This window comes from Xiphophorus hellerii, chromosome 5 (genome assembly GCF_003331165.1).
Source record: "Xiphophorus hellerii strain 12219 chromosome 5, Xiphophorus_hellerii-4.1, whole genome shotgun sequence".
In the NCBI taxonomy this organism is placed as follows: Eukaryota; Metazoa; Chordata; class Actinopteri; order Cyprinodontiformes; family Poeciliidae; genus Xiphophorus; species Xiphophorus hellerii.
In genome coordinates this window covers 23,284,734-23,539,287 of record NC_045676.1, presented here as the reverse complement: position 1 = coordinate 23,539,287, position 254,554 = coordinate 23,284,734, and the positions used below count along the sequence as shown (strand labels likewise).

The 254,554-nt window shown below is 39.1% G+C and overlaps 16 protein-coding genes and 4 long non-coding RNA genes across 30 annotated transcripts; 5 read left to right on the top strand and 15 right to left on the bottom strand.

Moving 5' to 3' along the window:
• Positions 1 to 2,841: 2,841 nt before the first annotated feature.
• LOC116719417 (CMRF35-like molecule 3) lies at positions 2,842 to 8,406 on the bottom strand. The gene is made up of 6 exons (XM_032561924.1): positions 8,261 to 8,406; positions 7,846 to 8,166; positions 5,908 to 6,021; positions 5,773 to 5,823; positions 5,541 to 5,677; positions 2,842 to 3,688 (listed from the first exon to the last, which is right to left on the bottom strand). Exons 1-6 carry the CDS (start codon positions 8,295 to 8,297, stop codon positions 3,374 to 3,376), a joined length of 975 nt encoding a protein of 324 aa, XP_032417815.1. The 5' UTR covers positions 8,298 to 8,406; the 3' UTR covers positions 2,842 to 3,373.
• A 5,044-nt stretch (positions 8,407 to 13,450) lies between these two features.
• Positions 13,451 to 21,605, bottom strand: LOC116719410 (uncharacterized). 2 transcript variants are annotated; one of them, XM_032561917.1, is made up of 7 exons: positions 21,257 to 21,605; positions 20,167 to 20,373; positions 19,082 to 19,429; positions 15,911 to 16,078; positions 14,156 to 14,251; positions 14,044 to 14,075; positions 13,451 to 13,969 (listed from the first exon to the last, which is right to left on the bottom strand). In XM_032561917.1, the coding sequence occupies exons 2-7, from the start codon at positions 20,246 to 20,248 to the stop codon at positions 13,814 to 13,816; spliced, it is 882 nt and encodes a 293-aa protein (XP_032417808.1). In that variant the 5' UTR covers positions 20,249 to 20,373; positions 21,257 to 21,605; the 3' UTR covers positions 13,451 to 13,813. The 2 variants fall into 2 exon arrangements, with proteins under 2 accessions (XP_032417808.1, XP_032417809.1); XM_032561918.1 differs by lacking the exon at positions 20,167 to 20,373 and having other exon boundaries at positions 21,257 to 21,600.
• A 2,933-nt stretch (positions 21,606 to 24,538) lies between these two features.
• Positions 24,539 to 28,333, bottom strand: dnajb1b (DnaJ heat shock protein family (Hsp40) member B1b). The gene is made up of 3 exons (XM_032564069.1): positions 27,973 to 28,333; positions 25,781 to 26,400; positions 24,539 to 25,306 (listed from the first exon to the last, which is right to left on the bottom strand). The coding sequence occupies exons 1-3, from the start codon at positions 28,181 to 28,183 to the stop codon at positions 25,073 to 25,075; spliced, it is 1,065 nt and encodes a 354-aa protein (XP_032419960.1). The 5' UTR covers positions 28,184 to 28,333; the 3' UTR covers positions 24,539 to 25,072.
• Positions 28,334 to 30,198: 1,865 nt separating this feature from the next.
• tecrb (trans-2,3-enoyl-CoA reductase b) lies at positions 30,199 to 44,158 on the top strand. Of its 3 annotated transcripts, none has more exons than XM_032563262.1 (12): positions 30,199 to 30,278; positions 34,829 to 34,879; positions 38,771 to 38,822; positions 38,912 to 38,956; positions 39,059 to 39,162; positions 39,455 to 39,570; positions 40,823 to 40,928; positions 41,012 to 41,084; positions 41,174 to 41,217; positions 42,028 to 42,085; positions 42,214 to 42,302; positions 43,575 to 44,158. In XM_032563262.1, exons 1-12 carry the CDS (start codon positions 30,264 to 30,266, stop codon positions 43,746 to 43,748), a joined length of 927 nt encoding a protein of 308 aa, XP_032419153.1. In that variant the 5' UTR covers positions 30,199 to 30,263; the 3' UTR covers positions 43,749 to 44,158. The 3 variants fall into 3 exon arrangements, with proteins under 3 accessions (XP_032419153.1, XP_032419152.1, XP_032419151.1); XM_032563261.1 differs by lacking the exon at positions 30,199 to 30,278 and adding an exon at positions 32,088 to 32,319; XM_032563260.1 differs by lacking the exon at positions 30,199 to 30,278 and having other exon boundaries at positions 34,579 to 34,879.
• Positions 44,159 to 44,321: 163 nt separating this feature from the next.
• Positions 44,322 to 45,826, bottom strand: ndufb7 (NADH:ubiquinone oxidoreductase subunit B7). The gene is made up of 3 exons (XM_032563263.1): positions 45,559 to 45,826; positions 44,642 to 44,810; positions 44,322 to 44,490 (listed from the first exon to the last, which is right to left on the bottom strand). Exons 1-3 carry the CDS (start codon positions 45,668 to 45,670, stop codon positions 44,403 to 44,405), a joined length of 369 nt encoding a protein of 122 aa, XP_032419154.1. The 5' UTR covers positions 45,671 to 45,826; the 3' UTR covers positions 44,322 to 44,402.
• A 1,516-nt stretch (positions 45,827 to 47,342) lies between these two features.
• On the bottom strand, positions 47,343 to 57,312 carry LOC116719579 (transitional endoplasmic reticulum ATPase-like). The gene is made up of 18 exons (XM_032562131.1): positions 56,714 to 57,312; positions 56,331 to 56,442; positions 56,073 to 56,245; positions 54,517 to 54,659; positions 54,290 to 54,420; positions 53,592 to 53,723; positions 53,388 to 53,490; positions 52,698 to 52,831; positions 52,470 to 52,605; positions 52,275 to 52,387; positions 51,402 to 51,566; positions 50,270 to 50,392; positions 49,967 to 50,179; positions 49,706 to 49,884; positions 49,492 to 49,621; positions 48,287 to 48,445; positions 47,925 to 48,076; positions 47,343 to 47,832 (listed from the first exon to the last, which is right to left on the bottom strand). Exons 1-18 carry the CDS (start codon positions 56,734 to 56,736, stop codon positions 47,721 to 47,723), a joined length of 2,433 nt encoding a protein of 810 aa, XP_032418022.1. The 5' UTR covers positions 56,737 to 57,312; the 3' UTR covers positions 47,343 to 47,720.
• Positions 57,313 to 58,572: 1,260 nt separating this feature from the next.
• Positions 58,573 to 71,059, bottom strand: samd1b (sterile alpha motif domain containing 1b). Its single transcript, XM_032562132.1, has 7 exons — positions 67,597 to 71,059; positions 64,432 to 64,678; positions 63,784 to 63,899; positions 62,671 to 62,719; positions 62,471 to 62,582; positions 61,036 to 61,150; positions 58,573 to 60,923 (listed from the first exon to the last, which is right to left on the bottom strand). The coding sequence occupies exons 1-7, from the start codon at positions 68,704 to 68,706 to the stop codon at positions 60,744 to 60,746; spliced, it is 1,929 nt and encodes a 642-aa protein (XP_032418023.1). The 5' UTR covers positions 68,707 to 71,059; the 3' UTR covers positions 58,573 to 60,743.
• A 1,225-nt stretch (positions 71,060 to 72,284) lies between these two features.
• Positions 72,285 to 95,743, bottom strand: LOC116719583 (cAMP-dependent protein kinase catalytic subunit alpha). Its single transcript, XM_032562135.1, has 11 exons — positions 95,278 to 95,743; positions 91,013 to 91,074; positions 89,555 to 89,683; positions 87,830 to 87,928; positions 85,124 to 85,206; positions 84,165 to 84,291; positions 83,351 to 83,446; positions 82,917 to 83,039; positions 80,888 to 80,947; positions 80,684 to 80,788; positions 72,285 to 80,588 (listed from the first exon to the last, which is right to left on the bottom strand). The coding sequence occupies exons 1-11, from the start codon at positions 95,321 to 95,323 to the stop codon at positions 80,463 to 80,465; spliced, it is 1,056 nt and encodes a 351-aa protein (XP_032418026.1). The 5' UTR covers positions 95,324 to 95,743; the 3' UTR covers positions 72,285 to 80,462.
• A 228-nt stretch (positions 95,744 to 95,971) lies between these two features.
• On the top strand, positions 95,972 to 98,666 carry LOC116719590 (uncharacterized). Its single transcript, XR_004339225.1, has 2 exons — positions 95,972 to 96,067; positions 98,192 to 98,666. It is a non-coding gene; the product is annotated as an uncharacterized LOC116719590 (long non-coding RNA).
• A 433-nt stretch (positions 98,667 to 99,099) lies between these two features.
• Positions 99,100 to 104,214, bottom strand: LOC116719585 (histone chaperone asf1b-B-like). Its single transcript, XM_032562136.1, has 4 exons — positions 103,906 to 104,214; positions 102,639 to 102,754; positions 101,705 to 101,881; positions 99,100 to 100,065 (listed from the first exon to the last, which is right to left on the bottom strand). The coding sequence occupies exons 1-4, from the start codon at positions 104,012 to 104,014 to the stop codon at positions 99,868 to 99,870; spliced, it is 600 nt and encodes a 199-aa protein (XP_032418027.1). The 5' UTR covers positions 104,015 to 104,214; the 3' UTR covers positions 99,100 to 99,867.
• Positions 104,215 to 104,577: 363 nt separating this feature from the next.
• Positions 104,578 to 129,787, bottom strand: LOC116719574 (complement C3-like). Of its 4 annotated transcripts, none has more exons than XM_032562120.1 (43): positions 129,674 to 129,787; positions 128,764 to 128,962; positions 128,442 to 128,604; positions 127,941 to 128,035; positions 127,195 to 127,283; positions 126,516 to 126,598; positions 126,357 to 126,444; positions 126,122 to 126,224; positions 125,023 to 125,143; positions 124,049 to 124,164; positions 122,688 to 122,834; positions 122,279 to 122,378; positions 122,106 to 122,200; positions 121,823 to 122,014; positions 120,646 to 120,801; positions 120,392 to 120,521; positions 120,108 to 120,176; positions 118,653 to 118,850; positions 118,432 to 118,552; positions 118,257 to 118,345; positions 117,984 to 118,123; positions 116,681 to 116,893; positions 116,437 to 116,500; positions 115,974 to 116,063; positions 115,677 to 115,880; positions 115,098 to 115,173; positions 114,190 to 114,349; positions 113,995 to 114,090; positions 113,734 to 113,884; positions 111,219 to 111,304; positions 111,057 to 111,134; positions 108,780 to 108,935; positions 108,613 to 108,675; positions 108,397 to 108,478; positions 108,225 to 108,273; positions 107,835 to 107,925; positions 107,627 to 107,716; positions 107,432 to 107,543; positions 107,262 to 107,351; positions 106,286 to 106,378; positions 106,127 to 106,210; positions 104,971 to 105,115; positions 104,578 to 104,868 (listed from the first exon to the last, which is right to left on the bottom strand). In XM_032562120.1, the coding sequence occupies exons 1-43, from the start codon at positions 129,769 to 129,771 to the stop codon at positions 104,727 to 104,729; spliced, it is 5,007 nt and encodes a 1,668-aa protein (XP_032418011.1). In that variant the 5' UTR covers positions 129,772 to 129,787; the 3' UTR covers positions 104,578 to 104,726. The 4 variants fall into 4 exon arrangements, with proteins under 4 accessions (XP_032418011.1, XP_032418012.1, XP_032418014.1 ...); XM_032562121.1 differs by having other exon boundaries at positions 114,001 to 114,090; XM_032562123.1 differs by lacking the exons at positions 127,195 to 127,283; positions 127,941 to 128,035; positions 128,442 to 128,604; positions 128,764 to 128,962; positions 129,674 to 129,787 and having other exon boundaries at positions 126,357 to 126,386; positions 126,516 to 126,551.
• On the top strand, positions 119,930 to 141,505 carry LOC116719587 (uncharacterized). Its single transcript, XR_004339219.1, has 5 exons — positions 119,930 to 119,941; positions 121,681 to 121,690; positions 125,091 to 125,096; positions 127,078 to 127,083; positions 141,365 to 141,505. It is a non-coding gene; the product is annotated as an uncharacterized LOC116719587 (long non-coding RNA).
• LOC116719589 (uncharacterized) lies at positions 128,947 to 135,781 on the top strand. 3 transcript variants are annotated; one of them, XR_004339224.1, is made up of 3 exons: positions 128,947 to 129,035; positions 129,600 to 129,721; positions 135,402 to 135,781. It is a non-coding gene; the product is annotated as an uncharacterized LOC116719589 (long non-coding RNA). The 3 variants fall into 3 exon arrangements; XR_004339222.1 differs by having other exon boundaries at positions 129,600 to 131,047; XR_004339223.1 differs by lacking the exon at positions 135,402 to 135,781 and adding an exon at positions 132,723 to 132,804 and having other exon boundaries at positions 129,600 to 131,047.
• On the bottom strand, positions 131,719 to 160,916 carry LOC116719576 (complement C3-like). Of its 2 annotated transcripts, none has more exons than XM_032562125.1 (43): positions 160,813 to 160,916; positions 159,795 to 159,993; positions 159,324 to 159,486; positions 158,657 to 158,751; positions 157,959 to 158,047; positions 157,811 to 157,890; positions 157,650 to 157,737; positions 157,469 to 157,571; positions 157,199 to 157,316; positions 156,976 to 157,091; positions 156,562 to 156,708; positions 154,396 to 154,495; positions 154,182 to 154,273; positions 153,896 to 154,087; positions 153,655 to 153,810; positions 152,428 to 152,557; positions 151,908 to 151,976; positions 150,571 to 150,774; positions 150,351 to 150,465; positions 150,181 to 150,269; positions 148,795 to 148,934; positions 148,290 to 148,508; positions 148,084 to 148,147; positions 147,916 to 148,005; positions 145,596 to 145,802; positions 145,349 to 145,424; positions 145,083 to 145,242; positions 144,879 to 144,971; positions 144,624 to 144,774; positions 144,441 to 144,526; positions 143,278 to 143,355; positions 143,020 to 143,175; positions 142,501 to 142,563; positions 140,788 to 140,869; positions 140,630 to 140,678; positions 140,238 to 140,328; positions 140,056 to 140,145; positions 138,776 to 138,878; positions 137,585 to 137,674; positions 136,440 to 136,532; positions 136,274 to 136,357; positions 132,755 to 132,896; positions 131,719 to 132,504 (listed from the first exon to the last, which is right to left on the bottom strand). In XM_032562125.1, the coding sequence occupies exons 1-43, from the start codon at positions 160,896 to 160,898 to the stop codon at positions 132,360 to 132,362; spliced, it is 4,983 nt and encodes a 1,660-aa protein (XP_032418016.1). In that variant the 5' UTR covers positions 160,899 to 160,916; the 3' UTR covers positions 131,719 to 132,359. The 2 variants fall into 2 exon arrangements, with proteins under 2 accessions (XP_032418016.1, XP_032418017.1); XM_032562126.1 differs by having other exon boundaries at positions 148,090 to 148,147.
• A 2,908-nt stretch (positions 160,917 to 163,824) lies between these two features.
• On the bottom strand, positions 163,825 to 192,458 carry LOC116719586 (complement C3-like). The gene is made up of 42 exons (XM_032562137.1): positions 192,349 to 192,458; positions 190,476 to 190,671; positions 190,220 to 190,382; positions 188,829 to 188,920; positions 188,500 to 188,588; positions 187,836 to 187,918; positions 187,648 to 187,735; positions 187,452 to 187,554; positions 187,252 to 187,372; positions 186,865 to 186,980; positions 186,238 to 186,384; positions 184,845 to 184,944; positions 184,665 to 184,756; positions 184,354 to 184,545; positions 184,108 to 184,263; positions 183,883 to 184,012; positions 183,502 to 183,570; positions 181,070 to 181,187; positions 180,846 to 180,934; positions 180,616 to 180,755; positions 176,643 to 176,855; positions 173,353 to 173,416; positions 173,177 to 173,266; positions 172,825 to 173,031; positions 172,627 to 172,702; positions 172,356 to 172,515; positions 171,404 to 171,499; positions 171,034 to 171,184; positions 169,707 to 169,792; positions 168,806 to 168,883; positions 168,544 to 168,699; positions 168,397 to 168,459; positions 167,481 to 167,562; positions 167,330 to 167,378; positions 167,159 to 167,249; positions 166,948 to 167,037; positions 166,767 to 166,869; positions 166,411 to 166,500; positions 165,256 to 165,348; positions 165,073 to 165,156; positions 164,808 to 164,952; positions 163,825 to 164,360 (listed from the first exon to the last, which is right to left on the bottom strand). The coding sequence occupies exons 1-42, from the start codon at positions 192,423 to 192,425 to the stop codon at positions 164,219 to 164,221; spliced, it is 4,770 nt and encodes a 1,589-aa protein (XP_032418028.1). The 5' UTR covers positions 192,426 to 192,458; the 3' UTR covers positions 163,825 to 164,218.
• Positions 192,459 to 196,186: 3,728 nt separating this feature from the next.
• Positions 196,187 to 214,419, bottom strand: LOC116719577 (complement C3). The gene is made up of 43 exons (XM_032562128.1): positions 214,290 to 214,419; positions 213,197 to 213,392; positions 212,918 to 213,080; positions 212,180 to 212,274; positions 211,850 to 211,938; positions 211,324 to 211,406; positions 211,145 to 211,232; positions 210,935 to 211,037; positions 210,721 to 210,841; positions 210,305 to 210,420; positions 209,904 to 210,050; positions 209,381 to 209,480; positions 209,160 to 209,251; positions 208,890 to 209,081; positions 208,650 to 208,805; positions 208,425 to 208,554; positions 207,848 to 207,916; positions 207,126 to 207,323; positions 206,921 to 207,038; positions 206,725 to 206,813; positions 206,480 to 206,619; positions 205,456 to 205,668; positions 204,875 to 204,938; positions 204,692 to 204,781; positions 204,381 to 204,587; positions 204,186 to 204,261; positions 203,915 to 204,074; positions 203,279 to 203,374; positions 202,989 to 203,139; positions 202,809 to 202,894; positions 201,740 to 201,817; positions 201,478 to 201,633; positions 201,320 to 201,382; positions 200,401 to 200,482; positions 200,248 to 200,296; positions 200,072 to 200,162; positions 199,040 to 199,129; positions 198,858 to 198,960; positions 198,497 to 198,586; positions 197,340 to 197,432; positions 197,150 to 197,233; positions 196,885 to 197,029; positions 196,187 to 196,440 (listed from the first exon to the last, which is right to left on the bottom strand). Exons 1-43 carry the CDS (start codon positions 214,355 to 214,357, stop codon positions 196,299 to 196,301), a joined length of 4,962 nt encoding a protein of 1,653 aa, XP_032418019.1. The 5' UTR covers positions 214,358 to 214,419; the 3' UTR covers positions 196,187 to 196,298.
• Positions 214,420 to 219,241: 4,822 nt separating this feature from the next.
• LOC116719588 (uncharacterized) lies at positions 219,242 to 230,331 on the top strand. The gene is made up of 3 exons (XR_004339221.1): positions 219,242 to 219,447; positions 229,172 to 229,258; positions 230,307 to 230,331. It is a non-coding gene; the product is annotated as an uncharacterized LOC116719588 (long non-coding RNA).
• Positions 220,179 to 222,096, bottom strand: LOC116719582 (uncharacterized). Its single transcript, XM_032562134.1, has 2 exons — positions 220,313 to 222,096; positions 220,179 to 220,245 (listed from the first exon to the last, which is right to left on the bottom strand). Exon 1 carries the CDS (start codon positions 221,798 to 221,800, stop codon positions 220,715 to 220,717), a length of 1,086 nt encoding a protein of 361 aa, XP_032418025.1. The 5' UTR covers positions 221,801 to 222,096; the 3' UTR covers positions 220,179 to 220,245; positions 220,313 to 220,714.
• A 686-nt stretch (positions 230,332 to 231,017) lies between the features above and the next one.
• On the bottom strand, positions 231,018 to 246,103 carry dennd1c (DENN domain containing 1C). Of its 2 annotated transcripts, XM_032562129.1 has the most exons (23): positions 245,422 to 246,103; positions 244,932 to 244,996; positions 241,916 to 241,959; positions 241,418 to 241,467; positions 241,179 to 241,298; positions 240,415 to 240,484; positions 240,248 to 240,328; positions 240,088 to 240,153; positions 239,199 to 239,252; positions 238,710 to 238,820; positions 238,347 to 238,447; positions 237,998 to 238,043; positions 237,790 to 237,891; positions 237,537 to 237,662; positions 237,333 to 237,434; positions 235,801 to 235,891; positions 235,168 to 235,208; positions 235,041 to 235,091; positions 234,901 to 234,948; positions 234,710 to 234,817; positions 234,485 to 234,558; positions 233,467 to 233,686; positions 231,018 to 233,386 (listed from the first exon to the last, which is right to left on the bottom strand). In XM_032562129.1, exons 1-23 carry the CDS (start codon positions 245,436 to 245,438, stop codon positions 232,427 to 232,429), a joined length of 2,748 nt encoding a protein of 915 aa, XP_032418020.1. In that variant the 5' UTR covers positions 245,439 to 246,103; the 3' UTR covers positions 231,018 to 232,426. The 2 variants fall into 2 exon arrangements, with proteins under 2 accessions (XP_032418020.1, XP_032418021.1); XM_032562130.1 differs by lacking the exon at positions 240,088 to 240,153 and having other exon boundaries at positions 245,422 to 246,100.
• A 156-nt stretch (positions 246,104 to 246,259) lies between these two features.
• On the bottom strand, positions 246,260 to 251,282 carry LOC116719581 (tubulin beta-4B chain-like). The gene is made up of 5 exons (XM_032562133.1): positions 251,052 to 251,282; positions 249,382 to 249,490; positions 249,177 to 249,287; positions 248,184 to 248,428; positions 246,260 to 248,110 (listed from the first exon to the last, which is right to left on the bottom strand). The coding sequence occupies exons 1-5, from the start codon at positions 251,106 to 251,108 to the stop codon at positions 247,298 to 247,300; spliced, it is 1,335 nt and encodes a 444-aa protein (XP_032418024.1). The 5' UTR covers positions 251,109 to 251,282; the 3' UTR covers positions 246,260 to 247,297.
• Between the last annotated feature and the right edge of the window lie 3,272 nt (positions 251,283 to 254,554).

Here is a 254,554-nt window from a genome sequence, read left to right as displayed (position 1 = left end):
TGGAGTGGTTTCTGGAGAAATCATTTGACCTATTGGGCCTAGGTCATACACCCAATTTCCAAATGATATGATTTTGTTGTCGTTGTCATTCTCCCATATTCCTGGTGTCTTCTTGACACGGTTACTCGTAGACCGCCGTTTTTTCTGTGTCACTGTCTCCTAAGGTTGAGAGGTGGACTCTTTTTTGGTCACCAGTGAAGCATCTTGCTTTTGGGTATTTTTGTCTGAAATCTTTTCATCAAGGGGGCGTGCAACTCCAACCAGGCCTGAAGTGGCATCATCTTTTTCTGCTTACGCTTAGGTGGCTGTTTCTCTCTGAGTTCATCCACGGTCTTCTGTGTTTCAGAGACAGATTTGTTCTTAGTGACCACTGATGGGTTTTCAGCAGAAATCGTTTCACCTACTGGGGTAGTTCATCCACCCAGTTTCCAACAGATATAATTTCCTTATTGTTGTTGGTCACAGGTGGCCGTTTCTCCCCTTGCTCATCCACTCTCTCTTGAGTTTGAGAGATTGCTTCTTTTACAGGGACCACTGAATCGGCTAGGTTTTCAGGATTTTCCGGAAAACGATGTTTGTTTTCCTCAAACCAAGTGCTGAGCGGCACCTTCTTCTTGAGCCACCTGGCACTAGGCGGCTCAACTTCTCTTATGCTAATCTTGTTGAATGTTTCCATTTCAGTGATTGGCTGGTTGTCAGGATTCAGGTTGGAGTGAGGGTTCTTTCCAGAGACGAGCTACGCGGAGGAGTTTGACAGCCTGACGCACCTGCAACGGATTCCGGTAACCAGCGGCAGGCTTCTTAAGAAGCGGTGGAACCACCAGTCATCGCTCGATGGTTACCACTTGTTGGTCAGACTCAGCCCTAAGATCTCTCATAGTCCATGTTAAGTATTGTCCAGTCATTTTGTCCTTTTCTCTCTGTTACCTCTCAGACCTTGATCCCGCTTCCCGGAGCCAAGCCTGGAACTTCGCTGGTCGGGCGCGTCTCGCTGGTTGGCACCTCCAAGCCGTTCCGATCCGCTTCTGTCCCGGACCCCCGAACCTACCTGGACTCTCGTTTCCTTATGACGTCCTCTAGTCTCAATTCTTGAACAATCGTTTGACTGATTAAAAACAAACCCTCTTAACAGTAAAGTCTGTTCTTCGGTGCGCACCTGCATGGGGGCAAGGAAACTAAAATCCAACATGACACTGGTTTGACTGCATTCTTTCAGATTTTGAGTTAAATCAGTCTTAAAAGTTGAGAAACTTATTTGGAACTGTGAAACGAATTTGCAGGTGAAACGTATCACGAACAGCTGATAGACGGTTGTGATAAAATTTGGTCGATATGAAATTCTGAGCCTTTTTAGGTCCCTGGCTCTGATGCTGCTGGATGAAGAGATGACGCTCTCAACAACAGACTTATAGAAGAACCTTGAAGTATCCGAGCTTCCTCAAGAAGTACAGTCTGCTCTGTCCCTGCTTATGGACGGCTTCTCTGTTGCATCTCCAGGATCAGATCCAGGGACCTAAAAAGGTTCAACAACTTGATGAAGCTGATTCTGTTCTGGGGACGACTGTGAAACCGTGGAGGTGATGATGCAAAGGATTCTTTATAAAACCAATAAAATTATGGACAACCCTGACCATCCTATTCATGAGGCTGACTAGGGAAAACGGTGTCTTCAGATTCACTGTAATACAGGCCTCTAGAGGAGATCTTTCCTGCCAACAGCCATCGCAATCCACAATAACTCTTAAGAATCTGAATTAATGAGTTACTACATTTAATTCCTCTTTGTGATCAATAAAGTATTTTTGAATTTGAATTCTATATTTTTAAATGGCTGGTTGATATCACAAAATTTCAAATACCTTTAAACCTTGAATTCTCAGATAAGTTGAAAAGGAGGCATCATGAACGTACTGCAGGAGCACAGGGAAGGAAGAAATTTAAACTATTAGTTTTGTTATACATAAGCGGTAAAATTAGATTTTTAGTACACAAATTGAATGAATTCCTGTTATTCTGGGCTAAGAAAGGGCCCAGAATAGCAGGAATGTAGTATTGTATGCTATGAAGCATCGCTGCAAGTTCACATCCCTAACTCCAACATCAGGGACATTTCTTACCTGTGGTCTAGGCCGTTACTCAGTGGTCCCAAATCTCCTTTTAAATTAAAGTTTGCATTTCATTTAAAAATCAAAGAGAAGAGAAGTGCAGAATCCAGGATGCTTGTGTGGAGTTCACACAATCAGTGATGATTGGATTTGCTATTTTCATGTTGGTTATTTGTTTTAAAAAAAAAAAAAATTGAAACACCAATTGCTAGGTAAACTCTTGGCTATTGAGACATGATAACTCTCAATATTGTTTCTCAATGTTGAGAAACAATATTCAGAAATGTTTCTCCATATCGTTTCTCTGGACTTGTGGACTTTGTTGTAGCTTTAAATTTTACCCAATATCTAACGTTTGCCCTTGATGAACCGGCAAACCTTGTGGAGGCTTTGAAGCTTACCCGAAATTGCCAGTGCTGTAAACCACCGTGCCCCAAAGGGAGAAGTACAGAGGTGAACCAGCCGTGGGAACGTGGCCAACACAAGGAATGAACGGCTTCACACTTCCTCCATTGCCATTGCTAAAACTACAGGCAGACAGATGTCGTCGTTTACAACTTCATCTGTTTTCTGATGGAGAAATTGGGGTGGGGGAGATGATGCGTTCGCATACCCCTCAGAAAATGTGTAGTTGCGCCCCTGCCCTGAACAATTCATACATTTATGAATAAGTTGTACTTTATTTAGTCAAAGTTAAAAAAAACAAAATATATTTCCAAAGCTTGTTTGTGCAAAGTAAGTGAAACAGAAGTTTTTATTGGGAAAAGTGACGATGATTTACACAGTGAGGAGAAACAAACCCGGACAACACCTGTACAGTTTTTGATACTTGATATAAACATCCATCAGTGTAAATATGTACAGTACATTTAAATATCCACAGTTATATAAGTTTCCAGAAGGCATGAAGCATTTATAAATAAGCAGCTGGTGCTATTAACCTGAGGTCACAAAGAAGATAATATTTAACTTCCATAAATCATGTATGTATGCAGAGTGTTTACGGAAAGTACTATTTGTTCCTTAAATTGCATTGTTAGCATATAATCTTTAAAATTCTATATGACTCCACTTACTACCACTTAAATATATTGTGAACTTAAATCACTTTCTCTGCTCACTATTTTGTTTTTTTTTTTAGTTACACCAGTTTAGTTATTAGTAGGTTTCAGGATTTAAAGCATATGTATAGTGTACAATAACATTGTAAGTATTGCTTAAAGTGACATTATTCACATCTTTTTAATAAAAAGTACTGTATTGCCATCCTAAACGTGATTTATTCTTGAAACATCTAAACCAAACCAAAGCGATGTAGAAGGCGGTTCAGTAGAGACAGACTGAGACACACTGTTTATTTCTGCCGCTGCAGACGGCAGCGGTGTGATGTAGATCCTGTGGTCTGCGTCGTCGATGCCTTGCTGATCTGCTGGTAAATTTCTTGGACCAGAGGAGAAAGGAAGGTTTTCATAAACGGGAAGGGAAACTGGACCTGTGGGTCTGGTTGGACGCTGTTGTAAATGAGCAGTAATGACGGATATATCACTCTTTGCTCCCTTGTCATTAAATTGGCATTCAGTCGCCTGAAAAAAAGAAGAGAAAATAAATTTACTGGCACTCGGGTTTGAACATTTTGAGCTGATATTGATGATGATGTGTCTAAAAACAGGTCTACGCCAAATCTTTTTTTGTAATATGTCAAAAATCTGGTGTGAAGAGATACGCAATTACTTGTGCTTCAGTATTTAATGCATAGACTTTGTAAGGCAATAATACCGCAAGTGGTTATATGCAATTGTTTGTACATTAAAGCTATAATTTACCTAATCCTTATGTGCTGTGCAAATGTTATATCTGATCTTTGTTGATTGTTTTTTTTTGGGGGGGGGGTTTCGGAAAATGACAAAGTTTTGTTTGCTGAAGAACCTCCTAGAATAAAGAAATGAAATTTCAGAATCTGAATCCTGTTCATGAGCAAAACAGTTTTGGAGAACTGCAACATACTCTAATCTCCCATATGTCGATATGGTCATGTGAAAGTAACACACATTTCCTAATACTACTCCATGTAAAGTGTCTGACAACATCACAAGGGGCAAGTCGCTGCCTGCTGGCTGATGACGAGTCAACAAACAAAAATTTGACTGGGAAACGCAGAGAACCAACGTAAAAAAAAGTCATTGTTTGCAGTGAAACGTGTTTTGTACCGAGATGGACTGAAAGGCCAATCGGTGAGGAGGAAGCTGTTTCTCCAAAAGAAACATTAAAAAGCCAGATTACAATCCTCATAAAATTTCACCTGCATAAAGTGAAACACAGATTATTTAGATTGGTCAGGTCTATTGCCACCGATTTAAATGACCGTCACCATGCTGTGGTCATATGCATGGAAGCTATTTTCTGCATTTGTTCTGAGGTGGGATGGGAACAGAAAGGTAAAGCCATTGGAAGGGTTCTAACTAAACTACCACATTTTATAAGTTCTGTTTTTCAGTAGTTTTTGTTCTGTTTTTAAAATCCAGAATTGAGACACTTGGACGTGTACAGTATAATATATCATTTCCATTCATACTACAGTTGTGTCTGTTTTTCATGTTAGCTCATATTTAGTGATAAACTGCATTTAATGCTCTAAAAGTTTCTCCCCATCTGTTTGTGGCAAAAAATAAAGAGGGGATGGAACAATGTTTTAGCAAATAGCTCCATGAAAACGTAAAGTCTTTTAAAGACCCACAAGTTTACAAACTAGGCAAAAATTATGAGATGACAGACTTCAGTGGATGCAGATGTTACCAATATTTTGCAGCCATATGAATTAATACATATATATTTTTTAAAAAGTCACTCTTTATAAGGTTTCCTGGCTGTAAAATATGTTTAGCTTCCTCAGTCATCATCAATGGTAAACCATGTTCACCTTACGGGATTAATCTATATCCTGCAGACTCATCACTTGTTTTATTTTGCTTTAGTGCAAAATAAAGCAAAATTTATGCTTTTTTCTTTCACGTTGTTTATGTCACACTATTTCTTGATGTAGGAGTGCGTGAGTGACTGAGAGAGAGTGATTGTTTTACTAAGATGTCAAATCGCGCCCCCAGCAGATGTGTGACAGAGGTGTTAGACTGTGGAAATGCTTGATCACTCCATTAGATGTGGGATAAACAAAATGTTTTCTAAAATGTCAAACTATTACTCCCCAAGGTCCCACACCCATTTGACACTCTTGACAGTAGATGTGGTGGTAAAACACCCCTACGCAAAAAAACTATCGCAGACTTAAAAAGAGAGAGAGAGAGAGATTGCTTTTGGAAAAACCCGTTTCATACGTTCCACCCCTGCAACCAGAAAAAGAAAGCAGCTCTGTCAGCTCTGATTAATCTGCTGTTAAGAACAAGCCTGTTGCTTAAGTGTGCTGTGCGGACACTTCCTGACCTCACTCCCGGGCTCTTTGTTGTCGAGGCAAAGGAGGAGCCGAGGTTTTGACATTTCTCGGCGTTTCCTGGCGTACACAGCCAGGGTGAAGATTATGAGTGTAGCAGTGGTCCCGGCCGCAGCGAACAGCACGGGGTCTGATCAGATGCAAGATAAAAAATTAAAAAAAAAAAACGTTATCTGATTGTTTCCATGCACACACTGTACAACAGTTGAGTAGAGAGATACCCACTGAGGCTGATGTTAGCCAACACTGTGGCTGTTGGAGTGGTGCTGTTTGTCACTGTAAGCAGAGACAACGCATTAGGGATTGATTATTTTAATGTATAAAGACTCACGTATGAAACGAAACGACAGGCACTCCTACCTGCCAAGATGTTTCCTGTCGCATTTGTTCCCATGCGGGTTGTCAGTTGTGTTGAGTTGGTGTCGGTCGGAAACCAGGAGGAAGAAACGATGGGTGGAACCGTCGTTTTAAAAGCTGTTCAGAAGACAGAAACAAAAGAAGGTTTTCAGAAGAAGGTGTTGGGTGTACTTTTCTTTAAGCCGATATTTCTGTATGAACATTTTTTTTATTGGCCGGTATAATACCCCTCACTTAAATTCTGTGTTAAAACCAGTCTCCTATTAATTTAAATAATCTGTTTCTCTCTGTGGCATGAGTTACTGAAATAAATAAAGATTTCAATAATACTCTAGTTTATTGAATATGAATATATTTATGTTGCAACACCACATAGACCATAATTAGTCTCATGCACGTTAGCTGTGTCTCATGGTCTAAATCTTCAAATTCTGACAAAACCTAAATGATCGTATTTTTGCCTATTCAGAAATTCATGTAAAAGTTTTCATATTTGTAACTTTTAGAAGTCAGTGATCATTGTGTTCAATTCTAAAATAATGACTGCATGTTCATCTTGAATGTGCAAACCTTCTCAATTATGAAGTATATATTATGAATGCAGAGATTAGATTGATTCATCCAGTCAGTTTTTTCTATGTCAGAAAAGAGCATTCAAAAATAAATCAGCTTTATTGCTGGCTTGTTATCATGCTGGGTGACATTTCTGCCTCCAGACACCATCAGCTCCTGCTGATTTCTGATATTCTGATTGAAAAAAGGAAGAAAAAGAATCGACAGTAGCATTCTGTCTGATTCAACCAGGATCGAATTATCAAACAGTCCAAATCAGTCGCTTTCATTTGCTTTTGGTTGCATCTCACAAGGTTTTCTTTTATTCCCCTTCTATTCAACCGGGGAGACAGACTTTGGTTTAACCAGCAAAGCTGTTGTTGTTTTTGTTTTTTCATTCATATAAATCTTAATTTGGCTCCAGACTGATGCAAACTGGGTCCAATCAACTGGCTGGACCGACAGCAAGGTTTCACACTGTGTGGTGTCCTGCACCTGCCACGGTCCAAAGTTGGTTCTAAGAAAGGGATGACCCAACAACCTCATTTCAGACCACATTTTGACATCCTCTGTTGAGTTCTGATGTGGATTTTTTTTTTTTTTGTGGTGGCCAAGTGGTTTGGAAATTTTGAATCAAACCCACAAATTCACTTCCCCAGTCAAATTCAAAATTGGTCTAAGAATTTAGGTCTAATTTTAAACCCACCTGCATTAAACTTCTAGACAATTCTGTCAATAAAAGTGCGATGTTTCTTTTAACTAGGACCAATGAGAATATTTTAAAACTTTAATTCAAACAATTCTTATTCAGAAAACTATCCTCTTGACTTGTAGAAATTGTGTAGGGAATGTTTGTAAGTGCATTTCATTCACTCAGTTATAGCATTTGGTAAAAACATTTGTAAAATATAATATTGGATGAAAGTAATTTGATTAATAAAATAAATAGTGATAAACTTCCAGAATCTCGTTGCTTCCTTAAGCCTGGGATTGATCGTTACCCCGGACAGATAAAATATTTATCCATCAGAACTGATTTTTTTTTTTTAAGTTTTACAGCTTATCATAAAACTGATTGAGACAGTTTCTATTCAGACAAACCGAAGCATTTAAAGGAACTTCAGTTCTAAGAGGTGTTGCACACTTAAAAAAAAAATTTAAGCTCATCCAGCTGATACCTATAGCCTATTGGTTTCCAGAGATACGATTCACAAACGAGCAAGACAGCCCGATTTAATTTTCAGATACACCGATTTTTAGTCGTTCTCTACGATGTATTTCCTACTTAATTACTCCTACACGTAGACATGCACACGAATCCCCCACTAACAACAAGAAGTGACAGATGGAAAACAGAAGTCTCTGGTTTACACTGAAGACGAAACGTACCTTTATGTACAGTCAGGTTGACCGACGTGTACGTGTTGCTGATGGACCTGATCACGGCGCACCAGTACACCTGTGCGTCTGACAGAAGAAGTTGTGTGATTGTAACCGTGAAGGAGCCGTCCTCAGAGTCCACCAGAGTTATCCTTCCAGCGGTGGCAATCTCACCAGGGGACACGTCAACCAGAATGTCTTCGTTGGTCTTGCACGGGTCTGTGCAGAAGTACTTTTTGTTGTTGTGCGCCAGTTTATGAGCGCACTTGAACGACACCTCTCCCCCTTCTACCCCCTCAACGTTGATCTCGGCTCCCAGTGTCAACACCACTGTGAAAACCATTTCGCATTAGGTTAGGCTTCAGTTGAGCATTTTAAAATTAATGGCGGCAATTGCATTTATTTTTGCGTAACTACGTCATACCTGTAAAAAGACAGCAGAGGACAGAGAGGCTCCTCATTGTGGCTCGGTGGTCACTGCAGAGTCGGTACGGTTTGTTAGAAGAGCATGTAGAGATCAAACCTGGTGCTAAGCCTCACCACCGTCTGAGCTCTCACTAATGGAATTACATGTAAACAAGCCTTCACCCCCCCCCTCACAGCTTCCTGTGGTTTCTACTGCAGACAGCAGAAGATGGGAGCTGTGGGCGTCAGCAACCCAAGAGAAGTGATAGTTTCTACAGTATGCAGAACCTCGTTGGAATCCAGTGAAGGGGTTTTTTTTATATACCAAACAGGATTTAGGATTCCAATATGTCTTCACGTTTCAGTGAAGAGTGGAATAATACTTTATACCACTCGTCGCTATAGTGCGCGCATGTAAAAGCAAAAGTGGTACATACAACAGAAAATAACCTGTTGCATGTCACTGTAGTGATGTATTGTAGACACAACACAAGCCTTTAACCAGACATGGCAGAGTTAGCTAGCAGGTTAGCTGCTCAGTTGTTTCTGTAACTTCTTTAGCTCCACAAACTTGCAGGTAAATCTTCAACTGAATAAAGTTAGTGAAATGTGGAAGGGACTTGACAGAAATCATGGGAAAAAAATACTTCATGGACTTTAATTTTTGTTAAAGAGAAGTGTCAGCTAGTGTTAGCATTTGTTCATAACATACTGCTGTATCTCGTTAAACAGCTGTTGGTGTTCAAAGTAGAATTTGTAAAATCATGTCGCAGTCCTTTTATCTCAATGTACAGTGCATTTGGAATGTATTCATTTTGTTACATTACAGTCTTATTCCAAATCTACACACAAATATACCAAAATTAACTTGGAGTGTTTAGCAAATTTATTAAAACTAGAAATCCACTAATTCACATTTCCTTAAGTATTCACAGCCTTTTGTCACGAAGCTCAAAATTGAGCCGTTTCCACTGATCATCCTTGAGATGTTTCTACATCTTAAATGGAGTCCAGCTGTGGTGAATTCAGTTGATTGGGCTTTATATGGAAAGCCACACACATGTCTGTATAAGGTCAGAGGTCAAACACCAAGCATGAAATCAAAAGAATTGTCTTTAGACCTCAGAGACAGGATTGTCTTGAATCACAAATCTGGAGAAGGATTCAGAAATATTTTCTGCTGCTTTTGTGATCCCGATGAGCTCAGTGGCCTCCGTCACTCTTAAATGGAAGAAATGTGGAAACACCAAGACTAATCCTGGTGCTGGCTAAAGTGAGCGATCGGGGAGGAAGAGCCTAAGGGCTTTGGAGAGAGAAGAACCTTCCTGAATGACGACCACCTCAGCGGCTATCCACCTACATGCTCTCTAACACCAACACAATGATTCTCCTCCCAAATGTTAGGGGGTGGATTCATATTTCTGTTTGCTAATTCGAATGCCAATTCACATTTGGCACTTGAATGCCAAATGTGAATTGACTCCTTGGGGTCAAGAAATGGAAGCACTGACTCAATTTATCCCCAAGGCATTTGACCCACAGCCACCACTTTGGAGAAGGAAATGACCTAGCTTAGCAATTCGAACAGATCTTTAGCTAAATGGCTTAATATTCTGGCAAACTGTCAACATGTATGGCATAAATTTTTATACCATAGATGTCATATACAGTAAATTTGCTTTCATATAACAGTCATAACAGCTGAAATATAAAATATTTACTTTGACAAGCAAAAGAATGTTGCATTAGAAAAACGGATACTTGCAGAGTTTATGGCCAAATGGCAACATGTAAGAATAACTTGAGGGTGCGGGTAAACTTATCTGCCTGCTGTTTTATTTATTTATTTATTTTAACTAAAGACAAACTTTAAAAACAGATTGTCATCTGAGTATCTTTGACTCGTATGTGCACAGTGACAAAGTCTGATTTGTATGAGGAGCTAGAGTAGACACGCAGTAGAAACTTATTTTTTCTTTTACCTAGAAACAACACACCGTTTTATGATTTGTTGATAACCGGCTATATTTGTCACCGTACAGAAATCCCCAGATGGTACTTCTGTTGTGGTCTAGTAAGAAAAAGGAGAGCGTGGGCTCAGTAACAATGTTCAGGTCAAAAATAAGGAACCCCGGTACTATTGGTGGTATTAATCAGCATGAGACTTGCTGTGACAGAAACAGAAAGTAAATAAAAAGGTGGTGTTGAGATTTTCAAGATTAGATGCAAATTATTGTAAAAACACAAAAAAAAACCCTCACCAAAAAAAAAACCATGTGAAATAAATTGTGAAACAAGGAGCTCAACACCACCAGAGCAATAAAACAAGAAGATTGGGGGAATAAAAGAAACACAACTAAAAAAGCTTTAAAATGCACAAATAAAAACTAAACAGAATGTTTCTGGATGAAAATGTTTGATTTACTTTGTTCTTTACTACCAACATGGATTTGTCAAATTGTGAAAACTTGTAACATGAGTTCTATGTAAATATTAACTGATTAAAGAATGATATTATTTTTTTTATAGTTTACTCGATATTAGCTATGTTTTAATTTACAGTAGCTCTAAGAAGTGTACACCTTTGTTAAAATACAACGGTTTTATGATGTGAAAATACATGCTCATAATAATTTTACCCTAAATATGAAACTTATTTGACTGAACACAAACATAAAAAAGCAGTTGGTCGAGCAAATGTGAAAAAAAATATGGCAATAATGTGGTTACATAACTGTGGACACCTTTAAATATTTACTTTATCAAAGCATCTGATTAATTTTCAAATTTTCTTTTTGGATTTACGCCTTATATTAAATTATACTGAATATGGAAAACCTGGGGAAAAGTTCAGAGGTTCTAATGGGATCTTCCTGACATTCGCTCATTTACATCTTTTAGTTTACAAAAGCATTAAAAAGACTGTACAATGGTATCAGACAGGAGAAGAGTACAAAAAAAATTCATAGGATTTTATATGGAGCAGTGATAACAATTCTCAGAAAAATGAGAAAACAAATAAATGTGACTAAACATTTCTCCAAAATGACATCCTCCTGTTTTCTTCAAAAGTCTAAGCTAGCAATAGGGTCGCGTGAAAATATTCAGACGTGAAAACAATGTCAAAATCTACGTGTGAGAACAAAACAAGTCAATTACAAGACTTTTAATTGCGGTGCTTATTGCCATGTCAATACTGAATAACATGCCTCTTTGTGTAGATCTCGATATTTTGTTTGCCTCAGTTGTCACTCTCCAAAATCTAAAAGATCATATGGAACAAATAAATATTCAGAGATGTTTATTATTTTTACAAAAAAAAAAAAAAGAAGCTGCACAGAAACAGAGTAATTCCTACTCATTCGAGGCTTCTGGGATCCAGCCCCTCGTACGCAGCCGCCTACCGTAGGCCATGCACCTACCATGCGTAGGCTCATGTGAAGCATGGCGTGGGCAACTGAACTTTTGTAAGGTAGTCATAAATATCTGCGTCATCATCTTTGACACTGCCTGTTTCCGACAATTAAAAACTGAGAGCTGAAAACAAATCAAAAAGCGGTAATATTTATCCACACGCACATATATACAAACACTTATGCAACCAGGTTACTGTCACTTTTTTTTACTTCAATGTTTCTTTTGTCCGTTTGTCAGTTGGATTAATCAGTATAAATGTTTTGTTTTGTGCTGAAAAAGTTCAAAAATAATTTATGACCCTCATTATTTCACATTACAAAAGTCTGTAATTAAACAGGGAAGAGTGTACACTAGACACACTGAATCGATAATATGGCTACAATACATTAATAAAATCAAAGCACATGTTAGTTTAAGTGTGACAACATTTAGTCATCTGGATGTTGGAGGAAGACCCAAAACACACATTTGACCTCAGACAGGAAATACGTGGGTAGAAACAGAGGATGGATGTTGCATTACACTTAAATTTGAAACTTTTCTCAGTTTCCTTCAGTGAAGTCTTCTGCTTCTTCTTTGGTCAACGGGAAGTGGCGCCCCCCAGTGGTTTAAAATATGTAAACACTGTAAGAAAATGAACAGGTCTACTTCACAAGTTTATCTCTGAATCTTAAATACTTAAACTGGTCAAACCTAAACTGGGTTGAATACATATTTAAGATTCATAAAACCTCGATATATGTTAAAACACTCACAACAAACTCCCGTAAAAAGCATTTTAAGTTGTTTATTTTTTGGATCAGACCTAAATTAGACTGAGATGAACATGACTATATGTAATTTAAAAGTCCTGGTCTTTGTAAAGCACAAGAACAGCAATGGACAAAGCTTATCTTCAAAGTGTTTTTTGTAGTTATTAATGTTTGAGATGTTAAATATATACAGTACAGACCAAAAGTTTGGACACACCTTTTAATTCAATGAGTTTCCTTTATTTTCATGACTATTGACATTGTAGATTCACACTGAAGGCATCAAAACTATGAATAACACATGTGGAAATAAATATGCACTAAACAAAAAAGTGTAAAACAACTGAAAATACCCCTTATATTCTAGTTTCTTCAAAGTAGCAACCTTTTGCTGTGATTACTGCTTTGCACACACTCTGCATTTTCTTGATGAGCTTCAAGAGGTAGTCACCTGAAATGGTTTTCACTTCATAGGTGTGCCCTGTCAGGTTAATAAGTGGGATTTCTTGCCTTATAAATAGTCATGAAAATAAAGAAAACCCATTGAATTAGAAAGGTGTGTCCAAACTTTTGGTCTGTACTGTATTTTCTTTAAAAATTGCAGCATTTTCCAGAATGTTGTTCAATAACAGAGTGGGTATGTGTTTATGTACAGATGGATTCTCAGAAGAAAATGTACATGGCTTGTGCACCATTCATAGACCGCTGGTGAACTGGTTTTGAGAGCAAAACTGCTCCAGACAGTTTTTCTTTTAGAAAAAAAGTCATATTTTAACAATAAAGCTAATTTCTGGCATAATATTAAAAGACGGTGACAGATGTGGAGAATAAAACAAGCTCAGGGACTTCTGCAGTGTGAATACTTGAACTGGAAAAAAAAGTGTTTTCTATTAGTAGTTTTGCAGATTTAGTGTAAAAATTTCAATACAAACAGGGGATCAATTTTGGAGTTTGGGGGTTGATTTTTTTACTGCCTCAAAAAGTGATTCGTTCACAAAACAAAGAATATTCAACAGATACAATAATAATCAACTGTATTGTTGTCAAATAGCTCACTTTATTTAGCTCTAAGCCTCATAAACCTTATGAAACTGAAAGAATCGCTGAACAACATTTATAAATACTCTTATTCTAAAGCAGACATGTTAAGTTATGCAACTCTTGTGTGGCGCCCTCTGCTGGTCTTTTTGTCAACTTTTAATTGCGGTGCTTATTGCCATGTCAATACTGAATAACATGCCTCTTTGTGTAGATCTCTATTTTGTTTGTCTCAGTTGTCACTCTCCAAAATCTAAAACATTATATGGCACACATAAATATTCAAAGAGATGTTTATTATTTTTGCTTAAAATACAGTGAGCGGTATTTGAAATAAAAAGCTGCACAGAAAGAGTAATTCCTGCTCAATCGAGGCTTCTGGGATCCAGCCCCTCGTACGCAGCCGCATACCGGAGGCCATCGTCTGCACCAGATCCTGGATGATCGTCTTCTTCTGAAGTCTGAACCCCAACCGCGACCTGAGTGCAGGCAGCATCTACGTTTTCCTGACAGCAGTCGTCCTGAGAATAATTACAGTTTCATGTTTTTGTTTTCAATTACGAAACAAATCGGATAAAAAAACCCCCAACTTTACCTCATTTTTGCTCGCCGACAGTCTGTTCTCACCTGAAAAAAGCACATGGAAATATTCATTTAGCCGTTTCAGGCAGCAAAACGTTGGAAATTCTCCATTTGTGATGCCTCACCGCTCATGTTCCGCCAGTGTTTGTAGAATATCAGAGGAATAATGGCACAAACCAGAAAAGCCAGGCTACCAGAGACGATTATGACAACCATTTTGTCTGCAGACAACAGAGACTACTGGTTACTACACTTTATATACATTTGTATTTAAAAAGCAAGATTGTACGGTAATATTCCTAAAAGGTTGGTAGATGTTTTTGTTATATTTCTCTTGAATCAACATTCTGATTCTCTGCTTCATTATTCTTCTACATATCTGTGAATGTGTTTTACCCAAGGGGCAACTTTATTTCAGTGTTGCCTTTATTCTTCCCTTGCATTGCATTTTGTTTGCTAATTTAATACCCAGTATCCGGTTAAATAAAAGTTATTATTAAAATAACGTATATACAACTAGAATTAGGAAGTTGGACAATTATTGGTTGCACAGGACAAACAAAAAATTAGCATTTATATACTCAAATTTTAGTTGTATAGCATTAGTGTGGCAAGACTGCCAAGTTACAGTCATATTTTAAAAAGAGACAAAAGGTGTTGTACCTCAGGGGTGTGTGTTTGGTCCTCTGACGTTTGGGTTCTTACAGATGTCAGCTGACATTTTTACTTTAATGACACATTGACTCTTTTAAACACCAGTGACACTTTTAAACTGGATGCCTTGAATGATTGTATTGAGATCATTTTACCTTTTTTTTTTTATTTTGTGGTAATTTGCAACAAATCAAGGTATCTTAATACATAAATGGATTCAATATAAATACGTGCCATCAGGTTCACTTTGTAATGAATATTTGTTAATAAAAAGGTTTACAATCTAACAAAACAATCACCAAAATATTAAAGCTGGATTGCACAGATCAGCCTCCAATTAAAAATGGATGAGACTGATGTCATCTTGGCTAAATTTACGCACATTTCTGTCTATGAAATTCAGCCAAAACAACAAAAGGCCTGCGAGTCAATTTTGAAATGATTCTCATCTGAAGCCAGCATATGAATTCAGCTGTGCGGTCCACGTTATGCAGCTGAAAGAACTCTGTAAGGTTGGTTCAGTTTTAACCAAAACAGATGTGATCATTCATGATTCATTATCTCCTCTAAATTCAATAATTGGAACTCATTATAAATTCGCCTTCGCCAGTAAAGCTTACATAAACCGATTGGTTTAAATGGCAGCAGCTAGAGGTTTTTTTTTTTTTGACTACATGTTACTTTTGATATTGATTTCAGGATTTTATTGATGACTTAAGGGTCACCCCTGTCTTATATATTTTAGATTTTTACAAGCTCAGTTTTTCTGCTTCTGCTGTTGGAGTCAAATATTGCCTGAGATTGCTTTTTTGAAATACTTTTTTCATTTTATTTTAGTAACTGGGTGTTACCACTTATATTAGAATAAATCAGATTGACTTTGAAAATATCTGTTCTGTTTTACTGTAATTTATATAATTTTATTTGAATAGAAACCAACTTTCTTTTCTGCACTATAATAAATTCTTAACTTTGTGTTTGTATAAATCACTTATTTGCAACAACAGTTGTTTTTATGTAGCGCAATATAAAAATTAAAAAAACACTCGACTAAATTTGGACTAAACTGGCTTCTATGTATTTAGAAACTAATTCGGCTTGTTTTTGTTGTAAAATTGCCACGAAATTTTTTATTACATTCGTTACAAATCAACAAAAATTCTTAGACTGATCAATGCATTTCGATGGCTGCTCTTTCACATTTTAAGGTTTGCTTGGCGTACTACCTGTGAAGTTGTTTGCTTCTTTCTGTGTTCTCTTCCTCCCTGAAGGTGGCAGCGTGATTGGTACGTCGGATGCTGCGCTGCTTGACGGAAAGCCACCTCTGGGAGAGAGTAGCCCCGTCTGCAGGACGGTACTCGGAGTTAGAGAGGATCCAGCTGGAACAGTGAAAGCTTTGAGAGACAAAGAAACGGCACGACTGGTGAGAGACAATATCACTACGTAGGTCTGGACTCATGTGACACTTTAACATATAGCGAAAAACAAGAAAAGTCAAACAACAAAATCAAATATGTACACATTCACAGATTTTTTTATTTGAATGTCAGAGTCTTTCAAGTCAGTCAGAATTGAGATACAAAGAGTTGAATGGATCCAAAATGAGTTATTGTGACAGACAGATATAGGTTTGACTGTTTTGCTAGCTGAAAAGGTATTACTAAGTACTTGCAGTCACAGCTAAAATTGTTTGTGCCCCCAACAGATTCATGTTTGAAGTATAACTTTTTCATTTTACCAACGTAGTATCAACATTTTGGAGTGGCTAAAGCAGAGTTCTGACTTTAATCTGATACAGAATCCATGTATGGAACAGATGATTAAGGTGAAGGCAAAGGAGTTTTCCAATTTCAATGATTTGGATATCATCACTCAACAAAAATCACCAAATTACTGGTGGAAACACAAAAAAGCAGGTAAGCAATGATTAATAATTACTTTAAACTTCTCCATCATTCATCCCTAATTTGTCTGTTGTGTTTCTTGGTCGTCATAATGCTGTTTGTTCACTACTGATCTCTAGCAAAACTGCTGGAGTTACGACTGACATTGAACTACACACAGATGGAAGTTGCTTCCTAATTGAGTTGCCTTGGATTTTTTTTTTTTTCCCCGAGTTACCGTCGCAGACTTTGTAAAGAATATGAAAAAAATGGAGGCGTTATCCTTCAACATGGTATTTATCTACGCCAAATACGTACCATCTACAACTTTTAGTCTAACTTCCTGGTACGTGACGTTCAAGGTTCTCAGTGTTGTATAGTAACGAAGTACAAATACTTCACTACTTTACTTAAGTATATTTTGGAGTACTTCATACTTTCCTGGAGTATGAAAATTTTTGATGACTTTCACTTTTACTTCACTATATTTCCGAACTTAATTGCGTACTTTTACTCCGATACATTTTCAATGTGTGGTTTAGTTACTCGTTACAAAAAAGCGAGAGAGAGAAACGCAAGTGTTTTGATCCCACCTACTGATTAGCAAGTAGCAAGCAGGCTACCGAACAAAGTCCGTAGCCTACTTGCCTGGGCTTGTTCATCACCACCAATAGGATACTTCTTCTTCTTCTTCTTTTCTATTATGGCGGATCACAAGCAACTTTAAGGTGCATACCGCCACCTACTGTACATGAGTGTGTAGAAGCATTACTTCATATCTATTAAATTCTACTTTTTAATTTTGTATTCTTAAGATAAATAAACAATGCTTTCCTTAATTTGTGAATATCTGTTATGTTTCCTTCATTTCCTAATATACCTTTAAGATTCCATTCATGCCCCATATTTCTAACTATTCTCTTTAATTCTTCCCTTTCGAGTTCATTTGACTTACAGTTCATCAATATGTGTTCTACATTTTCTTTCTCTCCACATCTCTCACATTTATCATTATTTTTCCTCCCTATTTTATAAAGCATGTCATTTAAGTAGGTATGACCTACTCTTAATCTACTAATTATTATTTCTTCTCTTCTGTTTCGTTCATTAATGCTTCGAATTCAAACTGACTTTTGTACTTCATATAATCTTCTTCCTTTCTTATCTTCATTCCACATTTTTTGCCATTTCTTGATTTCTTTACTTTTAATTAGGATACACCTGTTTCGCTTCTCCCATTAAACACAAAGCAAGTCTCGCAATCAGTAGCAGTCACATGGAAATTCTATCTTACAAAAACTCCCCGTCCAACTTGAAGAAACACATCGAGGTAACTTCTTATGAAATGGTTATAATCCTCCTGTTTCAGTAACTATAGCTTGGTCACTAGGCACTACTGTATTGTGAAATCTTGACCATAAATGAACTTTGTTTGGCATTGTTTCAGTTCCACACGTGGTGTATTTAGCTTAGGCCTAATGTTGACTGTAGCAGGCTACCTAGACTCCTCTGTTCAAGGGGGGACAGAAGCCATAGCGATAGCAATTTAGACTAAATTTAGCGAATATAGGAAAGGCATGCAAGTTCAAAACCAGGTTTACAGATGCCAATAAGCTGCATTTCCCTCCCAATTCTTTTTTTCTTTTGCATAATGACCAGTTGTGTGCACCACCTACTGACTGTAGGATTGACTGATTCACTGATTTGTGAAGTAGAGTAATCGTAACAGCTCTTTTTCTTCATGTTGGCCGCATTTTCTGTACTATTTATTTTTCTCATTTTCAGCACTGACCTTACTTGAAGGGAAAACTTAAGGCTTACAAAAACTTTGTATTTTCTGTCCTGGAGGGTATACTAAGAAGCTGGTTCAGTTGTAAAGCAGGTTAAGTTAACCTTGTGCTATAGGTAAAGCACCTAATTTTCTTAACTAAATGATGCCTGCAGGTATATCTATTAGCAGGTTTAATTTTGCCTGCACTTGGTTGGGTACATTATTTTAAGTGTATTTGACAAGTTTACCAAAATATAAAAAATGTCATTCAAACTGCATTTGCTTTGTTTTACTTTTTACTTGTACTTTTCATTACATTACTTGAGTACATCCATTTTTACAGTAATTTCCATACTTAAGTACAAGAAGTTTCAAATACTTTAAGACTTTTACTCAAGTAACATTTCAGTCAGTGACTTCGACTTTTACCAAAGTCATATTTTGGAGAGGTACTTGTACTTTTACTTGACTCTGAGATTTCAGTACTTTATACAACATTCATCCCTAATTTGTCTGTTGTGTTTCTTGGTCGTCATAATGCTGTTTGTTCACTACTGATCTCTAGCAAAACTGCTGGAGTTACGACTGACATTGAACTACACACAGATGGAAGTTGCTTCCTAATTGAGTTGCCTTGGATTTTTTTTTTTTTCCCCGAGTTACCGTCGCAGACTTTGTAAAGAATATGAAAAAAATGGAGGTGTTATCCTTCAACATGGTATTTATCTACGCCAAATACGTACCATCTACAACTTTTAGTCTAACTTCCTGGTACGTGACGTTCCAGGTTCTCGCCATTCCACAGAGGTAGCTCCCAGCATCGGCTTTCCTCAGCCGGTTTATTGTGACAGTGAAGGCCCCGCCGTCTCCTCCATTGGACTCCATGCTGTATCTCCCGTCCCGTGTCACGGCAGAGCTCGTCATCTCCATCTGAATGATGGCGTTTTCGCCGGAGCAGACGCCTTTGCAGAAATGCGCGCTGTGGAGCTCAGAAACGTTGACTGGAGACCAGCTGCTGAAGCAGTGGATGGAGACGTTTCCTCCAACATGGCCGCTCGCCTCCAGAACCTCTGGGGCGTCCAGACTCACAACTGCAGGGTGAAACGAAGGCTGCTTGAAGATTAATCATTATTTTTAGCTAACTTTAATGCACAGAAGGTATTGTGTGGACATAGGAATTGTGATTTTTGTTTATTGAGAGTAATTTAAGGTTCGCCTGGAAACGTAATTTTGTCATGTACATGTCTGTCATCCCAATAAATTAGTGTAACACTACGATGTGGGGCTAAATATGTATTACCACAAAATAGGAGGTCGTGGGTGGAGAAAGAGTAGAACACTGAGATGGAATAGAGCAGCTGTCCAGCCTTTTATTCAACTTTCATTTTAACAGAACAGAACCCTTCTCGGAACCTGATAAAAAAAATTTTTTTAAAAACGAAGGAGGAAACGGCTCCTCTGAAACTCCTTTTCTATAAATCAACTGCAGTAACTCATCTTGCATCAGTAATTTTACATTCATTGAAATGTAAAAATCAATAATCTTACATTGGTGTAATCAAAATGTCAAATTATTCAATGACTTAATTAAAATGTTGATTTGTGTTTTGTTTCTGTTAGTTTAATCATCATGGCTCACAGCCAAATCCAGTTTCTCAGAAAAATATTACGCAAGACCAACAAGAAGGAATTTTTGATACAGAAATGTTATGTAAAGGCCAACACAGTCATGGGGAAGACTGCTGACTTGACCGTTGTCCAGCAGCCAGCCATTGACGCACTCCACAAGCAGGGTAAGCAACAAATGGTCAATGTTAAAGGAACTCACCAAAATATATAACCACAACATTGAGTGGAAGGAAAATCTGTAGTGAAGAGAAGTTCTCAAGAAACATATAACTGCAGACCATTGTTGAGCAAAGAACTGGATTTGGAAAACAAGGTCCCAGAATCAGGTGGAAGAGTTTAGAGGCAAGATGGTTGAGGTCGTTGGCTCAACCGAATGTTGGTTCAAGTCAAAAGCCAGCACAGCAGTCTGCAAGTCAATGATGGGTACTTCGTGCTTCGTCAGCAGAGAGATCCTTTCTCTTTCCCATATTGCTTGAAACCTGTGGCCTGCTTAATAATGTGGAACATCCTTCTTAAGTAGATTTCCTTTAATTGAGCTCACCAGACAAACTAATCAACCCAGCTCTCTGAAATTAATTATAGTGATTCAAAGAGCCCTGACACACACAATACCATCTATAAATTTAATAGCACAACAACAAATTTGATCTTTATGACACTTTAATCCAATTTGTATAATAATTTGGAACACGGTGTACAGTGGCTCATTCTATAGTAGTCAAATATTGTTTATACCCATGGAAAAAGTAGATGCAAACTTTTTTTTTATTTAACCAAGAAGCTTTTTCTGATACAAAAGGGGTATGAGTGGTATTTTCCAAGCACTGGAAATTAATAATTGCAAATTTTCCTCTCTTTTTTTTTTTAAGTGATAGTACTATAAAAATAGGCATTTATTTTTTATGTCAAATTTTGTGAGACACAAACAAGGAAACAAGAGAATAGAAAGCACAAGTTTTCAAAAATAGACAAGAATTAAGATAAAGAAAGGACCGTAACGAAAGACTGCCAGGAAAAGGATTTAAAGTACTGAATTGTTATGCAACATAAAATTTCACGGTGGATATTTAATTCTAAATTTAAATTGCATTCAAACTTATTTTACTTTATGATATCTATGTAACTAGAGTCTTCTTCAGTTAGGATCAAACACGTTAGCTGAAGTTTATGCCAAAGCGATTTCAGTATAAAATATTCTAAGCATTGCAAAATCTTCCTCCTCCCAGTACAAGAATATGGAAAAATCAAAATATCAACTCTTTCAAATACAAACTGAGCAATAAACTTACCAGAGAAGCAACAGAAAGTGAAGAGGAGAGACCTCATTCTTTGATTCCAAGTAAAAAGAAGGAACTTCATTTTCTACTGCTAATCTGATTTACTGCCATAAGGCAGGAGCGCCTTAAAGAGGAAAGCAACGCTGCGCTCAAACAATTCTGCAGCAAATGATTACAGCGGCTCGTCTCCAGTTTGCCTCAGCGTAAAAAAAAAAAAAGGCATCATTCTGATGTACCAGGCCTCTATTTATTCCTAATAGCAAACATACAGCGTGCGGTAGTTCTTCCCATCACTTTCACTCGGTATTGAAGAACCAGCTCATGACTGTGGTGGGCTATAAAGTCGTCAGTGTTCGTGCCGAGCTCCCCCAGCCATTTGTGTGCCTCCAAAAGTCTAGAGCCCATTACGCTGGAGGCCATCAGACTCAATAAGTGGTCTGTCTGCAGACTGTGTCACGGGTATCTGAGGGCAACCTGAGGTCTATTTGTTTCAACCATGATGGCCCCGTTGAAACCGCACACAGACACTGGGAGATCAGGCTCCTCACCAAAAAGTATCAAACGACTTCAAGGAAGTGACCACACGCAAGATGAGCTCAATGTCATGTAGCTTTAGTAGAGGGGATGTCAGTTCTGTCTTATGACATATTTGGCCCTGTACCAACTCAGGAATAATTTAGGATCCGACTTTAATTAAGTAACAGACGTTTTTTTGACAAATGCTGGTAAAAAAAAAAAAAAAGTTGGCAGGAAATTTTGCCCAACGTTCTTGCCACGGCATCGAAAAGGTCAGCAAGACCGTTAAAAGAAAAGAATGAGGTAATTCACAGTAAAGCTGCAAGAACAAAAATGTTGGCACTTGTATAACAGTGAGTTTTATTTTTTTTTTAAAACCTTGCTACCGCCATTTTCTGTGTGCAGGACGATAAAGTACGTAAACTAAATTTCTTGGCGAGAAAAACGTTCGGAACAGATCGACTTAAACTAGCACCAAGTACAACTACCCAGTATGACCCAGTTTTCTCCCCTGCGTTTCATGACATAAATGGTGACGATTTTGGTTCAAATTAGTGTGGGAGAATTACACAGCTGCTTCTGATTGGTCGGCCTCACATCCACTATGAAAATTTGCCCTTCCACCACATCCCAGAGATATGCTCTGTTGAGATCTGGTGACTCCAGATAAGAGACCGCTGGAGCACAGCGAACTCGTTGTCTTGTTCGAGAAACCACTTCGAGATGATTTGAGCTTTCTGACATGGTGCTCTGTCCAGCAGGAAGGAGACATGAAAAATGGCTAGGGTCACAGAGGTCAACAAAAACACTCAGGTAGGCTGTGGAGTTGAAACGATTCTCAACAGGTACCAAGACGTCCTGACGTTTTACAGGAAAATATCCCCAACGTGCAGGGGCGCCGCCAGGAATTTTGGGCCCCATGACAAAAAATTTAATTGGGCCCCTCCTGCGCACCTTCTGTTACAGTTTTTTTGAGTCTATCTAACCCATCAAAAGCATCACAATTTCAAAGGCTTGCAACTTGCTTTCTTTGGTCCAATACTGATACTAGCGCAATATTTACAGCTAGTGAATTTTAAATGCAACAGTCTGCATACACTATGCAAATAGGTTGCTTAATTCTTTATTATTATTAGTTTTAGCTTACTGAAATGTCTCTCCCCACCAGCCACAGTCATAGGCAACATGCAAAAGATACATAAAGCAATCCAAACTCCTCAAAAATGCAACGAAGTTGCATTTTATTCAAGCTGCAGTATATAACTTTAAATTAAAAATATGTTTCTATGTTTATTTGTTAAAGCTGTCACCATGTTGTGTATTACCATCTGGACTGACATGAGGCTATTTTTTGTTATCTTCTTATAAAGATTGTTTGAATTTCTGTCAGTAATACATAGATTTTTTGTTGTGTAATTCTAAAAAGAGCAGAGAGACAGGAAAAACCGATAGATTTCCTGGAATTATGCTAACTATGTTGTCATTGAACACAGTGTTGCTTACCTTTACCGTCACTGGGACGGGAGGAAAGGACGCAGGGGGTTAGAGCTGCTGCTGACTGACTCATCTGTTGTTCAGTGTGATAAATGGTACTGGGACAAGTATGTTGGTAGATTTGTTCCTTCATTCATTAAATCAGTGCTTCTCAATTCCAGTCCTCAGCCCCCCTGCCCTGCATGTTTTAGATGTGCCTCTATTCCAGAACAGCTGATTGAAATGATTGCATGCCAGTCAAGTGCTGCAGAAACCTGTTGATCAGCCACAGATTCAATCCAGGTGAGTGGCAGAAGGGAAACACCTAAAACATGCAGGGCAGGGGGGCCTGAGCACTGCATTGAATGAAATGGAGACAAACAGTAGTCTGTAGCTAAGCGAGGGGTAACATTTAATTTTACTGCTAAAACATATTTTAAAAACATGATATTCTTAATTTTATTATTAACAGGGCCCTCAATTTTTTTCTATTTCTATAAGCCTCCCCTCCCCCCACAAAAACTGTTTTGTGGGGGGCCCCCTGTCCGCCAGGGGCCCTTGAAATTGTCCTAACTTCCCCCCCCCCGTACGGCACCCCTGCCTATATGACTATCTCACCCCCAGGATAAACCATTGAGGCAGGAAGGACTCATATTTTTATGTTGTTTACTCCAATTGTTTATAATTTATCATGATAAATTTCTCGTCACAATAAGAATTTTGATGTATCGTTTCCACGATAAATTCCAATTAATGATTTTCAAAAGCCCCAACTTGTCCATATTGTCAGGATTGCTAGTGTTTCCATTTTCTCCACTGTTTGTTAAATGAAAATATCAATACATTTGAAAATATTAAATTAATTTAGCATGTGCAGCTTAGTGATATGAATCACTCTTCCTTATGTTTATGGTGTCCTCAAGAAGCATTTTACAAAGTTAGTATTTTTCAAGACCATTGTCTTTGTTTCTGGGGGAGTGATTGCTGTGTAACACAGTCACCTAAAAAGAAGTGATCATTCTTACTTTTTTTATTTTCTCAATAGTACCACAAAATATTGTGATAAATCTTTAAGTCCATATAAAACTTAACTCCATCTCGTGTTATTTGTAAGAGAAACATCGTATTTAACAGAAATAATGGAAGCATTCTTTGTTGTGGTTAATTGAGTTACTCAAATTTAATTTTCAAAGCTTGTTTAATATGACACTTCATGGAAGAGCAAGATGAGGAAGTCGCCTGAAGAAACCATTTGATTTCAAACACCTACAAACCGTCTCATAGAAACATACAAGAGACATTGGGTGTAAACAGAACCATTTTCCTTTTTATTGTTCTTAATGCAGCATTATTCAGAAGACAACAATATTTCATCTCGGTGTCATTCTTCAGAGCGTGACCTGCTATTGTTAGTAAAATAAGCCGTTTTTCTACACTTACGATGTATCAAATACATCTGTGTAAACCATCCACTGCAAACCTGGATGCTTAAACTTCATACAAAAAAATAAAGGTTTCTCGATGAAAACTGTTACAGACAAAAGAGTCTGTAGAATAGTGGCACATGTAGTCTCTCATGTATTGCACAGTTTTCATGAAAAATATAAACTCACTTAGTAGACCAAACACCACACCACATTGGAAACATATTTACAGTCAAGCTTCTGAAAAGCAGCACTCGTTCAAAAGTCTGTATTTACACTACTGAGGACCGTGTGACATTCGGGGCAATCCAACCCCAGGAGTGTCGCTCTTGGCGTCAAGTCTAACTTGTGAACGTCCGTGTTATAATTCACGGGTAAAAAGATGGCGGCCCAAGTGGGAGTTCAGCGGTCGTGTTCACGATCGCGGAAGAACCTGAGCGATGGTGTCCCGAGCGTTCTTACTCAGCCGCTCCGGGAACTTCACCTCGAACTCCACGATCAGGTCTCCTCGGCGATCGGGTCGCTTGGGGTAGGGCAGCCCCTCCCCGCTCACCCGTCGCTTCATCCCCGGCTGTACGACGTCCGTGGACGTAACGGTCACCGTCCTGCCATCCAGAGTGGGCGCCTGGACCGTGCAGCCACATAAGGCCTGATGGAGCAAGAAGAGCAAAGAACGCTTAGCGACGTGATTCACCACAACACCGTTTAAAACAGCTTTGAGTCAAAGTGTGGGTTATGGAGGGATTATTGGTCGATGCCTCGCTGCGTCGCCTGCAAGAAGCTAGCAAGAATACAATATTATAGCTATTTACAATTAGGCTAATAAAATGATTTACAACTTGCAGCCAGCACAGATCAAATCTCTCCGCCTGGTGCTAATCCTGCTCACATCTCTGCGCTGCTTCCCGTTCGGCCTGCTGCACCTTTAATTTCTGATGGCTTAGTTTTTCACCTGTCTTGACGGCTGCAGGTACGTGTCAACTTTTCAGCTAATTGTGACCAAAATACAAAGAAATGACCGTATCTCATTTGTCCTTTACATGATAAATATGAAATATGCTTTTTTTTTGTCTACAACCAAATAATCCCTCTAAATTAGAAGTTTCAAGTAATCCCGACTTACGTCGCGTAGTGAGACCTTGGCGGTGTAAACGACGTCGGAGCCGTCCCGCTTGAACACGGGATGCGGTTTGTCCTTCAGCACGAACACCACGTCCGCTGGAATGTTCCTCGGCGTCTCGTCCCCTTCTTTGGCGAATGTGATCTTGGTGCCCTCTTTCCAGCCTTTCTTTATCTGCACCTCCAGGATTTTCTCCTCCGTCCTCGTCGTTCGGCCGTCGGGGCTGAGCCTTTTCCGGGAGATCTTCATCTTTTTCGTGCAACCTTGCAGCACTTCTTCTAGTGACACATTGAGGTCGTGAACCACGGGTGGGTCCTGCTGCTTCTTCACGACGCTAGTGTGACCGCCCATTCCTCCCATGCCGGGGTTGAAGGAGCGCGAGAAGCCGCCCATGCCTCCGGGACCCATTCCACGACCGGCCATCCCGAATTGGGCAAACGGGTCGTCAGTGTCCATGTTTTCGTCCATGCCGCCGTTACGAGCGCCGAAGAACTGCTCAAAGGGGTTACGGCCGCCGAAAAACTCTGCGAAGATGGCATGAGGGTCTCCATGGAAGGTGTAGCTGTAGGTGCCAGGTCCGCTGCCCCCTGTTGGTCCTCCTCCGCCACCACCACCTTTCAGACCTAAATACAGGAGAAGAGGTTAACATTTCGCAATACTAATTTTGGGATGCTTAAGTGTAATTGCTGATTGCACAGGTGACATCGGTCTCAAAATTACAGGAAATAATGACTAATAAAACTAGCCTTGGTTTGGATTTTATAAAAAGGTCATAGATATTGCACCATCGAGATCATTTAAACAAAGGCAATGAAACAGCAATTCAGCAGAATTGCTAATAATACATTTTCAGTAGGGTTATTCTGCATTAACGTGGATTAAAGAAAAATTAGTTAAAAGCAGTGTTTGCAAAACCTTAACAAAAGTAAGGAGAATTTTGATGTTCTACACCTGCATATTCTTGAATTGGTTGGGGAGCTGAGACAATACAGAATACAAAAACGATGTTTGCAATACTTTTCGTATTATTCATTAAAGTACATCCTGTTTATCCAACATGCCCTCTGGACACATGAGTATTTGTGTTAATATTTAGAGTTATGATGAGGCACTGTTAATTAAAAACAGCTTTCCTGAATAAATAACAGCGGCTGAAAGGTAATTTCAATGCAATAAACTGCACTAAAGTAAATCTGTATTGTTTTAGTTCTTTTTATGTGTAAAATTATTATGCTCATTTTCCTTTGTCTTTTTTCTGTTCTAATCATAAAAGGTACTAGAAATCATTTTTAACTATTCATTGTGTTAATGAACGTGAATGGGCTTTTTTTTCTATTAGTTTTATTGAAGATTGCTAGTTATTTTTTATCCATCGTTTGCCATATTTGGCTTGATTGTAGATTGCATTCTTGTTTCTATGTTTCATTCTACTGTATGAAAACTTTTCTATAAATATATCCTGACTCACTGTAAGCAGACAGCTCCGTGCCCACCATGTGGCTAAAAGCAATAACTAGTTGTGTGATCTGAAAGTTGTCCAGCCCCTCTCACAACAAAATGTGTCCTCTCACACCAGTGTGAGAGCATTTTGCAGGTTTACGTCTAATGCGTGTTTTATAAAAACAAAAACTTGATGTAACCATGGCAACACACCACACAGGAAGCAAACGTTTGACCATTATTTTTTTTTACTGTTTCTGTTTAAGTCAGTCGCGGTGTAGCGAGCACTTGAATTAAAGAATGTGCTAATCGGGTCACGGCTCTTTGCTAGTCATTTTGTTTTGGCAGAACTGTAAGTGAACTAACTGCAGGCTACTTACCATCAGTAGCATCTTCTTGACAACAATGTGGCTAAAACCGCCTCTTCCTGCAAATACACGGAGCCCTCCAGTAGCGCTGCTATTATTAGTCGGGCCACATTCCCGTTAGGATTCCAGCCGATTTATTATGGAAACAGGTCTGGGTTTGTCCTGTTAAGCAGGGCCTCGGCTTTTAGTTAGCCGTGAAGGTAAAACTCTCGATGAAGGACGAACACGGCTCAAAGCGCCATGACACAAACAGATTACCATTAATCACCGTTTGTCACTAAAATACTAACATTTGCTTCGGCTGACACGTCAACCAAGATGTTTAATAAAGTTATTCTAACATAGCAGGGATTACCGAGCGGACTACATGTTCAAGATGACGCTTACCTTCTTCTCCAAAACGATCATATATGTCTTTCTTCTTTGGGTCACTCAAAACGTCGTATGCTTCTGCGATTTCTTTGAATTTCTCCTCCGCTCCAGGGGATTTGTTCTTGTCGGGGTGGTACCGCAAAGCCTGCTTACGATAAGCTTTTTTTATATCATCCTCTGAAGCTCCTTTCTTAATTCCCAAAATGTCGTAGTAGTCCTTGCCCATCTTGGTTTAAATGTTCCCCCGAAAGTTGTCTGTCCTCGTCGGCCCCTGCTCGGTCGTCCGTCTCTACTCGGGCTGCCGCCGGAGTTCTGAACGTACTCTATATAAACAGCGCAGAAACTTCCAGACTGTTCCACACGCAGCCAGAATCAGCTCCCGCTGTGACGCCACAAGTAAAGCCACGCCCATCGGGAAACGTTAACTCCCATGGTGCTTTCACGTGCTCTAGGAGATTTTTTTTTTTTAAATTTAATTACGGTATTTTTTTTTAACAACGTCATAATTTAAACGATTCTCAAACTTTTCACAAGACGTTCCACTACCGCAAGCTTTACAGACTTTCTGGTATAGCAGTAAAGCAGAACTTAGACTTTTTTTTTTGTTTTATGGGAAATTTAATATTACAATCTCTTGTGGTGGCATGTTGCCTTGGTGTTTGAATGTACAGAAATAAATACACTATTATTAGTCTAATGTCAGTTTATATCAGAGTAGTAAGATCTAGCTAATCTTAATAGTTTTCAAACTTGGAACTGATTAGGTGTGATTTGACATCATTCGCTAATCGAAGTTCAAATCTCGGAGGTAAATGGAAAGCAGCATAACATATGCAGCACGTGCGCCTGGAGTACTACATCACAGTTCATTTTTGTATTTACTATATTACAATTAATTATGATGCCAATTTCTTGAGTACAACTAAAGACAGCCCAAATACCAAATATCATTGTAACACATTTTGATAACCATGATCTTAATAAACACCACAGACTTTGGCCTTTTTTATATACATGAAACTAAATGATATCATTGATTCTGATGATTATCATTTTAAGGGGGGGGGGGGGGGGGGCATCTTAAACCATCATCATTAGCAACCTTCAACAGAGCAGAAATGTCTTTTGTACAACTCATTTGTACATAAAGGTCCTTTTGCTTCACCTCGGGCGTGGCTCATACCAAAACCAACTCTGCAGAAGCATGTCTGACATGTCAGGAACAAGTTGAAGGTACACAGAAGCTGTCGGTGAATACCATTTTTTTGAAGATTCGTCTTTAAATTTCTGTGGATTTAAAGCTGGGGTGTGTACATTTTATATCACACACAATTTATAAAAAATGTTTCTTACATATGTTTTAATTGGCGCCACGTGGTGACAGGTGAGTGATAATCTGTGAAAAGACTGAGCTACTCCACCTCCTCCCAATGCTGCTCCAACCAATCAGAGCCAGGAGGCGGATCTTGGTGCAATCTCATGTATGTGCTCCTAAAGGTGCTAATGGCAGAGGAGCAACTTACTGTTCCAAGAAAACCATTTATCAGTCATCTTCGGTGACCATGCTGAGCATTCATGGCAGGCAACCAGCTGCACAGCAGAGACAAAGGGGGAGGCTCTGAGCAGCATATACACAAGTTTGATTGACAGTGCTAAGATCACCTCCTGGCTCTGAATTTAATTTATAACATTTACATTGCCCACCTTTAAGGAAAGTAATCCCTTGTCAGGTCAAATATATTGGGGAAGGAAATTCCCTTTTTTTCTTGGGAGATTATCAGATACTTATCAGCAAAAAACCTTTCTAATTTTCACTTCCAATTGATATATTTAAAAGTGGAAGTTATGGAAGTAGGTGTCATTGTATCTGGTCTTTTTGAGGATTACATTGTGAGCTTTTTCATTCTCTTATTTTATTTAAATAACATTGAACTTTATTTGTGAAACACTTTATGCGGGGGGGTATTGTACATGAACTGACATTTAACAGTAACAAGCAATTTGAAGGACGAAATTACCAACAGGAACAGTGAATACGCCAAAAATAATAATTTATCACAGTAAAATCCGAGCCAACCCAAAGTAAATCCTATTATGTCTCGTTAAGGCATCGCCTTTCCATTTGCTCAAATCTCATTGGCTACAATCGACAGTGTGGGCGTGTTCGCCTGACTTATGCTAGCCGTGATAGGCTGTCGTGAGCGTGTGGGGTCCGCCCATGACGTCCTCAGCCGCCGCATGTTTATACGCTGATTGGTCGTTGACCTGTCACTCATTCGAGATATTAAGGAAGAGCCATTGCCAAGATGAAGCACTACGAGGTAAGTGGTGTCCATTCATTGTTAAACAACACTTGTTTGGGACTAAATTGAACAAACCTAGCTAGTTCTTAGCCTTAGCGTTACCTCTGTGTTTGGAAACCTCAGTAATTAGGTACCGATATGTTACCGTAAGCGGTGAAGCTTAGCCCGGTTAAAACCGTCTATGATGGGTCTGAAACGATTTGTGGCCTGTTTCTTTTAGCATAAATCGTCTTAAAACCTTGTGCACCATTAACAGAGTGTTTTTCAACCTGGAACCCCTGAATTTAATGGGGCATTTGAGCTTAACCGAGGAAAAGGTTTGTGCAGGAAAAGGTTTAACAGCATCGCCATCTCTGGCTGGGATGATTCATGGCGCTCCTTATCTTGCTCAGTCTTACCCAAGAATGGAGGTGAAAAGTCAAGAACACCACCTCGGCCCTTTTCCATAAATCTACATTATCTGCGCGATTTACATGTAATCTATATTCCAAACTTTTTCCAATCATTTCAGCTAAAAAGGTTAGTTATCTAATCTCCCCCTGTTTAATGAAGAACATACATGTAAGCTGGTTCAAAATGTAAATTTTACTAATTTATTACTAAAATGATAAAACAAATCTTTGTCATAAGCTCTAGAGAAGGTTTCAGGACTAGCAGAATAACACCAGCCCACAGGTGTATCAACACCCAAAACCCATCAGACAGGATCTGGAGTAGTTTGGCAGAAACTGACACAACTACTGGTTGGTCTGCTCCCTTTTCTTTCAGTGGACAAATCTGGATTTTTGGCACCTGTAAGAAAAGCAGTATTCAGTTGTAGCTGCAGCGTACACACAGTTTATTCCTATATGAAAGCAGTACATTGCACCTAAATAAAGGGATAACAGTGAAATTAATTTGCACAGGAACATTACAAGACGACGAATACAACAAGATCTGCGCCGCAGTTTAATGTTGGTTAGATTTATTTGCACATACATCAATCAGGAACAACGTAACATCTGAAGGAGAAGTGATGGTTACTGATTACCACTCCATTGCACTTGTTAGATGGGCTACATTAATGCTTGATCGTGGCAACTCTGTCAAGGATTGCTGAATGCAGCCTTGTAAATTAATACGAAGTTCATTATATGTAACAGTTTATCTGTGACTCCTCTAAACAGTCTCTGACTGTTTTGTCTTTGAAATAGTTTAACTTTTAATGGGTCAAGCGGAGCTGACGTTGCTGTTTTTATTTATCTCTACTCTATTTTTCCATTTTTAAAAAAATGTCTTCAAAAATACATATATGTTTAAATTCTGTGCCTGATTTGCAAACATGAAACAGAGGGATAAGGGCATGTACTTTTTAAAATACGTTTCACTCAGAAATAAGAAAAATAGGGGTAAGCGTGAGGCAGAATGATGATTTTTATAACTATATACACAATTCCTGAAAAAAAGCGAAAAATATATATGGTTATCTACTGGTATGCAGTGGTTTAAGAGGGGGGAAGTTATTAAAAAGGGACTAAATAGTGAATAGTAATGAGAGTGCTGATTGGCAAAAGACATGATTTTGCCAGAACCTCAAAAGTATTTCCATTAGTTATGCTGATTGTTGATGCATTATGGACCTAATGAAGTTTGAGCTTTCAGGATGGAGGCGTTTAGTGAACAGGAAAAAGATTAGATTTTTCAGTATTTCACCTACCGATCATCTGAAAATTGGTGGATTTTGAAATCTAATTAAGTGCAACATTATCATAAATGCTAATGATAATGCTATACATTATCAAGTATTTTTTAAGGAACACCCTAAAACAGATATTAAATCTTACATCATTTACTATTTGCTTTGATATTATCAAAGCTAGATGACTGTGCAAGTGTAATTACACTAAATTATTTGTTAAATTAATACTTGTTAAAGTTTTCAGACTACTTTAGAGCAGAATCTTTAATTTCAGTCAATTATCAATGTGGCTGATTTATTACTCACAAAATCATGTTTTGTCATTTTTAGAGATAGCAGAGAGAAATGTGTTGCAGTGACTCCCCTGGCCAACAGGATACAGTATGTCTACACTTGTACGAAGCACATTATCTCTACACTTCTCTGCAATATCAGTTTTAAAATAAACGCCAGGTTTTACCTCAGAGCAAAGCTATAAATCCAGTTGCTGAACCGTCGACATCCGCTGTAGCGATTAAAACTGAATTCTCCGTGCTTCGTCCTCGTGCCCGCAGAGTGCATTAGCAGCTCCGACTGTCAGTGTGACAGGTTTTATTTGGCTGAGACGAGGGAGCTGAGGGGGGAGGTACGGCAGAGTTGGCCCAAAGACAGGAACGGGGTTGTTGCCCCAAAGTCACAGCTGTGGTGTCGTGTGTCCTGCTTGATTATGTGTGCCTCTTTATTTATTGTAGGCAAATAGATAAATAAAATACTGATTTGAAAAGCTAAGGATTCTCATTTAATAAAAATGACGTATGAAAATAATTCAACGAACGTCCTGGTTCGTTGAATTATCACAGTGGTGATAATACATCGTCCTGGTCTGTCAATTGGTTGTAACTGAGGGTGGACTGATTACAACTCTGTGGCCAGTCACTGACCTTTAAAAGGACATAGAGATTCCAATTTGGTTGATACCAATTTAAAAAAAATAATAATACAAAGTTTTTTGTTTAAATAACATATAGCGACAAAGTTGCTAAGTTGGAAACAGTGGGGTGACTATCGTTAACTGCGCATGTGCAGACAGGATCTGGTTGGCGGGTCTGTCGAGATCGGTATGGACTGAGTGCCAATCTTTCAAATTTAAGAAAATCAGGGCTGATTGTAGCGGTGCACCAATTTATCGGCTAGCCGATTTATCTGTCGATTTCCTTAATGTTGGGAGATCAGTGATCAGCCGATACTTATATTGAGAACTTTGTCCCCTGATCGTATCTACCTCAGCAAAGGCCTAAATTTCAGCCACTGTCCTCTTCTGCTTCCCTTGAGAGAGGTTTGACTGACGGACCGGCCCACCAGGTCACGTCTGCACGTTTCTAGTTAACAATAGCCACCCCACTGTTGCCAACTCAGCAACTTTATTGCTATATTTAGCAACACTTCAGACAAAGGAATTAAAATCGGCCAGAATTGGAATCGATGCACCCCTAGCCAATTCATTGGTGCCGTCCTAGTTGTAACACTAAAGCAGTTTATGAGGAAGTTCAACAAGATTTTAATGACCCATCCTATAGAAGTTAGTAGGCCTTTCACATTAACAAATTTTGCTGGATGATGAATTGTCCCAACGATAAACGATAATCTTGTTTCAAGACCATTTTCCAGTACTGTGAAAATGGCACAATTGTGCATATTTTCCCTCTGAGAGACCAATAAACTTTAAATTTGTAAAGAAAACTTAACACTGTTACTGGAATATATTTTAAATATAAAAATAAACAAGGAATAAAGTTGAAATAAAAAACACACACAAGGTTGAAACCATAATAAAATGGATTCTGATGTCTCTAGAGTAAAATTGCAGAATGGAAATTGAGTTAATTTAAATTCATTATTTGAGACATTCTTTTATGTTTTTTTTTTTACATTTTGATTTAGTGTAGCATTTTATGTTCTTAAAGTTACCCCAACCATTTACCCTGAGGGAAAGTGGACGGTATCTATTCCAACATTTTCCAAAGAATTGGGAGTTTTATCACTTCACAATGGTGGGAAAAGTTAAACTTTCATGTCAGTGACAGTTTCGAGAAATTTACTTGAGTTTTAAAGTCCAACTCACTATAAAGCCTATTAGAATTTGACGGCACTTAAACCAAGGGAGTGTCTCGGTTGGCCTCTGATAAAACCCATGACTTCACTGTCCAGATCCGTGGAGGGTCAGATGGGAAAAGGCTTGATGGGCAGAGATGTTTATATTTAGCTGTGGAGAAGAAGACGGGGTCAGGCTGGAAGCGCTGTTTGTCGTAATACCTCCCTTCTTTCCTCCCTCTACCCCACAGGTTGAGCTGTCAAAGGTCATAGCTGTCTGTTTTTAGGGAAGAGTTGCATTTCCAAGCACATTCCCTGCATGTCAGGATGGGAGTTGCATGAATTAGAGGTTTCTTTTGTCCAACATGCGTTCACTAATCAATTTGGCTTTGAGGATGCTTGGCATGCCTTTGTATGCAACTGTTCCTGCTCATGTGGACGGCGTCTGCACCGCAAGCGGTCGGGCGGCTGTTAAATAAAGTGAGAGGTGGGCAGAGAGCTGAATGAAGAGGGTGGGGCTGGATGAGGAGGAAGAGGGCGGGGGTTAGAGGGGGAAGCGACAGATTTATTTCCACAGCTGAGCGCCGCTGCACTCTTGTCCTTCTCTCGGCGTGGATCTGGAGAGGTCGGTGCCGATCTGAGGGGAGCAACGGGGGGATAAACTGAGAGCAGGTGGAGCAAAGGAGACATGGATGCCTTGGCGTTAGAAGCCAGCGGGAAAAAGGCGAATAACGCGGCGGGGGCTGCCGTGCCGACGAGTCAAGCCCCGGCAAAACGCAAACCTGCAAAAAAAGCTAAAAAGGCCGTTGTTTTCTTTGAGGTGGAGATACTGGACGCCAAGACCAAGGACAAGCTCTGCTTCCTGGACAAGGTAAGAAGCTCTTCAAGTTCAAGTTTTTATTCGTTTGATTTCATCTTGAGGACACAGCTGGTCATGCTATGATACCTACAACTTTTTAAAAAACCTCTATTGTATAACTATCTCTGTGCAGCATGTGGTCATTTATCACAGTAAAAGGTCTCTGTGTGGGAGATGGGTGTTTTCTGGAACACGAAGCAATGGTCTCTCTCTCTCTGTCTGTCTGTGGGCATGTATCCCAGCCAGTGTATAGGGGACCCCCTCTGGAGTGCCTTTCATTCATGGGACGCTGCTGCATGCTGCGTTTAGTTATCCCGATGACGGCCAAAGGAACACAACACATTTACAAAGAATCATTTGATGATTTAGGTCTTGTCTGTTGTATTTGGATGGAGCTGACCTTTATACAAGAAGTACGCCATTGTTGAAAGTAAACCCCAAGAATTCCCATTCGCAGTTGGCCAGAAACCATCTTGGGAAGACGTAAACATAAGGTGTTCTGGCCAGACCAAAGCTAAACTAAACATTCTTCCCCCACATGCAGTAAACAAGATGTGCACCTGGAACACCCCATCCCCAAAGTTATATATAGTGGGGATTTGTTTAAGTAGGAACAAGGTTTTGTTCTAAAAGCAGGACAGGCCTAGAAAAAAACTTATCAGGGACTTTAGACCGGGGTGGATGTTCACCTTCCAACAAGACACCACATCCAGCATAGCTGCTAATAGTTTTTATCACAGCAAATTCATGTGTTAAAATAGTCCAGTGAAAGTTAATTTAGAATCTGTGGCAAGATTCAGGAGTCGATGTTCACAGTTCCCTCCAATCTCAGTGAGATTGAGCTGTTTTACAAAGAAGAATGGACAATCGTCGTTCTGTAAAGTACTGACTCATTGAGGTTGTAAACGATATGAAAGTCACACATTTTAGATTATTTTGTTCTTTTGCATGCAATCTTTATGGAAAATATTGAAGTCTGTGTTAGTAACGTGACAATGTGGAAAAGTTCAAATGATTTTAATCTTTATGCAAGGCGATATTTACTCCCATCATGCAAAGCAAAATCAATGGCTTTATTTACCAGCTAATAATGGTGCATAATAGTAAAATGATTTGGAAAGTAGCAGTTGAGAGTTTGTAACCATAGTGCCCCGGTACAATTTGACGTTTTTATATAAAACTGGCTGAATCCTGTTGAATAATAGGATTTTAAAGATTTATAAAACAACGTTGGTGGCAGTAACTGGTTCTGAAAAGTTTTTCTTTTACATTTTTTCTTACTCCACTTACAAAATGTGTAAGTTTTACCTAAAGGAAATAGGTTAATTGTATAGCATGGTTCAAAACAAAGTACTTCACAAAAGATACATTATAAACAGCCACTTATAACAGGGTTCCTATGCAGTCTTTAAAAGTCTGGACAATGTGACATTGTAGTCGACACATTTCAAGGTCTGGAAAAGTAAGGAAAATAACATTGAGGATGGAAAAAATATTTTATTTTCTAGACTTCTTTCTCATTGTTGGTTTTCTAAAGGCCAAAATTCTAATGCGCTTAATAGATTGAGTGGTTTTTACACAGTTTTTTAAAAATGTAAATTACATTCTACATCTTTGATTTGACACATTTCATTTTGATTTTCACAATGCCCGTCAGCATTTTGGTTTTTACCCTACTGACTGAATGCACACTCAATAAAAGATGAAAAAACACCCATTTTACTGCTGTTGGTGGTTTTACAACTTCAAATGAATGCTGTATTTGACCTGTAGTTCTTTTTAAATGGAGTCTAATTAAACCACAGAACTACACATTAAAAGTGATACAATAAACCCCATAATCAGTGATGGTTTTCAGAAACCACAAATATTATTTTTATTATAGTGCCTTAATAAGTAAAAAGTCAAGGTTTCAGAGTGGCCAACGCAAAGCCACAAATCTCAGTCTCTTGAAATATTTGTGGGCAGAGCTGAAGAGATTTGTGTGAGCAAAGCAACACTGAAAATTGACACTGTTGCATCTGTTCTGTCAGAAGAAATGGGCCAAAGTTCCAGCAAATCATTGTGAGACTCTTCTGGAATCAAACTAAAAACATTTCAACCAAATCATCCAGTTTAAAGGCAATCCTACCAGTAAAAGAAATGTATTTAAACTTCTGAACCACAAGAAAGCTGGGGTTCAAAAATTGTAAGAGTCTTTGACTCGTTTTACTTTTGACATTTAAATCTTTAGAGTCACGCAAAAGTTACAAAGTATTCCAAGTTTCATTGCTGTGAATCTCCACAGGCATTTGTGAGATTTCCGCGGACGGATGGAAGGATATCACATTTACATCAGCCATATTCATTTTAATTGGAGACGAGCAGCTTGTTTTACAGATTTATTTACAAGTATCCGTGCTTGGCCCGTAGTTTGTTGTTAATGTGTTAGACGGATTAATTTTTGTTGCTGCTTGTGCTCGGAGACATTTGGTGCATTGATGGTGCATGGATAGAGTTTCACTAACCACACTCTTGGTACCATCAGCCAACATAAACTCTGTTTATTAAAGGCTGCTCCTCTGGACTACAGAGTATGAGGTGCCATCCTGGACAGATTAGACCTGGTTGTCAAGTTAGCAGAGTTTCTATGGTGATAAGAGTCGCAGTCTTATCACTTTGAGGGAGGCAGATTCAAAGATGTGACAGATGCAGATTCGGATGTAGACAGAGGGGCTTTTGGGGTCGACACACTTTCTAGATTAGAGCTAAAGTGACCGGCTGAGTTACAAATAAAACTCAAGCGCAGGAACGTGTCTGGGTCAGTGTCCATGAAAGACGATCCTTCAATCCACGAAGGCTCTAGAATGAAGGCACAATGAGTACGTTTTTAACTTTTCCACTTCCGATGCGATACAGATATCGCAGCTTTGAGTATTGGTCGCTACCGATATTGATCCAATACAATATCGGTCATGGATACTTTTTTAGAAAAGACTTGATCACGTGATATTACTCAGAGAGCAATAGTCAACAACAGCAGGTATGAGAACAACTGACCCATTTACTGTGAACCAATAGGGTCTGTCCTGCTGGATGGCTGCTGGGATGGACTAAATACTGGAGCAGAGTGCTTATTTCGCAGAATTTAGATGCAGGCCGATACAAACCCGATACTCGTTTATTGGCTGATTTTTGACCAATTTCCGGTATCAATATCAGATCGGGATACCTCTAATAGAAAGCCCTTTTCACAGAACCATGTGAATGTATCTTCCAATCAGAACTTATCTGTGAAGAAAGTCCCATATCTCTAGACCTCCATTAGAGCCCTACCCAGCTTTGCCAGTCAAAACACAGCAGGATCTAAGTTGGGCATCGGCCCCAGACCAGCAGTGGAACCCTAGAGGTGGTTTCTGAAATCCAACGGCACCGACGTCATTCTGCTGAAAATACTTGGAGGTCCCGGAGAGGTCACACACAGAAGTTTGAGGGAATTAAAGCAAGATGGCTGAAACATGAGGGGTTTACCACATTCACATAGACATGTACCATGTCTACTGTTCAGGAACTGGGTAATGGTATTTCTGTCTAAGAATATAGCTTGCATCAAGAGTTATGCAGGGAAAATATCTGCACAACCATATGCCTAAGAATATTGATCCACAGTGAAGACAAACAGGACTGTTGTCTGTGTGTGCTCCCTTTGACTTCATGGAATAAAGGACGGGTGTGTTTGTGCGTCCAGAATTTTTGAAACTCTTTAACACCAGCTGTTTGTTAGCCCACATCTTGGAGGTGTTTAAGCGCAGTCGGAGCTAAATTTACCTCTAACCTCCATCATAAATGGAAAGGGGATTATGAACGTCCCCTTTGTGTGGGAATGGATGTCCCTATGTTTATTTACTGTCATGTTATTTGCAGGTCGAGCCAAATGCCACCATCGGAGAGATCAAGTCCATGTTCCACAGGAGCCGTACGTGCCGTTTTCCTGCTCCTTCGACATCTAGCTCTTTGTATTCTGCCTTTACAATGACTGTAAGGTAATTACCTCTCCCGTTTCAGATCCTCAGTGGTACCCAGCCAGACAGTCCATTCGTCTCGATCCCAGTATGTCACTGTTAATTTGATCTAATTGAAGCGGGGCTGGTGGAAGCTTTTCGCTCATTGCGCTGCGTGAATCTTACTTGTTCAGTAATGCAATCGTTTCAGAGGGGAAGTCCCTGAAAGATGAGGACGTCCTGCAGCATCTCCCTGTGGGAACCACGGCAACCTTCTACTTCAGAGACCTGGGAGCTCAGATCAGCTGGGTCACAGTGAGTTCAAAACACAAATTGGCTCTAACAGCTCCGACACGTTCAAAGACACGAGTGAGCGATTGAAATCAGGTGCTTCTGCGCCGAGAGTTCCCGCTGTGAAGGAAAGGTGTTTGGGACTTAAAGAAAAGTCCTTGTGACTTTGATATGGATCTGCTTCCAGGATGTTCTCATGAGCATCATCCATGTTTTATTTTCTTTTTTTCAAAGTTCCCACATTGCTTGTATTCCAGCTCCTCCTGTCAAAGCCAAGGCTTTGTGCTGTCTAATCTGTCATTCCTCGTGTTTTCAGGTGTTCCTGACAGAATACACCGGCCCTCTGGTCATCTATCTGCTGTTCTACTTCCGGGTTCCCTTCATCTACGCACCCAAATATGACTTCACCACCAGTAAACACTGGGTTGTACAGTGAGTGTCCAGTATGTTTTCCCCCATGCCTCATGGGATTAGGAAGAATCCTTTATTTCTCACTCAACCTTTCAAAACATATCTGTACGCAGTACCTGCTGCTGCCACTTGAGGGACATTTCTATCGAGGCTTAGATTTGTTTTTCCGTTTGTTGACATTGGTCCATTTAAATCTAGCATTTCATTTTCTACATTTTAATCAAACAGTGAACTGAACGGATTTAAAGTCTCAACCTTGAGGAGCCTTCTTATATTTCATGTCTTTCTGAGAGCTATGGGGACTAAGAAACTTATTTTGTAGAGTTTTATATATTTAAAAAAAGCTTGTAGAAAGCAGCTGTAGCAGGAATGATCAGCATGATTGTGATGCAGAACAGTGGAGGGGTTGAGTTTATCCAGCTGCAGCCAGGAGATGGAAGGTGGAAAAGTTTGGCTTCAAGAAGCATGAAGAGGGAATATTAATGAAATATGATGTAGAATAAATGAAAAGACAATAATTTGAAATGGTTTGTAAATATCTGGAGTACTGCTGCAACTAACAATTATTTTCTTGATTATTCTATTGATCGTTCTGATGACTATATGGATAAAATTAAATGGGCAAATTCTACAGATTTTTCATTTCACCACTTAAGCCTTTTTTATACAATACTATAAATGCGTTAAAAGATACAAGATAAGCAAATAATTCAGTTTCTTTTTAAATAATAAAATACTAATTGTGTTGCCTAAAATGCAGTAACAGAGCATCCCTTTTGTGAACTGAAATCGGGTGAAGATGAGGAGTTGAGGAGTTTTGGATAAAACACATTTACAGACAAAGACAAATACGGTTTTTATCTTAATACAGTTTTTTCAGCTAATGGCTTTTTTGCGAATCTCTGTACCTCATTTAACGTCCAGTCAGTTTCCTAAATTAGTTAACAATTATTTCAATAATCGCTTCATCACGACGATTAATCTGATTAATCTTTTCGTCCCTAACCCGGAGAGAGTCCAAACGGCCAGATGCCAAGTTGTCATACAAGATGAGGCAGGCAGATGCTGAAGAAAGGCTGTGCTTGTTTCCAGGCAACCTAACATTCAACAACACAGTGAATCATAATGAGATTTAGCGGGTTTGATCTCTTTACATGCAGTGAAGAACATCAGCGCCTCAAGGTGATAGTTCAAGTCAGCTCAAGTACGGACTGCTCTTAATTTGTCCTGGTTTGAGTGATGGGTGTTATCGACTCACGTCTCCTTCTTTCAGTCTCGCCTGTATGTGTCACTCCTTCCACTACGTTAAGAGACTCCTGGAGACCCTGTTTGTCCACCGCTTCTCTCACGGAACGATGCCGTTACGGAACATCTTCAAGGTGGGATTCACTGAAACTCCGTCTGATCTCGTCACAAGTTAACTTCTCCGACACAAGAAAAAAAATTGTGTCGTCGCTTTCAGAATTGCACCTACTATTGGGGCTTTGCAGCATGGATGGCTTATTACATCAACCATCCATTGTATACACCACCCAGTGAGTGTTCATTAACATTGTGGCATATGGTATAGCTACACATGAAGGGGCTGTTTTTGTTTTTCTTATGTTAAATCCTCTTTTTTCAGTATACGGAGAACAGCAGATAAGACTGGCGCTCATCATATTCCTGGTAAGAATCGGTTTCCTCATCGCAGCACTTCTGATTCTAGTCGATACAGTTCTGGTCAGCAGTGGACAACAGGGTCAAATATGCCAACACTTCCTGCAATTTTTTAAAGGAAATGCTTCTTGAAAAGTTGCAACTCAAGCACACACTTGTCATAGCAATCAACAAGCTTCTGGCTTCATTCTGGCTGAAATGCACGTTATTAGATCTTTTACGTTTCCAAGTATGGACCTGACTGGTAGACGGGGTCTACAGACTGGTTGGTCATAGAAGCTTAGGGTGTTTACATGCTGGATAGTCCAGTAGACTCTGTTCAACTGGAACAGTGAATGTTGACCAAAGTTGCAACATTCACTTATGTCAAACGCTCCAAACCCTTTGAAAAACCTGTTTACCTCCTCGCCTGTGGTGTCGCTGCACCAAAAACCACTGAAGAAAACAACACAAAAACCTCAGAAGGAGACATGAGCTTTCTTCCTTCTTCAAGAAATGTACCCAAAAAATGGAATGGTGTCAGATTTTAGTTGTTGTATGATTTCTCTTTTGTCTTTTGCCATTTCTCCCGCTAGTACAAGACTCACAAATTTGTTTTGGTTGTATTTACCCAGAATGCCCTGTGCTATAGTCAGCTTCCTGCTTATACGTTTGAAAACTTGTTGAACTTGTTGGACAGAAATACTTTTATTTAAGAATTTTCTAGTTCATGGAAAGCTTGACCATTGGTGGTTATTGAGTTGGTTTTAAAGACCTTACCTAATTTTCTTTGACATTTAAACAAACACTATGTAACACTATCAGTGCTCTCGATCACAGTTCTGTCAGATCGGGAACTTCTCCATCCACATCGCTCTCCGGAACCTCCGCCCACCAGGTGAACACATCCGTCAGTCGCACAGTGCAGCAATTTAATTTCTTCAGTTAATCTAATTTTACTAAGAGAATTGGATTGGTAAGGAGATTTCAAGTTTCTAATTTCCTCTCTTTTTCGTGTAAATCCAGGATCAAAGACCAGGAAGATTCCCTATCCAACCAAGAACCCCTTCACCTGGATCTTCCTCCTCGTCTCCTGTCCCAACTACACCTATGAGGTAACATGTTCTCGACCTTTTTTCTTTTTTTTGTATCAGAATGCTTGATAAGTGCTCCAAGTCTGCGTGCTCAAAGCAAAACGTAGTAAAATTATATTTGTATTGAATCTCAGTTGTCATTATGCTATTGCAGTTTAAAATAACAGCTTGGATGCAATATTTAGAAGAATAATAGACTTAAGGTTCCATTCATTCACCTTCTGAATGATAATATGAGTTTAGTGATCAGAATCCTAACACTCAGTCAGCCATGTGACAATGTTCCTACACGGTCATGAAATGTCTGCAGTTGAACATTTTCCAAATCTTGAAGATAAACTCACTTATTCTGGAATCAAAAAAACCTGAATTCATCACTTCTTTGACCAATAGATACTGTAGCTGCTTGCCATACAACAAGGAAGCTTATTTAAACCACTCATTTTGCTTGAATAGTCCTGCAAGCAATTCACTGCCATCTAGTGGTCAGACTCATCCCCAACAGGTTCAAGTTTGCCAGTTTGCAAACTTTTTACCCCAATAAATAAATCTGTTGTATTTGTAATTTCTCTAGCAGATTTATCATCAGCTTGATGGCAGAAACTTATTTTCTCCTAATATTTAAATGTAAAAGAACTTGAGGAGTAAGAAGTTGACTTCTGGATTATAAATTGGACACGAGACTCTTCAACATGACTTGGTTCACAAGCAAAATATGGCATAGAAACTATGGATGCACCAATATGGGTCGATGTCAACATCCACTATTAATATTGTTGTTATGCCAATAACTGATGATTACTGATGTCACATGTATATCTAGTTTTTGGACTCCATGCTGCTTACATTACTTCTTTGCATCAGAAACCCAAATCCTGTGCTTCACCAAAATAAGTATTTTCCTTCTTAACCAGTTTTCCTATTTTGATCAATTAAAGATTGGTTAATTTAAATAGAACATTTTATGTATTGGACTCAAACAGATCAGTACGAATTTGTGAATTTATAGGCACAACATGCCTGGAAAACGAACAAACAGCAGCCCATGCCATGTTTCATTGAATTTCCATATTTGGAACTTAATCACATCCAGAGATGTTGCAAAAGTACAATTAAGATTCAGCCTCAAAAAATAGCTGCTTAAGAAAAATATCAAAGTGGGAAAAAGCTTTAATTGTTTACTGTAGATTTGCAGAGCCTAACTTCAGCATGGGCAATGTGAACTCACTTCTTCCTGTTCGGATCTGAATCGCGTGTGTGTGTTATCTGTGACGGCGTTTGTTCCTCCTGCAGCTGGGCTCTTGGCTCGGCTTCACCCTGATGACCCAGTGTCTGCCGGTGGCCTTCTTCACCCTGGTGGGTTTCATGCAGATGACCGTCTGGGCCAAAGGAAAGCACCGCAGCTACCTGAAGGAGTTCCGCGACTACCCGCCGCTCCGCTCGCCCATCCTGCCCTTCGTCCTGTAGATCCATCACCAACTACGAGGACGTCGTCCTTTCTCTAAACCTCACACTGGATTTAGACTGATAGATTCAAAGCTTGATTTCTTGCTTCCCTTCCTGCTTTAAGTTCTTCTTGTGTTGAGTAAAACTGTAAACGACTAGTTTGTTATATATTTTTTTTGTATTGCAGACAAACTGTTCTGTTCTGACTGGTTTACTTTTGAGTTGCGTTCTTCTAAAAACTGCTGTAAAATATGCAAGAGTTCCATTTTTATTGCCTCACGCTGCAGTTTTCTGGTGTTTTTTTAGCTTGGAGCGGCTGGCATTGAAAGCATCTTTGAACTCTCACCTTGAATTGCTTAAGAATCTTAAAATCTGAAACTGACAGAATTGAGTGTTGTCTGAGGTAATTTATAAAAAAAAAATCAAGCTTTTGTTTCTTTGTCTTGTTTCAAATGTTTTTGGGTTAATATCTTTGAATAATGCTGGAACAATGGCAGGCGGTGGCACTTTTCCAAGTAGAAAGTCATGCTGGATTCAATTTCTTATTACTTTTTGGATATTCACACACAGTATTAAAAAAAAGGCTTCGGGTTATATAGAGCTTGATCAATATTGTTTAATGTGAACAACAGCAGGTGTATATATACAAGGAAGCAGAGTCAGAGGATTTTCTCATCATGCAGCTTCTGCCTCGGCCTCAATCCTCTTCTTCCTCAGCCGGAGCCTTCTCTCCCTCTCGTACTCCTTCATACGCATAACGTAACTGCAGGCAGGAAGCACATATATTCACTGCACACCATGTTGAAGCGGTAGATCTTTTAAACTTTAAAACTCCAGCATGTAAAGTGTGATGAACCAGCAGCACCACAGCTTTCCTTTAAGCAACTTGGAAAAGGTGACCAGCGGACACTTACTCCTGGTGTTCGCAGTAGTCCCAGTCGTGCCTCTCGTGCTTGCAAGCCAGGAAGTTGGGCCAGTTGTCCCTCTTGCACTTCATGAGCTTCATCAGATGGTGGGCGCAGTAATCTCTCTGCCCCAAAGGCAGCTGCGACAGGTTCATCTGATCTTGGGTGGCGATCATCTCTGAAAAAGAGCAACAGCCCAAAACCACAGCAGGTTGTTTCATTATATTTAGTAAAACACAATGTACTACAAAAAGGAATTTGTAGTACTAATATGAAAAACTGGTCAGCATTTCAAGGTTTCTGCAATACTATTTTTGTTCATGTTACGTTTGAATTAAATAGTTTTAAAACCTGCTAAAGACTTTTTGTGCACAGACTCCTACAACCATTTTTTATGCTGACACATAAGGGAAAACACAGAATGACGTTTAATCACTACATAAAGAACCTGAAATTGAAGTTAAACTACAATAAACACACGCCAGGCTTCATTAAATAACTTTGTCGGTAGCCTGTAGTTATTTATTAGGGCACATTTCATTTTACAACTATATGCATGTTTGCAAAGGAACAAAAAAAATCAGTTGAAAAGTGTTTTCACGTAGTTTTGATACACAGGAAAAAGGTAAACAATATATCATCTGTCTAACTCATTATCTCTATGCTTTGTACCCGAGATTCCAAACCAGATGAATTCTGGTTCGTTGCAATGTGCTGTAAATCTCTCCCAGCAGAAAGTAAACAGTTTTGTGGCATTCAATATGCTAACATTAGCTAGTCCACAGGCCAGCTTCGTTCGCGTCTCCAAGGCTACATTAGCAAGAGCTAACCCCCAAGCTAACTGATGTGAAATCCCCTCTAGCCTGAAAACACCTGCTCAACAGCAGCAGCTCAGATAAAACCCGGTCCAGTCGCTGCACACTGACCTCTCTCTTTCCTCTCTTCGAAGCCGATCTTCGGGTCAAACTCGAACTTCTCTGTAGGGTCCGGCTCGGTGTCCCTTTCGGTGATATACCGCTTGGCCAGGTGAGCGCCCATGGCAACGGTGATCCAGGCACACTGGATGCTAAAATTAATCTATCACACACTGCTGTTATTCACTAAAAAAATGAAATGTTTACAGAAATAGTCTGCAATCTGCCATTCGGTCACCTCCACAAGCCCCCTGCATCCACTTCCGCTTTGCTTCAGAACTTAACGTCACAACAAAACTTTACCGCCACCTGCAGGCGGGAAGGTTATACGACAGAACACTGTTAGACCCGAGCCAGATATAATTTATGCACCTAAAAGCTTTTCTATTGGGAAAACTTTGTTTATGATTCACTGTGAACACAGTGTGGACATTTCATCAGACGCATGTTAAATAATAATATGGGAGATGTTTTCTTTAAACTGTTACACAGACTACTAATCACATTTTTGTATAAAAATATACTAAATATATTTATTACATAGACTATCCCACTGGCATACTTTGTTACATATCCTGTGTTATATTCCTTGTTCTATCTTTATATTTATAAACAAAGATCTTTTTTAATAAAAAACCACAACAACTAATCAAAGCAACAAATTCAAGCACTATTGGATAAGTTGTACAAATTATGATACATGCCGTTTAACCTAATCCAGCCACAGACTTATTTGTTTTTTGACCTTCGCAATAATCATATTTCTAGACCATCAGCTATGCTCCTTTTTGATGACAAGGAGGCTCACTAGGTCTGTACTTGAACAAGCTTTTCCATTGCTTGTTTCTTAAAACTGTTACATTTATCAACATTAGCACAGTTCATGAATCCATAAAAAACAAAAATAAAGGGCAGATGGCAACTCAAACAGTAGGTTGATATATGTATACCACCCATACAGAAAGAAGTGAAGTGCAGGTCTGCATGTATTTCACTGCGGTGGTAAATGACCATTTGTAACAAAATAGTAAATTTTAAAAAAGCTACATCAATCTGGCAGAGAGGTGTTGTAAATTCTGCCCCAGCTCCAACCTGCAGAGTTAGGAAACAGCTGTTCCCCATCACTGTGTCGCCAGGATATGTCACATTAGCCAAGCAGTAAAACAGAAGTAGTGAGTGGAAGCAGCTGAAAGTTAGTAAAGGCCTATCTGTTTTCTGTGGGATTTCAGACAGCATGACATTATTGATGCACAACAGACGACAGCGCCTTTCTGCTTTGGAGAGATTTGGCTCCACAAGGCTCTTTTTGTATTGGAAAATTAGGTTTTAAAATGACCAGTCTGCTCTGAAAACAGAGCTTCGTTTGATCTGTTTATGTTTTATGCTTATCTTTCACCCTCTTTGGCTTGAAGACGTCATTGAAAAGACAAGTGGATTAATCATGCTTGGAGTTTTTATTTGAGGCCACAGTGAAAGACAGTTTTTTGTTTTTGAGAAATGACTAAATGAAATATCAATCAATTCAGAAACAGCAGCATTTAAAACAAATAGTGACATAAGACAAGGTAAAGAGGTTGTTCAAAATGTTTTATGAGGTATGATGGGTTTATTGGTGACTCGTTTTCTGTTTCACTTACTTAAAATATTTTTATAATAATCTCTGGACACAAAAAATCAAATCTTTGGTTTTAAGTTTTGTGTTAAATCACTGAGATCACTGGAACACATTTTAAAGGATAATGAATATGTCTAATGTAAACAAGTATCACTAATGTACTAAAGCAGAGAAATTACCATCTGTTTGGAGGTAGGCCATCATATTTATCTTTATTATTTCAGCACAAAGTATTTTCATACATACATAGTATTTTTTTCAAAATGTCTCGACATCCGACACGACATGAAAAATTAATATTAATGCAAAAGACTGGATGACTGGACAAGAGGCCAGTTTATCTTCTCTTCATAACGCCCTAAACAGTTAAGTGATGTAATGCAAATAAAACAAAAAACAAATCAACATTTATTTACCATTACTCAAAACAGTCACTGTATCTTTATGCTTTTACATTTTATTGTAAAAATTTTATAGTTTCTATCAGTCACAGAGAGAGATTTAGACAAACACTTTTCATTTGACCTCTTGCTTCTCTTCTGGTATCAAACCATCATCATCACTGGTAGAGGTCGTCATCCCCTTCCTCTCTGTACAGACCCGGCCTCTCCGATCCAGAACCTGGCCCCGACCCCTGACCTCCAGACCGGGTTCCCGTAGCAGACGGAAACCTGGAGGAAACATCTAACGTAAGAACTCTGGAGCAAAATGAAAACAGAGTCCGGTGATCTGCGGCTGCTTTTCTGCAACCCGTGTGGCGCACCTGAAGTTCCCGAAACCTCGGCTCTGCTGCAGAGTCTGAGCAAACATCTCGTATTTGCGGATGTCGTTGTCGCTGACAGAGCGACGAGCGAAGCGCATGGCCTCTTCAAAGTGGTCCTTCCTGATCTCTGGGACTGGGTCGAAGTCCTCGTCCTGTGAAAAGATAAACACGGACCAGCTAGACGGACGTTCAGCCTAGAAACGCTGAAGGTCCCAGGACGCACAGCACCAAACACAAAGCCCAAAACTGGTTTGAGATGTGACTTTTCCTTTTAAATGTCAAGAAAGTCTAAGACGCTAAATGAGTGAGTACAGTTCAGTGAAATGTAGAGGGCAAATGGAAGAGCAGCAGTGACGACTGACCATGGGGATTCCCGGTCTGCTCTGCCTCTGACGCTCAGCCTTGATCTCGGCTTCGATGGCCTCCCGGATGGCCAGCTTACAAGCGCGCTGGCAGATCTCCGTCAGGTCGGCTCCGGAGAAACCCTCAGTGATCCCAGAGAGGAAGTCCAGGTCCACGTCCTACAGGTAAAGAATCCCACCCAAAACGAAGCAGCAGAGAAACGAAACAGTAATCAAAACGCTACTTTTCTTGGGTTTTTACTCTGCAGCCATCAGCAAGTAAATGTTAATGTTTTTCATCATGACATTATAGGTCAGGATAGTACAACCACACCCCTTGAACCTTTTCACATTTGTCTCATTCTGGTTTCTTTACACCACGAATCTGGAGCAAACAGCCAAAAACGGAGTTCCTTTAAATCAGGGCTAAAACCCTCCTGTTTAGAGTTGCCTTTGATTAATGACATACGGGAACATTGGTCAGTATACTTCATGCATGTCTGCTTGATGATTTTGATGGTATTTCACAAAATATAATGTTTATTTCTTGTTTCATAATTGGTCACAGTATTCAGTTTTTCTGATGTTTTCTGATATTTTTCTGCCTTGTTGCAAAAATGAACTTGATTGTAGCCACAATGTTTATTGTATTTAAAGAGGATTGTATGAAAGACCAACATTAGTATTCAGACAGCATGAGTCAATACTTCAGAGAGAAACCGAGGTCTTCTGGCGCTCCATCCATTGTTTCCATGTATTTATCTCCACCCATTTGTGTTTTGCAATGTTGGTCTTCAACCCAACACAGTGTTTAGCCTGTAAGCCAAAAGATTATATTTTGTTCTAATCCGATCAGATTAAAAAAACACTTACACTAAAGTGTTTCACTGTAAAGATGGTTTGTAGTTTGTTTTGTTGCAACCTGAAGTGTGAAATAAACTTCAGTGGAGTTTGAAAACAAAATATGTGTATAGGTTTATGTCTGGTTGAACGATGTGTGTGCACAATTTATTTTCTTTTCCTTTTGGGGGGAGATTTTATTGTAATCCATAGAGGGCCCCAGAAAATCTTTGGGAACCACTGGGGAGGTCCTGAAGTAAATCTGGGAACCACTGCATTAACAGGAATTATTTAACATTTTAATTCATAATTTACCTCTTCTGGTCCATTACGTACAGCTACATGCCAGACGGATCAACTGAGAAATGTGTTTTAGCGGGTCTTACCCGGGCAATGGGTGATTTGCGCAGGTTGGCTTTCAGAATTGCTGTGCGAGAGGGTTTGTCTGGAAGCGGGATGTAGATGAGCTGGTCCAAACGGCCCGGCCGCAGGATGGCCGGGTCTATGATGTCAGGTCTGGTTTGATGGGGGGAGCGGAGCTCAGCATGGACTTACATCTGTTCACCCATTATTCACAGCAGACATGCAGAGAGGCGGCACCTGTTTGTGGCGCCGATGATGAAGACGTTCTTCTTGTCCGACATGCCGTCCATCTCGGTGAGGATCTGGTTGATGACTCTGTCCGCGGCTCCACCGGCGTCCCCCGCCCCGCCTCCTCGGGACTTCGCGATGGAGTCCAACTCGTCAAAAAACAAGATGCAGGGGGCCGCCTGCCTGGCCTGAGGCGTGGAGGAAAAATGACCAAAAGGTCAGACGGTAGAAGCTCCAAGAGTCTATTTTCACCATCAGAGACCCCCCCACCTTGTCAAACACATCTCTGACGTTGGCCTCCGACTCTCCGAACCACATGGTGAGCATCTCAGGCCCTTTGATGGACACAAAGTTCGCCTGGCACTCGTTGGCGATGGCCTTCGCCAGGAGCGTTTTTCCGCAGCCCGGCGGGCCGTAGAACAGCACCCCACGGGACGGCGTCATCCCAAACTTCAGGAACTTGTCAGGATACTCCACAGGATACTGGGGGAATCAGTAAGAACATGTGTAGATTGTCTAAGGGAGCTTTGACTGTAGCTGCAGTGCAGAGTGTGCTGTGAGCATTTCCTCCACCTGAACAAGCTCTTGGAGTTCTCGTTTGACCTCGTCCAGACCACCGATGTCCTCCCAGTTGACCTGAGGAACCTCTGCTACGGTCTCCCTCAGAGCTGATGGGTTGCTTTGACTCAGGGCCCACTAAAAACAATGCAGTGCAGAAGTATTCTTATACACAGCATTAGGTTGAATTGTCTTTACATGTCTTCATATTTTGCTTACAAGAAGTTATACTTTCCTGTGATCTTCTAAATTACTCCATATTATTATTTCATATTTTTACTAAGGTCTACCAAACCTTTCTCCCCCATTTTTACCAGTTTTTGTACCTGACCACAGAAGTTGGTGTTATTCGTGGATTCACTTAGAGAAATGATTACAAATGTCCAAACATCCAAAATTTTAATTTGTTTCATTGGTCATTTGAGTTGCTGAACATGTAGGCAATTATATGAAAATGTTCAGTTACTAGGTGAAAAATTAAAATGGGATTTGAACTAAAAAAAAAAAAACTCACAGGAGGGCTGAAGAAATGTTGTCACTCTTACAAAAAAAATATAAATATGCTTTTTATATATTTATTTAAACTGTCACTATGTCCTGACAGCACGATGTGAGACAGATAACCTATGAATAGATTGAGTACCTCCAGCCACTCAGTGCTAGGAATAGGGTCTTGGCGCTGCCAATCATGCTCCTGTACACGTTGCTCAATGAGCTAACAACCGAGAAAAAATTTACCGTTCGTCAACGGTGGCCATGTTAACTAGCCTGAGCATTCACGGCAGGCTGTGCTTCAGAGTACCAGAGAGCATGGGTGAGGGTGTGAGCATCTCATACGTGAGGATGATTGACAGCTCTAAGACTCTCCTGCTGCCTCTGATTGGTTGTTTGTATTTCTGTAGTTAGCACTGGTAAGGCGGAGAAGCTCATAGATGATCTCTCTCATATTATGCTGTCATGACATAGTGACAGTCTTAACAAATATGTGAAAAAAACAAAAACATTTTTATATAAAAGATACACACTGCAGTTTTAAGGAAATTTTAAAAGAAAAAAGCAATTCTTGTCTCAAGGGTAGCAGAATTGGGGATTCGCGGGGTTAGCTTTGCATGTGAACACACAGCCTGAGTGAGTGTCGCATATTAACCTGAAAATCATCCATGGTGACGGCCAGAGAGTTGAGCAGGTCAGCATCGATAGTCTCGTCCTCCAGGTCGATGAGCGTCATCTTCTTGCGGATTGCCTGCAGAGCAGCTTCTGAGCACAGAGCGGCGAGGTCGGCGCCCACGTGTCCGTGTGTTTCCGTGGCGATCTGACATCAAATTAGAACACGTATGTAGAAAGTCAGAGTAACGGCAGAAGGTTCTACCGGCTAACATCCGATGTGGAGTGAGCAGGACTGTTTCTTATTCACATCTGTAGACATCTCAGCAAGTTTCACTAACTTTTAAGTGCAGAGTTTTTCTGACTGCCTTAATCATTTCTGTCTACATCCCGTTAGCTTCTCTATGAACTTGCAAGAGTAACATTTAAAAATGAATTTTAAAATTTTAGGCCTCACGATTATTAAGTAATGCATCATTTGCGTGTAGTCTCAATGCTATTTTCTGGGAAGGAGCTTATTTTATTTTGCAAGAGATTTGATGATAAAATTATCAAACAAACTGAGGTATAAACTCGTGTTATAACAAAATGCTTATGAAATCTGCCTGAAGGAGTCAATGCTGCTTGCACATAAAAACACAGTGGAGGAGAAATAGAAATGATAAAATCCTTTTCAATGTTTTACTTTTAATCATGAATCATTTAATTCCACTACTCAGTTATGTTCTGTTTTTTGTTGATCTGTGTCATAAAATCATAAATAACATATACTGAAGCTTTTAGTTGTGATGTGACAAAATGGTTTAAAAACCAACACTGTAACTTATTAGCTTACGTCTCTTGATTTTAGCATGAAATGTTAAATTTTTCCTGAAATTATTGTGATTTTTAATTTTTTTTTGCCGTAGCAGCTCACCTTTTCCAGGTCGACATCGTCTGCCAGCTTCATATTCTTGGTGTGGATCTGCAGGATCTCCAGCCTGCCGGTGGAGTCTGGGATCCCAATGTCGATCTCTCGATCAAACCTGCCTGGAGAGCATTGGGGTTTCCGTGAATGCATCTGAATGTCAGTGTGTGTTTCTGCGTCGTGTGCGTGCATCTCTGTCCTGACCGAAGCGTCTCAGAGCGGAGTCGATGCTGTTCGGCCGGTTCGTCGCCGCCATCACAACCACGTGAGCCCTTTGCTTCAGCCCATCCATCAGGGTCAGGAGCTGGGACACGATGCGCCTCTCCACCTCGCCGTGAGTCTGCGCAAACACCGTCACACAACACATGGCAGAGGACGGTGAAGACGGGAGCGGACGTGTCGGTTTCTGAGGAAATATCTGGGCGTGCTAACCTTCTCTCTCTTGGGAGCGATGGCGTCCAGCTCATCGATGAAGATGATGGCCGGAGCATTGCTCTCTGCCTCCTCAAACGCCTTTCTTAGGTTGCTTTCAGACTCCCCTGCCAACTTACTCATAATCTCAGGACCTTGTGATAGAATAAGCAGGAAGCAAGTAGGCAAGTAAGTGAGAAAGAAAGAAAGAAAAAACTTGTTCGTACGGATGGGCATTTATCGTATCGTTTATCACTTATTGTGATAAATTTCCTCTCATGATAACAATTTGAATTTATCGTTGTTGCAATAAACTCCAATTAATAGTCTTTAAAACCCTCCAAACTGTCCGTATTGTTGGGATTGCTAATTTTACTATTTCTTTTCCATTATGTTCAATGAAAGTATCAATAAATATCAATAAATTTCTTTATGTGACTGGTGTCACAGTGAAGCGTAGTGCCAATGGGTATGTTTATCAAGAGCAGTGTTTGCAGTTGTGGAGCTATGATTGCTATGTTATGCAGTCACACCAGTAGTTACCTAAAATGAAAGTAATAAATAGTTCATATTGTCATTTTTATTGTTACAATACCATCACAAATTTTCTTGATAAAACTTTAAGTCCATATTGTCCCAGCCCTACTTGTAAGGCAACGCTTTTCCAGCCCTTTGCAGTGTAATACGACTAAATGAAGTCTTTCTAATCACCGTTGATTAGAAAGAAGAAGGCGCCGGTTTCATTGGCGACCGCTCGGGCCACAAGGGTCTTCCCTGTACCTGCAGGGCCATAAAGCAGGATGCCTCTGGGGGGCTGAGAAGGATGACAGACAACAAGACATACAAGTGAGTGACAGGATTTGAAGTCAGCAGCTTTATGTTTGGATCGGAATGACAAGTTTAAGAGCGCGACACCTTAACTCCGATCGCCTTGAAGAGCCCTGGGTGCCGGAGAGGAAGCTCCACCATCTCTTTGATCTGAGCGAGTTGCTTCCGACAGCCTCCGATATCGTCATACCCGACATCGTTCAGATTCTCCTCTTCATCCTGCCACAGAAAGCAGGGAAACCCAGGACACTCTGACGATCGGGCGGAGACGTTTTCTTAAAACATTTTTCATGTTTTTTTTTTAAGTTGCGCTGTTGAACAACTCAAATCCAAGGATTTAGGTGCAGCCAGTTGGGTTTTTTTGGACTCACTAAAGGCTTAAAACCAGTTTATAAACATTTAAATATTACACACAATGCTTGGAAACAGCTGGGGGGTTTTCCCAAGATTTTGTCACTCCACATTCATAAAAATGTATGTATTTTATTAGGAGTTTATGTCATAAATGAATACAGCATTTTGCCGGTCAGAAAGTTCAGTTTTGCTCTCATTGAAAGCACCGGCTGCCCTGGACTTTATTTGCGGGCGTCAGAGTAAAGGGACCATATGTAAATAGAAAAAGAACGACTGGTTTCAGGTGTTAACTCACATTCCTACATTTTCTCTACAGCTACTCAAAGAAAACACGTTCTGCCTCCTGACTGCGGTCCGCCAGGAGGCAGAACGTTTTCTTTTCCTGTCATCCCCCATCACATGCTCCCTGAACGCAACGCCTTCATACTGACCTCTCTTTTTATCGGCTCTCCTTCGCAGTAGATGACAGTGTCTGGGGCAACGATGCAGTGAGGGCTCGGGTCCGTCTCCACCACCTTGAACTCTACAGCTCTCATGCTTCCCCTCACCAAGAAAATGTCACCTGAAGACATCACAGTGCCGTCAGAAACACTCAGAAGATGACGTTTCTGTGCCTCGAGGAGCTAGCTTTTGCTTTGGTACAATACTGTTTTCAAACCTTTGTGTACTGGCCGGTACGCCTCCAGAAAGTACGGCTTGAGGAAAACTTCAAAGAGGTTCCCTGTCAGGCCCTCAATAGTGTCGTCAATGGGGAGGAGGTGGATCTTTTTCCCATACTTGATGTCAGGGCAGGCATGGATGCTGGCACGTCAAAAACATGAACTTTTATCACGTATGGTAACCTTTTTCATCTATGTCTGTCATGATGTTAAGTTACAGCAGACTCCTGGAAATTTCCTTTTGGGATCAACAAAGTATTTTGGAATTTGAGTTGGAATTAAATTTGATTCACCTGTCTGTAACTCCAAGTCATTCATGGAAAATTTGCATATTTGCAGATTTTTTTTCGTAGAGCATATATAAAATATTCGAAAGAAATTGCGGCTTGGGAAGCTGAAACACTTAGATGCAATGCTACTTCACATGCTATTACTTTGACACTGAACTCCCAACGTTCAGCCAGTCAGTGGGTGTTAGCTGAAAGAGTTTCCACTTTTCGTCTTATAGCAGATTAATTTATATTTGGTATTTGAGCTATTAAATTTAGACCGTTGTAGATGTTTTTAGAGGGTGTGGCCCCTGACCTTCATGAATACCCGGAGCCCACTGTATATTAATATCCATAAATGAATTGTTGTGGGAAAGGACAACAGAGATGGTCTCCAAAAACACCAACTTGACTATTTTGTTCTCACCTGTATAATAATCTAAAAAAAAATTTTTAAATTATAAATCAGTCTGAGGAATATATGCATTAATTGCATAGCAATTTTTATGCATTTCACAGCATCCCTTTTTTTTTTTAGAAACCATGTAAAACAATTAACATTTCAATTGAAGAGGGCTGGTAATAAATGAAATCAAGACTCGAATGTATTATTTCAACTAGTAGTTATTCGCTCCTGATGAAATTAGGAGGAGTTGTCTTTAAATCAGAAGGCATGTCATGCTATGGCATGTTATCCAAATAGTAGCCAAATAATAAACCGATTCATCCCCCCACCCCAAGCTCTGTCTTTGCAAGTCAGGGATATTTTTTCAGAACCAAAAATATCAACAATTGGTCACTAGACATTCTAATAATCTCAGGACTAAAGTTCTTTTCACCATTCAACCTTCATCTATTGACAGTAATAAAAAGTTTTATTAGTTTACACAAAGGTAGAACCTTTAAAATCTCTCTGTACTCTGAGGTGCAAAAGGACTCATTAGGTGTGTCTCTGTTATAGATCACACCGTTTACACACACACAAACAGCTGCTAAATGTAGGAAAATGCGACTAAATTGAGTTTTTACGCCACTGTTTTGGCGCCCGTCTAGCTGAGCGCCCCTATTCGTCGCATACCCATTTTTAAAAATGTTATTTTATTTTTTTGCGCATCTTCCCAGGCAACATTGAGTAATGTCGTAAAAGATACTGAGCCAGACTGGCTCACACGAGAGAATGAGAGTTTGTTTAACTTAAAGTTTCCCAAAAAATGGAAAATCTTGTTGGTAAAAAAGTCAAATTCAAAGTGTGTGTGCGTGTGTGTGCCCTCCACACAGATCTATACCTGATGACATCACCGAGGCGAACTCGCAGGTTGTTGCGCGTCACCCTGTTCATCCGAATCCTCTCGTGCCCGCAGGTGTCATCCGTCAGGACGATGCACACGGTTTGCCGTCGCTTCCGTCCTCTCAGCACCACGGTGTCGCCGCGGAAGAGCTGCAGCTCCTCCGTCTTATTCTAACGTAAAGACGCACAGGTCTGAGAGCAAAAACAATACCTTCGTGAATCTGTTGTTGTTGTCTGGATTCACACAGAAACTCGCCTGCGACAGGCTGACGATGCTGCTGTCCTCGTTGAGCGCTTCGTCCACAATCAGCCTGTTGGGTCTGTGTTTCTCCTTCAGGATGGCGGTGGAGAAATCCTCTCCCTTCGGCCTTCCACACAGGAGACGCATTGACACGTTCGCATGCAGCACCACATGCTCCACACTCAAAGATCTAATTTCTTCATGTGACTCTGAGCTGTATTTAGAAACTTTCTGGCTCTCCGCAAAGCCTTGATAGACATAAAAATGTCTAAATTTATCAAAGGTTTTGAGCTTATGATGGAACATTTGATCTCTTTTGTAAATGGCTAAGTCCTTTAATCAGATTTCTTTTTTTGTTTTGTTTTTATATGTTTAAAATAATGCAGCTGTTTACTCACTCTGCTCCTCCCGGGCCTGGCATGTCTTCTCTCCTTCGTCTTGGAGATTCAGATAAGCTCAATTTTACGCTGCAGAATATCCAACAGTCGGTCCCTTATGTTTCAAAGCTTCGAGCTTTCTGTCTGATCTTTTTAGTCTTTGGTGAGCTGCTTTTGTTCTTCAGAGGCCAAAAAGTTCCCAGCTGAGACTCCCGGCCTTTTGCTTTATTTATTTCTTTTTCTTTTTTTCCCCCCCTCACTTGTCTCCAGTCTTCATGTTTGCAGGAGCCGCACTCTGCCTGTGTGGCATAAACACGTCCGTCTGCGTCTCCTGTTATAACCCCAACATGAGCGCCAGGGATCCCAGGCACTTTACCTTGGAGAGTGTCCCAAAGCGCGGAGCGCAGACAGTGTGAGATTTCCTCCTACCCCTCGCTCCTCGCCTGCAAAAATGTAAAACCGAGAGCTCAGCTGCTCGCAGCAGCTGCTGAATATTCATGCGCCCAAATAAATTCTGCATATAGATTCCCTTTTCTCCTCAAAATGGAAGCTGTGTTTTGTGTCGTCTCCCGGATCAGCCACGTCTTTTTTTCATTTATTTATTTTTTGTTGTTGAAACACGAGCTGCTGTTGTGTCCCAGCTGCTCTGAACTGTCACCGGCTCCCTTCCTGACGCACTGAGTGCTTGTGTTGGGTATTCATTGCCTGGGTCAGGGGTTGGAAAGGGGCTGTGGGGCAGTAGCCCAGGGTGGGGAAGGGATGCGGGGAGGCAAAAAATAAAGAATAAAAAAGTTTTTTGTGTATACTGTCTCTGCTAATATTAAAATCATGGGTTCATGTATATTTTATTGAAATACTGTTTGACTTCTATTCATTTAAACTGCACTCAAATGTTTGAAAAATGATCATCTTTTTGGGGACTGTCACGTTTTAAACCGACCCTCCATCAAGTCGTACCAGTAAATGTGTAAACCTACCCAATAATATTTCGCAATTTGCATGAGAATAGGGCTCTAAAAGTGGCTACAGCCCAGGGTTCCTTATCCTTCTAAATCCGGCCGTGTTCATTGAAAATTCTCATACTTTGTCACATTGCAACGACAAAACCGGCTGGGATTTTATGCAGCAGCAATTCAGCCCTTTGATACCACCTAGCTAATAGACAGCGTTAACCGGTGTGTCGTTTAATTACTATGTAAATTTAAAAAATGGCCGCCCAATTACATTGACAGAGAAGCAGGTGGGAGAATCTATTTGCAGCTGCTCTTCATGATCTTAACAACAAAGATCTTGCCACTCTTTGTAGAAGAGTGGCAAAAAGAATCCATAGCTGAAAGAAAGTCACTACAGGTCAGTTTTGTAGCTTGTTTCAAGAAGGCGATGATAAAAGACCAAAAATTTGACATTCAGCCTAATGGCTAACCTCCAACAACAGCAACAAACAAAACAAAACAATAAATCACAGAACACTGCGATGGAGTGGCGACCTGTCCAGGGTGTAGCTCACCTCTCGCCTGTTGGCCGCTGGACTCCAGAACCTCTCCCGACCCCAATGGGATGAGAGTGTAAGAAAATGGATGGATGGAAATCACAGAACCCTGCACATCAACCTGAGTGCAGCATCCAGGGACAGGGAGGTTGGTTGGAGTTGATGGGTTTACTTAGATTGGGGGAGTGAATAGAAATGCAGGGAAAACTGATCAGTGAAAACCACGTCTGATATTTATTCCAGTACAGATTTGCTCTCCTTTGTGTTGTTTTCAGTCACATAAAATTCCAAAAGCATGCGCCGAGGTTTGCGGTCATGTTGTGACGAAATGTGAAAATGATGTGTGAATAAATCTGCAAGGCACCGGGCACATAACTTCTACACAGCAGCATATGTTTTGCTTTAATATTTTAATTTTTTGGCTTTTATTTACTAAAATTGTTCTGTAACAAGTAACAAATGACAGGAAAATCAACCATTTTCTACAGTCTGAAACGCAGCTGTTCTCTCCAAACGGGTTCCTCTCATCAAAAAGGTGAAGTGACAGAAAACATTTTGATATCGAAACATAACAACATCGACGCATAAAGCAAGAGGTAGAGAAAGTTCAAATGCACAAACAGGAACACGTCTCAGGAGACATTATTGCCAAAGCAAACCAATGTGTAAAAAAAAGACAAATAAAGCAAGAAAGTTTTAAAGGAAAACTTAGAATGGGTGCTGAGGAAATGCGTTTTCTGCTCACATGACGTCACCCAGAGTGTAAAAACGCATTTTAATATTTGATTGCCTCACTGATATTCTATTGTCCAATGAGGATTTTAGAATGTAAATATGTATACAGTATTCTGCTGGTTTTGGTGCATTTTCATGGTACATGTAAACTGATCGCTGTTCTCTGTATGCAAACTTATAAATATCCACCATGTTCAAATTCCAGCAATCAGAGTTCAGTTAGACCAAAAGAAGCTCACACTTACATACTATAACGTAATTTGGCTCTTTTTTAAATTTTATTTGATTTTTTAGCCAAAATAAACATAAACAACTAAATAAATGTGGGTTGGACGTGTAACTCATACTTATGCAAAAATTTTCCTTTGTGACGCTTTCAAGAACCGACTGACGAAGACGAAGGATTGTGCTGAACATGAGCAGATTTCAGTTCGTTTAGCTGCTGTGGGACCGCCGTTTTCTTTGCTACATGAAGAGTTTTGCATGCATGTAAATTCAAAAAAATGAGACAAACAGAAAATATTAGCTCAGTCCCTGAAAATGGATTTTTCTAGATCGGTTTGCTGCTGCAGAGACTTTGTGTTATTACTCTTGGTTCTTTAGATAAGTCCAAATCCAGCCCTCAGGGAAAAGTGGCTTAATTACCTCTACATCCAGTTCTGCAAAGGCTTAATAAAGACTCATTTGTTTAAATCAAATGTTTAGCCAGGTGAGCATTTAAGACATGCGGACATTTGAGGACTGGAACATGACAACACTGCTTCCATGGAAATCATTCAGTTCTGATGATTTGTTTAAAAAAATCAGTTCAATCTGTTTTGGACTAAGCAATAACTTTTACACTTGGAAGTCAAGCTTTAGTTTCCTGCAATGCTGCTTTTTTAGCTACATTTAATGAACCGCAGGTTGTGGTATTTTTTTTATGTTGTTTAGTTTTAACATGTCTAATGGGTTTTTTCGGTGTGCTGTGCAGCCCAGACACAACAGCAAAAACAGAAAAACAACTAATTTGAAGCAATTTTTTTCTCCTTTTTTGCATATAGAAACTTAATTTAGATCCTAGTCAAATATCAAAGTTATACCAAGGCTTTTGGCAAAAGAGTACATTTGCAAAAACGATTCCTGACGTCAGAATCCAAAAGGCCCAATTGACCAGAGCAAATTCTATCTGGACACATTATGGACCTTTAATTGCCAGCTGTTCATGTGACGCTTTAGGCTACAGATGAAGAACATCAACCCTCAAATAATAACCTTTAAAAAAACTCAGAGAAAACACTGGCTGGTTGTGTTGATGAGTTCTGGGTCGACATAAACACAAATTACGTAATCGTAACGCTTCAGTCCAGCTTCAGTGTGTATAAAAAAAATCTTCTATCTAAGCTGCTATTTTTTTTCCACTACATTTCTTCCATATGAAGAAGAATCAAACCTAGAAGCATGAAGTTGTTTTACCACAGACCTAAAATTTAAACGTAACATGAATTCTGAGGCAATGCACTTAAGACACAGCACAAAAACACAAACTATCTTACACAGATTAATAATAATAAAAAAAAGTGCTGCAATTTTAAAAAATAAAATAAAATGCCTTTTTGTGTTTGATCTATTCATACGAAAATGTTCTCATATTCTACTTTTTTGGGGGGGCCATCATTTGTGCTTCATTCAGTAGAAAAGTCCTCCTAGAAAATCCTGCGAAATTCCTACACAGACTAAACAAAAGCTGAGCCATGTTTGCTTGATGCTTTTCTCAAAACTTATATTACCTTATGTAAAGACATGCTTTTTTTTTTTTTTTTTTACTACTTGAGCTATATTTAGATGTTAACATAACAGTCTGAGTGTATCTTTTGCATCTTCGTAGCAGTCATTCTCCTCAAAGTGTGTTTTCTGCAGAACCTTGACGTGACGCTCGTAGATCTTGAGGGCGGGTCCGAGTTTGATCGACAGGCCGGTCAAAACGTCGTTGCGCTGCATGAGGAGGAGAGACTTCCCGTCGATTTCCTGTGGAACAGCGCAAAGCAGTGAGTGTAGCAGGCCCGTGGAGTTTGCAACAATTCAACAGGCGCAGTCTCTGGCGCCCTCTAGAGGCAGAAACAGGAGCAAACAGCCTCACCTGTGTCCTGAAGGCTGCCGCCTGCTCGGGGAAACCCACCGCTGTGAAATAACTGACCACGTCAGACACGGTCCAGTCCACCGGGCTTACTCTGGTGCTGCCAAACTTCATGTGCCTTTGGGTAAAAAAACAAACAAACAAACAAACAGAACAAAATCAAGTCGGACTTTTACAAAACTCACTGGGTGGAGAAAAATCTTGAAGCACCGCTGCAGGGGATTTTAAAAGTGGGATTAAAAGCGACATCAAAAGGAGATTTCCACAGCTAATGTGGCACATACTGTCCACAATTCAGTTGAAAAACTACTAAATATGTCGGGTGGAAGCGGGGTATGAAAAATGTCAGATAACCCAGGGGCCACATCTTTAAGCTAACACTTTGTTGAAGCGACTTCAGATTTATTTTCAGCAGTCAGTCTTCCTTCAGTCTGCCATCAGTTTCAGTGAATATAGCGAACAAGTTCAGCCATCATAGAAGAAACTTTCTGATATTTGCTTGTTTGAATATTTTAGCTAAAGCCACGGTTTGCAGGGAAGTTTTAAAATGATTTCATTGTACAAAGGTATAAGTCAGGAGAAGGGAACAATATGGAGACTGCCCTTGTCAAACTGTTCAATCTGCATTAAAACATACTATGTTTTTATACCACGGTGCTGGTTCTGTTCCTCAGTGTGGCATTAAACACTGACATTCTAATCGGAGAGAGCTGGATTGGACTTTCTGGTCCAGTACTTGACTGGTTCAAATCTTACCTAAACAGGGACTTTTTCGTGTCAGTCGGTAACTTCCCAGCGGAACGGACAAAAATCACATATGGGCCCCTCTTGGGTTCCATCCTGGGACCCTTCTTATTTAATATCTACATGCTCCCACTTACTCAGATTACTACATGTCATAAATTAAGGTACGATAATCATAAAGAGGATACACAGCTCTACATTACAATGTCACCAGATAACTATGAACCCATTTGAGTGCTGAACAAATCAACGTGTGGATGTGCCATAACTTGATCAGAAACAGAAAAGAAACTGAAGATATTATCTTTGGACCCAAAGAGGAAGAACCTAGAGTCAGCATGTATCTCATTAAAACCAGAAACCAGCGATCAGGGCCGAAACCCGAGTGTAGTGATGGACTCTGACCTGAACCTTCAGTGTCACATGAAGACCGTTACAAAGTCGGCCTTCTTTCACCTGAAGAACATCTCAAGGATTAACGAACTAATCTCTCAGCAAGACCAAGGAAAACTCGTTTCTATGCGTGGATGAAATGAAGTCTTGATCCAAAAAGTTTGATTGTTGATGCAGAAGCAGGAAAATTATTTTTTGTAGTTCTGTCCAGAATCCAGATCTGACAGAAAATCTGTGTGCTCAGCAGGAAGCAGGCTGTGGACGTACGATACCGTTCACCTACGAACGGCTGTTTACTCACCCTCCACTGCTGTCGCTAGCGCCTCGTTCTTCGGGGAGGCTGGAGTCCCTCGGGGATGCGGTAGGAGTGAGCATGCAGGACGAAGCGCCGATCTCTGTTTTATACTCTAAGTCTACCGGGGTAATTTTGGGACAAGTGTTATTCACACCAATATGCGCAGGTACACTCAGGTAGTGAGATATCGGAGAGTGGAAGCTTACTGCGAAAGCTCGAGGCGGTGAGGTTTATTTCATTGTGGTGTGTGTAGCCCTGTGTGTGGAGGAAACATAAAAAAAAGAAAAAGTCAAACAGAATCCAAGGAGAAAGAGAGCATCAAGAGCGATACAACCGTCCTCTGAAACAAAGGACAACAGGAGGTGGCTGCATGATGACACAACTGCAGCGGCACATTAAGACCATCTGCTGTTGGCGTGTGAATGACGATGTGTTGGGTATGAAGCGCAGGTATGGGGGAGCCCAGTTTGCCAAGGTTGATGAGTCACCCCTCAGTCAAGCACTGGAGTGCACCCTAATTCAACTGGGTCTTTCTGTTTACATTAAAACATGTATAAAACACTCTTCTACTAGGAGATGAAAATACAACCGTACTCACTGACAGGTTAGCAATTTGATATTTTTACCCTCGTTCTAACTGACTGAACTCTCCCAAAACACCTAAAATGTTCTTGACTCCTCAAAAAGGGAAACTCAACACCTGGAGTATCACTTTATTCTAGCGTGTTAAAACAAACAAAATAAGGAAAGCACTCTCTTGTGAGATGTGTGTGTGTGTGTGAACCTACAGTGCTGTGCGAAAGTATTCGTCCCTATTGCACTTGTCCACATTTCGACTGGCTTCATTAAGACTTCACGTTAAAGACCAACACTTAGAGCGTAGCTGAAGCTGTGAAATGGAAACAAAACGTTGTTTTCCATCTGTTCCTAATTCTGAAAGGTGAGTCATACCGTGGAAATCAGCCGCTGGTATTCTGAAACGTCTAATTAAAATGCATTGCAGCTGGAGGTCATCTGATTTGTAAATAAGAGTGAAGCTGCGTTTAATTTCATCTCAGTATAAATAGTTCATTTATGGCTTGTGAAAATGAAATATTTGGCCTATAAGCAAAATGATTCGTAATTTCATTCAAGAGCGCAGGACGAGAAACGCATCTGAAAGATGCAGGACTCCGGCCCTCTGGGAACGCGGTTTGAGACCACCAAGCCAGAACTATCCGCTGCCAGATAACCTGAACACTAAAGCCACCTTGTTTTCATGAAACAAATCCACCTGCGATGGAAGTGAACAGGACGGATGTTTGTCTGGACGAACGCACCAGGTGGTCTGAGGAGAAAGCTCCCTCCTCGGAGCAGGCACCGTTACACTCAGACCACGAGGCTCCGTCGGTAGGTGGAGACCGGGACTCTGGAGGAAAATCAAGCTCACACTTCCCTGAAAGGCGACACAGAAAGACAGGATATGGATTTAAAGTACAAACATATTAATTCTGCTCACTCTTCAGAAAAAAAAAGAAAAAAAAAAGACGAGATTTGATACAAATGCAAACATTAAAGAAAGTGTTTGTTTTGTTTAGGACTTTTTCCACATTTTGCCCCATTATAGCTATGTCAATGTATTTTAGAACAGTGCGAGATTGCAACGTTGAATTAAAATGAGAAACAATTTTATAAAAGTTATTCAGAAAAGCAGCCAACATATGCATTCCCAGCTCAGAAGGGATAATCATTTAATCAGACAACTCTTAGCTAAATTTGCCCAAAAGTGTCAGGAATGAAGACAGAGGTCTTATTTCACAGTTATGCACTATTTCTATTAGCCAATCGCCTGGAATCCCAACAAAATGCATTGAAGTTTGTGGTTGTGACGCGGCAAAGTGTGAACATTTTCCAGTATGAATACTCTTCTCAAAGTTTAAGACATTTGAAAATGTAAAAGGAACCCAAACTGATAGCTGGACACGGACCTTTTCCATCCTTCCTCTGCCGCTGAGGGCTCTCCTCCTGCAGCTCCCTCTGAAAGATCGCATCTTCTCCCATTTTCTCAGCAAGTCCAGCCTCGGTTGTCATGGCTACCGGGGAAAGTCCTCCATCCTCATCAGAACTCCTGGGATCATCATCATTGTCTTTCTCTTCCTCCTCTCCTCCCTGGCCCTCCTCTTCCTCCTCGCCGGTTTCCATGGGCTCGCTCTCCAGACGGGCTGGAGGTGGGGACTGTAGAGACAAAGTGAACATGTCCTCTCTCTTATTTATTCTTTTTAAATTAAAAGAAATAAAGTCGGGGGGAAACAGGCGCGTAGCCTATCAGAAATAACGAGCCGCCCACTGTAGTCAGTCAAGTTTTCGCCTACGGGGAGAGAGAAGAAGCGGGGAGCAGAGAGCGCTGAGAGGGACCGTAGAAAGATTTTAATGAGGCACCGAGGGGAGGAGGGGAAAAAAACACACCAATAAAGTCGATGCCGAGTCCCTCCGCCCGGCTCAACGCGCGGCAGCGGCACGGCTCAAGTTTTTGTTGTTGTTTTTTCCCTCACAGTCGCCGCCTGCCGTGCGGCCTTGCCCGGACGCGAGGCGCGCTCCTTTCCACATTAACTTCCAACAAAGGGAAACCAGAAGGACGGGGTGCCGGACACCTCCTGGAGACGGCCTGGGAGCGCGGGACGGCGGGCCGCACGCGGCGAGGCGGGCGGCGCTCCTCGCGCTGCTCGTCCTGGGAGCCGCCCGCTCGTCTGCGCGTGCGGCCCGCACAACGCTGAAGCTAGCATCTGATTCGGTGCTCGACTAAAGGGCTATTCCGCTGCATTTAATGACTGTGAGCTACCGCTTACATACTGTGGATCAACATTAGATTATTTTTCTTCTTTTACTCTTTCCTTTGGTTTGTTATTTTGTTCGTATTTTCTTTTAATTCCCGTAAAGCACTTTGTATTGCCTTGTTGCTGTATAAATATATAAATAAAATTGCTAGCTGAGAATTCAAAAACACTTCAAATGGCCAACCTTGAGCTGGATTATTCTTTGCACCCCGCTGCTTATTGTCAAAAACAGTTTGCTGTTTACAAAAAACAGAGGATTAGCAAAAACTTATGTTTTTTTTTTTTTTCTTCTTCTCCACTAGACCAGTCAAGATTGAGTCCATCTTAACTACACCACCTTAACAAGGCAAACCTACAGGATTATTTACTGAAATGTCACACTATACACTATTAAATACACTACATCCATAGTGAAACACGGCGATGGTAACATCATGCTGTGGGAATGCTACAGGACAAGTGGCCAGGTTTGATGGGAAGTTGCATGGAACTAAGTACAATGCAGTCTACATCTGTAACTTGTGAAATCTTTATCCAGTTTGCAAAACCTGAATAAAAGGGTTGGTTTCTCAACTACGTCACAGAGGGTGGAGCTTAATAACTAAACAACCTTTATAATCCAAACCTGGAGTGAATTATTCTACAATGATACCAGATCAATGAAAGGACAGAGGTGGGAGTATTATGCCGTGGTTATTATTCCAGGTTTATCGTCTAGAAAACTTTTAGTCAATTTGTGTGACGTAAAAAAGAAAAACAAATGTTACTTTAAAACTTTGTTGGGTTGAAGAGCATTTTATAACAGTTCCACCTTAAAACCTACACCACCTAGACAGATTATGTCAAACAGTATATCATTTTTTAACTTTTTTTTCCCAACATATGCAAAAACTGAAAAAAAATAACAATAATTAAAGCTGTTTAGTTGCTTGACACAATTTAAAATTGCGCCCATTTCAAAATCTACAACATCCGGAAATCCAATGTGAACACAGCGCTCCCATTATGAAGCATGGCGGTGGTAGTGTCGTGATGTGGGATGACTTGTTTTCAGCTGTTCTAATGGTTAGATGCATTAATAAGATAACGTTAAAATGGAATCCAAGTTGTAAAGCCTCACTTTAATTAAACTAAAAATCTGCATTGTTGTTTAGCATTTTGCTAAACAAAGCACAAGAAATGCAGAGGATGATACACAAAGGTCAAAGGTGATTTGGAAAGCTTTTGTTAAGATTGAAACTAATTTACACGAAACGCATCTTAAAAACTGCTAACCCGTCTACAACTTTAATACGTTTTTTTTATTAATATAGAAAATTTGTCCAAGTTCTCCCCAGGCGCCGTTTTTAAAGCTGGATAAAATATTAAGTGATGCAAAAAGAAACGATGAATTCACAAATAAATAGTGTTTGTATAATCTGCCCTCAGTGTATTTGGGTAAATTAGATGAAGCCTTGATTTTTTTTTTAACGCAACCTTAGTCTGTCTTGCCTAAAAAAGTCACACTTTGTTTTTGTTCTTTTCGTCCTTTAATTTTTTATTTTTTAAAACTTTTTAATAATTGAGAAGAAACAAAAAAGATTCACTAATGTCCACAGCCCAATAATCCCCTAACAGGCTCATTTTTGTTTCAGCTGAAAGCCTTTTGTAATTTTCAACTTCTATTTGAATTAGTTAAGAGATTCACGTACCCCAAGTTGTTTTCTATAATTTGATAGTATAATCCTATCTAGGTTTGACCTACATCTAACAGGTCAGGTTTTTAAGATGTTCCTCTCCAATCCACCTATCGTCGCATTTCCTGTTCAATTTTCACAAGTTAGTTAAAAGATTCACAAACCGCGTTTTAAGGGAAACATGAGGAGCATGAAAACATTACAGGTATTATAGTTCCAAGTTGTTGAATGCAGCGGCGTAGGCTTTTAGTCGACCATTGAATCGGACGCCAACTTCAGCGTCGTGCAAGCCCGCACCTTTTGTGCAGAAAGCCGACCTACACGCACATGATCCCGCAGATGCAGCGCAAAAATAAAAAATAAAAAAGTGCGAGAGAGAAAAGAAAAGACGCGTCGAAGTAACAATGAACCGAGACTAAGAACCGAAAAAAATAATCCCGACTGAGAAGAACAATGCAATAAAAACGAGGTTAATTGAACAGTAATGTAATTATTTATCGAGCCCAGCGCGCCTCGGTGCCAAGCGTGCTGTTTTAAAAATACCGATCTTTAATTTATGAGCGAAGCCCATCGCGGCAGATCCACTCAGTTCGCTTCGTGGCGACAGACGGGACAGACGTGTTAGAAATAATAAGTTGCCCACCTTTTTCGCTGCGCGTTTGTCCTGCAGTGCGCTTCTCGCAAGTCTGTCGGCGGACGAATCACTCGGCTCGGGCTCGTCCGGCTCCATCCCCCGTAGAGGAAGAGTGATGTTCCCGCAGCGCGTCCTGCGCAGCCTGCCCCTCTCCACCTCTCTCTCCATCACCACTTTGACTTTGCCTCGGGTCAGCTTCTCCTCCGACAGCCGCTCCTGGCTGCTCAGGTAGCCCAGGATCTCCTTCAAGCCCAGCGGCTTCACGTGGCCTCGGGTCGCGGCGGCGGAACCCCCACCTCCACCTCCTGGCGCTCGGAGGGGCTTCTCGGACAGAGCTGCCAGTTCGCGCAGCTCGGAGTTGGCGTGGCGGTGCGCTGCTTTGGTGGTTCCTCCTCCGAGTCGAAGTTTGGGCTGGCCAGACTCGGTCTGCCTCTGTGTCTGGGCTTGGCTGTCGCTCCCGGAGTAAGTTTGGCTTCGGGTGTCAGCTCCAGACAGACCGGACTTCTTTCCTCCGCCGGATGGAACATCCTCACTCCGGTCTCCGGTGCCCGCGCCGAGCGGCAGGCAGCCCCCCGCTCCCTGCTGTCCTAATCCCTTGTCTCTCGGTGCACTTGCTTTCTCCTCTTCACAGCCGCTCCCGACAGCGCAGCTCGTTGTTGCGCCACAACTGAGGCACGCGTTTCCGCTACCCGGGCTGGAGGCAGGCTGGAGCTTTTTGTTTCGACTGCTGACTGATGTTTCGGCGCGGGGATCCGGCTCCGTCTCGCCCTCCTCCGGGTCGGTGAAGCTGTGCGCGCTGTCGCCGTTGTTGTTGTTCGGACGATCGGGTTTGGTCCGCTCCCTCGGTGCATCCGCGCCGCCGCCGAACTCGCTCCGTTTTCTGCTTTTCCTCTGCACCTTGGCCGCGTTTCGGTACGATATCGATCCCTTGTAGCTAACTTTGAGCACCGTCTGCTCCTGGATGAGTTTTTCCAGCTCCGTCCTGGTTCGGTCTGGGTCTGACCCGTGTCGCCTCCGGACCATTCGACAAATCCTTTCTAGATCCGGACGGGCTTTCCTCGAACGCAGAGAGTCGATAGTTTCCAGGATCCACTCTCGGTACTTGTTGGGCTCGGACATCTTCTCTCCTTTGTGGGTGCGGACGGGGCTCGGCCCGAGAGTGCGTCTTCTTGTTTCACCGGTGACGCTGTGTCAGAGCTGGGAAGCCAAAGTGCGGCGGTGCCCCCCACCCCCCTCTCTGGCTGGAGAACTGAGGACGGAAGACTATGGCAAGCCGTTGCTGTAAATATTCCGTATCTTTGACGAAGAATAGAATAGATTTACTCTTTATTTGCCTCAAAGTGGCAAATTCAGGTGTGCCTGTCACGGTGACAAATAAATTGTCCCAGAGGTCATTGCGATAAACGATAATATTGTTCTTTTGAGACTATTTTCAAGTCATACCATGGTAACGATGGCATACAATGCAAGAAGACATTCTTAAAGATTCTAATAGACATTTAACAGGGAGATTGAAAGACATTTTAAATATCTAACATAAATAAATAAAACAACAAGTAAAATGAATTATGACGTCTCTGTAAGCAAATTTGTTCTTCAAAAAGGGCTAATTGAGACCAAAGCACCAGACTGAAGATTTTTGTCATCCAGTTTTGGGTAGAAAAAGAGAAAGAGAGAAAAGAGAAAAACGATAAATCACGCAAATGGCAATTATTGAGCTTGTTTTAATTCATCGTGCATTTAATTGCTTACTGCTCCAGGCCTAGGTGTGTGAGGAGCAAAGTGACAGGTGCTTTTTCCTCTTCAGGGTCACCAACCACATCACAATCCTCCAGACCTTCAGCACTGCAGGCTTCCAGATTCCCAGCTCCTGCATCACAGATCTGCAGCTTCCAGACCTTATCGTATCCAGCCTCAGGTCCAGCCTCTTCACCGCCGCCAGCTTCCAGACCACGCTTTCACCTGCCACTGCCAGCCTGCAGCCCCTAAGCACCTGGATACCATCCGCCTCTCCAGACACTCAGCTGTTCTTCCACCAGCTCATTGGTTGTTCCTCAACCACCACCAACCAAGTTCCTCAGCTGATGCCAATGGGTCCCCAAGGTTCCTCATCACTGGCCATCGTCAGGGCTTTTCAAGGCATATATGTCAGCACCTCAGGTTGCTCTACCATCGGTGCTGGCCACCTAATTGGCCATGTCACAGCAGCCGCAGCCCTTCAGACTTTTGCACCACCAGCCTGCAGAGTCCAAGTTCCTGCACTGCAGGTCTTCTGACTCCAAGGTCTTCCACCACATGTTAGACTTCCTGCGCCACAGTCGCACATTCACATTGTGGATTCCTGTAGATCCACAATTCTCTAATACCATGTCTGATTGCTTAAGATTTTCCTGTGATGTCACTCAAGGACACAAACTGTTTTAAGTGCTACCTTAAATTGCATCCACAGATGTTTCTCTGCATAACCCAAATGTTGGGAATTAACCCATGAGAAGCTTACTTCTAACTTCTCAAAACTGAGATTCTCTGGGATTTGACAAATCTAAAATCATTTTTGGTGTATATATTGTTATATATCACTAACGGTGTGCTTTAGATTTTTTTTTAAATTAGGGACAAATGAAGCACAACTAATTAATTAGTATGAGGGCACGTTGAACTACAGCTGTTGCAAACTAGCAGACAATAACTATGTCTTAGGGATGTGAAATATTTACACAAACTGCTTGCCGTAGCCCTGTAGGAACTCCAGCGTTCGTTGGCCACATTGTGCGCTTAAGGTGGACTGAAGATGGCGCCTCCGTCCAACAAAACAGATGCACACAGCTTTTAAGGCGGAACTATCTCGCCTTGTGTCTGTACTCTTTGTTGAAGGTTTACAGCAAAACCCATCCATCACAGCACAAAGAAACATAGAAGCTCTCTGAATTTTACCATCGTCTTTGTTTTTTTTTTGTTTTGTTTTTGATGAATCCAACTGAGCATTTCCATAAAGACAGAGGGCGACTCCATTCCGGATGAATGGCTGACCCCCCCCCAAAAAAGTCCAAAACAAAAACTATTGGTCCATTTGTTCCTTCAGTATTTCGTAAGAGTAAAGGAACCATTCTTGTAGTTAAACAGTTTTTTGTGAGTTAAAGATATAGACTTTAAGAAACAGAGCCGCTCCAAGGGTTTTTGAGACCCAAGGGAGAACTTCATTAGGGGACCAGCCTCCACCTCCCCATTCCTCAAGTTAATTAACTTATTAATTTAAGTTTCCTCAAAAGGTATGTACAAAACACAGGCTTAAAAATGACTCAGACTGGATTGTGTTTTGAATTCCTGCTTGTTCTTTAAATAAATGGTTAATTTGGGAAATCTCAAGATCTGGGTGTTGACCCAGTTTCGACATGTTTGTCTTAACTTTTATGATAAAGTTCTTCAGCAAAATTGCATATATGAGACAACAACATTTGTCTTCACATTGTTTACAATGTGAAGATTACCCACGAGAATGTTATGATTAAAAGTAAATGATTGTTCTCTATTTATTTTTCATTGATGAGCCAAGCTTAATGTTGGATCCAAGCCACCACACACACACACCCCCACACACCCCCACACAAAATGGATACTGGCAGATCTACTTGCAAAAAGTTTAAGTTTTCTGAAATGTTGTTTTACATTCCTGTAGCAGTATTCCAGACTTGGCAAATGGATATCAGGAAAGTCTTTTCAAATTGCACAACACAGTTAGAATCCATATGGGTGCCACTTTTTATCCAGTTGTTCCACAACAAAATGTAGGCTATTATCATAGTTATGTAACTTCTGGACAGTCTAAACTGGGGCCTATTTTTCACCACATAACCATATGGGTCCCACATACAGTATAAATGTTGGCAGGACTAATACTTGTTTGGAGCTTCAGTGAATAATATGAGGGGAAAATAAAACTTTTACAAATAGTGTTATAGCTAATTACATATTTCCCAGGCATGTACATGTATCATGTATCTTTAACACATAAAGAAAAACAAACCACTGGGTAAAAAACATTTCTCTTATATGTGTTCATTGTCATAGATGGCCACTGTTTACATGATTTCTAGCATTTCCATCATATGTGTTAGAAAAGAATGGAAGGAAGCAACGAGGAAATATGGAAGGGCAGATTAAAGGAAAGAAGGACACAAGGTGGGATACAACTAAAAGCACAAGGAAGAAGGGAAAAGGAAAGGACACCTGGAAAGGAGGAATGATGGTAATGAGAAAGGAAGAGAAGGACCAAATTAAGTAAGACAGGATAGAAGATAGAAGAAGGAAAACACACAGGTCCAAACAAAAGACACAACTTCCAGATAAAGACACAGGCATGAATTTTGACAATACAAATATGCTTTCATAGTTTTTTCTTTTTTCTATCCTTATCCAGATCTGGAAAATACTGAAATCACATTTCATGCTTTTGTCTACTTTTCCAGACTGCTTACGATCCACTGGACTCATGGTTGGTGGGGAAAAGACAAGTTCACAAAGGCAAGGAATGGGAAAGGTGGGGGATAACCAGTCAGTCTTTACTAGAGGAGGATTTACACATCTCACCATCATTTTCTTTCTCCATGAACTTGTCCTTGTTCGAACACACACACGCGCACGCCCCCACACACAAACCCACGCCCACACACACACATTGCTCAGTAAGGACACACCAGTTCAGGGGAGATTTTACAAGTAAAACTTTATTGGAATGATACTCATGTTGCAAAATATTACACTTGTTTTTATGTCACTGTTCCCGTGACTTTAGATGCTTCCCTTCACAAGAGTGTTTTGTGTGTGTGTGTGTAGGGGTGTGGGTGTGTGTGTGTGTGTGTGGCATGGGTCGATATGGTTTACACTGGCTGGGGAGGAGGGAGGTCTCATTTCCCTAAAAAGTGCGACTGTAGGCTCTTATGTACCAGCATTGTGCCTGCACTGAGAAGAAGTTGTGTCTCTGCAAAAGTGTCTCCAGGATGCTGCATACTGAACCTGACATGAAGGAAATGTTGGGGAGGTGATTTCCCAACCATAGATGCAAACAATATCATGATGATAGTAATAGTCTATAAATTAGGCTATTATAATCAGTGAGCAAGCGGATGACGACCAGAAGGCTGCCATCTGTCTGCTAACATACCTTCAGATTCATCAGGAAAAGATTTGACAGAACACTGAACGTAACAACTCAAGAGAGACATTTTTAAATTCAAACTAGTGGCCTTACATGGCATAAAGAAAATAAACAAGCCCCAGATTTATTGTGGTAGTTCATTTCCTACCTTTTAACATACAAGAAAAAACAAATGTGAAGCATAACATCAGGTCATTTTATGAAGGGGCCTAAAAGTTCAATGTGAATCACAAGGTCAAATAAATAATCTTACAGTGGACCATTGTTTCAGATGTAGTACGTGTTTTTATTCTGCAATTAAGTGTTTCAGGTCCACTGTAAATTCGACCAAACTTGCATTCTGTCTCTGTTCACACAGTAATAACAATAATATAGCCAGTGAACACACTTTTGCCTTAGAGTTTCACAATAAAACCAGCAGCTTATACTGAAACAAATTTACCACTTATGTGTTAAATGATGTGAGAGATGTGAACTGAGTGTTTTTAGATCTTAACCCACTCTGCATTTGTAATAAGGGTACCGACAAAACATACCTATTTTTGCAAAGAAGTGTACAAAAAAAACAAACAACATATAACGAATTCAGAATTTACTGCAGCGAGCTAATCTCCCACTAGAAAAAATAGAAAGTCCAAACTTTCCCTTTATTCAGTGGGGGAAATAATTGAATAATAGAATGTAATAGATTTTTAAAATAAAGTTACCAGAGCCATTCTTTTTGGTAGTCCCAACAATCCCTTTAAAATAGATGTAATAGAAACATTTTAATTCAGAGAACAGAGCTGAACTGAGAACAACAACAGCAAATAATGACATCTTGGGGACGCCAAGTCTCCATAACAAGCATGAGATCCCGTCTACAAGCCATCCAGCTGTATGTGAGGCACGAAGCTTTTTCAATCCCTCCTTCATTAACAGAAACATGGACAGCTTACAAAACTCTACTGAGACCTTGAACAGCGGTATGAGCGTTGGTCAGATGAAACAGAGATTAAGCTTTTCAGCAACAAACACTGTAAGTGGGTTGGAAACAAAGTATGAAGGTGTAAATGTCATGTTCACTGAAGTACGATGGAGGATCTATAACCCTCTGAGTCTGTTAATTATGGCATCATAAATTCTTTGAAATACTTGATGATTTAGAGAATAGCCTGGTGGCCTTTACCAGTAAACTGAAAATAGTCTGAAGATCCAAGGCCCTGGACAATCTAGAGAGATTATGTAAAGGAAAACGGCCAAAGGTCCATCTCTGTAAATGCTGTTGTGCTGTACTATTGTAAAAAGGTGGCTGTTTGAAGTCTTAACACAGGGCACCCAGTAACTGTGTCATTGACTACATTGCTGAAAACAATTATTTCCTAACATGGTATTTCATTCCTCACTGAGTAAATTTACTTCAATAACAAGTTGGAATATTTAAAAAATGTGATATTATGGTACTACAATAAAATATTTCTGTAATTAACATTTTTACCAGACGTGATAACATATTGTGTATATGTCGCCTCCTGCAAGTTCTCTTATTTGATGTTTATTGATAAAGCCAAATCAGACCTTCACTGTATCAGCCTGACACGCTGCCTCTTCATATCATTTATCTGTGTTCAAGCTATGTCAACACAGTGTAAATCTGGGGCCCTATGTGGTCAAAGGGAATGGTCCCCTGTGCACATAAAAATAGCTATCCAACAATCTTGGAGTTCCTGACAGTGTTATCTGGGGATGTAGTGATGCACCTGGGGGACTTCAATCCCCATGCAGGCAATGTCCGGGTTACCTGGAAGGGTGTGATTGGGATGATTTGGCCTTGCCAATCTGAACCTGACTGGTGTTTTGTTGTTGAACATCTGTGTGAGGCACAAAATGTTCATAAATACCATGTTTGAACACAAGGTGAATCATAATTGTACTTGGCACCATGAATCCTTGGGCCAAAATTTGATGATCAAATTTGTAATCATATCATCAGACCAACGGCTTTGCATCTTGGAGACTCAGTTGAAAAGAGGGGCAGAGTTGTCAACTAATCACCACTTGGTAGTGAATTGGATCCAGTGGCAGGGGAGACCTGGTAAGGGTGACCTGAAATGTTTGGCGGAGGAACTTGTCCCAGTGATGATCAATTCCCATCTCCAGGAGAATTTCTCTCAAAGGAGGCTGGGGACATGGAATCTGAATGAACCATATTCAGAATCTCCATTGTGAACATGGTCAATGTTGTGGCATTAATAGTATCGGTGTCTATCTTGATGGCAACCAGAGGGCCCATTAGTGGACACCAGTAGTGATGGAAGGCATCAGGACTGTAGAAGGAGTCTGGGGTTGGATATTCCTGGGAACTTCTAAAGCAGCTGACAAGTCCTGGGTTGCTAAAAGGACAGAGGCTTCTGTAGTTGCATAAGCAACAAATCAGGCATTGGAGGAATTCAGAGAGGCTGTGGAAAGAGACTTTCAATTGGACTCCAGGAAGTTCTGGGAAACCTTTTGACTACTCAGAGAGGACTGAGGACATTGTTGAATGATGGAAGGAGGACTTTTAAGAGCTCCTTAATCCGGTCACCCATGTCCTCCACGGAGGAGGCTGAGCCTGAAGACTTGGAACAAGCGGATCATGTCACTGTGGAGGGAGGAATGTCTGGGGTTTCCTCCTGGACCCAATCTCAGATAAGTGGCAGAGGTCACCACGGTAGTTGACATGCTCACTGGTGGTAGAGTGTCAGGTGTTTAGAAAATTCAATTTGATATTCTAAAGACTCTGGACACCGTGGGCCTGTCATGGTTGACACACCTTTTCAATGTCACATGGAGGACTGGAACAACACCACTGGAGTGGCAGACTGATCTGGTGGTCCTCATTTTCAAGAAAGGGTGGCTGACAGTGTGTTCCAATTATCAAGGAATCACACTTCTCAACCACCCTGGGAGAGCTTAGTCTGGGGTGTCAGAGAGGAGGATTTGACTGATAGCTGAACCTTGGATACAGGAAGTGTAATGTGGCTTTTGTCATGCTCATAGAGCAGTGGGCTACATCTTTTAATTTGCGGAACTGCTGAGGGCGTATGCTTGTCAGTTCTACATGTGTTTTATGGTTCTGGAGTAGGCTTATGACCAGGTCCATCCCAGGTATTTTGGGGGCTGTTCTTCACAAGTATGGGGTGTCTGGTTGGGTATCCAATTTATGTATTCCCAAAGCAAGAGCTGGGGTCTGTATTCTCGGCACAAAGTCAATCCTGTTCCCAGTGTGCTTTGGACTCCACTGGTATTCATGGACAGGATCTCAAGGAATAGTCCTGTAGGAGAGGGCGTCTGGTTTGGAAACCTCAGGATCTCATTTTTACATTTTTTACTTAAGATGGGGGTTCTGTTGGCTTTTTCAGCTCATGACCTCCATTGGGCACTGGAGCGGTTCAATGCAGAGTGTGAAGCAGCCAGGATGAGAGTCAGCTCCTTTAAGTCTGAGGCCAAGGTTCCTGGCCAGAGAAAGGAAGACTGCTCCGCTCTCAGTCAGGGGTCAGTCTCCGCCTCAAGTGGAGGAGTTTAAGTATCTAGGTGTCTTGTTCCCAAGTGATAGTAGGATAGAATGCTAGATCAACAGATGGACTGGGGCTTTGTATGCAGTTGTGATGTGTTGTGCTGAAAAAAGAGCTAAGCTCTCAAATTATTGACCTAGATTCTGACCCTCACCTATGGTAATAAGATAAGAAAAAAGGCTGAAAGTATGAGATCCTGGATACAAGCGACCGAAATGAGCGTCCTCTGGAGGATGGCTGGACTCTGCCTTAAAGACAGGGTGAGAATCTCTGGGAGGTTGCTGAAAGTAGAGTCACTGCTTCTCCACATCGAAACAGTCAGTTGAAGTGGTTAGGGCATCTGATCAGAATGCTCCCTGGACACCTCCCTTTGGAGGTTTTCTGGCCACATCCCATTATATGTCCCATCTGGCATGGGAACCCTTTGGGATCCCCCAGAATGAGCTAGATGATGCTTATGTGGGGGTGGGATGTCTGGGGATTCCTCTTGGACCAGATCTTGGATAAGTGGAAGACAGTAGATACATGGATGGGAATGGTCTCTCCTAAGAGACACATGGGGTAAAGGATACTGTGAACCCAAGTCGCCCACCTGGATAATTCCTTCATGTTAAGCCGTTTCAAACACCACTCTAATTTACAAATGATGCACACAGACTAGTAACATTGCAGATGTGTATTTCAAACAAAAGGCCGATCATATTTTTCTCATATCTGAGATTTTTCACAAAGTTGAGACTCTTGACAAAAAACATGATGAAAGGAATTCCTTGTGCCTATCTGAACTATAATATTTCACATCCCTATTAAGGTAAAAGATCAAATTATAATTTAATGCCTGAAACAAAAATTTAATCCTCTCAGGACATTGTTATAATGCCCTGCTATCAAACTGTCAAGCAAAGAGACCCCCGAACACCTGAGGTGGCCTTTGTCATAAACTTCAAATCACCAGGTTGTTTACTGTACATGTAAAAGGATATTTCAACAAGCTATAGCAGGAAAACAATGATCAAACATAGTTCTTCTCAGTAAATAAATTTCTATCAGTTCAACTGACATAAAATTCACACTAGATGTCTGTAACAACCCAAGAAACTCCCATTCACAGCAAGATCAACATAACATATGTAATAAACTTGAAAGAAAAAGGCAACTGAACATAACTGAAATCTGTAACTATGTAGTAAGCAATCCTGCCTTATATTAGTTCAGTTACCAATAATTCATGACAGCTGATTTAGGCGAGAGCGTAAACAATTTCTCTTTTATGCCATCGCAAGAAAAACGTAAGAAGCAATTTTACGACCTCCTCACCCGTATTATTGCAAAAATACAAATAGCACTGGTTAGAGACATATTTCTAAGCTTCTGAATGAGAACCATTACAGCCATTATCCGAGGAGGAAAGAACACAGTGTTTTTTTGTAAAATTTCTGACAAAAAAGAGTAATCAGATCAGGTCTCCAAAAGCAAAGGATTTGGTCTCACTGAGCTTTTGTAATCCAATTTTTTTTTTTTATCATGGAAATAAATGATGAACTCAACCACAATGGCCTCACTATACAAGACTCCCTTATTGACCGGAAAGTTTGCTCTAGCTTGCTTTAAGTCTGCTATAGAACATTTTGGTCAAGTCAGTGGAATACTGGCTTATCATCTTTAGATGAGACCAACATTAAACTCTTTGAATGTCACTACACACACAATGTTTGGAGAAGAAATGGCACTGGCCAACAACCCCAAAAACACCATGTTGATAGTGACGTTTGGAGGTGGGAACATTATAGTGTGAGCCTGTCTTACAGGATATGGTACTGGCAGCATTTATAGGAAGAAATGTACCAAGATATTCTTAGTAATGCCCTTGTTACAATATTTTGTATCAGTTTTTTTGCCTCAGGAAATTATGTGATTGGAAAATAGTGCATATTGCATCACTACACATTCAACACTGTAGCATATTCAACTTTAATTATAATATAAACCAAATCTTGCCACATGAGAGTGGTTGCTCTCATACGTCAGGTATACATGCAGCAGCTGCCACAAAATTATTTTAGCTGTAGCTGTTGTGTTTTGATTAATCTGGCTAGTAATTGTTTGAACCACTAGGGGGCACTCTCAGAGCATAGAAATGTAATACCCATAGGGTCTGTTTTTTATCTTTCTAAGGAGAAATTAAAAGATGGTGTGGTTATGAAAAAGCAATACATGACTGGTCATAACTGCAGAACATTTTAAAATTGGTCCTATTTGTCGCTAGTATAAACAGACAAAGCTGATCAAAAGTAGGACAAATACTTGAAAAACATGACAGAATTTGAGGTTTTGCAAAATGTCCTTAATTTCCTCATGTTCAGACTCGTGTAACAGGTATCTTTTAAAATGCCAGCATACGTGGCAAGATAGGAAGGAGTGCAACAGCACGTTTCAGAAAGACAATGATCCCAAAAACATAGTCAATCACCTGACGTGAATATAATTGGAAACACTACAGAAATAACTGGTTATCAGAGAGCGGCGGAGAGGCCGGACGAAATTTCAAGACAGTTTTTATCAAAGAATAATTCAAAATGACAACTGAGAACTTTGACTAGTTTCTACATACGGGAGACGTCTTAAAGCTTCTCTTTCAAATACAACCTGATTTATGGACTTAGATGTTTTTATTTCTTTGTATGTACAGATTATTTGGGTTGCTAGCAACATCTGGTGTGAATATTATACCAATAGCCTCATTGGAAACAAATTCACTGAGGAAACACATGTTCAATACAAAATTCCCCGATGCTTATTCACCTCCTGGTGGTTCACCCATCTGTAACTTGACAAATAGAGTACCAATCATTTTCAGATCATCAATACATACACATAAAATGAAACTTAGCAAAACTAGTGCATGTCCTGAACACACACACAAAGGAAATGATAACAGAGTTGCATGGTTCTCTTTTGTGATATGAACAAACAGCAACAACCAAGGTAAAGAACACGATCCTGATCGCCATCCGTACAGACTGGAGCACTGATGACCCTCAGCCAGAAGCAGTCGGAGGTCTTCTACCTCACACGGTGTCTAAAAGTCAAAACCAGGGGGCCAAGCGGTTGTTTCAACAAGTAGAATAATCTCATGTAGTAAATTAGCTCTGAGCTGAAACAGGAAGTACTTTTATCAAAACTGACCAAATATTCTGGAAGGGATAAAGTGTGGAAGACGCCAACTAAAACTCTAAATAGTCCCTTTTTTTGTGTGTGTTCCTTTTAAACTCGTTTAAAACCAGAACTTCAAATTCCCAAATCTGTACTCCGAGATTTGCCTGCTGATCCATAGGTTTCATGGAGATAAATGTCTGTTAAGTGATATGTTCAAACCTGAGTTTCCATTATGCGGTTGGTGTTTTTCTCACAACACCATTGAAACTGAGAGAAATCCGTTCTTTTTATTCGTATGTCATTGTACTGTACGTTAGCGTGATATGGTTTCACTGGAGCCACTAAGTACCTACTAACATTTAAAAATGGAGTACTGCAGATATGTACAAAGTCTGTATATATTAACAATAATAAGAGCCATAGATGGAGTTACACAACAGACGTACCTGACTTTTTGTTTCATCTTTCTTTTGGCCTCTCGTGCCTTTGAAGTATTATATCTATGAAATGGGTCAGGTGAACTCAAGACAAAATATATATCCCATGGGCATTTATCTTAACGTGTGTTGTGTTTTGCTCAATTCACCTCATCGGTGTAAACTGACGATATCTTACGTGCACGCTCATGTAATGACCAGCAGATCGACTGGTTGACTTGTCTTTTTGCTGTGGCACAGAAATGAACAGAACAGAAATGAATGCAGAAACGGGAAGATCTCGGGTGAAAATGCGTAGAGGCAACTCTAAGTTAGTGGGGCTCCCGACACCCATGAAACACAGCGTCGTTGTAAAGGGATTCATAAATAAGACGACAATAAATAAAACACAACAGAAACGCAACAGAAAAGGCAACACTGCTGGTTATCAGTCTCCGCTCTCTTTTTTCGCACACCTCTATTCGATTTTTTCCCTTTTCTTTTTTGTAGCTGGTGCTTATATTTGGACAGAAGACAGCAGACTTTTCTTGTGTCTCCCGTTTGACCAGCCTACCTTAGACTTTCCCTATTTTCCTTATTTCTTCTCCTCTAACTCTAGAACTCAGCAAACTCCTTGGCACATTTCTCGGTGAAGGAGACACGGATCTCCTCCTCTTCATAGTCGTCAAAGTTGCTGGTATCGCCTGGTCCTTTGAACTTTGGAACAAAGGGAGCTTCCACCTAGAAACAATCAAAAACATAAAATGCTCCGAATCCCAATCAAATGCAGTGCAAACAGAGGCGCAAGTGTGTGCAATGTGGAAATATCAACACACCTTTTTCTGGTAGATGGCAATCCAGTCAGTTGTTGCGAACCACTTATGTCCTTTGATGTCGTTGACTCCGTTTTTGAGGTTCCCAAAGCGTTTTGTGAGATCCACCTGAAAACGAGAGAAGAACGTTCGCCTCATCTTGGAGATCATGGGAAAATAAACCACACCTTACTGTAAGTTCAGAATTTCCTAGACTTTTGCCTTCACCTGTAAGAGGTTCCTCAGTAGGTCCTTCAGGTCTGAACTGAAGTGAGATGGGAAACGAACCTGAGGACAAGGGAATAGAAGAAGCAGTTGTGTGAACACACAGTTACAGTGACAAAAAGAGTTTTCCACAACAAGTCTTCAAAAGAAAAAAAAAAAAAAAAAGCAGGTGAATTGGGAATCCTTCTCATCTCTGTTTTCTCTTTTGGTTTTACCCTTCAGGGGTCACCACATCAAATCATCTAACTCCTTTTCGTGCTATCCTCTGCATTCTCTCCGCTCACACCACCTAACTTCGTGTCCATCCATAAATCTTGGGTTTGGTCTGTCTCTCAGCCTCCTGCCCCGTGGCTTCCAACCTACTGACACGTCTGCACATGTCCAAACTATCTCAGCCTGGCCTCTCTGGTGCTCCCACTGCTAATCCTATCACTGCCAAAGAGGACCTCGACATCTCCAGTTCTGCCTCATGTCTTTTCTTCATCGCCACTGCCTCTAAACCACACACCATCACCGGTTTCACTACTGTCTTGTACACTTTTCCTCATATTCTTGTTGATACACTTTTATCACACATCCAACTCTACGCTTTTCTCCATCCATTCCACCCCACTTGAACACACTTCTTCACCTCTTTCCCACACTTCTTCCACTGCTCTGGAAGATTGACCCCAGGCCTCTATCTTCTTTACCTTTACTTCCTGTGACATCACCGTTACATTTGTGCCCCTCTCATTCACACACACACACACACACACACACCCCTTCTGTCTTGCTGCGACTGATCTTCATTCCTCTCTTTTCCAGTACACACCTCCACCTGTCTTCTTTTTTCTCTACGTGCGCCCTGCTCTTACTGCAGATCACAATGTCGTCTGCAAACACCTTGGAGGACTCCTGCCTATCCTCATCCTCATCTGTTAGTCAGTCCATCACCTACACGAACAAGAAAGGGAGAAATCCACTTTGGTTTTTGCGCCACTAGTGAATGTTGGTGTCAACTTCCAACTGATGGTTTATTTTTACAAAATGAAAACAATTCTGAACTTGCCTTTAAACGATTCACTCTAATGGTGTCAAACTCCAGTCCTCGACGGGCGGCGTCCTGAAACTTTTATATGTCTCTAGTTCACCAACACTTGAGTCAAAAGGTTGAATTATCTCCTCAGTATGCTGTCAAGTTCTCCAGAGTCCTGCTAATGACCTAAATATTTGGTTCGGGTATGCTGAAGCTGAGAAACGTCTAAAAGCTGCATGACACCAGCTCTCGAGGAGTGAAATCTGACACAGGTGCAAGAAGGTTACTGCATTTAAAATAGAGTTGCATGATACCAGGGAAACGTAGCTGGGATACTACTTTACGCACAATTTAATTTCTTTTCTTTTCTGTTTCCATTGTCATCACGTTCCCACCACTATTTTGCAATCAGAAGGCATCCATACAGTGAACATGTATCTCAACAGACCAGAATCATTCCTGGCATGCAGAATTTGCTTGGATTGCATACAAAATATATCCTGTCAAATATTGCATCCGAGCAGTCCTTAGTGAATATGGAATTGCAATTCAATATGTTAACGTATAGCTCTAAAAGGCTTTTAAAATGTGTAACAAACTACTTACCAAAAATTCTGATTTCTCTAATAAGAAGGGAAACTTTCATCGTTAATGTTAATTCTTACATTTTGCCTTGCAGATTGGTTCACATCTTATAAAAACATCAAACTCTTGGATTATTAGTTGGATTACGTACAAGAACTGAAACTACGTAGTCTTGGTGAGATTTATTTATAAAAGACCATAAATCCTAAAATTAAATGATGTACCACGAAACATCTGGATTTACGTACTGTAGAAGCAGTCTACAGAAATCACTGAGTTTCTAAACAACAAAAGAAAAGTATCGGAAATTAATAAAAAAAATGTTCTCAAAAGCGCAAGACAAAACAGAAAAACGGTGTGAAGTCAGTTTTCAGTCAAAAACACCAAACATTTTAAGTGTCAGAGCAAAATGAAAACAGCCAAACTCACCTTCCCTGATACAATCTTTTCATAGATTTGAATTGGCTGATCGGCAAAGAAAGGAGGATACCCTGCTGCCATCTCATAGACGAGAACACCCAGCGCCCACCAGTCCACTGCCTTGTTGTATCCCTGCCGGTGTAAACATGTGGAGAAAGTTCACTTTAAAGCACGATATTAAATATCAGCAATTTCCTTAATATATTTGCTCTTTTGTGAAATATTTGTGTTATTCATCGCAGCTAGGACCATATTTTGGCTCCTTTTACAAATCAGGACAGATCAACATAACTCTAACAGTTAATATATATATATACAGTATATTGTTGTGATGTTAAAACAAAATGTTGTTTAATGCGTTTTCAGATTGGCTCACTTCAGGTTTCGACTAAAAAACACAATCGAAAACAAACAAACGAAAAGGTCAAGGGAAGATGGATCACCTTGCTGAGGATGATCTCTGGAGCCAGATATTCTGGGGTGCCACACAGTGTCCAGGTCCGGCCCTTTACCCGTTTGGCAAAGCCAAAATCTGTAACCTGAGTAGCAATGAGAGAGAGAAAAAAATAGCTGACAGACGTTTATTTTAATCAGAAATAACTGAAAATAAAATAGACAGAGACAGAGGGAAGAGAAAACATCTTGGAGCAGAAATATTTTCTGTTATTTCACGTTAAACCACAAGGGGGCGACACAACCATTCAAGACTCTTCCAGTTTTACTACAATGATATAAATATAAATTTCATTTCCAGACAGTTTTCTAGATTTTTTTTTTCCTTTTTCACATTTTTAGGGAATTATGAACATGTACACTTCCCTGTTTGATCTTCTGTGGTTTCCAGAAGTTTACCGTATTTATGAATTAATTTAAAATTCTGGCAAGCACAGCTGCAGGTATTTTACCGTAAATTATAGACTTTTTTTTTTTACAGTGTGGAATGGTTGACTTTAATCCCTTTAAATACCAGTTTGTGATTAAAAATTCATTTCATTTCAAACGATTTCAAAAATAATAGGGGAAAAACACAAAAACTGATATCAGGGAAATAAATCCAAATGCACAAACACAAGAATAAGCCGAGGAACTAAATACAAAGAAATGAGAATATGAGAACACCCTTGTGATAATAATCAACACAGAAAAATAAATTTAATGTGGCAAAACCTACAGAACATAAATAAAACAACATAAACAAAAATGAACACCAGGCCACAAACACCAAAAGATCGTGAGGGAAGAAACAGAATCTCTGACCTGTATGTAGCCCTGTTGGTCTATGAGCAGGTTTTCAGGTTTCAAGTCTCTGTAGATCAGGTCCAGAGCGTGCAGGTACTCAAAGGTCAGCACGATCTGAGCAGCGTAGAACCGAGCGTGCGGCTCACTGCACGAACAGAAGCACAGCAGGAACCGACAGTGAACGGTTTGGTATAAAACTTTGGAGAACTAAGACACACCAAAAAATACCAAAACATCTTCATGACCATCATCAGAAACTACTGAACGCTTCATGAAAGCACACTTCAATCAGTGACTCCAGGAAGTTGCGGCAGCAACTATTAATGCAAATTCACTCATTATTTGCAATCTTTTTCTCAGACTTTTCAGCAGTCGTCGCAACTTTTCTGCAAATCCGACGAATCACCTTAACGTTTTTTTGTATTTCGTTCTTTTCTGACCAATCACTGGAACTTGGCTGAATTTTGACCAGTCTCCTCAGCCTCCTGTTAATAATTTAACTTCCTGTTTTACGACATCTCCAGAAGCTTGCACCTGGAAGATGAAAGCATGTGTGACGTTAAACGGTAACGTCCTCTTTTTTTTTTTTCTGCAAAAACCCTCGCGAGACGTTCTGTAGGATTTGCTTGTACAGCATGCAGTTTATGTTAACTTGATTGACCAATAAGGATTATTTGTTTTGCACTTTGACAACTCCTCAGGACATGACTTTATTTGCATTAAGTATGCTATCTTAAGAAGGCACTTGAAAATGTTCTCTGCATTTTCAGTTTTAACCCTGTTAAAATCCTTTAATCTTTTATTGGGAGGTTTTTATAAGACTGTGTTTTGGCAAAATAAAGCTTAAAAAATGCAACTTTGACCACAACGTTTTGAAAAAGGTGCTGCAAAATCAGTTATTTTAGGCTCCAACAATCACAGCAACAAAAACATGGCAACATTTCGGAGGGACTGTTAAATGCTTCAAAGACACTGACCTGAATCTGCCAATTCTTCGTAGGTGGGAAAACATTTCTCCACCTGGTACATATTCCATAACCATGTAAAGGTTGGTGTTGTCCTGGATACACAAATAAAAGGATGGAGATTAGGAATAAGTACAGATATACAAACACACAATAAACTGGAAAAAGACATGGGAATCTGAGCATAAAGCTTGTTGCCTCCTTGCTAATGTGTGTTATTCCCTGACTGCTTTTAGGCTCTGGTGAAATAAACCTTAAATGAAAGACTATAACACAAATAAAGTGACAGTTTCTCTGGAGTCAGACAAACTGACTCAAGAGTCAGACAAACTGACTCTTGAGTCTTTTGGGCTGCAGCACAACAGCTCAGCAACATAAGAGCTGAGAAAAGCTTTCTCTTAAGAATAAAATACATTTATATGTAATTTTACTCCATTGAAAGCTTTTTGAATATATAAAAATTATACTGGGCCTCTCAGAATGACTGGTGGCATAGATTTGTGTTCATTGGTGCCACTTCAATCCGTGTGCAGAGCAGCACACATGGGCGGTTAATAGGTTTATTTAAGGCCTCAAGGATACTGAATGCCTGCCCAACCAGGTGCGTCTAAACAGCTTAACCTGAGCGAGGACAAAATTGGAGTACGGCCCTCATCTGGGTTAGTCTGTGTAGGCGCAAGAGTGCTGCTGACTCCTCTTCACGTGGCCGGCCTGATTTTGTTCTGCTGAGATGGGGGTTTACGGTCTCGGAAGAGGCGACGACACAACAGAGGTCAGAAAATCAACAAGGGCAGCGCAGAGGAAGCAACTGATGAGACGGAGGCAGGATTCCCACAAATTTTCCATTTCTAAATTCAGTTCTTTTCCAGATTCACAGTTCTAGATTTTTCCCAATAATTTTACTTCCATTAAGGACATAAAATTAAAAATGCTAAGCTATTTGGTGTTTATAATTTCCACAAATCTTGAAACAACACGAGTGTTTACTTTTCTGCTTTTTGGCTCCAGAACAAGCTGTGTTAAGCTCTGTTTCTGACATCTACAATAATGAATCTAATCTGGATTGGTTTATCCAAATTTATTAAAGACCCTTGATTGGATAGGCTCTTAAAAAGTTTACGAAGGGGACATCACAGCTTGTGATTGGCTACACGTGTTCTGATTGTACAAGAAGGAGTGAATTACATCTAAATCGGATCAAGTTTAGAAACTACAGGTTCTGAAAAAGGCATAAAAAAAGCAGTGAATGGATGGCATGTTTAGATTTTTTAATGTACGTTTTTCTGGTGAATGATGTCCTAAATCCAAACTGGGGGAAATAATCTGAAACTGAGGTAATGTTAAAAAAAAAGCCCCAATTTTACCAGAAATCTTGATTTCTATCTGGAGAAATCCGACATTTTTCAATAAACGCAGTCAGACTTGGGAACTGATAAAACAACGACATAAATGGGCCTTAATAATTTTGCCTCTTTATCATTTCCTACTTTTGTTGCTTTAGGTCTGTAATTTCTAGGAAATACACAGAAACACTGACGTTCAGCAATGCTAACAATGCTAATAGCTAATAGAGCAGGGGTGGGCAATCCTGGTCCTCGAGGGCCAGTGTCCTGCAACTCTTAGATGTCTTCCTGGTCCAACACACTTGAGAGGATGATGAAGACATTTCCAAACTAAAACTTCAAAATATTTTGTCTTTGTTTACGATCAGTATTAACCTGATTTACTGTGATTGTTTTCTCATGGACATGGTAGAATATCACATTCGTTCCCAGTAAACATTTTAATAATCACACTGGGAAAGCTACAGTTTATTTTAAACTCTTTAATCGAAGCTCAGCAGGTCAGACTGTTAACAAAAGCGATGATCCGAAACTGGCCACATTTAACTGGTTGGTGCATCTCACTACTTACGTGATTAAACAGTGACTATGACAGAGTCAATCTCATAAAAACTTGCGGAACATAGATAAAGATGAGTAAAGGTTGCGAGGTGAACGCCAAAACAAGGCTGGGTCTAAACCAGGGGTGGGCAACTCCAGGCCTCGAGGGCCGGTCTCCTGCAACTTTTAGATGTGTCTCTACTTCAACACACCTGAGTCAAATAATGAGGTCATTAGCAGGACTCTGGAGAACCTGACTGCACTTAGGAACTGATTCAACTATTGGATTGAAGTGTGTTGGATCAGGGAGACGTCTAAGAGTTGCAGGACACCGGCCCTCGAGGACCAGGATTGCCCACCCCTGGTCTAAACGGAGAGGTCAGCGGCTGGGTCATCAGAGCTCTTAGCGTGTGGAGCTCGCACTTCTCCACATGCTCAAGTGCCACACAATCATTTCGTTATGCAGCGACAAACAAGTTCACGCCTGATGCTGCCTCTGCATCCAAAGAGGCGACTGACGCGACATAAACAGACAGGACGGGGCAGCGCCGTGCAGAAACAGCGCAGGACTTCACAACAGCAGCCGCAGCCAGTTTGATTCAATTAAGCACAGCAGAGAGGTGGATAACGGCGAGCGCCCATCTTGTTTTGTTTTGTTTTTTTTAGCTCATTGCCTTTTATTTTTATTGTCTGAAACGCTTTTATTCTGTCATGTTGACATGTTTTCGGAGACCGTTTTGAGGAGAAGCTCTGGACAGTCGGTCTGAACGGCAAAACGTCCAACTCGCGACCACCCAAGGATACAAACAGGGACGCCGTCAGACGTTCTCCGTACCTTGAATGAATACTCTAACCGCACGAGAAAGGGAAAGCTGACAGCCTGGAGGATCCTCTTCTCGTTTAGAGTGTGCTCTATTTGCTTAAGCTTCACCACCTGGAGGTCACACACAAGCAACACACACACACACACGCAAACTCAGAGGAAGAAAAGGAACTCAGATTGATCACAGAAAAGACTTGTGAAATTTGAATTAGGTAATAAATTAAAAAAAAAAAAACTCTCTTACAAGAGCACCCTAACATCATCTGAGAGTTAAACAAGCTATTTGAAATACAACTTTGCTTTCACTAAACAGTTAAATACTAAGCCAAGTAGAGATGTTACTGTGTATTCAGCTGACTAGATTAGTCTCTTGATACTGGGTTTTGGAAAACAAGACAATGAGATTTTTTGTTTTCACAGTTGATCAGAAACTGCACTTTAAGGACTCTGAAGTAGTCAAAACAAGAGTTTACTGAGATCTCTGGGCGTAAAAATTTAAGTTTAAAAATTTAAACACCCCATTTAATTTCTTATCAAAGTGCAGCATGTCGAACAAAACGTCACCTATTAGTTCTGGAAATGAAGGCAAGCTCTTCAGGCTCGACAGACTATTTCCAAGTTTAAGACTCGTGTTTTGAAGCAACAAAGAAGTTGTGTTCGAATTGCTGACGCTTTCATTGTGATCACTGTGAGAACAGCATGACTGGCCTTCACTGCATCAGTACACACCATCTGCAGAACAACTCGAGCCGGGTTTGACCAGCACATACATTATCGTTGACCTGCTGAACTCACTCTAAAGCGACCGTAATACCAATTCAGACACTGGAAATGCTGTCTCTCTTTTATAAAGAGCAGAGCGTTTTTTTTTTTTAACTTTTAACCAGAAATGATCAAATGCAGTCCAGATTCCCTAAATAAAACATGAAATCGGCTTCCACTTCTGAAGGGAAGTTAAAACTCAGATGCTAACTTCAGCGTCATGAACCAGATGCGGTATACTCCAAAGTCCTTTCAGTTCTTATGATCCATTTGTGTCTTCTACAACAACAAAAATCCACAAAAGATTGTCAAATAAACAGCTTAAAAGCTTTCAACAACTACCAGCACAACTCAACAACTACTTTCTGTCTTATCCCACAATAATATTCTCATTACTATTAGCAGGTTGCTCAAAGTACTCACTGTTCTATCCAGGGCCAAGAATAGTAGCTAACAGTCATTTAACCTGATATATACCCTAATTACACAATTTTTGTTATATTTTAAGGTATATGAAAACTATTTAATTACCCTGTCAACGTAAAAGAAGACTTACCATCATAATCATCAACAAGTGAACATCAACAGTTCAGACATTTAAACAAAACCTGTTAGGCCTGTGATCCAGATTAGTAGAACTGGATGGGAAATTGGATTATTTACATTTGTTTTTCCCACCGGTCTGTTAGAAAAATAACATGAGCAGGTATTAATTTCTTCAAATATGTCAATTTTACTTGTGGATTGAGACGAAGCTTACACCTGGATTTGATGCTCCCTGAACGAAGCACCAGGACTCCCCCCCCCCCCCCCCCCCCCCCCCCCCAACACCCATAAAAAACAGGTCAGTGTTTCCCACGAGTAACAAGCGGCAACACTGAACATGAGCATCTCAATGACAATAACATTTCTAAACCCTCCTAACTCCGCCCGCCCTCCTGCGACCTCGATGACCCCCGGTCTGCCGAGACTGACCTTCTGCTTGTTGAGGATCTTCATGGCGTAATGCTGTCCCGTTTCTCTGTGCTTCACCAGCATAACGCGGCCAAACGAGCCCGTGCCCAAGGTTTTCAACCTCTCAAACTGCTCCAGACTAGCAGTGTTCTGGACACGTGAAAAACAGAAAGGGTTAGCCCATTTTTCTGGAAAAGGACGGCGGAGGCGCCATTGCAAAGCCATTTTCATAAACACATGCAACGGATGCCCACAGACAGGCATAAAAATATTCATAATAACAAGAAAAATGAGATAAGTACTGTAAAGTAAGGTCTAACATACAACCTAAGGAAAAAATAGCAGATTCACATTCGAAGTAATGTGTGATAGGAGAACTGCCCAAACTGTGCTGGTATTTGTGCAAAAACAGGCTTTTTACAAGACTATGAAAACATGCATAAAGAACTGTCTGCGGGAAAGTAAACAGGATGCTGTATTTGTTGGAAACAGGGATGGTTGCAGTCTCTGGAGAGAAAACTAGAATTGGCCAGAAATTTAGAACCAGTCCGTCTTTATTCACCGCTGCAACAACTGCTGCAACCAGAAACGGTAATGGTTACAATTGCAGCATCTGTCGGCTTCAGGGCTGGACATTGAGATTGTTCATTTTGGTCTTTTTGGTTTATTTGGTCTTGAGGTCACATCAATTAGTGGCCCCAAAATGTCACTAAGTGATGCTGTTAATCTTACTGTGAGGTTTTTAATTGCCATTTCCTGACTTACACAGGGATCAATTGTTGGTCTTTCCCAGTTTGTAGGGGCGCTAAGTGAAAAAGTGAGTCACAAAATAGTTATCCCTCAGGGGAACTAATAAGGTCGTGGATTCTAGACTAAAACTTCCTCAAACAGCAGAGTTTAAGATACCAAAATGCTTCAATTACATTTAAATGAGCAGACAATGTTAAGGGTGGTTTCAGTGATTTTGTTAAAACATTTCTTGACTTGGGATTTTCTCCCACATCTATGAAAGTATTTCAATGAAATGTTGGGATTTTCTGTAGTGTTTTGTGTGGTTGTGCTACAGCAAAAAAAAAAGATCCATTATTTTTTATAAAAACATCTTTGTTGTTTTGTCAGCCTTCCGGACCTGTCAGGTCTTCTGATTCTGTTTCTGCTCTGCATCCCCAGAACCAGAACCAAACACGGAGAAGCAGCATTCAGCTTCTGTGCACCACAAATCTGGAACAAACTTCCAGAAAACTGCAAAACAGCTGAAACACCGAGTGCCGTAAAATCTGAACTACAAACCCAGCTGTTTGGAGCTGCTTTTGAAACATAATCATGAAACACGAATCAACAATCTGATGTGTAACGACGCCACAATGCAGTGTTTCAAATGTTCACCGTGTATTTTCGTGTTTTTATCATGTTTGAAATGCCTCGTTGCTAAAATGTGCTACCAAAAAAAAATAAAAGATTAACTGATTGATTGCAAACCTGTGAAGGATTCTCCCATTTCTTGAGGAAGTCCTCTTTGGCTTTAGCAAGGAACTCCTTGACTGTAGAAGGACGGGAGAAACATATGTTAGTGGTTTGTTGTTACAGATAATGAGAGATGCTTCAGAAATACTTAAGAGTCTGCTGATATTTTTAGAGGTCAACTGCACAACGCACGACTAAACCTACATCCTGTTGCACTGTTATTTGTGACATTACTTCACAACTTTGACTAACATGCAAAGCAGTTCCAAACAATAATTTGCATCCAACACTCTCGTACACACACCCACACACCCCCACACACCCCCACACACACCCCCACACACACACACACACACACACACCCCTCCAGTCACAGTGCTCAAAACTATACTCATGAAAATGCAGCACACCTCAAAAAGACAGCATAATTACAAGTTTCAGTGCTCCGGCTGTGGTAAGAAATATGATATGTGGTTTTTTGGGGGGAGTTTTTTATTTAGAGAGATATTTTTATATTAAAACAGAAAGAAAGTACAAAACATGTTATGCTTTCTGGAAACTCTAAGTGCCGATTCTTGAAACTGAAAGCGGAGCAAGAGCTTTCCAGTCGGCATGGCCAATAATCTTCGATTCTCAAAAATGAAATACATAAATAAATAAGAACGGGCTGAGCAAGCGTCTGCTCTGCAAAGACAAACCGCCTGAACGTAGAAGACACAGCAGAGGAGAGTCTAACTAATCCTTGTTGCATAGCAACCGTGTTTAAGCATTACACAGTGGGATATGTTGTTGGTGGAAGTGCTTGTAGCGCATGTCCCGCTAATGTTTTGACATGCAAACCACTTTCTGATGTTTCATGTTGTTTTACAATGCAAAGAGGGAAGGCTTTCATTTTCTGCTCAACAATAAATTTGCATTGAGTTTACAGCGCAGGTGCTGTGAGTGCAGGTCCAGGCCAAGCATGTGTGGAACATTTTTTGCGGCGCCTCCCAACCAGGCCTGTCGCGGTTACAAATCACATTTTGCTGGACGATAACTTGGCCCAGAAATAATTGCGCTAGACGATAATATTGTCATTTTGAGACCATTTTCAACTGAGATAGTGACAATCAAAACACTAGTGCAAGTTTGCCCTCTCAAAGACGAATCAATTTGAATTTTGTACAGAACAGTTCACGCTAAAAGACATTTTGAAAAAACACAACAACCAAAAGCAATAAATAAAAAGGAAATAAAAACCACACACAGCCAAAAACCACACATGAAATGTGATTAAGATTCAGCTGGGTGTTGATTAATTTGAATATTTCCAGTTGCGGATTCCTTTGGTCCACGGTATGCAATTTTTAATAAATGCACAGCGTTTTCCATTTAGTTTATTTAATTTATATATATATATATATATATATATATATATATATATATATATATATATGTGTGTGTGTGTGTGTGTGTGTGTTGTAGAAAAATAAAAGAAAAAGAAAAAGCTGCAAAGGAGGAAGGGGGGAACGTGATGAAAGGTTCATGAGCGGTGCTGATGTTCGAAAATAGAGAGGGGTTTTACATCAACCTGGGAAACGAGACGCTGTAGATGATACATGTGCGTCGACGGCAGACACAAAGTAATCGCGTTACTTTTACAAAAATGTGACGAAGAACCTGTACAGACGCACTCACTTAGAATATTATCACACGATTTATGTATTTAAGGTTATTCCATTCAAAAAGTGAAAGTCACATGTAGATTCATTGCCTATTTAGTGATCAATTTCATTTGTTCATTTTGATTATTAGGCTTCACGCTTTGTTATCCTCTCTGTATGTTCTGGAATGAGTTCTGCATCACGATCCTCTCAATGCAGGTATTGGTCTCACTTGATCATCAATTTTATGACACTTTCTCCTTCCACTAAACTTTCCATTAATCTGTTTTGTGTAAAGTCACGCCTTTTTTTAAAATTAAAATTATTAGAAAAACTGAACTTTTGGTTTACAATAAATCATTATCACCAACGTTAAAAAAAATATTATTTTAGAGAAGCGTATTGTTATAGACATATCCAAGTTTATTTGTATATATTATCCAATGAAAGAAATAATTTTACTTTTAGATGGTATTCTAATTTATTGACATGCTCCCCATGTTCTGGAATGGGATTTGCGTCGCAATTCTCTCAATGCAGGTATTCGTGTTACTTGCTCAACCTTTTCTTTCCACCAAACTTTCCGTTAATATGTTTGGACAAAGCACTCAGTGAACAAGGGCTCTAAAAACTGAACTTTTGGTTCATGATAAATCAGTAACGTCAACAATAACAAAACGTTTCATTAAATTAAAATGATCTATTAAAAGAAAACTATTCTTTTCATTTTCAATAAATCAATGTCAAAGTTTATAAGAAAATATCACCGGTATTTTCATACTTGATAAATCGATGTCATATGCAAATCCAAGTTACATATTTTGACTTTAATTGATGGAACAAATGACATTTTTAGTTGATACTCTGCATCAAGATGAACTGTTGAGCAGAAAGCAAAACAATATGATTCGTTTTAGGAATACAGGATATGCCTCTTATGAAGTTAGAGCTCATAGTTTCAGGAAACCTGAAACTGGAAAAATAGCGTCTGTCAAGTGGGAGCGTACACTGTGGATCAGAGATGGTTGCTTTGAAAAAGAGATGAAAAAAAGAGTGGGAAAATGTAAATAGTTAAGCAGAATACTGAGGAGTGGTGTGTGTGTGTGTGAGCAGGGGTGCGTGTGTGTGGGTGTGTGGGTGATCGTACTTGTTTTGATTATCTGCCACTTTGCTGCTGCTGCACCAAAACTTCCCCAGTGTGGGACAATAAAGGAATTTCTATGCTATTCTGTGAAATAGCTTTGAATAGTTTTACATGACTTCTACAGCAAAGTTGAGAAGAAAAGTGCATGAATCTGAGAATAATTAGTAGTTTATTTGAATAATATCTAGAACCAAAAGCCTCACAAGAAACATATTATTTAGCAAAAAATAGAAATGCACATTGTACATTGCAATATATGTTTTATTTTTACTCAGGGAAATCTGAATAGTTTGTTCTTTGTGTAACAAAACATAGATAATAAATACTTATGACTTATTTGCAAAAAGTTTAAATATTCCTGAATTTTTTTCCCCCCCAGCTCAAGTAGCATAAAAAGTTTTAACATAGCTCCAAACATGCTAAACATACCTATACATATCCCTCTACGTACAGTACAGACCAAAAGTTTGGACACACCTTTCTAATTCAATGGGTTTTCTTTATTTTCATGACTATTTATAAGGCAATAAATCCCACTTATTAACCTGACAGGGCACACCTATGAAGTGAAAACCATTTCAGGTGACGACCTCTTGAAGCTCATCAAGAAAATGCAGAGTGTGTGCAAAGCAGTAATCACAGCAAAAGGTTGCTACTTTGAAGAAACCAGAATATAAGGGGTATTTTCAGTTGTTTTACACTTTTTTGTTTAGTGCATGTTTCCACATGTGTTATTCATAGTTTTGATGCCTTCAGTGTGAATCTACAATGTCAATAGTCATGAAAATAAAGGAAACTCATTGAATTAAAAGGTGTGTCCAAACCTTTGGTCTGTACTGTAGGTGTGCAGACAGTGGTGAATTTATCAATGTGAGTTCAAGTTTTTGTTGAAGGAAGCCGCCCCCCCCAGAAAAAACACAATTCCGAGCTTCCAAAAAGCTTCGCGGTTTTGCCGATGCTTTGCCCGGGAGCAGATCAGCAATATCTATTTCCATAAAGCAACAGGCACAGAGTGTTCGGGAAACATCTGACACCGAGCTCGTTTGCGATCTCGCCAAGATCGGAGCAAAAAGACAAATGAAGACGCTTAACACAGCCGCAGCTTGCACTCGCTCTCGGCTGGTTTGCAGAAAATGATGACTGTAGACTAAAACTTGCTGTACGTCAAGTGTAAAAAATCCCACGCCCCACTAACATACCACAAAACGGAGCCTAAAATCGATTCCTGATCAAGATGTTTCAGACGGACATTGGAGTGAAGCGCTGCTGAGCAATTTCTGCACGCATACAGTTTAAAGCCCGATTAGCGGGTCGTAATGAATGGAGGGAGCGGAGGGGGAGGGAAGGCCTGCTGCTTGCAGCGTATGGCAGGTGGTGTGAAGCTTTAACGGGACGCTGTGTCACGTTGTTTCTCTTCGTTTCATGAGGATGTAACGGAGCAGGTACAGATCGGAGGGGTGGGGGTGAGAGAGAGAGAGAGAGAGCATACCCACCGCTTTCCATCTCGCTGCCCTTTCTGGCCGTGGGCGCGTTGCCCATGATGACAACCTGTCAACGGAGCAATCCGTGGCTTTGGGCCGCCCTGCAGCCTCCTCAAGCCGGTGTAATCTCTCTTAGATCTTCTCTGTGTTTCCTCTATCCAGCAGAAACGGAGCGTTAACCCGTTTAGAAGAAGAAGAAGAAGAAGAAGAAGAGAAAATTAAAAAAAATAAATAAAAAAGAAGAAGAAGAAGAAGAAAAATCCCCCGACAGATGCTGCTAATGCGGCGCCACGGCGAGGAAAGGCTGGGATAAGCGGCTCCACTCCCTCCACGGTCATCCGCAGCCGACGCCGGGTTTCAGATCCTCTCCGTGGACCCCCGGCCCCCTGGTTAGGGCTTCAGTGGAACCATCAGACCGAGCTCGGCGCAGATGGCCCGAGCTCGGAGGATCCAGTCTCCGCCTGACCCTCCTTGCAGCCCCCGCCGATTGAGCCCCCCTCCCCACCCCGGCTCCCCACCTCTCCTCAGTCCAGAAAAACAACGGTTCCCGGCGCGAGCGAGCGATACTCTCAGTCCGAAGGGTCCCGATTTCCGGTGGTGAACCCAGCTTTAAAAAAACAAATCAACCTAGGCTGGGTCCGGCAACTGCAGGTATTCATCCAAATCAACATCGGCCCCCCCGTAGCCTCGGAGACGAGCGAGATGACGGAACTACAGGCTGGCGAAGGCTCCGCCCACTCGCCGAATCATCCGTTAATTGACAGCTGAGAGCCGCTCGATGATTGGCTGCGTCCTTGCAGCGGTAAGCTCAGGAGTCCTCTGATTGGATATCTTGTTCTATCCCTCAAAGGGACAGCGCGTCTGATAGCCCTAACAGAAAAGCGAGTGAGAGAAGCGTCATCGATTATTTTCCTCCTAACAACGCGCGCGCCCACTGTCTCTGGTCTCCGTCCTCCATTGGCTTGACGCTTAGGGACCGTGGGAATCTCAGTGAGCGCGATGTTGCCCATTGGCTGTGAGCAGTGATTGACAGGAAGGCACGCCCACCTTCCCCCCTCTTAAAAAAAAGGAAAACTCATTTACCCCACCCCCGTCCCCTCCAGCATCCAGCGACTGATACACGTTTGGCTGAGTGACGTCAACCGCGAGCTATTTTTAGATATGTTGGTCAGAATTTAACGCACGCCTGTATGGCAGGACATCGTACCACATAATCAAACGGCACTTCATTTTGTTTGTATTAATAATGGCAACTAGTCAGAACAATAACTAAAGATATGCAAAGTTGAGTTAAAAAAATAAGTTTTTTTTTTAAAGTGAATATTAAAGCTAAAATTTTTTGTAACAGTTTTTATTTACTTGCGCTTAAAATTATAAGGAACACATTCTACTCTAAATCAAAACTTTAATAACATCCATCCATCCATCCATCCATCTTCTTCTGCTTATCTGGGGTCAGGTCGCGGGGGTAGCAGCTTCAGAAGGGAGGCCCAGACTTCCCTCTCCCCGGCCACTTCTTCCAGCTCCTCCGGGGGAATCCCAAGGCGTTCCCAGGCCAGCCGAGAGACATAGTCCCTCCGGCGCGTCCTGGGTCTTCCCCGGTTCCTCCTCCCGGTGGGACGTGCCCGGAACACCTCACCAGGGAGGAGTCCAGGAGGCATCCTGACCAGATGCCCGAGCCACCTCAACTGGCTCCTCTCGACGTGAAGGAGCAGCGGCTCTACTCTGAGTCCCTCCCGGATGACTGAGCTTCTCACCCTATCTCTAAGGGAGAGACCAGACACCCTACGGCACAGGTGTCAAACTCCAGTCCTCAAGGGCCGCTGTCCTGCAGTTTTTAGATGTGCCACAGGTACAAAACACTGGAATGAAATGGCTTAATTACCTCCTCCTTGTGCGGATAAGTTCTCCAGAGCCTTGCTAATGACCTAATTATTCTATTCAGGTGTGGTGCAGCAGAGGCAAATCTAAAAGTTGCAGGACAGCGGCCCTCGAGGACTGGAGTTTGACACCCCTGCCCTACGGAGAAAACCCATTTTGGCCGCTTGTATCCACAACCTCTTTCTTTCGGTCTTAAATTTAATAACAGACTTAAATTAAATAACACTTAAATTTAATAACAAACTCATTAAATTAATTATTATGCTACAGACTAAGCATAATAATTACAGAAGAAAAGAACAAACATTTATTGTATAAACTGAAAATGCTTAAAAATATACATTTCCTATTTTTCACTGAACTAATATTTGCCTAATTACCCATGGTTTGTGAGAACTACTTACTTTCACTTTCTGTGCCTTTAAAAAATTTAAGAAGGTTGATTTGGTTGAAATAAACTATCTTTTTTTAATTAAGCTGATATGACAACAGGCGTTTGGTCAAGTTAACAGAACTGACCAAAGTTATTTACAAGTAAATAACTTGTACAGGTAAACCAAAATATGAATGCTGAGATCCTCAATTGTATTTTTACTTGTTCTGTTTTTTTCTATACAAAGCCGTATCCGAAATGTCTGAATTTTTTTTTCCTCCTTTTGAATTCCAGATATCAACTTCGCTCACACACAAACTCTTTTTCCAGGACAATGTTTAAGTTATGAAGAAGATATTTAAATATATATATGCCAGTGCGACACTCGCAAATTGAAAAATTTGTCACACAATAATGACATATCTCAAATGTCCATTATGGACAGCTTAGAGTCCTTCTCCATATATAAATATTCACCTATACTGAGGAAAATAGTTATGCTTGCTTTTAAGAATTAACATTATATGATAAGTTGGCTTGCCATTTTCACAAAGCACTGTGAAAGCAAGGACGTTTACACATTTTGGAGGGATTTTTAGTAAAGAAAAAAACCCAAATCTGAATAAACAGGATTTTTCTCCCCCCTTCTTTTTACTTTGATTGTTACACCAGGTGTTTCTACAGCCAGGCGGTCAGTCAAACCCCACCACTCCCTCCATCTGCACCTGGATTACCTACTGGGAGAGCACCGAGCGCCCTTTACATCCAGCATCATCAAAAGAAAGGCTAATTTCTCACAGATTTGCATTTGAATATCCTTTTGAACCAGTTCATATTGTAATAGTACGTCGGTAACAAAAAACATGAACAAGCAGTTAATACCCATCACGTCGGTATCATTCATTCCTATATGCCTGGGACCGAACCGACCAGATGGTTAATGCCTTACAACCCGTTTCCCTACATGTGAAGTTCTGCTTTCATGTGAAATCTGCTGGGCGTTGACAAGACGTCAAGCTGGTCCACCTGGTTTCAACACGAGCCTTCAGCTGCATGTGCATTTCTACTATTGAAACCGAAGACGTAAACATAAATAGCAACTAAACAGGAATGCAGTAAACATTCAAGCTGCAATAAGCAGACAAGATTTTTACCTGATAAATGGCATTTAGTCTTTTTCAGCAATTCTTTTCCCCCCTAATCTCATCTATTATGAATGCGTAACTAATGCTTTTCATCACCTTAAACATAGCAGACATCAGAAGTGGAGGGAACAGATGGATGGATGGGGGAGTTACTCGATGCGACGAAGATAAAACGAGCAAGAGCAGTCACCCCCCCTCCTCTCCTCCCCCTCCTATTTTGTGCTGCAGTTTCCTAGCAACATGAGACTGGAGTGGAAATGGTGAAGTGATGCTGCTGCATTTTATGAATGAAACTGGAAAAAGGAACGAGCCAGAGTGGGGAGGGGAGAAGACGGGGTCGGGTTTTTTTTTTATTTTCCTTTTTCTTCCTCCACTGCTGTTGCTGTGCTTTCTATTCTCCACGAGTCGAAGCAGAAAGGAGCTTGAAGGCACAGGGATAATCAGAAACCCCCCCAACTTTATTTAACCTCGTCATTGATAAAAATAATTAAAAAACCAAAACATGGAGGTATATAATATATGGTTATGCAGTACAAAATTAAACAATGCCCTCTCTAGCAGGCAAAACAAGCGTTAACATTATTTACAAAGAGCCTTTTAAACCGCAGAACTTGACATTAACATGGGATCCGTTTCTCCTATGAACATCAAGTTCAGTGAATTTTAAACAAGTGGTGGACTAACTGGGGTTTGCTCAAATGTGTGGGTTTTCCATTGCGAGTCAAAACTAACAACGGGGTTGTGTGACCTCTCAGGAGAAGACTGAATATTTTTTGTCTCGTGAGAAGCACCAGATGAGATCACGTTTTTGCATAATGAAATGCCTGAACTGTATAAAGCTTGTGCTATATGTACAGTGATGCAGAGATCGATGTCCAATGCTCAAAAGGACAAAGAAGAAAAAAAACATAGTTGGAGAGGAATCAGGGTTTCTCAGGGAGAATATTGAAGTATGACAAAGAAATAATAAATTAAGGCATTTCTGGCTGTGCAGATCTACGAGTATGAGAAAGAAAAGAATACAAGAGAAGAACTGATGCTGGTCACACCCATCCCATTAAATGGGCCACACAAGAGAAAAAAATGTCCCATGTCGTTTTGTCCTTCAAATGTCCACACGGGACGTCCGTGGTCTTATTAGAAAAGTTAGTGATGTTTACAAATGTAAAGGTAAGAAGAGCTCCTTGTTCATCATCCGGACCGCTACATACAGTCCATGGAGTTGTCCGGCATCTGTCCAAGAGCTGGCATCTTTCCTGGTATGCAGGACGGGGGCAGCATCCCGCTGACGTTCGGGGACGGGTCCACGTTTTCGCTGTCTTCCATCTTGTCTGCCGAGCCCTCCCAGTTGATGTGGAAGCGGGTGACGCGTGGGTTGGAGGCCAAGATATTCCTCTGAAGCTACAGGGAGGAAAGAAAGATCAGGGGCTTGGTATGCATGTGCCTTTTAAGTACAAAATTTAAGGTAACTGATAGGTCTGGGTAACACTGACAAAAAAAAAAAAAGTATCGCAATATTTTTTGCGATAATCCCTTTTATGTTGAAGGGATGTATCAATTATCAAGATAGAGTTTGAAATTAATAATTTCAGTTTATAAGATGGAATTTGTTTCAAAGCAAACAGTATTAAAAAAAGTATGAATTATTACAAAGACTTTTTGCTTCCAAAAATAACGATACACCAAACAATTCCCTTAATGCAAAAAAAGAAGAATAAATATCTTTGAATAATGATGCAAATCAAGTTCACACTGTTGTTCGCAGTGTCTTCATATTGTAAAAGTGCTTAAATAATCATTGCCCAAAATATTTCCTATTAAGGCTGAAGTATTTACCTTTTGTAAAGATATATTTTTTACGTATTTGTTACAACTAACACAATATTGTGACAGTGTAATACAAGACAGATAATCTGTAAAGACAATCGAGCTCCTCGATTGTCATCTTGCGAAATACACCGCTCCCGGTCAAAAACAATCAATCAGATACAGATAAGACTGACAGGTCTTATTACTGTCAATCACCCTCGACTACAGTATGTGCTGCTCTATGCGTTAATGGTGGAAAACTAACTTACTGTCCCATCATCGATAGCCATGCTGACTAGCCTATGCCGTCACGAAAAGCTCCGGTGTGGAGAACTGGCTATAGCGCAGCAGAGAGCACGAGTAAGGTTCTGAGCAGAACATACACAAGCTTGATTGACAGACATAAAAAGAGGGGTCCTAAGAATAATCTCTGGGGGGCGCCGTTGGCTACAGTGACCTAAAAGTGACACCATCTGCCTCTAAACATTGTCTTCTGTAATATATTAAGTGAGCTACAAAAAAAAACAAAAAAAAAACAATGCTGCTGAGCATTTGCTTTGATGAAATCACTGTTATTCTATAGACTCTCTGGCGTCTGACCATGGACTATTTTTGCCTTTCATCCAGCAATTTTTGAAAGGAGCATATTTATCTACAATTTCAGTATAACCATTATAAATTCTAGTTCAGTCATAACTCTGGTGTCAGGAAGGTTTTCCTATACTCAAAGTGGTGCAAGTGACAGAAATCCTGTTCTGAAAATGTTGCATATCACTGTTGGTAACCGTGTAAAGTTTAGTTATACCTATTTTTGTATTTTGTACTGTTGACACAGTAATAACTAATAATATTAGCAAAAACAGTTGTGTATTTGTGTGAACAGTTTGCTAAAATCAAATCAACCAAAGTGGATTTTTCAGGGTATTTGATCTGGAATGTGAAAGGCAACTAAATTAACAGAATTAGAGTGAGATTTAACCTTTTTAGACACATATCCAAGTTAAGATCATCTAAAATACAAATTCTATCAAAATCTAAACTTGGTAACACCTACGTAAAAACAGACGTTTTCAGAGTAAGAAAATTTAATTATTACACAATGGGAGTTAGGAACTGTTTCACACAAAAAAATTCCTGTTGGAGACACTGGAGGGCAGCAGAAAGCTACACTTTACTAAAATCTTCTCAGAAGAATGGCCCATTTAAATACAATATAACCTCTGTTAGTTACCTGAGAGTAGTCTGGTTTTAGAGGCGGGTTTTCCCGCAGCTCTGGATCTGTATATTCATTGTTAACATAATAACCAATGCGAATGAACTCCTGTCCGCGGTAGGTGCAGGTTATGAGGACTACCGTCACTCCCACAGCGTCCGTCTCTGGAATCAGACCTGTGTTAGGAGCATCAGCCTGTTGGGTTGAAACATAGCAAACAAAAACATCAACTCAGTTTATTGTTCCGTAATGTAAAATCAGGTACTTGGGAATAAAAACAGGGACATATTACATTAAGCCTTAATCAGAGTTTTGTAGATTAGCTTTGACTTGCCAGTGAGGAATTCTGATTTCTCTTCTGAACATTAAAGTATGAAAATGAAAGAACAGCTCATAAACGTGTTGCTTTTCACTCTTCCTGTTGAAAGTACTCAGCAGTTATTTATTTTAGAACCAGCAATGTACAAGTAAACAGCAGCTGTAGAGCAGGGTCTTTCCATGTTTTTTTTAGATAAAATTATGAAATTACAAATTATTCACCATTTGGCTCTCTTAGCTGGGCTCAAATTACGAAAACCTTAACATACGTCTGTATTTTCTTGAAGATAAAACTGAACAATTTTATGTACAATGTTTAGCTTTCGTGATATCTGTTTAAAAGCCTTGCTCTCTCTCACTGTCTTGCAGCCTAAACGAAGAGCAGGTATCTCTAGACATCTCACCTAGTTTCATTTTAAATGGTTTCTTACACTTGTACTTCTTTTAACTTTAAAAATCTTGCTAATGCTGAAAATAACTTTGAAAAGTGCTGAGGGCTGCACTTATTTTGTGTTTAGTAAAGCTTAATCAGTTTCCAAAATGCAGGTCAGTTGTATGGCAGCCAGATGATGTCCTGTTTCACTGGTTTGTAATATAAAATTAGACAAGAAACATAGTCTTATCGGGAACTCACCTGAAACACAAACATGTGTCTTCCAGCTGGAACTGGACCGACCAAAACAGAATCTAGAACCTGGTCGTACTCTTCACTCTCAGCAGAACCAACATAGATGATCTTCCACTCCAGATCTAATAGAGGAAGGGAGGAGGTGAAGGGTTAGGATATTTTCCACAAAAAGTAAAACAGAGTTAAAATTCAAATTTCAGCTCTGTACTCAGTGCTTGCACAAAAACGTGTAACTTGTCCTAAATGATCTATTTATAAAAACAAAGCAACTGTTGCCACATGACATTACATGTTGCTGTTTTAATGAGGCTATCTTCATAATATATTTATTTTTTGTGAAAAATATGTTGTGAACCAAATCTTTAAGAAAAATCCACTACGTTTTAGAGCACCAATTTATCTTTCTTATATATAATGGAAAAGACTTAAACATTTCCAAAAAAACAAAACATTGCTTACATTTATAAACAGCTTTCCATTTAAAAAAAGACTACTGACATGCAGCATGTATTCATAGTTATTGATTATGATTAAAAACATCTTTGACTTGATTTCAACTCACGTATTTATTTCTTTTTTCAAACAATGCATTTCCAACTGTAATAAATTTCAGTTTACAGACTGAATTAAAACAAATTATATTTTTAAGTGAAAACTCAAGTCTAATGCTGAAGGCAAAATGCGCCCAAAACAAGGCAGGTTTATAACAGTTTGTTGATAGCAAACCTTGTTATGGTTGGTTTTCGCGGCTACCTTTTCCACATTTAATAATGCATTCGCTACAGCCGCAGCAACACAGAAGTGGAAAGAAACGACTGAAAAAAATTCTCAAAAAATGAAACAAATGAACAAAAACAAACGAGAGATTACTTCTAAAACGAGGCACAGTTTATTTCTGGGTATTTTAATCCACAGCAGGAATTTATATTTCGCGGTAATTCCTTGACATGCCAATGTAATGCCGCCAGCCAATCATCTTGTCGGAAAACACTGACGCACTGGTAAAAGAGCCAATCAGCTACAGCAGAAGGCGGACTTGTCGGCACAAACGCGCCAGCGCCAATTTTTAACAATTCGCATAAAGAAACGCATATAATCCATATAAAGCATAAGGTAACAGTTATTTTCAGGTAAACCAAAATGCATTAATGCGACGTACTGATGTATTACGCTTTCTCACGGTGACGCCAACACTTCATATAAACCTAATAGCGCCCGAACTCAACAGCTAACAGAGATAGTGTGATTTTACGGACAATAAAAGAAAACCCACCTTCAGGTAAATCCTCCATGCATTCAAACGTTATCTCAAACTGAAACGGGTTTCCAAATGGGCTCGGGTTGTCCAAAACAGCAACATTTAACACTTGTACCTTTGCCATGACAGAAAATTAAGACGCACTTCACCCTCGAAGATTAATTTGGCTGCAAATAATCCTAAACTATTACTCAGCACTGATCTGTCGCAGCTCTACAGCCGGCTGTCGGGTCGGGAAGTTAAAGTTCAAGCCTTTACGCTCAGAGAACACCTACACAACCCGTCGGTGTCCTGGCAAGAGGAAGTGCGTCACTTTTTTTTTTTTCTTCTCCGCTGATGACGCATTTATGAAGAATGGGCGGCAGCCCCCTAGTGTTCATTTGGCAAACAGCAGCTAAAAATCTCAGACAAAACCAGCACCCACTCACTCTAACAATGTTTTTAGTTGTTTTTTTTATATAAATATACTTGAAAATATTACTATCTACTAATTTTATTTTTAAAAAATTCTAATTTTCTTGTTAATAATGCATTGTTTGACCAAGACTTTGACATTTCTTCCAAACAGGGTCGAAGAAAATGTTACGGTACCTACTTGAATGTTAGCTGTTTTTTCTTAGTGAAAAGACGCCCACATTTCTCACGAAATACATACATTTATTTTGATCAAAATAAAAGCATTTCAGATCCTACTTGAAAGATGTTCATTTGATGTAACATAATTGACTCTTTTTACACTGAAGCTTTCATATTTCATTGAAATGGCACAACATAGACTCTTATGTGTCAGTAAACTTTGAAAAGCAGAAATCTTATTCAAGCCTTCACTTGTTTTATTACTGTCGACACCCAAAGAGAGTGTACTGATTGACCATTGCCTCCATGCCAGCACATGTGGCGTTGTATTTCTTATTTCCACATTCTGCTTCGGTGGGCCAGTACTCAATCCAGGTCCGCTCACCGAGTACATATTGGTACCTGATAGAAAAATGGAAAACCAAGAGAAAATTCATGTTTAAAATCCTGACAAAACTACACAACTGACAAACTGATGATCAATGACAACCAGAGTAAACTTACGAATGATTGGGTTCATCAGCGTGAATATCTTTGGAGGTGCCCATGATGAGATAATTTTGACCTATTTTTATGTCTAAAGCTTCTCTGCAGTGCCGGAAACTGAGGAATGTGCGCCTTTTATTCTGAAGACCCACATCTGAACTTCCTATGATTAAAAACACAGTTTTTTATATTGCAATTTAATCGGATATAGTGACTCTGCAGAGAGAGAAACTGCACCATCGTTATAATCATCACCACCACGTCTTTCTGAAATCACTGCACATATTTTCAGCAATACATTTATATCATAATAACGTTACCATCAGTGTTACTAATAAATTGTATTTCAAAAACTTTTGTCCCTTTGGTCCCATTTCAATGGGACTTTGATTAATGAATTTTTGATTTTGTTTGGGAAGCAAATATTACAGTGTAAAAAACAAATACAGCAACGAACTGGAAGGTATTTTTTGGCAATTTTATTTTGATAAGCTGCAAAGCAACCCATAATAGTGAAGAGGGAGAAAATGTTAAAGTGAAACAGTGTTGTGCCTTCATATATGGGCCCTCAAGACGATAACTTTGGATGTTTTTCTTCCCTTAATCTCCTTAGCAAAGATGCTCATCTTCAGTCTGTTTCAATGGAGAACATCAACAACAATTCTCATGTCTTACTTAAAGTAAGAATTGGACTTTGACTGGGCCATTCGAACATACAAATACACTATAATCTATATTTCAAATGTGATACCAAAGCAACATCTTTTCAAAACAGGATCTTTTTCTCAAGGTTAAAAATAGTTTTGATTAATTGCATATAGATATTTTAAATTTCTTAATCAGGACAAAACCAATAAATAGTGGATAACTCAGCAGTCCTTGCACTGTTAATTTGTGCCGGTCTGTTACATAAAATATCAATAAAATAAAGTGAAGCTTGTGGTTTGTAAATGACAAACCACAAGAAGTTTCAAGTTCAAGAAGTTTGAATACTCTTGAAAAGCCATTTAGAAACATAACAAAGTGTTATATTAATATTAAATTCTTGCTGATGCTCCACTTATTAATACATTACTCTATTAGTAAGATAAATAAAGAAATAAAGATAAATAAAGATCCAACAGTAAATTTTTATAACTTTCAAAAGCTGTAAGTGTGATGGACACAAACCCACCTTCTTTGATGACATCAAGCACAAGCGCTGTATAAATATCGGTGGACAAACCGTCTGCAAACTCTTCCACTCTCACTTTGTAAGCTGAGAATATGCAAGTTGTACATCATCAGCACATTTACACAACTCATTGGGAAATGTATACAAATACACATTTACCAAAGTCTATTTTGCTGTTCAGTTCAGTCTCACAAATCTTCTCTGTCCGGTCGTCGTCGTCGATTTTGCCCTTCTTCTGCATACTGCAGTTCTCTGCAATCACACAGCAGGTGCAATGTGACAAATAACCCAAGATCTTCCTTCATAAAACAGTCAGGAACTCAGAGTGAATGAATATAACCTCCCTCATCACCAAAAGCAAAAAATATCAGTAAAACCTATCTAATTTCTTAGCCACTGCACTCAGAGATATAATAGGCTTAATTTATGAACCCAAAAGTACATTAATATGATTACCTTAGGATCAGGGTCCTACTTCCACTACTACACACCCCGACAGCAATAGATCTGGATTTTAAAAGTATAAATCCCTCTTCTGACAGAAAGGGAATAGCATTGTCCTCATAAGAAGGGTAACTTGGAAATCCTGTTTTTACATTGTTGTTTAAGTTGTATGTAAATGTTGTAGTTAAGAAAATTGTACACTATCCTAGAAACCGAATAATTTTATGATTGTCATGTAGATTTTAGTTCATGTTTCATGGTTATTTTAGATGAAGATTACCTTGTTCAATGTTTGTACTACATTGACTCAAAGGTCATGGTGAGTACCAGCCTCATGCTACTACTTAGAAAGACCAGCAGGGGTCAGTAAGAAGTCAAACTCTGCTAAAAGAACATTGGATAATTTTTTTTCTTCTAGTTTTGCAAATAATTCAGAATTTCTTTATGCAGCATGAACCTAGTAGAGACAAAATCCGAATATCAGTGTTTCACATTTCAAATGACAACGGTTATTAGTGCGTCTTGCAATTTTTGAACATGTATTGTTTTATTTCTTTACAAACAAGTTCGAGGTCGTAAATTTAGCTGTATGCATCACTGGTCATGATCTCGTCTGATCCAAAGAAGTAATATTTATTTGTAAACTAATTTATACTAATTTCCACCGACTATTAAGACAAGTTTTATTCACCTTCAGCACAAATACATTCATCATTTTTGCAGAGCCGCAGCAGCTTTCCAGCCTCCCTTTCTGGATGGTAGAACCTCACACAGCGTGTCTCTGCATGGTGTATTAAACACAAGCAGATTTAAAATGTATATCTATATATATTAAAGACATTTTCGATGTGTTGTAATTACCATACTGAGGGCTGTCGTGCTCATAAACAGACACAGCTGCTGGCTGCAGTACTCCCACTACCTGCTTCTGGTGAATCCTAAAAATGATCTCCTCTGGTTTTGTGTGTGAAACCTTTGGAGAAATATCAATAAGACAAATGAAAGAGGAGAATATGGATGCAAAAGGGTTGAATGGATGTAATACTAAAGACTGACTTTGTCCATGTAGATGATGATTGAGCTTCTTTCTGAGTCACTGATAATCTCCTTGTATTTTGAGATAGTGCGGGCACGACCTTTAGATAACTAAATGCAAAAAACAACTGAGATTCTCATCTGTGAGCACAAAAACAACTCTTTACTTTAGAGATTTTAGACCAAGACATTTGATCAGTCTAAGCTTGAAGGTCTGTGTGTGTCTTACAAGGTTTAGGTCTTTGGTGTTAACAGTGAAGCCGGTTAGCAAACCAATATCGAAAACTGTCATGGCGGCATCTTGATATTTGTTCTTATATCTGTTCAGAATAAAAATGAGCAAAGAAGGAGTAGATAAAAATACAAAGTTATGATAATTAATATAATTTGGTGCTAAATGAACATACTTTTGTTTTGGGTTTTTTTTCTTTTCATTTTATTAGATCTTTGTAAAGCTTGCTGTAAAAAGAAGGAACTCACGGATTTCAAAATGTTTATATCTTACCAGATGATCGTCTCAATTACTGAGGCAATCACTACCAGAATGAATTTTTCCTGATTAAGATTACATTTGAGGGTTAAATGGACAACTTTCATGAAATAGCCTTATAGATCTTACAAAAGTAGTATTCTCATGTTGTATATCTTCTCAACCTCACTTGTTTTTTCTGGAAACACAACAGACAAAATTGTTTGTACTCCTCTGTTTGTTTGGTGGAAAGTCACACCGGTTAGGTATAAAACAAGCTCATGCAAACACACAAAGAGACACAAAACACAAGTAGACTAACCTGGGAGGAGTTGTACTGTCATATTGAACTTCTGACAATCACTATGCTTTTCTTTAGGTAAAGCATAAAACAACGACACCATCTGTCACATAAAAAAATGCAGGTTTTAAGTTAGCATATAATAAATAAATAGGAAGTCATTCTTGAGTATTTAAAACTAAAAATATGTTTGACTTTCCATGACTACAACTGAACCCAAAACAACATTTCACTTACCGTCACTGTGGCTTCTCCTAGGCCTGTAGCAACGACAGTCACATCTTGGTTTATATTATTGATCTATAGTGATTTAATATCAAATAAACAGATCAGCAAAAACACATAAAGTAGATTTATTTCATAATAGTTTGAGCCACTAATTGTTATAAAATGCTTGTTCGAACTTTAGATGTTCTTGTGGAAAAGTGGTTCCTCCTGTTGAAGTTGTATTTTACAGGTTTTGATCTGCCCGGCAACAAGATGTCCACATTTAGATCATAGCCTGGGTTCTGTTCACTGGTCCAGAACTCTGCCACGGCCTGGTACACTGTCACAGTGGCCTGCAGAGTCAAGACAGACATTACAAAACGAGTTCTGACCTTAAAGAAACACACCTATCAACGCTATTTCACAAAGTTGTGGTTTTAAAGTGTGACAAAGGTACTACAGGTGGTATCTGGATTAATTAACTCTCAGTACTAATATGTTATTAAACAGTTTTGATATACATAAATAATAATTCTCATTCAAAAAGTCTGTGTGAGAGTGAGTGACATGAGTCAGAGGAGGCCTGGGGTCTCACTTATAAACGTGGCGTAGACAATAAAAGGGCCTCAAACTAGTGCGCACTTTTCACGTTAAAGTTGTGACCTACAAAAAACAAACCTGACAGAAGAGGCATTGCCACTGCTGGAAGACCTTGGGCAAATGGGAGAACGCGGAAGTAAATTCTAACTTTTTGAGTCTTTCGTCCTGATGCACTCCTCCGCTGTGACCTGCAGAGGGCAGTGACTGCCCCCCTAAACGCTGGCTCCTCACTTCCTGTCCAACCCCACAGAGCGCAGAGGAGGTGAGCTTTAATATTACTCATAGGGAGCGTCTATGGGCCTTCTACTAAAATGCCAATGTTGGTGTGTAACTTTTATCTGTCACGCCACTACAGTGGCTAACAAAAATGAGATTTTGTTCCCCCATCTCACTGAATATCTGTGAAATTGTGTTTCATTACTCTGTTCTTTGTGATTGCCATTGTTGGCCATGAATAAGATTGATCAGCTGACCTTATATTTATGAGGCACTTTGCATCGACTATTTATGGTTGAATGTAGAGGATATGAATACATGAGCAATGTAGGAAAAATGGTGAGGTGAAGCTTAAATTTCTGAAGGAGAAATTGCTTTCTGGTTATAGTTTTATCAATCTGGATTATTCCGGAGGTATGCCATTTTTTCCTTTTGGGCAAATAGTATAGATCCTGGGCAAAGTTTTAGAAATGAGACCCATGATGTTTCTGTGGTATCTACCAAGCTAATAAGCACCAACAGCCAAAAAAGATGAGTAGTTTGAGCGCAGCTATCTTTGTTTCAAGCAAACTTTCTTTAAAAAAGAAATCTGTAGTCGAGGAAATTTTGAGAACTTACTTTACCTAAGGTGGGTGTCAAACTCATTTTTGTTTTGGGCCAAATCAAGATCATGAAGGCTCTTAAAGGGCCGGTTCTGCCAGAATGTATTGATAAAACCTGTTTACAAACTGTTAAAATATCAATGAATTCTTAAAATTAAATATTATTTCTGAACATCTTTTCAGTCCCCCCTGCAGGATTTCGTGATTCTTTTTGTGATTTTTTGCAATAAAAACCAAAATCGTTGTGGCACCAATTGGGAAGTATTCGTGATATTTACGCTTATTTATGATGGTAAATGGGACTTTTTATTATTCACTGTATAGAGCATGAACTTTAATGTGACATCAATTAAGAGTGAGGCAGCTGTTTAGTACAAGTAAGAAAGTTTTTCACAATTTTTGAGAAAAATCTGCAATAAACTCCCAATTATTAGCGCAAAAAAGTATGTGAATTTCCATGATAATTCCCATGAAACTAGAGGGACTGATTGATATAATTTGGCAGTAAACGGATAAAAACTGCATTGATTTGATTGATAACATAATATTTCAGCACTCCTAGTGTTTAATCTAGAATCTAGAGGGCCACATAAAAAGCCATGATGGGCCAGATTTGGCCCACGGGCCTCGAGTTTGACATGAGATATATAAGCTGGGCGAACATTGACAGTGATGGCTGCCTATAGATTACCTCTGAAGTATTTCATACGTAGCATCTTTTGGCCTCCTTTCAGACTAAACATAATCGTGTTTCAGGTTAAAGCTAAAAAAAAAATTATGACGAGAAATCATTTGCTTACATATTGATGTATAGATGGTAACAAAAATGTCTTTCTCTGCATTTTTTTCAATTACAATAAAAACAAGTTCAGCAGAGGAGGTACTGCCCTGCAGTTCCTCTGGACAAGATCTTCATCTTCTCAACACGACAATCTGACAAAGTCCAAGAGTGATTGTGCAACGTTTTAAAACTGTCAGTATCATGGTACTTAGATATGCAGAGATTGGGAAACAGTCTCATAAAGGTTTGAAAGAAAAAGCCAAGTTTTACGTTACCTGAATTGATCCAAAGCCTCCGTTTTCTCTTTGCTGCTTGTTGAACCACCTCGCAATCGGCCAAGCTTCATTAAAGGCCTTTACGATAAAAACAGACCAAGTTAAAGCTGTTAACCAGAATGATCGTCTATGTTGTCACAGCAGTAAGTAAGACATCCTGACCTTGACTTTGACCAGAGCCAGAAGAGCGTATGCTGTGGCTTCCAGTGTGTAAACACGACCCATTGGTACAGGCCAGTGGGACAGATCTGAGGACAACAACAATCTCAAGAAGCCTCCCAAAAACACCAGGGGAAGCAACACATTTACTGAGAAAAATCAAGAAATACGGTGTGAACCTAGACATTATATGCAGATTTGAACAATGATTTCAAAATGCAGTGCAGCTTTTTCTGCATCTCAGTGGAAAAGAACAGCTGTTGTCCAGGGTAACACTTGAAATTAAACTGTGCAAGAAAGAGATACCATAGATGAGAGGAAGACAATTAATCCAGACTTAAGTGAGTTTTCCACTGAAGGGACAACCCGACCTGTTTACAACCTGAGAAAAACGCATGACCTTTCATGACCTTTACGACTCTAAATAATGTTATCTACTCAAAAACCTAGTGAGGTTGTTACTGGCTGTCAAAATCCTACTCTGTCAGATGAACCTTTCTGCTATTCGATCTTTGAACAACAGCAACTTTTTTGTGAAATACTTCAAAGAACAATATTCATAGTTAAATTGCTTTGTTACCATAGCAACAATCTGATGCTGTGAGTTTAATCTTTGAGTTTGAGCTCTGTTTGTTCACAAATACAAATTAGTAAACTGTAATGATAATTTATTGCTTTTTAGGTTGGCCAATTAAACTACTCCCCCTGTCCTAGATTTAACTAAATCTAACACAGAAGCTGTTAGAGGTGCTGATGTTTTTAGCAGCAAGAGGGGCCCCTAAGTCAAGCTCTGCTCCAGGCCTCATACAGCCTTGGACCGGCCCTGCATGAAGAGTTAAATCCGTTGCACTGCGCAGAGATGCGCAACAAACAGGAGATTCAATTTAATGCTGCTAATGTGGCTCTAGTTGCTCTTCCATTTCGTGTCTGTTGAGTTTTTAACAAGGGAACACAGAAACTATTTTGGTTGGTCCAGTTTATGGGACGAGTTTCTCAGGTCTCCGCGCATTAACTCTGTCTGACTAAGTGGACAAAGCATTTGATATGGATTGATGCTTCGTAACCAGAAAAATAATACTAAAAATAATAATAAAATAATATAAAACGAGCATGTTGCGTGACTATGAGGCGAGCGCGAAAGCTCCTCAATGGGCTGAACCTCCATGATGAGGTTAGCGCTGGTTCGTTAACCACTAACGGACCGACCAACCGGGACCATAGACAAACTTTATCAGTGCAGACAGAGCTGGGCGCTGGGCAGCGTGTTGAGATGAAAAAGCTGCACAAAATTCTTTGTCCACAACCTTGTCACCACTACCTTCAAAAACTCTGGAAAGAAACATAATTCCTCACAGGGTTGATGTAAATATCAACCCCGTCATAGCCTGTGTCCAGTTTGAGTGAAAGGAGGTGAGCGGGATCCGCACTGAGGTAAACTTAAGACATCCAGCTGCTGCAACGCGCAGAGGCAATGCGCAGAGGTGCCAGTGGTGTCATTGGTCCGGCTTTAAATGCATAAACTATAAACCTATCTTCTATAAACATATCTTTTAGGAGTAAATCTGATCTGCCAGTGAAACGCTCAGAGCAACAGAGACGCTTGCAATCCGGCTTTAAAAAAAAAAGTGTTTTTTTAAAATTTATTATTATTTTCCTAAAAACATAAACAAGAAAGGTTTGGCCTGGCGGTGGGGCTCGTAAAGCATGGTGGGCCGCCAGGCCTATAAAAAGATGAGTATGAATTGACACTCGTTCAGTCTGTGATGGACTGTACCTTTTAATACTGCAAAACTCGGGTGCAATATGACTAAAATCGCAAACGTACAAAATGGCAAAGAGTCATAATCTTGTCTCAGAGGTGTTGCAGGTTTTTTCTTTAAGATCAGTCGAGACAACATGAAACATACTTTATTTTAGCTGCAACTAAGTGGCAAAAGTTTATCTGCATTCAATTCAATTTAAATCCAAATCTTATTTTTACTTGGGAAAGTTCAAAGTTGCCGCTTTGCTCCCCACACGTTGAAGGTAAGAAAATTTAAAAATGGAGGGAAAACATTTTCCAGTATATATATAAATGGTTTTTTTTCAGAAACATTCAGAAGGGAAGAATGTCTCTCACTGCCTGTTGCAGAAAAAAGTTGGTTGCATCAGTGGAACCAGTAAGTCCGAATACTTGCTACAGGTTAGTTCACTAATGAACAGAGATTTATACAATGTAGATGTTTTATAAATAGTCTCTGATTTGCTTGGCCTTAGTCTGGGTCTTGTCTTGGCCTGTGGTAAAGACCAAGACAACGCTAACGTCTTCTCTTTGTGCTGTAGTGAGGTTACATGATCTGTGTTACTGTGTGATGATCTTAGATTTGCTTGGGCTTGGCCTTATTCTTGCCTTTATTAAAATTTCTTGGGGATCTTGAATGCAACTCTCATCTTCTCTTTGTGCTGTAGTTGTGAGGTTAAGTGATCTAAATTGTTTCATTGGAATTGCTCCATAGTGTGTGTTGCTGTGTGATCGCACCTGGAGAGGCAAATCTGTGCAGGATCTCCAGGTTCAGTTTGTTTTCATTGGCCAGGGCATATGACGCCATGGCAACGGCATATGGGTTGATTAAGGTCAGAAGGCGCTTTTGGAGGTAGCTCACTGCTTTGTTTATGCTGTCTTGTAAACGCTGGACAAAACAGAGGAGAAATTTAAAAAAGGTGAGCAATATTAGAATATTGAAAGTGGAAACATGGCATTACAATACACTGTATTGTGAGAGAAAACAAAGATCCTCACATTTACATTGGCACTACATAATGCGCTTGACTCCTGCATGGCAATGAGGCAAAAGGCTGTCAGGGAGACGTCCGAATCTGTGCCGCCGACATCACCCTACGGACACACAACTTATTCTCACATTGATATTGGTTTACAAATACTATGCTTTTTAAAACAATGAATAATAGGTCTGGATGATTTCATGGTGCCCACAATCATCTCTACGTGGGACATTCTTCCAACTTCTCTGAACATCCCATCAGACTGCTGCGCATTGTGAATCAAAAAGTTGACGGCGTCACAGATGACTTTGCTTTCAACGGCCACCAGTCTGTGGGCCAGGGAGAACACCTTGACAACATACGCCGTCAGCCTTTTGGGGGAAAATAGAGGATGCAGAAAGGTTGGTCACTTCTGAAACATCAAACCGAACATAAATCAGATTGTAAGTTCGTCTACATAGAGGTACTTAAAGCCTTCAGTCAACCATTTTGTTTAGTCATGATATGCTTGTTTTAGGAGTTGTACTTGTAATCTTTTAAAGTGGCATTGAGCAATACTTTCCCAGGATTCCAGTAGATCTTTCTAAAATGTTCAGACTTTTGCTGTGGCTTCTAATTTACAGAGAACTCAACAAATCAAGAATTAACTTAATATAAATGATCCATCCATTGATTTTCTTGCACTTATTCGGGCTTTGCTCACGGAGGTAGCAGCCTAACCAGAGAGGGCCAGACTTCGCTCTGCCCAGCCACTTGGGCCAGCTCCTCCGGGGGAATCCCAAGGTGTTCCCAGATCAGCCAAGCCTTAATTACAAAAGATCTGCAAATATTGCTAGCTTCTTCTGACTTTGAAAATATTTAAATTCTTTTTCAGAGTGTAAGAACTGCAAAATAATCTGATATTTATCTTTAAAACCCTCTTTTAAAATGAAGTCCTGAAGTCCTGATGGATCGTCTCTTCTCCCTTCCCCTGGGCTTCAAATGCGACTAAACATAGTGAATGTGAAAACTACAGAAAGCCAATAGGACGACTGAAAAAGAACCAGCTATTGATCAGTCAATAGGAGTGTTTATATTATCATAGCTACATAATTAAGTGTGAAGGTTTTCAGGGCTCACCAGGTGCTGCTGTCATGATCAGGATATCCAGCAAAAGATCCATCTCCTTTACGGTAGCTTAGCTGATTACGATAACCTAAGCCCAACAAAACAAACACGATTCACTGATTGAAGTTCACTTTTTGTGAAATCATGTGCTCTGACGCTGTTGCAGACTGAAAGAAGTACACAGTGTGCACAAGGTTAAAATTTTATTTCTTTATAAAGTTCAAATTGAATTTGAATAAGATCCCATGGAGCAACACGCAACAGTTTTTATTCACTTTAATACACATAATTAAATAGAATCATCTTCAATCTGTTATAGACATTCTGTGACATGATTGCACCTGCAACCACTTCCTAGATCAACATAAACCTAGAAAGGGTCGTCAACTCCAGTCCTCAAGGGTCGCTGTCCCGAAACTTTTAGATGCTTCGACACAAATGAGAATATAATCAGATGATTAGCAAGACTCTGGAGAACTTGACTGTGGAGGTAATTTGATTAAGTGTCAGCTCCAACCCTTGAGGACTGGAGTTGAAGATCCCTGACCTATGATATAAATCATCAGAGAAGTATATATTTATTAGTCCCACCAGTTATGATGTGTTGCAGGGCTTCATCCCGTCTCTCGACCCCCACGGCTTCCCACTGGTAGGTCATGTCCAAATACGTGGTTGCAATGACGGGCATTGTCAAGTGGATCATGTTTTCCTCTCCACAACCAGACGGTTGGTAGATCAGACCGCTCATCGACTCTCCAGTGACGGCGTTCTTCAGCTCTTCTTTAGGCTTTTTTCCTGGCAACATTCCCACGAGCAAGAACGATAAGCTGACATCATGCAGTCTTCCTTGCACCTTGCAGTTTTATATCTGGTTTATTTGCGTATCACCTGTAACTGCTATTTGCGTGCTGGTAGTTGAGTTCGGTATGATGTCTATCAGAGGAATGTTACTGCGGAGCAGCTGCACTTGTTTGCCATCTGGATTTTAAAAAAAAGATTTATTAATTGTCACTACTTTAGAAGTGTCTATGGCGTTGCTCTAAACTCAGTGCTCTTTGTCTGCTTCATCCACTCATCATAACTTCATCGCCATCCCACTTTGTTTACTCATTGCTCATTACATTTCCTTCTTGCTTCGCCTGAAGCCTTTTCCTGTTTTCATTTCAAGTGTTCCTTTCCTCTTGAACCAGAGATCTCTCAATTTAGCAATAGTTTGTTCTTAAAAGCCAGGCCCAGTAAAGCACTTTAAATTAAATGATGGAAATAAGTACGTTTTTTCAATCACATAACTTATTGAGATTGATCCGTGTGCTTTAAGATGAGTAAATAAAAATGTTTACTAGAGTCTTACCTTTTCCTTTGTTTTCAGGGTCCAACGTTATAGTTAGAGGAGATTTTATCAGAATGCCTTCAGGCTAGAAGAAACAACAACGAGGAAACATCTAAAATTTAGCTTTTTTTTGTGTGTTATATCGGGTTTTGTTAATTCAATCATTTTAAAATGAACTCAATACCCAATGGGAGTGAAAGACAACCAAAACACAGAATGGTTGGATTTTATGTACTTGAATTAACGAACTGATTGTTTCTCTTACCACAACATGCAGCATTTTTCTAAATCCGTCACCCTGTTCAGAGTCCTTCACAGCCACTTTGACCTCGATGTTGAAATCTCCTTCTCTCATTGGAATAATAACAAAGGGAACTGCTCGTGTACTTGAGGCTCCAACTTTGACCTCCAGTTGATAATTTCCACGCTTAGAAGCTGCACTGCACACATGTTCTGTCTCAAGTAGATGCACGCGCACCTTGAAAACAACAACAGGTGAAAAGGTACAACGTGGTTACTCAGTTCAATTCAGTTCAGATGGTTTTGATTTGGTCAATGTAGGCAGATGCCAAGCGCAGCATTAGAAAGATGGTCAAACAAGCACAAGATAAAACGTATTTTAGCCATTTATTTAGATTTGGACCCATCTGTACACAGATTTTGGGAATAGTTTCCAGGGACATGACGAACAAAGACAGTAAATACTTAAGAGTCTTGCTTCTGATTGAGAAGAAATGTATTACATCTGCTTGGATAAAATGACAATCTCCCAGTATTATGCAATGGAGAGACGGAATTAAAAAAGTTTACATTATGGAAAAAACAACATCAAGACTATAATTTAAGATGGAGAAGTTTGAATCTAAGTGGAAAACAAAGATTACAATCATAATGGATCCTGATACCTCTGTTTACTTGCGGGTATATTTTTACAGTTTATTTTGTACTGTTATTATTATTATTACTATTACCACTTAGTTTTTTTATTTTATTTTATTTTCCCCATGTCAACATGTAATCCCCTGGTGCTAGCTTTTCTTTACGGAGTTAATGTTTGAAATGTGTTTCTGTTTATCTGTAATTACCAAATGAGTCGTGCCAAAGTCTGAATTAAACAACATGTATGTTTATTGTAGTTCAATTATTTTAAACAAAGAACTGCATAAATCTACGTCTGTATAAACATAGTTTTTATTGCTTACATGCATGCACATGCAGGCTGGATTGTTGGTTTAGCCTGCTTGATGCTGACATTAGGAAAACTAAGTTACGTGTTTTGTGAAAGACGGCACGGCAATTATCCCACCTCAAAATTTCGGATTTGGGAATCATGGAGGGGCTTTGCAGGAGCCAACACTGAGTTTAGTTTAGCTAAACAACTTTACAACTGATATACCTCGTCACTTTACAAACAGGCCTGGTTCACATTATATAAAATGTAATTTGATCTAAAGCTTCAAATCAATTACATTTATTCCAGTACAACCCCATCTTATAGTCATACACTGTTCAATCCTCATTTAAGTAGATTAGGATTATCAGTGGGTAATCCATGTTGCATTACTTACAGTGGCAGGCTCAGGATTATGGTTGTGCAGAACAGCTTTAATTTCTATCTGCTCTCCTCGAACACTTGTGTAGGGCAGTCTGAGTTCAATGAAGATGTCCTTTCGGACAACAATGTCCAAAGGGTCGGCCACACAGAGGCCTTCAAACAACACAAATGACACAGAAAATAAAGGAACAGTGAAACAATGAGGGACTAAAATCTATGGATCAGCTGATGTTGAGTTTGAAACAACTAAACACTGAAGCCTCGTTTTTAATTGCTGGATTCTCACCACCAGCTTTGGAGAGACCAATTCCTGCGAACCGCCATGTTGTGATCGTATCTTGCAGAGCCATATTCTTTACGAAGGTGGTTGCTTCACTGAAACAAAGAAGCATTTAAGATTATCACGCTAAACTGATAGCGTGATTCTTTTTGTTCATCTGTAAAAGTTTCAGTGAACCCACCAGTTAGGCTTGTCTGCAGGACATGCTGGCAATTTGACATCGGACCACAGCCAGCTTTCAGGGAATTTGGTGCGAGAGACAATATCATTGGTGTCCATGTAGCTGCTGTCGTCACTCTCACCTCGAGTTTGACAAAAATAATCACATTTTATTTCTTTCAAACAACAAAACTGGAAAAACAGCGATGCTGTCGCCTCTCGTCTCTTGTTCCAGGCGCTTACTGCGAGCTAGTTTAAGGTTTTCCTCTCTCCTCTCGGCTCGTTTTCTTTCCATCTCCTGGCAGCAGTGCAGGAAAGCCTCGACGCAGGGCTCACCGTCCAAAATGTACTCGCTGCGACGCTCACAGGAATACGAAACTGTGGTCTCCCGCGTGCCATCCAAACAACAGTCCCGCTGCAGGTCGTTGTCATATTGACTCACTGGTTACACAGAAGGTTGTGCGGAAAAAAATTAGCACAAGAAGCTGATTGAAAGCATAAAAACAGTTTGGTAAGGATAAGCGTAAAGACAAGCTACAAAAAAAAAAAAATCAAACTAACTTACAAAATAAACATGTTGGAAGCATAATTTAAAAACCAAGCGTTTAAAAATAAAATCAGCTTGTTTTGTTTATATTTATATTTTACTGAAGTTTTATTGGTGAGATTCAGTTAAAGTCATGGGTATTTATGGTTAAATGTATTTGCTGTTATTTTTTACCAGAAAGTCTAAAGAGATGATTGAGGGAGTGCTGGCCAAGAGGCACACAGGTGTACAGTTTACAAAACAGTAATTAAAGGAACAGACAATAAAGACATCACAAACTGATTTAAGCACAAACTAAATAAAAACTTACAAAAATAGAACATAAGATTAAGACTTCATGAAGCAGGTTTAAGAAATGCTATTACACTCTAAAAGAAGGAGTGTTGTGCAAAAAGTTTTTTGTTTTTTTTTAGCTTTGCATCATGTTATAAAGTTATTCCCTCATCAACAACATACCCGAGCTGTTGCTTTTACTTATTGATGTATGTTTTAAAAACCATTGAATCGCCCGTGGCAACCATTCAAGTTTGCCTTAACGAACTGATGAACTACAGTACTTCTCAGTCCAACGCTCCTACAAATGTTTGTAAACCGCATCAACAGACGGCATGGAGAAGTGATGGCATGCTGAAGGAGAAGTGTTGACACTAAAGACACAGACGCCAATTTCAAAGGGTCAGACACAGATATGATGTAGGTCAAATTTCTTGTGCGTTTTGACATATGCAGCATTTTCATACCAGCTGAAGGTAGCGTAGTTACTTCACTGAACTAAGGAAATGGCACTTTGTGATTGACAAATAGACAATAACCCCCGTTTGAGAAGAGTTTTAAACCCATTCATGGGAATAAGATAGTGGAAGTTTAATTACTTTTGCAGATTATTTCTGGATCAAGATGCAGCATATTTGTAAATGTGTCAAAAGATCAGCTGCCAAAGGATTTACTAGTGATATCATACATTATGCATCCATTACAACGTGTTGTACAGCAATGAAATGGATGTACCAAGAACCTGCTGTTTTTCTGTATGTTTAACAAACACAAGATGTATTTACAATTAAATAAGTCTAAAAAGCCAAAACTGCCTGAGAGATCACTCAAGTCAAACATGGATGCAGATTGTTCTTGTTTTCTGTGACGGCTCTTACATAATTCGGTGGTGGCGTTCATCAGGGCGGTGTCCCGTTTCCTCCTCCGGAGAGCTGAGCACGTCGGCTCTAAAACATGGACGCACATGTCACGACAAAGTTATTTCAGATTTACTCCAGGTCGAGTTAAGAAGAAATTAGATTGTTTTTTTTTATTTTAGCCTTATGCAAAAAAAAGAAAAGAAAGAAAGGCCGCCTGTTTGAACCAGAACAGGACAACAAGCCACCAGCTCTCTTCTTTCATACAACATTTACAACATTGTATTTTTGTTTTGTTTAGCTACCCTGTCTGGACGGCGTCTCGGATTGTAAGTTGGACTGAAACAACAGCCCGGCATCGTAGAACACACTCATACTGTCCTTTCCTCCGCCGTGTGTGCAGCCGATGTCGTGGTTCTCAACTGTGTCCCACACCTGAGGAATCAAAAGAGCTCAAGATAAAATGCAAAAAAGAAAAAAAAGCAACTCTAAGATGAGCCTTTGACATACAAAGACGCTTTGGCTTTAAGTGCTGAACATGATCAGGAAAGAAGATCACCTTTTTCTGTGTCAGACGGTACTTCTTGTTGAGAGCGATGACGCCTTTGTCCACAGCCACCAGCCCCACTGTGGCCTCAGGATCTCCTGTGATTTTCAGGTTAAACTTCTTCCGAGGCTGATAGGAGGCGGAGAGTTTCAGTGGCTCTAGTTTCAACTGTTGAAAATAGATGAGACCGTCCCTTATTTCCATGCATAATACGATCAAAAGTGTAAGAACTGTGAATAATAGTGGAAGGCATGTCGACAAAGAGATGAGGATGATGCTTAGAGAACGCGAGTGCTGGGAGACACAAACATTATCATCAAAAACAAAAAAGCAGATCATTTAAAGCAGAATTTAAACTGTCTGTAGTGATTTGAGTTTTTCTGTGTGGTCGTTTTAGGTTTCTGTGTCTTTGTCGGCTCCTTGTCGTTTCTGTCTAATCTGTCTTGTCAAGCTGTCCAGTCTGTCGTTCGGTTATAGTTGCTACCAGCTCTGAACGTTTAGTGTCTGCTTATCTGTGCTGCCTGGATTTTAGAATTGCATTTCACCATTAAACCATCGTTAATGGTTTAATGGTGATTTTATTCACTTCAACCTGGGTGCTCTGCGTCAGCCTTACCACCTCACACCAGAGTTTCATGACACTGTCTATATACAAGAGCCATTTTACTCCATTCATCCCAATACACACAACATTAAACTGAAGTTGTATTATAAGTTACCAAACCATTATATCACCATTTTGACTTGATTTGTTCATGTTTGTATCTTTGAAAGGGGTTTTCCTTTACATGTCAATATGGTTTCGACACAAAAATCCATTTGTGGACCTTTATGTTATAAAGCGTGTCCAAATTATTTACCATGATCAATAATACCGAACAGCTAAACAGAGATTCAGTTAGAAGTTGGATTTAATTTTCAATTTTCCTGTCTCGATATCTTGGTGGATGTAAATCCATAAGACGCCAGAAGGTCTTTAAGAAATGTCTGAACTGAAACTTATAATAAAAAAAATATTAGAGCAATCCAAAAATCTAAATTTAGAAGCTGCTTAAAGGTAAAAAAAAAAAAAAAAAAAAGAATTCTATTGGTCAAAAATAAAATGTTAATTAAATAAATAAAAAACAAAATAGAGCGGTGGATTTGTTTAATTTTCACACTTGAACCCTGCTGCTGCATCGCGCCTCACCGAGCCGAGGCAGGAGTCCTTCACGTCCACCCAGACTGAGTCTGACACCACCTCGTTGTCATTTGGATGGTAGAAGGCCAGGATGCGGAATGATGGCAGCATCTCCCTGGTAACAGTGAGGGTCATGGATACCATCACTTGACCTTTCACTCTAAAGCGTCCGTGCTTTATTAACTGACTTCTGCTCTGGATCTGAAAACAGGAGGAAAGAGAAAAAGAGACTGCGCATAAAGCTCTGAATCAAACGTTTTTAGAAACAAACAAAAAATATTTGCTCTCGCACCAAGTACGTCACGTCATTTTCTGGATTGTCCTGTTTGTTGAGGTTGATGTTGACTTTCAGGTTATCTCCCGGTTTTACTTCTGCTGTTGTCACTCCTGCAGAGACGGTTTCAGTCATTTACCAAAAAGTGTATTTATGAGTAGAAAACTGATGGACATAAATTTAGTATTTACCAATGTGGACATAGTTTTTGCTTGTTGAGCGATAAGGGAGAGCAGTCATGCTTGCCGAAGCTTGTCGTTCAGCTGAAATTCGAGGATTGTTGGTCCTTACCTACACAGTTAAGCAAAAATATAAATATTAAATAAAGAAATATGCTTGACAAACAGAGATGCACTCTGCAATTAGTAAATGCAGCTATAGAGCTCTTACAGGTATGACTACCGTAAGTACAATTAAATGTTATTTTTTAGAGGAAGAAAATGTTATTTGATACCTCGTGTTTTTGAATCACACTATTGTCAGAAATGTGAGAAACTTACAAGAGCATTCATGCAGGCTTCGATGCTTACTTTAAACATGAGAACAGCATGCTGAATAAAAATGTGAGACAACAGATTTCTATCAATTCTCAGGACTTACTGTGATTTTTAGTGGTCCAGCGTTTTCCAAAGTATTGATTGAAAGTCTCGCCATGCCGTTGGCGGAAGTAACGCCTTCAACCTCAGCTTCATCGATCGCAACAGGAACTCCTTGTGCAGAAGTGCCGTCGGGATTCAGAACCTCAACCTTTCAAGAAACAATCAGACAAAGGTCAATCATATCTGACAGAAATGGACATAGTCATACATTCGCATGGAAAAGAGAAGAAAGAGGACGTTTGAAGAACCAGAAAGTCTGATCTTTGGACCAACAATTTATTAAAAATACTGTACATTCAGTGCAACTTATTGCCAGCATCAGTAAATGAAAACAGACCATGTGGAGGAGGTTGCTGGTTCAGTAAACACGTTTCATTTGATGTAATTATTTGATCTATTCAAGTCGTGCAGTTTTTTTTATATAATAATCCACAAAATAACAGAATATAGTATTTTATGTAGGAAGAATATTTCGGTACTTTTAACATTTTTATAACTTACTCTGCTTCACAGAAACTGAGATCTTATCTGAAAGTCAGGACTTAATCATAATCATATTTACAAATATTTACCCCCTGCATGTTATTGTTTACGTGAGGAAATTTCGCGCATGCGGACAACGCAGGAGGGCAAAAAGACTATTGTTTAACATGCCATGCAAAGCCGCGCTGCCGCATTAGAATAATTCCGTTAACTCAATCAAACTTGGACATGTAGATATGAATAATTTCGTGCTGTGCTCCGCAGCAAAGAGAAAAACCGTTAAAGTACAACTCAAAACCACGTCTTTCTCTCTGTATCAGCGCAGCTACGCGCAGACTCGTTGCCATAGCAACTGACAACAACAAAACAAAAAAACCACTCAGATATTTCCCACACAAAGAGCAGAACATTCAGCCTGTTGCAGCAGTATGGTTTTAGGCTTAATGTTTATTTTGCGATTATTAATAAGTGATTGTTGTGATAAGAGGAGAAAACCATAAATATATCGCTGCACTGGACTTTCCTGTATGACAGGTGTGTCAAACTCCAGTCCTCTAGGGGCGCTGTCCTGCAGTTTTTAGATGTGCCATAGGTGCAAAACTCTGGAATGAAATGGCTTAATTACCTCCTCCTTGTGTAGATCAGTTCTCCAGAGCCTTAATGACCTAATTATTAGGCACATCTAAAAGTGGAAGGCCTGCGGCCCTCAAGGACTGGAGTTTGACAGTCGTGCTCCATGGCTAGCTCCATGGCTAGCTCGCTGTTACTGTCTCTTACTCTGTAGTTGTGGAGTCACAATGTCTGGGATCATGAGCGCCCCCTGCCACGAGGCAAGAAAAGTCTGCATGTGAATCAAAACAAGACAAAAATAAATCTTACCGCAAAATCAAAAGATAATCCTGGTTTGAAATATTTGGGTGTCTTGGTGAACTGGATGATATACGGTGATATGACAATATAAATATCTCTCAGCTCTGCCTCCACCATCTCACTACCTGTGCAGATAAGAATAAAGTGTCAGGCTTTCAGTTTGTTGTTTCACAAGCTCTGGATGTCACAGTACACCACTTTACAGATAAAATGTTGTGTAGTCATAATAATAAAAAAGTCCTTTAAGGCTTCCATTGTTGGAAGCAGTGAGTCCAGTTCCTTCAGGGAATAACCCTGAAACCAGTCTCTAACGCTGAAACTATGCACTTCAGGATAATGTCAGCTCTTTTTACACAAAGTGATCAGTCTGAACATTTTCCAATATAGTATTTTATGTAGGAAGAATATTTTGGTACTTTTAACATTTTAAAACTGTTGAATGTAACTGGAAAAGATGGTGACATGATATAATCCTCAATGGGGTTTAAAGTCAAATCATATGGCACATCAGTCATAATTTCCTCCAAAAAGATTGATAAACCAAATAAAGCTGAGGCTTAAAAAATAATAATAACAATAATAAAAAAAATCATATGGAACAATTGCTTTTCAGTATTTGATCAATGGAAATTTCTAAATATTTCAAACAAAAAACAAACGACATGACATAAATGAAAAAATGTTAAGCTGAATACTGAAGGACAGAGGACACATTTATATACATGTTCTATATAACATACTAATTTACATTCTGTTCAAGATTTTAGCAGTTTAGAAACAATCATGTTGTATTTCCGAGTTTAGTTACTAATTGCATTGTTGCACTTCCAGGACTCCAACGTAACACATTTCATATAAAAGCTTTAACAAAAATCAAGATTACCCATTTCATTAGGATATACACCCTGACAAACTGTAAATAGACTACCACAGTTTTTCCTGGATAAGTGACACTGATCCCCACCAACCCCTGCGTCTCTTACCGTCGCTTGTCAGCACGCTGACCGCCACAAATATGGAGCTCCCCATAAGATCTGTGAAGTTTTCAAAGGCCTGAGTAATGTGTTCTCTCTTCAGGGTCACCACTCCTTCTCCTTTCTCAATCTAATGTCACACAATGCAAGTTATCTGAAGAGTTTGGTGTTGTCACACATTTACATATCATTTACACTCACAGGAAACTCTACCAGGTTCACCTTTTCTACAGACTTTTAACAAAAATAGTGATGTTCCTAATCACATAGCAGCAGCACACTGCGTTTGGTATCTACGTTGGGATCAATGACTATTCAATCAATATTTGCATAAAAAAAACATTGTTAGTAGGGGTGGGCATTTATCACATTGTTTATCATTTATTGTGGTTATTATTTCTTTCATGATAAGAATTACAGTTATTGTTGTCACAATAAATTCCAATGAATAATGTTTTAAAATCCCCCAAAAACTGTCCAATTTGTTTTGAATGTCCACTGTTTGTACAATAATAGTACCGGTAAATATCAACAAATTTGTAAATATGATTAAGTGCATTTACTGTGTGCAGTTTAGTAAAACAAATAACGTTTTTTCTATGCGAGTGATGTCCTAAAGAAGCGGACTGCAAACGGGAATGATTTTCAGAAGCAGCATTTGTGTTTGTGGGGGGATGATTGCTCTGCTCTGCAGCAATACAGTTACCTAAAAAAAGCAATAATAAATACCTTTTATTATCACTTTTATCATTATCAGAATCATACCCCAGAATTGTGATATAAAACTTTAAATCCATATCGCTCACGCCTAATGGTCAGCATTACTAACATTATTCATCTGTCTGAAGATGGCCAAAAGTTTAAACGACAAACACTGCCTCCTAATGAGCTCTTTCAAAACCTACATTTGATATTTAGTTACAGGTTAGTATCTGTGGGTTTGATTAGAAAAAGCATTTTCATGATGATTTTCCGTATTATGCTTGTACTGGTAAAATCTCACCCTTCTGTCAGGGCTTCAAACCGTTTCTTATGCATGTGGAGATCAATGTTCGAGACAGACGTGAAGCCAAACTAAACAGAAAAATAACTGAAGGTAAATGTCTACCGGCACTCTCTGAAGTGAGCTGGGAAAACTCTTCTTTTGATTTTGAAGCACAACTCCAAAAGCTCCATATGCGGAACCTTGAACATCTTCACCAAACATGTACCTGAAATCAGCAGGAAGACGCTTTTATTTATTGTTAACACTAGTTTCTACTGCTGTAGATCAAAGTACTCCAGAAAACCTAGATCAATATGGTAATCAATACTTTTCTCCAACAAAGAAAAACTTAACGTACGTGGCTTTGACGTCTACGTGGAGTTCTTTGCTGTCCGAAAAGAAGAACGAACTTCGGCGTATCAGTTTAACGTCAAAACTGGGCAGCACTGAAAGGTTAAGATTTGAGTGAGCCCTGACATCAGAGCAATCATAACCAGCACATCAGGATGCAACTCACCATATTCTTTGATTTCAAACTCTGCAGAGTAGCTCATCTGTGGTATGCTTGGAAACCTTGCCACGATTTTCCAAAGTCCAACACTTGACACAAAGCACACAGGAAGAGCATCAGGATGTCTGGCCTGTTTAAACAATCCTCCATCTTTGACTGTCATATCCATTCAGTAGAAGAATGTGTGCTAATTAGTAAGAAAGTTAAGATAGAGTGAATAGGTAGCTATGGTTGTTATATTGCTGTCCTGAATTCCTTAGGCTGTGACCGTAATGTACCAGTTTACTGATAACTCAAGTTAATATGACACAAATCGACAAGCTTCTTCACCATCCTTTACTGTAGCCAGTAAAACTGTAGCAATAAAATTATGTTTAAAAATTACGAGTTAAAACATTAGTATTGTTCATCCTAAATGAATATAAACTTGTTTTCTTTGCATTATTTGAGGTCCGAAAGCGCTGCATCTTTTTTTGTTATTTTCACCATTTCTCATTTTCTGCAAATAAATACTACATTTTTACTTGGAATTTCAGAGAGATGTTGTCAGTAGTTTGTAGAAAAAAAGAACAACGTTTGTTTTACTCAAACACATATCTATTAAGAGTAAAATTAGAGAAACTGATCATTTTAAGTGAACTCTTAATTTTTTTTTCTAGACCATATTAAAGTGCCATATATTCACCTGACGACTTCAGCAAGTTGAAAATCTCCAGAATGAATTCCTGACCTCAGAGCGACTGGATCCAGTGGTAGAATGACACCTTCAGGGGTCTAAAGGATTGAAATCAAGATGTATTATTATTATTATTATTAAAACTGGTAACTAAAATACCTTTAGTAAATCCTTAAATGAAAAATTGTGGTTCTCTGATCCAAATTTTGACTTTAGAGGTCAATGTAATTACACACGTGGCTACCAGTTCCAGTTTTTAGTTGAATATTTACTTTAGTTTGGGAGCTTTTCTGCCGGGCACACCTCTTCTGGGAGGTTCATGATGAATCAAATGTTATTTAAAATCCATTTTTTTTGATGATTTGTTCTTGTGCTGTACTTAATCGCTTTATTATTTCTTTCCCATCAAAACATTTTCATAGAACTGACCAGTGGTGTTGTTTTGCTCCCCAATTAATCGAACATCATAAACACTGTGTGCTTTTTTCCAAACACCTAGAAAATTGAAAATCTCCCAAAGGCCTCTGGTTCTATCATAAGCATCCCTCTTCAGATGTGATGTTAAACTGAAAGGCTATATCTATATTAATAAATATCAGTCAATTTGTTTAAATACGGCACATAAGCTGCACATATTGACACATATTGTGAGAAATCACTTCTACAAATGTTTGGTGAACATGGAATTACCATCTACGGTTTTTTTTTTTAATAACATAACATACAACAGTAATATTCAATATTAAATAAATTACCACAAACTCAATGGCAACAGAAGCGTCCATCTGGGTCATGTTATTCCTCTCCACAGGCTTCATGTCAGGCGTCATCGCAAATATCCTGTAATGAACTGCAGCAAAGATGATAGCAAGCAGAAATAATACACATCCAATTATCTTTTTGATTTGATATGTTCTAGCTAGGACCTACACTTTGGTAAATACCACAAGACTCAAAAATATTTGCCCCCTTATCTCCCTTTGTGTCTGTTTTTTCTATGGTCTTCTTTGAAAGAACCTTTTATACCTTGAAATTCAACTGGATGAGGAAAAAGAGTTGGAAGAGTGATGTGCAAGGTCACACAATCTGTCTCAGAAATCAGTCTGAGCTGCTGAAGTGGAATAAATCAAGACAATCTTCATTTGTAATTTGAACTTCCTGACTGATTTGATGACTGTCACTGATGTTAATGTCGCCTCATTTAAACAACCTAACAGGAAAGGTGTGTTTGAGCAGTGTGGAGCTGTCAGACTCACCTTTGCTGTTGGGTGTGTAGAGCGCTTTGTCCGTCTGGATAAAGATGTAGCCGGCATGCAATGACAAAAGGACGACTTTCTCCAGCTTTACATCTGGGAACTGAGCTTGCAGATACACATAGTGCTTTAAGTTTGGACTGCGAATGAAGTCGTCAGCAGGAATCTGTCAAAGATGTGAAGGAATGCGTATTTAAAAGAAATGTTTGTAATGAGTGAGCAATGTTTAAATCGGACATTTGAAGATGGCTGAAAATGTTTCATTTGCAAATTTTCATGAATTCAATCTGCAAATGTTTGAGGTAAAACCCAGTTTTAACATCACCTCAACTTCCCCAAAGCCTTGAAATCTGTTTGCAGGGTTGAGGTTCACAGAGGCGTGTGCAAGCCTCTTAGATTTGGTTGGCCAGTTCATCACACTGATGCTGACAGAGAAGTTGTTCTCACTGGGGCAATCTTGGCACTCCACAAAGATGTTTTGTGGTCTTCCCAGCCGCAGCAGATTGGGGGCAGACATCACCTTCCTACAGAGCAGAACAGGACAGGAAGAAAAGCTCAACTGAAAGTTTTGTCTGGCCAGACTGGACCCAAATACAGGTCAGTGACATCTTATCGCAGACAAATCATTTACTTTTTCGTTTCACAACATTTGTTTGAGTCTATTAAAGTTTCTGTTTACCCTGCATGTCCAAAACATTTCCCAGATGTTCAATTTGTGATTTATTGATTTTTTTTTTCTCTCCTTGATTTGATTTACATTAAACCTGTCCAGCAGTCGTGGGACTTTAAAACTAAAAGGTTTTAAATATTTTGTTCTAGTCTTTAGTTTTTGTCCAGTATCAGTCCAGTGTATGAATACTACATTCATTGATCTCTTTTCAGTTGTCTTCTTATACACAATGTCAGAACTTGACTCCAAGGCTTCAAATGCTAATTTACTCTTTCAAAATTAAAATTAACATGCACATCCAAAACTTTATTTTTTACTAAATTTATTAATGTGATTTATTACATCTTACAAATAATTTCTCCTCAAAACGTTACATTTGGCTACCAGCCTGGGAATGGATGCATTTTTTCTTTTTCTATTAATTCACTTTCGTTGACTTGGGATTATCTACAACAGCAACTGGATGAAAATGACAAGATTCTCTAACACAGGACTGAAGACAGGCAGGCATGCAGTGGATCTTGATGTTCTAGAAAACTAGAGGACAGAGGAAAATCAGACTTACATTGGAGATGCTGCTGTCCTAGAAATCACAGAAATAAAAGCCACTGAGGTAAAAAACCACCACGGCTGTGTCCTCTTCATTCTGCACCCTGATCCCATATTCACTGCTGGTGCAGCATTGAACTGCAGGTTTCTGCCATGCAGCTGCTTCCCTCTGTGTGGACTTTCATTTCACCTGTCACATGTCTCAATCATGGACTAATCTTTTTTATTTTTTTATTTTTTACCTTAAAATACATTATAATCTAAAAAATAACCTGCTAATCCCTTTTCAAACCAGTATATCCAAGGAGTTTACTCTCTTACCTGGATCTGATCAATATATTTTTACTATAAAGTCAGTTTATGTTTAAGTTACTGGCCAAATGCTTGTTGCTTTTATGGGCATTGTAATGGAGCTTTCTACTTATGTTGATGTATGAAAAAATATGGGTAGATTAAGGCTATAATATTTTATTAAAATAGCACAAAACTATGAATCTAGCAAGTAAATTTAACTGTGGAAACAACTTTGTACTCCTGTAGATATGTTGAACTTGATATACAAATGCTAATAGATTATCATTGTTGATTGTTTTGTCACAGCTTTAGAAACAAGATTCATCGTCAGACTCTCTGTAAGGACAAAACGCTCTCAATCCTCATAGACATACAAAGTTTTAGTAAGAACTTTTCTGCCACAGTTTAAAATCATGACTGTAAACACATTTTATATATATCAGCGATACAGAAATAGGAAGGTTCTGGCTGGAAACTTAGTGTGAGGAAAAAAAAATGGGATTAATGCCAACTAAATTTTTAAGATATAAAAAAAAATGCAATTAAGGGCACGGCAGTGGCGCAGAGGTACAGAGGCCTCAGTCCTCTAGTCAGTCACAGGTTCGAGTCCCAGTCCGTTGACATTCTCCCTCCATGTCTTCTCCCTCTCTCATTACCAACTTTCATGTACATTTTTTGTCTCAAAATTCCTTAAAAACAATAATAATATATATTTGACATTTCTGACATTACATCTGGTCATATTTCTATCACTTTCCACCCTAATTTTTCACATGATTGTGATTCAGACTCATGTGCTGATTTACTTTTAGAAAAGATTCTTTACTCAGTCAACTCCTGGCAAAGAACCTCATCAACAACAAGCCTACTTTAAAGGCACGAATAAAAAAAACAAAACATTCAAAGGTCCAATGTCCACGTGGCAGCTACTTAAAGAGTAACTATACCACACATCCACTTTTTTCACAGATGATAAGCTGTATAAATCAATCATGTTTTTTGTTGTTTTTGTTTTTTCCAATTTGAAATCTGGGCCCGGGGAGGAATCGGTCTCGTCTCTGCTCTGGCTGCAGGCAGTTTGCAGCAGGATGATCACGTGAGTCTAAGTGATTAGGAAGTAGGATGGGCTCACGGTAGCTGATCACTCAATACGAAAAGTTACTGCAGAGCTATTGATGCTCCAATAACAGAAAAAACAGTGCTAAATTTGTGGCATCTCATAGTATTTATGCCTTTTGTGTCATATTTGGTGATAGTTTTAGTTTGGATAATCTTAAAAATAGTTAAATTATGAAATAAGAATCATCTTTTAATTATATATAAACCCGTGTCAGGCTTTTTAATCTCTGATGTGTTCTGAAAAGAAAAAAATCTGAGTATCAGAGAGCCGAGTAGATCTACTCAGAGTATACGCGTTTTACTCAGTTTGTTAATCCTGCTGTCTGAAACAAGGCCCTGGTGACAAACTGCCACACACATCCACCCACTCAACACAAACAGACTTACCTCTCCACACACACACACACACCCACCTGTGCACCCGTTGTACAAATATTTGAAGGTCGTACAACTGAATTTTCTACAGGTTTTACTGTAACATATGACTCCACGGTGAACACCAAAGATGTCATAAGGAAGTTAAGAATACAACAAAGATTGAGGCCTCGTCACTGTGACTGTGTGGCTAATTTGTTGTGTTGTGTGTCCATTCACAAACACGCCTACAGCAGCTGGTTCACACTTTTCAATCACCTTGACAGACGCGGATCTTTTAGTTGGTCATTTATTCCAGCTTTCTTTGTCAAGCAATGTGCATCGGATAGTTCAACGACATTCCAAATCAATCTTTTTCTTTCAAAACATGTGTACAAATGGGTGATGTAAGCCATTTCAATTTCAGATAAAAGCATGTTTCAAAATGCAGCTTTTTATTTTAAAATAATTTACTGACGTAATCATTTATTTATTCAGAAACATTTACTAAGGCGCATTCTGCCTATCAATGGTCAATGTAGTCAGAAATGTCTGTTTGAAGATACAGTAAATCACATTTTTAAGGCACACTCAGCCACTAATTTGATTTACAGCAGTTAATTGTCAAATATATTCAATATATTTAATTTAACACCAGAGAAATTATGCTTTGCAAAGTTATATGACAAATATCTTAAAATACATTTTCATGTTTGGCACAGGAAAGGGTAGCAGAGTGACATGGGAATCATGTTTGACACAAAACCAGAAATTAAGAAGCCTCCTCCTCATGGCATTTTATATGAAATGCAGTAGCTGAAATCAACTTTCTCATAAAGCAAAATATCATGAAATTGTATTGTAGTCATATCCTCACTCACTTTAAAAAAAAAAAAAATCACAGCAGTGTGAAATGATAATTTTTTAAAACTGTATCATTTCATCCTACATCTAGATGTTTGAAGTTGCTGAACCAGTGTGTTTAAACCCGAGCAGGTAGACTGGTGTTTCTCCATCTGGCACTCTTCTGCACTGGGCCAGTACTCAATCCAGGTGTACTCACCAAGCACATACTGAAACCTGAGCAGAGCAAAGCCAAAATTACACTGCCATTATTAGAAGAAAGGTTTATTAAAGTAACTCAGCAAATGCAGTGAGACAGATTTTTAAATGATATTGATTGGTGCAAAAACAGAATTTCAGGATGAATAGATTTAAACACAACGCTGACGTTTACTGAGTAAATGGACTGGAAGTGAAGTAAATCAGAAATTTATGTGTAAATTTGCATGGCCCAGGTTCACAGAGATATGCAAGAGAACAAACTCACTGCTGGTTTTGGTCATCGATGTGAATGTCTCTGGATGAGCCCATGATCAGGTAGGTTTGGCCTACAATCAGATCTAGAGCTTCTCTGCAGTGATGATAGCTGAGGAACTTACGAAGGTTACCTTCTGACTTCTTATCTGTTCCTGCAGGAAACAAAAAAAATATTGTCCAAGATGACGATGGATGTTAAAAGGATAATGATAAAATGAAGAACTTGTTAAAATACAAGATTATTCTCACTCCGATGATTGATTCTCAAAATCTGCATTCTCTTATTTGCCTTACCACTGACACCTGATCATCTCACTTCTTCTTCTTCTTGAAATTTATTGGTGGTTGGCAAAAAACGTTAGGTGAGCATTACCGCCACCAACTGGTAAGGAGTGTGGACCACATGACAAACAAACAAAAAAAACCAACTACAGGTAAAAGCCAGTAAATTAGAATATTTTGAAAAACTTGATTTATTTCAGTAATTGCATTCAAAAGGTGTAACTTGTACATTATATTTATTCATTGCACACAGACTGATGCATTCAAATGTTTATTTCATTTGATTTTGATGATTTGAAGTGGCAACAAATGAAAATCCAAAATTCCGTGTGTCACAAAATTAGAATATTACTTAAGGCTAATACAAAAAAGGGATTTTTTAGAAATGTTGGCCAACTGAAAAGTATGAAAATGAAAAATATGAGCATGTACAATACTCAATACTTGGTTGGAGCTCCTTTTGCCTCAATTACTGCATTAATGCGGCGTGGCATGGAGTCGATGAGTTTCTGGCACTGCTCAGGTGTTATGAGAGCCCAGGTTGCTCTGATAGTGGCCTTCAACTCTTCTGCGTTTTTGGGTCTGGCATTCTGCATCTTCCTTTTCACAATACCCCACAGATTTTCTATGGGGCTAAGGTCAGGGGAGTTGGCTGGCCAATTTAGAACAGAAATACCATGGTCCGTAAACCAGGCATGGGTAGATTTTGCGCTGTGTGCAGGCGCCAAGTCCTGTTGGAACCTGAAATCTCCATCTCCATAGAGCAGGTCAGCAGCAGGAAGCATGAAGTGCTCTAAAACCTGCTGGTAGACGGCTGCGTTGACCCTGGATCTCAGGAAACAGAGTGGACCGACACCAGCAGATGACATGGCACCCCAAACCATCACTGATGGTGGAAACTTTACATTAGACTTCAGGCAACGTGGATCCTGTGCCTCTCCTGTCTTCCTCCAGACTCTGGGACCTCGATTTCCAAAGGAAATGCAAAATTTGCTTTCGTCAGAAAACATGACTTCCTTAGCCCAGGTGAGACGCTTTTCACGCTGTTTCTTGGTCAACAGTGGCTTGACACGAAGTATGCGGCAGTTGAAACCCATGTCTTTCAAGCGTCTCTTGGTGGTGGATCTTGAAGCACTGACTCCAGCAGCTGTCCACTCCTTGTGAATCTCCCCCACATTTTTGAATGGGTTTTTTTTCACAATCTTGACTAGGGCGCGGTGATCCCTATCGCTTGTACACTTTTTCTGACCACAGTTTTTCCTTCCCTTTGCCTCTCTATTAATGTGTTTGGACTCAGAGCTCTGAGAACAGCCAGCCTCTTCAGCAATAACCTTTTGTGTCTTTCCCTCCTTGTGCAATGTGTCGATGGTCGCCTTTTGGACAGCTGTCAAATCTGAAGTCTTCCCCATGTTTGTGTAGGCTTCAGAACTGGACTGAGAGACCATTTAAAGCCCTTTGCAGGTGTTTTGAGTTAATCAGCTGATTAGTTTGTGGCACCAGGTGTCTTCAACATTTAACCCTTACACAATATTCTAATTTTGTGACACACGGAATTTTGGATTTTCATTTGTTGCCACTTCAAATCATCAAAATTAAATGAAATAAACATTTGAATGCATCAGTCTGTGTGCAATGAATAAATATAATGTACAAGTTACACCTTTTGAATGCAATTACTGAAATAAATCAAGTTTTTCAAAATATTCTAATTTACTGGCTTTTACCTGTATATCCTATTACACAACTTACTCTGTTTCAAAAAATCAAATGTAGCCTGATATCCTCTGCTTCACGAGTCCTTTTGCAGTAAACCAACAATATCAAATTTCATTTTCATATTACTAAGGTTCCTAATTAACTTGTTTCTCTGAAATAGATAACTCCTACAACTCAAAATAACTGTCTCATCTTCCCCGCAGTCACATTTCCCTGTCTGATGTTTCCCTATCAAAAATAGTGATCTATTTAGTCCAGTGTGTCCGATTCTAAGTCGTGAAATAATTATTTCTTCTCTCCTGTTTCTTTCTGTTTTTCTCATTTGTCCAATTCTCTTTTGGATTTTATAAAACCACCTTCCTTTCTTTTCTTCTACGCATAACTTTTGCCACCTCTCTTTTGTTTTTTGTTTAATTATACCCTTTTTTTCTGTTGTACTAAAACTAACATTAATATCTATCCTTACCTGATTGGCACTCTCCTTAGCCATCCTGTCTGCCATTTCCCTTAATCCCGTGATGTGCTGGAATCATCATCTCCCTGATCTCCAGCTGCTGCCATATTTGTGAAACCCTCAGCGGTAACACCTTCAGGCTTGCTGTAGCTACTTGAGCGATTTGCCCGGTTACTAACCTGTCTGTCTCCTCCCTTCTGTCCAGTTGCCCTTCCTGTCCCCGATCCTGACCTACTCCTCTGGATTTGGACCTCCTGGCTTTTGACCCTCCATCTGTCTGACCCTGAGATCTGGAACCGCCTGACCTGGATTTGGATCCCCTGGCTCTGACCCTGACCTGTCTGACTGTGAAAAAGCCGACCCCTTAATAAACACCTGTTCTGTATTCACAGGTCAGTCCCTGCGTCCATCAGTGCCTGGATCGTGTCAACAAGTCCGAGATTGTATTTTTTTTAAAAATTGATCGCCATTAATTTTGTTGTCAAAATGGCCTGCAAACTGTTCTTTTTAAATCTTTTAATATTACAGTCCAAAATCCATGGATCTTGTACTTTATTCTGAGTGTTTAGACACTTTCACCATCTCTGGTTTAGCTCTGCTCAGGATGTAGGAATGAGCTAAACTTTGGTAAACTTGTAACAGTTCAAATTGTTACAATTTGAACTGTTACAAATTGTAAGAATTTACAATTTGTAAAGATTTCAAATTGATTTCTGTACATATGCAAAAGTTTAGATGATTTTCTGTTTTTTTTTTTTTTGCAGCTATTTTTTGAGTTAAGATGAAAACGCATCTGGCTTACTGAATGTTATGTTTCCTAGAGTTGTCAAGAAAAAGGGGTCCTTGTTGTTCCAAATGTAAACCGCAGGAAAACACTGAATAGTCATGGACTACTTATTCAAAAAGACACTTTAATCAACAAAGAAAGGAAAGTATAAATTACAAGTGTTATTGCTGTGCTTATGAAAGGACTTTGAGTGGCCAACAATGTGAAGAAGAAACTACGTACAATACACGTTTAATGACATTCTAAATATAATAAAAATGGCCACACAAAGATCAGCTTCATTCACCTACCTTGCTTGATTACTTCCACTATTCGTACAGTAAAAATGTCAGTGGACCAAGAATCAGCAAAGCCTTCCACTCTTGCTTTATACACTGGGGAAAAATTGGGAAAACTGTTAACTTATCTTGTTTTCTCGCTCTCTCTTATCTCACTCAAACATTCACCCCCTCTTACCAAAGTCTATTTTGTGGGTTGATGAAACTTCACAAGCCTTTGCAGTACGCTCATGATTGTTGATTTTCTCCTTTCTCTGCATGCTGCAGTTCTCTGTGTAGGAAGAGAACCTAAAATGATCACACATCTTGAATAATAAAAACCCTTCAGTATTGCATAGGTATTTGAGTATCTGTTATTCTTGATGCTTTCTTTTCATTACGCACTGTATGTTTGACACTTTTGAAAAAGCTTTAGCTAGTCTGAAATGATTAAGATCTTCCTATTTAAAAGCCAGAGGGCTTTCGTGGTTTAAACTAATAGTTCTTTAAAGTGTGTGGCGCAGAAACCTTCCTTGTTTAGCTTTACATTATGAAAGTAACCAGATATGTATTTACACTGTTTGAAGAGACAGAGGCCAAGTTCAAGGCATCAGATAAGGTTATGATACGAAGTCAAGCTTCATTTAAGTTGTATTAGTTATATAAAACATTTTCACAACACTTGAAGGTAACAGTTATCCTGGTTTTGTCGTTGCCAGTCACATATGCAATATGTACTGTATATATATATATATCAACTCTTTAATATAATGCATAAAAAAACATATACTTCTATTTTGGGCTAGGAAACTCTATGTTTTATTTTTTTTATTTTTAAGAAGGTGTTGTTTTTTACGGTTTAAAACAAACTCATAAACAATTACCTGCCATGGAAGAAAAGGACATAAATAAGCATCTTCCTTGATTTTTGACACAATGGAAAATATAGTGAATAAAAAGTAGAAAATGGTTATTTTTTTATGGAAGTTCAGTTCCTAATATACTGCACCTTTACTTCGGAGAAAGACAACCAGAAAAAACTAAAAGGATTGCTTTTTCTTTTACACACAAGAGAGACAGTGTAGGAAATTAAAAACTATGTATTTCATCAATATTGATTTTCTTGTTTTTTCCATTTATAAAGTGCAATCTTGTTGAAATTTAGCCCCCATAAAAGATGTTTAAAGAGAAGTTTATCATCAACCCTAACACCCTTCAATTAAATGGAGAATTATATTTAGATTTCTGTGTTTGTGATTTCTGTCTGTCTGTCTGTGTTAATGTTGCTTTTCTGTCTCAAAGTAAAGAAACACAGAAGAATCTTTCAACATGTAGCTTGGTTACCTTCAGCGCAGGTACACACATGACCCTGACAAAGACTCAGCAGCTCTCCACTTTCTCTCCCAGGACGGTAGAATTTTTTACAAGGTTTCCCTAAAAAAACAATTATAAAAAAATATCAAACACACACACATTGAGTTGTCAGCATGTTGAGACAGTAATTAGACTGTCCTGTAGTCTAAATCAGTGGTTCCCAAATCTAATAGTCTAAATCAGTGGTTCCCAAAGATTTTCTGGCTCCCCTATGGTTTACAATAAAATCCCCCCCAAAAAAGAAAAAAAAAAATCAACTGGGCACACACATCGTTCAACCAGACATAAACCTATACACATATTTTGTTTTCAAACTCCGCTGAAGTTTATTTCACACTTCAGGTTGCAACAAAACAAACTACAACCCATCTTTACAGTGAAACACTTTTGTGTAACTGGCTTTTTATTTTTCATTCATCCACACCTCTTCCCACGCCTCCCCTGCAATGGCACTGCGCCCCCCCTAGGGGGCGCGACCCACACTTTGGGAACCACTGAATTAATGACTATTAGACTATAGGACAGTCTATAGATTCCTTGCAAGACTCTCTTGCAAGGAATCTCTTCAGATTCTTTGCAAGACTGACTGTTAATTGAGATCCTTCCTGTCCACAACAACTCTTTGAGAACATTTGGATGGGATGAGTTACATTTAATTTTAATTTGGGATAAAAAAAATATTTCTGAGTTGAATATTCCTCTGGTTCTGTGAGCAAATTAATATCTTTGGAGAGGCCATGTTGAAGTTAAAGTTTACCTGTATGACCGAGATTTATTTCTCTATCAAAAATACCCATATTTCTTAAATTTACGTTTCAGGTTATAAAGAAAAAGGAAAACATGTTACACAATAATGAATAACTTTTTGTCTGAATGACAGAAGCTTCACACTGAACCCGTCTTACCTTCCGTTAAAACTAAAGAAAAATTATTATACAAAAATCATTTCCATAGTGGGTGCCAGAGAAAAAAATGAAATAAATAAATAGAAATTATATAATAAAAAGTTAACATAACAGATGCAGGCTCTATTGTTGGATTAGCAATGGCAAAGAGAAACTTAGCTAATTTATTATGATACTGAAACACCATTGAACTGCTGTTAAAAAAAGGCACACAGACATGAGTGCCTACATATGTTTTTATGTCTCGGGGACTCACTGTCATAGTATTCGTAGAGCGACACAGCGGCTGGCTGCAACACACCCACTTTGATCTCCTGATGGATCCTGAAAGAGATCATCTCCGGCTGGTTGTTAGAAACCTGTGGAGGATTAGACAACAAAGGTAACGCTGTAGAGTTAGATTCATGGTAAGTGCAAGAGGAATTAATAAAATCATGTAGAATTTGCCCTTTTGTCCAACAAGAATCCCATTTTGGGGAATTAAAGTTTTGCTGAAGATTTTTCCTTAATGTGAATGACTAAGTCTCTTTCAGAACTACTTTCAACAGACTCTGCTGCAAACATCTTAAACTCTGTGCAGGCATCTTTATTAAAAGCTCTGTAAACTAGATAACAATGTTAGCAAAAACCTTTGAGCTACATTTGCCAAACTGGAAAGTGTAGGTAATAATAGTTAAATAAGGCAGACAGCTTCACATTTTTGGTTGCATGCTAAAACTTTCCATGTCACAAAACGATAAGGATTGGAGATACAGTACTGCACATTTGAATTGAATAATAATAATATCACTTTTATGCAATGCTGTGATATGTAGATGTTTTATCCAGTTAGATTCACCCATCCCAGTTCCCTTTAGTGGCTATTAGTCTGTATAATTTATATATGTTTTTTGACCACTTGCTGGTACTCATAGATTAAGTATAAAGCATTGTCAACTATCATCCCCTAATGGTCAGACAGAAATTACAGAAGAAAAAAATCCACAAAAGTGACTCTTTCTGTCCTGATGCAGTGCAATTCTGTTAATTATACCCCCTTCTTTCCCAACAACACATGCACAATGCAAAACAAGGGTGAATCGTAGCTGAAACAAATATGTCAGATGTGACAAGACTTGATGCCTTCTGAAAATGTTATTCTCTTCCTCAAGTTTATGCCCAGATAAAATGTGTTTTCTTTGGCATGTCAAGATTCAGGGAACCATAAGAAAGTGTGTGACAGCACCTTGAGTCTTAGCATGGATATTTTTATTCAAGTGAACCCAAATCAGAAATCAAATCAGAAATATTTTCACAGATCTCAGGAAGGTCAACACGCTTTACATGATTACACACAAAAAATCCAGCCAAAAACTTGTTAAAGTTTAACTGGATCCAGCATGAGTTTCTAACAGCAAAGTCACTTCATGATTTGCTTTCAGAAGTATGTGGTAAGTTAGGTGAGATTATAGACAACTAATTAGTGTTCTAGTTTGAGCTTCAACATTTAGTTTATCCACTCTCTTGCACACAATAAAAGACAAAAGTTCAACTTACCCTATCCAGGTAGATGATGAGTGAGCCTTTATCTGACAGAAGTTTGTCAAACTCATACTTCGAAAAAAGGCGTGAGGGTCCTTTTGACATCTACACACAAAGAGACACCAAAGATTACACCACGAAAAGAAAAATGAACTGTAAAATACTGTTCCTATGTTTGTATGCCATAAAGCTCATACTTTGTCCAGGTCTTCTTTATCAAAACTGAACCCAGTTGGCAAACCGATATCCAAAATGGACATTGTTGCACTGCGTTCTCTGCTCTTAAAACTGCATAAATGAAAAAAAAAAAAAAAGATACCACTTTAAACTTTTTTTCTGAAAATTTGAAGGGAGGAAATAATGAAAATCTTCATACTATTTTAAACTCCAGGGTCTAATAACATCTAGGTCTCTGGATATCATCCTGAAATGAACATGATTCTAGAAATTACTCTTGTAAAATATCCATCCAGAGACATTGAAACAAAGTGCTTTTAGGGAAAACAGACAACGAATAAATGCAACTTCAGTGTTTATGACATAAGCATGATTTTAACCCTGGTTAGCAACGGTTTCAGGTTCTACTCACAAAAATTTTAGCGTCAGCTTGTATGTGCTCTGCTCATCATTGTTCGATTCTGAAAGAGTAAATATGGAGTAAATATTTATTTGCTCTCAAAACAAGATAGACTACTCAACAAAACGCCTCTCACCCCAAAACCAGAAAATCAAACGTAAATAATTTACCTGCTGCAAGCTCCACAGTCAGGTTGAACTTTGTGCAGTCATTTGCCTCTTCTTTAGGGATTGCGTAATAGAATGATACCATCTATAGGACAAATTATTTTAAAAATAAGTTTAGGTAAATGATAAATAAACATTTGATAAATATTGTCATGAGGTAATGTCTGTTTTCTTGACATAGTGTTATATTGTTACATACTGTAGATATGTAATGTATCTGTTGGGTAAATTGTATTGTTTTTAATAATTATCAAATATTCGTTGTATCATGTAGCCTTGTAGTTACATTTAGATAATTTTACTTATATGTTTTTTCTCTTTTACTCCTAATTTAAGTATAGGTAATGTTTCTGTGTGCTAAATAACTTTGATTCCTTCCTAAGGCCTCCCTGGGAAATAGAGGTGACAGCTACTCTCAGCAGTTGTTGCCCTGCAGGACTTCCTACGAGACAGAGGTGCTAGTTGCTCCCAGCTGAGTTTATCAGTCCTGCAATAAACTCTGCTTTGTTCTTCTTTGTGCTACAAAGCCGTTGCTTTGAAGCTATACAACGTGTCCTATTCGACGCCGTGCCTGGAGCAGAAGAATCTAGAGTGTAGATAACATGTGTCTAGATAGTGAATGTCATTAGCGCTGCAACTATGTGATGAATTGTTTTCCCCCTCCCTTTGAGAAGTTGCAGCGCCCGGTGTAAGAGGGTTTCTAAAAGCAATAAAAAGCGAAGAGGGGACAAATGTGTTTCAGAGCGGTTGGAGATTTGTAACTGTAAGCACGTCTCTGTCTGCTCTCCTCGCGAGAACAAAGAATTTAACTCTCTTGTCTTTCCTGTGTTTGTTTAAATTGTCTTTAATAGGTATTTAGACCTGACAGTATCATAAGCTTCACAAGTCAAAAAGCTCTTTAAAAGCAGAACAATATAAATGTTTTATTATTCGAATGAGTCCAAGTTGGTGAATTCCTCCATGGTTTTGATTCAGCAACAACAATATCCCATTTGGTGCTATGTTTTATCTCGGGCACTGTAAAACTGGTCGACTGATGCGTGGGTGCCTGTGTTTAGAAAAGCTATTGAATAAGATGTGATGGCATTTCAAAGCCTTCAAGCAAAAATTGTTTACATATTCCCTTATATGTGAATACAGTCGTATCTCAATAGAAATGTTAAAAATAGAGTATCACCGAAGATGTTATTTTTCACTACTTTAATCCAAATAATTAAACTCTATATAACATAACTCAGGACACTCACTGATAACTTTCTGAGTTACAACGTTCTCATGCAGAGTTAGACTTCTTTTTGTCTTCAAAACTGCCCCAGTTCCTCCTGACATAAATTCAACAAAGTTTCAGAAGTATCACTCAGGTATTTTGGTTTGCGTTGAAACTAATCATGCATTTGCTGCTGATTTCCATCCCACATCCCTTAATGTGCTCTGTTGAATTAAGAACTGGAGAGCCTGCTGAAAAAGAGTGAACCCATTTTCTTGTTCAAGAAAGCACAGCCATCAGGAGATATGTATTCTGTGACCAAAAAGGATTGTGCATGGTCAGCAAGAGCTATTGTTTGATTAAGGGGCAAAAAGTCTGCAAAGAAAATATCCCAGACACCATTAGAAGGTCAGATCTGTTTTCCTCTTAAAACACCCTCTCATGCTGTCTACGCATTCAGCAAAACATTTGAATAATTAAAAATAAAACTGGACCAACGTCACGTTTACCTTCAAAGTAGCTTCCCCTGTTCCGGTGGCTGTAATGTTTACATCCTTGTTAACGCCTGTAAACTGTAAAATGGGTAAATAATAGTTAACATTAAATACATCCCATTACAATGCTGGTAAGCATTAACACATTTAGAAAGCAACGGCTTTAGACTGAAATACATGTCATAATTGAAGATTTGGTTTTAGCTGCTGAAGCACAATTAATTGAGTGACTGTTTACTGCTGCACTTCTTGCTTATTCCATGTGACAAGCAAATGAATTGAGTCAAGGTGCCATTTTCAGGTGATACATAAACCGTTCATTTACTAAACACCAAGAAATCCAAACACTGTTAGAGATTCTAAAAATCATAGAAGGGACATAATCTCATAGAAAGGGAGCAAATCAGTTGTGCATAAACATATGTTTGTAAAACAAAATGAACTGAAACAATGTTGTCAAAAGGAATGGGCCAAGATTTCTCCCCAGCTCTGTGATACACAAACATAAACTTGAAAATATGAATATATTCCTACCTTGTCGGATTTTGTTGAATAGTGACTTTCCTTGAGGAAATGATACTTAAGAAGATTTGACCTGCCTGGTAAGGAAATGTCCACATTCAGATCATATTTAGATTCCTCAGCGTTTGCCCAGTACTCTGCTACAGCCTGGTATACCATAATGGTAGCCTGGAGACAGTGACATGGAGAACCAGGACCATGTTACCAACAGATGACCACCATGCTAACAAACCAGATTTTTATGTTGAATGTAGAAAACTTCAGTGTTACCTGCGTTGATCCATAGCCTCCTTCAGACTTTTGCTGTTGGCTGAGCCATCTTACGATAGGTTTTGCCTCTGTAAAGGACTTTGAATAAAAGACAAAAGCCATTAATGTTTTTAAAAATGGAAAAAAAAATCGGTGTCTTTTGACAGCTTATCTTAAAATAATTCTATTTTACTGTATTGCATATAATAACCACTACATAACCGAATGAGCAACGGCCTCAGTAATAAACAAACTAAAGCTCTAGGGTCACACAGGAAGATGATAAGCAAATAGTATTAGCAACTCAAGTTTATCACCCCCAGGCCCCACACACAAAATTACTAACCAATAAATAAAAAACTTCAATTGTCCACCTTTATAGAAATAAGGGTAGTAATGTCACCTTTTAGCTTTAATTTTGTTATGGATTCTACGTTTCTTTTATATTTTATGTATATAATATAATATATATATATAATGTATTTATATATATTTTTTTATATTCATTCTTTTATATTCTATGTATGTTCTATGTATACTCTGCTTATTTTCATGTTTGATAATATATCAGCTGTTCAACCGGGCGTTGTAACGTTGGTGAAGAGTGTGTTGACTAAAGGACAAACACTGTAATTTAGTGTACCAGTGTGGTTGTGAGTTTTTGACTGTCCTAAAGAGTCTGCCGCCTCCTCTTCTCCATTCAACACAAACCAAGCGTTACAACTCCAGAGCTCACTCCCGGTTTCAATCTTCTGTGACCTCTCCATGATTCACTATTCAAGCCTCCTTGTGCAGTAACCTCTACCACTACTACTTCCTCCACGACTGGCACCTTCAAGGCTCATCACTTCCTCAAATCCTTCAACTTAATCTGTTCAGCCTCCATCGCTCTCCCATATGCAACACCGCATGGAGCAGCACCCTGCACACTCTTCCCTGGCTTAAAATGCTAATCTTCAGCCATCCTGCCCTCTGGGAGGCGTTACAGAAGCCTACGGACCAGAACCACCAGGCACCGGAACAGCTTCTTTCCCAGAGCTGTCACGTTTTTGAACGCCTCCTGACATAAAACATAAACTATAAGGACTGTACTCCCCTATCCTCTCATACAACAATAACACATGGACTATCCTCACACACACACACACACACACACACACATCACGGACTGTTGATGTGCTCACCCTGTTGTTGACAAGGGCAAGAAGAGCATACGCAGTCGCTTCCAATGTATTTTCATGGGTTGTGGATGAAGGCCAGTGGGATTTGTCTATGAAAGAAATACCCAAAAAAAGCCAAAGTTTTGTCATTACACCATGCTTGATAAATAATGATCATAAAATAAACAGATGCTTAGTCAGCACTACCTGGAGCAGCAAACTGGTAGAGAATATCTTTGTTCAGCTTATTTTCATTCGCCAAAGCATATGACGTTATAGCAACAGCATAGGGGTTGGTTAGTTGGGGAAGACGACTTTGCAGGTAAGTTACTGATTGGTAAATAATGTAATTCAGATCCTGCAAAAAAGACAGAAAAAAAATGTGTTGTTGTACTTTTAGTCTTAGTTTCTTAATTTCTATACCACATATTGTGCTATAAATAATTGTGGTGAGGTACCTACTGGAATGTCAGAACATATTGATCGCGACTCTTGCATGGCAATCAGGCAAAAAGCCGTCATGGAGGCATCTGAATCTCTACCAGCCACATCACCCTACAGATGTGTGTACAGGCATAATATAGATATGCATTACTTTGGTTGATTTCTCAGGTTTTCGCTTCAAAAAAGATTTAAGGACTACTTTAACTAAATCAAAAAACTTACAATCATTTCAAAATGGATCATATCTCCAACCTCCTTATACATTCCAGCAGGGTTCTTTGCTTTGAGAATAAGAAATTGAATAGCCTTGCAGATGACATTGCTGTCCACATTCACAAGCCCATGGGCAATAGCAAAGACCTTGGCAACATAGGCAGTCAACCTAAATAGTGTCAAGAACACAGCAGGTTTCTTTTATGTTCAAAACCAATAATTACGAAACTTAGTGGTGTGCAAACATTTGTGAGTTATAAAAACAGGTTCCTTACCAAGTGCCACTTGGGCGATCAGGAAATACAGCAAATCCGCCATTATTTTTACGGTAAGCAAATTCATTTTTGTAACCTGCATAAAACAAAAATGTTCAACATTTGATGGCAGGTATTAAATCTTCATAAATCTAACAAAGGATAAGTAATACAAAGTCACTCTTAGTGGGTAAGTGATGGCTCTGTAAATGTCTGTATATTTCTTCATTCTGATGTTTTCAGAAATAAATAATTAGCATGAGCGTACCGGTGTTGATGTGTTGGAGAGCTTCCGCTCGTTTCTGAAAGCCCACATCTTCCCATTGGTTGGTTTTGTCCAGATATAATGTAGCAATGACCGGCAGGGTCATGGAGATCATGTTCTGCTCTCCACAGCCTCCCGGTGCTCTGATCAGTGTTCCCATGGATTTTCCACTAATAGCATTCTCCAATAGTGAACTCATCTGTTCCCGTCCTTTGTGAGCAGGAGAGGTGCACAAACATTCTTAGATTATTTAGAAATAAAACAAAATTAAGCTGACCAGACCTCCTAAAAGCTTTAAGCACCCACTGGCTCAGACAAAGGTGGAGTATGAGGTTTGCAGGTAAACCACTAATAAAAATGTTTTGCTAATATTTCATTGTAAAAATACTGTTATCATCCCAGTGGTGGGAAGTAACGAAGTACAAGTACTTCGTTACTGTACTTAAGTACAATTTTTATGTATCTGTACTTTACTTAAGTAGATTTAATAATGGGTACTTTCTACTTTTACTCCACTACATTTTACAGTAAGTATCTGTACTTTCTACTTCACTACATTTCTACAAAAGTGTTGCGTTACTCGTTACATCCAAGTCTCACTGCTCTCTTTTTGTCCGTTAAAATATGAAGTTCAGGGACTTTAAGGTGGCGCCGTAAAATCCAAGCAATAACGTGACTTAGTGTCTGTTGTCACCCATCGCCTCCCCCTTTACTAGCACGCGGAGCTCCAGACATGCGCAGTGGTTTCCTCTGAGCGGGAGAAGATGTCTAACTAATCGATAATAGCTGCATAAATCATAAGATATGACGACATGTAAAACCAGCAGCGCTTCGCTTTCACAGACGGTGGGACTTTGTCCAACTTTTAGCGTCACTTGGAAGGAAAGCTTAAAGAAAGGTAAGATCTGTGGACGTGATGCTAGCAAAGCTAGCTGTACTGAGACACATGTTGCATCTGCGATGAAAAAAAGTTGTCACTCATGCGCTGAATTATTGTGTGGATTCAGGAACGATCCGATTCTTCTGGACGGATCTTTACTAAGGTTGATGGGACTGAAGCCTCACTGAGAGCCATTCTTTGTTCTTGTATACATTGCAATAGCTATATATAGCTATATATATATATATATATATATATATATATATATATATGTATATATATATATATATATATATATATATATATGCACACACACACACACATTTATTTAATTGCCGAATAAGTAAAAGTTGAACGTATGAACACAGAGCATGCTCATTGATTGATTTTGTCTCCTGTCATGGTGGCAAACATGCAGTGGGAGGGAGGATGAGAACAGTCATGGTGCTCCTTCTGCTTGTTGCGCCGTTGTACAGTGTTCATAGTGTTGTTGTAATGTTACAATTACAACTGTAATTGTAACATAGCAATTACAGTTAATTGCTATGTTTCATGGTTTAATGGTGCAGACAGTTGTGGTTTCTGACATGGGCAATATGGGCAACCGCCCAGGGCGTTATTTTTATAGGGATGGCAGGCGACCTCTGCGGATTGTAGCACAGCGATGAAAGCAAAACAGAATGAAATGAGTTGTAATTGATACTGGTTAAATATATTTCAGCTCTAAGTATTTATATCTAGGTGTTTTTATGGAAATGTGGATCTTTCAGATCAATCTGAGAACCAATTTTGATAGGTGCACTTCATTTTATTGTGTCATGTAGCGCAGGGCGCTGGTCTTGGTCTCGTGTTCAGTGGTCTTGACTACAACTCTGCTACGTGGCTCCTCGATTGCATGTCTTCCCCCCCACACCTTCGTTCCATCCCCTTTCAGTTGGATTTCTTTCTAAATAAATGTCACTAATGAAGTTCATGCTACGTTAGGACAGGAAATAAGATGTTTCCATCCCTGAAATTATGATGCATAGAATCACATATCTAAGTCTAAACTCTTACAGAGAATAAACACAATAAGAACATGTTTAATCTGTGACATTGTTTATTAAAATGGCACATTTATGATGTATTCAAATTAAATACTATCGGCACACTTAATGATATTAGCGATTAGGTTATGTATTCAGCAAGTACTTTTACTTTTAATACTTAAGTATTTTTAAAAGCCAGTACTTTTTTACTTTTACTTAAGTAAAATGTTAATGTGGTACTTTGACTTTTACTTGAGTACATTTTTGCCTGTGTATTTGTACTTTTACTTAAGTACATTTTTTGAGTACTTTCTCCACCACTGTATCATCCCATGTGGATCACTTTGTGCTTAAATATTGATTTCAAATACTGTGTAACTTTCTTTGTATTTTTTCCCTGTTTACTGCGTCTTACCTGTGACAAAGATTTGTGTATTCAAAGGTGTGTTTGGAGCAAACTCTGTTTGAGGAATCTCACTATTTATAGTTTCGTCTTGTCTACCACCTAATAAAAGAAAAATGTATTCAATTAGAGGAAATTGGTAGATTTCTTAAATGGCTTTCATTTTGAGGGCACACTTACTAAAGCCTTTCTCGGCAGGGGCAAGTAGTACATTTCTAATGGATTTTTTCAATACACCTCTAGGCTGCAAAAATAGTAAAGTGGTCCAAACAACAATGTGAATAAAAAGCAAAACTATTAAGAGACAGAACATCTTCAAAATTTGAGAAAAACAGTTCTAATATGGCATCCTAAACTCAGAAACCACATTAGTCTTTCACACTTACCACAACCCGTAATTTTCTCTCAATTCCATCTGAGAGGCCAATCTCTGAATCTGTAATAGCTGCTTTAACCGTAATTTTGACTTCCCCTTCCTTCATTGGAATAATAATGAATGGTACAGCACGTGTAGTTTGGGCCCCGACTCTAACCATCTGCTGAAACCTTCGCCGCTTAAAGGCTGCGCTACACACATCTTTTTCTTCAAGGAGGTCCACACGTACCTTAAACGAGACAACAAGAAGCCAATGATAAGTGAGAGGCATCAGCAAATAGGTAATTAACAAAATTAACAAAAATGTAATGCTGTTTTCAGTCCAGTATATTGCATTTGCAATGGTTTTGTTGCTCATATACTGTAAATAATTGTTGAAATAAACTAAAATTATCCTGTCAAATAGATATTTTGATGACATATTTGATGCTCAGTTCGTACATCTTTTCACTGTGTCCCTTGTAGCACTGACTAAAATAGAGGTGCTCAGGCTGTAAAGTTCAAGACAGACTCACACTGACGGGTTCGTCATTGTAGTTATGTAAAATTGCTTTAACTTCAAGTTGTTCTCCATGGACAGCAGAGTACGGTAGCCTGAGGTCAATGAAGAAAGTTTTTTTAACAATGACCTCTAATGGCTCTGCCACACAGATACCTTAAAAACAGAACGGAGGACAAGTTGGGAAAACATGATAAAAACAATATATGAATGGAAAACTGTACAGCAACCTGTATATTGAAGAATTAATTTAGCACATGAAAAAAATATTTAGTTAAAGCTTCATTATGTAGCTTTAATAATGACTATGTTTTTTTTTCATATTTATTACATATCTCCTAATGTCGTGACAGTTTAGTATGAGACAGATAATCTGTGAATAATAAAAATAAAAATCAAGCTTCTCTTCCTCCCAATGATCCTACAGCCATCTGCAGAAATGCCCTGCTCCTGGCCAGAAACAACCAGAAGCCAGGAGGAGTCTCTTAGAGCTTTCAATCACGATTGTGTATTTGCTGCTTAATGTGCCAATAGTGAAGAAACAACTTGTAATTACAGGAAAACTGTTTATCGGCCGTCATCAGTGGCCATGCTAACTAGCCTGACCAGTCAGGCTCTGTTGAGGTGAGCCAGCTGTAGCATATCAGAGAGCAAGGGGGAGGGTCACTAGGGTGATTGACAGCGGTAAGACCCTCCTCATGGCACTAATTAGCTGTTTCTGACATTACAGTGTATTTGGCAGAGGAGTGCATTTTTTTTCCAGATTTTCTGTCTCATACTTTACTGCCACAACATATAAAAATGCAATAGCATGTAACAAAAGTTACATACGATTGCTTTAAGTGGTAAACCTTAACAACTTTTAAAGCCGTAATAGATTCCAGCTATGTGTGTTAATGTATTAGCATTGCCTACATGGTTTTTCTTTTTATCATTTTTTTCTATCCCTTTTTTGTGTCATTATAATTCAAAAAGGTTTTTTCTAAGCCTCAAGTGCCGAACATGTGGAGGATTTTATAATTCCTTGGAAAACAAATTTGTAACTAAACTTTTTAAGGCTCAAACCTGAATTTGGTTCTATACTGACCACAGAATTATTCCACAGACCAACATGCACACTGAAATTAGTATTAAAATATTCAAACTGATCTAAAGCCAAGTAAAGCAAGGAAAAAATTAAATGTGGAGATTTACAGCATCCAGTGACAAGAATGAAACATCTAGAATTTGGCTTGTTTTGTTAATAATGAACCTGGATGAAACAAACAAGGTACTGAAATAGATAAAAGGCAGTTCAGTCATATAAAATAAATATTTAAATGAGCTAAGGTTGTGAAAAAAGAAAGCATAAGGGAGAAATATATATATTGATAAAAAAACAACACACAGCTTAAGTACTCACCATGAGTGTTTGACAAACTAATTCCAGTCAGTTGCCATGTGGTGATAGAGTCAGGCAACGCATATTTTTTCCGAAAGGTTGTGCTGACACTGGCATAAAGAAACAATAAATCCCTTTAATAAATGTGGAACTTTCTGTTCTTGCGTACATTTTTTTGGTGCTACTCTCACCAGTCTGGATCGTCCTGAGGGCATCCAGGTAATGTGATATCATACCAAAGCCAGCTTTCAGGGAATTTGCTTCGTGTTGTTATTATGTTGCTCATGTAATAATCATCCACCTCACCTAAACACAAAAATAAGCACTGGTAAAACGGTTATTGAGCAGCTGTGGGGATGACATAACAATGTTATGACTAAAACAAAACCACCTAAACCCTTTCCCACTTACTACGGGCCAAATGAAGTATTTCTTCTCTTCGCTTAGCTTGCTCTTTTTGCATCTCATTACAACAGTGCAAGAAAGCTGTAACACAATCTGGGCCGTCCGAAATGTAATTGCTCCGCCTCTCACATGTGTATGCAACAGGGATGTCCTTCATACCATCCAGACAGCACTCTCTTTTCAACTTTTCAGTTGCATTATATGTGTTTGCTGTTGGGAAAGTGAGATTTAATGAGAAGAAAATATGGAGACAACATAATAAAATTTCCAAAACGAAACAATGAAACACAACAATACACAAAGAATGCTTTGTGTCTTTCATGATCCCAGGACAATCTCTGTGTCATGGTCAGCCTGATGGGCACCATCATTTAAAATACAGACTGTTCTTCAGGTCAGACTTTAATGTTCACAAATGAGACAAAAAACTGACTCATTGACTCTCATTTTTGACTCTCATTTCTTCTACTAGTTAATCATCTGATCCATCATCCCAAATAGAAACTAAATCAGACACTCTAATGCTTTATATCATCATAGATAAGATATTGCGTAAAGTGAAATCCAAAACTATTCAAACCATTGGCAAGTTTAAAATTGTAATAGTTTTAATTCAAACAAGAAGTTTGTTTATTGAAGAAAAAGGGACAGATATCTTTTAAAAGGTATCCTTACATCTTAGTGTTCCTACCAAACATTGATCCTGAACACACTCCATTTACAAAAGATGTAGATGGAGAATAAAATGAGCAAAAGATTGCTTGAAATTTTAAGCGATCGATTCATCTTTCGATAGGCAGACAGTTAGATAGGTAGGTAGGTATGTATGGATGTGGTTGGGTTGAGGAACTTAGATTTTGCCCAGGTAGACATTGGAGGTTTGGGGTTTGGAGACTGGCTGCTCTGCTGGGGCTCGCATGGTGCCTACAATCCTGGCTGGTTCTGCAAGTCTCTGTGCCTTATGCTTTTGTCAGAAGGACTGCTACCCTCACCCAGCACGGCAGCCACTCTGTTGTGAGTCCCTTGTTACTGGACAATAGGGGACCAGTTGTGGAGCTGCCCCCACTGGGGCTCCCACTCTCTCTTGCCTAACATCACCACACATCGGTATGTTCTTGATGGGAGGATGGACCTTATAGGCATGGCAGAAGCACCATGAACAATCCTGTCCTCAAGTCTTCAAGTCTACACATTTGATGAGGAACTTGTTGCCATTATCTGTGTAGTTTCAAAATTTTATACTTTTTTCTTCTGTTTGTCTGTTGTTTTAAACCAAAAGCAACATCTGCAGAGCATAATTTCAACTGACCTAAAATGAGGAGGGAATAATAGCTACAACTTACCCAATTTGGTTATGACTTCTGAAATGGCGGCAGCTCGTTTCTGCCGGTGATGAGACTCACATTTTAAATCTGTAATTGCAAGATAAAATTTGCTGTTAAACAAAAAAAGGACAAAACTATTCTCCATAGTGTATGAATATATTTTAAATAAGGAGTTAGTAATAAGGCATCTTTAAAACTACATCTTGTTATGCGCCTGATTTATCTAACTTATGTCTAAGCACAGTTGTTTTAAACAAGTTGCTTGTAAATTATTTTCAGTACATTGTTTTAAAAAATCTACTTTCTCATTTTAACAGTTGAAACACTGCTTTTAAAAAATAAATGTTTTTTTTCAGATGTTATGTTATTAGAAGCTCCTTTAAGTGCTTCATCTATGAGAGAAACAGTTATATAAAGTTTGAGTCTGTAGTAAAAAATAAAAACATGAGTACATATAGACTGAGGAACAAAATAAGTCTAATAAGTTGCCAGGTTAGGTTTTTAGTTTGTACTCTAACACCTTAGGATCGGGACTTACCTGTTCTGTAGGGTGTCTCAAAAGCTGTGTTGGTCTTAAATAACAGCCCAGCATCATTGAACACATTCCTGCTATTGTTCCCACCACCTGGACTGCAGCCTGTGTCATACTGCTCAACCACATCCCAAATCTGAGCAAAGGAGAGGTTATTCAAATATTTACACTTAATGATTTCACAACATGTTTGGTTGTTAGTCTAGTGATGATGCCCTTTTCTTAAACAAGCCAGCTTCTTCTATAAATTTTGAAAAAAACATTTTAAAGTGTGTTCAGGATCAACGTTTTGTGGGAACACCAAGTTGTGACCCTGTTTTACATCACAAAGCAGTTGATTTGTTGTGAAGTCGAACATTTTGGATTGTCTTCTTTAAAAGTATGTAATTGGTTATAAAGGAACTGATTTAAGCTCAACTGTTTCATTATTGGGTTTTACAGTACAAGTGTGTTGTGTTATTATCATTGTAAAACGGAAGAACCTGGTCAGTACTTTATGGAGCAATGTACAGGAAACACACTGAGTAGCTTCTGTAATGTGCTGTTTTTTTGTGGCAGTTTTTTGCAGTGTTTGCAAAAATAAATGTGTTGCATGGGAGACGAGTTGGCCTATCATTGTCAGCAGAGAAAAATCTGTATTCCACGCTTCTACTTTCATAATATATCATTGTAACATGAACTTTACATTTTCCATAAATTCCATTTGAAAGTTAAATCTCCATATCTTTTTGTGAGTAGTTATATATAACTACTCATATATATATACATATACATTTTTTTTGCTTGTTTTTTTTCCATGTGAAGTTAAAAATTAATCATCTCTACATGATCATCATGTGGAACAGATGTATTTCAATGTGGGAAATTGCTATGGATTTGAAACCGTTTGTGGTAAGTTTTCAAATTTGAATGGTATTGTGATGATAAAAGTGTTTCCCAACTATGGTCCTGAAAACACACGGTCCTGCATGTTTTATGCGTGTCCTTGCTTCAGCCAGGCTGATTTCAATTGATGACGTTTGCTGAGCTGCAATGATCTGAATCAGGTGCATTAAAGGAGGGAAACGTCTAAAACATGCAGGGCAGTGTGCCTTGAGGACCAGGGTTGGGAAATACTGTGTCTATACAAACTTATAGAATCACATTGAATGTCATTTTCTTCTTTTTTTTCGAAGCATAGGAAAGAAATCTAACATGTTAAACTTGGAAAAGAAAAAAAAAATTAAAAATTGCCTTTTTCTGTGTCAGACGGTACTTATTGTTTAGAATATAGACCCCTTTGTCGACTGCAACCAGACCCACTTTTGCCCCTGGATCTCCTGTGACTTTAAGCTCAAGCATGCCTTTTTCTCGAGGCAAGTATGATTTCTTGTTTGAGCTTAACGTCAACTAAAAAAGAAAGAGAAAAAAAACCCCATTAGAGCCGTGATTCGTTAAATCCTGGACTTTACTTGCAATGTAACATTTCTCTCACCGATCCCATGCAGGTGTCTTCCACGTCCACCCAAACAGAGTCAGATACCACTTCCTGGGGAGTTGGATGGTAGTAGGCAACGAGGCGAAAGGATGGCAGCATTTCTTTGGTAATTGGAAGTATCATGGTGATCAGTGACTGACTTTCTCTCCTGTATCGTTTATACTGGACCAACTGGCCTCTGCTGAAGACCTGTGGGAAGGGTTAGTTTAACTATGCAACAAAAGAAATCAGACTCTGAAAGGATGCCCATTAACAAGACGTAAATTTAAAGAGTGTTTCTCACGAGGCATGTGATGTCACAATGTCTATCCTGGCCTTTAAAATAAAGATTAATCTTCATGTTTGTCCCCAATTTCAGGAGTGTCGTGTCCAGACCTGTAGTCATAGATTTCTGCTGTTAAGTGGGACAATCAACCGAAGTAGAAACCCATGTATTTTGTATGTTACTGATATTACCATGGTCAGAGTTTATTAAAATATGTCTAGAAATCACTTACCTATGTGGATGTCATTGTTGCTTTCATGTTGATATGGGTAGGCTGTCATTTTGACTGATGCTTGTCTTTCATAAGGGATTTGAGGAACATTTGTCCTTGCCTAAAATTAGACAAGCATTTAAAGAAAGGAAAAAAAAAGTAATTGACAGACTAAATCTGTGATATTATGAAATAGGGCAGAAGAAATTGGTTTCTGTGAATATGGGCACAGCTATGCTTGTTATATACTTGTTTCACTGTCTTTACTAAAAGTCGGCCTTCTATCACCTGAAGAACATTTCCAGGATTAAAGGACTAATGTCTCAGCCAGATCTAGAAAAACTCATCCATGCATTCATCTTCAGTCGTATTGATTATTGCAACAGCGTCTTCACAGGTCTGTCCAACAAATCAGTCAAACAGCTGCAGCTGATCCAGAACGCTGCTGCTCGCGTTCTCACTAAAACCAGGAAGATAGAGCACATAACACCAGTTCTAAAGTCCCTACACTGGCTCCCTGTAGCTCAAAGAATAGACTTTAAAATACTGTTGTTAGTTTACAAATCACTGAACGGCTTAGCACCACAATACATTAAAGATCTGCTGTTGTTGTATCAACCTTCCAGACCTCTCAGGTCTTCCGGTTCTGGTCTGCTCTGCATCCCCAGAACCAGGACCAAATGAGGAGAAGCAGCTTTCAGCATCTATGCACCACAAATTTGGAACAAACTTCCAGAAAACTGTAAAACAGCTGAAACACTGACTTCTTTTAAATCTCGACTAAAAACCCACCTGTTTAGGATTGTATTTGAAATGTAATCAATTACAAATTTATTGATGGAACTTGACTTAATGCTTTGTTTTGATTGTTGATTCTATCTGGCTTTGTGTTTCTGTGTTTGATATGATGTAAAGCACTTTGAAATGCCTTGCTGCTGAAATGTGCTATACAAATAAAATTTGATTGATTGATTGATTGATTTACTACAGGTCTTTTACGTCTTAAGTGAGGGGTGTTTGACCAGCCAAAAACCCTCCATTTATGCACATAAAAATTTGAATGTGCACTCATCTCAGCTCTCTCTAGTTACTCTAGTTGAGTCAATTGATATTGATTGTTCATAGACAGGACTTACATTTGATTCTGTTGCATCCTTCCTCATTTTCACCTAATCCCCCAAACCCCTCTCACCCGCAGAAAATAAAAAAACAAAACAAAGAGAAAACTACATTTATTGCAGCTTCTGCCCCACAAAAATATAAAATAAATGAATGACTATCATGATGTAGTAGTGACCATGGACCCAAATGCAGCATACTGCTTCGGGTCATGGAGGAATTTAAAGCAACTATCACCACATCAATGCACTTTAAGTCACTGGCATACCTTCAGTTGGCTCATGTGTAGCTGTTGTCAAGACAACTGCATCTGGTTTATTGTTATTTGATGTTTGGTTTAAGGTGGCAGTAGTTAAAGTTTGTTTAATATTAAACATGAAGTTTAATATGTGTGGTAATTTTAGTAAATTTGTGTTGATGCTCATTAAGTTCGGTTAAGTGTACATTCAAATGTGGGGGGGACTTTTATTTTGTTCCACGTGTTGCCCGGGGAAGCATTACCTGGCGCACTTAGAGCCACATGGGGCATTCAAGCTCAAGAAGCTGATCGCTAGAAATTAAACTTTATTCCTCTGGAGTCAATGCGGCTAATGAGGTACGGTTTTGTTTATTTGTATCTTTTATTTATGTAAATACTCCATTTATTGTGAACTGATTTGGGTTTGTGTTACCTTTTGTTTTTAGTTCTGACGGCATTTTTGGGGACTTTGTAAGACGTGTCCACAATAAATGGCTGTAGAAACCAAGAACTGCGTTAAGCCTCGATTAAACTCGAGAGGCGTAACATCATGTCCTAAAAGAACAACATTTTTTAGCATTCACCTATAGATTCTGAAAAGACTTCACAGCAGCTGCTGTCTTAAAAACAAAAAAAGAGATGAAGTTTGGTTGTATTTTTTCAAGTAGTTAAAAATACATGAAAGAGTTGACTAAGAATTTATTTTAAAAAAAGGAAAAATACATGAAAATCAGGAAATTATTTCACAAAAAAAGCCAAAAGCCAATTAGGTCAATTCCACCTTTACACTACAGAAGAGCTATTAGACATGAAGGGTCCAAATGACTTACTGTAATAAGTAGGGGATCGGAGCTTGCCACTGTATTGATGGTAAGCCTCGCTAATCCACTGGCTCCAGTTAAACCACTAACTGACCCAGGATCAACTACCACAACCACACCTTTCGCTGGACTCTCATCAGGATTTAAAACTTCGATCTGTTAAAGAAAACAAATACTTGAAAGCATTGTTTTAACTTTTACAATTATGTTTTTTTTAATGTTCAACACAGTCCAACTCTCTAAGTAACATGCAAAAATCCTTTTACAGTCCTGCAAACCCCTTAGGCCAAGCTTATCACTGGTATTACTACTATTGTGTCAGAAATGCTTCCACTGATTAAGTAAAACCAACAAAGTTGTTTTTTTGTTATGGGGGAGGAGGGGCTACACATTTTTCTGATGAGACATAAAGATGTTACTTACTGTTACATCAAACGATACTCCTGGTTTGAAATATTTGGACGTTTTCTTAAAGCTGATGGTGTAAGGCGATGTGACAATCTTGATGCCTCCCAACTCAACTTCCACCAATTCACCACCTATTTTTAATGTTTCATTATTAGTGAATCACTTATACCTCCAAATATTGATCATGCGTAGCAAAAATTATTTAAAAAAAGCTTTCATTTCCTCTTGTCATGCTTACCATTCTCTGTCAGTACACTGGCTTTTATAAATATAGTTTCCCCAACCAGGCTGTTCACATCTTTGATTGTGTTGATGTTCTCCTTTGTTATTTTGGCCTCTCCTTGGCCTTCAGTAATCTAAAATGGAATGAAACATATTTTACCATAAAATATAATACCAAATACTGTAGTATACCATTTTGGAAAACCACTAACTGTTAAAAAAATCACAGCAACATTTGAATTGTATCCTAATTAATATTTGTCCAGAAAAGTCTAAAACAACTTACCGGAATTCTCTGGAGAGAATCAGAAATGCTTTTTTTCTGATTTTCATGCATAACTCCAAAAACAACATAGGCTGACCCATCCACTTTTTTACCAAATGTGTACCTGAAACCGCGAATTAAACAACTTATTTTCAGTTACAGAGTAAGAAGTTCCTTTTGTGCATCAATCAATTTTCCATACGTAGCTTCAATGTTGAATTTGAGTTCTTTGCTGTCCACATAGAAGCAGGGCTGCAAAGGATTCACTTTCACCTCAAAACTTGGAAGCACTGTGAAATGATCGTTGCACATTTGATCATCTTCTCCATTTGATGGCCACAAGTGTAGCAATCCTACACTTACCATATTCTTTAACCTCAAACTCTGACACAAAGCTCTGTGTGCTGGTGCTGAACTTTGCAATTACCTTCCAAATTCCTGGGCTTTAGGAGAAGATGCACGTCAGTAGGCAGAGTAGATTATTTTCAACTTGCATCATAATGTAACTTACCTTACAAGTTCACCAAGTTGGTACATTCCAGAGTGTATTTGTGAATTCATAACAAAAAAGGTAGACTGTAAAATGGCGCCATCAGGGGTCTAAATAGAAACATTAAATAAGCATTAGTAATCCTTTGTAGGAACCATCAGTGTAAAAAACTCTTTCCTTCAGAAGCATTTCTGAAGGAAACTGTTATTTTATCCATTACTGTTACACAATAAAGCCATTCAATAAGCTAGAATATGAGTTATGATAAAGGTAATTTATCAAATTAAAAGTGCTTCTTGAAACAAATAACCTTCAAGCAGGTATTAAACATGCTTTTCAACAGGCCAAATTTCTGTATAAAAACTTTTTAAATAACCTAATGTAATATTCTAATTCTAAATGTTGAGTTTTTAGTAGATGTTAGGAGAAAGACATCATTATTAACAGTAATAAAGACTTAAATGCCAGTCTGTATAATTCATATGCATCATGTGTTTCACTCGGTGAATTAAATTACTGAAACAAATGACATTTTTTTTATAATATTGTAATTCAATGGGTAGGATTATATGTCTGACTTGTACTTAAAACTAAAATGCTCTTCCAGTTAAATATGTGACAGAAGTACTTCTTGCAAAATTAGTATGTATACGTATTATGTTAAATTTCTTAAACTTTGATGTGGTTTCATATATTTAGTTTTGCATATAGTACAATACCACAATCTGAATGTTAATTAAAGCATCAGCTTCGGATTGGGACGCTCTCTCCACCGGTTCCATGCCAGGCCTGATTGCAAACAATCTGTAGTTGACTGTCAAACAAACAGAGGGCAGACACTTGTTTATATGTCTCATCACAATTACACAACGTTTCAGTTTGCTGAAAGAGCAAAACGCATTTTCCTGTGAGAATAACTGTCTTTATTTCTAACAATAATAACTGGTTTTTGAAGGCAAGTCATTTGTTTTTTGTTTTTTTTTAACTTCCCCTGTGTGTGATAGTTTGTAGTTTTCTTGGCAATATCGTAATATTACATGCCTTCATTTGCATGCTAGGCAACATTAAGGCCCCGTCCTGCGTCCTGTTCAGGATGCATAACCCTAACCCTAACCCTACAGGATGCAGCGACACTGAAAACGACGAATGCTGTGCTAATCAGTGACGCTCTAACACAGAACGATAAAACCCCCCAAAAAACAACAACAACAAAACAACCACTCCAAACAGCGCTATATTTGTTCCTTGCAAGAGTGATGCACATGGAGAATAGAGACAGAGACATGGACCTGTTACGTCATTCTTGTTTTAAAGAACTCAACTGGTAATATATGATCATTTCTGGAAGGATGCGGATAAAAGACATAACGCACAAGTCATACTTACCATTGCTATTAGGGGTGTAGATAGTTTTGTCAGTCTGGATAAAAATATAGCCAGGCTCAAAAGAAACCAACACAACTCTCTCCAGCAAATGGTCGCCAAAGTCTGCTTGAAGGTAAACGTACTGCTTTCTTTTCGAGTCAATTTCAAACTCATTGGCAGGGATCTGAGGAACAGTAACCCGGTTAATTAAAAGTTAAATCATTTTAAAAAATCAGCTCATTTCAATCTACAGTGTGTTTCTGAGATTACGTTGTTTAAAATGTTACACTTTACACAGGGCAAGTATAATAAGAGTAGTGCAGAATTCTGAAATATATACATTAGTATATATAAAAAGAAAATAGATGTAACTATTTTTTACACTAACATGAATGTTAACTGTGAAACACTTTGTAACAATTATGTAACAAAAAAGTACTTAAAATTTTATATTAAATTAAGCATTAGTAATGGGTCTTGACATAATTTTACCGTTATTCTTCCCAGACCCTGGAAGTTTCCTTTTTTTGTAAGCCTCACAGATGTCGATGCTAATTTTTTTGCTTTTGTTGGGAAACTCCACGCAGCAATTTCAACAGGAACCTCTGCTTCGGATTCGCAGTCTTGAATTTCCACAAATATGTTTTCTGTCGCGCCGACTCGCAACAAGTTGGGGGCGGACAAAACTTTCCTGTTGAGGAAAAAAAAAAAGGTAGAAGTTGTACAATAAACTACATGTAAAGAACAACTTTTTAAAATATGTATATTAATTCTTTCATTCCTGTTGAACAGAGCCAGCAGCTATTTTACAATTTAGAAGAAAGCATATTCCATAAGAGGCTAAAACCAAATCTAAATTGAGTTTTACTCCAAATGAAAGGTAAAATAACAGAGTGAAATGTTTAACCTTCAACATTTCAGGGATGAACATCATCTGGACTTACATCTAGTGGTAGAACGATGAAAAGTTTCATCATAGTTCTGGACTTGGTTCGTTGCTTTATTTGCTCTAAATGAAGCCTAGGCAGATAATTTACTGGCATTTTAGCGCAAACAGTACTTTGATCTGAGTGACACAACGATGGGATCAAAGTTTAAGCAGTACTTTTAATATTAAATAATTACAAATCACCTTTTCTGTTTTATGTAAAGTTTTTATCTGGTAACTGTAGGAAATGTTTCAATTTTGCTGTTTTTAAAGCATGTTTGTCTCAATGCAATCGCAATGACAATACAATAAAAATTATGCAGACGTAACACTGTTGGGATAAGACATTGCATTTGGTAAAAGCACACATCAACTACGTTTTTCCATGAACTAAAAGCAAAATTAGTTTCTAAAATAAACAAATTCTAAAATAAACAGGTTCTGAGACAATGAATGCATTGTTAACTGCAGCCAAGAATCAAATCAAGAGTTGAATGAGAAAGAGACGTTGGCTCATTTAATCTAAAAGCAACTTGGAACAAGTGTCAATAAAAAATTAAAAAGTTTTCCAGATATACTTACAAAGGAAATGCACTCGACTGAGAAGTCAAACAAGAAAAAGCCACCAGCAGGAGCTGGAGAGCAGAGATTCCCATCATTGATCCCATCTCTGCTGTGGCTTCGGATCGCTGGTGAGCCTGTCTTTTATCTCCAGGCAGCAGCGTCCTCTTCCTGCCTCTTTTACTTTGTCCAATTGAAAGACAGCTAATCAGCTTACGCAGTGCGACTTTTATAATTTTTCAAATGGTGAAGCAAGTAATGATCACTAATAAAAAGGCACTTTATATAGTGCCTTTTTTATAGTGTTTGTCTGTTAGAGAGACAAACTAAAACTAAGGACTCTTGTGCAGTTTAATTGATTTATATGTTAACCCTTTCACGCATGAATTATGATGCTTTATGTCAGGATTTTTTTCCAAAGTGTTTTTGATTTTCTTAAGGCATAAATGTGGGAAAAGATTTTTGTATAAAAAAAGAAAAAAAAAAATGAAATTTCTAATATTTTCTTCTAGGTGATCGATTGTAATTTTCACCAAATACAAAGTTGTCATTTGAAAACTACATCAGTAGTATTGTTCTTTAGGGGTTACTTGATGTCACAATATATATTTTTTTTACCTGCAAGAGTCGTCTACAGCAGAAGCAAGGACCGGGTTGGTCGGCATGTTTTTTCGTCTGTCGGCCATATTGGATGTAACAAATATTTTCTTGCACTTACAGTGCATGGTCAGTAGTTGATAGTGTATTGTATGATGCACTAGTGTCCACTTCAGTGTTCTGTGTGCATTTATGACTTAAAAATCGACAAGAAACACAAGAAAATGGCTTTTAGATAGCTGTCCACTGAACTAGCTGCTATGAATAAAAGGGATAAGAACACTGGAGTGCTTTGAGCTTCCATGTAGACGGACCAAAAAACCCGACATGATTGCGCTGCCCTGAACAGATTCTTTAAGACAGAATTTAAGATTTTTAAAAATATGTATTCTTTAAAATTAATTCACCAAAAGCAGTATTTTTAATTTATATTTTTTATAACATTAGATTTGCCTTAGATTGAGAAAAGTGAAGCCTGAGCTTCACTTTTCACACTGATTCCAGATTCTTTGAAATGTATAAAGAAATTAGTTTTCTTTTTTAATAAGATCTGTTGCACGATTTGCCTGATTATAGAGTCAGGCGGGAATTTATGTGTGCAGGGGATTGCGCTGCCCGTGGATACACTGCATCTTTAAAGAAAAAGGATTAATCTGATAAACTAGAAATGTGTCAATATGTTTATAATTGCATTTATAAAGTGAAGTAGCAACTAAAGCTGTCAGACATGTATTGGTGAAAAAGTTGCAATATTTACGTAAAAGCAAACAAAACAAGAAATATGCTGAGTTGGATAATTAAACTGTAGGCTTTATGTGTTTCTGAATTGTTGTTTGTTTCACATTTCTTTGCTGATGTATATATGCGGTTATTTAATCATTGTCAGTGTTAGGCATCATTTCCTTAGTATATGTACTTCTAGTTTTGTTCAGTTTTTACTTAGTTTGCTCAACCAGCTACTTGAACTTTGACCTTTGGAAACACTAATAAATAAAGACATTAATATGACCAGAACAAATGTACCCAATTTAGATGAATCAATCTGAGTAATTATGATTTCAAACATTTTGCATATATCTGTTCAAATGTACACATCTACAAAACTACTTTTCTAGTTTATCTTCTTGTACATGCAATCAATTCACCTACATCTCTTATCCTTTCGATATTTTCGGTTTTTTTTATTTTGAGGAATTCTTATTAAATACTTGTCCAAATGTGTATCTATTATGTACCCAAATTATTGAGGTGGCAAAATGGCAAAATTGTTGTTTTGCAATTGTTGAATAAAACTTTTGCTCTGTAATACTCAGGAATGTTCCTTGTGTTAAACCAATGTTTCCCAAGCCTTATGCACCTCTAATTTCAATTGATGACTCATGTCGTGGAAAAAAAAACTATTTCCAAGCACTGTTCAGGTAAAATCACTCAATCAGGTTTATTCATATACTGTATTGAGCACAATACAGAGAGCTTGTAGGACAATCAATATTGAAGCAGGTCTGGATGAAAAGCTTGCAAAGCTCTCCCAGGCAGCGACTACACGTAAGTTTTATACAAGGATAAGGAAAAAAACATAAAAAAGGGCTAGACGTTCTGGTTCTGATGCAGCTATGGAAAACAAACTTCCAACCTCGTCCATGTAACCCAAATAGTTCTTTTGGTTAGTGTTAGGTGACAGTTAGAGTTTACAAAATTTCACATGACATTACTAGCAGATGTGACCTTTTTGTAATCTTTTCCATCAAACACTGTGATATTAAATTGATATTATTTAATATATTGATATTAAATGGTTAATTTGAACTCTGTGAAGTTATCTGTAATAACTCCCTTTCCTGCAGTAAAAAGGATATTTATGTGTGAACTGTATCAGTTGCCTCAACATTTGATTTGGTGACTCAGCTGATGGTAAAATCCAGTGGACCAGCGAGTCATAGCTATTCTTGTAGATTGGTACAGTTGGCAGACTCAACCTGAGTAAATTAACTAAGACCCTAACAAAGCACTGTAGCAAAGTGAATTGTAACATTTTTATTCAGAGTGGATTTAAATTGCTAAAACTAAAGCTAAAACTGAATCACTACAGGATCCATTTAATTTCCAGAGCACCCAGTGACATGACATGTTCTTTCATACTTTAGACAACTGTTCCTACTAATAGCTTCACATCACCTCACTTTGAAAAAGACCCAAAAATATTTAAAGAATGTGTTTAAGAGAGAAAAGAAGAATTTATGTATATAATGAGAGCTGCAACAGAGAAAGATGTGGAAAACAGTTTCAATTCCAGACAAGAATTAAAGTAGAAACACCCAAGAGATTTTTAATAATATTGTGAGTCTTGTCACTTTTTACACTTGTCAGCAGATGTTGAACAACTGCAAAATGAAGCATATGCTGCACACTTGAACAAAAGTGATGTCGAGACATGCGGTTGTTGTAAATTTCCTTTACTTTCTTTTTTTTCTCGAAGCACGAACAACATCCATAATCCAACATGCGTCACACTCAGGCTGCTATCTCCTACTCGGCTTCTTCAACACCGCAAGCACTTAGGACGCAAAGCTGCCCTAAGCGCCTGTTCAAAAGTGATGCTATTCTAAACTCCTTTCACTCTCAGCCAGAATAGTTAACATATACAATATATGAATGTACACCTTCACATGGACAATGAATCACAGTGCTTTTTATTAACAAAACAAAGCAAAATATTCATAGGAACAAGAATAGAATCATTTTAATGGAAGGGGGGGTCCTTGATCTAAACTCCCCAGCAATTGGTCCCCCACACATATTTAAAATTGGACGGTTATTTCCTTGAGTTCAGCTACTGCTCACAAGAAAAAATTAAGTATTCATCGACCATGTCCTCAATGCCCATGCAGGTAGGTCGATGTTCTTCGGTCTGGCACTCTACTTCTGAGGGCCAGTACTCGATCCAGGTCCTCTCCCTGAGCACATACTGGAACCTAAGAGGAGCAGGGACACACACACACATGAAAAGTCAAAGTAAGTATATGTTCTGCATCCAGATCAAAAACTAAATAAACTTCATATTATTTAATAATTTAGATGCAACATCATGCCAGTTCGTTAATGGCAACAAGGAGCTTATGGTGTCTCTGCAACATGCTAAGGGTCATTTGTTTGTCCCTTAGTGTGGGTCAATGTTCACACACTCTAGGATAAGAGTGGGATAACATGTAAAGTTGTGTAATTCTTTTTGACAAAAATTATAAATTTTAAGTTGTATCCTCAGTAGACCCTTAAAGAAAACCTTTCAAATTGAACATTATTAACTCAAACTTCCCAATGGCGTTCAGGAAATTTCTTATGTTTAGTTCTCTGACCAGAACGTTAGCTTTTAATGAGCAGTGATGATTTTAAATGACCCCCTTGCATGAGCAACAACTTACTCTAGCTTCTGGTCGTCTCTGTGAATGTCTTTGGATGATCCCATGATGAGGTAAGTTTTGCCCTTTTCCAGACTTAAAGCATCTCTGCAGTGCTGAAAACTGAAGAATGAGCGCAGCCTACCAACAGGATTAACATCAGTGCTTCCTGTGGTCAAAGTGTAGAACAAGAAGACAAAGAAAGTGAGGACCTTCAGGTCACTGAAGGACTTGATACAAAACAACTCAAAAATCAAAGTCATAGCTCTTCAAAGAGTTCATTACCCACCTTCTTTAATAACTTGCACTATGGTCATTATGTACAAGTCTGTAGCCACCTCAAAGTCAGTATTTTCCACCCTAGCTTTGTACGCTGTGGGCAGACAATGTACAGGTTTGAGATCTCTTCATCTTGCATTGCTCTAACTAAAAAAGTCTTTTGTTAGACATTTTCATGCTTGCTGTTTCTTACCAAACTCTATCTTGCTGGTCTCCGTGCTCTCGCAGATCTTAACTGTGCGCTCGTTGTTGCTAATTTGACCCTTTTTCTGCATACTGCAGTTCTCTAAAAAGTGATACAAAAAGAGATTCTGTTCATGTATGTATGTTTGCAGATCTATGAACAAGTGACATTTTAAAGAGGACTACTAATAAAAATGAAGGCATCTATAAAGCAGAAGTAATGTTGTAATTAAATAATTTACCGTGCCTAGCCAAACTATGGAGATTGTGAAAATGTCCAAGCTTTTTATTCAAATTTATGGAATGAACCAACACAAAGTAGTGAAAAACTGCAAAGTGGAAATATTTTACACATGGTTTACACAATTAGGAGAACCCTCAATAGCAGGCTCGGGATATTCAATATTTTGTGTCTATGACAAAGAAAAGCTTTTCTGCAGATTGAAGCTTCAAAGTGGAGATGGTGTGTGCAGGATGATGTGCAACATTAATTTTCTCCCACAAAGATTTTTGCATGCACGCAGGCCAAAATCTTCCATTTTTTTCTCATCTAACAAGAACCTCTTCATCAACATATCTCCTAAGTTTCCTACGTGGATTACGGCAAACGGAAAATGGGAATCTTTTGGCTTTCTTTCATCAGTGACTTTTATGTTGCATTCTTCATTGAAGGCCAGGTAGTTAATGACTTATAATCATAAGAACAGATTCTGCCATGTGAGATGCGAATCTGCACAGCTTCTCCAGAGGTACCATAACCTAACTGTCAGCATTCTTAGTGCTTTTTTTTCATCAATAATGTTTGGTCTTTGCTATTACTTCACTAATATCCTGGGTCTGACTTCTTCATAGACCATAGGGATAAAAATAACAGTGTCTTTTATTTACGGGTAATTTAAAAAAGGGGGCCAAATACACATGCCGGCCACACTTTTCATATATAAATATTTTAAAATCAACTAATTGACTCTTCTTCTTCCACTTCACAAACTTGCATTGCTTTGTGTCAATGTGTAACAAAATTTGATACAGTAAGGTGTGGCTTTTACATGAAAAAGGACGATTTTGCTAACTTCCTCAGAAAAATTTCAGCTTTTGGGAATGCAGGAAAGTAAACCATGGGTTTTTCCAACCTAAAATCCTCATGCAAACTATTCTTGTTTACCTTCTGCACAGGTGCAATCATTATCTCTACAGAGCCGGAGCAGTTGTCCTCCTTTCCTCTCCGGATGGTAGAATTTCACACATGGTGTTTCTGAAATAGAAGAAAACCCCCCACATATTTAAAACAAATCTATTCTTAGAATAAAATAGAATAAAGTAGACATATCCTTTATTGTCCCACAATAGAGATTTTCTGGCACAGCAGCAGGTTAGGTGAGTGGGAAAGTGCATATTTATATAAATTTAAAGCGTCAGAAAAATAATTTTGTAGAGGAAAACTCAGATTACAAGAAATGCGCAGCTGAGTTGGTTAAGATAAAAAAAAAACAACTATAGCCCATCCCTTTAAAAACTTACGGTCGTTGTACTCATAGACAGACACGGCTGCTGGTTGTAAAACGCCAACTTTTAATGTCTGATGGATCCTAAAGCTGATCTCCTCTGGTCGTGTGTGTGAAACCTGGTAAGAGATTTACATTTATGGTGGAGCAACTAACAAATGAGTTAGCTGAAAGGAAAACAGAAGGTGAATTATTACCTTGTCCAGATAGATGACGAGTGAGCCTCTTTCGGACAGAACTGTGTTCATCTCGTATCTAGCAATGGCGCGGGCGCGTCCTTTAGACAACTGCACACACGAATAAACACGTGGCCTCCATCATCTAATAAACCAAACAGACCTCGGAATATCAAAAACATCTAACACTTAATGTTAAAATTTTCTATGTTCATGTATCTCAGTCTGTCACCAAGTCGAGATCCGTCGTGTCAACAGTGAAGCCAGTTAGAAGGCCGATGTTCAAGATTGACATGGTTGCGTCTCGATTCCTGTCCACATACCTGTATGTGGAACGCACAAGGCAACTTATATCATTCCAGGTAATTATTTTAGCAAAAGTTGAAGTGTGAACAATACTCACAAAACATCTATCCTAAGTCTGTATGTCTTCCTATCCCCATCCAATATTTCTGAAGAAATTATAAATGAAACATGTGTAAATATTTTGTTCAAATCACAAGATGAGATAAAATGGCAAGATGTTGCAAAACAAAACAATGCCTACAAATTACCTGGGATTAGTTGCACAGAGAGATTGAACTTCTGGCAGTCATTTCCATTTTCTTTAGGAATGGCGTAATACAATGACACCATCTGTCACATTGAGAGAGTATAATTATTGTGTTATATAAAAGATGTGATCTGTCTAAATGTGCCTCATATGCAAAGTAACCAATGAAAAAAATACAACTATTTTCCAAAATGCAATTGATTTGCAATGAGATTTAGAATCTAAACAATAATTGGAATATGGCATTGCCTGCATTAAACAGTGTACAGGTGATTCATTTAGGCTGCACAATGTCTTCTTCAGATATCGATTAACCATCCCGCGGTTTTAGCGCAACGCTCAAGAGGAGTGCGGCAAAATCCGTAAATGTGCACACAGGGTCAGTGTGACCCCGTTGGAACAACACTAGAACAATACTTCCACTGTTGTTCCCTGTTTCTAAGAAACAGAGATTGCTCCTTTCCCATGTTATTTATTTGAATAAGAAAAGTGCATAAGTGCATATGTATATAAGTTCAGATTTTCAGAAAGTAATTGAGATGAAATTGAGATATTCTGAAAACCTTTATAGACAAAGGTACAATTCAAATAAAATTTGAAAGCTGAGCATTACTTTGTAAAGAGTAATTAAAATTCTTCAAACCAGAGGTAGTTGTATCTCATTAAATGTTTGATGGTGAGCTGTGCATGAAGTTAAAAGAGCAAAACAAAGCAAGATTAAAAAAAGAGACGGTCTCATTTATTGGATTTTATATGATGGAATATGCAGCGAGAATAGAATTGGGCTGTAAGGTATATTGCTTTATTTTTATCCTTTGTGTTAACACTAAGCCTTTGCTTAGTGTTAATGGTTCACAGTTCATACACTGCTAAAAATAAATTAGTACTTGCCTGGAGTATAACACAAAGTTACTTACTTTCACTGTTGCATCTCCAATTCCTGTGGCAGTAACTTTCACATCCTGGTTGATGCCATTAAACTGTCAAAATGTTAACTTGTAATTTAGGAAAAAATCATAATAAAGGTAAAGTGTTGTAAATGTGAAGTAAGGTTCTGGTCTCACTTTAGATGTTCTTGTGGTGAACTGATTTTCTCTGTTAAAGGTGAACTTGTCAGGGTTTGATCTGCCCGGCAACAAGATCTCAACATTTAGATTGTATTCTGATTCCGTAGCTTTGGTCCAGTACTCTGCCACGGCCTGGTACATAATAATAGTGGCCTGGGAAGAAAGAAAAATGACAAGAATTAAGAAAAACTCCACTTTAACTAACAAGTGATATTTTTCAAAGAACTAGAAGGTTACAAGAACAAAGGTTATGAGTTACCTGTGTTGACCCGAAGCCTCCACCCACAAACTGTTGTTGGTTAAACCATCTAACAATAGGCTTTGCATCTTCAAAGCGCTATAGTGAAAGAAAACGAAAGAAGCTAGTAGTTCTTTCTCTATATATTCTGCGTCATTTCAATATCTCCTCTCCAATATCTTATTTGCTTTTTCCATACTGAACCTAGAGAGTCTTTCAGTTTGAATTTACGCCAAGGCTTCATTATAGCAATTTTATTTTAAAGCAAACCAAACGATAAAACAGATTTTAACAGCTAAAAGTGCACTGGTGATGGTACTCATAAAATGTTTTGTGTTCTTAATGTTTTTAAAGTGATGAAATTATTTTAAACAATTCTGTAAATTACTTTGTCCCCAACCGTTTTTTTTTCTTCTAAAGCCAGTAGCACAAATGACAAATGAGTGATTATTTGCTCTGATTTTCATTAATGAACACGTAGATCCAGCTGCATGTGTGATGTTTCATTTCAATGAGAGCATTTGGGATCAATGCACAGATGTTATAAGCTTAAGCACCGCATCTTGATGCAAGGCTTGCTCAATGTGATTAAAATGCTACTAATTTTAAGTTATTTTAGATTGTAGAAATTTATTTGGAATATGCTTTGGTATTAACATTATTTCCCCTGATTTACTCTTGAATCTGCAAACTGAAAAGGCTCTGACTGCTGTCCACCAGTGAAAAGACACTGCCTGCAAAATCCCACATAAAAAGCTACTTGTTAAAAAAACCCCAAACAAAAAATAAAAAAAAACACATTAATACAATTCTGTTTAAATGTTATAAAACAGCGTTGCTCCAATTGATGTTCAATTTTTTATATTTCAATGTAATAATGAAAAAATAACTATAACTCTATATTTATGGAACAGTTTCTCACCTGAGCTCTGACCAGAGCCAAGAGAGCATAAGCTGTTGCCTCTTGTGTGAACATTTGTCCTCCAGATGAAGGCCAGTGGTTTAACTCTGAAAAACAGAAACATCTTAAAATATTTCTGACATAGTTAATAAATTGCAATTCTTCTACCCAGACAGACCTAACCACCCAAACCAGGGCCGGCCCAAGCCTCCATGGGGCCCAAAGAGAAATTTGGTTTTGGGGCCCTTTATTTCTGCTAACATTGTGGACCGGCTGGAATCAGCAGTCAGACAATTAGATCATTTGCACCACTGCTATCAGCTCATTGCGTCTCTGACAGCTGCTTACATTACATCCCATATGCATGTATCATCCAGTGATGTTAAAAGCAACAAAAGAAAAACTAGTATGCACTGCACTTAAGATGGAATACTTACACACATATTCATGACATACTTTGATTAAATTAATATATTTTAGGTGTAATCCCAATAAAAATGTAATTTATCCCAGGTGAGTCCTTCTGACCTGAGAATGTGGACCAGTACTGAGCCGATTCTGTTCCCACAAATCATTTTATCAGTTCTCCTGTGGAAGTTACTTATAACTTATAATTTATGTAACTCATGAGTTGATTTAAAAATAATGTTTGCTTTAATCATAAATGATTATGCTCAGCAGCAAACAACATATCACCAAGTACAGCTTAGAGCAGCTCATTGGCATATTAATGCATTAGCCTGATATGAAAACATTTTGCTAGACAATGTCAAACATTGCAAACTTTTAATTATTGTCAAACGTTTTCAAGCACGCCATTTTGTAACCAAAAAAACTTCAGAAATAAATATACGAGAAACAAGAGCAACTTATTTTTTTTTTCTTTTGCCTCTATAAATTATTTCTACATGATCAAATATATATTATTGTAAAAAAAAATCACAACTTTATAATTAAATTGTGTGTTTTTGTTAATTTAATCAGAAATCATTACTAGGAAAAACAACAAACAAAAAAGCAAGAGTTCCATTTAGGGGGCCCCCTAGTGGCTGCGGGGCCCTCAGCACCCGCTCAGTTTTCTTTTGCCTTGGGCCGACCCTGACCCAAACACACATACATAGGTATTTCTTCCTATCTTCACAAAGTCGTCACCTTGACTTCCATTAATTATTTATTTATCGTCAGCATAACCATAACTTAAGCTCAATTCACACCTCAGTCCTAAACCTAACCCTCTAGCAGCACTTCTTCCTATAGGCCCCAGGCCGGAAGATGCAGCATGCATGCATACATACATTTATACATACATATGTATGTGTAACTTATTTAGATTTTTTTGGATAAATACCAGGAGAAGCAAACTTGTAGAGGATTTCCCGGTTAAGTTTGTTTTCATTGGCCAGGGCGTATGATGTAATGGCGACGGCATAAGGGCTGACGAGGTTGGGGAGACGTCTCTCAAGGTAGGTGACTGCTTTTTCTATGCTGGACGGAAGACTCTAGAGAAATGAAAAGGAGAACATGGGAATGTAATGGTTTGTTGGGAAACCGTCAAGAAAGATCATTGTGAAAACATAAACCTTTCTGTTCACTGTCACAGAGTTGTTTTTTCACATTCATTGTTTTGGCAAACCTTTAGTACAAATAGTTTTGAACTAAATGAACAAGTTAACAGCAGGGAATTAGAAAACATAGCGTGATGAAGTCGAGACACTTGCATCTACAGTTGCTCCGCATATTGTGCGCGTTTCCTGCAGGGCAATCAGGCAGAAGGCCGTCATGGAGGCATCCGAGTCTGCGCCAAGCACATCGCCCTGAACAAGCACAAACGCAAACACCAACATGTCAAGAAAAATACTCATTATGATGGTTGGATAAAGAAAACACTGGGTTTTGTTTCATTAATGAATTCTCAGTTTCATAACAGACAATAGTGGAAATTAACATATGGTAAAGGCATTTGTGTTTCCCTTTACCTCTTATAAGTGCTTCTTATAAGTACAAGAAGCACTTATAAGACAATAAGTGCTTCTTGACAATAAATGTAAATACTGTAAAAAATAAATACTGTTTATTTCACTTTAGATGCTGCAAGTTGTACAGCAGAGCCAATGCTGTGCCCATAAAAACATGAAATATCTTCTCTGCCAGTGCTATGCAGCTTATTATGAAACATAAATACTCTCTGCAAGGGAGTCCTAAACACATTACACACTGAAGGTACATGTGAACAGAATACGTGACTCAAGTTCAATTATAAAGATCGCCCCTTGAAAAAGATATTCCAAATGTAATATAAAAAATCTACAAGAAATCAATTTCAAGGATAATTATTGTTTCTTTGTGTGTATGTTTTTTCAGTGGACATAAAAAAATGTAATTTAAATTTTTTTTTATGTCCAAATGAGTCAATTATTGTCACTGATCCTTTATTTGTGAGCAATAAAAAAAACATCATTGCACAAATATTGATTGAAATGGTTAATATTGGAGTTAGTAATCAGATACAAAAATGTTTTGGAGGATTTTTTTTGTTTTCTGACACTATTGCATGACTAAACACTCCCCAGGTCAAACTGACCATTGCTGTCCCTCAAAAACAAAAATAACAGGAGGGTTAAAAATGTGACACCATGTTAATAGAAATAAACAATCCTTCCAGGTACTAACCTGCATCTCTCTATGGTGTACATTTCCAACTTCTCTAAACATGCCATCAGGTTGCTGAGCGTTGAGGATCAGATACTTCACAGCGCCACAGATGTGATCATTTTGCACTGCTATCAAGTTGTAAGCTAAAGAAAACACCTTGGTCACATAAGCTGTCAGCCTTGTGGGGAAGAAAAAATGAATAGTTTAGTTATTCAAACTGCATATAGAATAAATACTGAGAAGCGAGTTATTGTCTCCAAAAAATACAATTGATCCTTGAATGCCTTACCAGGTGCTACTTCCACGATTAGTAAACACAGCAAATGAGCCATCGCCTTTACGATACGCTAGCTCGTTGTTGTATCCTAAACAGATAGTAAATTGTTACTTTATTCACAAATACCCTCACATTTATTTAGTCAACAATCAAAAGAGCACACATTTTAATATGTTAAATCCATTTCTGTTTACATCTAAGTGACCTTACCAGTTTTTATGTGCTGAATAGCCTCATTACGTTTGTTCAAACCAACAGCCTCCCACTGATTGGTTTTGTCCAAATATGTGGTTGCAATGACTGGCATAGTCATGTGGAACATGTTCTGTTCACCAGAGCCTGAGGGCTGGTAGATCAGAGTACCCATGGATCTGCCACTAATGGCATTCTCCAAAAGCCAAGAAGTTAGGTCTCTGCCTGCACGCACAAAATAAAATTGATAGATTAAAAATGTTAATATTCCAACTTCTAGAAATATGGAATAAATCCAGATCAATGCATAGTTGATAGTCAAGCAGCTTTGTTTGTATAATTCTTGTGGGTGTGTAACTGTGTCTCTCACCAGTCACATAAACTTGTGTGCTGGTTGGTGCGTTTGGTACCAAATTTGTCCTGGAAATATTGCTGTTCAGGGTTTCCACTTGTGTTCCACCTGGAGGTAGAAAAGAACAACTGAATTAGTTAGGAAAATAAAAACTTATATCACTGAAATTTTGCCTTGATGATGTAAAAACATACCTTGACCTCTGACAGCTGGATCTAAAGCTATACTCTGGGTTACTTTGGTCAGTACACCTTGAGGCTGAAAAAAGAAAGTTTGAACAAACATTAACAATAACCATATATTCAATGATTCTGGTAGGTCAAAGAAAAAACATACAATTATAGAAAAATCTAAAACTCTAAAATGTATGACATCTAAGTAAATCCAAACATACCTGCCCATTTTTTAATACACTTACTGTATCTCAGTGTTTCTCAACCTTTTTCGGGCCAGCGCTCCCTTATCCATTATCCAGGTCCCTCACCGCCCCCCACCAAAGAAATTGTAGGCTACTTTGCACTGAATATTATTTTACTATTAATATTACTATCACTAGTGTTGATGTTTTGATTTTTATGCTTGTTTCTGTATTTATCATCAAAAATAATTTCACAGAGAACAAAAAAGCCATGTGAATAAAAACTATTTTTACAAGCGTCTACAGGAAATGCAGTGAATGGACATTCAAGTTAAAATCGGTAAGCCTTTCTGCAGCTAACCATAGCGGAAAAAGAATATTCTTGTTCTGTGCCATTTTCTGATATTAGTTGCTAAATCTTGAACAAAATGACCAGATAAAAGATGTACAGCAATACCAGTTTAAACTTTGAACTATTGAACTATAAAGACAGAGCCCTGCAACATTAAAACATGGATAGAACTGCAATGATGTCAGTCATAACTCTTCTTCTCTTCAGTGTTTCTGACAGTTTCTGGTGGTGCAGCTTTGTGCTGCCTTCAGGAGAATGGGACATCAGAGTATCATTCATAAAATTTGACCCACATGGAGTTTACTGTGCAAACCAGAGCTTTCAGCGGAAAAACAAAACTCCAGATCCTTAATGCCATACAAATATGGGACAGAAACATGGATTATATCTTTATACAGACCTGACTATTGATTTATGGATTAATAGTTTTACTGGACAGAAATTACAAAGACCAAGGCTGGCTCTTAATCAAGTCCTAATGAGTCAGATTGAAAGTGTCATGGAGTCACTGAACAGCCTCGTGATATTAACACTGACTTGAAAAATAATATTGAAGAAATAAATATATCAAATCTAATTAAAAACATAAATAAGTGATAAGGTCCTTACTGTTATCTTCTGTTAGATATATTTCTTCTTAGTACTAGAATGGTCTCAACAAACCCATGGCACTTCAACAATATTATTTTATCTTTTATCTGAAAATAGTGTCTGTTTGTTCTTGCCATACAGTTCTCTGTATTAATTATTGCTTGAAAGGTCTTACCATACCAGTTTATTCCTCTGTATTTAATTTAGCTTTTTAGTTTATTCTTGCATTTTGTTCTTCATTCATTTCCATTTAATTTTCTTTGATTAGTATTATCTAAGGGGATTTTGGCGGTGTTGTTGAAAAAATTGGATTTTTTCAGGCAAACGTCCATCATGAATGCTTGATTATTATTGGTCCAAATTTGATGCTTCTCTGCCTAAAGACATACTTTATTTCTCACAATAAAGTCTTTTTATTTATTGTGAAGAAAAAGGCAGAAAAAATGATTTATTTATTTAAATATTTATTTGTAAAAGTTACACATTGCAGCTTTAAAATGGTTTCAATGAACCAAAGTTGGGAAACATCATCTTTCTGTTGTCACAATGGCGGACAACAGAATGAAAGACAGTGGAGCGCAGGAAGAAAAGAAAAAGAAAAGCGCGACTGAGAGGTAATGAAAAAAATATCTGAGCTAACAGGGTTTTTTAAACTTCATATTGGAAATGAAACAGAACCATCGTTCCTCTCCGCTTCTTTCAAAAGTTAGCCTTGCTAACAGCAGCTCTACGGTCCGGAAGAACCTGGATTTGTGTCTGATCTGGTGCCTAAGGTGTTACAGGCAGCGGAAGGTTTACAAAACATCAGAAACGATTCTTCTCCAGATCACGCTTTAAAAGCCAGATCCAAGTGCTGAGTACATCCGAACATAGGCTGATTTATCCTCCATCCATCCGCGGCTGTGTTTTGTATTTTCAACGGTGCTAAAAATCAGCGATGCTTTGAAACGGGTTTCCGTGAGTGGAAAAACCTAACAGAACGCTTTAAAGAGCAAGAAAACAGCAAAAGTCACAGAAAGGTAATGCGACTTCTCTGCTGGCGTGTACTCAATGTGAAGTTAAAAAGGTGTGACTGTAGCTTTACAGCTCTTGGCGTTCACACCAAGCGCGTTTTGAGCATCAGGTGCGTCTGATTTACATTAAAGGGTATGTGCCGATTCGGATCGGTTGGAGCGTTTGACACGTCCGACGCTCCGCATGGACTTTGTATGTAAACCAGACGCACCTGATGCTCAAGAGCATTTCTGTGTACGCACCATTATCCTCCAGCTGGTAGCAGGAGGCTAATGCAGCGGGAGGAACTGTCCTACTGCTACAGGCGTAGATCCAAAGTTTACAAAATAGCTGAAATGCGTCATGCCCTGCCGTGACACGCAGCTAAAATCCAGATATCAGTGATATCTGGATATCAGACAGCCGAACATGGATATCAAACAGACCATGTTTGGCTGTCAGAGGGGAAGTACTCACCCTGTCTATTTGAGCTTGGTAAGGAAATAAACCTGATAATTAGAGAGAAAGATACAGTTGATAAAAACTGAAAGGCGGAGGGAGACAGAAAAAGATAGAAATGAAGAAGGATAAATAAATAGGGTATGGTAAATGGATAGAGAGCGTTGTCATTTTTTTTCTTCCTTAGGAAAGATCTGTTGAATAGACATACTCGAGATGTTCAAGTATTTCTTTAATAACTACTAAATATATTTAGTTTGTCATAATGGTCGCTACATTCATTACAGTAATCAACCGTTCTACAGACAGATCGCAATTTTAAAAAGAAAGCAGGGGTGCACTGATTACAATTTTCTGACCGATCACTGATCTATAAAAGACCTGACTTGGCGATTTTTTTTTTTTTGTGTGTGTGTGTGTGTGTGTGTGCAAAATATAGCAAAAAACGTCACTAAGTTAGCAGGGCAACCAATAAGTGACTGCTTTAAAACTTCCAGGGGGAGATGACCTGGTGGGCGGGACTGTCCATCAGCCCCTCTCTCATGGTGGACAATGGCTGATTTTAGAGACCTTGTAGGTAGATAAGGTTGGAGGATAGGATCTATATATATATATATATATATATATATATATATATATATATATATATATATATATATATATATATATATATATATATATTTAATAGACCCATTGTTGCACAACACAAATAAACCCATTGTCTCTCTTACCACAACGCGCAGCATCTTAATAACTCCGTAATTAAGGTATGAGTCCTTGACAGCTGCCTTGACCTCGATGTTACGATGTCCTTCCTTCATTGGAATAATGATGAATGGTACAGATCGTGTAGTTTGGCTTCCAACTCTGACCTCCTGTCGGTACTTCCCACGCTTGGAGGCTACGCTGCACACGTTCTCTTCCTCAATCAGTTCCACACGAACCTTAAAAGCATTACAAAGATGGAGAAAGATACTGACATCACAAGTGTATGAAGATCTAAAAAGGTGTTATTTCAAATATTTACATAAAATGAGAGTTATAATTTATTGAATAGCATTTAGTATAGAATTATAATGTTGCTCATTCTCAAACTGATTGCCGTCTTACATTTTTTAATTATCCAGGAATATTCTGCATTTCATTTTGGGGGAATGATCCTAACTGCTGACGATTTTTTTGATCTTGAGTTCTGAGTTCTCCTCCATGGGCTGCCACCTTATCGTGGTGGAGGGGTTTGAGTGTCCCAATGATCCTAGGAGCTATGCTGTCTGGGGCTTCATGCCCCTGGTAGGGTCACCCAAGGCAGACAGGTCCTAGGTGAGGGACCAGACAAAGAGCAGCCCAAAGACCCCAATGATGAAGGAAAACTTTGGACTTGGTGTTCCCTCGCCCGGACGCGGGTCACCGGGGCCCCACTCTGGAGCCAGGCCTGGAGGGGGGGCACGATGGCGAGCGTCTGGTGGCCGGGCTTTTACCCATGGAGCCCGGCCGGGCTCAGCCCGAAGAGGAAACATGGGCCCCCCCTCCCATGGGCCCACCACCCGTGGGAGGGGCCAAAGGGGTCGGGTGCAGTGTGGGATGGGTGGCAGCAGAGGGAGGGGACCCTGGCGGTCCGATCCTCGGTTGCAGAAACTGGCTCTTGGGACGTGGAATGTCACCTCTCTGGTGGGGAAGGAGCCGGAGCTAGTGCGTGAGGTCGAGAGGTTCCGGCTAGAAATAGTCGGTCTCACCTCGACGCACGGCTCTGGTTCTGGAACCAGTCTCCTTGAGAGGGGCTGGACATACTTCCACTCTGGAGTTGCCCAAGGTGAGAGGCGTCGGGCAGGAGTGGGCATACTTGTTGCTCCCCATCTCGGCGCCTGTACGTTGGGGTTTACCCCGGTGAACGAGAGGGTAGCATCCCTCCGCCTACGGGTGGGGGGACGGGTTCTGACTGTCGTTTGTGCTTACGGGCCGAACGACAGTTCAGATTACCCACCCTTTTTGGAGTCCTTAGAGGGGGTACTGGAGAGTGCTCCTCCTGGGGACTCCCTTGTTCTGCTGGGGGACTTCAACGCTCACGTGGGCAATGACAGTGAGACCTGGAGGGGCGTGGTTGGGAGGAACGGCCCGCCCGACCTGAACTCGAGCGGTGTTCTGTTGCTGGACTTCTGTGCTCGCCATGGATTGTCCATAACGAACACCATGTTCAAGCATAAGGGTGTCCATATGTGCACTTGGCACCAGGACACCCTAGGCCGCAGTTCGATGATCGACTTTGTCATCGTTTCATCGGATCTGCGGCCGTATGTCTTGGACACTCGGGTGAAGAGAGGTGCGGAGCTGTCCACTGACCACTACCTGGTGGTGAGTTGGCTCCGGTGGTGGGGGCGAAAGCCGGTCAGACCTGGCAGGCCCAAACGTGTTGTGAGGGTCTGCTGGGAACGTCTGGCGGAATCCCCTGTGAGACGGAGCTTTAACTCCCATCTCCGGCAAAACTTCGAACACGTCCCGGGGGAGGTGGGGGACATGGAGTCTGAGTGGACCGTGTTCCGTGCCTCCATTGTCGAGGCGGCCGATCGGAGCTGTGGCCGCAAGGTTGTCGGTGCCTGTCGCGGCGGCAACCCTCGAACCCGCTGGTGGACACCTTCGGTGAGGGATGCCGTCAGGCTGAAGAAGGAGTCCTATCGGGCCTTTTTGGCCTGTGGGACTCCGGAAGCAGCTGATGGGTACCGGCGGGCGAAGCGGCATGCGGCTCGGGCGGTTGCTGAGGCAAAAACCCGGGCGTGGGAGGAGTTTGGAGAGGCCATGGAGAAAGACTTCCGTACGGCTTCGAGGCGATTCTGGTCCACCATCCGGCGTCTCAGGGGGGGGAAGCGGTGCAGCACCAACACTGTTTATAGTGGGGATGGTGTGCTGCTGACCTCTACTCGGGACGTTGTGGGCCGGCGGGCAGAGTACTTCGAAGACCTCCTCAATCCCACCAACATGCCTTCCACTGAGGAAGCGGAGCCTGGGGACTCTGGGTTGGGCTCTCCAATCTCTGGGGGCGAGGTCGCCGAGGTGGTTAAAAAGCTCCTCGGTGGCAGGGCCCCGGGGGTGGATGAGATCCGCCCGGAGTTCCTTAAGGCTCTGGATGTTGTAGGGTTGTGTTGGTTGACGCGACTCTGCAATGTCGCATGGACATCGGGGGCAGTTCCCCTGGATTGGCAGACTGGGGTGGTGGTCCCCCTGTTCAAAAAGGGGGACCGGAGGGTGTGCTCCAATTATAGAGGGGTCACACTCTTAAGCCTCCCTGGCAAGGTCTATTCAGGGGTCCTGGAGAGGAGGGTCCGTCGGATAGTCGAACCTCGGATTCAGGAAGAGCAGTGTGGTTTTCGTCCTGGTCGTGGAACTCTGGACCAGCTCTACACCCTCGGCAGGGTCCTGGAGGGTGCATGGGAGTTCGCCCAACCAGTCTACATGTGTTTTGTGGACCTGGAGAAGGCGTTCGACCGTGTCCCTCGGGGAGCCCTGTGGGGGGTTCTCCGGGAGTATGGGGTACCGGGCCCTTTGATACGGGCTGTCAGGTCCCTGTATGACCGGTGTCAGAGTCTGGTCCGCATTGCCGGCAGTAAGTCGGGCTCGTTTCCGGTGAGAGTTGGACTCCGCCAGGGCTGCCCTTTGTCACCGATTCTGTTCATCACTTTCATGGACAGAATTTCTAGGCGCAGCCAAGGTGTTGAGGGGATCCGATTTGGTGGCCTTAGGATCTCATCTCTGCTTTTTGCAGACGATGTGGTCCTTTTGGCTTCATCAGATCGTGATCTGCAGCTCTCGCTGGAGCGGTTCGCAGCCGAGTGTGAAGCGGCCGGGATGAGGATCAGTGCCTCCAAATCCGAGGCCATGGTCTTGAGCCGGAAAAGGGTAGAGTGCCTTCTCCGGGTCAGGGGGGGTGTCCTGCCCCAAGTGGAGGAGTTTAAGTATCTCGGGATCTTGTTCACGAATGGAGGAAGAAGGGAGCGGGAGATCGACAGGCGGATTGGCGCAGCGTCTGCTGTCAAGCGGGCGCTGTACCGGTCCGTCGTGGTGAAGAGAGAGCTGAGCCAAAAAGCGAAGCTCTCGATTTACCGGTCGATCTACGTTCCCACCCTCATCTATGGTCATGAGCTTTGGGTCATGACCGAAAGAACGAGATCGCGGATACAAGCGGCCGAAATGGGTTTTCTCCGTAGGGTGGCTGGGCTCTCCCTTAGAGATAGGGTGAGAAGCTCAGTCATCCGGGAGGGACTCAGAGTAGAGCCGCTGCTCCTTCACATCGAGAGGAGCCAGTTGAGGTGGCTCGGGCATCTGGTCAGGATGCCTCCTGGACGCCTCCCTGGTGAGGTGTTCCGGGCACGTCCCACCGGGAGGAGGCCCCGGGGAAGACCCAGGACACGCTGGAGGGACTATGTCTCTCGGCTGGCCTGGGAACGCCTCGGGATTCCCCCGGAGGAGCTAGAAGAAGTGGCTGGGGAGAGGGAAGTCTGGGCCTCCCTTCTGAAGCTGCTACCCCCGCGACCCGACCTCGGATAAGCGGAAGAAGATGGATGGATGGGATGGAGTTCTGGTCCAAGTCAGATATACAAAAGTCCGGAAAATAGAGATAAATGTGAATCATGCCACTTTAGTGCTACTATTCTTATTTTTTTCTTAATCTTCGACCGTTTCAAAGATTTTTTCCCCCGTTATGTTATGACTTACAGTAATAGAGTCTGGGCTGTAATTGTGAAGGATTGCTTCTATTTCAAGCTGCTCCCCTCGGACGGCAGAATAAGGGACTTGGAGATCAATGAAAAATTCCTTGCGAACAATAACCTCCAACGGCTTGGCAACACAGAGACCTTCAGGGTGAGTGAAGGCAAAGAAGAAATGAGACAAGAAATAAGGGGAGCTGAAATTGAGATGGGAGGGAAACGCAGATGACGCCTCACCAAGTGTTCTTGAGAGACTGATGCCGGTGAACTGCCAGGTTGTAATTGAATCACGCAGTGGAAAATGTTTCTCTAACGACGTGGATTCACTGAAACACACACACACAAAAGCAAAGGCAATGTTAGAAATATAATTAGAGATTATTAGTTTAGCAAATTAAATGTCCAGTGTTTTATTCTTTAACTGTTGTAGATTTTTTTTTCAACTTCATCAAATGACTCACCAATTAGGTTTATTTGCTGGGCAAACAGGAAGCTGGATGTCTGTCCACAGCAGACTTTCAGGGAACTTGGTTCGAGAAAAAATTGCATCGCTGTCCACGTAGCTGTCATCTGATTCACCTAAGTACCGACCTAAGTGTGTGTGTGCAAAATATAGCAAAAAACGTCACTAAGTTAGCAGGGCAACCAATAAGTGACTGCTTTAAAACTTCCAGGGGGAGATGACCTGGTGGGCGGGACTGTCCATCAGCCCCTCTCTCATGGTGGACAATGGCTGATTTTAGAGACCTTGTAGGTAGATAACACACACACACACATGGTCTGTGTTTCTTCAGTTAAAAAAAATATCCAGCACAACAGTATCAATCACAACAAGGCTTTCAGTACCGCCTCCTTTATTTAGTGAACTACCTTACTTAAACTTAGATACAAGTGACGTTGCTTTAAGGCAGTATGTACATTTTAAAAAGTTACATTTGACCTTTAAAAACGTTATGGATCAGAATACTATCAAAAGAACAGTTGTAAAGGTTTGTTCTTTCATAGGCGCAAAAAGTGAGTATGCAGTGTATGCAACGCATAGGGGCGCTGCACTAGGCGCAAAAACGATGTGGGGAATTTTTTTTTTCTAGTCAGCATTTTATGTACTTAACAGCTGTTATGATTGAAGGATGAGACCGAAAAATTTCCTGAGACCGAAAAATAATATAGATGGCAATTTAAAGAAAAAATCATACAAATAGATTAATAGTAAATAAATATTGTGAAGAGAACATTAAAAACGTTTGTTAGGATTGTGTAGGAAAAATGTTGATATCTTTTATAAATACAGTGTTTTGCGGTCAATATTACTTCACCATTTTATTAATGTGGGTTGCCAGTTTGGATCAGGCTTCCTATCAAGCTATAAGAATGATAGAAAACATGCTAACAAAATGCCTCAGACCTGCAGCCCATAGGCAGTTCTAGACACAGGCTAACAGAAGTGGCTCTTTGGCTCAAATATATTAAATTATGAAATATTGCCCTGTTTTTTTGTTTCATTCTTTTTTAATTGCCCTGTAGGCAACCATTTATTCACATATATGTACATTTATTATTATTGATACTTTAATTAAAAATGAGTTGTGCAAGTTTATGTTGTTGGGAATAGGGGGGCACCAATGACATGTTCACATACACCTCAGAATGTATAGCTGCTCCCCTGACAGGCGTCACAGTTGTGCAGTTGTTACAACCGTTTCCTTTGGAACAAGAAGGTCAGGTTTCAAATCTGGGTCATTTTGGATGGAGATGGTGTGTGAGTTCCACCTGGATGATTGTTCACTGTGTTGCTCTGACCAACAAGATGTCCAAGGTGCACACACACACACACCCACCCACCCCCACACACACGCACACACACCCCTACACGCACACCCACACCCACACACCCCCCCACACACACACACACCTCACACTAGCTAATCTATATAACTTATAGCTGGGTACTATGTGCATTTGAATGGATCATTATATGTGTTATATAGTCCTTTCCTACATATCTATCATATTGGCCTGACAGTCAATATGTATAACCCATAGGTGTTTGAACACTTGGATAAGAATTGTTCCCAAGATTTGAAAAACTCTGGGAGAAAACTTAGGATATTGCTCCATTTTACAGTTCATATTTTAATTTCATTTTATTTCTCCTATTCTCACTGGAAGTAAAATGAACATCTGTCTTAAATCTCACAGTATTGGGGAAGAGCTAAAGATTATGATGAAGGCATTAGGGCATTTTAATCTTTAATTAAAAGTGTTTATATTCAATAATTGAGACTGAACACTTTTCAGACTTTACTTATCAAACAGAAGTTAAAGTTCTGGCGCAAGTGAGTCTTGTAAATGGGCAATGACCATAAACATCCAGCCAAAGTAGATACAAAGCAACGTAAGGACATCAAAGTCAATGTTTTGGTGTCACAAAGCTCAATATTATAGGCAGATCTGAAAAGGTGCGTGCGAGCAAGGTGACCTGTAAACCTGACAGCAGCTCTTTCAGGAGGAATGGGTCAGTATTCAGACAATAGTCAGAAGCTTGTGGAAGAAAACCCAAAATGTTTGACCCAAGTCATAAAGTTTGAAGGCAATGTTATTAAATACTGAGGAGGTGTAAGCTTCTGGTTTAGAAGACAGTAATAAATAAAACTCTTATCTCTCACATTATTTATATGCATCTAGCATATATATATAAAAAGTAATTCTATCTTATCTAAAATTAGATATGTTTGGTCTGATTTAACCTCAAACAGTGAGGACAAAAAAGGTGTATGGGTTTTTGTTTCTTTTCATGTAAACCTCTGGTATCAACTGTATGTGTATTAGTAAAAAAAAAAAAAAGTATCAACATTAAAAAGGATTTCTTTTTAATTAAATCTGTATCTCTTACGTGGGGTAGTCGTGACTTCCTCAGTAGTTGTGTCTCTTTTCTGTCTGGATGCTGTTTGGCATTTCAGCTCTGAAATTGAACACCAAACATCTTTTAGATAAGTAACAATTTAGTACCCTTAAAGAAGACAATTATTACCAAAATAATAGTGAGTGTTTAATTCTTCTGCCAGTATGAAAATCCATCAAAAACACATCCTCGTATTGTTTTCATCTCAAAATAATTATGATTATCACCCTTTAGAATTTTAAAATAATAATTAAGGATTCATATCATTAAATGTAACTCAACTCCATGAAGGCATTTGAATTGTATGCAGAACCTCATTTAGTTGGACTGAGAATAAAAATACAAATTCACAACATGGTGAAATTAAGTCACCTTGTCTGTAGGCAGTTCCTGAAGCGACGCTTGACTCAAACATCAGCCCAGCATCAAAGAACACGTTCATACTGTTGCTCCCACCACCTGGTGTGCAGCCTATGTCATGATGCTCTACCTCGTCCCACACCTGCAGGGTACAGAAGTGAACCAACCAGGCTTATGGTTAAAGAAAACCAGACATGCACAGTCAATTTCTAGATTTTCAGATACTGTGAGATGTACCTTTTTCTGGGTGAGACGGTGCTTGTTGTTCAGAACGTAGACGCCTTGGTCAACTGCGACGAGTCCCACTGTGGCCCCTGGATCTCCTGTGACTTTCAGAGTGAACATCATGCGAGGTTCATAGGATGGAAGCGGTCTCTTTGATTCCAAGGTCAACTACATGGGAAGAAAATAACACAAAATATTTCCAAACACCTACATACCAAGGGTTTGCCCAGGTTTGACTCACAGAGTCGGTGGTCTTACCGAGCCCATGCACGAGTCTTTCACATCCACCCAAACAGAGTCCGACACCACTTCATTATCGGTTGAGTGGTAGTAGGCTATGATGCGGATTGAGGGCAACATCTCTTTGGTGATGTGAAGATTTAGGGAAATTAGAGCTTGGCCTCTTGTTCTGTAGCGCTCAGATTTCAGCAAGTGGCCTTTACTTAGGATCTGGGGTGCGCAGAATTGGATATTAGTCAGATATTGGATATGTACAGAGAAACTAGCACAATTAAGAGCAGGGAGCAATTCTGTGTGTGCATCACTAGCAAGTGCAAGAAATATCTCACCAGGTATGTGATGTCCTTTTCCTGTGGTGGTTTATTGAGATTGAGGTTTATTCTCAGGTTGTCTCCTACTTTTACCTCAGTTGTGTATGTGGCTGCAAGGTTACAAAGTTGCAAATATTGTTAAGGCGTAATAAATGAGACTGGTGACCTGCACCGGACGTCTTTGAGACTACTGCCTACCTATGAGGATATAGCTCTTGCTACTGGACAAAAAAGCTGATGCTTCCATCTCAGCCGCTGCTTGTCTTGATGGTGTAAGATCGGGTTTGTCCGTTTTTGCCTGTAATTTCATTCATACATGCACTGTGTAAGCATACAAATCAAACTTTCTACCACTTCAAAGACAAAATAAGCTTTTACATTGTTCTTAAACAATTTACATGCCAGAATCCTGACTGTTGACGGTGTAACAAAAAAGGGCAGGAAGCATGATGTTTTTCCACATTGTGTTTTGGGAGCCCTGATGTCTGTACATTTGTCTTTTGACTTTCCTGCAGTGATTGGTGTTAGGAAAATTATCCTCCTGTTCATTTACTCATGAGTTTATTTTACAAGTTATCTTTTCATATTATTCTTTTCATATTATTCTTTTATATTATTACTCTCATATTATTCTTCCTTTTATATTTACTTAACTTCTCTTTCTTTTGTAGTATATTATTAACTTTGTTTAGGATGTTTGCTTAGAAGCTAAAAACGTTAAACATTCATGTGTTATTAGTTCCATATGTAACTGATTAGTTGTGGTCAGCCACATGCCCTTATAAGGGCATGTCCATAGGAGGTTTCAGAATGTAAAGACGGTTGGTCAATTCTCTGTGTGACTGTGTTAAGAGAAGCCCAACCTCCTTTTTCTATACAATAAAGAGAAATGCAAAGAAAGAACTGGCAGAATTGAGTCCAGACAGTGTTTGACAGCGATTCGTCGCGTCTGTTCTCAATTCTCCTATTCTGCAGAAAAGAAATCAAAAGAAACCTAATCTCTGTCTCTGGCTGATTCTTTGCAGGTTGTGACAAAATAAACCTATCAATTGGGTTGGCTTGTTAAAAAATACACTTGTATCCAGTTGTGTGTATATAAATAGACATTTTATGTGTATTTCACTTAGTTTAACTCCAAAGGGTAAGCCACATGCCTACTGTTTTAGAATACCTTTGCTCTAATTTGGCTCTGGATCTTTTCTTCCAGGGAGGGACACCACTATTGTCCCTGTCTCCCATCTGTTTGCACACACACATCTCTCTTTTTTCTCTGCAGATGTTCATGTTGAGTTGTGATGCTGCTGTGATGCTGTTTTTCTGACAATCTACTATTAGAAGAATGTGAGCAGAATGGCTATTATTAGTCTTGAGGTTATTTTTCAGTATTCCATTTTGTTTCATCATATTTGATTTGATCCTTTGACTAATAGATAGCTGCATATAAATGCACATTTTATGTGCATTTATATGCATACACATTATATGTGTATTTATATACACATGAAATGTATGATGTTTAGTCAATTTCAGCAAATTGCTGTTGCCTTGACTGTGAGTTAGAGTCACAGTACTTCATCACCAACAAACTTACAGTGATTCTCAGTTTGGAAGCCGCTGCTGGTGTATTAATGGTGAGTGTTGTCATCCCATTGGCTGCTGTGACTCCCCTCACCTCACCGGGACTTACTACCACTGGGATATGTTCTGCTGGAGTGTCATAGGGATGTACTACTTCAACCTGCCATTGAGTGCAGGAAAATGAATTAGACAGGTTCTGAACATCTTAAAGTACATTTTAGGATTAATATGATGTTAATAGTTTAGTTTATCCTGCATGCAGTTAGAACAGTGTTGGGCCCACGCCATCTAAAAGGAAACTACTAAATTGTTAATTTAGTTATGGGATCTGGTGGCTGAATATTTCAACTATAAGGCTAATTTTCGTTAATAAACTCTCATACTTATTGTGGTGTATGTGTGCAGTGTTTACAGTCCAGTAGTGTTGAATTCATTCCTTTCTGAGAGACTGATGTGTTTGACAAAAGATTCCTGATTATCAGCTGCGGCCCCAACTTCATTTAGCATTTTATTAATAACTTATGAATCATAATTATTAGTAATTGATAAGCCAAACATTAATGTACATTACAAAATTTTAAAGTTCTTAGATACCAACATTTTAACATAGAAATAAGAAAAATAACATTTGGTTCCGTACCACAACGTCAAAGGGCATTCCTGGTTTGAAAAATTTGGGGGTTTTTCTGAAGGTGATTTTGTACGGCGACGTGACAATCTGGATGCCTCTCAACTCTGCTTCCCCCATTTCACTGCCTAGATAAAAAAAATAAAACATAAAAAATAAATGGACAGAATAGTGCTGCTTAATTTCCCATTGCTTTATCAAATAAAAGACAACCAAATGATAAAAATCTTCCTTCGATGTCTTTATTACTCATCACTGAGGTAGAAAAACTATATATTTTTTCAAATATCAGTGTTGTTTCCTTCGCCTCTTCTGTTTTCATGTTGCTGCTTGTTCATCTGATAAACGAGAGTTATTTAAAATGTAATAAAACACTGAAAATTCAACACAGTCACTCACCGCTGTCTGTCAGCACACTGACAGACACAAAGATTGATTTTCCTACAAGAAGATGAATTTCTGGGAAAGTCTGAGTGATCTGATTCCTTTGCAGTGTGACCTGCCCTTCGCCATCCACAACCTACGATCCAACAACCCCAAGTTAGGTCAGCCTGACTTACTTCATTTTTAACAACATAAAATATAGTACAGGAGCTCACTGGGACTCGTGTGAGAGAGTGTGGGATGTTTCTCTTCACGTTATCTTCCATGATACCAAACATCACATAAGCAGTCCCATGAACCTCCTGTACAGATAGTTTCCTACAACCAAAGGAATAGACAAATTAAGAGTAAAAGTGACAAACAAATCCCCTTTTCTTTCAGTTATGAAGATGATAAAAAGTCATTGCATACTTAGCTTTGATGTTGATGGTAAGTTGGTCACTGTCGACGTAGAAGAAAGGGACCACCGGCACCAACTTAACCTCAAAACTAGGAAGTACTGCAAAATGAAAACGGTTTTTTATCTTACTCCTCACTAGGTGAACGACAGCGTGAAGGTTGGATACATTGGAAAGCAGTCTACATAACTGAATGTTTACCATATTCTTTGACCTCAAATTCAGCAAAATATCTCTGCTGTGGGTTGCTTTGGAGCTTTGCCACCACCTTCCACAGTCCAGGGCTAAAGGAAGACGCATAGAAACACACACAGGGCCGAAAATCTCTGATCAGCTGGGAAAATTGTTCTCAAGAAAACCTCTAAATATCCTGTGAATCGGATATCTGTCCAGAAGTTAATTCTTATGAAAGGGATTTGATTCTTATGCTTTGTAATAATAATAATAATAATAATAATATGCAAATAAAATGAAAATTACATTCTTGCTAATCTGCTACATTTAGTTCCCTGTTAAGTGACTTACTTGTTTGCATATTAATAAGTTTTATTCAAGAAATAAAACCTGTATGACTGTGATCAATCTAAACAGCCCAGAATTTAATTACACTCAAAATTTAAATACACTCAAAGACAATTTGCATTATGGAGGCTAAGGACCTGATTGCCAAACTGTAACATGACCAAGTCTTTTATAGCAAATGCATTTATTTGAGTAAATAAATGTATTATTTATTAAATAAATAAATAACTACTTATTTATTAAATAAATAAATAAATAACTACTTATTTATTTAAATAAATGAATAACTATTTATTTATTTAATATAGTAAAAACGTTTTATAGTTATTGTAAATTTACTCACCTAACAATCTCACTAAGTTGGTAATCTCCAGAGAATAAACCAGAGTTCAAAGTGACTGTATCCCAAGGAATGATGATTCCATCAGGCGTCTAAGGTAAACGTATACAATGAACAGGTTTCGAAAGTTAGCCCATTTATATTTTAATAATACCTTTCATTTGCTCCAGTTATCTCTTTTCGCTGACTTTAGCATTCTCTTTTTCCCGGAACTCAAATATGAAAATAATTTGCTAAACAGGATGAAGAAAAATAAACGTGGATTGATCCTGGATATTTATTGTCTTCCCTGTTATCATATGATACGGTAGGAAAAGAATGAAACGCAGTACCATAATCTCGATGAGCACACCAACATCTTGGTTCTGATTGTTTGTGCCCACAGGCTCCATTTGGGAAGTCAAGGCAAACAACCTGAAATAAACTGGCAGAGAGACAGAAAGACATAACAGTTTCTCACAGATTTTAATTATATCTTTAAAAAAAAAGCATATTTATTTATAAGTTCACTTTTTCTTTCAAATAGCTGTTTGCTAATGAGAGTGCACAAATGTAGTGAGCAACTCTAATGTTTGTGTAGTTTACTAACTCTTTTTTTCTCTGCTGCGATTGAAAAACTGTCTGGTTGAGAAATGAAGTGCTAGCTAGCAGAACTTAGCAGAGCTGAATGATCTGCTCATGAGTAAAATTTAGCCGTTTAGCCATTGTGGTGTGTTGGATCAGAAGCAGATCTAAAAGAAGCAGGATGGCACCTCTGCTTTAGGCAGTGCAATGACTTCATGAGAATCAGTCAGAGGAGACACACAAAATACGTCCACAAAGTCTAATTTATCAACAAAAAGGTGTATACGCAAAAAACACCCCATCACACCATTGAGACTTAAAGCAGCATTCATCCTATTGGCTGGGCCAAGAAAAGAGAAACAAAGAGAAGAGATAGGAAATGACCAATCAGAGGAAGGAATGCATGCAGCTGAGTTCCTGAACTAACTTTGAACTTTGAACTTTGAACAGTGAACTGCTTCCACTGATTTTGGGAGCTGGTCAGATCACAATGTAAATAAAAGTAGTGTGAGGACTGTCGGTGTGGAAAATATTAAAAAAAAAAAAAAGTAACAAATAGCACCTTTAATAAGTTAATTGTCTATTAATTAACTTAAGTTAATAAGGTGGAAGTTATTTAAACATTTTTTTTATTTTATGGCTCATTTAAGTAATAATTTAATGATTAATTTATTTAAGTTTGTTCCCTTTTAACTTTCCATAATTTCCTTCTCTCCTCATTTTTTGTAGCCTACTTTTTGTGTATAAATTCTCCTGTGTGTTCATTGTTAGAGGTCAAAAATTAAAATAATTATTTTATACTTTGTCCTTTTGCTTTAATTCTTGGCAGCAGAGTGAGATGCCTAAGCCAACCATGTAATTAGGTAAGGCAAGTAAAACAAATAAAGTTGCACAGATTACATCTATGTCTACGGTAAACATATAGATACAAAGAACTGCTTGCATCTATATATTTATTTAAGCTGTGTTGGAATCGGTCAGGGTATTTGCACTTCTCTTAAAATGATTCTTTCCAAGACCATATGATTTCTGCAGCTGTGCTTTATTTCCCAAAGCTAAAACTTATTACCATACCTCTCACAAAGATTATTTTATGTGAGTCAGACATCTAAATATGCTATGCATTTTGTCCAACATCGTTGGAAAAGCGCCTTCTTACCCCTGCTGTTGGGAGTATAGAGCGTCTTGTCCGTCTGTATGAAGATGTACCCAGACTGGAGGGACACCAGGACCATTTTTTCCAGAGATTTGTCTGGAAAATTGGCTTGAACGTAAACATATTGCCTCATGGTGGGATCCTTGCTGAATTCTGCTGCCGGTATCTGAAACCAGAGTGAGAAGGCAGACTGATAAGAAACACTTCAGGCATGTTAACAGTCCTGTTATAGAGCAATTTGCAAGAGTGTTTTACGTACAGTTATTTTTCCAAACCCCTGGTAGTTATTCGCCCTGTTGAGGGTCACAAATGTCCCAGTCAGCTTCTTGTTTTTGGCCGGATGGTTCATCACGCTGATGCTGACGACCATGTCCCCGCCAGTGCAGTCCTGACATTCCACAAAGATGTTTTCTGCTGTTCCTACTCGCATCAGGTTGGGGGCGGACATCACTTTGCTGCAGGTAAATGATATGGTACATGGGTATTTTGAAAGAAAAGAACTACAGATTACTGGTGACATGTGAACCAACATTTATTTTCACAACAAAATGCTTCAGGCATACTGCTAATTTATGGTTTGGAGTGATTACTTTTCCCCAGCGCATTTAAATGAGGGTAGTACTATGTGATGATGATCACAAGGGGGAAAAAAACATGAATTTGAACATTCAAAACTGAATTCTTTTAATGGCCAATGGTCATTTAGGGAAAGGTCTTTTTTCATTGACTGAGGGTAACACTCCACCCTTATTACATCTTTCAGTTTGGGACAAACTGCAAGCAGGACTTTCTTACAGCATCTTGGCTTACGACGTCGATTTTCTGTGTTATTTTAGGATGGCAGCAAAGGAAGTGAACAAAGCTGTTCAGTTTGTGTTGGCCAAGCAGCCGAATATTGAAATAACATTAACAACCATCTTGTTTGGCTGTTAATGTCAAATATTAACAACCTATGTTTGTCATTGGTTGTTACACTACAAAGTGCATATCTCTCTTTGTAGAGGAGGATGGTTGTTCACAGCGCAGGCACTCTCTGGTAAGTTAGTGTCCATCTGTTGTTTGAATTATGCATTCAGTAAATCAACCATTGATAAAGATCCAAGGCTATGCAAACACAGAACGCAGGCAATTTCTGGTAAGTTAGTGTCAAACTGACACAGGAAAAAGTTAGCGATGGAGTAAAATTTAAAACCTCAAAAGAGTCCACGCCTCCAGGAATCAGATCTCAATAGCTGAGAGTCCAGATCCTTTTTATGAAGCAAAAACTAGAACAAGGGGTTCAATGGGTTTTATGGTTTTTGCCAGACCATAAAAGGATATGAATACTTTAAAAAGACATTGTACATTCAAACTGGAAATTTTGGCGTCTGATTGTTGTCGAGATCTGCTATTGATCCTTTGATTAATCGTTTAGGTTGTTTATATTTTTAAGATGGGCTGCACAGTGGCGCAGTTGGTAGAACTGTTATCTTGCAACAAGAAGGTCCTGGGTTTGATTCCCGGCCCGGGGTCTTTCTGCATGGAGTTTGCGTGTTCTCCCTGTGCATGCGTGGGTTCTCTCCGGGTACTCCGGCTTCCTCCCACAGTCCAAAAACATGACTGTCAGGTTATTTGGTCTCTCTAAATTCTCCCTAGGTATGAGTGTGTGTGTGCATGGTTGTTTGTCATGTTTGTCTGTCTCTGTGTTTCCCTGCGACAGACTGGCGACCTGTCCAGAATGAACCCCGCCTCTTGCCCTGAACGTTAGCTGGAGATCGGCACCAGCAACTCCCGACCCCACTAGGGACAAAGGTGTTAGAAAATGGATGGATGGGTATTTTTAAGATTACTTTTTAAGTAGAGGGTGATGATCTGTTGTTTGGACTATGTACTCAGTAAAAGCAAACACCAATCGAAGTGCAGGCCAACATTTTGGCAGCAAGTAAAGCAAAAGGGTTTAGTAGTAGTAAGTACTAAAAGTTTGCAAACTATTAGTAATACATGTTAGATAATCATGCAAGAAAAATGCAAAGCCATACAAAATATAATTTGGTTTCATAAATGGTTTATATTCAAAGAAACAGATAAATTGCATCTTTAGGCTTTAAGTTCTATATATTTCTATTGTGCTGCAGACACTTAGGTCTACTTACAAATTAGCTCCATCAGCCAGAGGAGCCCAGGAGGCAAAGGCCAGAGAGACCAGCTGCAGCAGAAGAGTCCTTCTCATCCTCCAGATTGGTTCCTATCTGCTGCCAGTGTGAAGCGAAGCCCTTTTAACACTCCAAACCTGAAGGTCCTCCCACATTTCCCCTTGTGGGAAATGTCAAAGTCCCATCTGTCCTGCTCTCATGTGCACACGCAAACATAAGCAGATGTACACATGACTTCATGGCAGTATTTATATGAAACATTCAACTCTGATCAAATATATCTCTGTAAATTCTCTTTAGGCGTGGTGTGTGTGTGTTCATGGTGGTTTGTCCAGTTTGTGTCTGTGTTCCCCTGCGATGGACTGGCAATGGATTGTACCCAGCCTCTCGCCCATTGACGGGCGGGGGTAGACACTGGCATCAGTGAAAAATAATTGTACTGAGAGCAAATGTTCTTTCATTTATTGTGGACATGGGTGGGTAAAACAACGCCAAAGACGAATGGAGTAGGAATTTGAACTGACAACGGCAATCCACCAGAAACAAGATGAACTCTTACCTTCACTGTTTCAGGAGGTGGTTCAATGGTGATCATAACCCACAGTGTTGGTGTGACAATTTTTGGAGAATTTGAAATTCGGTTTCAGAATGTAACTGATTAAATGAAAAATCTAATTAATGATCACAGCTTAAGAAAATTTCTGCAAAGTTAGTGTCGCTAACTTTGCAGAAAGGGAATGGGATCTTAAAGAGGATCTGGACTCTCAGCTGTTGAGAAATGCTTCCTGGAGGCGTGGACTCTTTTGAGGTTTTAAATTTTACCCCATCGCTAACTGTTTTCTTTTTTTTTTTTTCTTTTTTTTTCCAGTTTGACACTAACTTACCAGAAACTGCCTGTGTTCTGTTTGCATAGCCTTGGATCTTTATCAATGGTTGATTTACTGAATACATGGTCCAAACAACAGGTCATTTCCCTCTACTTAAAAAGTAATCTTAAAAATATGAACAACCTAAACGGTTAATCAAAGGATCAATAGCAGGTCTCAACTTGACAACATCAGACACCAAAATTTCCAGTTTGAATGTACAAAGTCTTTTAAAAGTATTCATATCCTTTTATGGTCTGGCAAAAACCAACCCCTCGTTTTTGCTTCATAGAGAAGGTCTGGATTATCAGCTATTGAGATATGAGATATGATTCCTGTAGGTATGGACTCTTTTGAGGTTTTAAAATTTTACCATATCGCTAACTTTTTTCTGTTTTTTTTTTTTTTTTCCTGTTTTTTCCAGTTTGACACTAACTTACCAGAAATTGCCTGTGCTCTGTTTGCATAGCCTTGGATCTTTATCAATGGTTGATTTACTGAATACGTTATTCAAACAACAGATGTATTTATTTTCTTAAACTGTTGAAATTAAAATCTAAACAACATATTTATTATGTACAACTTCTCAGAAATTACAATTTGGTTTTCAAGAGTTTAAATATGACAGGAGTTCTCTGTAAATTTTATTGTAACATCTGGAAAAAGAAAAGAGATGTTAGTACAGCTAAAATATGTCATTAAATACTTTATTGTTAGATTGTTTTTCACTGATAATATTACATCAAATTAAACAGAAAAGACGGTTTGCATCAGCAAGTATTAATTAAATAATCACTATCCAAATAATAATATTAATTGACAATATGAACTTATTTGTACGCAACCAGCAATATTTTATTATGCTGTTGTTAAACTTTTTCTAGAGTAGTGATTTTGTCGTTCATTTTATTCTTCATACTTAACAGACATTAACTGTAAGTTTAAATTTTATAATTGTACCATAAAAATAATAATCTTGGATGAAGACGAGGCATACTTCATCCAGCTCTGGATTATTTGGGGATTAAAGTTATTTTGTAAGTTAAACCATGAGAATATCTTGTTTCTGAATAAATAAAATGGCTGTTGTTTATAATCAGTAATAATATCCACTAACACATAACTAGAAAATAATCAAATTTTTGTCTAATCAACTTGTTACTCTTGTATTTATTACTGGTTATCAGTGAAAAAAACAACAACATATTTTTAGTTTTAAACATTGTTAAACTCTTAATTAAAGACATTTTTAATGATAACTTAAGCTTTAGAAACATTAAATGGACAAACACTCAAACCTTTTCTGTCTTTAGAGAAGATCAGAGGGAGCTAAACATTTAGCTTTGAGCTAAATAATTAGTTAGTAAACTCAATATTTAGTGTAATTGCTAAGTAAATATTTTAATGGCAAGCATAAATGTTTAATTATCTGTCAAAATTTGTCATTGTTTTGCATTTATTGACCATTTTTTTGGAAACGTTTGTGTGTCTGTTGTTGTGCAAACGTGAAGAATGAACCAAAAACTCAGAGGAACTGGAAAACCAAAAATCCTTAACGTCTGAAGAACTTCTTCACACTGAGTTGCAGATTATTGTAGCTTGAAGATTGAAAAAATTGTCTGACAAAACGTTTTTTGGTAAATATTAGATGCAAATTTAGGTCTAAAATAACAGAAAAAAGGGGGAAACAATCTTAATTTTACAGGTTTTAAATAAAAGGTTTTACAAAACAATGTGAGAACAGTGAGAGTGAATGTGCGTGTGTTGTGTACAAATGTTTATGTGTGTCAGGAAGCGGTCCATGTGTACCAGGCACGTGCAGAAGGGGGGAGCGGAGGTGCTTGAGCCCTGATTAAAAAAAATAAAAAATCAGCAAGAGTTCTGAGCTGTGTGCAGCTGCAACTCATTCTCTCTCTCTGCAGCCACAGGGGTCGAGCTTTCTGCTCCTGTGCAGAAACGGCTCCATGTTGTGGTACATTTGAGAATTACAACACAGTAAAGTGTCGTGAGGGTCATTCTCTGGATTCAGAGCACTTTGTGTCTCACAGGTTTATCTCAAAGATTTTCATGTAAAGCAAACCACGTTTTTTGAGAAAATCAACAAATGGAAATTGCGTTACGTCACCGTAGCAGCGCCAGGTTGGCTAACGCTAGCTAGATAGCATGTTTTCTCTGTGTTACACCCAGGACTGTATGTCTAGCTAACTGTGTTAACTTGTCTGCATGCCGGCATCTAGCGCTAGCTAGGGTGTTTGTGTTTTGTGTTGCTTTATATCACCATAACGGCAATGTAATAGCTATTAAAATAGCTATATGTCTATGAAAAAATTACCAATATATGTGTAGCCTGTATATTCAGATACCTTTTTGTTTTCATTTTGAACAAAGGCTTTCTCCAAAACTACTTTACAAAAATTCTAATTGTTCCAGCAGATTATGAACCTGTACAGGATATAACGTTACTGATATGCTGCCTTTAAAAGTGTTAAATTGGAGCAATTGGAAGTTGTTCTTGAGTTCAGCTCATCTCTTTCACCTTTCTTTTTGGCATGTTGACTAATTTAAACCAGTCATATTTCTTGTGTTCTGTTTGTTTGTTCTTTCTTCCATTCTGTTCTTTGTTTATCTTTTCTTCCTATTGTCCTCTTAGCATGTATCTATAGCATGTAGACTGATCCAACCTTTATTTACAAAGAAAAAGAAAAACAAAACACTGGCCGCGCAGTGGCACCTGTTGTACCTGTTGTAGCCTTGCCTGTTTGTTCTGTGTTGCTTATTACTTTAATGTAATATTATTATTTTAATAATATTAAAGAATGTGTCATCATTTTTCAGACGTGAGACAAATAAATAAACCACTAAGTACATGAGTAAATTAAGTGAAAGGACAAAGAGAAAACATATTTAAAACATGTAGGCTACTGTATGCAAGCATCAAAAGTCAAGATTCGGAGACAAAAGAGAACGTCAGATTTTGATTAATACATTTTTAATTTAGCTCTTATACTGCCCACTCTGGACAACCTCTACAAACATTGCAAAAAAACATTATTGGACACATGACCATTGTTTTCTTGAGTTCAGTTACTGCTGACATGCAAAATTGGTGTACTGATCGACCATCTGCTCCATGCCTACGCAGACAGGCCGATGTTCTTCGGTCTGGCACTCTGCTTCTGAGGGCCAGTACTCGATCCAGGTCCTCTCCCCGAGCACATACTGGTACCTAAGAGGAGCAGGGACACACACATGAAAAGTCAAAGTAAGTATATTTTCTGCATCCAGATCAAAAGCTAAATAAACTTCATATTATTTAATAATTTAGATGCAACATCATGCCAGCTCGTTAATGGCAACAAGGAGCTTATGGTGTCTCTGCAACATGCTAAGGGTCATTTGTGTGTCCCTAAGTGTGGGTCAATGTTCACACACTCTAGGATAAGAGTGGGATAACATGTAAAGTTGTGTAATTCTTTTTGACAAAAATTATAAATTTTAAGTTGTATCCTCAGTAGACCCTTAAAAGAAAACCTTTCAAATTGAACATTATTAACTCAAACTTCCCAATGGCGTTCAGGAAATTTCTTATGTTTAGTTCTCTGACCAGAACGTTAGCTTTTAATGAGCAGTGATGATTTTAAATGACCCCCTTGCATGAGCAACAACTTACCCTTGCTTCTGGTCGTCTCTGTGAATGTCTTTGGATGATCCCATGATGAGGTAAGTTTTGCCCTTTTCCAGACTTAAAGCATCTCTGCAGTGCTGATAACTGAAGAATGAGCGCAGCTTACCAACAGAACCAACATCAGTGCTTCCTGTGGTCAAAGTGTAGAACAAGAAGACAAAGAAAGTGAGGACCTTCAGGTCACTGAAGGACTTGATGCAAAACAACTCAAAAATCAAAGTCATAGCTCTTCAAAGAGTTCATTACCCACCTTCTTTAATAACTTGCACTATGGTCATTATGTACGAGTCTGTAGCCACCTCAAAGTCAGTATTTTCCACCCTAGCTTTGTATGCTGTGGGCAGACAATGTACAGGTTTGAGATCTCTTCATCTTGCATTGCTCTAACTAAAAAAGTCTGTTTTCTTTTGTTAGACATTTTCATGCTTGCTGTTTCTTACCAAACTCTATCTTGCTGGTCTCCGTGCTCTCGCAGATCTTAACTGTGCGCTCGTCGTTGCTAATTTGACCCTTTTTCTGCATACTGCAGTTCTCTAAAAAGTGATACAAAAAGAGATTCTGTTCATGTACGTATGTTTGCAGATCTATGAACAAGTGACATTTTAAAGAGGACTACTAATAAAAATGAAGGCATCTATAAAGCAGAAGTAATGTTGTAATTAAATAATTTACCGTGCCTAGCAAAACTATGGAGATTGTGAAAATGTCCAAGCTTTTTATTCAAATTTATGGAATGAACCAACACAAAGTAGTGAAAAACTGCAAAGTGGAAATATTTTACACATGGTTTACACAATTAGGAGAACCCTCAATAGCAGGCTCGGGATATTCAATATTTTGTGTCTATGACAAAGAAAAGCTTTTCTGCAGATTGAAGCTTCAAAGTGGAGATGGTGTGTGCAGGATGATGTGCAACATTAATTTTCTCCCACACAAAGATTTTTGCATGCACGCAGGCCAAAATCTTCCATTTTTTTCTCATCTAACAAGAACCTCTTCATCAACATATCTCCTAAGTTTCCTACGTGGATTACGGCAAATGGAAAATGGGAATCTTTTGGCTTTCTTTCATCAGTGACTTTTATGTTGCATTCTTCATTGAAGGCCAGGTAGTTAATGACTTATAATCATAAGAACAGATTCTGCCATGTGAGATCCGAATCTGCACAGCTTCTCCAGAGGTACCATAACCTAACTGTCAGCATTCTTAGTGCTTTTTTTTCATCAATAATATTTGGTCTTTGCTATTACTTCACTAATATCCTGGGTCTGACTTCTTCATAGACCATTGGAATAAAAATAACAGTGTCTTTTATTTACGGGTAATTAAAAAAAGGGGGCAAAATACACATGCCGGCCACACTTTTCAGATATAAATATTTTAAAATCAACTAATTGACTCTTCTTCTTCCACTTCACAAACTTGCATTGCTTTGTGTCAATGTGTAACAAAATTTGATACAGTAAGGTGTGGCTTTTACATGAAAAAGGACGATTTTGCTAACTTCCTCAGAAAAATTTCAGCTTTTGGGAATACAGGAAAGTAAACCATGTGTTTTTCCAACCTAAAATCCTCATGCAAACTATTCTTGCTTACCTTCTGCACAGGTGCAATCATTATCTCTACAGAGCCGGAGCAGTTGTCCTCCTTTCCTCTCCGGATGGTAGAATTTCACACACGGTGTTTCTGAAATAGAAGACAACCCCCCCACATATTTAAAACAAATCTATTCTTAGAATAAAATAGAATAAAGTAGACATATCCTTTATTGTCCCACAATAGAGATTTTCTGGCACAGCAGCAAGTTAGGTGAGTGGGAACGTGCATATTTATATAAATTTAAAGTGTCAGAAAAATAATTTTGTAGAGGAAAACTCAGATTATAAGAAATGCGCAGCTGAGTTGGTTAAGATAAAAAAAAAAAAAAAAGCTATAGCCCATCCCTTTAAAAACTTACGCTCATAGTACTCATAGACAGACACGGCTGATGGTTGTAAGACGCCAACTTTTAATTTTTGTTGGATCCTAAAGCTGATCTCCTCTGGTCGTGTGTGTGAAACCTAGTGAGAGATTTCAAAATAAGAGAGGAACACCAACATGTAGTAAAGAAAACAAAACAAGGGAAGGTTGAATTATTACCTTGTCCAGATAGATGACGAGTGAGCCTCTTTCGGACAGAACTGTGTTCATCTCATACCTTGCAATGGTGCGGGCGCGTCCTTTAGACAACTGCACACACAAATAAACACGTGGCCTGATTCATCTTTTAACCCTAAGTATAAATTATAAAATGCCAAACTCTGATTTGTAGTTCAAATATAAAATAAGTAAAAAATATGCTTAAATCAGCTTAAACATTTTCTGTTTTGGTTAACAAAATTCAATAGATTTGCTACGTGCTATAATGATGAGAGAGATTTTTTTTGGAGAATTGTTTTTAAAGCTTTTGGTAGCGCTTGATTTGAAGGGGTGTGCATAAGACAGACATGACACTGTCATAAACATGATATAGCATCTGTTATGAACATGAAGGAGTCTTCATGAAAGGTTATGACTGTTGTCATGATGTGTCATTCTGTAAATAATGACGCTTTTAATGCAAAGTTGAAACTTTTAATGGACTTTTAATGTGAGTTTTGGCAGAACTTTGTATTAAAAGTGACATTATTCACAGAATAATGCAACATTTCTAATTTTAATGGACTTTTAAGGGAACTTTTAGTGTAACTTTGAATTAAAAATGTAATTATTTACCAAATGACACTTCTCATGAAGACAGAAACATTCATGAAGACTCTGTCATGTTCATGATGGTATCATGTCAGTCTTATGTTGAAAAACTGAAAGCAACATCTCAAGACATCAGCCAGGAAGTTAAAACATGGGCACAAATGGGTCTCCTATAAACACAGTAACCCAACTTATACTCCCAAGTTAGTTTAAAAAAATGGTTTTAGAATAACAAAGTTAATGCTTCAGAGTACGCATGACAACAATTTTCACATCATTCTGGCATTTAGCAAACAGAAATAATTTGGATATCCAGAACTGACTTAAACAGGAAAAGATTAGTCTGCTTTAATGTGAGAAATAATAAAAAAGTGGCATTGTTTTATACAGTGTATGTTAAAAGTCTGGATTCGGCCGTGGGTTTCTCATTCGAACTCTTACCGCGTCCAGGTCCTTTGTGTCAACAGTGAATCCGGTGAGCAGGCCGATGTCTAGGATGGTCATTTTTGCGTCACTTTTCTTGTCCAAATACCTTTGTGCAAAACGTTAAGAGCAACTTTTAATAAATTCACAGAAAAATTTTTAACACGAGCTGAAGTGTGGCGTACTGTACTTACAGAACATTGATCCTAAGCATGTACGTCTTGCTATCGTCTGCGTCTTTTTCTGAAGAAGCAAATTCAATCCATATAAAGTATGCATTTTATTTTTTTTAAACAAATCACATGAACAGAGAATAACAAAAACAGAACAAATGAATACCAAATTACCGGGGATTAGCTGCACAGAGAGATTAAACTTCTTGCAGTCACTTTCCTTTTCTTTAGGAATGGCATAATAAAGCGAAACCATCTGTAACATCAAGAACATGTAGGATTAATGTGTTGTGATGTTACAAGATATTATTTGTCCAAATTTTGGACTTTATGCACACAAAAAAAAAAAGATAAAAAATTTAACTATTTTATAGAATTCATTTGACCTACAATCATGTTTTAGGTTATCCACAACTCCTAGTAGAAAATATAGATTTTGCCTGGCCAACATTAAACTGTGTACATTTGTTTCATTTAGACCACACAATGTCCTCTTCATGTTTCAGCTAAAAGAAAAAAATCTGTGAAAATCTGTAATCCAACCTCAATCTGAATGAATTAAATCAAAACATACTTTTTAGATGTGTTTCTGTTTCTAAACTGTGAACAGCATCTAGCAATTCATGAGCACTTGAAATTATGTGCCCATATCTTTTTGAAAATTAGGAGTTAAAATTTATCCCATCATGCACTCTAATGTGTTTATATATGTAATCACAAATGCAATATAAATTATATACAGTATATATGCTGTATATATATAAAACATATAAAACAAATACTTTTCAGACAAATGTGCATGTCACCAAAACTTCCTAAGCTAAACATTGTTTTGTAAAAATGTTCCCTATTTATCTATATGACAACCAATTTGATATAAAACCTATTTTAAAAAGAAAGTCTTCATGATTTGTAGGCAGTCATTATTGCTAATACATATATTTTAACGCAACAAATGCATCAGAGTCTTAATGCATCCGAATGACAGAGTTAATCTGTTGTGTCTGAAAGTTTTCCAACTTAGTCTTATGGTCCACAGTTTTTATACTGCTAAAAAAAAACATCTGGAGCTTTTTAAAAAAAAGTTACTTACTTTCACTGTTGCTTCTCCCGTTCCTCTGGCAGTAACTTTCACATTTTGGTTGATGTCATTAAGCTGTCAAAATTGTAATTTGTAGTTTAGGAAAGAGCAAATCACAAAAAAACCTCAAAGTGTTGTGAAGGTTTAAAAAAAGGAGGTTCTGATCTCACTTTAGATGTTCTTGTGGTGAACTGATTTTCTCTGTTAAAGTTGAACTTGTCAGGGTTTGATCTGCCCGGCAACAAGATGTCAACATTTAGGTCGTATTCTGGTTCTTTAGCTTTGGTCCAGTACTCGGATACGGCCTGGTACACGATAATAGTGGCCTGGGAAGAAAGACAAATTACAAATGACAGAAGAATTAAGAAAAACTCCAGTTTAACTAGGGAGAGTGATATTTCCCTAAGAAAAAATCCAGAAGTTTAAAGTTACCTGTGTTGATCCGTAGCCTCCACCCACAAACTGTTGTTGGTTAAACCATCTAACAATAGGCCGTGCATCTTCAAAGCGCTATAGTGAAAGAAAAGGAGATGATTTGAGCTTGCTATATGCAGTACTTGTACTTATATCCTGTCCGCCAACAATCAGAACAATTCTGCACATTCTCCCCGGGTTATTTTCTTAATTCATGCACTGAACTCACAAAGAAGGTTGTGCTAAATTTATTTAATATATATATTTTTTATTTAGCTAGCTAACGTAGCTGGAGATAGGCACCAGCAACCCTCCCGACCCCACTGGGGACAAAGGGTGAACAGAAAATGGATGGATGGATGGATTTTTTATTTATTTAGAACGTGATAGAAGCATAAAAACACACAAATGAACATGGAATGCAAAAGACACATACTTTTGTACCACAATAATCTCTTCATGCTCGAAAAGGAGTAGGAAGAAGTAAGAACTTATGAAGTCCCACCCCATAAACTCATACCATATTTTCAGATGGACACTCATTATTAAATTAAATAAAAAACATAAGTTAATTAATTTTCTATTTTATCTGGGTTTATACATGTCTAAATATATGCATCCATACATCCATACCCACACATGCGTTAGCCTCACATATACACATTAGTGCTAACGCTCAGATCAGCCTCTTTCCCTTCAACTATTTCAAACAGCAGATCTCTGCTTATTCAGCTCAACAAGCAGCTCCATCACTCTACAGTCCTGAACATATCTGTATGAAGCGTTTGCCCCAAATTGTAAAAACATTTTGATTTTAAGTTTTTAATGGCAGAGATTCACTTTTGAGCGTGCTCTATATTTAGCATTACTTCCCCTAAAGCATTTACAGCCTGAAACCTGTAAATTGAGTCCACCAAGTGATAAGACAGTGCCTGCTTTTAGAAACTCTGCACAAAGAACTAGAAGGAACAAAAAAAAGATGTTAAAACAAACCTGTGAATTTCTTCAACAGACGTTCGAAACTTTGTCTTTCAAAGTCACAATGAACAAATAACAATGGCTCTATATTTATGGAACAGTTTCTCACCTGAGCTTTGACCAGAGCCAAGAGAGCATAAGCTGTCGCCTCTTGTGTGAATGTCTTTTTTCCCGGTACAGGCCAGTGGTTTAACTCTAAAAAAGAGAAACTTGTTTTTTGTAAAAAATATAAAATATTTCTGACACAGCTTATAAACTGCAATTTCCACAAGACGTGTAGTGCAAATACCAGGAGAAGCAAACTTGTAGAGGATTTCCCGGTTAAGTTTGTTTTCATTGGCCAGGGCGTATGATGTAATGGCGACGGCATAAGGGTTGGCGAGGTTGGGGAGACGTCTCTCAAGGTAGGTGACTGCTTTTTCTATGCTGGACGGAAGACTCTAGGGAAATGAAAAGGAGAACATGGCAATGTAATGGTTTGTTGGGAACATCAGTGTGAAAGCATAAACCCCCTCTGTTCACTAAAGTCACAGAGTTGATTTCTCACAAGAATTCTTTTGACAAGGTCGAGGCACTCACATTTACAGTTGCTCCGCATATTGTGCGCGTTTCCTGCATGGCAATCAGGCAGAAGGCCGTCATGGAGGCATCTGAGTCTCCGCCAAGCACATCTCCCTGAACAAGCACAAACGCCAACATGTCAGGTAAAATAGTCCCTCCTCGTGGTCCAAGGAAGAAAACAAGGGGTTTTGTTTTAGATGAGGATCATAAGTTTCAGAAAATTTTAATGGAGGAAATAAACTTATCACATGAACTAAAGGAATTTGAATTTGTTTTTTGTAACAAAGCTTCATAATATGGTGATTAATTTTCTTGAATAGGATCATTAATTAAAAACAAAAAAAGAAAACAAAACAGCAACAAAAAAAACCCAACAAAAAAGCAAGACTTAGGTTAGAATATTGAACAATCGATTCTTTAAACTAACAATGGCCTCAGTCAAGCTTGAGAGAACTGTATCCAACAGCCTGGCACCTCTTTCTCATGCTAGCCACCAGTTTGGTCACACACTGCTGTGGGACGGCAGCAACAGAAATCAACTCCTTCCAGGAGGATCGGGGAGGTTTTTTTTACCAAGAAGCAAAAAATATCTAACACAAATGTACTTATTGTGTACATTTACTGTATAAATAGTGTATGTAGTGGGGTACTAACCTGCATCTCTCTATGGTGTACTTTTCCAACTTCTCTAAACATGCCATCAGGTTGCTGAGCGTTGAGGATCAGATACTTCACAGCGCCACAGATGTGATCATTTTGCACTGCTATCAAGTTGTAAGCTAAAGAAAACACCTTGGTCACATAAGCTGTCAGCCTTGTGGAGAGGGAAAAATGAATAGTTTAGGTATTCAAGCTGCATATAGAATAAATACTGAGAAGCGAGGTATTGTCTCCAAAAAATACAATTGATCCTTGAATGCCTTACCAGGTGCTACTTCCATGAGTAGCCCACACAGCAAATGAGCCATCGCCTTTACGATACGCTAGCTCGTTGTTGTATCCTAAACAGATAGTAAATTGTTACTTTATTCACAAATACCCTCACATTTATTTAGTCAACAATCAAAAGAGCACACATTTTAAGTGAAATACATTTCTGTTTACATTTAAATGACCTTACCAGTTTTTATGTGCTGAATAGCCTCATTACGTTTGTTCAAACCAACAGCCTCCCACTGATTGGTTTTGTCCAAATATGTGGTTGCAATGACTGGCAGAGTCATGTGGATCATGTTCTGCTCTCCGCAGCCTGAGGGCTGGTAGATCAGAGTACCCATGGATCTGCCACTAATGGCATTCTCTACAAGTCCAGAAACCTGTTCTCTGCCTGTACACACAAAATAAAATCGGTAAATTGACATAGAATAGTCAATTTTCTAGCAGCTGTGTCTGTATAATTCATGTCGGTGTTTAACAGTCACAGAAACTCACCAGTCACAGAAACTTGTGTGCTGGTTGGTGCGTTTGGAACCAAATCTTTCCTGGGAATATTGCTGTTCATGGTTTCCACTTGTGCTCCACCTGAAAGTAGAGAAGTACATGGAATCAGTTAGGAAACATATTTCCACTATACATCAGTGAAAATGTTAAAGAATTGCTAATGTGTGAGCATACCCTGGCCTTTTTTAGCTGGATCTAGAGATACAATCTGGGCAGTTTTAACCAGAACGCCTTCAGGCTGGGAAAAGATAGAACAAATATTAGAAACAGAAATGTATTGAACGGTCCTGGTAGGTCAAAGCAAAACAAGAAAAAAAAAACACACATAAATATTGAACAAATAAGTATCTGGTTTTAGAGTAGGGCTGTAACGATTCCTCAAATGATTCGAGTACCTTGATTATTAAAATTCCTCGAGGAAAATTTATTTGCCTCGAAGATTCGTAAAATTATGTTTTATTATTTAGCGCACCGCGTTCTGGCCAGATAATTATTTGTGTTGGGCAGCGCGCTCACTTCCGCCTATGAGTTGTTGTTATGTGCCAGCAGCATAATGGCAAAGTCTCCAGGTTTTTGAGAGAGAGAGACAGAGAGAAACAGAGAAACAGAGAGAGTTAGAGTTTCTCAGTTTACCCTTGTGTCCCCTTGCTGTCCAACACAAATGCTAATAGATTTACTTCTTTTGGTCCAAATGAGAATGATGACCAGCCTGGGATGTACCCTGTTAACTGTGAAAGGCTCTTTGTCTCTCTTACCACAACGCGCAGCATCTTCATAACTCCGTCATTAAGGGATGAGTCCCTGACAGCTGCCTTGACCTCGATGCTACGCTGTCCTTCCTTCATTGGAATAATGATGAATGGTACAGATCGTGTAGTTTGGGGTCCAACTCTGACCTCCTGCCGGTACTTCCCACGCTTGGAGGCTACGCTGCACACGTTCTCTTCCTCAATCAGTTCCACACGAACCTTGAGGACAGGATAAAGATGGAGAAAAGCAATGAAATGAAATTAACTAAAAAGCTTATATCTAATATAGAGTTAGCGTGCATAAAAAATTTCTAACTTCCATTTGTCTATAAAACAGACATTTTTTTGTCTATGTAGCTGGATCCCTTCTGCGTTGTGCTGGATACATTTATATAAACTTATGCGTAGATCTGTTGTTAATAATGCTAAAGTTCTTATTTGGTAATTAAAGACAAGCTTTGTTGTGCAATTTTTCATAGACACGCTTCATTCTCATAAGAATTGAATAAAATTTTTGTTGTCTTTTTATGATTTACAGCAGAGTTAGATCAGGTTTAACAAATTTAGCTGGGCCCAACCCAGTTGACCTGACTAATTAACATGAATTATAGACCTGAGCCCTAAGTAAATTCAACTGCTTTCATTTTTAGACCATAATTTGAGTAAGCAATATAATTTTTGTCATTTATAGTTTTTGTTTAGTATTTCCAGTTCGATTGTGAGCCTCGTGACCAGTAAGTCAAGTGCAAATCATCTGGGATGTGACTGATAGGAGCGGAGCAGGGCGGGGCCACATGCACAGTTACTGTGCAGAGTGAACTTGTGATCTAATGAACCTCTGATCCTTAGTTTCTTTCTCTCCTAAACAGAGAATCGACTCCTCTATTTAGACTACAATAAGAAGATTATTATTTCTTGAATGGTTTTTTCTGTGCCGTATGTATTGCAGGCTTATTAAAGAAGCCCGACCAGACCATCAAACAAATAATTTTGGCCTGACCCGGCCCCAAATTTGTAAACTCTAACTTACGGTTATTTCTTCTGGGCTGTAGTTGTGAAGGATCGCTTTAATTTCAAGCTGCTCCCCTCGGACGGCGGAATAAGGCAGCCGGAGATCAATGAAAAATTCCTTACGGACAATAACTTCCAATGGCTTGCCCACACAGATACCTTACAGACGAAACAAATAAAAATGTGAGACACCAAAAGCCAGCAGAAATGTAAATATTGGGAAAATTCTATACTTGAGAAAAAGTATACTTGCAGAAGCCTCACCAAGTGTTCGAGACAGACTGATGCCGGTGAACTCCCAGGTCGTGATTGAGTCTTGCAGAGGAACATTTCTCTCCACAGACATGGCCTGACTAAAACACAGAACGGTGGAAGGAGATATCAAGGTTGAGCATATAAAATTGTTACCAAATTGTCCTTTTATAGAATACTAGATCTGTACAAGTTTCAAATGGCTCACCAGTTTTGGGCATTGGCAGGGCAACGAGGAAGCTGGATGTCTATCCACAGCCAACTTTCGGGGAACTTGGTTCGAGAAACAATTTCATTGCTGTCCAAGTAGCTGTCATCGGACTCACCTAAAGTGTTGTTGCACATGGGATCATTAATGTTTCTTTTAGGAAAGAAAGAGTACTGTTCCCCACCAATTGGTTCCCAGTTCTTACTGCGAGCTAATATGAAGTTTTCCTCTCTCTTTTCAGACAGCTGCGTACTCATCGTAGTACAACACTGCAGGAAGGCATCAGCACAGGCTTGACCGTCCACAATGTACGCTTTGCGCTCTTCGCAGGTGTATGAAAGTGGGACTTCCTTCATGCCGTCCAAACAACATTCTCTCTCCAGCTCACTATCAAACTGACTCACTGTGAAAAACAAAGAAAGGCTATGTGTTAAAAAAGGCAGCATACATGTAAAAACAGGGCAGTTTAAACAAATAAATCTAACTTGGAAAGACATAACACTGTGGCAGCTTAATAAATGACACAATTGCTAGGATCTGTGTTTATTTTGAGTTTTCTGTGTCCCTGAGTCTCCTGTTGTCCTGTCTTCCCCTTGATTGTTTCCCAGGTGTGTCTCGTTCCCTGATTTCCTCCTGTGTATTTAATGTCACCTGTGTCTCTGCGTCTCTGTTGGGTCCTAGTCGTTAGTAGTCGTTTGTGCGTGCTGTCTCTGTCCTCGTGTCCATTCGTATAGCTAGTGCTACCTGTGTTGAGCCCTGGTCTCCGCTCTGCAGTGCTGCCTGGTTTTGGACTCTGTGTTGGCTTTTTTCATCATTAAACCACCATTATTCATCTAACCTGGTTCCATCGCGTCTGCCTCACCACTCATCCACACCAATTCATGACAGCAATATTTCGTTATTGATTGGCTAAAAACTGTTTCTTACGTAGCGTAGTTCTAACTTCCATGATAGTTGTGTCTCTTTTCCGTTTGGCGCTTGCCTTGCAGCCCTTTTCTGAAACAGAACACAAACCACATCTTTACAAGACCTATATATACACGTATATATGCAATAAAAACATATATTTTCAAAGACATTGACAGGACATTAATTGGTTATATAATAAAAAACTACATTTAGCCTTGATGAAACCTGAAAAGGCCCTTATGTCCAAGTAGAATACGAAGGAGTAAGCCACCTATTAAGTTGTCAATGGATGTAACAATATTATATTAGTAATATTTAAATGCAGCTCTGGTAATGCTTACTGAATAAATGTACTGAAAGGTTTTGCTAACTTCTAACTGGAAATTAATTAGAGGTTGACTTTTCATTTTAGCGTGAGACTGTGCTTCTGCAATGAAAAACTAATATATTTCAAGCTCTTTCACACATCTTTACCATGTGTGTCTATAAACATGCCCGACACTGTATAGTTTAAGGCAGCTGCACTTTGTATATCTGTTTTATTCTTAAACGGAATCAAATTTAACTTCATTCAAATTGGTTGAAATTAAGTCACCTTGTCTGTAGGCAGTTCCTGAAGCGGTGCTCGACTCAAACACCAGCCCAGCATCAAAGAACACGTTCATGCTGTTGCTCCCACCACCTGGTGTGCAGCCTATGTCATGATGCTCTACCTCGTCCCACACCTGCAGGGTACAGAAGTGAACCAACCAGGCTTATGGTTAAAGAAAACCAGACATGCACAGTCAATTTCTAGATTTTCAGATACTGTGAGATGTACCTTTTTCTGGGTGAGACGGTGCTTGTTGTTCAGAACGTAGACGCCTTTGTCAACTGCGACGAGTCCCACTGTGGCCCCTGGATCTCCTGTGACTTTCAGAGTGAACATCCTGCGAGGCTCATAGGATGGAAGCGGTCTCTTTGATTCCAAGGTCAACTACATGGGAAGAAAATAGCACAAAATATTTCCAAACATACCAAGGATTTGCCCAGGTTTGACTCACAGAGTCGATGGTCTTACCGAGCCCATGCACGAGTCTTTCACATCCACCCAAACAGAGTCCGACACCACTTCATTATCGGTTGAGTGGTAGTAGGCTATGATGCGGAATGAGGGCAACATCTCTTTGGTGATGGGAAGAATTAGGGAAATTAGAGCTTGGCCTCTTGTTCTGTAGCGATCAGATTTCAGCAGCTGGCCTCTGCTTAAGACCTAGGGTTGACAGAAAAACACATTAATAGAAATCCAACGTATACTGACGAACTAAGAGAGGTGTAAATCATCCCTCACCAGGTATGTGATGTCCTTTTCCTGTGGTGGTTTATTGAGGTTGAGGTTTATTTTCAGGTTGTCTCCTACCATCACCTCAGCGGTGTCTATGCCTGCGTTGGAAAGTTCCCAAAAGTGTTAAGGCCTAACACATCATGCTGATAACATTCACAGTTCTTCTCCATAGTTTACCGGTTCTTTCATGACTGTGGGCACTGTTGTGATTCTGGAGTATGACTTACCTATGTGGATGTAAGTCTTGCTATTGGTGGTATAAGGTAAAGCATCCATCTCAGCTGTTGCTTGTCTGTCGGGTGTAAGACCAGGTTTTTCTGTTTTTGCCTGCAGTCCAAAGAAACACATGCTTTTCAAGATTAAAAATCGGGGCATTATCATTTTCTAAAATTTACATTCCAGTTTTGTTGGTTCTCTTGGTTAGTTAAACCCTCTGTAGTCAACAATAAATTGAATTGTATTACATTGCCTGATACTGTATTGTTTTGTACTTTTTCTCTGATTGGCAGTTTTGGCTTGTAGCAGTTGGATTGGCTTTGAACTGAAATGTTACATTGTTTAACTCACAGAAGTGTTACCATCGCCATTTAATGTAGTTTCCCATTATGTATTTATTTATATTATTTTTTGCGTGTGGGGAGGTGTGCTGGGTCGGGTGAGGATCCCATGATAACTGTTTGCAGTTCTAGCATTATTTTTATTCTTTCAGCAATTTCTTGACATCTGAATTTTCACTAGGCTGCTGCTTACCGTGATTCTGAGTCTAGAATCCGTTGCTGCTGTATTGATGGTAAGCCTTGCCATCCCATTTGATGCTGTGGACCCCCTCACATTTCCAGGACTGATCACCACTGGGATACCTTCTGCTGGACTGTCATCAGGATTTACCACTTCAACCTGCCATTCAACGTAGGACAATGCATCAGTTTCTGAATACCCCATCACGTTTCATGAAAAATCGTACATCATTAGATTAATTCATAGTGAAGAACATATTACAATTTAAATAGTATAGTATAGCAATAAGGGTGCAGGGTTAAAAATGCCTCTTACTTAAGATAAGTCATTATTCAGGGGTCATTTTCTAAAGTTTAGGGTTATTAGTTGATAACATTTTGACATGTAAAAGCAGAAAACATTTGGTTCTGTACCGCAACATCGAAGGACATTCCTGGTTTGAAAAATTTGGGGGTTCTTGTGAAAATGATTTTGTAGGGTGACGTGACGATCTGGATGCCTCTGAACTCTGCTTCCACCATTTCACTGCCTAGATAAAAAATAATTTAAAAAAACAAATAAATGGACAGAATAGTGCTGCTTAATTTCCCATTGCTTTATCAAATAAACGACAACCAAATGATAAAAATCTTCCTTTGATCTGAGAAACATGCACGATTTTTCATCTCATCAGATCAAGATAAACATCTTTAAATATATATAGAATGATCAAATCAGGGTTTGCTTCTCCTTTTTGAAATGAAGTTGACTTGAAAACTTTTTTTAGCCAATGAGCATTACTCAAGATTAAAACTGCCTAACATGAAAAAACACAGTCGTTGTTACTCACCGCTGTCTGTCAGCACACTGGCTGACACAAAGATGGCTTTTCCCACAAGAGCGTTAATATTTGGGAAGGTTTGAGTGATCTGATCCCGTTTCAGTATGACCTGAGCTTCTCCATTTGTAACCTGCGATCCAAGAGACCCAGATTAAGTTCTGCCTGGCTTTTTGCTTGCATGAAATATGTATTTAATGAAGAACTGAAAAAGAAGAGAGCTCACCTCGACTCGTGTGAGAGAGTGTGGGAGGCTTTTTTTGTCCTTGTCTTCCATTACTCCAAACACCACAAAGGCACTCCCATGAACCTCCTTTCCAAACAAATACCTACGCATAAAAAAGTCACTCTTAAAGCCATACTGTAAGAACAAAACAATAATATAATAACAACCCTATTTATTTCATTTTTGAACTAATGAAAATCTTTCACGTACGTAGCTTTGATGTTGACGACAAGTTCTTGACTGTCCACATAGAAGAAAGGGACCACAGGCTGCAGCTTTACCTCGAAACTGGGAAGCACTGCCAGAGGAAAACATTTTTGAAAATATTTTTCTACCAGATGAAAACTTAGTTAATTACAAATATACATATGTGAAAACATCGTATTTACCATATTCTTTGACCTCAAAGGTAGCGTTATATTTCTGCTGTGGGTTGCTCTTGAACTTTGCCACCACCTGCCACAGTCCGGGGCTGAGGAACACACACACACACACACACACACACACACACACAGGATTTACAGCAATCAGTTGAGAAGAATGAAATATGAACACTAAAATTACTTATCAATTATTGAACTCGAATAAAATGAAAATTCCATTATTTGCTCCACAGCTTATTTTTATCCAGAAAAATGTACAAAGGAAGCCAGGTAAAATTAACATATTATTCACTTTTAGCCATAAAAATAATAACAAAAAAAGAGAGATTGTGTTCAGTTTGTTAGCAAAAATCCAAAGCATAATAACAAAATGTTTCAATGCGTTTCCTGAACCAAAAACCTTATTTCCTTTTTGTGTGTAAATAAAATTCGTATAGATCTTGACTATTTAACAGTAATTATTTAGTTAAATATGGCCAGATGAATGTCATTCAGTTACTTAAAACAAGTTTTAGTCTTCAAAATGGAATACCTGACAATTTCAGCAAGCTGGTAATCTCCAGAGAACATGCCACCAGCAAGAGCGACTGGGTCAAGAGGGATGATGATGTCCTCAGGCGTCTAACCAAAAAAAAAAAAAAAACTGCTTTTAAAAGTCAACCATTCACTCATTGACTGACTGGTCTGTAAGTAAATATGTGCCACTAGGATACCAATGTTGGAGACACATATTTACTTCCATAGAGTGGGTTCAACAAATCTTAGCTTATTTGTGCATCTCCCACTTTTCACCACCAGGGGGCAGCATGATTCAAATGTGAAATTGAGTCACTAAAGGGATTTGAATGAGGGAACACAATACCACAATTTCAATGTCGACAGAGGCATCGACTTGGTTCTGATCGTTTCTTTCCACAGGCTCCATCTGAGGCGTCAAGGCAAACAGCCTGTAATAAACTGACATGGAGAGAAGAAAGTCCTTTTTACTTCTCCAGACCCTTTACATTTCAAGTCATGTCCAATACTTGATCAAATATGTTAAAGACATTTTCACAGCAGGCAATAAAAATGATCATTTCTAAATATTTCTGGTTTTACTTTGTAATTTGTAAAATAAAACAAGGACCTTTGGGCTATCATTGTGAGCCATTTTGTTTTTGTTTCCTTTCTTTTATTTCATTCAATGATGATTGAATTGATTGATTGGTTTTCAGTTTGAATTTCTGATGCTGTTTCCATTCTTGCTTTATTAGCAGGGAGGGAGAAAAAAAACCTATCTGCAGAGATATAATTTTTTATGTATCTCACCATTCAAAACTATTTTAGGCCTTTAGATGCTATAAACATCTTTCTAGAAACAATTGAAATGTTTTATTTTTATGTTGGAATTAAGATTGCTATTAAAAGTCTTATTCAAATGTAGGACCATTTGGATAATGATCATCCAAAGTAAAAAAACACAACTGTTTTTAATCTGCTTTCATTGTAATTTATTTATATTATTTTAAATATTCAACATTTAATGAGTCCAAAGTTGTAAAGCTTAATTTTAATACCCAAAGCATATCGGAAATTTGCTCCTGTTTTGCTTTGCACTCACCTTTGCTGTTGGGCGTATAGAGCGTCTTGTCCGTCTGTATGAAGATGTACCCAGACTGGAAGGACACCAGGACAACCTTTTCCAACAATCGGCCCTCAAACTGAGCTTGCACGTAAACATATTGTTTTGCGGTGGGATCCTTTCTGAATTCTCCTACTGGCATCTGAAATCAGAATCAAAAGACAGATGCTTTGCTTCAGGACCTGCAACAGAAGCCTTTTATGAAAAGCCTACTATTGCGTCAAGGGATGTTAGCACCCATTTAAGTATTTTACTCACAGTCACTTTTCCCAAACCCTGGTAGTTATTCGCCTTGTTGAGGGTCACGGATGTCCCAGTCAGCTTCTTGTTTTTCTCCGGATGGTTCATCACGTTGATGCTGACGACCATGTCCCCTCCAGTGCAGTCCTGACATTCCACAAAGATGCTTTCTGTTGTTCCCACTCGCATCAGGTTGGGGGCGGACATCACTTTGCTGCAGAAAGATCAAATTGTACATTGTTTATTTTGAAAGATACAATCTCTGGTTAGCACTCATGCGAAACAATAATTTTCGCTAAATGTGCTGCAGGCAGCAAAACATGTATTGGACAACTGAGACTTCTAGCTGAACCCTTTCTAAGTTGCCTTAAATGTAGAGTGCAAAATGGAATAATAAACAAAAAAATAAAATAAAAAGTAGATTGCATGTACCCTTTGTATGCAACATTGTAAAGTATAATATTGGACTTTCAGGGAAATTCTTGTGTTTTGGCAGAAAAGGACTGAATGAAAAAATGCTTCCATATTTTTGCTCCACTTACACTGAAACAGCAGAAACCTGCTTCAAGGCCTTTTAAATTGCAAATTGCTGAGAGTTTTTTGGTTACCGTTTTGTGCAATCTTTTCAGATTTGTTTGTCCAGGAGGGGACTTTTGATCTGCACGCTGGACTTCATACTTAATGAATGAGCCATTAATTGTCTTGATTAAGATCCAGCAGAGGATCAATGAAGCTTATGATGGCGACGATCGACTCTGTTTGCCGTGTCTGGAGCAATTTGAGGCCACGCAAACACTGCACAAAATTGTGTTTGTGTGGCAGCAACACAAGTGGTGCCACACACAGGGCAGCTGTCTGGCACCACTTAGGAAGCTTAATGGACAGCAGTTCATTATTAGAAAACTGAACTAACAGTAAACATTTAGCAAGCTATAAACTTCCAAAATATTCACACAAGAAATAAGGAATTAAGTGAAAATATTTGACAAAGTATACTAACTGTTTTCAGCAACCTTCAAATCTTCAAGAAAACAAAAAAGCGCATAACTGAGCGTTATTTATGTATCTATTTTTTTTAATGAATTTTTGTTAAACACTCAGGTGTACTTACAAGTTAGCGCCATCAGCCAGGGAGGCAAAGGCCAGAGAGGCCAGCAGCAGCAGAAGAGCTCTCCTCATCCTCCAGTCCGGTTCTGATCTGCTGCCAGGGTAGACCGAGCCTCGGCTGAGCGCTCCTTATATCCTCTGAGCTCCGGTGTTGGGGATCCCCTCCCACATTTACCCCCATCACCTTCCCATCTGTCCAACTCTTGCCTGCACATAAACAAACAGATGAAACACACAGATTCCCAGCAGCAGTTGAGAAATTGTTCAGTTCTGAAAAAAATTTATCTCTACAAGTAAATAGTGAAAAAGAAATCAATAAAGACTTTGCGTGTCCCACTAACTTCTGAATGCGAGTAAATTGCAAAATCACGGGAACAAATGCTTGCAATAAAGTTGTGATTTTTTTTTTTCATTAAAGTACCTATTATTAATGTGCTGTTTTTATTTTCCTTAAAATCTCTTTTAGCTTTCGATTCTTTTCCTGCCACCGGTGGTCAATCAATAAACACATGTAGGTTTAAAGACACAAAACAAGCAAAAACACACAAAAAACTGGTGTTGCAAAAACTTTGTTATGCAATTTCTAGGTAAATTATTGGTGGGACTTTTTGGAGTTACAAAGGGCGCATTTTCAGCAGTGAAAGAAAAACATATTCTTGAACAAATAATAAAAAAGAAAGTAAGATGAAGATAGCATGTTATAAAACGTACAGCGTCGTTATAAGTATTCATTGTATAATTGTTAAAAAAAACATAGTTATCAGAAAAAATGTCATTATCACTAACATAACTACTAACTAATCTGTACATAACTAATCTGTTTAATGTGTCAAATGAAAAATGAATTAACTTTCAGTTTGCAGAGCTGGTTGTGACATGACTGAAAACCTGTGACTAAGGTTTTACAAAGAATTGACTCTGGAACGCTAAACACAACCTCACATCAAATTTATAAAATTCATATTTGTAAAAGATTTTTATAAAACCATTCATCAGCACCTTTAGACTTCAAAACTCTACTCACTGACTTGTGTTGGTCTGTTAAATATGATTTTAAGATAATAATTTGATGTTACAGGTGAAACAGTTTAGGGGCTATGAATAATTTGGCAGCACGTTTCTTTTGTTAGCTTCATTGCAGAAATTGTTGAATCTATTTTTCTCTTGCCAGTTTAAAAAAACAAAAATGTATTATTGTTAAATATTTTCACAAGATTGTAGATTTTGTTCACTTCTTTGCAAAACTGTTGATTCACTTATGTTTCTTAACTAATTTGTTGATTTTATTTTGGGCGTTATTAAAAGTATTTAAGAAATATCTTCTTTCTGTTCCATACTGTGTTGATGTGGATAAACTTTCTCTAACCTGCAAGCCTGGGCTCCGGGCTGAGGGTTTGCTTTTCCTTAATTTCTTACTCTACACTTATCAGTCAGGTGAGTTCAGGTCTTCAGTAATTATCTGAAAACCTTCACATTTATGGCTTCGTAAATATACTTTCTCTTTCATGTTAACGTTGTAAATCAGAGTAATCGCCGCCCAGAATTGCCAGCAATTGTGTGCGGTAACTTCAAAATTTCAGCTATCTCAGATTGAGGTAACCGTGACTGCTGTCTAGCTCAAGATGGCGCCTTTTGTCCCTGAGGGAGCCAACAGTGGGCTTTGTAATGAAATGTGTAACATGGCAAAAAAATTAAAAAGAAGAAAGAAACATAGAATGAAGAAAAGAAAGAAAGAAAGAAAGCAAGCAAGAAAGAAAGGAAGACAGAAGGAAGTTGTCACATGAGCATCATTTTTTCAACAATAATGTGAGGATTGTCTTCTCATTTTTTCTCTCCTTCAATAGTTTTTGTTTTGTTTCTTAGCTGGGAAGCTTTTTGTTAGCCCTTGTTCTGCATGTTTTCCAGGGCATATGAGGACTCTCTTGTTAAAAAACACATTACTACAGTTATGCGCACAGGTTTGTTTGAGCAGCGGGGAAGGCATGTCAGGAGGCAAACAAGGCGTTGTGAACTCAGGGACTTTTGCCTCTAATTATTAAACCCGGCTCCTCGCAAAAAGCAGGGTGACTGGTGGCTTGAGCACTTCTCAAATACAGACACGCCTCAATAAATTAGGATATTTATTAAACTTTTATTTACTTTAAAATAGTAATACAATTTTACAAAGAAAACTATTTTAATATGTAGATACACTGGAAACAAATGTATTCTGTTATTTTGTTAAAGCATTTGTTTCTTAGTAATTAGTTGGCTCATTGAGAAAATTGGACTAAAACCATAGAAACTGTTGAGAATTGTGATCTTATATGACCATTTTTTTTCCTACACAATTGAGGGGGGACGCCTTGTTTGTCTTGGCACTCTCCACGAGGAGGGCAAGCCATAAAATATCTTCCCAAAGCAGATGGTTGAAAGCAGATTGCATGTTCATCTAAAGCAGGGGTGTCAAACTCCAGTCCTCGAGGGCCGCAGTCCTGCAACTTTTAGATGTGCCTCTGCTGCACCACCTGAATAGAATAATTAGGTCATTAGCAAGACTGGGAGAACTGATCTACACAAGGAGGAAGTAATTAAGCCATTTCATTCCAGTGGTTTGTACCTGTGGCACATCTAAAAACTGTAGGTCTGCGGCCCACGAGGACTGGAGTTTGACACCCCTGATCTAAAGTCTAAGTGAAAGGAAAACAAGTGAGGTAGAAAAGAGTGCGAAAGTAACAGGGAAAACTACAGCTCTGAAATGAAGACCATTCAAGTGTTTAGTGGAGATTCACAAGGTGTGAACTTGGATGGATTCAGTGCTCCACACACAAACACACACACACACGCACCCCCATATATCCAGGACATGAGCTACAGCTTCCATGTTCCTCACAAAATCAGAAGCTGAATGACATTAAAAAACATGTAATATGCATCATAAATACTGAATACAACAACTTGTATTTACAACAAGTAGCAATACGACTTGTTATAAATACACAAAAAGTGTTAATGTCTGTCTGGTTTTGGTTTATAGACAACATGTACTCAATGTACTGCAGCTTAGCAAATGTAAAACAAAAAAAAATGTTCTTAATGATTTTACCTTTCAAACTTTTTCATGCCACACTAAACAAATGTCACCAAATATATTAAAAGCATGGAGGGCCTGATTCCATAATGATAAAACAATCAATTAGGACAATTTGCAGTTCTCTGCAATATGTATATGGGATTCAGTGAAACTGTGATGGTGAATAATTGGCAATAGTGCATCTCTAACAGAATCCAAACTGATTGATGACTGAAGTTATTATTTTTGGACCTAAAGAGGAACGATCTAGAGTTATAGATCTAGAGTCAATGCACAACTTCAGTTATTACAACTGAAAACCAGCGATCAGCCCGAAACCTGGGAGTAGTGATGGACTCTGACCTGAACCTCCAGAGCCACATAAAGACAGTCACAAAGTCGGCCTTCTATCACCTGAAGAACATTTCCAGGATTAAAGGACTAATGTCTCAGCCAGATCTAGAGAAACTCATCCATGCGTTCATCTTCAGTCGTATTGATTATTGCAACAGCGTTTTCACAGGTCTGTCCAACAAATCAATCAAACAGCTGCAGCTGATCCAGAATGCTGCTGCTCGCGTTCTCACTAAAACCAGGAAGATAGAGCACATAACACCAGTTTTAAAGTCCCTACACTGGCTCCCTGTAGCTCAAAGAATAGACTTTAAAATACTGTTGTTAGTTTACAAATCACTGAACGGCTTAGCACCACAATACATTAAAGACCTGCTGTTGTTGTATCAACCTTCCAGACCTCTCAGGTCTTCCGGTTCTGGTTCTGCTCTGCATCCCCAGAACCAAATGAGGAGAAGCAGCTTTCAGCATCTATGCACCACAAATTTGGAACAAACTTCCAGAAAACTGTAAAACAGTTGAAACACTTTAAATCTCGACTAAAAACCCACCTGTTTAGAATTGTATTTGAAATGTAATCAATTACAAATTTATTGATGGAACTTGACTTATTGATTGATTCTATCTTGCATTGTGTTTCTGTGTTTGTAATGATGTAAAGCACTTTGAAATGCCTTGCTGCTGAAATGTGCTATACAAATAAAATTTGATTGATTGATTGATTGAAGATTTTGGGAGCCATGTTATCTTCCAGATTTGCTCCACTTTGTTTCATCCAGTCCAAAGTCAGTGTAGAGGCCTAACAGGCAACTCTAGAGCACCTCATGCTTCCCATAATGACTAACTTTATAGCTGATTTTATTTTCGACATGGCAGCTGCCCACCATGTCAAATTACCACCGTTTGGTTAAAGACTGCCGTGTTACTGGGGATGCGTCGGCCAACAAACTCTCAAAACCTACACGTCATAGAGATGCTAAGGGTATTGTCAAGAGAAAGACAAAACAAAAAAACTATGCCGAAGTCATTTAGTGGGGTGACATTTCTGTATTTAAAAAAATGAACTGAATGAAATGCTTGCGATTATAAAGAGCTGTTTTATTCAAAATTTATTCAATAAATAAATACTGTATCAACAAATTAATAATAAATATTCCATGAAATAAATAGAGTTGTTTTGTTTTCTCCTATCACGGAATAAAGTAAAAATGTTTTTCAAGAACATTTTTCCTTGATTCTTTTTTTTAAATTTATTTCAGTATTTGTTTAATTAGTCATGTCTTTATTTCATTATATTAAAAATCCATTTTGTTTAATTTTGAGTACAATTTATTGAATGTCCTTAATAATTCAAAACAGCATTTATTTATTCAATTTTGAATGAAACGGGTTTCCATATGGAATACTTCACTAAATATGTAGCTAATTTATTGACATGATAGTGAAATAAATGACTACTCAAATAATATTTTGAGGGTTGCGTAAAAAAAAAAAACAAATTCACAAAAACGAGAAGGGAAAAAAACGTACAAACCCAAGATTAAAAAAAAGGCAAACCGACTCTGATTGGCTGGGAGGGGGGGACACGTGATCGAGCTAATTTACATCCGGCAGACAGGTGAAGGAGAAACCAGTATCGCTTCCACACCTGGCTAATGGACAATGAGTCCTGTCGGTCTTGCGGACCTTCTCGCTGTAAACCGGGAGTCTCCACTGCGGCTGCGGTCTCACCTGGACTCCCTCGCTAAGCCCGCAGGTAACTGCCGTCACGTTGCAGCTAAACCTGGCGTTTGATAGAGGAACGTCGTGGTGTCTGTGTCCGTGAGCGGTTTCACGTGTCATCAGCAGCAGTCTCACCTGCGCAGGAAACAGCAGGTAGCCAGACAGGTGGAGCAGGATCCGCGGCATTCCTCCCACCCTCGGCGGAGACACGCGTCCTGCCCGTGGGGGTTTAAAACTTTTGCAGGAGGGTCATTAATTTTACGAGAGGAACTTTGAGAGAGAGAGAGAGAGAATACAGCACATCTACTTCTGTTTTCTGTTGAAACAAACAGGTGCTTTATGAAAGCGACTTATTGTATCTCCTGCTTGTCACGACATTAGTGGTGAGTGTTGACTTTTTCTTATCCGCGCAAACCTGCTGGCATCATTAATACAGTTGAGTGGTGTGATATCCTTCCGCTGCTTCAAGGAATTAAGTCTTCGTTTTGTTTTGTCTTCTGTCAGTGATGTGAACGGTGCTGGTTTTTAGCTAATATCTTAGCTAAAAACAGATTTTTTCCCCGAGCGTTTTAAAGTTAGCCTGATTAATCTGTGGACAACGTGCTGAAGCATGGTATGATTGTTGATGGATTTTATAGAAGGTTCAGATTCAGAATGCCTAAAACAGTCTTTTTGTAGAAGCTGATTTGGTAAATGGCAATCTTGGTGAAATGCATTTTGTAGCAGCTCCCCAGCAGTTGAATTTCTTCAGCCAGTCTCGACGGGTGAATTTAGCGTTTTTATTTTTTCTTTGGGTGATTCGTCACCACAGTCACCACAGTCACCGTGAAAACTAAAACATATACAAATATTAAAATACAAACATAAACTTACAATACAATCAACAAAACAAAACGTACCTCGCTGCTTTCACTGGGGAACACTTGATTTCTGCATGCTACTCAGCTTGACAGTTCAAGTCGTTGATTGGCATGAGATACTACCAGCTTTTAAAGGGCCCGCCCTCATTAATTACGGCAGCCCAAGAGGTACAACAAAAAAAAACCCCAAAACATTACAAAGTGTAAATACCATTAAATCAAACAAAAAAAAACAAACAAAAATACTAATCAAAACAGACAAACATCCATAAACAATCTCTCATACTTAATTTAGAAAACTCTTAATTTATTTTAAATAGTGTATCCGTTACACTCCCACCAATAATGCATGAACTGTTACCAAAAAATCATGCATTATTTCAAAATTTCCCTTAAACCATGCAGATTGTTTAAAAACATGCTTGTCTGTGTACATTCAGTTTACAAGTCACTTTCCAATAACACCACCAATTTTTGCACTGGTCTTTCTATCACTGAACTCTTAGAGATAAAATCCTTTCCTGATCTTTGTTCTCCTGTTCTCAACTTCACTTTTCGAACTAAGCCGTCACTATCAACCATTGTTTCCACAACACGACCCAACTGCCACCTATTTCTTGGGAGAAAATCTTCTTTAACAATTACAACATCATTTACCTTTAGATTGCGCCGAATTACATGCCATTTTTGTCTAATGGAAATATTCTGGAGGTATTCTCTCTTCCACCGACTCCAAAACTGTTCAACCAAAAACTGCACACGGCGCCAACGTTTTGAGGAATAGATATCCTCCCTCACAAATTTTCCTGCAGGAGGCAGAGCAGAATCAGACTTCATTTGAAGCAAATGATTAGGAGTTAAAGGTTCAAGAGAACCAGGGTCATTTATTCCTTTTAGTGTTAAAGGACGACTATTAATTATGGCCATGGCTTCATAAAAGAAAGTTCTTAATGAAGCATCATCAAGTTTTCCCAGGCTTTGAGAAAGAGTAAAGGCTAACACACTTCGAATGGTGCGTATCTGACGCTCCCAAACACCACCAGCATGACTTGCTGATGGAGCATTAAAGATGAACTCACATTGGTTCTCTGCTAGAAAAGACTCCAGATGTTTAGGATCACATTGTTTCAACTCATTTTGGGCTCCTACAAAATTTCTTCCTTGATCGCAATGTATCTGGCGAACAACTCCCCTCAAACTAATGAAACAACGCAGGCCATTAATAAAAGAATCTGTGGACAAATCATCCAACATTTCAATGTGAACAGCTCTCGAATAAAGGCAGGTGAACACCAATCCATACCTTTTGTGTTCCTTACGATTTCTTTTAACAACAAAAGGACCAAAACAGTCCATTCCACAATAAGTAAATGGTGCAGATGCTTCCAAGCGTTCCTTTGGAAGCTCAGCCATGAGCTGTTCTTCCAGTGGTCGTCTGAGCTTCCTGCACTGCATACATTTATGAATCATCTGAGCCACCAACCTGCTGCAGCCAATTATCCAAAACCCATTTATCCTGAGCTGCATTTGGGTTTGACCTCTGCCTTGATGACCTACCTGAATGTGACAGTAGGCAAAATAAGATCAGTGATATGGCTGTTTTTTGGTAAAATCAGTGGATATCTAAAATCTTCACTAAGAGATGAATGTTTTAATCGCCCACCAACCCGTAGTAGACCATCTTCTACAAATGGATTTAAATGGAACAGAGGGCTAGAATGTGGAAGGATCTCTCCTCGTTTTAGCAACTTCATCTCTGAGCCAAAGGCCTGTTCTTGAACAAGTTTCACCACTGATTTAACAGAATCCTCACGTTCTTTAACACTCACCACGTTTGAACATTTGTTCTGGCATCCAAGTCTTTTAATTCTAGCTACTACTTTAATCAATGTTGACCAAGATGAAAACCCAGTGAAACGTTCAAGAAAATCAGCGGCATCATTTGCTGTTGTCACAAATGTCTGAACAGCTTTAACCTCTGGATCACCAACTAACAGATCAGGGTAAGATTTAAATTCCCTGTTCATCTCTCTTTCCCACAAAAACTTAGGACCTGTTAGCCAATTTGTAGTTAAAATCTCAGAGGTACATAACCCTCTTGATGCATGATCTGCCGGATTTTCAGTTGTGTCAACATGATTCCATTGATTTGGATTTGTGTTCGCTCTAATTATCTGGACCCGATTTGCCACAAATACATGAAACCGTCGTGCTTCATTATTAATATATGACAACACTACTTGTGAATCTGTCCAGAAAAACTCTGTGTCTATCTTCATATCAAGTTCTGATTTTAACAGAACGCTCAACCTAGTAGCAACCACTGCAGCTGTAAGCTCGAGACGAGGAATGGTTGTAATTTTCAAAGGAGCTACTCTGGCTTTAGCCATGATTAAAACACAATGAATTTCACCTTTGTCATTCTCAAATCTGAGGTAAGAGCATGCACCATATGCTAGGCTGCTAGCATCTGAGAAGTGATGTAGTTCTGTTTTAACAATTTTTCCAAATCCTTGGGGATGATAACATCTTTGTATCATTAACCCTTTCACATCCTGAAGGCTAAACTTCCACTTCTCCCACCGTACAAGTAAGTCTTCAGGCAGAGGGTCATCCCATCCAATACTTCTGCGGCACAGATCTTGTAAAATACATTTCCCATTCATAATGAATGGTGAAATAAATCCCAGCGGATCATATAGAGATGCTATTACTGACAAAATACCACGGCGTGTATCAGGTTTGTCCCTCAGATCAATGTGAAAGCCCAAACAGTCACCTTTGACATGCCATCGCATACCTAAAGTATGTTCAGCATGTGTTAAATCAGGCTTGAAATCAGCAGAAACCACACTTGTGGCTCTCTCAGATGGATTCACACAGTCTAGAACTTCAGACCTATTGGAATTAAATTTGTGGAGTCTCAAACCACCTTCTTTGCACAGTTTCTGCGCTTCAGTTATTAGTGTGGTGGCATCATTAGTTGTAGGGACACTTATTAACCCATCATCAACATAAAAATTATTCTCCACAAATGCTGCTGCAGCTGGAAACTTTGATCTCTGCTGTTGTGCCAAATATTTCAGACCAAAATTAGCACAGCCTGGAGAGGAGGCAGCACCAAAAAGGTGGACTTTCATCTGAAATTCTTCAGGCTCACTCTCCAAATCTCCTTGCTCCCACCATAGAAACCTGAGGTAACAACGATGCTTTGATGAAACATAAAACTGGTGGAACATCCTTTCAATGTCACAAATAATAGCAACAGCTTCTTTTCTGAAACGCAGAAGGATTCCAATTAAAGAGTTAATCAAATCTGGACCAGTCAACAAAGTGTCATTCAAAGAGGTACCACGAAATTTAGCTGAGCAGTCAAACACTACTCTTAACTTATCTGGTTTCTTTGAATGATACACCCCATGATGAGGTAAGTACCACACACAACCATCATTGATGTTTGTCTCAGGAGCTAGTTCAGCATCACCACAGCTAATGATTGACTCCATAAATGTTTTATAATGATTGTTGAACTGATCATTTCTTTTTAACTTCCTCTTTAGATGTTGTAAACGAACAATAGCCAGCCTCTTATTATTTGGCAACACAGGAAGGCAGGGTGTTTTAAATGGAAGGGGCATCTCCAAATGTCCATCGTCTTTCTGTGTAATATTTTCACTCAGAAGTTGTATAAACCGAATGTCATCTTGGGAAACACATTTTCCTTCTGGACCCTTTTCATTGAAATCCAACTCCAAAACTCTTAAAACATCAGAAGCCAATGGAGCGGGCATTTCTTTCACCATCACTCTATGTACAAATCTTTGGTTGCCTTGCCGATCTAAATGTGGATTGGCTGCCCCGATAATACTCCAACCAAGAGTAGTCCTCTGAGCAAAAGGTTCATTTTCCCCACCAACAACAACTTCCAAGGGAGCCAAAGCAGAAGGACAGTCAAAACCAATGAGTAAACCTACTTCACAGTCTTGTAAAGCAGGCATTTTGCCAGCCAGATGTTTAAGGTGAGGCCACTGTAATGCTGTACTTCTACTTGGTATGCAAGATGTATCAACAGGAATGAAGTGACGCGTGTATGCTTGCGGCAACCGTATGTAATTATCAGAGAAAAAACTCCGAACTTGCAAGTCATACACATTTTGACTAGAAACAGGTGTATCAACAGAAACCATGGTACTAAGTTTTAGCTGTACTGGTTTGGTTTCAACAGTCAAGTTTTTCACAAGATCTTCTAAAACAAAGGAGGAGTCACTCTGAGTATCAAGGAGTGCATAAGTAAGTATTTCTTTCCCAGGATCCTTCACAGAGGACAGAAAAACTGGAATAATACTTGATGTGGCAGAAATGTTTCGGGTGAGTGCATGAGATAAAACACTGTGAGAAACCTGAGGTGTTTCTTCTGGAGGGATTGAACACTGCTGACCAACATCCTGACATCTCACTCTGTCCTTGTGTAAACAAGTAGGATGATGTCGTCTACACTCTCCACAAACATGCCGCGTTTTACAATCTTTCAATAAATGGCCTTTCCTTAAACATCCAAAACAAAGATGGTTCTGATATATAAATGATCTTTTGTCTTCCACTGATTTAACTGCAAATTTGGGACATTTAGCAACACTGTGTGATATGTCTGTACAAACCAAGCAAGGCAGTTTAGATTTCAGAACATGACCAGTTTCTTGTTTCTTGAACTCCGTACTGGTATTAAAAGCCTTAGCTTTCCTGGAAAGATCATTTGAAGAAGTTTTAGACTTTAACAAAAATGGAGAAGCAATAGGATTACATGCTATACGTGCTTCCTTTTGTATAAATCTAGAAAAACATTCAAAAGATGGATATTCTCCACATGCATCAAGCACTTCAACAACAACTCTACTCCATTTACGTACAACCCAGTCTGGTAATTTCTTCAACATCTTATGATTTTCTTCACAATCATTTAAGATGGACAGTCCTTTTACTTGAGGCATAGCCTCTTCACAACTTTTCAAAAAGTCAGCAAAATTTCTGAGAGATAATGGATCATTTGGTGCAATCTTTGGCCATGACATAAGTTTATCTCTAAATGCTTTCTGAATTACAAATGGGTTTCCATATCTGTCCTGTAGAACTGACCAAGCACCCTCATATGCGTCCTCAGAGCTTCTGTTAAAGAAACCTTCCACAGCCTTTCGGGCTTCTCCAGAGAGATAACTTTTCAAATACAACATTTTTTCTCCAACAGAGATGGATTTTGAATCAATTAAAGTTGTAAATGATATCTTAAAGTCCACAAATTTCAATGGGTCACCTGAGAATATGGCAGGTTCAGGAACAGGAAGGCGACTTAAACTCAATGAGCTCGTTAAGGCTTCAGCCAAGTTTACTGCAGGAATCTCAGAGCAAGCTTGAGGTGGTAGAATTGATGCAGCCCTTGCAGCTGACTTTCTTGGATGTTTTAAAATTTGCACTGATTTAACCTCAGGCTTAAAATCAAGATTTTCCCCTTCTACCCCATCTTCAAGTCTGCTATAAACATCAAGCCGAGCTGCGGCCATTTTAACTTCCATATCCGTTTGCATTACCTTTAACTTGCTCTTCTCCTCATCAAGCTGCTGTAGCACTTCAGCTTCCTTCTGCTTCATTTCTGCCATAATCTGGGACTCATGACACTTCCAGTCACATTCAAGCTTACTGACTCTCGCATGTTGAGCTTCAATCTCCAACATGGATTTAACTTGTACCTTTTTAGCCGCAAGATCAGCTTCTGCTATTACACGCCCTTGAGAAACTTTGGAGCTGGTAATTGATGAACCACATGTAGATGAAGAACATTCAGTAGAGCTTTCTCCAAAAACAGACTGATATTCGTCTCTATTTAAGACTTCTCGCACCCTTTCCTTTTCAACTTCTTGATTAAATTTTTCTTCAACAATACCCCCTTCTAAACGTTTACACACAAGATCATAAATCTCATTTGTTAGTATAGTACAGGCATCTAGTTTCTGCACAATATCTGGAGTATTTAAAGAATTACGTTGAAGAAACTCATAATTCTGTTTCACTTTATCAAGACTGTTTTGGATCTGCTGATTTATTTCATCCAGATTTTCCTGAGAGCAAAAACCCTTTAATTTCTTCCTGGCTTCTCTGGCGATTTGTTTCCAGGATGCATAAGATTTAAGAAATGCTTTTATCTGTTTTGTAGACTCTGCTTCTCTGTACTGCTCTCCCTTTTCAGTTAACTTTCTTGTGCGAGGACCTGAAACCAACTCTTGTCCTTTTGGCTTTTCTTCAGTGCACACATCTTCAGCAGAAAGTCCTTTTTCACGTGGCAGTGACATCTTACCTCTAAAACCTTACAGTGAAATTAAACCCACAAAACTTAACATTTAGTTACAAAAACACCATTCTAATATTTTCCCTTTTTTTTTTTTAATTACATACCTTATAAGTAATTTGGCATATAATTTGACCAAACATAGTCCTTGAACTCATTTAATTTCATACATATTCAGGTGACGTCATGTCCAAGTTATTTCCGCGTTGTTTGATCAGTCAATTTCTCACCGCGCCAGTGGTCATCTGTCAGATTCAGTTTCTGATGCTAACTTGGATCCTCCACGAAGACAGCTCCTCATGGTGGCGTTGACTCCGACGCAGCGCCAAACCTCGGCCGATGTCCGATCCAAACGTCTCACCGTCAAATGAAAAGGCGACACACGGAAGCCTCGAGTTTTCACTGTAGCAGCTCCCCAGCAGTTGAATTTCTTCAGCCAGTCTCGACGGGTGAATTTAGCGTTTTTATTTTTTCTTTGGGTGATTCGTCACCACAGTCACCACAGTCACCGTGAAAACTAAAACATATACAAATATTAAAATACAAACATAAACTTACAATACAATCAACAAAACAAAACGTACCTCGCTGCTTTCACTGGGGAACACTTGATTTCTGCATGCTACTCAGCTTGACAGTTCAAGTCGTTGATTGGCATGAGATACTACCAGCTTTTAAAGGGCCCGCCCTCATTAATTACGGCAGCCCAAGAGGTACAACAAAAAAAACCCCCAAAACATTACAAAGTGTAAATACCATTAAATCAAACAAAAAAAAAACAAACAAAAATACTAATCAAAACAGACAAACATCCATAAACAATCTCTCATACTTAATTTAGAAAACTCTTAATTTATTTTAAATAGTGTATCCGTTACACATTTTATATGAAAATATTTCAACTGTTAAAAGTTATAGTGCAAATGTTAAAAGGACAAATGTCAAGATATTATGAGGGCCTAAATGCACAACTTTCTGTATACAAGTATCCTGCATTTAACGTTGTGCCACACCTTTTGGCACCTTTGGTTAAGTTTTGTGAAACGCTTTAAATGAGTTGTTTCTTCCTCTTTCGCTTAATTCATCATCAGCACTGATGCGTTAAGGAAAATTCAATCTTTACGGTTAGTTATTTTTTTTCAATATATGCGTGAGAGGCAGTGTAACTGGTAGTATTAAGAGAATCACTGGTATGACAATTAACCAAAATATTACCAAATAAGACGATATCCTATGAAATTTTGCTCCCAATCCATCCTTTGCAATTGGAATTTTGCACACGCTGACAATATAATTGAGTCCATTACACTTCCCACTACAGCAATGCAGCTGCAGTGGGAATCAATACTCGTGGAGAGTGGTGAAAATTTCTTTACTTTATTCCGGAAAGGCAGCAAATCCGAATTGGAACAGATTTATAAGAGCTTGGCAGTTATTTAGTATTTTATATTTACTTATCATAGCGAAAGACTTCCTCAGTTTTCTTTGTCTGTGGTTTATCTTCTCACAAATGTCTCTTAGTTCTGTCTTTCTGCTTCTTCTTCTGCTGGCTGTTTATATTTGAGTCTCTGCTTCTGTTTTTGGTGGTAATACTGACCTAAAGACAACAGCCAATACAAACACATTAATGTGCAAAACACACTTTCTGTAGGCATTTTTCTTCAATGGAAAACTCAACATTATGTGCGTTTTATGCTTTTAAGTACCTGTATTTGTTTATTTTTATTTTATTTTTAGTTTATGAGCACTCATTCTTTTCTAATGTGTTTTTCTAATCGGTTTCAAATTGAATGATTGATTTTTGGACTTTATTATATCCCTCTTGTTTTCCCCCTCTTCCCTCTTCTGGTTTTCTGACTGTCACGTTTCTTAAACAACTGAACAGTCCAGCGGTCTCGGCGTTTGTTGAATGGTTGCACTGTGACTGGTCATCTGTTAAGTCAAATTGCCATAACTTTAGTCTGAGTCACTAAGTACACTTGGTATCTTGAGCGATTTAGATCTTCTTCCATGCTCACACTTCCTCTTAAGTGGTGTTTTTGTCCTTTTGCATCTTATCAGATTTGCGTTTTGAAAATTGCAATGTTAAGCAGCTTTGCCTTTTTTGTGTCCATTTCCCTTAATTAGCTACTTAACATATTCAATCTTAAAGTTTCTAAAATATCTTTGAATATTTTAACCCTAACATAAACAAGTAGATGATACACACTTTGATAAATGTATTCTTTCATTGACTTATTTTTCCATTCAGTAGACTCAGTTTTCTTGTTGTTGGGGAAAAGATCGGGTCACTTTTCTATCCTCTAGTTTACTGGAACTAATGTAATATCAGAAACTTGGCCTGGTTGTATTTAAAGAAACTGGGACGCTTGAGGAAAGAAGGGAAAAAAAGACAAAACATGCAGTCCTACTTAAACTCTTGGTACCCTTTAGTTACAACTCACTAAACCATTGTTCATCTTTTCTAGCTGAACTTTCTTTACTAAACGTGTTCATTACGGTGAACCTTTCTTTCCCCAACAAACTATTTGCATTAATCTTCTGTATTTCTGTACCTTTAGGTGCTCCACTGGTACACCGTCTACTTGGTCCAGATGTAAGATTAAAGGCAGCACAGGCCTCATAAACACTTCGTATTCTCCATTAAGGTGAGATGAATCTGTTTTTGTCCCATTTGATCTAATCCTGCATAGGAAATCTGTTGGAAAAATTGCTCAATGAAAGACCAGACTTGACTGCGTCCACCAAACAGTCATCGGTTATTTATCATCAGGAATGTAGCCTTGTGTGGTGACAAGTTAAACATTATTGTATGCTCATGTAAACTGCAGAAGTATCTGATAAATTGCTCTTTCGGTATTATTCAGAGAAGTAAGGCGGTTCCTCCCTGAAACTATGTACAACTCGGTTAATGATCAGGATGAAGGTAGAGTTTTATTTTATTTACAAAAATCACAAGCTGCATCTTCTTACTTTTTTAATCCTGAGATTTATCTTCTGACTTCACTTAAAGTTCTTCTCTACATGTTTTCCCTGCCGGTTTTACCGAGTGTTGCAACAAAATATTTGGTTTTGGATTTAGTGAAGGGTGTGTGTGTGTGTTTATTTTTAAGGAACTGGTTAATGTGCATACATACCAGCAGGTCCCTTTTGAAGCTCTGGCATTTTTGACCTACTGGTTTACCACCTTCTAAACCTGTGGCTTAACTGGTGCAAAGATGGATTCTTATGATTCTTGCTACATCAATCAACATTGGCTTCCATATATGAAACTCTTCCACATATGATACTGAAAACGTTGCACTGACTAGTGAAAAGCTGTCATACAAAGTAGTGAGAACTGTTTATACACAATAGAGAAGTCTTCATAACGTCATGGTGGATACAAGTGGACCCATGGCAAACTGTTTTTCTTAACCAAAAAGTTGAGTATTTAATGCCCTAAAGTCCAAACTGGCGAGACGCCTAAATGACCAGCACCTGTGTGTTTCTACAGTAAAATTAAGGGCAACATAAACACCTGTACAGGCTCAAAAATGCTGAGTAGAGGATTGATTGCTGCTTGTTCTGTTTACCTCAGAGTGCTTCCACACATAAAACAAGGAATTGTGAAATTGAACACCGTTTTTAAATTAGAAGGTCCTCTCTTGTTTTGCCTGCACGACTACTTGACCTTGGTGTGATTTCTCTTCCCAGGTGTTGCGCGACGCAGTTGTCGATCCTACCTGCAATGTCGGCGTCTGTTTTCAGCTTGTTCTCCCTGCTCACGTTAGTCCTGCTGCTCCTGCTGTGCGTCATACGGAAGAAAAGAAGGATGGAGGGGAAGTATAGACCCAGCGCAGAGGAGAAGAAACAATCGCGAGCAACCGCACCAGAGAGGCCCAGGCTGCCTTTACCGTTGCCCAAAGAAGAGCGGCTCATATAAAGAGATGTGGATTAAATACCCTCGATGTTACCCTGGTGTGTGTGTATCAGGGTCACAAATGGATGCTCTCTGCACCAAAATGTTTTCAGATCATGTAAACACTTTCTTTCATCCTGGGTGAAAACAAATGGACTGATTGAACAATCGGAGCATTCTGTCACTTGTTTCACAGAGGGAAGAGAAGTGGAGAGTTTGCTAACAATTTTCCTATTTAAACACTACTCAGTTTTTCTACCACTGAAATATGAGCTACAGTGTATTTTGTATTTAAATGCACATTAAAATATTTTTTATGTTTTGCATATTAGTTTTCCTAAGATACTAACTGGAATGCACTTTTTATATATATCGTATTCAAGGGCTTAATGTCGAACAAGTGTGCACACATGGAGGGTAAGGTGTCTGATTAAAACCACTGTGTGCAAATTAATTATTCCTTTTCCTTTTTGCTTGGTCAAAAAAAAAAACTTTCAATGGACACATTTTGTTTATTAAAGCTATTTATTCAAATTCAGTGAGAACAGTCCACAAAACTGCAAAGGTCATTTTTCAAAATGTCAGTTTGTGCAGGAAAGAAACTAATGTTCAACAAATCTAAATACACTTTGTGTTTATAATAAATGGCAGTTTCACATTTAAGTTAAAAAAATAGAAAACAGTGCTTTTAAAGGGATAGGTTCATTTTTTTTATTATTTTGACTTGCGGTTCTTGTGCCATTATCACTAATAGTTTCCTTACCTGTAATAAAACGATCAGATGGACTCGTGTATGCACCAATGCAGCATTGGTGAATATTAACAGTCAACATTTGCACAAAAGACTTCTTACTTCTGCTATAGAGCCATGCAGACTGAGGCCACATCCTTCCTCTAACCCACTTAGAGGAAGGACATGGCTGATTGGTTCTACTGTTAATCGGTCGTGTCTTTTTACAGGTAAGGAAATGTTTGCTAAAAAGTTCACAGAACTTGACTCAAAAAATCCAAGCGATCCTTTCAGCCCAGTGGTTCTCAATCCTGATCCACACTGTCCTCCATGTCCCAGACGTGTCTTATTTGGCAAACCTGATTCAAATTACAGCATTACCTCCTCACCTCCCCGGTGAGATGTTCTGGGCACCAGGAGGAGACCCAGAGGAACACCCAGGACTAAATGATTCTCAGATGACCATGGAGCACCTTGTACTTCTCTGTTTAGGCTGCTGCCCCTGGCAATCCAATCCCAGATTAAGCAGATTAGGATGGATGTGGGAACAGGGACAATGAGTGCTGAGGAACAGGATGAAGAACCACTGCATTAGCCCGTCTGGTATATGACTTTAAAACGTCACTTAAGTGTCAATTTATGTTGCTTGGAAAGGATGAGGTGATGGATTTTCTTTCCCCTAAATGTCAAACAGTTCAAGCAATTTAAAAAAGAAATGGAAAACAGAAGCAATGGGGATGGAGATCCTAGCAACCACTGGAACCAGCAACTTCCAACCTGAGAGTTTAACGGTTCAATGAATGCCATAAATATTTTTTTTTCTTTTTGAGTTAATGATGCTGCGTTAGTTTGATCCTGAGCCCTTTCTAAAACCAAAAATATTTCCTATTTCCTTCATCTTTAATAAAGCTAAAGGACCTGCCTCTTAGCTTAGCAAAGAGATACTTTGGGTATTTGTTTGCATGAAACCTGGTGTTATTGATGCCTCTTGGACAGGTTTTCAGACGTTTCCCTGTCACGTCCATCTGGAAGAATGGACGTATATACATCCGCCAGAACGTACTGGCGGATGTATATATCCCTTCTGTCCTTGGAGCATCTTGGAATCCCATTGAGCAGGAAAGTGCTGATGGGAAGAAGGATGTTTGGGTTTCCATCTAAACCAGTGAAAACTGAGCTGTTACATCAAGCTTCAAATCTCTTCTTCAGTTCAGACACTTTGACCGGAGGGCGGTCTTCTTCCTCGGACGCCTCTGCATTTTTGTTTGTGTCTAAGTCACACGGAGTCTGTACCTTTTCCCTGCATCGCAATGCAGGCTCGGCAGAGTTCTTAGAAGTGGACTTGAACTGAAATCCCTGCTGGCTGTATGGCTGACACTGGAAGCGTGCTACAGCGGAAAGCACTTTGGGAGGAGGTGAGGTCACGCGGGCCCCCTGCTCCTCCTTCTTTGGGGTTTTATCACTCTCTTTCTCCTCAGATGGAGGCGGTTTAGACTCTGCAGTAACATCATCGGGCTCTGGTGGGACTGTAGCGTCACTCTGTGGCTTTTCCACCGAACTCAACAGCGGATCTTCTCTGTTTACACACTTTAAGTTCAATGTGTCTGTAGAATCATTATTTGTATCCTTCTGAGTTTCTTTAATTTCTTCTTTCGCCTCATTTTCCTGCGTGTTATTCGTTTTCCCTTCTTCCTCTTGTAACACAGCTACCTCCTCGCTCTGAATTCCCTCATCTTTCCTTTCATCCTTTATTCTTTCGTCGTCTTTTCCTTCAGTCATTTCTTGCGAGCTTTCCCCAAAGCTTGCTATGTTTTCGTGATCTTCTTTACTTCGCTCCTCTTCGATCTTCACTTCCTTAAAGTTATCGCTGTTGGTTATTTCCTGCTTCTCATTTATTTCTCCATCAGTTTCTCTCTGTTTTTCTCTGACCTCCCTTTGTGTCGCTTCGTGCTCGGTGACCTCACTTGCCACCAGGAGACATTCTGCTCCCTCCTCCTCCGGCAAGCTGGTGTCCAGGCCGTGCCAGTCCGAGTCCTCCGTCCGATCTGAAAGCTCCTCTGTGGTCTCCAGATTCCAGCTGTGCAGGCTGCCGCTGCCGCTGATGGACAGAGACAGGCTCTCCTGGCTGGGGTTGCCTGGACCACGCTAACAACCACATAAACGAGAATTAGAACTGATTTCCAAGTAGATGTTTGGGAGTGTTGATCGTTTCCTTACTGATTTACCTTAATGATATAGTCATGGCTGTCTGGTCCAAACAGATCCAGGCTGCGAGTGCCATACAACAGGCCTCGGTCGTGGGAGCTGCGCGAGCTAAGAGTGTCAAAGATCTCCCCTAGGAGATCCATCTCCTCTGAGTCACATAACGGTGAATCAACTTCGTCTTCTTCTTCTTCCTTCAGAATCTCGGAGTCAGGCTGTCCAGCGGGCCTCGAGCTCTCCTCGCTGAGAATGGAAAGAAATAACATCAATGAAACTAATTAGAAGTTAAAAATAGTAATATCATAATATAAATGTGCATAGTAGGTGTACAGCTGTTCAAAAGCTTCATCTACTGCATTGGGAAATTATTGTAATCAGTCGGGGGTTTTTTATTCTTGATTTCCAGAGACAGAATTCTAGGTTATTTTATGTGTGGCTTCGTTAAACAGAGCAACAGACTGTCGTGTTTCTAATCTTAAAGTGGAAACAAAACCTAAAAAAGGGAAGAGATAAAAAACTAGTTTCCCTGTGTATATGTCAGAGACGTCAGCAGTTTGTCCTCATTTGGCCATGTCATGTTTTACTTTTGGCCCATTTTGTGGGATTGCTAAGATCAATGCATGTTCCCTACATCCACATATGTTGTTTATTTGAAGAAAAAAACACATCTCTTAAAAAATATAACCTAAGATTCTCAATAGACTTCCTGGTTGGGCTCTTTTTACTGCTCTGCTCTTTCAGTGTCCAATGTCCTGACATTTCAAAATAACATCACAAACATTGGTATTAAATTGTATTTATGTTTTAAAGAGCAGGAACTTGCTGAAAAACAGTAAAAAAAAAAAAAAAAAAGTAATTTAAACATGGCTGCAACAGGCTTTCATACTCATTTTGCAATAAAAAATAAATGAAACCTATCTTCCACGTTTGACAAAATAAAGCCTTTTAATCATAGGTTTGGCCCTTGGCTGGAGAACTTTAAAACTGGGGACAGTTTGAGGAGACCATACTGTGAAAATGATGTCCAAGTTTATTTCCCACCTGTCCCAGAGATCTTCGGTGTCCTTTGTGATTTCCCTGTCTCTAATTTTCTGCGCAGGTCGGCGAGGTCGTGACTAATGGAGTAGAAGGCCAAGACCAGAAAAAGAAAATATAACAAAAACAGTTGGAAGGCGGCACAAACGGGACTGTTTACCTTGTACACATTTCACTTGATTCAGATATGGATTTGTTTGCTGGAAACAAAAGAAAAAACTACAGTCTTACTTTTCCAAAGTGTTGTGTGATCGGCAGGCGGCTCTGTAAGCTGTCAGACTGGACGCGGCGGTGTGACATCGATCCGGCCCTCTGGAGGTTGAGATCCTCATGGTGAACCTGCACAACACAGTGAAGTAAGCAAGAGAAGCCAGCAGCATTCGGGTGAATCAAAGCGTTTGCCTACATGAACACGAGCCTACCTTGTGAATCAGCAGGTTTTTCAAACCGGATTTGGTAAAACCTTTAGTCTGTTAGAGACAACAATGAAAAGTTAGGTGGCACCCGCAACACAAAGCTGTCCTCCCTCAACCACAGTCACATAATGTCTGTCTGGACTCACCTTCATATTTGCTTTGGTCTTCATGTTCAGGATTAGAGCGCCGCCCCCTTTCTGTTAGAGGCACAAAGACATTAATGTTAGACTTTTCAGGCCAATAAGGAAAACAGATATAGTCAAATGAACTTACCTTTAAATTGCCAACTAACTGCTGATAAGATTTGCCTCTTCCTACAAAAAAGAAAAAAAAAATCCAAAAGAAAGAGTTTTAATTCAACAATATGAGAACGATATATTCACATGAAAGGGAAGTCCCAATCTGACATCTAGTATTGACTTGTTGTCCCATTGATGGCTTCTTTAAATGGTAGGTATTGGATTCAGTGATTAATCTGTTAATTAAGCTCCTAATCCCTACAGCTGCTGTTCTGTGTGTGGTTTTGCCATTTTAACCACCAGATCGTCCAAATATATTACGTATCAACAGCAAGTCATATCAGAGATGCTAGCGCTAACGTTGCAATTCAGCTTGGCATGAACAAAATCATTAGAAGGAGCATAAATTAGGTTTACAAAAACTGTTGACTAGATCAAGTCAAATGGTCAAAATATCTGTCAAAAAGTAGACACTCCATCATCCAGCGTATCACTGACGAGTAATTTAAAAATCATAAAATGTAGTGTACTATTTTACCGCAAAAGGAGATACATGTTATTGATTTTATGAAAGCATCAGATTAGGTGATTGCAAAAGAATTGTTCTAAAATGACTAAAAAATAAAAAATCTGTCCTGCGACATCCTTAAGACATACAGAGACACACCTGCTGTTGTTTCACACTTTGTTATCTCTTCCTCAAAAAGGTCATCTGGTCCTTTCCCTTTGTTAAGAGCATCCAAGCGGTCATCAATGAACTGAAACAAACAAGTGGAGAAACAGCTTTGAAACCAACGTAAGCACCCACATCTGAATCATTTTGAACAATTAGCCTTGCTAGCCTGTATTATGAAAACCTGCCTCAGTATTTATTTCTAACAGTTTAGTCCAAAATTATTCATTCATGCCCATTTAGGAATTTAGATTTAAAGCAATTGTTTCACTTTACCACCATGTTTCTTCAGGCTGGAAGTTATATTAATATTTTGGAATTGACCAAAATAAGATTTTTCCAAGGAATCTAAAGATTAGGGTGATGACAAGAGGCATTCCACCCTAAAAGATAAATCTTTAAAATACCAGTGGAGACCTGCAAAAAGCTCTTCAGGATTTATATGAAGAATTTGATGGTTGGACTTCCAATAAATGTTTTTTCACAGACTATTTAAATCATTCTCAACTTTCATTTTCAACAAAATGCAAATAAAGAAACAAATTCTGTGTTTTTCAATTATTCAACATTAGTACTGCTTTTATCTCTTTAGAGATTCCTGTCTCATTTATAAACAAAATACTTGGTTGAATTTAAATATTTAAGACCTAAATAAGCCTGAGGCATGACTAATGCTGAGTTTAAATGAAAAGAAATACTAAATCCTAAGCACTTTTCAAAGAGTTATTTTATCTTGCTCACTCAGGTGCAAAATGTGTGTCTAGACTTTGAAATAGGTATGTGACAAATTAATTTATAATATTTTATATTGATTAAACGTACAAAATAATTCAAAGTGGAAATATATCATACCTTTTTCTTTAAATTAAATATTTACCATTTTCTTAGCCTTCTCTCTCTAGATTTCTCCACTGAAGTAATCTTAATACTGTTTTGGTTACAAAAACGTTGAAGTCTAATAGTAAAAATAAGTGGGGTTTTTTTGTAAGTTATCAGGAATAATATAATTATACTAGTAAAGACAGTAATGCACTTCATTAATTGCCATTTCCTCTCAATTACACCCTTTTAAAAACTTTTAATAATTATTGAAGACCTTAGTTGACAATGAGTAATTTAATTTAAAAACGATTTTTGTTTATTTATTTTACATGTCTGTCATGAATTGTGTTCCGGAGATGCTCTGCTACTTGTCAAATTAGTTCCCCCGACATATTTAGTGAAATTCCACTGGATGTCCAGTAGGTGGCATTGTTTGGGATGACACCAAAAGTTCACTTTCCTGCCTTATATGCGATAGAAACCCTGGCATGCACAGGCACTCATATTATCCACTGTGGTGAACGCAGTGCACACAGTATTTCTAAAGCTTAGTACAGTTTAGATTAGCTCACATATGAATAAACAAATTTCCATTAACTCCTGAGTCAGAGTCACATAATCTCACCAATTAACCAACTGCTAAATTTTGTTGTGTTTTTCACTTTAAGCCTCGGGAAACATGCTCAGCAGAGGTCGTTGTGTACCTGTTTGAAGAATTGCAAATGAATGGCGCTTTGCAGGAACTGCTTCATACTGGTAGACTTGTGATCCAAAAAAACCTCTTCACAGAAATAAATGTCACCTTCCTGTGAAGAGAGACGTATATAGAATGAGCCCCAAACACAATTCTATAATTACAAGGACCACATTGGTGTTAAGTTTCCAGCAAACCGTAGTGACTGACAGACCTTGTCGCCCTGCAGGGCGTCCTTGTAGCCTCCAAACAGCAGAGCTTGAGCCTTCAGGAAAGCTCGAGAAACACCACAGCCAGGAGACACTGCCTGCCGCTTCAAACAGACCTTCAGGCCGGACATCTGAGCACATAAATGCAAGAAACCTGCTGATATCTGCCAAATGTTATCAATGAAACAGCTGGCATGCTCAACTAACACAAAGCAACTCGCTGAAATTACAAAGACCTAAACGAATATGTGTTTCTACCACATCTGCAGGTATCTTCTTAAGGTCATCAAAGGGGGTTTCCAGAGTGTTTGTATCAACGTTCAGAATAACCACTTCCTCCAACCCACGACTCCTCACTCTCTAATGGATGGAAATACATTGTCGAGAAGACAGCCAGTAAGAATAAACTTGATCAACTTGCGAATAAAGCTGGTGGGGAATGTGAGCGACTCGGTTGGTGCGGTACCTCTGAAAGACTGGTGTGGACTCCAATCAGATAAGGCATGGGCGCACTGTAACCGCAAAAAAAACAACCCCAAACACATTATTTTCTGTTTGTACACTGCAAAACCACAACATCTTGCCAAGTATTTTCTGTTTAGTTTCTACCGCAAATATTTTAGGAAGATTGAAAGAAGACAAAACTAACTTACAAGCTTTTTAGCAAGATGCAGAATCTTGTTTTAAATATACTATATTCACTGGCAGATTATGTCACTTAAGATTTTGTGTTTTTGCAGTGTACGTGTAGGCGGATCGGTGCGCTAGTGTTGGGGTTAGGATGGATGGATGGATGGATGGACTTGACTTCTCACCAGCAGTAGTCGAGTAGATGTGGTGGCAGGACAGGTATGAAGATGTGCTGCCAGTACATCGGGTATAAAACAGCACTGAGAGCATGTACGCAAGATGTTAGCTGCACACACAAAATGGAGGAGAACTTTAAAGTATGCATGCATGCTTATCTACTTCACATGTGATCAGCAAGTATAGAGAGTCGTATTTGTCACAAAATGAAGCAATGACACTTTAGTGGTGTTTAAATCTATGTTTAGAAATGGCCTAATCACACCTCAAAAATAAGTCGTATTTGAGGTATGGGTTCAAAGTATGACCAGGCTGTTGCAGATATGTTAATTTTATGCAACAAAAAGGGGAAATGAAAACGTGCGTCTTACTGTGCTGAGTTTGCTGGCGAAGATGAGGATCCGCCTCTCGAACAGCATGCTGGCATAGAGCTGAAGGAGATTCCCGACATCTACGGCTACTATCAGCTCAGTCAGATTTCTCTAGCAAAGCCAAAGAAACGGGGTGTGTTTGTGTTTTGTTCAGGTATTTATGTCCCTAGAAATTTCTGACATTTGATCAAATTACAATCACAAACTTTGATGGATTTCTTTGGGATTTTAAGAGACAGCCCAACACAAAGTAGTGCAAAACCCTGAACTGGAAGAAACATGAACAGTTCAAAATTGCTCATGAATGAGTATCACAAAAGTGGGGTATACATTTTTATATTTATCTTTAGCCTCGCCGAGTTGAGGCTTGCAGAAGCACCAGGACTTTTGGAGTAAGTCTCTGTCAGATTTGCACATCTAAAGTCTAAAAGGTTTTGCAAAACAGCTCAAACTCAGTCACAGCTAATTAACTTAAGCAACCATACTCACATTTTCAGGAATAGAAGGAAGACTTTTTGGATCTGGAGCAATAAAGTATGGAATCTGTCCAGAAAAAAAACAAACAACCATAAAGCCACAGTAAGAAAAAGGGAGAACAATAGAGAGGATGTACTTTTTTCCAGCATCGTGGATGTAGTCTAACATCTTGGTGCATATGTGAATAAAAGGCTGCAAGGTAACATTGTCTATTTTTATTCCAAAATTATCAGCCCAATAATTGTGCTTTCACATCAAGACTGTGCTGCTTTTGAGCAATTTTCTCTTTCACAGCTTTGCGTCAAATATCTGTTTTTGTACCATTAACATCGTCTGCTCCTGTAAAAGTCTAACAGTGCACCATACATATCTTGTTAAACTTCTCATCATTGGTTGCAAAGTCTGCATTCAGACTGAAGAAACCGTATCTATGCTGCAATAAAAACTACATCAACATTTAATTGCATGCTGTGACATAGATGCGAAACATGAGAGTTATTTAAGTTAGTGGTTAATTTGTAGGTGTGTTGAATTAGAAATGCGCACTTGCTGGTCCTGGAGATGGCTTTGTCATTTTGGAATGAAACTCAAACACAAAAACAAAGATGATACAACAAGCTGTAGTTTGGAGCCAAATGGAGTAAATTCTCAGACGATGACTTCTCAGACAAACCATTTCCATGATGAGGTATTAGGCACGGCTTTTAAACAGGCTGTAGATCACAATGAAAGCTAGCTAGTGTTAACTGTGTTAGGTTCAGCATAGACATGTCATCTCTTAGAGGGGTGAGTCAACAGAGTTTTAGTTAAGCTGAAGTCATCAAGCACAGCCAGCCAGCGTTAGTCTGTACAAGCCTGGCTGGATCTGCCTCTGGGCCACATGGACTCCTGTGGCACTCACCCCCTCTGGTCCCTTTGTGTGTCCAACAGTACGGGACACCTCAGTGCTCACCAAAAGCTGCTCTCCCTCAGGAAAGAAACACAACACGCAAACCACTGACAGAACACGTTCAAACTCAAGTGTGACTCCCGGGTTCTCGTTGGCTAGTTAAGAGATTTACCATCTGCAGGGTGACGGATCCGGGAGTCAGCGGTATGGACTGCTTGTAGAGCGTCGCCAGGAGCGCTTTGATCTCATTGATCTGTTGAAGAGGTGGTTCATATTCATGCGATGCTCATGCAACAGTATGGAGAGAGTAGAGGTTAGAGGTCAGGAACTAGAACTCACCTGTCCTTTCGCGAGGTAATCGGCCAAATTGTTGAGAAGTTTGTAGAACACCTCAAACCACGGGAGGTAACTGTTTGAAATTGATACAGGCTGAAATCATCTTTTGAAAAGAAAGTGACTATATCTAATAATTTATAAAATATCGAATGAAATAATCACCGTTTTTTAGAAACTTTTTCACAAATTAACACATTTTAATTGATCACATTTATGCTTTCAATTTTACCCCCACCTGTCTCTACCCGCAAAAAAAAACAAACGACACATTGCAAATACTAAGATTTCAGCGATTAAAAAAAAAGAAAATACATGAACACTTGCTATGAATATTAAAGACAATGACATCCATAAAGAATATGTAATGTTAAGCCTCTTTGGTGAGTCCAATGGACACAGGTGGAACAATTTATTTACAAAAACCTCTGCATAAAAAAAGAGAAAAAAAGTGACACTTCCTGATTAAGATAATATTCCCCCATAAAATTTTAGCTTGAATTTATAAGATGGGGAATAACATAAACCTTTTGATTTTTTCTTCTGAAGAATAAAAGAGAAATTTTATTGCGGAAACTGGCAATTTGAGTTGTTAAAATTCAGAAAATTCATTTATATTTGTTACTTATGGTAAGGTACGAAGTTAATAATGGGATGCAAAGAAAATTTTATATTTAAATGGCAATCTTTCAAATAACATGTCATTTTTTGTGTCCAAAAGACACAGGTGGAGCACAAAATAAAGGTTAAACATGCAGACAAAAGCATACCTGAGAATGCAAAGGCACGTCTGTGTGCTGTTGGTGAGGCGACAGAAACCAAAGCGCTGGCATCCCTCGAGGTCAGTCAAAACAAAAGTAAAGTGCTGCACAGCCACCCCATCCCTCTGTCTGAGCAGACGAGCGTGGTGAGAGGAGGACATTTAGATCAAGTTAAGGACATTTAGATCAAGTTCCAGGTGTGACCAGGCATGCAGCAAAAACCCAGACACTTCCCAGTTTATACTCACCTTTGGATGTCATATGGGAAGCAGAACCTGGGCAAAGTTTGACTGGATTCCTGGAAAATAAGCAATTAATGAGCAAAATAAGGAGCGAGAGACACAAACAAAGACGGTTATGTTAAAGTACAAGAGCTTCATGCGCTCACGTCAACTTTGGAAGCTATTTCAGGTTTATGGTGTTACACGCTGAGCAATGTGGACATCGTCTCCATCGTAAACAATTAGTGAAAGGTAAAAAAGAATGTTCACATGTCAATAGATGGTTGAAACATTGTTGGTTTTGATCAAATGAATTTAAAAAGCCTGACTTTTGGTTTCTGTTTTAGCCTAAATTTGAACAAAACTTGTGGGTTAAAGTTCAATTTATTCCCTCCCCGACTTAAATAAGGTCAGTGCTTAAAAAGCCACACAAAATATGTCCAGTGTTTGAAGAGTAAAGTCGAGCTACTGTGATCATTTTAAAAATATTCCCAACAACGTATTCCCTGGAGCAGCAGAGGCTACCTCGTCCCTGAAGTCTTCTGGAAACTGAAACTTTACTCCAGGATCTGCAAAATTAAAGCAAAAAAAAAAAAAGTTATGAAAATGAATGAACAAACTGCATCACACAAAGGCATTTCAATAAGTTAAATTTTCAGCAAAAAGCTAATTCAGTTCAGACACAAACATTCTATAGATACAGTTATACATGTTTTTTATAACTTGCATTTTTCTTTCAGCTAAACATATGGTGATGTACTGTAGAGAATATGCACTCAATATTTAGTGAGGGCTCCTTTTCCATCAATTACTGCATCAATGCAGAGTAGCACCGAGACAATTCCCATGTTGAGATGTTCAGAAAACCCTGCAGTGCATCAACACTGGTCTTGTTTGCATCGTTAGGTTTGGTATCTCTCACCGTCTTCTTTTCACAATAATGCAAGGTTAAAACCAAAACTGATCTAGATTCTGTGAAACTAAAGACCACAGAGAATAATAATAAAAAAGGTGTTTTCATGCAGTCATACCTGAACTTAGAGGAATTAACCAAGTCTAATAATAACTCAACCAACTACCGGCTTAAAACATCACCAGAATAAAGGATGTCCTGTCAAAACAGAATCCAAAATAACTGCTGCACGCTGTTATTGTCAATAGGTTTGACGATTGTACTGGTGTTTATGCTTGTTTTTACAAAAAAGAAAAAATGAGCAAGCTGGTGCATCTTATCCAACATGCTGCTGCCAGAGTCCTGACCAACACCAGGAACATGGATCATACCACACCAGTCCTTAAGTGACTGCACTGTCTCCCTGATTGTAAAATAATAGAAATATTGTTGATGGTCTACAAGTCACTGCATGGTCTTGGTCATAAATGCACTTCAGTGTTGCTAGTGAAATATGAACCAAGTAAACCCTCCAGGTTGTCAATGACCTGTTTACTCCTCATTTCCAGGAACCAGAACCAAATCAGGTGAGGCAGCATTTAGTCAGGCCTTTCCTTTGAATAAGGACTCAAACTATCACTGTTTACTGCAAACTATTACTGTTGAACTATCATAGTTCAACCAACTTTGAACTATGGTTGCAAAGTTTCAGCTTTGCAACCATACTCCCCCCGGAACCCAAAGACTTTGGTTTCCCGGACTCTTAACAGAAAAGTTAAGAGATTTATTTTAATCATTTTTTAATTAGCTTACCTATGGGAATTCAGATTTCCTTCCCGTTATATGATTATCTGTCATTAGTTTGTGTTTTAAACTCTATCCCCTTTTTATTTCTGTAACTCATTTTAATTACCCTTTATGTGAATGGTGCTACAGAAGATATTGACAATATTCCAGAGATCATCCATGGGGTTTATGTCAGCTAGGTTTACAACCCAATCCAGCACAGTGATGCTCATTAAAGAAATCATCCCAAGCACATTGATGACACACAGAGTCCTGCTGGAAAATAAAATGAGCATTTCTGTAGAGATTGTCAGCAAAGAGAAGCACAGACTTCTCCAATATTTCTCGGTAAACAGTTGTGAATCAACACAAACAAAAGGCACAACTCCCTGAATCATCACTGACTGTGGAAACGTCACAGTGGACCTCAAGCAGCTTGAATTCTGACTCTCTTTTTTTCTAATTGAAAAGCAAGATACACATTCATTTACTTTAATTAAGAAATGTTTTGGACCACTGAGCTACAGAGTTGTCATTTTTCATTATCCCTGGTTCAGAATTGACATCACATAAGAAATGCATCTTCCTTTTCCTGGATTCATACACGTGTGTCTGTTGTAGCTCTTGAAGCACTGCGGTCCAAACCTCAAGGAACTCCCCCAAAACTCTTGAATGGGCTTTTCTTCTGAACCCTACTGATGCTGTTTTTAACCTGTGGCTTGTGCATCTGTTTATGCCATGCTTTCCTTCTAATTAACTCTACAGGGTGTCAAGGACTTCAGCTGATCAATTGTCAGGTCTTCTGTCTGACTGCCATGGCCATAACTTCACATTTCAGTATTAAAAATTTCTGTATTTCTACTGGACTAATTTTTTAACTTTGGACTATCATTAGCTATAACTTATCATGATTAGATTTAAAATAAATAAACACTTGAAATATGTTATCTTGAGTGTAATCAGTCATTATAGAAGTTTCACTTTTCAAATTTCTGAATTACTGAAATAACATAAAGTTAATCGTATCAATAATTTATTGGGACACACCTCTACTGTGGCCAAATTAAAAAAAGCATTAGTGATTTTACTAGACAAAAAATGTTTAAAAATGATTATGTGAAATCTCAACTGGTCCGCTTTCAGCTCTCACAGAGAGTTAACAGGATGCTCTCCTTGGGTTTACTTGTGACTAAAAAGGCTTTGTGGTTTTCTTCTGATCACATGACAGGAAGAATGTGTGACTGTCAGAACAGCACAAACAGCTTCACACATAGAAAGTTTAGATATTTTATTTTCTCCCAATTCACATGTACCGATATTATTTTATGTTCAAGTCAGCTTTCAAACCGCCGGTGTAATGACTGAGTCATGACTCACAGACTGTGCAATTCAGTTTGTGCAATCCATTGAGTCATGCTGAAATAAAACAAGTCCAAGATACGTAGAGTGACAGAAAAACATTTGATGAGTAACTTCATTGTTGTAGACAAAATATCAGTGTCAGTTTATATGTATATATGTATTACAAAGGGAATTTCGTGAATAAAATCACAATGTAGCGTCCAAAACAATAAAAACAGATCAAATCAAATGGTCAAATTTTACCTATGTCTTCTACTGGTAAAATAAATCTGAGATTTTTAGGATTGAAGCTTCACCAAATGGACACAGATGTTACATGAGATTTAACGTTATATATTTAGAAGTAGAGACCACAAACCCACAATCTTCTTTGTTCTCAGCGTACTTTAACAATTGATGTAGAAGATGATGAACATAAGCAGTGCTCAGAACAGAGCCAAACATGTGTGAATCGTTGTGGTTGGGTGTGTGTGCTGATCCAGAAGCTACCACTGTCCTCACCTTTGTCTCTGGCTACAGGGCATGTTGCTTCAAAGAACCAGTTGAAGGCTCGCTCGGGGTTTTGTCTGACAGGAAGCACATGAACACCAAACGCGTGAGATTTCTGTTAGAGTTTGACATGTGTCTTCACATTAAATCAGAAATTAATAATCATACAAAAAAGTAGGTAGACTTTTACTCCAAACTGAATCTGATTGCGAGCAATATAAAATATCTGTGTTGTCACAAGCAAATATATGTTTTTCTGCTCATAATAGGCTTAATATACAGATAAATTAATGTCCAATTTAGTAAATAAAATCTGCTTAATAGAGGCATTAGAATAAGTCCACTGTTATGTCTGTGGCAACAAATACAAGGGCAGAAAAGTTGCTGCATTAAACTTCCTGTGCAGTTTTGTGAGAGGAAGTTAATGAAAACCACAAGAACTGAGTGAGAGGCAGAGAGAAAATGATGGAGGTCGACAAAAATCATAAGTGAACTAACTTACTTCAGTCTGGAGCCCATCCTGCCCAAATGTGACTGTTTCCATGTGTTTGTCCTGGAGGAGATGAAGGTCCTCAGTGCTCGGCTAGACGAGTGCCATAGCTCTGATGAGGCACCGTTACAGATTAGGGCAGACCGCCAGCAGAAGCAGCAGTCTGCTCAGTCAGCGCCAGAGTGACAAAACACTTCCTGATCTATCTGAATATGTTCTTGTCAATGTGTAAATGACGTGCGTTATGAGACAGCCTCTGAGATGTGAACTTCTCCTAATTCATTGTTATTTTGTGTTTAAATTTAAAAGTGCTCATAAGAACGAAAGATGACATCTTCCTCAAAATTAAAATGACCCACTTAGCTAGTATCTCCTGCTGTTTGTGTGGTGAATCTCTAAATAACAGAACAGCTCAGTGTATGGAGGCTTAATGAAGTTTTAGAGTTCTGACATCAGTAGATCCGTCAGTGAGAATCCGGTTTTACTTGATTTGTGTAGTCACGCACGCTTATGTTAGTTAACGCGTCATTATTGAGAACAGTCGACTAGGTTTCCCCGCTATTGTTCAAATAAATAAAAGCTAGATAAACACTGCATGTACACCAGCTGCAAAGAGGCAAAACAATCCACATCCTGATCAAAAAGGCACTTTGCACACAGACCCTTTGCTGCCCCCTTGTGTCACTCGAAGGCATCTGAAAAGTAGAGGTCTCCATTTTGACCAGGTTTTTTGTCATCCAAGATGAAAACTGAAAGGGAATTCAAACAATGGCAATTTAGCAATAAATCAAAAACATTTGATGAAAAATATCTGAACCTCAAGCTACAGAAATGATCCCACAGACAAAGACTTGTTTAATAATATATTTATTTCAACCAATGTCAAATCAGACAAGTGATCAAACTGGGCCCAGTGTGAAAGATTATCTGGCGATAATGACAATGAACAAAATGCTAATGACAAAAAATCACTTGCACACGTCTTTGGCTAAGTTCACACAGCAGGCAAATGTGACCCAAATCCGCAGTTTTTCACCCATGTGCGACTCAATGTCCGACTTTTTCACAGCTGTCTCAACGACCCAATTCCGATCTATTCAACCTCAAAAAAGCCAATCTGTGCCACCTCTATATGTGTCCGATTGTTTCAAAGGATTTGCAGTCTGAACAGTCATGTCGCATTTAATCCTACATTTACATCATTGATGTGAGACGTGTCATAACTCTGCACCAGATGGAAACAACGGCTGAAGATAATGATTATGACATAAGTTTGTATCAAGAAAGCACATCACAATCCCACCACTCCTGGCTCTGACTCAACATCCAAACAGACTTCGCTACAGACTTTGCAATCGATGATCCGCCAAAGGCCATCGCTGTTAGTTGCACTTTCTTTTTATTGGTATCTTGTTATGATACTGTTGATTCCTATTACTGAATAAGCCTTAAGATCGATAAATACACTATTACTTCAGTAAAGAGTGCGCTGCTGCATGACGTCAGCGTTCTTCTGCGCAATGGGCTCGCTTTGGGGTCATACACGTTCACATTGTGCCATCGCATTTAATTAGTATGAACAGCCGCACAAAAAAATTTGTATTTCAGCAAAAAAATTAGAATTGAGCATCACGACCTGCTGTGTGAATGCAGCCTTTGTTACCGCTACAAAGGTCAGCTATGTTCTTAGTGTGTGAATCCTACTCTGCCATAAGAAGAAAAAAGGTGAAGACTAGAAACAGAAGAGGCAGGGAACAGATGACATGAATAAGAGAGCAGGAAAAGGACAAGACAGGAAGGAAAAGTAAAAACTAAAAGAAAAAATCAGAGTAGGACTTGGCTAAACGGATGGATGAGTGCCAATAAGAAATATGAGTGACTGTTAGCCTTAGGCGACTTCCTCCTCTCCTTCCTCCTCGAACTCTCCCTCCTCGGCTGTGGCGTCCTGGTATTGCTGGTACTCGGACACCAAGTCGTTCATGTTGCTCTCCGCCTCAGTGAACTCCATCTCATCCATGCCCTCTCCGGTGTACCAGTGGAGGAAGGCCTTGCGCCGGAACATGGCAGTGAACTGCTCGGAGATGCGCTTGAACAGCTCCTGGATGGCCGTGCTGTTGCCGATGAAGGTGGCGGCCATCTTGAGCCCGCGGGGAGGGATGTCGCACACGGCTGTCTTGACGTTGTTGGGGATCCACTCCACGAAGTAGCTGCTGTTTTTGTTCTGCACGTTCAGCATCTGCTCGTCCACTTCCTTCATGGACATGCGCCCTCGGAAGACGGCGGCCACGGTCAGGTAGCGGCCGTGGCGGGGGTCGCAGGCTGCCATCATGTTCTTGGCGTCGAACATCTGCTGAGTGAGTTCGGGCACGGAAAGAGCTCTGTACTGCTGGCTGCCCCTGCTGGTGAGTGGAGCGAAGCCGGGCATGAAGAAGTGCAGACGAGGGAAGGGTACCATGTTGACCGCTAGTTTGCGGAGGTCGGCATTGAGCTGGCCGGGGAACCGCAGGCAAGTCGTCACCCCGCTCATGGTGGCAGAGACCAGATGGTTGAGGTCTCCGTAAGTGGGTGTGGTGAGTTTGAGGGTGCGGAAGCAGATGTCGTATAGGGCCTCGTTGTCAATGCAGTAGGTCTCATCAGTGTTCTCAACCAACTGGTGCACAGAGAGGGTAGCGTTGTAGGGCTCCACAACAGTGTCTGACACCTGCGCAAAGGACACTCAAGTTCAGGGTGGAAACTAAAGTATACCAAGAAGTAAACTGACACAATCATCATACCTTGGGAGAAGGCACCACACTGAAGGTGTTCATGATACGGTCGGGGTACTCCTCCCGGATTTTGCTGATGAGCAGGGTTCCCATGCCGGAGCCTGTACCCCCACCCAGGGAGTGTGTGAGCTGGAAGCCCTGAAGGCAGTCGCAGCTCTCGGCCTCCTTCCTCACAACGTCCAGGACTGAGTCCACCAACTCAGCTCCCTCTGTGTAGTGGCCCTTTGCCCAGTTGTTACCTGCTCCACTCTGGCCTGTAATGTCAGGGTTATAGTGCTGAACTGTTGCTACGACAACATACTTTGCAATAGCGGCACAAACTCTTGCGATATTAAAACACCACAATATTTTCTGGAAAAAAGAAAATAGTGCTTTCTCAACTGATGTTCACATTGATCTGTTTTGTGTATGCGACACCGAGCTCAAAACACTGAAAGTTGAGTCAGCGCAACCAGTCGCAAGAACGCACATCAGCCCGACTGCCACAGGTGTGTGGTGTCTGCCCTGGTGGAGAAGAAATGGGGCTAGATGCCCAACTAGCTCATCAAACTTGCTAGCATCCATTCAGATTGTGGGAAATGAAGGAATTTGTCATGAGAAATGTAGGTAATTGGAACGCTCGACTATGAAATCTGAACCGCCTGCGAACAGTGCGCAGTGTCCACACGACTCCGGCTACACACAGAATGTGGGAGCCTTTATTTTGAAGTATAAAATAATTTGTCCCCAAAAGAAAACCAAAAGAAAAACAGGGATATTTCTGTTTTCTTAAAAGTCGAGTCTTGCTTCTATGAACCAAATATTGCATATCATCTTGTAAGGTCCGTGTTTTGCTACACACCTCCACTTTATGTTTTATCTGTGTTATTAACCATTTGGGATTTCAGTTATCTCCCAATTTAATACTAATCCCATATAAATTCTGTCTTGCTTTGTCATGCATTATAAAAAATAGTTTTGATTTGATAGAGTAAATTAAAGTGCACGCTCTGAGTTACATACCAAAGACAAAGTTGTCTGGCCTGAAGATCTGTCCGAAAGGGCCAGAGCGGACAGAGTCCATCGTGCCAGGCTCCAGATCTACTAAGATGGCCCTTGGCACGTACTTTCCACCTGGAACAGATATGCTATTTGTTTTTTTTTTCTGAGGGGAAAATATAGTTTCTAAAGAGAGTTTAAATACTGAGACAAAATCACAAAATCAAACCTGAAGCCTCATTGTAGTAGACGTTGATCCTATCCAGCTGCAGATCGCTGTCCCCATGGTAGGTTCCAGTCGGATCAATGCCATGCTCATCACTGATCACCTCCCAGAACTTCAAACAGATAGGTATGAGAGATTAGTTACAATGAGATGAATATGTCAATAAAAATATAAATCCTGAATGCACAGGGTGCAATAAATTACTGCACATCCCATCATGCTTAAAGAAACCCTGTTACTACTGGGAGTTTACATCTTCTCTAAGAACTTTAACCTTTATTCAATACTTCAGGTTGCACGTACAAGAATCAGCGTTTATAACAAGTACAAAAAACAAAAAATATATGGAATAATAATTATGCAACACAAAGGCTTCAAAATTAAAGTTTTTTACCTGATTTTCAAGAAACTAATTTCTCTTTTCAAAACAGATCCAAATAATGTGTACGCATAAACAAATCATCTTGATTATGAGCCAGATTTTTGAGTTTGCTCTGATTGTTCACGATGACAGTGACAATAATGCTGCCATTCGAACGGTGGAGCCAAACACACAAATCTCGAGCAAAAGAGAAAATGTTTTCTTTTTAACAAATATACAGTTGAGAAATACGCCATTTTCCCATTGCTGCCTAGTCTCCCTCTGAGACAACAAGAACACAAAACCGATGAAAACCACTTTTTTCCCTCCAATGAATATATGAGTGAAATGTTGTAGTTCAACTGAGCTTATGAGTATGAATATGGGCATATTAGTTTTCACCACCAAGCAGCTCACCTTTACAGATGTGAGAGATGTATTTAAACCTTAAAAATGCAATTATAAAGTTGATTCAGTCTAACCTCTTAAAATGCTGAACATAAATAGAAGATTGTTCTTCATACAAATCATCTTTGTAAAATATGCATATTTTTTATTTGTATTTATTTAGTTCATCCATCGCAATGTAAATTGACAAACATAATTCATCCCAGAATTTCAGAATTAGATATTTCATCTTCACACACGATCTTATAATCCCTCAGATTATATGGTTTGTGTTTAACATTCAAGTCTTTTGCAAACATTCATATTTTTTAAATATAATGGTGAACTTACTAATATAAAGAACGACCCATAATTTATAAAGCTTAATAATAAAAAAAAACAGGCGAATGATATCAAGGTGACATTTTTTGTTATTTGCGTGTCTCCATCGTTCCAGTGCATTCCGTGTCTGAGCCACACCCCTCTGTCTGTGGTCACACGCGCGCACACGGTCGCACGCCCACGCATATCAATTATTACAATATTTAATATTTTAATTTAAAAGTTAACGTGGATATCTTCCCCACAAACACGATCTCCACTTGCCGTGTCGAGTACAGCAGTCGCCCATTCAACGGGCTTCATGTGACAGCAGCGGGGACGTCTCGGTTTGCCACCGCCCATCCTGAAGGATGCTATTGTGCGCCGCCTTCACGGCTCTCCTGTGCGCGACACTTTCCTCTCCGCTATGTTTGACCTACTTAGTGTTTCCTGGGGACAGCGTGCTGTCTTACCAGCTGCCATGTCACGACCAGCAGCAGCCAGCTTGTATTTATTACATTTTAAAAAAACAAATCACGGCTGCCATAGTTAACAGGTAGATAACCCTCCCCAAAGGTCCGTTGGCTCTTCTCTCTCTCCCTACCTTCGCTCCAATCTGGTTCCCGCACTGCCCGGCCTGAAGATGCACAATCTCACGCATGTTGTCGCTGCTGCGTTGCGGGGAGTATGCAAACTGATGGAGAAACGAAGGAAGGTGGGAAGAAAAACAAAAGCTTAAAGGTTTTGGTTTTTTTTTTTTGGTTTTTTTTTAGCGACTCGGTTCTGTCGAGTAGGGAGTCTGGCTGAATGGCGGAGGGGTTTGTAACAGGGTTATAAGCTCCCTTGTCTCGCCCTTCCCATCCTACCGCGGCTGCGCTGTTCCTGCCTGTGCTGCAGAATTACGTCATCTCCATGGCAACGAAAACTGGGCACAGCCGGTGCAAATGGCCTGTCTAAACCGGCCGGCTTGACGAGAGCAGGAAAGCGAAGAGACTAATCTTTGTTGGAATGACATGTTAAAAAAAAAAACAAAAAAAAAAACAATGGCGTTATATTGCATAATACGGACATTATAATTTTCCAGTTTAGAGCTTGAGACACATTTCTCAGTGGAGTGGTCTAAATATGTCCGCTCTATTTGAATGCACAGCCCTTCTCCCACCTCCAAGCACACACACACCCGTAATGTGTTCAAATGAATGTCCACAATGTTAGCTTTGGCTTTGAAGAGAACGCTGCTTTTCATTATTCCATATTTAGCCTGTTAATTTGTTTGAGTTGTTGCCCATGGAGACAGGATGTTTGACAACAGAAGCTGGAAGGAAGTCAGGGTGATGATATGGAAATGGCACGCATTCCTCACTCACCCCGCATTTTCATGCAGTAGACCGTTTTCAAAAGACAGCTTCAAACATGACTTAAGAGAACAGAGAACAAAGGTGACCTCTCAGAAGTAGCATGCAGTTGGAAACATTATGCATGTACTATAAAAAAAATGACTTATTTTTGCACAATCTAAATCAAACCAAACTTTTACTGTCCTTAGGTCATTTAGAAAAAAAACTGTTTCCTTGTATGACATAGTGGGAAAAATGAAACAATAATAGTAAAAAAAATATCAGCCAAAGTATAAAGAAGATTTCCACAAGTCTGATTCATCTTACTGGTCCGAGATTACAGATGCCTGTTAATCTCTTCAAACAATTCAGTGCAAACATGAGTCACAAGGTGTAAAACGGGTTATGAAGGTGTTTGAGGAAAAACTGGCAATTTTAAAAAAATCTAACTTACTTTTTCTTAAATAGATTAAAAAGTTTAGAAATGGATTCCACCAAATGTATTTTACACTTGAATTAGTGATAACTTTGTACATTTATTTAAGAACAAACTGTGAAATTGAGTAATTTACAGCTCCGTAGCTATTATTAAAGTCACAAAGCAGCATTCTACGTTTTGTTTTGAGCCTCTACAAATCTGGGCTGCACAAGTGGGAACTTGTTAGCACCTGCAGCAAGAAGATCGTTAACTTGGCTTTTTCTGCATAGAGTTTGCATGTTCTTCACGCCCGTGGATGCATGAGAGGTGATTTTATCTTTTTAAATTTCCCATAGGAGTCCTCATGTGAGAGCATGGTTGTTTGTCCTGCGTGTCTCCGGATAGGTCGCTGATCTATTAAAGGGCAAGAAAAAGACAAACAGACATGGAAAACTGACTCTAATACTGAACACTGATTTAGGTCGGCCAGAAGTGTTTGGACTGAGACAAAGCAAGAAGGGTATCCACCACGCATGCTTGGGGAGAACATGCCACCTCCATGCAGAAAGGCTCCAGCCCGGGTGCAAACACAGAACAATCTTGCTGCATTAGTCTTTAAAAATAGGCCTCTGAAACGTGGTGGTTTTAGCTTGTTTCTCTCTTACTAGTTATTGGACATATAATATGGCAGCTGGCTCTCAAACTTTTAATTATATTTGATTTCTATTTGATTCCAAAATGTATCTAGAGATAAATGAAACTCAAAGAGATATGCAACAAAGCATAAATATCCGTCTGCATTTATTTGTCCTCCTCTTCAGTTTCTAACTAAAGTTCTTAAATCTTTCTTGACAGCATTTTTATTGAAACGTTTTGGACAAAGAAAACATTTTGTGTTTGAAAAGCTCAACTTTGGCACTTTTCAGCAACACTTCGAAGTTAATATTGACATTGCAAAATATTACAAACAAAAATTACCACTAAAGACAGCCAGCGTTTTTTTTTTATAACTATACTCATACCGCTGTTTGAAAGCCGTAGCTTGAGAGGATTGGGATTGAAGGGAAAGTGCATGGTTGGTGTCAGACTTGAGTGCTGTCCTTACCTCAAATGGCCTTGGACCAAATCCATGACACCCACAGTTCAATAACTGCCTGAAAACTATTGAAACGAAGCCAACAGGGCAATAAACATCAACTGGTGGAGACTTTTGATTTCCTGTCTTTGAATATGTACTAGTCTATCATGTTGGTCACTATTAAAATTACACACTTATACATATATATATAGAACTATCTATCTGTCTGTCTATCTATCTATACACACTGTATTCCTTCTTCACTAAAGTTACTAAAAATTGTACAGCTAATTTTTAACACATTAAAAAAGCTTGATAGATGTTTGCCTTGATCAGGTTCTTCTGAGATGAAATAACAAAATAACAAGACCATAAAATATCATTTCCCAGTTTGTCATACAACTAGAATACAATAGAAAGCATCTTTTGTTGTCCCACTGTGGGGGTAGCTGAGTATATACTCAACTATACTTGGACAGTTATTAAAATGTGCATACTAGAATAAAAGAAATGCTCAATTTAGAAGAATAATTTAAGAAAAAGAATTATGCAATGTGCATATATGTGCATAAGAAGCAGCACCACGTTACTTACAAGAAAATAAAAGAGACAGTGCCAATAAAAGGGACAAAACTACAAACAGTTGGGACGATTAGTAAGTTTGATATTTTTGGGAGCAGAGACGGTTATAATGACATTCAGTTGGAGTAAAGAAGGATCTGAAATAATGCTACTTTGTGCGCCTAGGATGCAGCAGTCTGTCTCTGAAGGAGCTTTCCAGTTCTGCAAAACTTCATGCACAGACTAGGAGACATTGCCTAGCAGTGGTGTTAATTTAGCTAGAGTTGTTCTGTCTACCATCACCTGCTGGGTCGAGGGGCAGCCTAGGACAGAGCTGGCCTTCCTGATGAGCTTATCTAACCTTTCCCTCTCAGCTGTAGATAAGCTGCTGCTCCAACTTCTGACACCACAGAACAGTGATTCTCAAGCCTTTTTAAGCCACAGCATTCCACATTATAAAAATCACAAGAAGCAAAAATGTTATTAGAAGTATTTTTATTGAAATATGATGAAAATCTAATCTCAATTGGATCAATTTAGTTATTCAGTGTAAATTTGGGCTTGTTTGGTTGAACACATAGTTGATGTTCTTGAAATAAATGAAGAAATACGCACAGAAAGATCTCCCCCAATAGTCTGTCTTTGTTTCATCCTAATAGCAGGCAGGCAGTTTAGCTTTTGCATCTCGTCTCCAAAAAATACATCTCAGAGCA

What these genes read in the sequence shown, in the direction of transcription:
- LOC116719410 (XM_032561917.1), bottom strand. Translation starts at nt 20,248, where the DNA reads ATGGTCTGCAGTTATATGTTTCTTGAGAACTTCTCTTCACTACAGATT. An exon ending in TGTTGTGGTTATATATTTTG is followed by an intron (nt 19,430 to 20,166) that starts GTGAGTTCCTTT and finishes TTCACCCTGCAG; the next exon opens with TTGTGAGTCTGGACGCCCCA. An exon ending in AGAAGCAAACAACTTCACAG is followed by an intron (nt 14,252 to 15,910) that starts GTAGTACGCCAA and finishes TGTTGTCTGCAG; the next exon opens with ACAAAATGGTTGTCATAATC.
- tecrb (XM_032563260.1), top strand. Translation starts at nt 34,697, where the DNA reads ATGGATGCCTTGGCGTTAGAAGCCAGCGGGAAAAAGGCGAATAACGCG. An exon ending in CTCAGATCAGCTGGGTCACA is followed by an intron (nt 39,163 to 39,454) that starts GTGAGTTCAAAA and finishes TCGTGTTTTCAG; the next exon opens with GTGTTCCTGACAGAATACAC. An exon ending in TGGCGCTCATCATATTCCTG is followed by an intron (nt 41,218 to 42,027) that starts GTAAGAATCGGT and finishes TCTCGATCACAG; the next exon opens with TTCTGTCAGATCGGGAACTT.
- dnajb1b (XM_032564069.1), bottom strand. Translation starts at nt 28,183, where the DNA reads ATGGGCAAGGACTACTACGACATTTTGGGAATTAAGAAAGGAGCTTCA. An exon ending in TGATCGTTTTGGAGAAGAAG is followed by an intron (nt 26,401 to 27,972) that starts GTAAGCGTCATC and finishes TCCTGTATTTAG; the next exon opens with GTCTGAAAGGTGGTGGTGGC. An exon ending in CCAAGGTCTCACTACGCGAC is followed by an intron (nt 25,307 to 25,780) that starts GTAAGTCGGGAT and finishes TTGCTCCATCAG; the next exon opens with GCCTTATGTGGCTGCACGGT.
- LOC116719581 (XM_032562133.1), bottom strand. Translation starts at nt 251,108, where the DNA reads ATGCGTGAGATTGTGCATCTTCAGGCCGGGCAGTGCGGGAACCAGATT. An exon ending in GGAACCAGATTGGAGCGAAG is followed by an intron (nt 249,491 to 251,051) that starts GTAGGGAGAGAG and finishes ATCTGTTTGAAG; the next exon opens with TTCTGGGAGGTGATCAGTGA. An exon ending in GTGTGGTGCCTTCTCCCAAG is followed by an intron (nt 248,111 to 248,183) that starts GTATGATGATTG and finishes TCCTTTGCGCAG; the next exon opens with GTGTCAGACACTGTTGTGGA.
- dennd1c (XM_032562129.1), bottom strand. An exon ending in CCCTGTAGCCAGAGACAAAG is followed by an intron (nt 241,960 to 244,931) that starts GTGAGGACAGTG and finishes TTAATTTTGCAG; the next exon opens with ATCCTGGAGTAAAGTTTCAG. An exon ending in AAAGTGTGAAACAACAGCAG is followed by an intron (nt 235,209 to 235,800) that starts GTGTGTCTCTGT and finishes TCTTTTTTGTAG; the next exon opens with GAAGAGGCAAATCTTATCAG.
- samd1b (XM_032562132.1), bottom strand. Translation starts at nt 68,706, where the DNA reads ATGTCCGAGCCCAACAAGTACCGAGAGTGGATCCTGGAAACTATCGAC. An exon ending in ACAAACGCGCAGCGAAAAAG is followed by an intron (nt 64,679 to 67,596) that starts GTGGGCAACTTA and finishes TTGTCTCTACAG; the next exon opens with TCCCCACCTCCAGCCCGTCT. An exon ending in CTTTCTCCTCAGACCACCTG is followed by an intron (nt 62,720 to 63,783) that starts GTGCGTTCGTCC and finishes CTCCACACACAG; the next exon opens with GGCTACACACACCACAATGA.
- LOC116719585 (XM_032562136.1), bottom strand. Translation starts at nt 104,014, where the DNA reads ATGGCAAAGGTACAAGTGTTAAATGTTGCTGTTTTGGACAACCCGAGC. An exon ending in CATGGAGGATTTACCTGAAG is followed by an intron (nt 102,755 to 103,905) that starts GTGGGTTTTCTT and finishes TTCCTCTATTAG; the next exon opens with ATCTGGAGTGGAAGATCATC. An exon ending in GACACATGTTTGTGTTTCAG is followed by an intron (nt 101,882 to 102,638) that starts GTGAGTTCCCGA and finishes TCAACCCAACAG; the next exon opens with GCTGATGCTCCTAACACAGG.
- LOC116719583 (XM_032562135.1), bottom strand. Translation starts at nt 95,323, where the DNA reads ATGGGCAACGCGCCCACGGCCAGAAAGGGCAGCGAGATGGAAAGCG. An exon ending in AGATCCTCAACAAGCAGAAG is followed by an intron (nt 87,929 to 89,554) that starts GTCAGTCTCGGC and finishes TGTGACCTCCAG; the next exon opens with GTGGTGAAGCTTAAGCAAAT. An exon ending in ACCAACAGGGCTACATACAG is followed by an intron (nt 83,447 to 84,164) that starts GTCAGAGATTCT and finishes ATTGCTACTCAG; the next exon opens with GTTACAGATTTTGGCTTTGC.
- LOC116719577 (XM_032562128.1), bottom strand. Translation starts at nt 214,357, where the DNA reads ATGAGGAGAGCTCTTCTGCTGCTGCTGGCCTCTCTGGCCTTTGCCTCC. An exon ending in ACTCATGGAAGTAGCACCTG is followed by an intron (nt 204,075 to 204,185) that starts GTAAGGCATTCA and finishes CCTCTCCACAAG; the next exon opens with GCTGACAGCTTATGTGACCA. An exon ending in ATGCTTAGGATCAATGTTCT is followed by an intron (nt 200,163 to 200,247) that starts GTAAGTACAGTA and finishes TTTTGCACAAAG; the next exon opens with GTATTTGGACAAGAAAAGTG.
- LOC116719579 (XM_032562131.1), bottom strand. Translation starts at nt 56,736, where the DNA reads ATGCCAGGCCCGGGAGGAGCAGA. An exon ending in GAGAGCCGATAAAAAGAGAG is followed by an intron (nt 53,724 to 54,289) that starts GTCAGTATGAAG and finishes TTTCTGTGGCAG; the next exon opens with GATGAAGAGGAGAATCTGAA. An exon ending in ATCATCGGCGCCACAAACAG is followed by an intron (nt 49,622 to 49,705) that starts GTGCCGCCTCTC and finishes CCATCAAACCAG; the next exon opens with ACCTGACATCATAGACCCGG.
- LOC116719576 (XM_032562125.1), bottom strand. Translation starts at nt 160,898, where the DNA reads ATGGGATCAATGATGGGAATCTCTGCTCTCCAGCTCCTGCTGGTGGCT. An exon ending in CAGTCGAGTGCATTTCCTTT is followed by an intron (nt 159,994 to 160,812) that starts GTAAGTATATCT and finishes TTTCCTCAACAG; the next exon opens with GAAAGTTTTGTCCGCCCCCA. An exon ending in ACAATGACGAACCCGTCAGT is followed by an intron (nt 148,509 to 148,794) that starts GTGAGTCTGTCT and finishes GTCTCGTTTAAG; the next exon opens with GTACGTGTGGACCTCCTTGA.
- ndufb7 (XM_032563263.1), bottom strand. Translation starts at nt 45,670, where the DNA reads ATGGGCGCTCACCTGGCCAAGCGGTATATCACCGAAAGGGACACCGAG. An exon ending in CGAAGAGAGGAAAGAGAGAG is followed by an intron (nt 44,811 to 45,558) that starts GTCAGTGTGCAG and finishes GCTCTTTTTCAG; the next exon opens with AGATGATCGCCACCCAAGAT. An exon ending in GACTACTGCGAACACCAGGA is followed by an intron (nt 44,491 to 44,641) that starts GTAAGTGTCCGC and finishes TCCTGCCTGCAG; the next exon opens with TTACGTTATGCGTATGAAGG.
- LOC116719417 (XM_032561924.1), bottom strand. Translation starts at nt 8,297, where the DNA reads ATGAGGAGCCTCTCTGTCCTCTGCTGTCTTTTTACAG. An exon ending in CAACCTGACTGTACATAAAG is followed by an intron (nt 6,022 to 7,845) that starts GTACGTTTCGTC and finishes TCTTCTGAACAG; the next exon opens with CTTTTAAAACGACGGTTCCA. An exon ending in ACAAAGAGCCCGGGAGTGAG is followed by an intron (nt 3,689 to 5,540) that starts GTCAGGAAGTGT and finishes TCTTTTTTTCAG; the next exon opens with GCGACTGAATGCCAATTTAA.
- LOC116719574 (XM_032562120.1), bottom strand. Translation starts at nt 129,771, where the DNA reads ATGGGATCAGGGTGCAGAATGAAGAGGACACAGCCGTGGTGGTTTTTT. An exon ending in CGAGACGCCGTCCAGACAGG is followed by an intron (nt 120,177 to 120,391) that starts GTAGCTAAACAA and finishes TCCATGTTTTAG; the next exon opens with AGCCGACGTGCTCAGCTCTC. An exon ending in ATAATCCTGAGCCTGCCACT is followed by an intron (nt 116,894 to 117,983) that starts GTAAGTAATGCA and finishes GTTGTTTTCAAG; the next exon opens with GTGCGCGTGCATCTACTTGA.
- LOC116719582 (XM_032562134.1), bottom strand. Translation starts at nt 221,800, where the DNA reads ATGCAGCTCAGGATAAATGGGTTTTGGATAATTGGCTGCAGCAGGTTG.
- LOC116719586 (XM_032562137.1), bottom strand. Translation starts at nt 192,425, where the DNA reads ATGAGAAGGACTCTTCTGCTGCAGCTGGTCTCTCTGGCCTTTGCCTCC. An exon ending in AATCGTGGAAGTAGCACCTG is followed by an intron (nt 172,516 to 172,626) that starts GTAAGGCATTCA and finishes CTTCCCCACAAG; the next exon opens with GCTGACAGCTTATGTGACCA. An exon ending in GACCAGCAAGATAGAGTTTG is followed by an intron (nt 165,157 to 165,255) that starts GTAAGAAACAGC and finishes GTCTGCCCACAG; the next exon opens with CGTACAAAGCTAGGGTGGAA.